Raw genomic sequence first — 248770 nt, 5'->3', positions numbered from 1 at the left:
TTCATTTTGTTTTATGGCTTAACAGTTTAAAAACTCTAGATTTCACAGTTGCATGCTCACATCTCTTGCAAAACTAAAATAAAAACTGAAAAAGAAAATGTTTCTTGTTTCATAAGATCATATGATGTGACATACATGTGCGTAAGTTTCAGTTTGATGTACACATTTGAGGTTGGCAGAATTTCTCAGTGGTCAAGAGGACTCTGTAATGTCTTCACTTGTCACACAAGTGTTGCACGCCACATTTCTTTCGATACTGTAGTTCAGTCCAAGCAGCTATTAGTATGAATAAGGCTAATCGTCTGTTTTGAAATGCCAAAAATATCACCAGAGATTCTCATCATCTATTTTTTCTGTTGTTATTTTAGTGAACAATGTTTGGTCCTTTTCATAAATAAACAAGTGTTACGAATGTTCTCTTTTTCCTCGACAGATCAAATTTTGTCCACCTTGAGTAAATTTGCCAAGCCCAGGGTGCTACTCTTTTTCCTTGTATGCATATTATGCTTTTGCCGTAATAAAACCAGCAGCAGTCGGTACTGCATGCTATAAATATATACATGAAAAACATATTCTATGTCATAACTACTGTGAAAATGTTTTTCTGGATGTAATCCCTTCACTTTGTAAAAGCTTAACTAACATCACAAAAATAATCTCTTTCTCTTGTAAATCAGTCACATGAACTTTTATTTTGATAAGATAAACGAGCTGGATGATGACCTGTCAACCAAAATGAAGAACACACCTTAAAAGTAATATTTACTTATGGTGTTGTATTGTATTTTCTAAGTGCTCTGAGAGAGGCTGAGCAGACAGTTCTGTGCAGGCTGCTGACAGACAGCAGCAGAAATATATTACTTGGATAAAAAAGTGGATAAAGAATAAATAATTGCCTTTTTTCTTGGTCTCAAGAGATTTCATCAGGAGCCATGGCCACGCTCGGACAAATCATCTTCTACAGGTGCGACCATGAGGAATATTTAGTGTTGTCATTCAACTTTGAAAATATTTAGGTGTCTCCAGTGGTAACCGAGTATGTTTGCTTTTACTGCATCAGTAGAGAAAGAAAACATCTCACTTTTGATGTTATTTGACAGCTGTAGTTGCTGATTACTTCTAAAGTTTCAGATTATAATACAACAACATGTTATTAAAGATTAAACTTATGCTTCACAACTAGTTTAAATATGTGATCCCTAACAAAATAAAAGTTGTTGACAGTCTGTCAAAGAGAAATTTCTCCTTTAAATTTCTGTCAGGACAAAATATTAACATTTTTGAACCACAAAGAAAACACTTACAGAAGAATTGAAAACAATCTCCAGCTTTCTTATTGCAATGGGGTTTTTTGTCCTGATCATCACGAGACCCAAAAGACACAACGCATGGAGCCCAAACCCTACAGTTCCAGGAAGAATAATAGAAGCTATTTGAAGAACTGCTATGAAACTAATCTTTAAAAACTAATACTATGTGTTTTGTTACAATTGCACTTGTGTTTTTCTTTTTGTACAGCATGCTCGTCATCATCGTCATACTTAGTTTCTTCATCATCCTCTTCTTCTCTCTGGCCTTCTCAAGTAAGACCCACAGATCTGTTTGGATCCTCTTGTCATTAGTGATGGCTCGGTGAGGCCTGGGGTGATACATGGGTGTGCTCACCACGTGCTGTGTTTGTCTAAACTAAAATACAGTTAATCCATGTGGACGGCAACACGGCACAGCACAGCATCGAGTGTTTAACTGTGAATATTCATTTGTATCTGCACGTGTGATGATCTCTAAATATTTGTGAGGCTGACTTTCCACTTGACAGAAATAATGTTGATAGCCAAGTAACACATATACTCTATATTCATGTTTCATTTCCTTGAGAAAATGTTTATGTGTGTTTAGGTATGCTCGACTGGTGCTGGTTTAACATGGTATTAAGGGAATATTGACTTTAAATATCATTTGATAGTTTCATTCATAACCATGGTGCGCCTGAGTTTTTACTGTGGAATCCTGTCCTATATGAACCTGTGAAATTGGTATTTTGGCCATCATCTTGTTGATGTCTTGAAAGTGGGCGTGACTATATTTTAGAAGAATGTGTGAAGCTGATATCTAGCTAGCATTCAAGCTAGATTAATTGGCATGTTAGTTTTATTAAGTTACAAATTTATTAAATATGTGCAATGTTATTACCTGAAAAAAGGACTTCTTTTTTTAATTTAACTGAATGCCAAAAAAGATCTGATTGTGAACCAAAGGACACGCCATGCTCATACAGTAGTGAGTCATCAGTCACAGAGTAAAAAGCATACCGCACTTTGAGTGGGTTATTTTTATAAATGGCACGATAATTTCCAAGCTAAACATGATAAAGTCATAATACTACTGACTGAGACCATAAAGGCATTAGGAAAATATTTACTGAGGTTATAAATCAAGTGAGAAGTAGATTTCTTTTCCTGACAGCTACAATGGTTGCCCTCTGCTGGTCAGTAGAAAGAAGACAGGTATAGGACATTTCCACCCTGGCTTTGTTTTTCAGACCTGTATGCTAGAAGCATCTTTTATATACAGTCTATCTATCTGTGTCTTTAGAATTTAATCACTTTTACTAACTCAGACCCCTAAATAGTCATAGCTTTGCTTGAACTATCTCTTGAAATCACAGTCTCTATCTCTCTCTCTCTCAGGATATGTGAATGTGAAAAATGTGAACTTGTCCTTAAAATCTTCCTGCTAAAAGTTTTATAACTGCCAAAAGCAAACAACACTTTCACTAAATATCATTTAAATCGGTTATTAAGTTGTCAACAAATTGGAACTGATTCAAATGTGCTAGTCTATAATATGTGTATAAAATGTCCACATCCCACAGAGCCCCAGTCCAATGTGATAAGCAGCAGTACAAAGCCTGTCGCCAACCTTGGTGAGGATCAGCTGCTCAGCTGCTATCTTGACACACAAACTTCCCAAGACAAAGTGACAGTGACCTGGAAGAAGACGGACCTGAACGGCCTGGTTTACTTTTATCAGAATGGAGCTCCGGATCTGACGAATCAGGCGTCACAGTTCAGTGGGAGAACTCAGCTCTTCCCTCAGGCTGTAGTCACAGGCAATGCCTCTCTGCTGCTGAGGAATGTGAGACGCAGTGATGAGGGGAAGTACACATGCAGCATCAGCTCCTCTAAAGGTGGAGGAGAGGTCAGCATTCAACTCAGAACAGCAGGTAGGATGACTCACTCTTCAAGATTAATTGTGTGTTTATCTAAACATTCTTTATTGGCATTCATTAGCAGCATGGTTTGCAACACATTGGAATAAGATGGTATAAGGGTATTTCTAGTTTTTGTAATGCTGGGAATTTTAACCAACGTGCTGTTCTGAGTAATGTGAGTACTGAGTGAAGCTTCACTCTTGATTGCAATATTAATTCAGGATTTTTTTCTTCCCTCTTTTATTACATCAGCTTTTTCAGCGCCCACTTTCACCTTCTCAAATGGCACCCTGTCTGCTGAGGCAGTCAGTTGGTTCCCTAAGCCAAGCGTTTCATGGTTAAACCAAACTGAGAACATCCTGAATGGAAGCTCCACTTTCACAGAAAACTCTGAGGGGATATTCAGCATCTTCAGCACACTGCTGTCGGTCCAAGTCAGTGACACCTACAGCTTCAGGATTGAAAACAACTTGGTGATGTCTCTTTCTGAGGCAACTATATCAGGTAGTCTATATACTTTTACATTGACCTGATACCAAACACATTTGTACTAAAGGACTAAAATTCATCCTTTGGCCTATCTTTTATTTATGGAGGTGTAACACTAAGTCAGAGGAATATTTCTTCAATTTAAATCAAATCTACCAGAAAATAAAAGCAAATATATGTATTAATAAATATATAGCTAGGCAAATAACATTATAGGTTTAAAAAAAAACTAATTATTTTTCATATTTTTCAGGCTCAGACGTTTCATGGAGGACTTATTTCACCTTCAGTGCTGCTTCATTCCGTCCAGTTGGATCACTTTATCTCATTATTATGACCAGTTTCCTCTGCATCTATTATGTGACCTTTTGACACACTAATGTACACAAAAAAACACAACAGATATAGACAGATACTTCCCCTGGCTGCATATGTGTGTGCGTGTGCTGCATTTAAGGTCAGGATATGTCCAAAGTAAAGACTGATATTCACAAAAGTGGTCCTCTTTGAAGATTGTGTAGCTTTACTTTAATGTAATTTATTACTGCGTGTGTTACAGTTGTGTAGTGCCATTTAACTCTGTGCTGGATGTTTTTAATAGTTTATCTATTAACTTTTAATATTATTTTTTACATCCTCTAATGCATTTACAGTGTGTGAACTGAGAGTTCCATTTAAATTATGTCAGTAAAATTCAGCTATCTTGACTTTGAAATTTTACTTTAATGCAGACATGTAACATAATGAAATACAGAAATATAGAAACAAAACAAGAAAAACATTGAAACATTTACATTTTAGCACATTTTCTGTGACAGTTTTAATGTCTAATTCTAGAAGCACTCACTTTATTTCTTTAGAAAGCTCTACCTCTAGTTGCCTTACACCTTTCATTTAAATCTAAAAACTACAGACAGTGTCCAGTAACCGTGGCAGAACTGTTCAGGTAATCTGAACCTTTCAAATAAACCTTAAACACCTCAGTCTACAGAAATCTGTAGATTCCTCTTGGATTTTGTGCGGATGATGTTTGCAGCCGTTTATTCATACTCGATTTATACTGTTGTTCTATTTCCATCATCTGATGTTTTTATAAATGCTTATTGCTCTAATTCCTCTCAACAAATATATTTTCACCCAATGAGACTGATTAATGACGGAATTTTAAAAAATTAAATAATTAAAGTTTTATTTTTGAAAAATACTTTTTGTGATGTCAAGGGTGACAGTGTTGCTTTAAAATGTTTTTTTTTTACTTAAAACCTTTGAAAGTAAATCCTGGGGAATTGATGATTGTGTCCTCCTGTCTGTAGTGACACTAACTTTGCCTGATTAGAAGTCTGCATTTGGGTCCTTTCCACATCCACAGCACAAAAGCTTTATCCCTGGTGGTAGGTGTCAGTTTAATTTCTCTGGTCTGCAGAGGTCCTCCATCAAATGTGTTTTCTGCATCAATTTATGATGAAAAACCTGTTACATAAAGGAAAACACAAAGCTAAAAAATCAGCCAATAGTTCAACATAATGCAGTGAGTCACATCCCGTATTGTTTTTCAAGTATTTGGTATTGTCAGCTTTTTTCTTTTAGTATTATCTTATTATTATAGTATCATCTATGTATCTGCCTGGTGTCCGGCTGGTTTTGTGCCTTTTGTTACCTGCTTAAATGTGCATATGTCACCTATTTCCATTATTTTAGTTGAGTTATCTGCTCCTGGATTTTATTTCGACTTTACTGTGTTTCAGCAAGATCTCATGTGCAAAACTTTTTCACACATCCACGTTTCACACCGATTTTTAGGAATCGCGTACATCTCCACTAGATTATTGAGGCTGACTGAAAAGGAGAAGTGTGAGCAACACTTCCTTAAGATTAGTTTGTCATCTAGAAACAGCACTTCGAAACTGGAACAAACTTGGCTCACACATTGTTCACAATCTCTCTTCCCTTTTCCTCCTTTGCGTTAAATGTGGCTTCTTCTTCTTCTTTTCTAAGTAATTATGCTTCTTTAATGTTTTTCTTCGGGTGAACTGAATCAGTTGTTAGAAATCCTGGTGCCGTGCTGTAAACACAGCCAGCTATTTTTGGTGTTGATGCCATTGTCCCAAAAGGTGATTTCGCATGTTCCACAGATTATAGGACGACGGGTCATTTACAACAGTTTAAACCAGCGGTCCCCAACCTTTTTTGCGCCACGGACCGGTCTAATGTCCGACAGTATTTTCACGGACCGGTCATTAAGGTGTCGCGGATAAAAACAACAAAAAATGATACAACCAAGACAAAAACTGTGATATTTTGTAAATAATAAACGCGAATTCACTGTGTAATTGTGTAACTATTTTAGCAGCGTCCTCCTGAAATGCGACAACAACATTCACACCGAACGCGATAGAGGCAGGCAGAGCGTCAGGCTTACATGTAAAGTCAATGGAAAGGCGCGCTGACCCGCGATTGCGGCTCCCGCGAAAATTCGGAAGCAGATTTGCGTCGCGAAAACGCCAAAACGCCTGAAACGCGCGTGAGTGTAGCGCGTTTCAGGCGTTTGACTCGCGAAAAAAACCACGCGCGTGAGTTTATGTGTTGCATTTTGTGCATACACGCGTTTCGCGTCCCCCCGCTCGAGTTGGAAAAATCTGAACTCCAGCGTCAAATCGCGCCGCGACAACCAATCAGGAGCCTGGTGACGTGGCTGTTACCTAGTTCAAAGGGGCAGATCCAGCCAAAGCCCTTTATTCTTCAATAGAAGGAAGGCTAATCAATGCCGTAGCAAACAACCCGTAGCTGTACGACACCAGCTGCTTTCTGGACCGAGACAGGAATATAAAGGACCGAGCTTGTAGGAAGATATGTAAAGAGATCGGGCAACCTGGTAAGTTCATTCATTTTTCTTAAGTTTTCTCTAAAGTTTTCACTGACCCGGGGATGCCGCACAAAAGCTAGCAAGCCACCGCTATTTTCCCACTGACGTACAAATACCGTTCTGCTTTTAGGCATGTTGTCATTTAAGAATATATTTTATTGTTTATTAATAAACAGCACACAGTGGTCCCGCTGTTCATCCGTCACTGCCTCTTTTTTTTTATTTTCTTTTTCTTTTTTTTGCACCGGACAGCATTGCATTCTGCAGCCTGATTGACAAATCTGCTCCGTGTCGTGTCTCCTGCGCTTGCCAAATTTATCATGTTTGGTTTTGATAACCATCACGTCCAATAGAAAAAACAGCACAAAAACACCCATAACTATGAGCCTCATTCGGAAATACACACCTGCACCGCGAGGGAAAAAGGCGCACGAAAGTGGCAGGCAGATGAAGACAAACGGCGGCATAATAATACTTTTACGTTTTGCAATCCACAAAGGTTTGCACTTTGAGAATCAATTGTGAGAACTGTGAGTAATGTTCATGTGTGTGGAGAAAACAGTGTATAAAGTGCGTGGCCAGGGGCTAGTTATTCTGAGAACCCCTGCTGCAATAAATGAGGGACCACTGTCTACTCTACGATTATTATTTTCAACCTGTTAACATTTAATACTGTATTGATAGAACCAACTGATTCTGCAGCAGAGCATCCCCTGTTGCTTCTCCTGGCTGCCCAGTCCCTGAGCTCCTGCTGCTGCACCCACAGGTATGTACAGCAAGCACTGATACCTTTTTAGTCGGTGGGTTCCCTTGTGATCACCTTTACTAAATATCTACAACCAATCTGATTATATCCTGTTTTTGGTTTGTTTGTTTTTTTCAATGTTGAAATTAAAATCTAGTAGCAGCCTTCTCATTTCTTTGTGTTTTGTGCTGTTTTACAGGCCCACAGGGGAGGACGGCTCCGAGGCAGATGAGGGACGGGTCCCAGGACGGTCCATCGGCGGTGGAGCTGGCCATCCTGGTGTCCCTGAAGAGTCCACACCAGTCTCCAATGGAGCATTTCCTCCTCAGCCTTGTTCCTGCTCTGGAGAGCAGCTGGTCCTTTTTATTCCTGTCTCTCTGTAAATTCTTATATTTTATATATTTATGTTTAATGTTTTTCTGTTTGAGAATTCTAATATTATTTCAAATAAATTTTTATAATGACTAATGTCTCAGTTCTACTACACAGCAAATGTTGGCACACGACTTGACACATGTAGAATTTATTTCATATTATACTAATGACAAAATATACTAATACAGTGGGATGCAGAAGTTTGGGCAACCTTGTTAATAGACATTATTTTCCTGTATAAATCGTTGGTTGTTACAATAAAAAATGTCAGTTAAATATATCATATAGGAGACACACACAGTGATATTTGAGAAGTGAAAAGAAGTTTACTGGATTTACAGAAAGTGTGCAATAATTGTTTAAACAAAATCAAGCAGGTGCATCAATTTGGGCACCACAAAAAAGAAATGAAATGAATATTTAGTGTATATCAATGTGTGTGTCTCCTATATGATATATAGGGTGCTTTTGTCTGGACGTGCTTCTCATCCAGAGCTGCACAGCACAGAGGGAAGTTCCAGCGCTCCTGGAATCCCTCTGTGATGGAGCGCCAGTCTCCAGGTGAAGGCACAGCCATGAAGTCGTCCACTAGACAGTCCCAGGTGGCCGTCGCTGCCTGGGGGGGTGATCTGGCTCACCGTGGACACACCGACTCTGTAACTGAATGCTTGGTGCTGAAGGAGTCCGCGGTGACAAGGAACCTGGACAAAATTGTTCAAAATCAGTATTATGTGTACTGCAGTTACAAAATACATTATTCAAATTCCAAAATACTTTTGTGATGTCAGATATAAATCACAAAACTTAAATCTTACATAAAACATTTTGTAATTATAAGGATAATTACAAAATGTATATTAGATAATATCTAAAACAGTTGTGTTTTATTTTAACTTTAACATATCATAATTTGATTGGTAGCAACTTTCACAACTACAGTGAGCCAATCACTCATAATTCCTAAACATGTCAATCAGGTAGGAATGAAGTGAGACATTAATAGAAATAAAGAGTTGTATGTTGACATGTAGCCCTTTCCTTGCTTAAATCATTAATATTTTTGAAAAATTAATCTGTGATAAGACAGTTTATCAAGATAGAACCATGTAACTAGAGATGAACCAAACTGTTCACAGTTTTATCTAACTCTGTTTTAATAAAGGCTGGTGACGCCTGTTATAGTCTGACAGCTGCAGGGATTATATACAAATATTCAACTATCCCAGAATTAAACCAGGTCTAAATAAAAAGGAGTGAGTATCACTACAAAGGTTAACTCAGTGGTCCTAATGCTACAGTTTGATATCAGCAAACACCGAGCGCATACATTGATGTGACACCACAGCCATGCTATCATGCAAACACTGATAACAGCATAAATCGAATTAAATCGGGACTTGATGAGACCTTCTGAGTATCACTAGAAATATTATAAACAGTCGTCTCTGTACCACAGTTTGCTTTCAGTAAACACCGACAGCATTCACTGTTAGCATAGCACATCCATGTTAGCAGTGTGTAACTGGATGGTTTAGCATATTAGCACAGGTATCAATAAAACACTTTTACTAACCTCAGGCAGACGGACAGGCGCTCTGCAGGTGGGATTGAGCGCCTGTAATTGGTGTTTAGGCGGGCGATGCTGGGACCAACGAGGGAAAGCAGGTCCTCAAACTGGCCGACGGTGATAGCGCTGGAATCGGCCGTCATCCAGGCGCAGCTCCTGGAGCAAATGGTGAAACTCACCAAACTGCTCACACCTCTGGAGGACCTGATGGACCCAGGTACGGCGAGGATGTCCTTTACGCCGCTGCTCTGCTCTCCACAGTAAATAGAGAAGGGAGACTCTCTCTTCAAGCGCTAGCTCGACACCTGCCATCTTGCAAAGATACCTGTCTGGCAAAACTTCCTCCCACATCCCTCCCACATTTCCGGTTCACGCGCGTTAAAATATGATATTTTGGGGCGCGATGGATTTTTCTTGGACACGCGTAGAGGTGCGAATGTGCACGCGTCAAGTTAGGGGCGTTTGGGGCTTTTTTCTCGCGCCCATCGCGTTCGGCGTGAACACACCGTAACGTCCTCCTCTCTCCCCCTTAATGCTCTCTGGTCGCTATGGTAACGTAAATATTTCTTTTCAAAATAAGACACAACTACAACACGGGAAAAGACCCAGGCAAACCGAGTTAACGATAAAAACCCTGAAAAACGTAAATTTCACACCCGAGCATCAACTCTCGCGGCCCGGTACCAAACGACTCGCGGACCGGTACCGGTGTTCCAGATCTACTGGCGTTTAGATCAACTGGCGTTGGTCGAACAGATGTGTGGCAGTCTTGCGTTTCAGTAGCTCCTACCGACAAGCCAGCAAAAAAACGCCAAATGTGTCATCTGTGACACTTGTGAGGTTGTCTCAAACACACTCCGTCAGTCTTGATGCTGTTGAACAACAAAATGTTTAAAAATGTGGCGAGTTTACCTGGTGATATCCTCATGCGCGACGCGATCGCGAAAACAGCAAACAAGTAACACCACGCCGTTGTTGTTCACAGGACAGCAAGAGTAAACGATCGGGAGACTCTTGTCGTCGTTATCGTTCCCCTCGCACGGTTTATTTCTCCGAATTCAGCGTTTTTGCTTCACAACTACAGCGTGCAGTTTACTTTGTGCACTAACATGGAGTCGAGTCAACCAGCGCCACCTCTGGCCAAGTGCCACAGCCTACAGCCAGATCAACCTGTGACACACATCTGCACCACGTTTGAATTCGTGTCATGCACATTTGTACCTTTCAATTGTGTCTGTTTGTGCGTCATGCAAATAAACCTTTGAAATGAATGAAATGATATCATGTATTTATTATCAGCCTACATTTGTACAAAATGCCAAATGACATACACATAAGAATCACCATCCTGATATCAATACTTTTGCCCATACGAAAAATGTCGTGAACACACTAATATTTCACCAGTGTTGTAACATCACATGTCGTTAGCGTAGTCTGTCTGTGTCTTCCCTCTGCAAACAAACATGTTAGAGTTGGTTGTGATATACAGTCTGCATAAGTGTGGTCAATCTAATAAACATTTATAAGGAGATGGCAGTTACTGTGAATGTACAGCAGTTACACAGTGATTAGTAATAAACAGTCAGACAATGACCCTGACAATCTCATTCAATCTTGCAGATTGCACCTTCTGTGGAAAGTGGTACCACACGGTGTGTGTGGACTTCCCCTGTGCAGAAGGCGACTACAAATGTTGTGGGTGCTAAATAAACAGAAAAAATTGATCCCTGTTGTCTTTGCTTACCGATTGTTTTTAGTGTTGACAATCCACATTGCTGGCATTGCATCTTTCAACATGTTTGTGGGTAGATTTGGATGTACCAGGGGTAAGTGCAGCCACTCAGCCTCTACTCAATGTGATCATAGCAGCAGGTGCAGATGTGTCACAAGTTAATCTAGTAGTGGGCTATGGTCATGTGTTAGTGGTGGGAACAGTCATATCCACTCACACTCACTGGCTGTTTATTACTAATCACTGTGTAACTGCTGTGAATTCACAGTAACTGCCGTCTCCTTACAAATCTTCATTAGATTAACCACACTTATACAGACTGTATATAACTCCAGCCATGTTGATGGATTGCCTATATTGGCTGGAAATATTCATTTTCAGGGAAAAGACACAGACAGACGATGCTTACAGGATGTGATGTGACAACACTAATGAAATATTGATGTGTCATATTTGTCCAAGGTGTATTTCATTGTTATGGAAAAAGAGAATATTAAAATCATGATGACCAATTGGAGTGGTGATTTCTATGACTTTGTGTATATAATTTGGAATTTTGTACAAATGTAGGCTGATAATAAATACATGACATCATTTCATTCTTTCCAAAGGTTTATTTGCATGACGCACAAACAGACACAATTGAAAGGTACAAATGTGCATGACACGAATTCAAACGTGGTGCAGATGTGTCACAGGTTGATCTGGCTGTAGGCTGTGGCACTTGGCCAGAGGTGGCGCTGGTTGACTCGACTCCATGTTAGTGCACAAAGTAAACAGCACGCTGTAGTTGTGAAGCAAAAACGCTGAATTCGGAGAAATAAACCGTGCGAGGGGAACGATAACGACGACAAGAGTCTCCCGATCGTTTACTCTTGCTGTCCTGTGAACAACATCGGCGTGGTGTTACTTGTTTGCTGTTTTCGCGATCGCGTCGCGCATGAGGATATCACCAGGTAAACTCGCCACATTTTTAAACATTTTGTTGTTCAACAGCATCAAGACTGACGGAGTGTGTTTGAGACAACCTCACAAGTGTCACAGATGACACATTTGGCTTTTTTTTCCTGGTTTGTCGGTAGGAGCTACTGAAACGCAAGACTGCCACACATCTGTTCGACCAACGCCAGTTGATCTAAACGCCAGTAGATCTGGAACACCGGTCCGTGGCCCGGGGGACCGCTGGTTTAAATGCAGGCAGTGAGTGGATATATCTTCCACCGTCCTGCCGGTAGATGGGGGCAGTCAAAGTCCCACACTGTGCTGAAGACTTCGGTAAAGTTTTGGACCACCCCGGATAGCCCGGGAGAGGTTTCCTATTGGTCTGCCAATGAGAGAGGTGTCAAATGTCCCATGGAGCAGTAAACTTCTCATGATCAAAAGTGGAGCTTTCGAATGGCCTTTTAATTAATGAATGGGGTGGATTGCCGCAGTGCAGAAAACGTGTGATTTATTATGCAGAAAGGGGATTATACAGAAGTTTCCTTCAGCTCTGACAACTTTTTCGAACTCGCTGGGGTTTTTCCCCCTTTATTCTTGCTCCAGAAATCACCCAAACTGAACAATGTCGCAGTCTGAGCAGAAAGAAACGTCGGAGCAGGGAGCACAGAGCTCTGGACGCGAGCAGAGCGACGTGTTGGTGAATCCCAGAGCGGTGTGTAAGGTGTGTAAGCGCCTGTACCGGGACCCTAAAATCCTGCCGTGTCTGCACACGTTCTGCTCTGACTGCATCGCTCAGCTGGAGCCGTTTTCGGTGTCTTCACGTATACAACGGGATGTTCCGGAGGGCGGTAAGCGGGACAAACCACTGGAGGCAGACCGACCCGCCGTCACTATCACGGTGCTCTGCCCTGACTGTGACTCAGAGGTAGACCTCCCTCCGTCCGGGCACGTCGGGCTGAGTACCGACCACTTAGCGCTGGACGAAGTATTCGTGGAGACCCTGGAAACGGACGGCCCGCTGGGATGCGACCTGTGCGGAGAAGGAGGTGCTGGGAGCCGCTGCGAGGTGTGCTCCGTCAACCTGTGCGAGTTCTGCTGCCAAGCGCATAGGTACAGTTAGCTCCGAGGCTAGTTTTTAATTCTGTTTTGCTATTATGCCTTAGCTCAGTTTTCTTTATCCCTTCGTACATCCCACATGCTGTTTTTTGTTTATTTGTTTTTTGCTGTCTAATGTATTAAATTAGGTTTTTACCGTGTTTAAAAGTTTTAATCTATTACTTCTACTGCTTGATAAAATGTTTGGTTTTCGTTTGAGTCTGTTCCACAGACTGTAAATGGAAGATGGCTATTGCAAAAACGTCATCCATTCCTTTTTGAGATTTCCAAGTGTCAGGCTGTGCATCTTAGGCTACTGTGGCCCTGAGAGGTCAAAAAGCACACTCTGCTGTTTGGTGACAAAAATTTGCAAATTATGCAGCATGTTTTATTCATTAAGACCTGGATCCTTTCTCAATTCTCAAGTACGCGAGTCCGGACTTGCCAAGAACACGATCATGGACACACGATTTGTACAACTGGAACACCAGCGTACTTGATGATGTCTCAGGTCAGGAGTTTTTGCTGCCGTCCCCTCTTAATTTAACTGTGATTAATATGTTATGAAGCTTAACTTAAATCTCAGCCAAACCGATCTACCCAGGAACAAATAAAACACTGAAATAAACCAAACATTAACAATTAGAAATGATCTAAGTGACTTATATATCATGTTTAACCTCAGTAGCGAAATCACTTTTAATAAAAATTGTGTACATGTATGCCTTAATAAAAACAAACAGGTGAGATGTTAGAAGGCTTTTATTTTTATTTTAGTGGACACTCAAAAATTACAATAGACAGCTGCTGGGGTTTGGAAGAGAACTGAACAAATATTTAAAATATAATCTGATCATTTTGAAGCAGCCTTCAGAATCTCCACGTATTAACATGCTGTTCTTCCCGGTGAAAATGTTTCCTCCTGAATTGAAATATATCTCTGTAAACGATGTGCCAGGAGTCCACTGTTCTCACCAGCTCTTGTGATCCTCAACCTCCCGGTCTGCTATGGAGCTGGTTGGTAACAGACGTCTCCGAAATCGGATCACGTTTGGAAATATTTGATAGCTTGATAAATCGAGCAGATCTTTGAAGTTTACACAGCTTCATTCTCGCTTGAAAATAACTTAAAAGTTTATTTTGTGACCCAGAAAGAGTAATATTTAAAAGTTTTTAGCTGCGCTCCTCTGCCATTGCTGCATTTGGGTTTTGGACTAAATGCATTCTGGGATATTTAGCTGTACCCAGTACACACAAGTCACCACCGATGCATGCTCGATAAAACAGGCAGAGCGAGAACACATCCGGAAATTTTTTGCGTTTTCGGCTTGATGCGTACTTTGAATTGGAACAGTACTTGGTCTCCGACTGATGACGTATCACGAGTTAACAAGAACGCAAGTACGCATATCGAGACAGGCCCCTGGAGTTACTGGCTGAGACCATAAACTTTGTATATATTAGGAACTGATGGTGGTTTTCTCAGATACTTTTATTCAACTGGATATTTTGTTTATTTGTTTGTTTGTCTTTTGTGTTTGTCCTAACAGTGGCAAAACACTAATGGTTAGGCGTGACTTATTAAAGGCTGTTTTGTGCTACTCTCTGCACCGCAGTCAGTTACAGTGGAAATTTGAGGGTTTTTTTTAAATATATATTCTGCTTTGAAGAGACTGAGGTTTAAATTGTATTTTACTCTGTTCTTCTTCATCACTAACTGATCTTGTTTACGTATGTCTTCAAGATGGATTCTGAGCCGTTCTGTGCACTAACACACTAACACTGTCTGCACAGACAGTAGCAGACATCCTGGGAAATCCAGATCTGTGTTCTGACTTAAAGATGTGCTCATATGTCTGTGTGTCCTCAGACGGCAGAAGCGAACAGCATCTCACTCCATTCAGGCTTTGGAGGAGCTGAAGGCTTGTGGTCGTCTGGTCCGGCCTGTCCTCTGCACCCTGCACCCGGGACAGGAGCTGCGGCTTTTCTGTCAGCCCTGCGACCTGCCCATCTGCCTGGAGTGTGCCGCCACGCTGCACCGCGACCACCGCTGCTGCCCCACACGTGATGTTATCGATCGCCATGGGGACCGTATCAGAGAGCTGGTTAACGTGCACCTTCGACCCCGACTCGAGCGACTGGAGGAGTCACTGCAGAAGGTGAAGACTGCCATTTTATTGGGAAGATATACAGACTTTTGAGCCAGTGTCCCAATACCTTCTGTCGTTGCCAGCGCTTCATGTTTACAACAAGTGGCATGAAATTTGGGTAGCTCACAGTTAAACAAAGGGCACCGCCGCTGTCACCTCAGAGGAGAAAAAAAGCCACATACTCGTTCTGAAAACCTGTTCTAGCACAGTTTGTTAAGCTTATTATTTTAAATACCCAGTATCTGCTTTTAGAACTATAATATACATTTCCACTGGCACAGGTGGAAGCATCTCAGGAGACTTTGCAGGCACGAGTTGAGGCCACAGCCAGTGAGGTGAGGGCATTCGCACGAGGTTACGCCAGCGCAGTGGAAGCCCACTGTCTGTCTCTGCTGCGGCGTCTGGAGGAGCTCCGAGTCCAACGGAGGTATGAAAACATGCATACTGACCAGCTTAAACTTAGCGGGGATTTGACGATTCTCTAGATCCTGGGTTTCCCACATTACATTAGATCAGTGGTTCCCGAACTTTTTTTGCTAGGCCCCCCTTTGTTTTACAAAAATGCCCCCCCGCACGCACAAACACAAACACATCCTCCAACCACACACACCCATATTTTGCTCCATTGCGGTTTATTTCACACCTCAAACATTTAGTAAACAATTAAGCAAATACAAGTAAACTGCAATAAATTACAGGTAGTAATAAAATAAACTACTAACTCTTTTACGCTGCGTCCGCACCTACACGGGTATTTTTGAAAACGCAGCTGTTTCGTCCACATGTAAACGGTGTTTACAACTGAAAACTGAGATTTTTAAAACTCCTTTTTTGCGTTTCCGTGTGGACGAGGAATACAGAGTTCGTCACGCAGCGTCAAAGGGATGCGCCTTTTTTCACGTCACGCTGTGCGCCACGTTATTGTTTACATGAGAGGAATTGCAGAAACAAAATACTGTTAATCTGACTATCTGCAGGTTTTACACGCTTACATACACACACAGTTACTGTCCCTCCGTTTACAAAGGCAGAGGCGTCACGGTGTGATTATTTTACATGTAGTTGTTTTTTCCTGTGTAATAATATTCAACATTGCTATCAATACATTTTTCAAAAAGTGCCTCTCTGTGCAAAATGGGTTTAAAAACATAAACAGCTGTGGGATCCTGTTTGTCTGTGATTTGAACCGGAGGAACAAATCGTGACAGGATCAGCCTGATATTATTTGTATCCTGCTGTAACTTTACTGTATACAGAGCTAACATCTCCAAAATGTCAGGAGTAGTTAGTCATTACAAGTGTTTGTGAACTAAAAATCAAGAATGTGGGATCCTGTTTGTCTGTGATTTGAAGAGCCCAGCGCTGCTCCCTACAAAGGAAAGACCAATTCTGCAGGGAGACCTACCTCGGCACTTGTGCAGGTGAAACCAAAGGGCAGACATGCTTCACCATATTTTCTAGTCTTTGGCTTAGAATGAAGTTGGTTTGGAAACATATTCAGCGATGCTTCCTCTCCTGCTTTGCGTTTGTGTGGGCGCCCGTGATAGCAGTGTCCAAGCGTCCCCCCCAGGGGGCGGGCCCCACACTTTGGGAAGGTCCGCATTAGATTATGAATAAAACATGAAATTTTGGTGTTTTTCCAGTGGCATTCGCTACCTCATAGTTTTTAGAAAACACAGTTCTCATCAGAATACTGTGCTTTAACCACCGTAGCGCCACATGGCTAGTTGAGAAAGCAAAATGCATAGATGGCTAATTAGCATATCATTACCTTTCCCAAAGCTATTTCTCAAGAGGAGACAGGAGCTTATTGCCACAGCAGGACACAATGCTGTTCATGAATCAATTTCCTCGCACTGCCTAAAGATGAATGAACCACCCCAGGACTGAATAGTTTACCGAGTAGTTACTGATTATGATATAGAGTCGCCAAAGTTGTGGTTAAGATTAACAGGTTATTACAGTTTTGTTTTGTTCTTAGTATTACAACCTCATCAGTGTTTAGATTATAAAGTCAGACCCAGAAAATAAAACCCAGGAAATCTTCTGCTAAGTGTTCATGGATCCATTTCGACACATTTTTGTGCCAGTATATATAAAAAGTCAATAAGCTGAGCGGCTGCAGTTTCACTGGCAGTGTGTTTGATATCGATGCTGTTGTCTTATTGTCTAATGTCCAAATGCTCTTTTTAGCTGATTCCAAGTGGATGTTGTCTTCACTGGACTTAAAAGTGTTTCTCATTTTGTGAAGCTGTTGACGTACTGTAACCCCAGCGCGTTTGAAATCTCCTGAAACAGAGCTAATTCTGTGAGTTTTGAACTGATCATAACCTTTTAATCACACAAAAATGAACCAGAATTAAACAAGCATAAGCAATCCATTTATTTCTTGAATATTGTAATACAGTAATTATTCACTGCCATGCCACAGAAACCACAGAGAGTCTACCAAGATTACTGTGAGGAAATGCTTTCAACTTTTGCTTGTCTAACTTCTCTGTTTACCAGGAACCACCTCCACTTACAGGGGGTGCAGCTTCAGCAGGCTCTGCTGGACATCCGAGGCAGTGTGGAGTTCGCAGAGCGGCTCCTGAGTTGTGGGTCTGACGCTGAGATCCTCAGTGCCAAAGGAGTGACCTTGAGAAGACTCACCAGCCTGGCAGAGAGGGGTTATGACCCCCACCCAGCAACCGTTGCCCCTGACGATGGCAGCAGTATATCCTTCATGCCCAGGGAACCCGCAGGGGAGGTGGAGGGCTACCCTGTGGTCGGGGTAATCAACTCTAAGACGGTGGATGTCAGCAGGTGCACCATTGAAGGAGAAGGTAAAAGACAGTTTCAACCATGTGTACAGAAGGTTAGGAATCCATACTTGCTTCAATAACACTCTTAAATAAATCACAGCAAACTATTTTCAGGGTCATGTGTACATATTGTATTTTTTATTTTTTATTTTTAGTGTTTTTACCGGCGATAAAACCAATTGTTAGTCTGTGCTATGGACAAGTTTGACACCTTTTCTCCTCCACAAATTTAAGCCGATATCACTTTAGCCCCTCCTATTTTTATAAATTCTGCACTGAGCTTTGAGGTCTCCGATATCACTGAAATGCAGCCAGATGTTGCTTATTTTACATTTGCACTCATTTCTTCACTTTTTTCGACACCCTGTGTACCTGGCCTGTACCACTACCACTTGCTGTGTTCAGAACATCTGCCCCGCTTCGTTATTTCACATAATGGTATGATCCTTGTCTGCCTGCATATTATTGGCCGCATTGTGTCCCCATCAAAATAAAGTCTGACCCCTGCCTGCATAGATTCTTAGTAGGGCTGAATATTCGGCTCCCACATACTGACGGGCCATTAATATACATATATACATATGAATTTATCTTGCAGGCCGGATATAATTGTATCATGGGCCAGATGTTTGACACCCCTGCCTTAAACCATATCAGCAACTTTCAAGACTCAAAGATGCAGCATACACAGAAGTGCCAGAAAAGTGCAGTTCCTCAAATTGCCACTTGAGGCTGGCTCCAAAAATCACTCACTTTCCATAGACCTCCATGTTAAATTCCCCATCTTTAGAGCAGAAGTAAACATGTTGACAGCGTGCCACAAAAACTTGTTTTGGGCTCTGTGGCAAATTTTTGTACTTCATGACAACCACGCAGGTGAATTTTTATGCAAGTCACCCATTTTAATTGTGTTAAAGGTAAAATTTGTGCCTTACTGGACTGTTTTGAGTTATAGTTGGGTGACATTTCGTGTCATTCCGAATTCAGTTTTTTTTTTTTAAAAAGACAGTAAATATGATTAAAGCATGTTTTAGGTGGACAGATCCCACATAATGTCTCAGTAAATTACAAACACCATGCTAACCAGACTACCTCCTGGGCTGCCCTCTTACCCAAATACATTCATGCCAAGTTTAAAGAAACAGACAAAATGTCAAACTGAAGGTTTTAAAACGTTAATCTACAAACAAGTCATCATAGTGACTGTGTCCGTCTTTTATATACAGTCTTTGCCTAAAATGACTCATTGCATCATCATTATGACCATTGTTTTATTATTGTAAGTCTGTTATGTACAGGTCTTGGGTCATCTTCCATTTAGATTTTCCTAGGAAAATTGGAAATGGGTACAGTGATTTATTGAAACACATACAAATACCCCCTGAAAATACAGTATGTAAGGCAAAAATAGAGTTTGTACAATTCTCACAAGCTTGAAATTCAGTAACGCTGAGGTTCAGGCTGTGGGGAGCCCCATCCATGACTGATAGTGATGCATTATATGTTTTTCTATGCAGGTATGCATACTGCATTTGCACTGTTTGTGTCATTGCTACACAATGACACCATTCCCAATCAGATGCTTTCCCAGTTGTACTGCATTGGGGATCAGAAATGTGATGATACTTTTCTGTGTTCATAATTCCATTCATTTCCACAAGTTTCCAAAAGCCACTGGCTGAACTGCAGTCATAAACCTGTAAGCACATCCTGTTTTAGCTTTCCCCCGACCTCCTCTGTACATAGCGACGACCATTTGAACCAATAATCTCTCGTTTAGATTCATCGCTTCATCAGATCTGATTTTCAGTCCAGTTCTTACATTAGCCTTTTTCCCTGTTTCCTTCCTTAAAAATGGCTTCTTGACAGCCACTCTTCCACTGAGTCCACATCAGGACTTTTGCACAGTATTGTAAGTTTAGCTTTGAGTTTGCTAAAAGCTAACTCGACTCTTTTACCAATGACTTTTTCTTTGTTCTAACATGAAAACAGCTTTAGGCATTTCTGTTTTTATATTCAAGGAACCAGATGACCTGAAGCTGAGAGTCACATGAACTGAGTAATATTTTAAAAGAGTGTGTAACAGTGACAAAAGCAAATTCATTTAAACTCAGAACTCTTGTTTTTCTAGCCACATCAGTTTAGAGACCGAAGGTTGGTGTGAGGCAGAGACGACAGTACAGACTCATGCAGCACATAAAGACTGTTGTTTTGTCTCTGGGGACTTTGGCTTAAAGGCAGAAATTCCTTCTGGAGTGAAGGAATGTTTAGGTGACTGAAGAGGCCTGCAGGCAGTGCACAAACATAACAGGGACACATGCAGTGTTGGAGGAACGGGGATCAGCAAGAGTACAGGGCAGCTTTTGAGCGACAGAATATTTACGACTTTCCTTTTGTGTTAAAATGTTTTATAATAGAGGAGAAGCATGCACACGGGGAAGGTTTGCTTGCTTTTCCTTTTGTTTAAATGATTGCTTCTACTGCTGTCCTTAGTAAGTTAACAGTTAATCAGAAAACTAATGTGAGGAGACAGAAATATGCCCAAAGGTTCTCCTTGTGACAGTCTGTGTGATCTAAATCACCTCATTTGTTATTGTAGAAATAATCATTTGCGCATCAGTTGATTATGCAAACTGCAGCCCTTATTCATTGCTCAGAAAAGCACCCAGGTACTGCCACAGTTCCCATCCTTCCACCACACATATGCAGACGCAGCAAGCAGGAGATTTGTAGCAGCGTTTCTCTCTCTGTCCCAGAGCTCGGATTAAAGCAGTGTTTACTTGTGATAAATGGGAAACCAAAGCAAATTTGGACTTCTTTGTTGAGTCTCGTGGGTATCCAAGAGCCGCTGCCAATGTTTGCCAAAGAGTCAGTCTGCCATGTGATGTCAGGCAGTCTGTTTGTGTGGGGGCTTGCTTGGGTCTGTATTAAAGTCGTGTGTACTGCATTAGATGTAGAGCCGTACACAGCTCTCTGGTCCCTGCAGCAACCTCTTCATTTATCCAGCTTTACTTTGGGCTGACTTCGGTTGCTAAAGCTTCTACGTTTTTTTCCTCCAGATTGAGGATCAATGCATCAGATAAACCAGCTTTTTCCAGCTTTAAGTTGTTTATTCTTCCCAAATTGACTGCAATCAGTTTAACACAGTGTGACACTCTCAATTTAGGGGTTCAGATTTCAGTCTTGAGTATAGGAAAGTGGACATCCCAGAGGCTTACCAACGATTATCCCCTCTTTGTACGAAAAGAAGATTTGAAGTGTTGAAATGGACTGCAAGACTGAGCAGCACAGGTGAATTGTGGGTGAGAAGTAGGGCTGGGCCATATTATACCGTTCACGGTAATACCGGTATAATGTTAGGCAACGATAGGAAAATGAAATATCGCGATAGAATGGGAGTAAAACGCGCATGCGCGGTGCCTTTGTTTTCATACGCACATGGCCGATTGTTGAGTGAAACAGATGAACCAGAATTGGTTTGTAAAAACGGTGCAACTTCCGTGATGTGGAACTGGTTTGGTGTTTGTCTGTCAGATACACAACAAAGCACATTTTTTGCAGAACATGCAAGCGGCCGTTGTTATTGTCATATTTGTCGGACTAAGATGCTCTTAAATCTGGGAGTAATCTGGGTCCTAAACTCAGTATTCTTCAGGTCAAACAACACTGCAGCATCACTGAGAGTTAAAAACTGTCTAAATTCTTTCATCTTTAATAAAACGATCAGCATTGCTGCTTTACCAGGTGTAACTATAAAGTTTAACTTCCAGGCATCCATGAAAACAAAAGTTATTACATTTAACGGAGTTAGAAGTTAGCAGGAAGCTAGCGGAAGTTAGCTCGCTAGTTTCGCTAGTTACCTAAGCATGATATAGCATGTTCTGACTGAGAGATTTCTGAAAAAAATCAAACGTACAGCTCTGCTATCACTTCCAACATAAATGAAGACAGGAAACTAAACAGCAGTGACGTTTGTAGGGTTACTGAAGTTGGGCTAGCTGGTATATAATGATGTGCTACGTGATCGCTAGCGACACAGCTATGTTAGCATAACATAAACAGTGAAGCTGGAGGACGAACACTAACACTTTTCCACTTATAAAAGTTAACGTGAAGGTTCTTCATGGTTAGAGACAAATGCAATCGCATGGCAGGATGCTGTAAACGGACCAAACTTCAGTCAGGAGAACAACTGAGATAATCCATCCACAATGCGAGGTTAGTCATTAATATACTGCAACAACATGGGAACAGAGCAGCTGCCAGAGAATTCAACATTAATGAATCAATGGTACAGAAGTGGAGGAAGCAAGAAGAATGAGTTTAATAAAGTTTGATTTATCTGACTGCTTTGTTTCGCTTAATGTGCCTTATAATCCCGTGCACCTTATAGTCCGAAAAATGCGTACTGCACACTGCAGTTTAATGTTGCAAAGCACCTCTTTTTAACTTCAGTGGATATTATACATGGTTATGCTCAGGATATGTCAGCCCATTTCTACTGGAAATGCCTTTTGGTTAAACTTTCAGCAAGGAATTTGCATTTGCACTGTTACATTTTTATAAAGCTTTAATGTACATAAAAACCAGCTTCTTGTTTAAGTGAAAATAAATGGAAGGTTGTCTTTTTGCGCTAGTAATGTTGTGGAGTTGTATTTTGTCTCGCATCAATTATATCGTCGGTTATATCGTTATCGCAAATTTTCAAATATATATCGTGATAAATATTTTTGGCCATATCGCCCTGCTCTAGTGAGAAGAGCTGTGTCTTTAGTGGTGACAGCTGCTAGTACTCAGCTTAGCAAGAAGACGAACAGAGATTCACAGATAATGCAACCGTATGTTCAATCAATTTACTGTCAAGACGCACCTAACTTACCCCTCTGTCCGCTCAGCGCCAATGCCACTTTATATGTGCTGAAGAGAGTGCTGAAAGGTTGGATGAAACAACCCTCTCAGCACTCCCTATTTATTTTTATTTGTATTAAATCTTTTAATATTGGTGTACATCAGAAATAATTATATGTTGATAATGATAAAAATCTGTAATAGACCAGTATCAGCTCATATTAGCTAAGCTATATGTAACTTAGGCTCCACTGAAATGCAGTGTTTAGGTTAAAAGTACTATATAAATACAGGCCATTTTACCATTTAAAATGGGAAGATGTTATTTAAAAAAATAACTGCAAAAATCTAACGTAAAGACATTTAAATATATTGCATGCAGATAAAAACTCTGGCGCCCAAGAAGAGGTTTTCACCTTTCACCAAGGAATCAGTAAGCTAAGTGTACTCTTACTGTTTCCATAGGAATAAAGAAGGTCCATACTAACCAGGGGCTGCTAATCTAATCCACTAATCATCAGGAAGAAAAGCAGCAGTTTGGGCAATTTACTAGTCCGAAGTGCTGGGTATTTCTGGGAAGGGTTATAAATGTATTTCCAAAGAGTTCAAAGTCAATCATTTTGCAGTGAGAAACATTATTGACAAGTGGAAAACATTCAAGACAGTTCCAGGTTTTCCCAGGATGTTCGTGCATTGCTTGGAGAAATTGAAAAATAACCTGAGTGCTACATCTCAGTCCTCAGCTAACGTGTCAAAATTCATAAAAGTACAATTAGAAAAAGACTAAACAAATATGATTTTATTGGAAGGTTTGCAAAGTTTCATCAGAAAAGACCACAAGACTTCTGGAACTGCACAATGGTGGAGGGGTGTTGATCTGCGCTTCCTTGACCTTGCAGTCAGTCAGAAGCTAATGAATCATGCAGTGTTCTTACTTTTTGCATAGAGTCTTATGAAAACTGTATATTCCCTGTATATGCAGACCAGTCATGCTCCCATTGTGTATTCACCCCCAAAGGCCCAGTTTGAGCCAGGAAAAACCCTGACACTGTGTATTCATGAATTCTCTTTGTCATTTTCGTTAGTTAAAGCAATTTAAAAGGTGTCCATTGAAGTCTTTAAATAATTGGGTTTTCCTGACCAGCATAATAACACAAATATTTAAAATGTCTTGATAATAAATATACTTTTGGTCGTCAGCTTCAGCCCCACTGCTGCACACGCTGGGCGTACAGGCCCAAGTGCCAGAGGGGGCACGTAAACATGCATGTGATCATCATGATCCAAATGATGAATAATTCCATCTTGAGATTAGGCATAATTGCAAAAGTCATCTGTACACAATACAATGTATACAAACATGAAAAGTAACCATGAGATCACTCTCACACAACTCTGTCATGTTAGTCAGATTCACCCTGGGTCCACCTCGAGCAGCTTTCTGCGAGTGAAATTAGAAGAATATAAATGTTGTGTCTGAGCATCAAGTTCAGAGAGCACACGTGTCTTCTTGGTGTGGCTCATATATAGCAGAAATTTAAAATCAGGACCTTTCAACTTCAGCAGGAGTCCCGTAACGCAATAGTGCTGCACCGTTATTAACGACAGTTCGGCCCCTTAACCAGTACTCCCATTCATCATCAGTGAAGGAGCCGCTGGAGTTAGTTCCATTAGCATCCAAACAGCTCTCCCTGCAGCTGCTGGAAAACACTGAATAATAACAAATGAAAACACAGCGTGGGATCATTTGTTATCAAACTGCTAATGGACTCTGACGAGCAGGCGCAAAGCGGCATTAATCATTGGAGTGAACACAGGTGATGCGCGCTGTAACACGACAGAAACAGCTGATGAATATCTTGAACGAGACAGCGGAACAAGTTAATGAAATGCTAAATAATGACGCAGAGGTGTTTGAGAAATTCGACAATGCTGAAGTCCAGCTGCACCTGAAGTCCCCTCCACATGCAGTTCGTTCATCTGGACACTGACCTGCGTAAGCGCTGAGCGGAGGGCTGTATTGAAATTGTGATCGTGCATCTGTGTGACTGAAACCTGTAGAGGCACAAGACAAATGTCCAGGTGTCTCAATGTCGTAGTGTGTCTGAATGATAAAGTGCCTCATTTATTCTTTGTAGGGTTTTTTTTGTCCTTCTTTGTACTGTTACCAACTTTTCTCTACCTTGAAACATCTTTTCTGGGTGTTTGTGTGTCTGTGTGCTCTTGCCATTTGTGAAATCTCTGCATATGAAGAGGTTGTGTCCATGTATTTAACCTTTACACATCATAAATAAACCGATAAACAAGATGCCTCCAAACTCCCAGGTTAAAATGCTCCAACGTACCAGCATGAAAAAGCATGTTTACAGAGTGATAGGTTGTGTAAACCATCATATAAATTGTATGGTTGGTGATTTTCTTTATAGTTCATTCATTTGGACACCGGGATAGTTTGGGCCACTGACAGGTGTGCTGACACAGGCGCTGTAGCTCAAATGTTGCCTCCTAGGCTTCATGCTACAGTCACACTAGGGAAAACAGTAGTTGGAGACTGAAGCGCAGCTAAATTTATTGCTTTGCACTTCAAAGCAACCATTTCAAAAGCAGCTCACCATCAGCTGCTGTCTTCAAAGCAGCAGTGGTGCATCAAGACGGCAATAAAATGGCAAGAAGACAGAGTCAGAGTCTACTCTCTGTCAGGTTTTGATTGAATGGGGTCTATTTGTCAACTACATGCAATCTATCTGGGATCAAATGGCAATCAACTGTAATAAATCACAAATCTTTTGCCACCTGTTGCAAAACTGTTCCTGTGAACATGAAGAGAAGTTTGCATTAAACAAAATTCACATTAACTTACATTTAGTCCACTCAGAAGCTCGTAGATTTGAAGTGTGAAATTTAAAATTTCCTTGATAAATAGTGACGTAATTGCTTCAGGACAGCACTTCAGTGGCAAAATTCTAAATGTGACTATGGTGCTCGGTGTCCTTGCTTTTATATAGGACTAGAACCAGATTAGAACCAGTTGAGTCCACTAGTGCAAAGAGATGCAGACAAGTTGTGCTCATCATCAGCCCAGACTGACTGTTTGATCACAGAGTGGTGTCAGTCAGTCTGCCATTCTAGATTCAACGGCAGTTACTGCAGAGCATCGTTACCTCCCACCAGGTAACCAGCTTCTGATCACAAGTCATCTGCTTTATCTGCTTTATCAATTTGTAGTTGGTCACTGAATAAAAATAAAACAATTAAATGACATCACCATTATTAACCACCTTTCCTGGAAGGGCTGTTCTGTATAACGATATATATCGGATGACGATATGAAAACGTCTATCGTTTCATTTTACACTATCATTTGTTTCGTGGTGTCGCAAAATAAACTGTTTATGGCAAAAAAAAAATTCATCATTTTGATGGTCACTGTGTAGAATTTCTTAAGTTCTATCTTCCTCTTATATTTAATATAACCACAATACAGACAGACAAGCAACTCTTTTTATGCGTTGCCATTAGCAACAACGACGGTAAAACCATTGTTTGACTCTGCCGTCCACTTGTTTATTTTCTACATAAACCTTTCACAATAAAACTGAAGATCCTGTTGAGATTTTTCAAAATAAACTGAATCACATGAAATAGTTTGTAAGAGTGTTTACGGACAAGAAGCTAAAAAGAGCTGTCAGGTGTAATAAATAGAAAGAAAATTGCAGCCATTTCAACTTTAGTAACACGACGCCCAGCTGAAAACACTTCACGCGAGTCGAGTTACCCAAGATTCATAGAATTTACAGAAAATGTAAAATTTTTGTGATATATATCATTGTCAGGACGATAAATGTCTTATATCGGGATATGAGATTTTGGTCATATCGCACAGCCCTGTTTCTTAGTCACAACCAGACTGCCATTCTGTTTTTATTCTAGTGTGGCTGAGCCAGCAGTGAGCCCCTAAACCTGACCTCTGCACTGTGCTTGTGGTGATTCTTAGTAGAAATCTATAAAAATATGACCGCTGTGACGTACAGCCTTAGCTGATAACTTCGAGCACCATTCTTTCCTCTAAATACGATAACTTTTAGGTCTAAAAATATAGAAATATATATACACATAATTTCCAGCGGTAACAACAGTGAACAGGCTTCAGAATGCTGAGTCCAAAACCAGTGTGTTATGTTACAGTGGTAATCTTTTATATAAAGTTTGTGGAAGATCCCTACATCAACTTATGACTGCGTACTTTTGTCCTGGTGCTCTTTTCACTAATGGGCTACATCTCTGAGCTGTAATTAAGGTAAATGATAATGACACAGGCAACTTTGTGGCAGTTTGGGACGGCCATGTTTTTTCAGCAACCTCAGGACTCAGCCTTCTGTTGACCCGTGGTACACTTTTAGTCAAGCGGTAGTTTTTTGTTACTCAGCGCAGTCTTCGGGATTCAAATTAAAGATGGCGCCGGTGAGGTCGGCTGCCGTCACGACTGCTCCGACCACTTTTTCTTTGTCTTTGTTTTTTAAGTTAGTTTTCAGCGTTTCTAAATCGGCAAAATCATCACCATTGGGTACATTAGGTATGACAGTGACACTCTTGTTTCTATTGGTATACAATGTACTCACAATTCGAAGTTTTTAACTCCGGATCCGAGCTGGCCGAGTGAGATCTCGAGGGAGAACAAAGGGAAGCGGCGGCGGCCTAGAGGGAAGCGAGCCGGCGTCAGGAACAGGCTGAGAGCTCGTGCACACCGCACACCTCTGCCTAGCATCCTGCTCGCCAACGTCCAGTCACTGGAGAACAAGCTTGACGACCTCAGGGCCAGGATAAAGTTCCAGAGAGACATTCGGGACTGCAATCTCCTCTGCTTCACCGAGACATGGCTGAACCCAGCGGTGCCGGACCACGCCATCCAGCCGGCCGAGTTCTTCTCGGTTCACCGCATGGACAGGACACGGGACTCGGGGAAGTCAAGGGGAGGCGGCGTGTGTTTAATGGTGAACAACAACTGGTGCAACAGTGCGAACGTTGTTCCTCTCACACGCTCCTGCACACCAAATCTGGAACTACTGTCCATCATGTGTCGTCCTTTTTATCTACCTCGGGAATTTACATCGGTCATTGTAAGTGCCGTTTATATTCCACCACAAGCGGACACGGTCACCGCCTTATGCGAGCTGCATGAGGCACTCACACAGCACCAGACACAACACCGGGACGCTGCGCTTATTGTGACGGGGGACTTTAATAGCGCCAACCTCAAACGCGCAGCGCCGAACTTTTATCAACACATCACCTGCCCCACCAGGGGTGAAAGGACACTGGACCACTGCTACACTACGGTCAAGGACGGCTACAAGGCACAATCCCGCCCCCCGTTTGGCAAATCTGATCACGCCGCCATCTTCCTCATGCCAAAATACAAACAAAGGCTGAAACAGGAAGTTCCGGTTCAGAGGAAGGTCGCGCGCTGGACGGATCAATCGGTGGCCGCGTTACAGGACGCACTCGATGACGCAGACTGGGGCATGTTCAGAAACAGCTCCGACGATGACGTCAACGTGTTTACGGAAGCGGTTGTGGGATTCATCGGGAAACTAGCGGATGATACCGTGGAGACAAAGACTATCACAACGTTTCCCAACCAGAAGCCGTGGGTGGATAAAACCATCCGCGACGCTCTGAGATCCCGCACCGCTGCCTACAACGCGGGACTCACGACGGGGGACATGGACCCGTACAAAGCCGCGTCATATAACGTGCGGAGGGCGGTGAAAGAGGCGAAGCAGCGCTACGGGAGGAAACTAGAGTCACAACTCCAACAGAGTGACTCTAGGAGCCTGTGGCGGGGACTAAGGACAATAACGGACTATAAAGCACCAACAACCGGTATGACGAACGCGGCCGTGACTCTGGCAGACGAGCTGAACACTTTCTATGCTCGCTTCGAGGCTGCAGCTAAGGTCTCCAACAATGCTAGTGTTAGCGGCGCTAACGGCTGCAGACAGGAAGATACTGCCAGCACCGGAAACGTGCTCGTCATCTCCGAGCATGAAGTAAGGAGAGCCTTCAAGAGAGTGAACACCAGGAAAGCAGCAGGACCAGACGGCATCCCAGGTCGTATCCTAAGAGACTGCGCATACCAGCTAGCTCCTGTGTTCACTGAGATATTCAACATCTCTTTATCTCAGTCGGTGATCCCCACATGCTTCAAAGAGTCCATCATTGTTCCTGTCCCGAAGAAACCCCACCCTGCTTCTCTCAATGACTATCGCCCTGTAGCCCTCACCTCAGTAGTGATGAAGTGCTTTGAACGCCTGGTCAGAGACTTCATCATTTCTTCACTACCAGACACACTGGACCCACTACAGTTCGCTTACCGTCCAAATCGTTCCACAGACGATGCCATCTCTCATCTCCTCCACACATCACTCACTCACTTGGACACTAGAAGGGGGAATTATGTTAAAATGCTCTTCATAGACTACAGCTCTGCATTTAACACCATAATTCCCTCCACACTCACCACCAAGCTGGAGCATCTGGGACTCAGCTCATCTATGTGTCAGTGGATCTCCAACTTCCTAACTGGCAGACCACAGGCAGTAAGGATGGGCGGACATGTCTCAGCCTCCACCACTCTCAGCACTGGAGCCCCCCAGGGGTGTGTTCTGAGCCCCCCGCTGTACTCTTTGTACACATATGACTGTGTGGCCACTACCAGCTCCACCACCATCATCAAGTTTGCTGACGACACCGTCGTGGTGGGCCTGATCTCTGATAACAACGAGACGGCCTACCTGAAGGAGATTAGGAATCTGGAGAACTGGTGCCAGAGGAACAACCTCCTTCTAAACGTCAGTAAGACAAAGGAGCTGATAGTGGACTTCAGCACTAAGCAGGAGAGGAACTACCAGACCCCCGTCATCAACGAGTGCCCAGTGGAGAGAGTGGACAGCTTCAAATACCTCGGAGTTCACATCACGCAGGACCTGTCATGGTCCTGTCACATCAACACCGTGGTGAAAAAGGCCCGACAGCATCTCTACCACCTCAGACGCTTGAGAGACTTCCAACTGCCCTCCAAGGTGCTCAGGAACTTTTACTCGTGCACCATAGAGAGCATCCTGGCGGGAAACATCTTAACCTGGTTCGGGAACAGCACCATGCAGGACAGACGAGCTCTACAGAGGGTTGTGCGGTCAGCTGAGCGCACCATCCGCTCCGAGCTCCCTGACCTGCACTCAATCTACAGCAGGCGGTGCTGGACCAAGGCCAGGAAGATCGTGAAGGACCTCAGCCATCCCAACAACAGACTGTTCTCTCTGTTGAGGTCAGGAAAGCGATTCCGCTCCCTGAAGACCAACACAGAGAGACTGAGGAGGAGCTTCTTCCCGCAGGCGATACGGTCTCTCAATCACACCACCACACAGTACTGACCCACACATACAGTTCTTACACACACACTGGACTTTCTGGACTTTGGTTTTGCACAACACTGGTCACTATATTCTTCATTTCCGGTTAATACTTGTACAGCTGCTGTTATTGTGTATATATTTATTTATATTTAGATTTCTTCATACATTCTTATATAGTTCTATATTGTGTATTGTGTATTTTGTTGTACAGTTATTTTATTTTCAACTTTAATTTATATATTTATCTTTATCTTATTCTTCCCAGTTAAATTTACCCTTCATTCTAATTTGTGTTGTACAGTTATTTCATTTTTAACCTTAATTTATATTTTATTCCTTCCTAGTTAAATTTACCCTTTTTAATTTTTCATATTTATTTCCTATCTTATTCATAGCCTTTTCCTTTTTTGTTCTCTTTAGGTCACGAGCAGTTGTCCAAGCATTTCACTACATATCGTACTGTGTATGACTGTGTACGTGACAAATAAAATTTGAATTTGAATTTGAATTTGATTTGAATTTGATTCTAACCTTTAACCCTGTGTTGGTCACAGGCCTGCAGGAAGGCACGGAGGGCCAGCTGGGCCACTTCACCCTGGTGTGCCGAGACTCAGCTGGAGAACAGTTGGCGCGAGGTGGAGAGCACGTCCTCGTGAGCGTCGTTCACACAGAGAAGAAAAACTGGTGAGTGGGGGGACAGCGTGTGGCGTGCCTGGTCAGCATTTTAACTCTGAGCATTTCTGACTCAGCAAATCATACAGAAGACACATTTAGTTAAAAAATTGACCTGCTTAGAACAGGTCATCAGAGTACTCTAAGCCTGAGTGCTGTGCTATTTTTGTTACTTGGGTTGAAAGAGGCACACTCTTATTGACCTCCGTAACATCACATGAATCATTTTTATTCACATTCACGATCAAACAGTGTGTAACTTTGAAAACAAGGGCAGCAATATCAGGAAGGCTAGTAGCTGTTTAGTATCTGCCAGCACAGCCGTCTGATCCATGAATGTCTTTGAGTTATTACCTAAAGTCAGCACGTGTGTGATCACTGGTGTTTTGGATGTCTGAAATAAGTTAACCTTCAGACTGAGAGGCTGATATACATCAGAGTATGACTCAAAGCTCGGACAGGTCATCCATGCTCTCAGAATGAGCAGATTCAGAATCCAGCACTGATGTTTTGAGAGCAGTTTACATCTATGTGCTATCAGTTGCGGTTTTAAAGTGATATTTTATATTATTAATAAAATGTTTTTTATTTTCCATCAGTAAAGTGGAGACGACTGTGACTGACAACAGTGACGGGTCCTACAGTGTGTCATACACACCACAGCAGCCAGGAGCGTACTCTGTGTGGGTTTGTGTCAAAGCCCAACATGTCAAGGTATTTTAAACTAAAGTGTCGAGACTGTAAGTTTTAATTTGGTTTGTTTCTCTTACGCCCCGTCTAAGGGGCCAGGATACAAAATGAGATGGGGACAACAAACTTACCCAAGACTCAAGCAGCCACAGTTTTTTCACAGTTTCATAATTAAGGCCATCTTCAGTTGATACATGGGTACACACTTTCACTTCCTGGGGTTTGCCTACAAGTTTACACTATAACAAAAGAGGCTAAAACTGCTTTAGCCAACACAGTGCGGTTGCTGTACACTTGAAAACATCATGAATTAACTTCAGTTTCATGAAATGGTGTGATCAGTTTTAGATATTTAGAGATCTCCAACTCAGACGCTCTCATACAGAGATGCAGGCCATCACCTCCTTTATATAAAGGGATTACCCAAAGATGTTCACTAGATATACCTGACACAGGTTCCACACAGACACCAGCAGCAAGGATGCCAGCAACCTCCACGACCTTCTGGTTCGGCCTCGTGGGCAACCCTTATTCTGCTGTGGCCTCCTCAGGCTGCCTTGCAGCTTCCTTCTGTGAAGGTCGGACGTCTTTGTCCACCAACTCTGCACACAGAGAGGCCTTCAGCTCTGCTTTACAAGCACTACAGAGCATTTGAATGTCACAAAAAATAGCCACTGTAAGTAAATCTGCCCCCAAAATATCTATGGAAAGAATTACCCCACACACTAAAGAAAACAAAAAACACACACACAAAATAACCGCCAAGCAAGAAAAACCGAGGACAAGCCCCCGTCTCATCTAGGAAACCATCTAGGAAAGCCACTCCATTCGCAGCCAGGCACCTGCAGAGTCTAATTAGTTTCCTCTTCTTTATATAATATTTACATGTTGAAACAAAAATATAATCGCTGTCGAAACAGTTTGAAAACAGTAGCTGCGTTTCACAGCTGAGATATGAATTATTGAAATAATAAGCTGACTGCTAGACGGAGCCGTGGCCTTGCTAGCAGTGCACAGCTCGTCACTTCAGGGCTCTACATCCTCCTGACAAATCAAGTTATTATGCACAACGTTGTCCTTATTAAGCAAGAAGAATCCCTGTAACGGCTCTTGTGCCAACCGACACTGGTTGACTGCCTCTGTGCTGTCTGTCTCTGCAGGGCTCTCCATTTGTTCTGAATGTGAAGAGGAAGTTCAGGCGTCACAGAGGGACGTTTCACTGCTGCTCCTTCTGCTCCAGCGGAGGAGCCAAAGAGGCTCGCTGTGGCTGCCCGGGAACCATGCCAGGTACGCAGCAGATAACTTTCATATGTCCTGTCTGAAGGAGCAGGTGTACAGTGAACAAACTTCGGGGTACACTGTGCTGTTGACTAGAACACACAGATGAAGAACAAAATTAAGTTAAGATTTTCACAGAATCTCGGCACCATCATCTGTGCACTTTGTGTTTTTAAGCTAAACCAGCTTTCCTTACACTCTCTGTGTTCTATTATATTTCAGGTTATTTGATTCATAAAAGAAGCAGGTGTTTGAAATATAGTTCCTTAGCATCACACATGTCTTTTGTGTGTAATTTGAGTTAAATAGAGACAGTTGCTGTTACTGAAATGTTTCCCGTCACTATGGAAATCATTGTTTCTCTCTGCATTTACTTACACTCTGAAATATGTTCAAAGCCACTGTGGTAAATGTAGGTAAACGTAGACCTATTACAGACTGATAAACTGGAAAAACAAATTTTCATATGAGCTGGCGATAATTAAAGTACAGATGTAATCATTCTATCCACACCTGCTATAATTCAGCTCCAAAATCTCTGTCTAAAGGAGCCTGTAAGCAACGAATGAGGAAAAAGCTTAAATCAGTCTTTTGTATTTTGTCTCTCATCATTTCATCTGCCATCGAATGTCCGTCTGACTGCAGGAGGATTTAAAGGCTGCGGTCATGGTCATAAAGGACATCCCGGGAAGCCTCACTGGTCTTGCTGTGGCAGCACCACGGAGCAGTCGGAGTGTTTGCCCCAGAGCGTGCTGGCTGCCGTTTCCCCTCGCAGCCACCTGCAAACTGTGGAGCTCTGAGGCGACGCAGAGCCGAGACCTGTCAGGACGATGCGGTTTCATAAAAAGATGGCAGAAATGGAAAGGTTAGAGCTGCGGGGAAGTAACCTTGAAGTTGTCGGCGTAAACCTTGGACCAACTTGAAAAGGTCAGACAAGGGAAGTGAAAGTAACCTAGTGAGGCAGGACATCAGAGTCACTGCATGTCGGGCTTAATGTGATACAGTATCCAGCCAGCTGCTAGAGACTAACAAGGGACACAGACAGTCCTCTGTGTAGTCCACATTGTAAAAGTGCCTTTATGTGTCGGCTTATCATGCTCACGCTGGAGGAGAAAGGAGAAAGAAGAAGCATCGATCACAGCAGGACAGAAATGTGCTTAAAGCCTTGCTGAAAGGAAGCAGAGCAACAGCTGACAGTTTACAAGTTTTTAACCTTTTAATCAGCTCGGAAGTTCTGAGGTGCTGAAATAAATTTTTGATTCATGATTTTAATGGTCAGTAAAAAAAACAGCCAGAATCAACAGATTGTGGAATATTTTATGTCTTTTTATATCAAACAGTCAGAGGAAGTAATCGTAAATATAGCCATGGTACACCACCACTCCCTACATGGCACCTTGCCTGTGTAGACAGCAAAAAATGACTGTAATGCTATTTTCCCCCCAAAAAAATTTGATGGATTTTTCTTTATAGTTCCTTTGTTCTTTCAGTTCTGAAATAATGTAACTATTATTGTAACTGTTATGAGGTATAAGGTAGTGGAACAACAGTCTATGTGTCAAGAAATGATTTTATGCATCTCCTTACAGTGCTGTTACAAATATGGACACATGTTAAATAATGAGATCAATGTTTTAACAGCTGATCATGTGCACCAAAGCTCAAGCTTCAGGGTTTTTTATTACTCTTGTTTCTGCATTATGTCAGTGACAGCAGATACCCCTATGGATGTGGCTCTGGCTGCGAGCACAGCAGCCCCGCCCACCTGCTGTTCAAACCTGCTGTTTACAAGGGGTAGCCAATCAGAAGAAAAGCTAGCTTGAAGGGCGAGGGAAAGGAGCTAAAACAGCTCATTTCAGACAGGGATTAATTTTGAATAACGGGAATATTTGTCATATAAATATTGACTAATTACTTGAGTTCCAAGTAGTTGTGTATTATAACAATACCTACTGTGTCTTCATTAGTAACAACTTAGTCATAATTGTGCCTTTTACTGGATTATTTGTATGTAATAGTCACAAAACAGGTGATTACACATAGCATTACTAATAATTCATAACCATTTCCTACAAATTTACATATTACAGCCTACTCAAGTTCTAAGTATTAAATCAGGTAGATAAATACATTTTTGTTAAAAAATAATAATAAAACATTATGTGTAGCTACAAGGAAATCATTATATGCACAACTACTGCCAAGTACTGCAAAAATATGTTTGCTCGACAACATTTGATTCAATGATTAATTTGTAAGTTAATCCATAAGGTAAGGAAGGCCGTTGCATGGAAACCATCCAAAGTGTAAATTCATTCGCTGTTCCAAATGCAAACATCTGATTGTTTTTGCAAGCCACAGCATCTGTCCTGTCCTGTGTGCATGTGAACAATTTTATATTCAATGGCTGTTAGTGCTACCGGAACAACGAAGAAACTTATTAAAATATTCACACAAAAGGTTTTTTCCTCAAGTGTCTTTAGGAATTCATCTCCTGCAAGCTTCAAGCCTTTATCTGGAAAGCACTGTGACCATGAAGGTGCAGACAGACACTGCTTAGAATACAGACTTGTTTTTCTTCTGAGCGTTATAATGAGCAACTTTTTCTGTATTCAGAATGCAACATGCATGTTGCACTTGAGTGGAAGGAACATGATGATTTTTACGTAGCATGTGCTCAATATGAAGTTGTAAAAATGAAATTTACAACTAATTTTTCTACTTGTGGGCCAATATCTGCAGAATGACAGAGAAGCTGTCACACACTGAGATCTGGAAGTGTTTCCATCAGACTCTGACTTACACATTCATCTGGATGTATTAGCAGGTAACTTGTCCTGGTGCTGTATTATTATTATTACTTTTTTTTTTTTAAACTTGTTTACACCTAATAAAGAGGTTTTTTGTCACTTCTTATATCATGCTTCAGTTATTTTTTGAAAATTACATATAGAATCATTTAGGAATGAATATGTTGTTTTGCATATAATACATCTGTATTATTTAATTTAGAGGGCTACTGCTTCTTAGGTCACTTTTTTGTTTTGTGGTCAGTGCAGCAGATTGTAAAGGCAAAGGCTGATAACAGGGGAGGGTGGGCAGTGGATGGCAGTGATTCAGCAACAACCTTCTGGTCTGGACAGAATGCATGCATTCAAGCAGCAATGGGCTATTTTTGGCGAAAATGTGGTGCTTTTGGGATTGTGTGGTCTGGTTGTGCCCTAAAGTGGCCCATGTGATAAATGGTTAATATGGACCTGGTGCAACAAATAAAAAGACAAATATATGCCTACATTTAATTTATCAAAGGTAGACAGTTTATCATAAAACATATGTGGCCACTTTTAGAAAAGCTGTGGCTCAGTAAGCTTTGAGTAATCTGGATGGGACCCTGAAGTGGCCGTAGTCTAACACAGCAAATGTAGTCCACTACTGTGCGCTGGTTAATTAGGTTGTGAGTCTAATGTGGCCCACATTTGAAATAGTAAGTATGGCCCAATTATTGTTGTAAAGGATTGTAAATATTGTGGCACTTTCCAGATGAAAACTGTCTGAAATGTGGCCTGAAAACATAATACTTGGTAATCTGTGTGAACCTTATGTTTATAGTGAGGGCCAGGTCTGCGCCATGTTCCTTCATTATTAACATTTAATCTTTGTGAGTCATTTTAGAAAAATTCTTTGTCTTAATCTGTTACCTGGTGTCCTGTTTACGTATAGGGGCATGGAAAGGATCACATTCACCTCTTTTTTTTTTTTTTTTAATCCAATTTTTTGCCTTTTTTCTTTTTTTAAAAAAGTATTTCCTTCTTTGGAATAAATTAAAGCTACAGATTATAATTCCAAAGGTACTGGAGGTTGATTATCTTATGATCCTCTGAGGTTGGTTGTTTCCCCTTGGTCTCAAACTCGAGCTGTTCTCATACAAGGTGAATGTGTTAACCACTACACTGTGGAATATGATTTATTCCTATAAGAATAGAAATGAAGACTTAGTTTGCACAAAGCCTCTTAGAAACTTTAACTTTGCCCTCTCTGACTTTGTAAATACTTCATAGAAATACCTCTTTCCACCACTAGATTGCAGCAGAGAGTTGTTTTTTTGCTCTGGTCTTCCAGAACTAATTCTCCTGATCCTCTGCGTCTGACATCAAGTTTTCCACACTTTATTCCTACAAATCATTCATAATCAGCATTTTCACAAGCCGTCTTTACCGCAGAGCTGATGAATACTGCATTATCGTTGGAAAATGTCTAAAGCGCTTTTAGACTGACTCTCTTTCTATGAAAGTTTGATGAATGGGGATCTGTTCCACTAAAAGCCACTTCACAGGAAGTTACATCAGCGATGTCAGCAGTGACACTGCTTAATTAAACACAGTGATCAGTCGGTTAACAGCAACTTGGAAACGAACGATCCCCTGATGTTCATCCTAACGCTCAGGAAGAGAAGCCATGGCTGGAAATGTTAGGACACTGCAGGTAAGGACACATCCACACACACATTAGATGAGGGCAGCTTTGGGTTAAGGATGATAAAGTGCTTCAAACCTGTCGTCATTATTGATTCCTCTCCTTCTCAGCCTCTGTACTTTCAGTGGACCCAATCTAAAAGAACTTGAGCGTACTCACACCAAATTAGAACAATGACAGTAAAAGGCAGGATACTCACCAGTCCTCTGAAGCACATTGAGAAGGACTTGTGCCAGACCTCATAAACCTCCTTCACCCATCATTGAGCTCTCAAGTAATGTACCTTGTAATTGAGAGACTCAGTGACCACGGTACAATATTGTCTCACAGCTGAGAGACATCTTTTCTCATATTTAATCTCTTACCTTTTGTGCCTTTTATGTTCTCACACTTTGCCAGTTACTCTAACCCTGAGAGATAGAGAGATTCAAAGTTCAGCTCTAAATTCAGAGCCTGAATCAGGTTTTCAGCATCCAAGTGATTGAGGAGTGATTGCAATTTTTAAAAAAAACAATAAGTTAACATATCATGTATTTTACATAACATCAGGTGTCAATATGTAGGATTTTTGTGGCCATATGCTACGTATCATTAAATCATTTTACATGACACAATGATACAATGAGCTTGATAATTCAGAAGGGGCTCAGAGTACAAGCACTCCTCCATATTGAAAGGAGCCAGCTGAGGTGGTTAGGAGTGATTAGGATGCCTCAAAACTGTGGTGTTCATTATGTTTTACCAGGAGAGAGCCCCGGAGCAGACACAGGACACGCTGGAGGGATGTTTCTTGGTTTGCTTGGAAACACTTTGGTATTCCCCCAGATGAGTTGGAGGAGGTGGTTGGGCATCCTACTGCTGCTCCCACCAACTGAACTTGAATAAGAAACAGGACATTTTCCATGACTGTTAAAATAAAGATTCAATTATTTGTAATATAATTGCGGCAGAGGCGTGGTCCCTGGCTCAGCTGTAGGGGAGGGGTAGTGCAGTGAGCCCAACGGGTATGTCCCTGATATATAGCAAAGGCGGAGCCCAGAGAGTAGGAGTGTGTGCTGGAGATCAGCTGGAAAGCTGGTGGACCGGAGGCCGAATGATATAAACGGCACATGTGTGATATTCCAATAAACACTCCTCAAACATGAACAACATACCAGTGTGTCGGGTCAGGCTTTACAGTACTAAACTTGTATTTCCCCGAGTCAAAGAGAGAAATGCAGAAAATCCGACCTCCAGCTGATCAATGGATATAGTCACTCTTCTACACAAAGAAACAATTTGCATCTGTCCTGTTCAAGTATGGGACATGCAATTTGTTGTATCACCAGCCTCTAAGCTTCAGATCATGGACTGATATCCTAACATTTTGGTTTACAGTTCTCATCTAAACATTCCACGTGCGTGTTTGCCAAACAAACAAACAAACAAACCCTTTTCTCTCATCGATTACCCCACAAATGTAGGCCAAGCTGAAGATTGAAAGTATCTCCTCAACCTCCCTGGACAGGAGATTAAGCAGATACAAACTGTTGTTTAGTTTTGTTTGCATTCTGATGCAAATTTTACTTGAGCTTCTGTGCAAATGCAAATAATGCAATAAAGAAATAGGTCAGATATATTTGGGATCAGTTCATTATGTTCCTTTTGCAGATTGCCATATGGTACCAACTGTTTATTTACATTTGTAGCTGAACCCTTTGTAAAAGTTTTCTTTAGAGACCAGAATTGGTGTCAGTGGTGCAGTCATCCTCTCATTTCACAATCTGGGAAAATGACACACAGTGTTTGAAGACAAGAAGAAAAAAAGAGAAACTCGGGTTCAGGATGGAGATGCTCATAACCTCCCACAGCATCAAGTCACCTTAAATCCAGTGTTGTGACAGCACCTGACATCCTTCTCTAAGAGACACTTTATCTGTGGGCTGCATGAGAGCAGCACTAGCTTCCATCATTGTCAGGACATGCACACACTCGTGCACACACTGTATACTGAAGGTCACCTGAAACAAAGTCTGGGGAGGACTTTTTTTTAAGAATACATCCTGTTGGAGGATCCTTGTGTGTCAAGATGTGAATAATAAATCTTGTTATGTTAAAGCGAGTGCGGTGTCAATAATGCAGTGGGAACACAGAATCTTATCTCCAGAGCAAGTTGCAACGGAAGAAAAGTCCTCCAGTCTGAACAACCTCAAAGCACAGATGTATTCCTTCTACATTTATTGAACCTGCAAGCTTCGGTTTTGCTCTCTTTTTAAATTTCAGAAAAATCCACACACTTCAGTTTGCATGTGTGTGTATGTTTGCAAGCACACCAGTATGTAATCCATTGAGACTCCAGGTCTTTCAAGTTGAACACTGTTTAACCTGATTATAGACAAGGAGGTTAGGCCACAGTCATGACAGTAATATACTTACAGGGTTCTAAATGGAGCCTAACCAGCTCCCAGTGAAAAGAAGTGGAGTTGGTAAAAGCCATTAAAGCCTGTTTTCTACTGAGCCACTGAAGTCTAAGTTCACAAACACACTGCTGATGGAGCAATATGAGAACCATATGGCTTTCAAATTGATAACAATTGCCATATAAAGAGGTTGCAGCAACATGAGATCAGTGACAAAGTGTTATGTGACCAGCAACAGGGACACTGTAAAAAGCCCGGCTTTTGTTACTCTGACATGTACTTGAATGCTGAGTGAGACAATATGTAAGAAACCACTGACCTAACCCAAGATAATTTTTAATAGTAGACTAAGATAACCTGAGTAGATATGAAATGATCATTGAATTTATTAAAGGGAAAAGTTATCCAATCCTATCTGGCCCTGTGTGAACAATTATATGCCCAACCCTAAACTTAATAACTTGTTGTGTAACCTTGGTAGCAAGAAGTGGAGTCAAGTTTTTGCAATAGCTGGGAAGGAGTCTTTCACATCACTGTGGAATGTGATGTGGGCCGACTCTTCTTTGCAGAATAATTTATTTCATACACACTGGAGGGTTTTTGAATGGCTTGATAATTAAGGTCATGTCAAATCATCTCAATCACATCTCTAAGTACTGACTTTGGCCAGGCCAGTCCAAAACCATGATTTTGTTTTTCAGAAGTGGACTTAAAGGTGTGATCATTGTCCTGCTGCATAACCCAAGTGGGCTTGAACTTCAGTGCACAAACTAGCTGGATATTTTCATTCAGGATTTTCTGGTAGAGAGCAGAATTCATGGTTCCTTATTTATGGCAAGTCATTCAGTTCCTGAAGCAGTAAAGCAGCGCCAGACCATTACACTACCACCACCATGTTTTACTGTTGGTATGCTGTTCATTATATGAAACGCTGTGTTAGTTTTATGTCAGATGTAGTTCAACTTAAACATTCCAAAAATAAAACTTTTTCCCAGTCCATAGAATATTTTCCCACAAGTCTTGGAGATCATCAGGGTGTGCTTCTGGTAAATGTGAGGGGAGCCTTTGTGTTCTTTTTGGTCAAAGGTGGGTTTTGCCTTGGAATAGTAGGTACTGGTGTGTGTGTGTGTGTGTGTGTGTGGGGGGGGGGGGGGGGGGGGTGTCCAGTAAACTTCAGTGTTGAGGCTTTCATCCTCCTCAGTGAGCACAGCACAGTCCAGGAACTGTAGCCTGTTTTATTTGGAATCCTCCTTGAAGTTTACCAGAAACCCACACATACAGAGACCAGTACCTGCTCCTTTACTCCCACCACCCTCTGGAACACAAACTTGGGCTCATCAGGACTCTACAACACCAGACAGAAAATGTTCCCTTTAAGGAAAAATTGAAAAAATGAACACACAAGTAAAGAAAGCTCTTTAACATGTGCTTTTCCCAACTGGGCCTTCATCAAATCACTAAAGGTGCACTGGAAAGAAGGTCAGACACCACCCAGGGAGAAACAGAATGACAAAGGGAACAACATTCCCATCCCTTATGTAGCAGGTTTATCAAAGAAACTCAGGTGAATGATATCCCACTTCACTTCAGACTGAACCACACCCTTAAACAAAAACTAGTTCATCCCAGGAACAAAATTTCCAAACACAAGCTAAGCAGCATAGCGTATGCTACGCAGTGCAGTGAGGAGTGCTTATACCTTTACACTGGAGAAACCAAACTCCACTCCATAAACACTCTTTTCTGTTGTCTTCTATGGGACAACGTCAACTTCCAACTTCAACAAACAAGCTGTACATCTGCACCTAAAGGACACAGTTCATTGATTTAAGGATGCCAATATTCACATTTTGGACCAAAAACACAGATGGTTTAAAGAAAGGGAAGTCCACTGTCCACTGTGAAGGACCCTCAATGAACAGAGGTGGTGGCTTAACTATACAAACTATTAGCCACCAACAGTGCAGTCTCGAGGTCCCTTCCTGAGTGCTTCAACCTCCCCTCTCAAACCTTTCCCTTAGGTGAGCTCAACCACCACCAGCCACCTTGAATCCCTGGTGATGGTAATGACCAGTGCCTTTTATCACACCTTGTCCAAACCCCCGCTAGGGTTTAAATATCTGGGCCTCTCTACCATTTGTCTTTAGAACTGAACAAGCCTCTTGGGTGTACGCTGAAACATCTTCGCAAACCTAAAGTAGTTTTTTTTTTCCAAGCTCTAGAGACTACCACAACCTGGATGACTGAGAACCTACACAGTCACTCTGATACACTCATTTCTGATCCTGTTCATCCTGATCATTCCTACTGTTTACTGTCTGTAGTGAAGCAAGTCAATCCTAAATAAGAAAAATGATTCCTTGGTCATGGTTGTAAATTCTGATCAACTAATTCATTTGACATTTGAATGCTGTAATACATGTATGAAGAAAATCTGTATGCTAAAAATTGATAACCAGTAAAAATCATTTTACATCTCTTTTGGACTTTGCGTCTTACAAACTCACTGATTGACTTAAACTGCAAAGGCAAAGTTTAAGAGCAAGTATCAAGGTGCTGTGCAAGGACACATGAAAATGCTGTATCATAAACTCCAGTAAAATGATCGTTCAGAAATGTCAAAAACTAGGAACCAAAATGAAAGAGTTGTAGAAAAAAAAAAAAGAGTAAACAGGTACTCCAGTAAGTATAGATAGGTTTTAAAAAGCTTTTTCCCACCTCTGTGGCACTGACCTAGTTTCAGCTGTTGAAAATCAAACAGTCACCATCCACCTTTCTCTTGAGCCTCGGCTGTGAAACTATTAACAGCGTTCGCTTGCCTGACCACAGCAGTCTTGGTGAAGAACATGAGGTGAAAAGATCAGAAATATAAATAGGAGATAAAACACGAAGGCTCTGAACAGTAACAAAAAGAATCCTCAGCACAACTATAAACTAAAGTGTCTCCAATGTTGAAAAGCAACAAAAGGCTACCACACACAAACCAATGCTACTGCAGCAGCGTGGATGGCTTTTAGCTTGGAGCTGCAAACCAGTGGCAGATCTAGAAAATTATACATGGGGGGCAAAAGAAGGGCAAGATGTCTAGGCAGGGTTGCACACACACCTCTTCAGTGAAGTATGTGTAAATAGAGTCAACAAAATATCCACAAAAACACAAAACTGGTTATTGTATCGCTGTCTCTTCTACAAAAACATGGGAATTTTTAGGTATAAATCAGACAAAAAAGTCCCCATAAATAAATACAGAAATAAATAAATACAGAACAAAAATACAGAAAAAGAGCTTAAAATACTGCACAGGACTGATTTCAGCCATCACGTTTAGGCCCATTGTTCCTTCACTGGGCTGGTTTCAGTCATTATGCAAATGTACTGTTTATAAGATTGGGGCAACCTACAGTCAGCTGAGACTGAAGAAGTCACTTGGATGAGTGATGAAACATTTCTCCCACAGAATGCTACATCCAGATGAACAGAATCAACTTTTGGAGGTTTAGGCTTAAGGTAACAGTTGATGTGCTGGGCAGCATAACGTCTCACAAAGACATCCAAATCTACTGCTTTGGTACGCTGCTTTTCTATTCTAAGGATAGTTGGATTGCTCAGACGATCATCTCGCCATGGTTAAGCGGAGGTGATTTATTACAAGCTTTAAAGTATAAAAACAGCAAGCAATTCGTTTTTACAAGTATTTTAACCCTTTAAGACCTACCATAGAACCAAGTCCGCCAGAGCTTATATTATATTTTTACATGCTCTAGTGCCATTTTTGGGAGCATTTCAAGTTGATATACATCAATACAACTGTTATAGCCCAGATTTTAATAATATGTCTGCATTAAGTGCATAGTAATTACATAAATTGCAAAAAAGTGCAATAAACTACAAAAAAATTTAAAATCTTTTTTTTTTTTTTAACATATATTTCTGGTTAGAGAAATTTAAGAGGCTTATCCCTCAAAACTGTAAATACAAAAAAGTTGCACAAACTAGTTTCCCACCACAGGAAATTTATTTTGAGTGTCTTCATAGTTTTATTTTTGAAATACACCAATTTTTATATACTGCAGGAAAAACGAAAATGAATATTATAATGCAAATTTGCAAAAAAACAGCATATGCATCAAAATAAACTATTTCCAGCAGTGCAATATGAGTCCCCAGCATCCCAGAAATGACACAGAAAGTCATAAAGTCAAACATAACTTTTAAAAACACTAGTATAAGCTCATAAGGCCCTGAAAGTAAAAAACTACATTTCCGCAAAATGACGTCACTTCCGGTTTCGGGCAGGTCATGGGGACATGCGATAGTTCGCGCTGATGGACGTAGGAAGTGTTATGAACAGCTGATTGGATCGGCAAAGCGTGTTTCTGGAATATTATATTTTTGTTGCTGCAAGTGCTTTTTATGCAGTTTTTGCAAAGCTATATGTGGAAGGAAACCGTGACCGAGGACAAGCTGATGGCATAAGATGTAAGTACAACTCCTCCGGTTTCATATGCAAAAAAATTATTGCGCTAGCTTACGTGGTTGCAGTGCTACCGGGATTTAAAAATAGTTACGCAAAACGGAGCGTGCCCGCTCAGACCGGCTGTTATGGCCCTGTCCATAATCTGTTTTGGTGGCTGTTGTTGTCTGTGCCTTTAAGTCTTTGCAGGTCCCGGAGTGGATGAGCTGACGGCTGCTGATTGGTCCCCTGGCCATGTGATCTTCATTCAAATCCCTCACCAGCAGTTGTCCCGGGGCAGCCACTGACAGCAGCAGCAGACCTGACCCTGGCCTCCAAAACCTGAGACTTTTGTGCCTGTGACTTTGTGCGACTTTTTTGGAGTTTTGTATATAGTGTGTACATTAGTTTTCATTGTAAATAGCCTTGTAAATAGCACTGCAACAGAAGGGGTGAGCTGCCTTATTGTTTTTCCTTGCACTGTTTTCTCCTGTTTATTTCAGTTAGGGAGTTAGGTGTAGCGCTTGTCTTTTGTTTGATATTTGATTTCACATAGGGTTGTAGATAACACCTCCTCCTGACTTAGCTTGTTTTGTTTGTTATTTTGGCCTTTGTTCACCCCAGAGCTTCATTTTTGCAGTGCAGAAAAATAAATCACGATTCACTAAGAAATTGGTTTCCCTTTGTGTATGGTTTTGGGGACCAGGGCGGGGCAATTCTTTCAAACTTGTGTTGCGTTCCTGTACCCCTAGACTGGGGCGTAACATAAAGTGGGGGCTCGTCCTTTTTTTTTTCTTTTGCCATTCTTTTTGCTCATTGTATTTTGTGGGTTGTCTGCAGTTTTTGGTTGGCAGTTTTCTTGTAGTGTTGGGGGTGATCTAGTCACAATGACTTTTGATGTGGATGATTTTGCACTACAACCCACCGTGGATAAGTTGGATCGATGCACAAAGGCGGATTTGTTGTTGGTGGCAGATTTGTTTAATGTGGGTGTGCCTTTACATGCTAAAAAGGCAGAAATTAAGCAGTGCCTGACAGCTCAGCTGGTGGATAAGGGGGTTTTTGCGGAGTCGAAACCTCGGCCGGTTGAGGCGACTGGAGGTTTGGTGGTGGATGCGGGAGCAGAAGCTGCTGCAACCATCCCAAAAGCTCCCAGTGGACGGGTGTCGCCAGGGGCGGAGGCTCCTGCTGCCATTCAGATCCCAAACGTTAGCCCAGCCGGACAATCAACAGGATTGGTTACGGAGGATCTTGGGCTCGCCCTTCGCCTGAAAGAGGTGGAGCTTGCGACTAAGTCCAAAGAAGTTGAGCTTATGCATCTCCGCATAAGGGCTATGGAGCTGGATCCTTCCCGGCAGCGCAATGTTACCTCTACCCCAGTGAGTAAAGTTGTGAGTAAATCTTCTGATTCACTCTCCTCTGACCAATTTGATGCTAGCAGGCAAATTGCTTTAGTGCCACCTTTCAGAGAAAGTGAGGTTGACTCTTACTTTAATGCCTTTGAACGCATCGCAACCACTTTGAAATGGCCCAAGGATGTGTGGAGTTTGTTGCTGCAGTGTAAATTGGTGGGGAAAGCACAGGAAGTGTGTGCGAGCTTGTCTATTGATGACAGCCTGGATTATGAAATTGTGAAATCCACTATTTTAAGGGCTTATGAGCTAGTTCCAGAGGCATATCGCCAGAGGTTTCGGTCGTGTGAAAAATCTGCCAACCAAACACATGTAGAGTTTGCCAGGGAGAAGACTCTCTTGTTTGATAAGTGGTTAGCTGCAAGTAAAGTGAAGGACTTTGCTCAGCTAAGAGAATTGGTCCTGCTGGAGGAATTCAAAACGTGTCTTCCAGAGAATGTTGTTGTATATATCAATGAGCAAAAGGTGGATTCGTTGTCTAAAGCTGCTGTTCTCGCAGATGAGTTTGTGTTGACCCATCGCGTTGCGTTTTCAGCTGTGCGCCGTGAATGTGCCCCGTTGTCGAAACCTGCGAGGAGTTTGAGGGTTTCTCCTAAGCGTCAAACGCGCCCTGATCAGGTCCCCATGACTGTCCGAGAATGCTTTTATTGCCATGATACTGGCCATCTCATTGCCAATTGTCCGTCGCTCCGTCGCAAAGAGCAAACTCACACATGGAAAAAGCCAAAAAGCATTGGTTTTGTTCAATCGGTTGCTACTCCTAATCCCGTCAGTGATGAACCAGGAAATGACAGTCTTGACAGCAGTTACCGACCATTCATTTCACAAGGGTTCGCCTCACTGACTGGAATAGAGGAGGATCGCGTGCCGATTGTAATTTTGCGCGACACTGGGGCTGCCCAGTCTCTCATTTTGGAAAGCGCGTTGCCTTTCTCAAGTAACTCGTTTTGTGGTGCTGATGCTCTCGTGTGGGGAGTGAAAATGAGTGTGTTACGAGCTCCGCTGCACAGAGTCTTCCTACAGTCGCCTCTCGTTTCGGGCCCGGTAACAGTTGGGGTGCGCGCTCGCTTGCCCGTGCAGGGGGTTACTATGATTCTGGGGAATGATCTAGCCAATGGGAAAGTTTTCCCGATCCCTGAAGTAATTGAAAACCCCGTCGATGATTTTGATTTTGTTTCCGAGCCTGCTGCTGACAGTCTGCCCTCTGTTTTTCCTGCCTGTGTTGTCACACGCGCCCACAAGCGTAAATATCGTGATGTTGACTTGTCTGACTCTTTTCTATGTTCTGAAGCTGTTCCTGAGAAAGCCGAACTGCCTGTGGAAAAAGCTGAAAAATGTGTGTCTGATAAACTGCTACCCGCTACACCTGACCTGTCTTTTGAGGTAAACAAAACAGATTTTATTCATGCGCAACAGAATGACCCGACTTTGGCCAAATGTTTACTTGCCGCAAATTCAAGCGATCAGAATCCCCGTGTCTACAGCATTGAAAATGATGTGTTAATGCGCAAATGGCATCCTCCCTCCTCTAGTGATCTTGGCTGGAACGTATTTCAACAAGCAGTTGTACCGCAAAATTTCCGACACCAAGTACTCAGCCTAGCACATGACAGTTTCTCTGGACATTTAGGAATTAGGAAGACCTACCTTCGTATTCTGCGTCACTTTTTCTGGCCAGGTTTGAAGACTGATGTGACCAAATATTGCCGCTCTTGCCACGTTTGCCAGGTCAGCGGAAAACCCAACCAGGTTATTCCTCCTGCTCCATTGCATCCAATCCCAGCCTTAGGCGAACCATTTGAGCACATAATCATCGATTGTGTAGGTCCGCTTCCAAAAACCAAGTCAGGACATCAGTACCTCTTGACTTTAATGTGCGCCGCCACACGCTTCCCCGAGGCTATTCCGTTACGCACTATCAAAGTCAAAGCCATTGTCAGAGCATTAGTAAACTTTTTCTCCCTTTTCGGTTTGCCTAAATCAGTTCAAACAGACCAAGGGTCTAACTTCATGTCCAAGATATTCGCTCAGGTCTTAAAATCGCTATCCATCAAGCATCAAAAATCCAGTGCATATCACCCCGAATCACAGGGTGCGCTTGAGCGTTTCCACCAGACTTTAAAAGCCATGATGAGGAAGTTCTGCCTCGAGTCAGGAAGAGAGTGGGACGAAGGTCTGCCACTTCTCCTTCTAGCGGTGAGGGAGAGTGTGCAGGAGTCCACGGGTTTCAGTCCCGCAGAGCTGGTGTTTGGACACACAGTGCGTGGTCCCCTGCGGCTGCTTAAAGAGAGATATCTGTCCGACACAGCTACCCCCGAGCAGAACGTATTAGATTACGTAAGTTGTTTTAGGGAGCGTCTGCATAAAGCATGCGAAATTGCACGCGAGGCTCTTTCCGCGTCTCAGGAAAAAATGAAAAGGAAATTCGACAAAAAGTCCATGCAGAGAAAATTTGAAGTGGGTGACAAAGTGTTGACTCTCCTACCCGTTCCTGGATCCTCTCTCCAGGCAAAGTTCTGTGGGCCCTATACTGTCCAAGAGAAACTGAGTGACACAGATTATGTTATAGGTACCCCAGACCGTAGGAGAAAGCGTCGTGTGTGTCATGTTAATCTGATGAAGCCTTATTTTGTTCGTGATGCAGGTGTAAACTCCTCCTCATCCCCCGCTGCGCTGTCTGCCGTGTCGGTAGTTGTGCCAGCATCCCCGTCTCAGTATAGCCCAGAAAGTGATGGCTTAGCTTTCGTTTGTGCTGAGGGTTGCTCCCGACTCAGAAACTCTGAAGTATTGGATAAGTTGAATTCCCACCTAAAACATTTAGATGAGGCTGCCCAGACCGATGTGTGTTCTCTGATCAATAATTGCCCATCTCTGTTTGCTGACACTCCGTCTCGCACTACTGTCCTCGAACATGACATAGATGTAGGTGACCACCCTCCGATCAAACAACACGCTTATCGTGTGAACCCTACCAAACGTGCACTTTTTCAGCAAGAAGTTTCCTACTTGCTGGAAAATGGTCTTGCTGTCCCTAGTTCGAGTGCCTGGAGTTCCCCATGCCTTCTTGTGCCGAAGGAAGACAAAACTCCACGTTTTTGTAGTGATTTTCGAAAAGTGAACAGTGTGACCAAACCCGACTCCTACCCTCTTCCCCGCATGGAAGATTGTGTTGACAGGGTTGGCTCCGCAAAGTTTGTCACCAAACTGGACTTATTAAAGGGTTATTGGCAAGTTCCCCTCACTCCGCGTGCATCTGAAATTTCTGCTTTTGTCACTCCGGACCACTTCCTCCAATACACCGTCATGCCTTTTGGCCTTCGAAATGCCCCTGCCACATTCCAACGCCTTATGCACATTGTCTTAGGTGGTGTCACAAACTGTGAAGTGTACTTAGACGACATTGTAGCCTATTCAGAGACTTGGTCAGATCACCTTGGAACACTCACGGAGATTTTTGAAAGATTACAAGAGGCATCCCTTACCCTAAATCTTGCCAAATGTGACTTTGGTAAGGCCACTGTGACTTATCTAGGGAAGCAGGTGGGTCAGGGACAGGTGCGCCCCCTGCTGGCTAAAATCCAGGCTATCCTAGATCTCCCTGTGCCTCGCACTAGACGTGAGCTTCGCCGGTTCCTTGGTATGGCCGGCTATTATCGTGGCTTCTGTAAGAATTTTGCAGATGTAGTTGCACCTCTCACCAGTCTCACAAGTGTGTCAAAACCATTTGTATGGTCCCCCACATGCCAGAATGCTTTTGAGTCTGCCAAAGCTCTCCTCTGCAGCACACCAGTACTTGCCGCTCCTGTTTTCACACATCCGTTTAAACTTGAGGTGGATGCCAGCGCCAACGGTGCAGGTGCGGTACTGTTGCAGGAGGATAGGCAGGGTGTTGATCACCCAATTGGTTACTTTTCGAAAAAATTCAACTCCCACCAACAGAAATACAGCACCATTGAAAAAGAAGCCCTCTCTCTATTGCTTGCTCTACAGCATTTCGAGGTCTATGTCAGTTCCAGTTCAGCACCTGTCATTGTTTACACAGACCACAACCCCCTCGTGTTTTTGACCCGAATGCAAAATTCTAACCAAAGGCTCATGAGATGGTCCCTCTTAGTACAAGATTTCAATCTGGAGATCCATCACAAAAAAGGGACAGAGAATGTACTGGCAGATGCGCTGTCACGTGGTTTTCGGAACCCCTAAGCGCCAAACATCTTTAGGGGAGATGTTTGGTCTTGGGAAGGGGGGTGTTATGGCCCTGTCCATAATCTGTTTTGGTGGCTGTTGTTGTCTGTGCCTTTAAGTCTTTGCAGGTCCCGGAGTGGATGAGCTGACGGCTGCTGATTGGTCCCCTGGCCATGTGATCTTCATTCAAATCCCTCACCAGCAGTTGTCCCGGAGCAGCCACTGACAGCAGCAGCAGACCTGACCCTGGCCTCCAAAACCTGAGACTTTTGTGCCTGTGACTTTGTGTGACTTTTTTGGAGTTTTGTATATAGTGTGTACATTAGTTTTCATTGTAAATAGCCTTGTAAATAGCACTGCAACAGAAGGGGTGAGCTGCCTTATTGTTTTTCCTTGCACTGTTTTCTCCTGTTTATTTCAGTTAGGGAGTTAGGTGTAGCGCTTGTCTTTTGTTTGATATTTGATTTCACATAGGGTTGTAGATAACACCTCCTCCTGACTTAGCTTGTTTTGTTTGTTATTTTGGCCTTTGTTCACCCCGGAGCTTCATTTTTGCAGTGCAGAAAAATAAATCACGATTCACTAAGAAATTGGTTTCCCTTTGTGTATGGTTTTGGGGACCAGGGCGGGGCAATTCTTTCAAACTTGTGTTGCGTTCCTGTACCCCTAGACTGGGGCGTAACACCGGCTTTAAAGGGTTAAGGACATAAAAGATAGGGGGTAGCTAAGGGGGCAAGGCTTTACAGTAGGAGGGCAGTTGTCCACCTGCCCCTCTGTAGATACACCCCTGGTGCAAACTAGAAAACAGTGACATCTTCTTACAGGAAAAGAAGCTTTCCACTATACAGCTTTATGTAAATGAATTAGAATTTACAGCCAGCTAGAATATTGTAATCTTGTAGGGTTAATTGAACTGAATACAAGACAAACTTGCTGTCTCCAGAAAGTGCAAGTAAACACAAAAGGCACTCAGTCTAATGAAATCAAATGTAATTTGTCATTCTAACTTTGCTGGCCTGTAAAGCCATATGTCACTGACAAGACAGCAACCTTATCTCAAATAAGGTCCCCTGTTTTAAAGATACTGAGAGGTGATATTATAGAAGAGGATGTGTGTCCAAATGGATACGTATTGTTTTCCAATAGAACTCCGGAGCAACAGAAATGATTGATCACGCCCATTCAGAATAGGAGAAAAGGATTTAGAATCAAAGATAAACAACAGACCGGGATTAGATTAATAGGACTGAAAATCGAAACCCATAGTGATGTGTTTTGGTGTGTTGAGGAGCAGATGTATATTAATTTGGATTTATCAATACACTGCAGATAAATAGAAAATAGGTTGGAAATAAACAGGAAAAAGAGGATATGGCATTGCTAAATCTAAGAAGTACATAGTTACCAGTATGGCAAAACAGTGTCATGGATTATTGTTTGCTTCTTCAGGATTAATTTAAAAAGAGATTGAGGGACAAAATACTTCAACGTGCAGCCTTAAAATCAAATGAACAACTTTTTGAAAATAGCCCTCGCTCAACTGGTGAGGTCATTCAGTCTGCTACTTAACATACAGTATGTGAACTCTGTTGTCAGCCAGACTGAAGCCTGTTTGGCAGCAGTGAATATGAGGATACAGTGCTGTCACTGTTTCTGAGCTCCCTGAATTCTGCCATTCTTGCTTTTCACATACAAAATATATTGAATGTTTTCTACGCTGCATCTTCTAGTTTTCATTCTCAGCTCCACACTCACCTGAGTTTCTGTGTGAGTTCTATTGTAAAACATGGCTGCTATCAACAGCAAAATGAAAAACCTACTTCAAATATTCAAATAATAATGTCTGTTATGAAGTTTTGGTGAAGATTAAGTATTCTAGTACTGATTTTAAGCACGACACACTGGCGTGTTAAAGTGAGCGTAAAACTTCCTGCTAAACTGTTGACAGTGTTTTCCATCTTTATGCATCAATCTGCTGTGCTCTGAGGTTACAATTAAAAAGATTTAACTACTTAAAGCAATCCACATGCTCTATCGGTTTTTAATTAGCCTACATCTTGCTAATTGTCTGATACGCATCACTGCATAGGTCCCTGATGAAACATGCTGTATTACGTGATACATATGGAATCAAGACAGAATGATTTACATTCATCAAAATAGCATTTACCATTAGAGTGCAAAAATGCATAACTAAATCAACATATTAGCATTCGCACGTGTTAATTATGAACAAACACTTGGTCATTTTCATGAATTACCATATATTTTATATGGATGAACTCAAATGATGGTCTGTGTAGCATCAGATGTCATCTGTGGGCCAGATCGGACTGAGCAATGCTAAACACTTATTGGCTAGTGACTCACATGAGTCACTCACATGAAAGGAATACCCTGCTTTATCTTCCTTCTCCACTCTAATCAGCCCTGTCACTGTTGGTTTAAACCAGTGCTTAAGAGTATGCTGGACTCGCTGCAGTCTTCTCCTGAATGATAGGTTTAGCCAGTCAGAAACAAACCCTCCATATTATTGTTGCTGGAGGAGTCAAAGAAGAAAGAGGAAGTAAGGAAATCACTGAGCTGTTTTATTTTCCACTTTTCTCCAAAGTTTTCTCCCTAAAGTCTCACTTTTTCAATGTATTCCAATATCTCCTTCTTTTTACTCTGAGCTCATGTACGGATATGTGATAGAAATGGCCAGCATGACAGGTTATACAAATGAAAAGGTGCATGAAAAGCCAAGATGACGCCAAAGTGTGGCGTATCTGAGGATTTCTGTAACCGCAAACCTGTCTGAAACCCTACAACATGCTTCTCCCTGAAAATGTACACTGTCACAGATTCCCTGTGTGGCAGGCAGTGGTTGGAGCCAAACACAGGACTCTGAGGCAATGAATTAACTAAAGGAGGCATCTTTTATTCGCTGTAACAAAATACTCAAACACACAATAAAAAAATAAACCTAACACTGGAAAGTGGAAACTAGGAATTAGGAGCAGACAAGGAATTACAAGGGAAAACGAGGAGCACAGGGAAACGCATAGCAACGTGGATGACGTGACAACGAGCAGAGGGGGGACTGAGGACTTCAATACACAGAGGATAACAAGAGAATGGGAAACAGGAAAATACACAGCTGGAACTAATCAAACATAACATGATGGGAGGAAATGAACCTGGACCCAGGATGAGAGACTGTCAAAATAAAACAGGAAACACACTGAGACGCAGACACACGAGCTTGACACGGGAACTCAGTACACGAACACCGCAGATAAACGAACATGAAGACAAGGGTGAATAAAAGAGCAACATGGAACATGGGGGAGGCACAGTAACAGAAACCTAAAGACTAGAAATTGCAAATATAACACAAGCAGAAAACAACTCAACTTTAAATATTACTTAAACCAGAATTAAACTGTCCAAATGCAAAAACAATGGGCCACGGACCCAGGACCATGACAGACACAGCTCTGTTCAGTACCTCCTGTGCATTTCCAACTTTTTTTGTGAGGGAAGGCAAGGGCAAAGGCAAGCATAAACCAAGCTTTAGATTCATTACCAAAGTTCTACCTTTGATAGATTTTTAGGGGTTGTTTTGTAAAACTTTGAGAATTATCAGAGGCGGGATTGTATCTTATCCAGGTAACCTTTAAGGTTAACCCTGGTTTTCTTGTACCAGGGAAGATGGTTCAGTTCTTACCAGGGTACACTGCCATCGTAACCATTGTGAAATCATCAGTTATGAAATCACTGCTCAGTGACCAATCAGAGCTCCTGAAAATAGCATCGCCATCCCTGGACTGCTTGGAATGCATTTTGTTGATTCCACTACCACTTTAACCACTTGAATCTACTCTTCCCAACCATCAGTTCAATGTCGAGCTTGGTATCATATGCACATCGGTCACTACATTATGCCAGCTCTCAATATTCATCAAATGACTCCAACGGCAGACACCTTCGCCATCTCCACGCCATCTACCCTTTACTTCAGGATCTCCTGCTCTATTTTTACACTCCATTACAATGCTTTTGACAACCTGGCACACTCGAGGTCCAAGTCTATGTTTCTTCTTCGGATTTCTGCACTGCTCAGAGTTTAACTCTTCCACAATCACATTCAGAATAAATCTTCATCTCTGCAACAGGAACCTTCACTCAGTCTCCAAAGAATACCTTACCTTCTTTTTAAAATGAAGTAAAACCAACCAATCAGGCAGCCCCACTTTTGTTATTTTATTTAAAACTAACCTCATCCCTAAGCTCCTATGAATTATTAGCCCATTACCTCAAACTTAGAAAATCCCAGCACCCCTCATCTTCAGACCCTCTGCTTATCACAAAGTCCGGCTATGTTGCTACCTGGGGCCTGTTCTTCGTACCTCGCTAAGTAAGTTAGCTGGATTAGATTGTTGACGATTTCGCGTGATCCTGGATCGTTCGGTTCCCCGAAGCTCATCCGGGACTTGCTGTCATAGCAACAGAGCCATAAGCGTAAACCTGCTCGGGAGCAGGTTTACTTTATGTAAACAGGATTAGATCGCGGCCACGCAGGTATGTCCGCGTCATTCATACGAAAGCAACAGCGATATTCCACCACTGTTTCACCATAAATAAATAACATCAATGTAACTAAAGATAATGCAGCACTTGATCCTTTTATTGATGTCACACAGATACATACACGTCATTTCCTAAAAAAGGGAAATGTACTATTAACATTCTATTACATGTATGTGATTATTACAGATGTAATTCATATTTCAGAGTAGTAATTGTAAATTACTTCGTGTAATCAAGATGAGAGACCACGGCTATAAAAGCGAAGGTGGATTTGGGAAGTCTGTCGCAGTCATATCCTGTCCGTATACGCGACCAACCCATTGCGGAAGGTGCAAGATTGATAAGGAGAGTCCTCAGAATTCAGCGTATATTGCGGGATAGACAGGATCCTTTAGCTCAGCGCGACAGTGTGCTCATTGAGAGATATCGATATTCCCGTGAGGGTATTATTTACTTAACCAACTTGTTGACGAGGGGGTGCAGGACCACCACCTGTCTTTTTTTCCTCTGCCCTTTTCTTGGTTGCTGTTATGAACAAACTAACAGAGTATTACAGGCCAGTATTACCTTGCCAAGAGACGAAAAGCAATCTAAGAGATAAATATTACCATTCTGTAGAATACTCCTGTATTCCACTTTTACTTGTTCCCATGTTCTTGTGGGTCCTGTTGTGGCTCTAATGTGAAAGGGGATATAATATAACATATTATAATATAATATAATGCCATATGATATTGGACAATATAGTGTCATATGATAGATCTACCCTACCGCCTACTGGTGTTGGCCAGAGGGGCCGATGGCGCGATATGGCAGCCTGGCTACAACCGTAGCTGCCTCCACCAGTGTGTGAATGTGGGAGTGAATGAATAGTGGTATCATACAGCGCTTTGGGTGCCTTGGAAAGCGCTATATAAACCCAATCCATTATTATTATTATTATTAAATTACCTACGAGTTTGATTTGTCAGCAACTTTCTGCCAGCCCCTCTCTCCTTGCTTTTGCAGCCTTTGCAGTGTTCTCTTGCGTTTTAATTAAACTCTGAAACTCCTGAAATCCCGCACTCAAGAGTTCTTGCTCTGCTGCCGAAAAATACCGAGCGCGCTCCTTCGACATTTTCGCCGACCAATCAGCGGGTTGCCGATCAATGTTTCTACTATCGATGCGTAGCCCCTTTTACGACACCCAGTGAACTCACATTACTGCGTCCAGCTGGTGTGTTCGGGGAACCGGATTAGCGAGCTCATGGTTAGTGCGATGGTTTGGTCTTGGATGTGTCATTTGATCTTGGATGTAGTAAGCGACGTACGAAGAACAGGCCCCAGGTCCTCACACATACTTCACATTCGCTGATTCTCAAGGTCATGGGCCACTGGTCATTGCAAGCCTACCAATTATATATAACAGTCTTCAAAAACCTTTATAACACTCACTCATTACTGCTTCTATAGGATGCCTTCCTTTGGGATCTCCATGGTCCAGCAGACAATGCCGGTGCCAGCTAAGGCTTTCCCTTAATCCACAACCTCAGTTCATGCTTTTTCCACCTGCCAATGTGGTCCCAGTGAGTGAAAATCTTTTAAAACTTGATTTTGGGGTAAAGTCAGCAAATTTTGAAAAATTTTTAAAGAAAGATTTTCATACAATTCTGAACATAAAAGCAATGACCACTACATACAGAGAAGTTGCTTTTAAAGAGAGTGTAACATTTTCGTTTGGAGAATTATCCCACTTTTATTTGGTAGATATTTAAGTATGCATACAGCACTACATAAAGAAGATGTGCTCTACAGAGTCATGTGAACAGAGCTCTGTCTATGACAAACTCCCTCCAGTGTCTCAGCATCACTTCTGTTAGCAGTGTAGGAAGGCACTGCGTCGCACCATTAACTGGAATGTCAAATATCATATGTGAAGTGGAGTCTCTTCTCAGCAATATATGCAGTTGTCGCCACCGGAGCATGGGATTAGCATTTCAGACACACAACTCCTCTACAGACATGCACGTGCATGCCAATGTCCACCAGAGTCAGTGGTTGCTGACCTTGCCTGAACACTGACAGGCAGGTTCTGTGGTGCGGCGCATTATTCACAGGGGTGAAACTGTCATAATTCACCCTTTCAGCTTGTCAAGCGAGGAGCTGGAGGGCAGGAATCTTTGGTGCATATTTACAAGCTGGAATACAGCATCTCGTGCTTTGCCAAGACCTCCTGTAAACATTTGTGTCCCCTTTGTGTTGTTTTGCTACTTATTCCGCCTCCTTTACACAAAGGGGATAGAATGAGCAGCATTTGCCTTTGCAGCTTTGTTCTTTGTGGGTGTGAAATGTGTGATAAATCCTCCCCAGTCCAGCAATCCATCCCCATGACAATGATAATCAAAGATGCACTGAAGCAAAGGACACCGTACCTTCTCTACACACCCTCCATCTCTAGAACTTGGCTGTGATTTGGAAATTGTCGGCCTTTTTGTGTCTGCTCAGCTCTTTTTTTTTTTGTGAGCGTGTCTCCGTGCTCTCACACCAGCCCTGGCATCAAATTTAACCAGGAGAAAGGGTGACTCATAGGGATGCCTCTCTCCTACGGGAGGCCTTTGCAGCGATTACGCCACTGCACACCACACCATTGCCACTAATTTACTCACTGAGGGGTGTCCTGTAAATCACAGTGGCCCCGTTGTTGCTGCTGTGGGGAGTGAGGCCACTGGTGGCAGCTCAAGGACCAGCTGACGGACTCGGCTGCTTGCTGTCTCCACACTCAGCAAAACACTGCGACTGTCTTTATGGCTGGACTCTATACGTGGATAGATTGCCTGTCACAGACGATCTCACTTTGGCATATATGCTGGTGCTGCCAAAGCTCAGACTAACTGCCTGCTAAGCTCTAATGCAGCAGGGAGTGGCCTCAGGGTGACACATAAGAAATACAGTCCTTTTCAAACAAAGCCTTGGTGAAGACAATGGCTGTGGAGTATTTGAAGTGTGTGTCTACTGATGCGATCGATACTGTGTTATAAATCAGAAGTATTATTATATTATCTTAACACCTAAAAGTTCAATTTACTCAAGTTTAAAAGGACAAATTTTTCTGCCATCACAAGCAAATCTGAGGAAATTAGATCCGTCTGTACCTGGATTCAAGGTATCATCTTTCTGCTAATCAATATACTGTGTTTACATATAATAAGACACCTGAGCATGGACACCTACATAAAAAAAAAAGCCATGGCAAGCCATACTAGGGTTAGTAATTCCATTTCAAAACAAAATTCAGTCAGGACCAAATATTGATCAAAAGATCAATACTTCCATCTGCGGACATTCACTGGCATGGCTCTGTTCTGGCACATCTCTATCCTTTCACAACAATGTGTGGAATCATATGGAGGAGAGACCAGAGCTCCACGTCCTTTGTGTGCTTACATGGACAGCTACGAAAGATGGGAAGATCAGCAGCAAGACCTGAGCAAGAAAAGAAAGAAACTGATAAAGTCCGAAAAGGCACAGGAAGGAGATACTGGGGTGGATGTGGGTTACAAAGATGTCTGTGAAGGTTCTCAGTCATCCAGGTCATCGTAGTCAAAGGAGCTTGCAAAGAAAAGCGTCTGGACTTCTTTTTTTTTTTTTTTTTTTTTGGCCTGTCCCGTTTGGCTCTTTTGCCATCAGAATTGTTGTCTAAAGGCAAAGAAAGATGCCCAACGGATTTACTTTACCAAACTGACCATCCCAGCCTTGCTGTAATGGTCCATTTGATTCACCTTTTATTGTTTATTTTATTTTCACTTACTGAATACGGGACAGACTTGACTGGGGGAAAGAAGGGGAGAAAGAAAGAGGGGAAGAGAAACAGCTGAGAAGAGGGACGGGGGAGAAGGGCAAAAGACAAAAACCAACAGAACGGGCAGAGGAAAAAAAATGCATATATCAATCACCTGGATCACCTGCTGAGAAAGAAAAAAGAAAGCAAGCAGAAGAGAACAAGAGTAATAGAATAAACAACATCACAATGATATATGGGAATATGACAGTAAATACTAAATGTTAAACATTATTGTGCAGCACATAAGATCAACAGAACACAGTGTGCTTTGAGGTAGGAGCCAAAAAGGGTGTAGTTTGTGGGTGTGATCACCCGTGTGTACACCTGTGAGCATGGACGCGCTTGTTTTTTGTTTTTTTAAAAGGTTCCTTCATGTAATAATCTGCTAGAGGGTGTGGGGGGGGCCACAGCCCCGTCCTCCAGGGCGTGAAGCAGGTGTGGAGGAGATCAAAACTCCAGACATCCAGAGGCCCCCAGAACACAAGAGACCAAGGAAGACCAACAGAGGGGCAGCCGCGCCACTGTCCCAGAAAGAGCTGAGGAGAGTCCCAGATGAGGGCTCACTCAGCAGCCGCGGAGCAGAAGCCAGGGGGAGTTGCAGTGACGCGCCCGTGAGCTCCGCCGGCAGCCAGCTGCGCCTGAGTGACCGAGCCCCAGGCCGAGAGGCCGGGGGCACCCCACCTCCGAAGTGGCCCGAGCGAGCCCCAGGCTCCAGGCCCCGATAAGCGGCCGCCAAGGAGTGAGCCGGTGTGTACCTAGACGCCCATCCCCGGACACAAAGAACCACCAACGCACCGATGTCTGAGGGGGTCCGCCACTGGCAGCGTCTGGACTTCTTTAAGTTGCTTGAAGACGTTTCACCTCTCATCCGAGAAGCTTCTTCAATTCTAAGGTCAAATGGTGGAGAGTCCCAGATATAAACCTAGTGGGAGTTTCCCCCCACAGAGGGACAAAAGGACCCCCTGATGATCCTCTAATCCACTGAGCCAAGGTGGGAAACTGGGCGTGGGTCCCAATCAGCCAGAGTTTCGGGTGTGTTCATTGTGAAACCTGGCCCCACCTTATCATGCGAATTCCTGAGGTCAAATGGCCCAGGATGTGAGTGGGCGTTAAGGCGTCTGGGAAGAGATCTCAAAACTGGATTATAGATGGCAGAGAGTTGGTGTCGTAAACCCCCGCCTCTGTTCAAAGATGGTCGCTCACAGTGGACATAGATGGCTTCTTTCACTCCTCTTTCAAACCATCTGTCCTCTCTGTCCAAAATGTGAACATTGGCATCCTCGAAAGAGTGTCCTTTATCCTTAAGATGCAGATGGACTGCTGAGTCTTGTCCTGTGGACAAGACCCATCACCCTTTGGAACACAAACTTGGAGTAATCAGGACCCTACACCACCGGGCAGAACATGTTCCCTCTAAGCCTGAAGGGAAAAAGAAGGAACACACACATGTAAAGGAAGCACTCAAAACGTGCGGCTATCCTAAATGGGTGTTCTTAAAGTCAGCAAAGAGGCACAGAAAAGAAGATCAGACACCAGCGAGGGAGGACAGACGCAACAACATTGTCATCCCCTATGTAGCCGGCGTATCAGAGAAACTCAGGAGAGTTTTCTCCAAGCATGACATCCCAGTGTATTTCAGACCCAGCAACACGCTCAGACAGAAACTGGTTCACCCGAAAGACAAAACGCCAAAACACAAACTTAACAATGTGGTGTATGCTGTACAGTGCAGCGAGGAATGCTCAGACCTCTACATTGGAGAGACCAAACAGCCACTTCACAAGCGCATGGCACAACACAGAAGAGCCACCTCCACAGGACAAGACTCAGCAGTCCATCTGCATCTTAAGGATAAAGGACACTCTTTCGAGGATGCCAATGTTCACATTTTGGACAGAGAGGACAGATGGTTTGAAAGAGGAGTGAAAGAAGCCATCTATGTCCACTGTGAGCGACCATCTTTGAACAGAGGCGGGGGTTTACGACACCAACTCTGCCATCTATAATCCAGTTTTGAGATCTCTTCCCAGACGCCTTAACGCCCACTCACATCCTGGGCCATCTGATCTCAGGAATTCGCATGATAAGGTGGGGCCAGGTTTCACAATGAACACACCCGAAACTCTGGCTGATTGGGACCCACGCCCAGTTTCACACCTTGGCTCAGGCGATTAAAGGATCATCAGGGGTCCTTTTGTCCCTCTGTGGGGGGAAACTCCCACTAGGTTTATATCTGGGACTCTCCACCATTTGACCTTAGAACTGAAGAACCTTCTCGGATGAGAGGTGAAACGTCTTCAAGCAACTTAAAGAAGTCCAGACGCTTTTCTTTGCAAGCTCCTTTGGTTACAAAGATGCTTGCAGATGCACAACAATTGTTTTTAGGCCCAAGCAACCTAAAGAGCATGCCCGATATGAGATAGCGAGCTAGTTGTATAATATTGCCACAAGTATTTGTTCATCTGCCTTTACACACATATGAACTTGAGTGATATATACAGCAATATCACCTTCAACTCTTCTGGTCAGGTCACAAAGTTTAGGAGTGTGTTTACAGGAATTTTGGGACCATTCTTCTAGCATATTTGTGAGGACAGACACTGTTGTTGGACGTGAAGGCCTGGTTCGCAATGTCTGCTCTAATTCATCCCAAAGGTGTTCTGTCGGGTTGAGGTCAGGACTCTGTACATGCCAAGATGTCAAGTTCTTCAGCACCAAACTCACTCATCCAAGTCTTTATGGACCTTGCTTTGGTGGTGCACAGTCATGTTGCAACACCAAAGAACTATTCCCAAACTGTGCAAATCAAATTTGGAGCATGAAATTGTCCAATATGTCTTGTCTCCAAAATTGTATGCTGAAGCATTAAGAGTTCATTTCACTGGAACTAAGGGATCAGGCCCAACTCCTAAAAAAACAACCCCACACCATAATCCTCCTTTCAACAAACTTGGCACTTGGCACACTGGAGTCAGACAAGTACCGTTCTCCTGGAAACCATCATCATCATCATCAACTTTATTTATAAAGCACTTAAAAACAACCACAGCTGACACAAAGTGCTGTATATTGGAACTGTAAAATAAAATTACATGAGATATAAGTAAAAACCAAATAAAAGAAGAGTGAAATCATTAATTAAATAACTGCTTCAATTAAAAGAGAAACTAAGTCTCACTGAGGTTAAAAGCCAAGGAATAAAAGTGGGTTTTAAGACGTGATTTAAAAGTGGATAGTGAAGGGGCCTCTCTAACGTGCATGGGCAATTTATTCCATAATTTTGGAGCCACAATAGAGAAGGCCCTGTCCCCTCTGAGCTTCCTCCTGGATCTCGGTACCTCCAGGAGCAGCTGGTCAGCTGACCTGAGTAGGGATGGGTATCGAAAACCGGTTCTTGTTGAGAACCGGTTCCCACTGTTTCAATTCCTTGGAATTGTTTGCCATTTTTGCAAACGATTTCCTTATCGATTCCAGTCGCCCCGAATGACGTCACCACGTTGCGGAGCGTCATTTACCTGGCAGGAAACACGGCGCCTAAGCAGCTCAAACGCTAAAAAGTTTGGTTATACTTTACGAGAACGGATGACAACACGGCAACTTGCAATACTTGCAAAGTAGATATTTCATTTAAGGGAGGAAACACTACGAATATGCAAAAGCATTTGCTCACAAAACAACGCGATTACCTTAAATGAATGTCGTGTTTTTAATTCCGCTCCGGACTCGTGAATCTCAACCCAGCAGCAGCGGTAACGTTTGCACGTCCTCTCCCGTTAATGCAGCAGGTAAATAATCAACAACAGTGCATATTATGTTAGCGTGATCTGCCTTATTACAAAACCTGCCATCACTGTGCATTTAGGTGACCATGATGAGAGAGACAGACAGAGTCTGGCTGGCGCTCGCTGGCAGTTGTCGCTGCAGTCTATCGGTAGCGTCTCCTTTCAGGCCAGGATAGACGAATGTCACCGAGCAGTGACTAAGTTTGTGGTCAAAGCCTTGCACCCATTTGCCACAGCAGATGATTTTCAGTAAGTGAATGTGTTTAATTGTAGGCAGGGACATTACTGGATATTCTTGTGTAATTGCTACAGAATAATTTATGCTATACTTTGTTATTGCTACAGAAGAATATTTATTTTATTATTTTACATTTACAATTTTTTTCCCCGGGGACCCTGTGACACCCCATTGAAGAGCCTGTTAAGGTTCAAAATATTGGGGATGGAGACAAGACAACCTTAAAGACATAATTTAAGAAGCCGTAAGCTGGAACTCTTAAGATCTCACTGCTGGGTTTGTAAGGCCATGTTACTCCTAAATTTTTATCTTGTTCAAAGAGAAGATAAAACAAAGTTCTAAGCTAATCGACCTTAGTGTTCTCCTTTTTTAAAAAGAATCGATAAGAGAATCGATAAAGAATCGAATCGTTAAACAGAATCGAAAATGGAATCGGAATCGTGAAAATCTTATCAATACCCATCCCTAGACCTGAGAGACCGACAGGGTATGTGGGGATGAAGAAGCTCAGAGAGGTAAGGCGGGGCAAGACTGTGAAGGCATTTAAAAACAAACATAAGAATTTTAAAATTAACTCTAAAAGACACAGGCAGCCAGTGCAGAGAGGCTAGTACGGGGGTTATATGCTCTCTTTTTCGAGTTCCTGTTAGGAGTTGTGCAGCCGCATTTTGAACCAGCTGCAGACGTGAGAGCAATGACTGACTGACCCCCACATAAAGTGAGTTACAGTAGTCCAGGAAAGAAAGAGTTCTTTCCTGGCCGAGTTCTTCTCGGTTCACCGCATGGACAGGACACGGGACTCGGGGACGTCAAGGGGAGGCGGCGTGTGTTTAATGGTGAACAACAACTGGTGCAACAGTGCGAACGTTGTTCCTCTCACACGCTCCTGCACACCAAATCTGGAACTACTGTCCATCATGTGTCGTCCTTTTTATCTACCTCGGGAATTTACATCGGTCATTGTAAGTGCCGTTTATATTCCACCACAAGCGGACACGGTCACCGCCTTATGCGAGCTGCATGAGGCACTCACACAGCACAAGACACAACACCGGGACGCTGCGCTTATTGTGACGGGGGACTTTAATAGCGCCAACCTCAAACGCGCAGCGCCGAACTTTTATCAACACATCACCTGCCCCACCAGGGGTGAAAGGACACTGGACCACTGCTACACTACGGTCAAGGACGGCTACAAAGCACAATCCCGCCCCCCGTTTGGCAAATCTGATCACGCCGCCATCTTCCTCATGCCAAAATACAAACAAAGGCTGAAACAGGAAGTTCCGGTTCAGAGGAAGGTCGCGCGCTGGACGGATCAATCGGTGGCCGCGTTACAGGACGCACTCGATGACGCAGACTGGGGCATGTTCAGAAACAGCTCCGACGATGACGTCAACGTGTTTACGGAAGCGGTTGTGGGATTCATCGGGAAACTAGCGGATGATACCGTGGAGACAAAGACTATCACAACGTTTCCCAACCAGAAGCCGTGGGTGGATAAAACCATCCGCAACGCTCTGAGATCCCGCACCGCTGCCTACAACACGGGACTCACGACGGGGGACATGGACCCGTACAAAGCCGCGTCATATAACGTGCGGAGGGCGGTGAAAGAGGCGAAGCAGCGCTACGGGAGGAAACTAGAGTCACAACTCCAACAGAGTGACTCTAGGAGCCTGTGGCGGGGACTAAGGACAATAACGGACTATAAAGCACCAACAACCGGTATGACGAACGCGGCCGTGACTCTGGCAGACGAGCTGAACACTTTCTATGCTCGCTTCGAGGCTGCAGCTAAGGTCTCCAACAATGCTAGTGTTAGCGGCGCTAACGGCTGCAGACAGGAAGATACTGCCAGCACCGGAAACGTGCTCGTCATCTCCGAGCATGAAGTAAGGAGAGCCTTCAAGAGAGTGAACACCAGGAAAGCAGCAGGACCAGACGGCATCCCAGGTCGTATCCTAAGAGACTGCGCATACCAGCTAGCTCCTGTGTTCACTGAGATATTCAACATCTCTTTATCTCAGTCGGTGATCCCCACATGCTTCAAAGAGTCCATCATTGTTCCTGTCCCGAAGAAACCCCACCCTGCTTCTCTCAATGACTATCGCCCTGTAGCCCTCACCTCAGTAGTGATGAAGTGCTTTGAACGCCTGGTCAGAGACTTCATCATTTCTTCACTACCAGACACACTGGACCCACTACAGTTCGCTTACCGTCCAAATCGTTCCACAGACGATGCCATCTCTCATCTCCTCCACACATCACTCACTCACTTGGACACTAGAAGGGGGAATTATGTTAAAATGCTCTTCATAGACTACAGCTCTGCATTTAACACCATAATTCCCTCCACACTCACCACCAAGCTGGAGCATCTGGGACTCAGCTCATCTATGTGTCAGTGGATCTCCAACTTCCTAACTGGCAGACCACAGGCAGTAAGGATGGGCGGACATGTCTCAGCCTCCACCACTCTCAGCACTGGAGCCCCCCAGGGGTGTGTTCTGAGCCCCCTGCTGTACTCTTTGTACACATATGACTGTGTGGCCACTACCAGCTCCACCACCATCATCAAGTTTGCTGACGACACCGTCGTGGTGGGCCTGATCTCTGATAACAACGAGACGGCCTACCTGAAGGAGATTAGGAATCTGGAGAACTGGTGCCAGAGGAACAACCTCCTTCTAAACGTCAGTAAGACAAAGGAGCTGATAGTGGACTTCAGCACTAAGCAGGAGAGGAACTACCAGACCCCCGTCATCAACGAGTGCCCAGTGGAGAGAGTGGACAGCTTCAAATGCCTCGGAGTTCACATCACGCAGGACCTGTCATGGTCCTGTCACATCAACACCGTGGTGAAAAAGGCCCGACAGCGTCTCTACCACCTCAGACGCTTGAGAGACTTCCAACTGCCCTCCAAGGTGCTCAGGAACTTTTACTCGTGCACCATAGAGAGCATCCTGGCGGGAAACATCTTAACCTGGTTCGGGAACAGCACCATGCAGGACAGACGAGCTCTACAGAGGGTTGTGCGGTCAGCTGAGCGCACCATCCGCTCCGAGCTCCCTGACCTGCACTCAATCTACAGCAGGCGGTGCCGGACCAAGGCCAGGAAGATCGTGAAGGACCTCAGCCATCCCAACAACAGACTGTTCTCTCTGTTGAGGTCAGGAAAGCGATTCCGCTCCCTGAAGACCAACACAGAGAGACTGAGGAGGAGCTTCTTCCCGCAGGCGATACGGTCTCTCAATCACACCACCACACAGTACTGACCCACACATATGGTTCTTACACACACACTGGACTTTCTGGACTTTGGTTTTGCACAACACTGGTCACTATATTCTTCATTTCCGGTTAATACTTGTACAGCTGCTGTTATTGTGTATATATTTATTTATATTTAGATTTCTTCATACATTCTTATATAGTTCTATATTGTGTATTGTGTATTTTGTTGTACAGTTATTTTATTTTCAACTTTAATTTATATATTTTATCTTATTCTTCCCAGTTAAATTTACCCTTCATTCTAATTTGTGTTGTACAGTTATTTCATTTTTAACCTTAATTTATATTTTATTCCTTCCTAGTTAAATTTACCCTTTTTAATTTTTCATATTTATTTCCTATCTTATTCATAGCCTTTTCCTTTTCTGTTTTCTTTAGGTCACGAGCAGTTGTCCAAGCATTTCACTACATATCGTACTGTGTATGACTGTGTACGTGACAAATAAAATTTGAATTTGAATTTGAATTTGAATTTGAATTTGAAAGAAATGCATGGATCACTGTTTCAAGGTGCTGCCTCGAAAGAAAAGATTTTACTCTTGCCAGTCGCCTTAAATGATAAAAACTGAACTTCACCATTGCTCTGATTTGGTTGTCCAATTTAAAATCACTGTCCAACTTAAAACCAAGGTCAGTAACAACAGGTTTAAAATAGACTTCCAGGGATCCTAAATCAACACAGGAGGACTCACAGGGACCACTGGGTCCAAACACCAACACTTCTGTTTTCTTTTCATTAAAATGTAAAAAGTTTAGAGCCAACCAAGCTTTAATGTCATCTAGACATGTCAAAAGAGGTTTTATGGAGATGCCATCCTTGTGCTTTAGTGGCAAATAAATTTGGCAGTCATCGGCATAACAATGAAATGAGATCCCATGCCTTCTAAGGATAGAACCCAGAGGCAATAGATACAGTAAAAAGAGCAGTGACCCTAAAATTGAGCCCTGTGGGACGTCGCATGACAGAGGAGCAGAAGACGATTCGTAACCGAGAAGGCTGACAGAGAAAGTTCTATTTGACAAATAAGACCTAAACCAATTAAGTGCAGTGCCACCAATACCCACTAAATCATGTAATCGAGAAATTAGAATATTGTGGTTTACGGTGTCAAAGGCAGCAGTTAGGTCAAGCAAGATAAGAACAACATGGTTACCAGAATCACATGCCAGAAAGATGTCATTAAAAACCCTTAATAATGCAGATTCTGTTCTGTGAAGGGTTTTAAAACCTGACTGAAAAACCTCAAAGATGCCATTTTCATCTAGAAAATCTTTCAGTTGACTAAAAACAATTTTCTCTAAAACCTTGGAGACTAAAGGCAGCTTGGAAATAGGCCTATAGTTCGCTAAAACTGTGTGATCAAGGCCAGGTTTCTTAAGCAGTGGCTGTACTACTTCATGTTTGCAGGAACCACACCAGAAGACAGACTGCTGTTAATAATGTCAAGGAGATACTGTCCTATACTAGGAGAAATGTCTTTAAAGGATTGTGGAGGGACAGGATCCCGTGGGAAACCTGTGGGCTTAATATGGCGAACCACATCCTCTAAAGTGGAGAGCGTCACAAGCTCAAACTGAGTGAAAACAGCAGCGCAAGGGACAGAGACAGAGGGGTCAGAGTCAGGAGCTGTGATAAGAGCCCTGGTGGTGACAACCTTTTCAATAAAAAATTTCAGAAAATCATTGCAAATCTCAAATTTCATACATCGGATTGTCAGACAGAAAACTGTGATTCGAGCACGTCTCAACTGCTCTAGAGTCCAGTGGCAGCATGTTTTACACCACTACATCCAACACCTTGCATTGTGCTTGGTGTTGTAAGGCTTGGATGCAGCTGCTTAGCCGCGGAAACCCATTCCATGAAGCTCTCTGTGCACTGCTCTTGAGCTAATCTGAAGGCCACATAAAGTTTGGAGGTCTGTTGCAATTGACTCTGTTCAATATGCATCTCAGAATCCACCCTGCTCTGTGATTTTTTGTGGTCTACCACTTCTGAGTCACTTCCACTTTGTTATAAAAGCTAGAGATGGCACGATACCACTTTTTTATGTCCGATACCGATACCGATATCATAAATTTGGATATCTGCCGATACCGATATGAATCCGATATAGTGTTTTTTAATCAACAAAACTGTTTTTTAAATATCTTGCTGCATTTTGTATAAGTTCATACTCAAGTTTAAAACAACAACAACACTAAAGCTATTCTGTTATACCTGTATGCAAAAAAAAATATTTCATAGTTCAGCAATACTGATCAATCTAATAAACTTAAACCTACACCATCCTCCCTATTCTGGTATTTTAAAGAGTACTTAACGGAAATATTAAGCAACCTAACTAATAGGGTTCCAACTCCCAGCAACAACAAAAATAAATAAATAAAAAATAGGGAACCACCCCTCATGCTCCACCTCATGATGCTTAATCGACGTAATCAACCTTAATTTGATGCAGTGTGGAAAAAAAATGCACAGAAATCAATTATTTTTCAAGAAATATTAAATAGATTCAACATCTTTCTTCAACAGAATTGCAGACTGCACAGATGGTACCTTCCCAAAGGAAAAAGTACTATAGCTTACTAGGGTATATATATTACCGTAGACTTAATAGTTACTATATACAGTAATGGACTTCTATTCATTTTGCATCAAATTAAAACTTTGGGTGTCAGATAATTATTTATTAAAAGCTAGACATTTTAAATGAGAGTAAGAAAGAAAAGTATGTCTTTGTGCCCCCTTTTCCCTGTTAATGCCCTATTGGCCCCCCTGGCTAAACTTTGCTAGATCCGCCCCTGTACAGTTACAGCCGTCAGCTACGTAGAAAAAGATCCTCGAGTAGAAAGTAATATTAAATACATTCTAACAACAGCTGATCAAGCTTAAACGTGCTGCTGTTGTTCAGCCGCTGGTTTCCTCTTTCTGGTGCAAAGTGGGCCAAAAGCAAACAAGAGAGACGGACTCGCGACAGAAAAGCCGATCAGCTGATCGTTAAGCAGTTTCATGATTGAAGTAGCAACAAGAAGAGGCAGTCGTTTGTTAAGCTTAATGCAGGAATGCTTTACAAACATTCAGAGATGGACTTACACACTTGCTTTACTTCTCTCGGGGATAACTTTGTCGGAGATGAAATGCCGGGTTGCTAGCGAAGCTCCAAATGCTATCCAGACCACCGACAGGTCCCGCATGCCACAGCCGCTCTATCACGTGATGCATACTGCTCCGACGTGCTAACGTTCTGAGGTGAGTTACGGCGTGTTGCAAGTTTTGTGAGGTGGTTTCGTGATATTTAATGGATCGGATTACATTTTTAATTTTTCTCCGATATCCGATCCAGTAATTTAGGTCAGTATCGGACCGATACCGATACGTAATATCGGATCGGTCCATCTCTAATAAAAGCACTAACAGTTGACTGTGGAATATTTAGTTGTGAGGAAATTTCATAACTGGACTTGTTGTACAGCTTGCATCCTGTCACGGTACCACCCTGGAATTCACTGATCTCCTGAGAGCGACTCATTCTTTCACAAACGTTTGTAGAAGCAGCCTGCATGCAACATCAGAATTCAAAGATTTAGACAGGTGAGTAAATGCTTTTGGCAATATTGTGTATAAAAAGGATATGAGCTGATGTGGGTTGGATTTCATTTGCTCATTTGCAGCTGAGCTGACTCTGAGGCCTGGTTGAACTAATGCCACGCTCAGTTTCTGTCAAGTTCACAGGGAAGCAAAAGGATAAGTAAGGGGATTTTTATCCGTGAGTGTGTGCACAAGATTAATGCCTTATTTGAGATATTTTGGTCTAAATGAAGCGGTAGTCTTACAGAAACACAAAAATCTCTTTCTAGAAACAATACCTCAGGCACTGTAGATAGTCCACAGACCTCACTCTGAACTGTTTTCACTCTAGACGTAGTTGTACAAAAGAAACAGTCCCCCTGAAATCTTTACAGAGATGATCACACTCGTGCTACAGTATTGCACAGCCACTGTTCAAGCTCAGCAGACCTACTTATTGCTTTCCATCATCCAATTCTGGGTAATGTGCACTTATGTTGAAATGGTGTGTTGTATATTTATGTGGTCACCTTGCACTTTACTCTTGTTCCACCAGAGCGAGAGACCAGAGTTTGGTGACCCAATGCATGCCACACTAGAACAAATCATGGTCACCTTTAGCCGGTGGCTCGTCTTGTGAGAGTTTGCGGCTCAGCCAGGTTTATGGCCCTCGCCCAAGTCACACCACAGGAAATCCAGCTATTGAGCAGCAGGAGAAGTGTCATCGCTGAGGTTCCCTAAAAAATTACACCCTTCACTTGTGGAGAAAGCTCAGCGAGCTCTTGGCGGGGAGCATGCTGTTGGCTGGGGTGAGGGGAAAACTGCTCTGAGAGTGCAAGAAACGCTCCTGAAAGCAAAGTGACACCTGTCTCATATTCAGTGGTGTCCCTCCTTTGAAAAAGAAGACAGATCACTCATTGTTGGTGGCCAAAATAGGAAAGACGTTCCGAACACACCAGAGGGACTAATATGGATAAACTGTGTCGTTCTGGGCAACACAGACAATGCTGCATTTTTATTCAGATTGTTCAGTTTTGTGCACTGGCCATATGTAAATATACAGTTTCAGGAAGGGCAGTGAATAGAGCTGCTGCTGCATCTTTCTTTTTCTTTTGCATATTTATGCCAAGAAACTGTATGGTTCAAATTTCTGTCACCACTGATGTTGGATACACTTTATGCATGTGTTCCCCTAAATGTAATTTCTTTAATCACTGTCTTCAAAGGAAAAGGGCGTAAAGCGTGATTGAAACATGTTTAGATGAAGTAAGTTGAGCTCTTGGAATATTTTAATCCTTCACAATTTTCTCACTTTATTCCAACACTATTCAATAACTTTTACCACAATACTACTTGGTCACTTAAATACTTCATGTTGTCTTCATATTACATAATGTTCAACAAAATCTACAGTCTGGTTTGAAGGAAACGGTTTCCAAGGCCTAATCCGTGGATCGACTTCCTCCGAGGCGTGGACGTCTATCAGCAGAGAATGTACCTTCACCTATCAGCAGAGAATGTCCCTTAGTCTGTAACACAGTCAAATATATTCTCAAGCAATATTCAAGCATGCCATTCAGCGTGTTAGTACGAGCTCGGGAGCAGCTTGGGAGAACAAGAAAACAGAGACTGCTTCAGATTGTCTTCCCAAATTGACTCAACTTTATTCACAAGTACAACAGTTTATATAGAGGGTAAAATTCATGAGACAGCAGATTTATCAGTTTAAACCAGTACAGACCAAGATAAGGCAGCGTCTTCCTGCCCTTGGGTGAAGAAGCATCCTTTGTGTAGTGTATCAGTTCAGCTACAATTGTGATTATCTCAGCGACATATTTTCAAGGCACAAAACAAAGAGTTCTTACATTAGTGAAATCTGAAACAAACCATTTGGCCTTCAACAGGTGTCTAAAAGATTAAGAAACTAATGTAGCTGAGGGAGTGATCTCTGTGGTATTTCAACCTTGTACCAGCCTGTGATTCTCACACATCAATTCTTGGGTCAAAGAGAAAAATAACTAAAACAAAGGGGCCTTATTGAATGACAGAGTTTTCCTGCATAATGTCACTATAAAACAATATCCAGTAAATGCTCCCATGGTGCTAAAATACCTAACATGGTTAACATAAAAACTTAGTGGATTTACAACAACTTCCACGCCATCCATCATCTTATCTTTATCGGGATTGCAAGGGCCAATCCCAGATGTGATAGGGTAAGAGAGTACACCATGGACAGGTCACCAGTCTATCACAGGGCTATGCACTCACATGTATGGGCAATTTAGAATCACCAGTTAATCTAGCCTTAATAACTGCAAGACGTTTAACTGTGGGAAGAAACCAGAGTACCCAGAGAGGTTAAACCACAATAAATAGCAATAGCATCCTGTGGTTTGGAACAGGGGCGGATCAAGAAGGGTGCCATGGGGTGGCATGGATTAACATTAACATTTTGAGCCTAATTACAGTTAACAGTGAATATAAATTCTTAAACTGAATATATTGCATAGTGTTACCCCCCTCCACCATTAAGAAATGGTTCAGCCCATACCACAGAACGGCTTTATTTTTTGTTTTCAGTAGCAACCAATAGCTATGATTGTGCCAGAGCACATTTTGAACAATACCGTGGAAATTTCAGATTTCACACAGGTGGTTGGTTGTTACACTCTGGAAATGGAATGAAGGTGAGTGTTAACCCTCCAGGACACGCTGCACCTCCAAACCACATGACTGATTTAAACTGACATAGCAACAAGGATCAGCCACGCTGAGTCTTTCAGCCCATGTTGAAAATTCAGACTTCAAAGTATACACCAGTTCTTAAATCCAGAGTTATGGTAATATATATATCTATTTCTATATATATAGAGAGAGAGATAGATATTCTAAATACTATTGTCATGGTTTTTTGTTTTGTTTTGTTTTAAAAAAAAAAAAGCATTTTCAAAGGACAGCGTGAAAACAGTAAAGAAAAAAAATCCAGCTCTTTCCTATTGGTTGAGAAATGTACCATGTGACCACGTGTTGACTGTGACCAAGTCAACACGTGGGATTTGGTTGTTTAGGAAGAGGGGAAAGTTTGGGAGTGATGGTACCGAGACAGAGCGAGCGAGTGAGAGAGAGAGTTTTGAGATGTGGGAGATTTGTGACGTTTAGCGTGGAGTGTGTAGTTAGTGTGATGTGTAGTTAGTCTGTTGTGTAGTCATTCTTTTGCGTGTCAGTGAGGGCACTAATGAATGTCACAAGGGCAAACATGTAAACACTGTCTCTAGGTGGAAAAGCGGAGTGATACACCTCCTGTTATCAGGCCTGCAGGGTTTATCGCTGCGGTGGTGTTCTCTGTCTTGTAGCAGACAAACAATTATTTTTTTATACTGGCACAAATAATTTGTGGGGCATCTTATTGCGACACCTGATTGTTCTCTCATTTTAGTCATAGGAATATTTGTAAATGGTTGTACAAAGTTTTAAAAACGGCAGGTGTATTAGCTGCATTTTTTTTTTTTTTTTTTTTTTTTTTTTATATAAAACTTTTATTTAACTTTTTTTCCCCAACAAATATAAGACTGGTTCACATCCAAAATAATAACACTACACAGCACTAGAATATTACAACATTATGTCCATAACTGTTGTCCTCTAGGATCCAGTTTATAGGTTACTCCCAGTGCTTCCAGTGGTCTCTTCCATTTGTAAACAAAAATTCGGGAGCTCCCATCAATATAATGTCCCAGCCTGATCAGAGTCATAACTTCAATGATGAGCGACTTCCATAGAGAAATGGAGGGAGGCTCAGCCCCCACCCATCTCAACATAATGCTTTTCCTGGCCAACATCAACAGTGACTGAATTACATGCTCATGTTGTACCAGTGAGACAGGAATATATCCCAATATACACATTAATGGGTTTTCTGTCACCTGATGACCAATGGCTGTACTAATATTGGCGCAGACCTCTTTCCAAAATGACTGAATAATAGCACATTCCCACAAGCAGTGGAATCTAGTGCCCACTCTGACCTTACACTTGAGACAGTTTGGAGATATTCCCATATTATACTTACTATAAATATATGGAGAAATATACACATTGTGCAAAATTTTGTACTGCAGTTCTTTAAATCGGTTACAAACAGAGATTTTGGATGGAAGGAGCAAGATTTTGTCCCATGCCTGTATATCTATTTCACATTTAAGCAGCGTCCCCCAAGATTTTCTCAACCATGCCAGTTTATCCTCGATTAGGGCATAAATCTCGGAATAAAACTTTGATACAAAATGTTTATGCTCCCTATTATCCAGAAAAAATTTCTCCAACCGAAAAGAGGCAGTTGAGATTCGTAATGTTTTAGCATTTTTTAACACATAATTTCTCAATTGCAAATACTTATAAAACTCAGTCTTTGACATAGAATACTGGGACTTCAAGGATTCAAATGATTTAAACTCACCATGTTTAAAGAGGTCATAAAACCTCTTTACACCTACTTTATGCCATCCCACAAAGCTTGACCCTATGTTTTGTGGCAGAAGGTCTGGATTATTTATAAACGTTGACAAGATATTAAACGGAAGACTACTGTTAAAAATTTTTCTCAGTTTTCCCCACGTCCACATAGCATTATATATCAGTGGGTTATGCTTTATTACGTGAGGTAAGTCATTTAGACGTTTCCCTAAGAAGTTAACAGGTGAGGATGGTTTACATAATACTTCCTCAATATTTAGCCATGGCAGATCAGAATGTTCATGTATCCAGGAAGAAAGAACCCTCGCTTGTATTGAGAGGACATAATTTTCTATGTTTGGCACTCCCCACCCACCCAGATCTTTCGGTAACTGTAGTGTCTCCAATTTAATTTTGGGTTTTCTTCCTGCCCAAATGAAATCCACCATAGCCTTGTTAATTACTTTAATATCTTCTGATTTCAAGATTGCAAACAACATGCCTGTGGGATATAATATTTTCGGTAGGATTACCATTTTAATGAGATTTATTCTTCCCAAAAATGATATCGGAAGTGATCTCCATCTTGTCAGCATCTCCCGAAGATCTTGAACCATTCCATTAATATTTTCTCTATACAAGTGTCCAACATTTGGTGTAACTTTAACTCCCAAATATACAAAACCTGATGGTGCCCAATGAAAAGGTTTAACATATAAAGGTTCATTATCCCCTCCACTACACAAAGTCATTATAACAGATTTATCAAAATTTACTTTGTATCCAGATATAAGACCAAAGTCCTTGATGCACCTAATAAGAACGGGTAAAGAGTTAACCGGGTCAGTCAGTGTCAGAAGAATATCGTCTGCATAAAGCAGAATTTTATGTTGTCTATCCCCAATTTTAACTCCAAGAACACTTGGATTTTGTCTAATGGCCATGGCCAAGGGCTCGATGGCCAAAGCAAATAATAGTGGTGACAATGGGCTACCTTGTGCTGTACCTCTGCTCAGTGAAAATGGGGAAGATAACAAGCCGTTAGTTAACACAGATGCTATTGGCGATTTGTATATAATTTTGATCCACCCCAGAAAGTTTTTTCCAAACCCAAATCTTCTCATTATTTCAAACATATATTCCCATTCAATTCTATCGAATGCCTTTTCGGCATCCATAGAAACAACAACCCCAGGGATCTGATGAAAATTTAAAAAATGAATAATATTAAATAGGCGTCGAGTATTATTATAAGAATTCCTCCCCTTAATAAAACCTGTCTGATCAGCATGCACGATAGAGCACATTACTTTTTCTAGCCTAAGAGCCAGTATCTTTGAAAGTATCTTATTATCAGCACCAAGAAGGCTAATAGGCCTGTAAGATGAGCATGACTCTGGATTTTTATCTTTTTTAGCTATCAATGTTATATTAGCCTGGTACATAGATTCTGGGAGTTTCGATTCTTCAAATGCTTTATTAAAAACCCTTAATAATAAACTATTTAACTTCATTTTCATTACCTTAAAAAATTCTACTGGGAAACCATCTGCCCCAGGACATTTCCCTGACTGGAGTGCAGATATAGCTTTATCCACCTCTATCATTGTTATGGGTGACTCCAGCAGGCTTACCTGATCTTCAGAAAGCTGAGGGAATACTAAGTCGTTTAGGAAGAAGCCTGAGTTAAGCCTTGTTATGTCCATCTCAGATCGATATAGGTTTGTATAGAATTCTCTGAAGCACTCATTAATCTGACGGTTTCCTACTTGTCTTTCACCATTCACATCCACAATAGCTGTGATAAAGGAACTTGATGGAGTATTCCTTGCAAGACGAGCCAGAAAGCGGTTAGGCTTACTAGCTGATTCAAAAAGCCGTTGTCTGGCAAGAAGGACATCTCTTTCAGCCTTTCGCATTATCAAATTACGCAAAGATGTCCTGGCAATATTAAGCTCACTTAATGTTTCAGCTGATTTTGTTACATAGTATTGTTTCTCCAGCTTTTTGATATTATTCTCGATCTCTAACTGCCTTGTTAATCGTTGCTTCCTTTTATGACTTGTGTATGAAATAATCATCCCTCTCATGTAAGCCTTATAGCTATCCCATAAAGTTCTCGTGTCTATCTCCTCTTTATCATTTATTTCTAGGAATACTGTTGTTTGCTCTGTTATGAAATGTATAAATTTCTCATCCAAAAGAGACAGTGTGCTCATCTTCCAAGACCTAGAGCGCTCAATATGTCTCATGGGTTGAATGGTTAAGACAACAGGAGCATGGTCAGAGAGACCTATATGACCAATATTTACCTGCTGAACTAACTGACTGATACACTTGGACATAAAAATATAATCTATACGAGATGCTGACAAGTGAGGGTTAGAATGGAAAGTGTACTCCTTAGATAGTGGATTATAGTGTCGCCAAACATCTATAAGGTCAAGCTCATTTATAATTTGCCAAAGGGCTTTGGAGTTTTTGGTCAAGATAGATTGTGGGGGAAATTTATCCATTTTAGGGCATAAAGCACAGTTAAAGTCACCCGCTAATATTATATTAGCACAGTCCATGTCCACTAATTGACTAAATAATACCGTATAAAATTCGCCATCCTGTGCATTCGGCGCATATATATTACCTAGGAGAACAGTTTCCCCATGCAACATCCCTTTAACCAATATATATCTTCCTTCATTGTCCTTGTGAGTGGCTGTAACATTGAAGGGAAGATTTTTGTGTATAAGGGTAATAACCCCCCTTTTATTTGTGGAGTAGGATGAGAAAGAAATTTGACCAACCCATTCTCTACAGTATTTTCTGTGTTCATCATCTGTCAAATGGGTTTCTTGCAAAAAAGCAATGTGAGTCAAATCTTTCTTCAGAGAATTTAAAATGGACTTTTTTTTCACCACATTGTTGGACCCTTTAACATTCCAAGTACTTATCTTAACTGACATATAGGAAAAGTAATGTATATATTGTTCTGTTTACATATTTAACCAAATCTACATTTGACCAGTCTGAGCCTATTAACCAAAATAATTGAGCATAAAACAAGAACACTGGTTCCCAGCAAAACCTGAACACAAAGCCTGGAAACCTCAACCCTCCCCAACACAAATAACACAAAATAACAAAAAATAAATTACACATCTAGATGTACCCTACTCTAAAGTACAGCTGTGGGGGGCCACAAACGCGTAACATCCCTGCACTGGAGTCTATGTCAAAAATCAAAGTCTCTATACCTTAGCTCATTATCAATACTTTAATGCTGTAAGCCTCGAGTTTGTAACTTACGTTACAATGACGCTGTCGTGCACCAACAGTTTATTTAGGTCTTGGCAATTTGCTCATATAGTCCTTGACGTCCTGGGTGGTCGCGAGGGAGATGCTGGTGCCATCGGGGTTAAATATTTTAATGATGGCTGGATAAAGGAAGGAATATTTGATCCCCGCCTCTCGGAGAGCTTTACGCGCATTCGCCGACTCCTTTCTCTTTCGAGCCACCTCGGCGGAGAAATCCTGATAAAAGGATACTTTTCCTGCCTCTGTGTTTACGGTACCTTTAGCCCTGGCAGCCTGGAGAATCCTCTGTGTATCGGTGTAGTAATGAAGCCGGACCAGTACTGCACGCGGTCCCTCCGTGCCGGTAAGCCTCATAGGTGGTCCAATGCGATGGGCTCTGTCGACTGTAATGGCACCCTGTTGAAGGCCCAGGACTTCTGGTATCCATTTTTTAAAAAAAGTCCACTGGTGCTCTACCCTCCGCGCCTTCCTTTAACCCGACAATCCTCACGTTCTGCCGCCGGCTCTGATTCTCAAAGCTTTCCAGACGCTCCATGGCCTTCTTAAGCTGGGTCTCGAGAGCGGCAATACGTGGCTCATTTGTAGCCGTGACATCTTCCAAGTCCGAGACCCGCTGCTCCACTGTTTCCATTCTTTCTATCAGATTGTCGAATTTCTCAGTGAGCTCGTTTATTGGCTTTATGACTTCGGATATCTTGATATCCATATACTTAGATATGTTAGAAGTCACCTTGTCCACAATCACGTCATCCCGCAGTGTACTTAGTGCATCCTCAGCGTCGCACATGGTCTCCTTTTCGGGGCAATTGCTAGCTACCAGGTCACTGCTAGCTTTTGCTTTGACTCCACGTTTGCTCATTTCTCTCTTTTTGCTTGATCCAGGGTGTGCGAAAAACTCGTCTAGAGACATTATATAGATATTCGAGGCAACTTGTTGGCAAAAATGAGCTAAAATACCAATATTTTACAGCTGTCCAGTGCAGAGCTCATAAACTCACGTCATAAACTCACGTCTGCTCAGCTCGACGCATCACGTGACTCCCTGCATTTTTTAGATAAATAGTTGTATATGTTTACAAAATGTGTGCATAAGTTTTCAAAATGTACAATTTATATTTGCATTTCAAGTTATAAAAATAATTTACTCAACATGTCTGTGATTTTTATAGTAAAAAATACTAGGATTTTATGTTTTTTTGTGTGATTTCAGATCAGTAATATTAATACAGTATGTCAATGAAAAAACATCTAAATTCAGACACATGAGGTTGAGCTGAAAAGAATGAAAACAAGCAAGGCAGGAAAAAATATAAAATAAAACAATTTGAAGGTATGTAACTAACGTGTTTAATTATGTGGGCTACAGAAAATAATTAAGTTATAGATATGAAAAACGTGTATACTTACTGTATTTGAATCATTTTAACTGTTGGTAACCACCTGCATATGTGTTTGGAAGGAAAAAGGGCTTTGATTTTGCGACTCCATTTGATTTCAACTAAGAAAGTTTCTCTAGATCCGCCCCTGGTTTGGAATCATGTGAGCTTGTGAATTTTGTGAGTCCAGGTAACTAACCACTCTTACTAGATTGTATCATGTCATCTCAATAAGAACAAATTAAGTTGTTGAATTTCATACAGATCCTACATGATTTAATTATGTCCACCATAGAAACACAAAATTATTTTGTCCAAATTACAAGTTAGACTTTTGTAAATGCAACAACCATCCAATTTCCTTTTTGAGTGCAGATGACACCACAATAGTGTGATCCTTCACAGCAACAGAAGACAAAAGAAGATGAAACTGACCTCCACATGTAAACACTTTTAGCAGTGATGATGATCAGAGCCTGATATTGCCCAGTCACAAGGATCACCAGAATCACAGCCAGCAGACCCCAATCCGGCCCACTGGAAGGCTTGAAAATGTGAAGGGAGCGATGAATTTTGAACTTTTAATTGTACTTTCACATGTTATATATTTTTTCCTATTGATAAAGACCTCCCCCATACTACACTAAAGTAATAGATAAACAATTAAATGACAAAATGTTCCTGTTTTCCACTATCTTGTTTTATAAATACAGGATAGTCTGGGCAATGAGCTACCAAACCTTTTCTGTAATTGTATGCCTTTGTAATATATAAAAACTGAGATGTTGAGTGTTGGAATTTCCCTTCTTTTTCTTATATTAAGACAGAGATTAAATGTGTAGTTAAACATCTTTAAACTGACAGAAAAGGAGAGTTTCACTGGTCTGGCCCGGGTAAGATCAAAGCAGGCTGTATGTAGCCCATGATGTAAAATGAGTTTGACATCCCTGTCCTCTTTGCACTGATATGATATTTTTAAAGGATATATTGCAGCAAAAAAAAAAACCAAACTGTGAGTGTTTTTAATGTTGGGTCTTTCTTTCTCAGCCTCTTTTTTTCCGCTATGTAAATTTCTGTTGAGAAACAATGGTCTCAGATAATGTTTCTCCCTTGCTGAAGCAAACATTGGCTATACATTCCCTTGCTTAACTGCTTTACAAATATAGTCTGTCCTTGGAAAGAGACCTTAAATGTTCATATTAACGTCTCTTTCCATTATGTTCTGCATAATGAAGTTGTTCGTCTTTGGAGCTCTGGGGATTAAGGATGGCACCGGAGGACATCCTGCGTCCTGTTGTTTCATAAAAATCTCTTTAAGAGGCCAGCACTGAGAAATGCTTATTAGTCTAATGAGAGTTAGAAATACCTCTCTATTTTATTCTGTCCCATTTCACTCAAGCGGTCTGCAGTTCACAGAATAACCATAGAGATAAAATGTTGCAGTATTTTCATGGTTGTTCCTAAATGTGAGCCTTATTTGTAAGATATGACACAGCCACCCTGCCTTCATCTGTCTAGTGGCCTTCCAGAATAAATGGTTAAGACTATGAATTCTTTGTCTCTCTGTATTTGCTCAACTGTGTGTCCCATACAATATTTAAAACATAATAAGATTTCCTAAGTAGGGGTCTACATTAGGACTCAGGATGAATGATCGTGCCTTTCTTTTGGAAACTCTCTGAACAAGACATGCTCTTCTCATGAAACAGGACATTCCCATTTTTTAATTTAATTTCCAGTTGATTAACATCAGCAACATGACTTGTTGTGCACAGCGTAATTGTGAAGTAATCCGGGCAGGCTTTCTGTTGTGAATAACATGTTTTAATATTGAGATAGCTTAAGAAAACTAAACTATGTGTCAGCATGGTGCTGTGCTAGTTCATCATCTAACCATTGTTTTTAAATATGACGTGCTTAAACAATCTATTGTTGCTAAATACTTTATAGTGATACAGAATTTTCACAGCCACTTTAAATTAGTGTAGAGTAACTAAGTGTACATTATACTCTATGTAACCAGTATGTAACAAAATATATAAACAATGGGCAAATCAGAAGATTTCAGGAACGACAGGAGCCCAGAGGATGGGTAACCACAATGAAAACACAACTGCAAATGATGAAGCAATAGTTCAACTGTATTTGAAATTTGTGCACTGTATTGCCTTTACAATAACAACCAAAATTGTGTGTGCGCGCACAGATACCCAAAATAAAAAAGAAAAGAATGTTAGACCTGGGTCTTTTAAAGTGTCAATAGGATCCAGATCAGGCCTGTTTGGTGATCTGGTGAGTTATTGGTGTGAGTTCAGTCCACGATCGATGTATGGTTTGCACTGTTTTGTCCTACCACAGTTCAGGCAACCAGACTTCAAGATTCAATTCCAAATGGGCTGTGGCTCGCCATCCATTGCAATGGAAAATTATTCCTCTTCTGCGGATTTCCACAAAGTCTGTAATCCAATGTTCTCCGAGGAGTCTCGGCTCCTTTCTCCAACTCAAAAAACCTGACCTAAGAGTGAGGTCAGAATTACTTCAAATGAACACGGTTCACACTTAACTAACACTTCTGTTTAAAGTATAAATCATGAACAAAATGTGTTTCAATTTCTAATGTTGTACAACTAATCAAATTCCAAACGTTTTCATTACATGGCAATGTAGCTATCACCAATCATTAAAGCAATTCACACTGCTCATTAAAAGCAGCAAACTCAATATACTCTGCTCACGGTCAAGTAACAACAGTGATGAATAAAAGTAACACAATAAAACATTTCAATACAACAGATAGACATACTGTTTTTTCCTTAACCTAACAACAGCTAATAAGTTCTCAACTAACGCTTAACAACGGGAGTGAGCGTTTAGCACACTCGCTAGCTACTTGCATAGTACCGTCACCATTAGCGTTTGTTTTTTGAAGCGAACAACATTAACATTTCAGGATGCCGATCAGCGGCTATAACAGTTTCGTTACTCACCAGTGCAAAGCACTTCGTATTCATAAAACTAGCTTCGGCTATCCAAATCTGGCGGCTAATCAAGCAGACACCAACAGCTTCGCTGTTTCAACAGCTACCACGTTTTCCCCACAGGTACTGCTATGGCGCGTGTGGTCTAAGCAGCCTTAGCAGCGCAACCAAACATGAAAAACAAGGCGGGACAAACAATCCCATTGGTTGGACTGCATTTGTATCCAGGTCAAAAAATAACCTTTGAGAAACTAAATAAATAAATAAATAACACAAATAATGCAATTCCATACAAAATAATTTGGATTTTTTCTTTAGAGTCTCTCTCCAATCATGAGTGCTTTTAACTGAACAAAATAAAACACCTTTAATAATAATTACAATAAACAGTCTCTAATTCCATCTGTTTGCCACTGGGCTACATCTAGGCTTAAGTGCTGAGGTTTTACTTGCTACCTTACTTGATTTCTTCCACCTTGACCAACTTTATTATAAAATACTTGAGCCATAATTCTCCAGGGTTTCTGAATGTCTTTCAAAGTTTTTCTTTGGACATTGGCTGCTTTTGAACTAACTCCAGTCCCTGTACCTGTATCTGTATCATTTTCAGAGGAGGTCTTTTTTTGTTGTTTTGTTTTGGGGGTTTTTTTTTTAAACCAGAGATGGGCAGTAACGCGTTACTGTAATCCGATTACTTTTTTCAAGTAACGAGTAAAGTAAGGGATTACTATTGCAAAAACGGTAATTAGATTACCGTTACTTTCCCGTAGGAACGCTGCGTTACTGCGTTACTAAAACCGTGATTTTTTGCGAGAATGTCTCATGACAGTGACGTAAGCAAGTGCGTCGTTCATGACAACAGCTGTGTGCAGATCAACAATGGATAATATATCGAATGCGGGAGAGAGCATGAGCATGCAAGCATGGAAGTACTGACCTTACTTTAAGTTTGATTCCATAAAAAGTGACAAAAACATTAGTGTCCGTTGTGCGTGGGAAGAAAACTTCTTTTTACAGCGAAAAAAACCCTAAACTTCCAAGCAAGCACCGAGTACGCTCCGATGTAATGACGTAACGTAAAACTCACAGAGAAACTCGCGGATTCTTCAACTGACCGCTGCGGCACACCTGCACCAGAGCAAACCTCCGCCTACCCTACTCCTGCTTTACAGGTGAAAATAGAGCAACAGGACCGCTAGTCTTTGATGTTATTTATTTTCTGCTGTGTTTTACTTGCATCTATTTGAAAGAGTGAGTGTAAACACACAAAAAAAATTTTTATTTTATGTGCTGGAATGTGCAGAAAATAGGTTTAAATGTTAAACAAATTTCTTCCAGTCAGAGAATGTTGCATATAATTTAATTTTTGCTTGATGCATAAAGTTAAAAGATTAAAACTAATAAAACAAGTTTTAAAAAGAGACTTTTCCATTTGATTACATTTTGTATGATGGATTATGCAGAAAAAGTAGAATTGGGCTAAAAAAATCTATCGCTTTATCACCTATTCAGGTTGTAAATCGTGTTTTTAAAAAGTAACTAAGTAATTAATTACTTTTGAAAATAAGTAATCAGTAAAGTAACTGGATTACTTTTTTAGGGAAGTAATCAGTAATTAGTTACTGATTACTTTTTTCAAGTAACTCGACCAACACTGGTTAAAACACTCAACAACAACAGTGACCTATGAATTATTCAAACATAAAAAGATACCTAACACAAGACATAAACCAACGTGTCTACACATAGCAGACAACTTAGCAGAAAACATTATTCTAATTTTATGTTTACACCCTCTGCTGTCACAAAATATAGAATTTGTTCCCATTTCTGTAGTTAAATCTACAAATTATGCCAAAGACGACAGTTTTACAGGCATAAAGTAGCATTTTTGTGTTTTTGCACCAACAAGGTGATTCCCAAAGAGCTATTAGCTAAAAATTTGGCATATCTTGATATGGTGTGTAGTTTGACTTTTAAAAAATTTGAGGAAACCAGACAAGTTGTGGACAAAGGAAATGTCAGGCCTAGCACTCTATATACAAATTGAATATACTTGTATATAGGTGAACTATAGTTCACTAATAAAGTGAACTTGGATGGTGGTGGTGGTGGTGTTGCAGATCCTGCCTGTAAACGGTCTCAAATAAAAACAAAAAGATAAAGGACGACTGATGGCAGGGTAATTGTGGAGGATGAACTACTTAATTTCCTTGTGATAAAAATTAAAACTTCAAGTCAGGAAGAAATTGTGTTGTTGGCTATGAACACATTTGACTCTGAGGGGACTGAAGCCACCAAAAACGTTTTGTTTGGGCTCTGTCCTGCCTCACAGTGGAGCGTTGGATATAAAGACTCCAAAAAGCTGTCAACAATATTAAACCCTGCCTTAAGGTGCTGAATGAATGTGGGGATAATATCCCTAGATTTGTCTCTTATCACCTGGATGATCTGCCGCCTGTTACCTACTCCGGTTTGGATGTTGTTTACTATGGTGAATGGACCAGCTGTGTACCGAGGTGGGTGCATTGAAACATGTAGTCACGGTGGATGTTTGAGAGCAAGTTGAGGCTGGTGCTGTGGAAGTCAACCCAAGTGTGACTGCTCTTAAGTGTTGATCTGACTTCCTCTTCACGTGTTCCCCACAATGGATCAAAACTGTGAAGAAGGGCAGGCCTCACCTGAAGCTGGAGAAGGTTGTTTCAAGTTTATGTTGCGAACACTGGATGCAACAAGAGGCCTGGAATTGTATCTATCATTGGCACTGGAGCTATGAGTACCATAAAAAGCTGTAAAAACTAAACTAGTAAGTGTGTTCCCAACTAAATTTGCCCAAATTTGTAGATGCAGAAACACTTTATCATCTGTATCTTAAAGAGAAACTCAACAGAGATGCCACCTGTCAGAAAATTGAGCTCTTTCAAGGTTACTGCTGAATCTAATGAATCAAAAATTAATGCTATGATAAAGCCAGTTAGACTGGTTGTAGACCGGTGTATTGGTATACAATATACACAGAATAACAATAGATTTCTTATCCTTAAATGATTTATACTCCCTATTGAACTCCTGAAAATTAGGAATATCTTAGTAGGATGGCTCATATAAATGCCTTTATTTAAGATAAAAGTACTTATAATATATATGTTGTGGGTGGTTTTAATGCTCATCTTTCGCACAGCAATTCTCGGTCTGCTATCCACTTAATCTGGTTTGGGGAAGATAATGATCTTATTCTGTCAAGCGAAGAGTTACCACTCCAAGACAGCTACACATATGTAAGTGAAGCTTGGCATGCTACATTATGGCTAAATCACTGCATATGTACAGATGTTGGGCAGCATTAGGAAACATGACTATGAAGTATGGGCAGTGTTGGGAAGGTTACTTTTAAAATGTATTCCACTACAGATTACAGAATGCATGCCCTAAAATATATTCTGTAACGTATTCCGTTACGTTACTCAATGAGAGTAACGTATTCTGATTACTTAACATATTATCATGCATTTTACAACTACGTGAATGTACTATTGCTGTGATTTATTACTATTACTGAAGGTCCGCGGCTCCGAACCGTAGTAAAGGGACCTCTGACTAATACGGTTCCGTGTAGCCGAAAAATTCCGTGTAGCCGAAAAATAGCTTTACTTTGTTGTGAGGGTCAACTCTGCTTGCGAGAGACAGAGAGAGGCGTTGAAAGGCTGCTCCAACGGAACTTATTGTTTCGGAGGAAAACACGAACACAGCGTACAGTCGAGTCTTAATAGCTTATTTACAACTGGGCTCGTCAGGCACTCTTCTTGGCTGCAGTGGTTATTATTATATTTACATGCTTCCAGCTCCCGTTTCTGCTCGATGACAGCTCGTACTTTTCCACTCCCCTTTTTCTCCCTCCCTCGCTCACAGACACATAACGAGTATGGCAGTCCATTCTCCCTGCAGCACGGACTACACTGCCCATGATGCTACATTCTGAATTCTGCCTATTAGCTTAGCACAACAACAACAACAAAAAGGCGCTCTCTCACCCAGGAAACGCAGAGCGAGAGTGTCACCCTGTAACCATGGCAACTGCAACGCTGCCGCCTGGAACTACAGAACGTAGCTGTCAAACAAAACCCAAACAGTCCTGACCCGCCACAATATGAAACAGGAAAGTACCGCCGTGTAATCCACAAAGTAACTGTATTCCAAATACCACCTTTTTAAATGGTACCTGTAACGGAATACAGTTACTCATATTTTGTATTTTAAATACATAACAGTGGTACATGTATTCCGTTACTCCCCAACACTGAGTATGGGGTAGCTGTGTCAGACAATATACCTTTTACTTTTACTGTAAATGTGTAACAATTGCCAGCAACAATTGGAAATAATCATGTAACTAATAATGCTACCAGTGTAAAATGGTCAGAATTTAGTGAAGATGGCGTATTGGCCTATTATAATAATACAGATAAATATTTAAACAACATTTATTTGCCTAAAGAAGCTATTTTGTGCAAAGGTGTCAAATGTAAGAATCTTGAGCATAAACATAAACTTTGTTCCATGTATGATGATATTGTGACTGCTTTGTATGAAAGTGGTAAACCATTTGATGTACAATGCAAGGATAATATGAAACCTAATATCAGGCCTGGTTGGGAAGAACACGTAGCCATGTATCAGGATGAAGCGCATGTAGCTTAAAAACTTTTGGGCTGGAAGACCTAAGAAAGGCCCAGAGTTTGAACAGAAAAGGCTTGCAAATGCCAGATATAAGTATACTGTTTTTACATCTAAAGGTGAGCAGGTTGTGAAAGCAGATTTGAAAATGGAGAACAATAATGTCACAGATTTTTGGAAAGTGGTAAAAATTCTTAATAATTGTTAAATAACTCTCCCGTGCACAGTTGAAGGTTTTTCTTGGACAGATAATATAGCAGCATTATGGAGACAGCATTGCAGTACATTGTTCACTTGTATAAAAAGTGAACCATATGTGGATGATTCTGACATTGCTGATAAACCTATAAGGATACACATACACATGAGGTATATGAAACCATTCATAAATGATTTAATAATAAAGGCTGCAGTTTGGGTCACATTACTGCAGAACATCTAAAAAATGCTAGTTTAAGGCTAGCTCCTCTTTTAGTGCTCTGTTTCACTGGTTTTATCATCCATGTAATATTACCAGACTCGATGTTGTGTATTTTGCTTGTCCCAGTTATTAAGGACAAAGCTGGAAAAGTAAGCTGTTTGGATAATTATAAGCCAGTATTTCATCTAAGGTTCTAGAAAGAATCCTATTGGATAGAGTCAGTGTGTATATCTCTTCCCTGGGTAATCAGTTTGGCTTCAAGCGAAACATGGTATATACACACTTGAGGAAATGGTGAACTTGTATGGGGCAAAAATTCATCAGTCTTCATGTGTTTTATTGATGCTTCTGATCCAGTAAACCACAGGAAACTTTTTGTTAAATTAAAACGACAGTGACTTCCTGGGTACATTACTGGAATGCTCATCAGAAGATGCAGGTTAGATGGGAATGCAGTATTCCTGCCCCATTGGTGTTAGCAATGGTGTCAGACAGGGTGGGATTTTGTCTCCAGATTTATTTAATTTATATGTTGCAGATGACCTGGTGGTCTTCAGTCCAAGTAGTGCTGGTTTACAGCAGCTCCTTAATATATGCACTGAATAAGGTGTGCAATGTGGTATAAAGTACAATGCAGGTGAAAGTGCTATTTTGCTATGTAGAGCCAAGCAGGATTAAAAAAGTTACATTTTCCAGTGTTTAAACTGTCAAACAATGTTTTTGAAGTTTATAAAAAGGTGAAATACCCTGGTCGTTTTATTACTGATCAAATGAATGATAATGATGATGATGATGATGATGATATATACAGACAATGCTGTAAGCTCTATGCTCAGGCAAACACAACTGCACTGTTTCTGAACCAGTAAAAGTGGCATGTTTAAAGCATATTGCACACCGCTCTATGCTGCCCCCTGTGGTCATCTTAAAGAGGGGGAGTGCCAGTCAGATGTGTGTAACTGCAGGTATTTGTACTTTTAAAGCACTTTTAAGGAAGTTAATGTTCACTTTTTTCCTTTATATGCTGTGCTTTTTCTGTGCAATCGTGGAATTATGTGTGTTAATAAAGCTTGATTTCGATACAGCAGATGAACAGTATCTTAAAGTCATGTCCTTAAGAAATGAGAAGAAAGTCCCAGTCAGACCTGACACAGGACCTGAGAGTCAACTGCTCCTTCAGTTCATTCAGTGTTCATCACAAATATATTGAGCTATGACAAATGACATAAGAACTGGACTGAAAATCAGTGACAATGATGAATCCATATTTTACTTTTTTTTTTTTACACAACAATGGATTTATGAATATAGAAGAGTACTATCAGTTTTTTTTTTATCTGAAAAACATCTGATTGGCAAGATAATCATTTTTCAGTATGATAATGACCCCAAACAGACTGCAATGCAGTAAAATTATTCATTTTTGAACTGTTAGCTTTTTACTCACAACTTAAGGGTGCATTGATCTGTTATTTGGATCTGATATCGACCCAGCACTGACCCAAAATCGGATACATTTCTTTAAAAAAACAAACAAAAAAAACCTACCCCTTAATATCTAATCTCTAAAAAAGGTCCATCTTTATTTTAGTTATTTTTTTTACTTCATGATCCACCAGCCTAAGAACTAACAAAGCACAGAGAAAGCTTTGCAAGAATTTCAAGCTTTCTACTCCATCAGCTTTTCCAGGTATACTTGGGGTAGTTTTTTAATATATATTAGTATTCAGAAAAGACTCTCACACAGCTGAAATGAAACTAAAGTAAAGAAGGTGAATAAGTGTGAATACCTTCTTTCTCTCATTTTGATTTCATTTATGTTGGTCCTGTTGTCAGGTGTTATTTTACTATGACATACCAGTTCAGTACATTTATATCCTTGCACTGGGAGAAACACCCCTCAACCATGCTACAAGTGTTGACATTGCATAGTTTGTCCATCAGGGGGCACATCCATCCATCCATCCATCTTCATCCGCTTTGTCCAGGGCCAGGTCGCGGGGGCAGCAGCCTAAGCAAAGAGGCCCAGACCTCCCTCTCCCCAGCCACCTCCTCCAGCTTATCCGGGGGAATACCAAGGCGTTCCCAGGCCAGCCGAGAGATATAATCTCTCCAGCGTGTCCTGGGTCTGCCCCGGGGCCTCCTCCCGGTGGGACATGCCTGGAACACCTCACCCAGGAGGCGCCCAGGGGGCATCCTTGTCAGATGCCCGAACCACCTCAGCTGGCTCCTTTCGATGTGGAGCAGCAGCTGCTCTACTCTGAGCCCCTCCCGGATGGCCGAACTTCTCACCCTATCTCTAAGGGAGAGGCCAGCCACCCTTCGGAGGAAGCTCATTTCTGCCGCTTGTATCCGCGATCTCGTTCTTTCGGTCACTACCCACAGCTCGTGGCCATAGGTGAGGGTAGGGACTTAGATCGACCGGTAAATTGAGAGCTTCGCTTTTACACTCAGCTCCCTCTTCACCACGACGGACCGGTGCAGCGTCCGCATTACTGCAGCTGCAGCCCCAATCCGTCTGTCGATCTCCGGCTCCCTTCTCCCATCACTCGCGAACAAGACCCCGAGATACTTGAACTCCTCCACTTGGGGCAGGAACTCATCCCCGACCCGGAGTGGGCACTCCACCCTTTTCCGGCTGAGAACCATGGCCTCAGATTTGGAGGTGCTGATCCTCATTCCCGCTGCTTCACACTCGGCTGCGAACCGTTCCAGTGCGAGCTGGAGGCCCTCACCCGATGAAGCCAACAGAACCACATCATCTGCAAAAATCAGAGATGAGATTCTGAGGCCACCAAAGCGAAAGCCCTCCGCCACTTGGCTGCGCCTAGAAATCCTGTCCATAAAAATTATGAACAGAACCGATCAGGGGGCACATACTCCACAAATACAACAACCAGACCATTAATGACTAATTGATGTTGCAATGATACAAAAAAATAAGTTTGTCCTAGTAAGGACTCATAAATAACTACATATAATGAATGCTATGGAAATCTATTTGTTTTGTGTGCCTAAAGAAAAAATATAGATTGATTTATCACCAAATATTGGCACCTATATAAGCTGGGCTATAATATTTTATTAAATACACTTATTTGTTATACTGTATTTGTTTAACTCAAGAAAACAGTGTTTAAATCAACCTTTGATTTTTCCTTAATACATAAATAAATGATTCTCCGTCTCTTGCCAAGAGTGACGAATACAGCATATTAATCTAATCAAAGGAGCTTGCAAAGAAAAGCGTCTGGACTTCTTTAAGTTGCTTGAAGACGTTTCACCTCTCATCCGAGAAGCTTCTTCAGTTCTAAGGTCAAATGGTGGGGAGTCCCAGATATAAACCTAGTGGGAGTTTCCCCCCACAGAGGGACAAAAGGACCCCCTGATGATCCTCTAATCCACTGAGCCAAGGTGTGAAACTGGGTGTGGGTCCCAATCAGCCAGAGTTTCGGGTGTGTTCATTGTGAAACCTGGCCCCACCTTATCATGCGAATTCCTGAGATCAGATGGCCCAGGATGTGAGTGGGCGTTAAGGCGTCTGGGAAGGGATCTCAAAACTGGATTATAGATGGCAGAGAGTTGGTGTCGTAAACCCCCGCCTCTGTTCAAAGATGGTCGCTCACAGTGGACATAGATGGCTTCTTTCACTCCTCTTTCAAACCATCTGTCCTCTCTGTCCAAAATGTGAACATTGGCATCCTCGAAAGAGTGTCCTTTATCCTTAAGATGCAGATGGACTGCTGAGTCTTGTCCTGTGGAGGTGGCTCTTCTGTGTTGTGCCATGCGCTTGTGAAGTGGCTGTTTGGTCTCTCCAATGTAGAGGTCTGGGCATTCCTCGCTGCACTGTACAGCATACACCACATTGTTAAGTCTGTGTTTTGGCGTTTTGTCTTTCGGGTGAACCAGTTTTTGTCTGAGCGTGTTGCTGGGTCTGAAAAGCACCGGGATGTCATGCTTGGAGAAAACTCTCCTGAGTTTTTCTGATACACCGGCTACATAGGGGATGACAATGTTGTTGTAACAATGTGGTGTATGCTGTACAGTGCAGCGAGGAATGCCCAGACCTCTACATTGGAGAGACCAAACAGCCATTTCACAAGCGCATGGCACAACACAGAAGAGCCACCTCCACAGGACAAGACTCAGCTGTCCATCTGCATCTTAAGGATAAAGGACACTCTTTCGAGGATGCCAATGTTCACATTTTGGACAGAGAGGACAGATGGTTTGAAAGAGGAGTGAAAGAAGCATCTATGTCCACTGTGAGCGACCATCTTTGAACAGAGGCGGGGGTTTACGACACCAACTCTCTGCCATCCATAATCCAGTTTTGAGATCTCTTCCCAGACGCCTTAACGCCCACTCACATCCTGGGCCATCTGATCTCAGGAATTCGCATGATAAGGTGGGGCCAGGTTTCACAATGAACACACCCGAAACTCTGGCTGATTGGGACCCACACCCAGTTTCACACCTTGGCTCAGTGGATTAGAGGATCATCAGGGGGTCCTTTTGTCCCTCTGTGGGGGGAAACTCCCACTAGGTTTATATCTGGGACTCTCCACCATTTGACCTTAGAACTGAAGAAGCTTCTCGGATGAGAGGTGAAACGTCTTCAAGTAACTTAAAGAAGTCCAGACGCTTTTCTTTGCAAGCTCCTTTGACTACGATGACCTGGATGACTGAGAACCTTCACAGACATATTAATCTAACACTACAATAGAATCATCACATCTGTGCTGGAAAAGGGTGCATCTCTAATTTAAGTATATCAAACAAATGCTAAAAAAAAATAATTGAGGTGAAGGACTGGACCATAATTTGCACAAATGTAGTATCATGCACGCTGCAGCTGTTTTTCAGTTTTACAGAGGTGAATCATAGGGACGAAGAATCTAGCCCTCTAGCAGGCTGGGGTGTGTGCCATTGTTGGTGTGCCTTTTTTTTACATACAGAACAGTAATTCTGCCCAGCGAAATTGTCAGACGGTCCCTAACTCGGGTAGGCAGAGTAGTTGATGCTGAATCGCCGAGCAGCAGCAGCTCGCACTCAGTCCGTCGCTGCAGTCCAACAGAGCGACCGGTTATCAACATCCTCTCCGCGGAGCTGTAACGCTATGTGGGTCTGAGCTGATGGTCAGCGGTTCAGCCACGGCACGACACCACGGTGTTTCATTTGTGGACATGAGGACACCTGCTACAGCGACTCCTTTCAAAACGTGGACCGGGAATCCCGACAGGCATCGATTTTCGACGAGCATATGAGAAAGGTGGTGATGCAGCAGAGTGGCTTCCACACAAGAGACCGCCTCTGTCAATTCGCAGCCAGCCAGCTAGCTCGTGCTAGCCTTGTAGCCAAATAGCTAGCACCTGGGCAGGCTGAGGGTTTTAAAGCTCTGTCTTTACAACCTCCGGGGTAGCTCAAATGTCAACGGACCGAAACGCGTATGTCGGGCTATTTGTATTTATTGTGTGGGTTTCCCCCTGAGCGTTGACAGGAACTTTATTTTCCTTTTTTCTTTCCATTGCTAGCCAGTATTAGCCGGGTAAGTTAGCGCATTTGCTTGTTAGCTAGCGTTTTGTATTGGCTAATCACCTCACACAGGCTGGCACTGTCACAGAATGAACTTGGTATTCTGCGTGGAGACGCAGCTCCATACCAACATGATGGAAAAGTACAGGAAAAACAGGGCTCTGTTAACACTGTCTAGCGCCAACCCCGCAGGCTTTAGTACGAATAGGAATGTTTGTCTTTAAAGGGGTACTTGCTTCATTTCCATCCATCCTTTACATTCGCACTTGGAGCAGCTGCTGAGCCGAATGAGACATTTGCCCCACGTCTTCTTTCCACATCTGCCGGCACGAGGGAATAAAACCCTTATCTTTTCCAGTATAGCCCACGGGTGTTTAATAGGTGGGTTGATATTCAGATGTAGTACAGCACAGAAAACAGGCATGCAATGTACTTAGAAAGCGCGGCTTACTCCCTTTTTTTGGCTAGAGTTTGGAACACAACTGTGCATTGTGTGTTACTTTTGTGCTTTTTATCATGATACATGTATGGTAGCAAGAAATACACCACTGCAATAAGATGAAACTGTAGAAAGAAAGCTGTGCTCACTCTGCGGTGGCACTAAAGCCAGTATGCGTAAAGGACACTTGATCGAACAGATACTACACAAACTCTTGATACCTTAAGCCTCTTGGAAAATCTATCATTTTTCTCATGGCCAAAGGATTAAGTCTTTTGTGTGTGTTTGTGGAAAGAGAAAGAGAGTGAGAGACTATTTTCCAGATGACATGTTGTTAAAATCACCATAGCAAGCCAAAAGGATTGTTTATTACTAGAGATGGCACGATACCACTTTTTTATGTCCGATACCGATATCATAAATTTGGATATCTGCCGATACCGATATGAATCCGATATAGTGTTTTTTAATCAACAAAACTGTTTTTTAAAATATCTTGCTGCATTTTGCAAGTCTGCAAGTTCATACTCAAGTTTAAAACAACAACTACACTAAAGCTATTCTGTTATACCTGTATACAAAAAAAATATTTCATAGTTCAGCAATACTGATCAATCTAAAAAACTTAGACCTACACCATCCTCCCTATTCTGGTATTTTAAAGAGTACTTAGCGTAAATATTAAGCAACCTAACTAATAGGGTTCCAACTCCCAGCAACAACAAAAATAAATAAATAAAAAATAGGGAACCACCCCTCACGCGCCACCTCATGATGCTTAATCGACGTAATCAACCTTAATTTGATGCAGTGTGAAAAAAAATGCACAGAAATCAATTATTTTTCAAGAAATATTAAATAGATTCAACATCTTTCTTCAACAAAATTGCAGACTGCACAGATGGTACCTTCCCAAAGGAAAAAGTACTATAGCTTACTAGGGTATATATATTAGACTTAATAGTCACTATATACAGTAATTGACTTCTATTCATTTTACATCAAATTAAAACTTTGTGTGTCAGATAATTATTTATTAAAAGCTAGACATTTTAAATGAGAATAAGAAAGAAAAGTATGTCTTTGTGCCCCCTTTTCCCAGTTAATGCCCTATCGGCCCCCCTGGTTAAACTTTGCTAGATCCGCCCCTGCACAGTTACCAGCGTCAGCTACGTAGAAAAAGATCCTCGAGTAGAAAGTAATATTAAATAAATTCTAACAACAGCTTATCAAGCTTAAACGTGCTGCTGTTGTTCAGCCGCTGGTTTCCTCTTTCTGGTGCAAAGTGGGCCAAAAACAAAGACGGACTCGCGACAGAAAAGCCGATCAGCTGATCATTTAAGCAGTTTCACGATTGAAGTAGCAGCCGGAGAGCGAGAGGCAGTCGCTCGTTAAGCTTAACGCAGGAATGCTTTACAAACATTCAGAGATGGACTTACACACTTGCTTTACTTCTCTCGGGGATAACTTTGTCGGAGATGAAATGCCAGGTTGCTAGCGAAGCTCCAAATGCTATCCAGACCACCGACAGGTCCCGCATGCCACAGCCGCTCTATCACGTGATGCATACTGCTCTGACGTGCTAACGTTCTGAGGTGAGTTACGGCGTGTTGCAAGTTTTGTGAGGTGCTTTCGTGATATTTAATGGATCGGATTACATTTTTTATTTTTCTCCGATATCCGATCCAGTCATTTAGGTCAGTATCGGACCGATACCGATACGTAATATCGGATCGGTCCATCTCTATTTATTACTCTAATATATCAGCTCTTGCTTGATATAAGACATGCCATTTACTTGAGCTGTCACTTTGCTTTTGATTGTAATTCAGAGCTGTTTGGCTCAGTAGAAGCCTGTCAGGGAGAGTGCATGGTGAGAGGATACTAGTGGTTACAAAAGACATGCTGCCAAGGTGGAGAAATGACAACTGAAGGAAAGACTATAAAGGACATCAACTCGTCTATCCTGCCAGTGCATAGAGAGCATTGACTATCTAAAAAAAATGGTAAAAAATGAAGGAAGGAAAAGGCAAGGTTTTTCTACAATGGTGTTTAGTCTGTTAAATATGCTCTCATTTGATTTTTTTTGTCTCCTAACTGAATGCCTCTGTGTACTTTTTTTCAGAACTATCATGGCCATGTTCCTGCTGACAAGTCACCCTGTTACTGAGGGATCTCTGCCTCTTTTGGTTTCTGGACCTACCAAAGCAGGGATGAGATAATAAAGTTAACCAGTCGGTGCATGCCGCTACAGCAACCCGTGGCACCTGTGAAACCCACCTTACCCCATCCCTAGTAAAGTCAATTTCAAACGGTCAAAAGATGACAACGCCGGCTCTACTACCGCTGTCGGGCCGCAGGATACCCACTCTGTCGCCGGGTGCCTCCTCCTTCCCGCACCATAGGGCCACGTTGAGGCTCTCTGAGAAGTTCATCCTCCTCCTCATCCTCAGTGCCTTCATCACCTTATGCTTTGGGGCCTTCTTTTTCCTCCCAGATAATTCCAAGCACAAGCGCTTTGACCTGGGCTTGGAGGATGTGCTTATCCCTCATATTGACACACCCAAGGAGGGCAAGCACGCCTCAGGACAGGTGATCATACATGGACAGGGAGGACACGATGAGCACAGACACAGGTAAGGGCCCACAGATGTATTGTTAAGTGTAGAAAAGAAAGAGCTAGCGTGTCTTCATTTAAATAAGTATATGTGTGTGTGTATATATATATATATATATATATATATATATATATATATATATATATATATATATATATATATATATATTCTGTGTGTATTTGACAGTGAATAAGGAGATCAGAAACAACTGGTTTTCTTACATATTAGTAAGTACTTAGTTTATCTTTGGTTCTTTACATAGCTTATGTCATTCAAACAGGTGTCTTGACACGTTTTTTCAAACAATCTGACGCCTCTGGATGTGTGTTACTGTTTGCCAAGTGATACACGTCAGCACAAATGCTCCTTTCATTTTGTTCCGTATTCCTTTGCACAGCTGAGTGTGCTCTGTGCTCTCTCGCCCTTTGTTTCTCCACTAGGTCTAATGGTTTTAGTTCTTTAACAGCAGGCATTTTATCACCTTGGCCTGAGTTTTGCTGTTTTGTCCCGCAGGCAGACATTGTTGAACTTGATGATCTAGAACACACAGGCTGTTTGAAAAGCCTTAGTGACTGCTTAAACAGGCTTGGAAATTAGTGTCAGCAGTGAGCTACATACTGGTCACTTTGGGCTTCAGTGTTGACATTTATCATTTGTTCTGTCCAGCTATCGTTCTGAGGCGCTTTCTCCCTCCTAAATCAGGGTCAGTGTTTGGTATCTCTAATAGTGTTGTGCCTTTTGGAATGCAGTGCTCTGCACAAGGTTCATGTGCATCTATCAAATGATATCTCAACTGACTCTGGAACACTGACAGAAACATTTACTTTTTTTAAAATCAGTATTTAAATGATAGAAAAGAAACTAAACCTTGTATTTACCTAATTTGTACTGCTGTGTTCATTTCAGAGCAGTGTGAGTGCCTCTGCTGCATTCATTTCTAGTCACGCCAGGTTCTCTCATAATTTCTCTCTGTTACCAGGCTGCAATCTGTGGGTTTCACTGTGTACGTGTACATATGAGGTGGGAAGGGTGGAGTAGAACACGTAGTGCAACACCAGAAGTGAAGATGGAGTTAGTCAGGTTAATGACAAGTGGTTTTCCAAGTGTTTCCCAACAAGTGTTCATCCAACTAACATGGAAAAACACCATAGAACACTAAATGTATGGCAGGCTTGATCTCATGAGAGTACTAGCATTTCTTCTGCTGAGTTCCAGCTAAATTACCCAACAAGCACAGCTGTGATCCTCCTTTACTGAATAACATGCTAAAATGGACAGAAAACACAAGCTAGTGAAAATGCACAGATTCATTTTTAACATGCTGTTTCAAAATTACACTACACCGAACAACTGTCTAACAGTTGTAGGCAGTTTCCACTGCACATGCTGCAACGGTGCATTTTCACTGTTTCAATCAAAGTGGCTACACCGTGCGTAAGATTAGTGTGTAAGAAGTGGGAATATGCTGCGGAGATCTATTTAGCAATCACAAAATCAGACCGGTCTGAGGAATTGACACCAAAATCCAGTTAACAGCCAGTAGATAGTGACAGTTCCACAGTGCTGTGCTGTTTTCAAAAGCTAAAAACACAACAGAACCCATGAAATAAATCCTCAAGTCTTGTTTTCCTGTTAACTAACATAATCTTAAGTAGAACGTGCTCTTCAGGTGTATCTACTAACAAGCTCTGCTACACACATGTTCCACAAACATTACTGTGCTTTCAGTGTAGCCAAAGAACTAACAGTAGTTATTGTCCTTCTATTGGAGTGGTCTTTCGCTGGCATAACTCATTCACGTATGAATCATTCAAGCACATGCATAGTATTTTGCAGCCACAAAATATTTATGACATGCATGAGTGCCAAAGGGCAGGTGAGAAGAACGATTTCATAGAAAAGGTCATCTGCAAGCTAGTAACGGACGTAATTAGTTTATCTGAAATCTTGGCAGGGTATTACCAAGCAGTTTCTCCCACAGTTTCAACGTTGCATTTTGCCTCCTTATTCCCTGTGATGCCCGTTCATATTTTCATTCTGAAAGCCTTTCTTTCAATGCTGCCTGCTTGAAATAACGTAATTGCTGTTGTCCAACGACTCAGACAAACAGAACAGGCAGTGCTGGGCTCAAATGGTGCTGCGTATTATCAAGTTTTTTTGTTTTTTTTAAATGTCGAGGTGGGAAACTTGGAGTTATTCTTGCTTCACCATAAGTGGCAGTCATGTTTTGCTTCAAATACTTCTACTCTACTCGTCACTGAGGTCTTCTCGACTCTACTCCTATATTTCATTTCTGGGCACGTCCAAAACAAAATGGTCCCCAGGATGTTCCTGGGGACTAATTTACAAGTCATTTGAACGAGACAGGAAAAAAAATCAGACTAGTTAACTAGTGTAAAAGGCAGAAGACGCTGGGCGCAATCTAACAGACAAGGATAAACACTGACCTTAGAATAGCTGTGTATGAATTTAGGAGTCATTTGAGACCATTAACGGATTCCTCAACATTCAAATCTTGTTATGAATGTTGGTGAAATGTGCAGCACTTTGTGCCGTGTATACCGCTGGGGCCACACAGTGTCAGATTAGTTTGATAAATGTTTGCTAGCAGCAGTAGCCCCTTTCATGGCAGGCTAGCATCCACGTCTGTGCATAATGTGGTTACAAATTACTTGGACCACTTCAGTGTGGTTATATGCCAGTTTTCTCTCACACAGCCAACATACAAAAGTTCATTTTCTTCATCAATGTACTGCAGAGCTGTGGTGTTTCACGCAGCTGTCATCTTCTTACTTTCAATCTGTTTCATTTCAAGTTCCCTCACAGAGAGCGAGGGGGTCTCAGGCATTTGTCAGGGCTGCAGCACTAGTTGGTCTCAGGTGGCGTTGTAACATCTTTGAACCAACAGGTAACTTAGTAAAACAACAATAATAGATTTAACCGACTAGTATTTCTGGTGCCTACTAGCAAGAGTAGCAGTGTATAAATGTCTTGTTGACCGTGCACATGCCTAGTGTGAACGCAGTTAGTCTTGTGAACTGTGTCACTATAAAGCTGGAACATGGGAGTTTTACATATAATTAAACGTGCGTTACATTTAGGCCTTTCCTAATTTGAACTAGTAGATGGATAGTTCAAATTTCATCACCTTGGAGTATGTTATACATATCAGTATGTTTTAGTAAATCAGAATTTGAAATCTGATGTCTGCTTAAACACTTCCTCACTGGTGTGTCGAACTGGATGAATTTTAAATCAGCTGCGAGCGATTGGTTTTCCAGAGCTACAGAGGAACGTGACGTAGCATCAGACACACACAGCAGTATACTAACTGAGGTTATCGTCATGGGGGATAAACTTAGCTTCTGAGAAAGTCAGATAGAAAAAGAAACTTGACATTCGCAGGAAGAATTATAGCCTTCAAAAAATGGATTGATATGCATTACAAGGGCTCGGCAACATTGCTTTAAACTTCCATGCTGCAGGCTTGAAATAAATCCCATTCAACGTACTCTTCATGTTTTGGGTAAGCTGTTTAAATGAGATTCCAGTAGGTTCAGTGTGCAGTCACAGATGGCAGAAGGCATTTCTTCTTCTTCTTAATGAACTGAATACTTTTTTTTATATTTCTTTATTTTTTTATAGCCTTTTTCAGCTTTGTATTCAGATTCATGGATTTTTAATTGCTTAGTGAGCAACTCCTTGGAATTAATAACATGGCTGTGAGCGGGGGGGAAAAAAGCTACACAGTTATGAGCATCTTCACTGCCGTCCATTTTCAAGGATGTACCAAGGACAGAAAAAATATAAATACGTTGCTTCACATTTGACGGAAATTAAGAGGAGTATATGAAATGTGATTAAAATACATCCACTGAGATGTCACTGTGTTTTACAGAGGAAGAGTAATCGTAACCTTCCTGTCTGGAAATTAGTTTTATGCAAATTCAAAGTCAGGAATATGTGCTCCGTGTATTTTAACCTTACACAAGCATTCATGTGAGGTGTTTTTATCCTCTCCACCCCTTCTTATAACAGCTTATTGAAATCTGTTCAGTTTGCTTGTTGGTATAGCTGCCTCAGCTGTTCTTAAAGTGGTTATTGTGTGCTCCAGAGGACTCTGGGTTCAAACAGCCTCAGGAAAATGAGGTGTGCTAGCATTTAAAGAGACCCGCAGGAACCCAAACACGCTCATAATAATTTCACCTTTGCTTTATTCGACCGCAGAAACCCCCACAGAACCAGTTCTTTGTTCACGAGCTCAACCTGTTAATAGTCCTGTAAAGCTTATGAGGGAGAAAAGGTTATTAATCTATGCTGGTATCCAGCCATTGAATTTTTGGAGAAACGAAATGTAACGGGGAAGAGGTATGTGTAGCCTTGCTCACATGGTGCCGGACTGAACATTGAGTGTTGGTTTTTGTAAACACCCAGGAGGAGTTGCGCTGCTTCCAGGGTTTCCCTTGGTTTCTGTGGGCTTATTCAAAAACAAGTTAACTTTTAGTTTACTTGATGTTTTTCGCTTTGGTAGTTACATAGCATGACCAGTAGGTGGGTTTGCAGGTTAAATTGGTTTAACTGGACCCTTATGTGACTGATGAGCAATGACATGCCTGAGTTTATTGTAGAGACATAAGAAGAACTTGTTAAGCTTCTAACATTTTGAAAATAAAAACAGCCCATAATAAAATAACCCACTTAAGAGTTGAAAGTTGCCCTGTTGCTGTAAATACGTGTCACTGAATATAATGCAAGGCATCGTAACCTTCCTGTCTGCAAGGCATTATTTTCTGGTCAAGCGTCTGTATTTTGGCTAGTATGATGCTTCGGTGATTATTTAGCATCTTTCAGCATAATTTTGAGTTTTCTACCTGAACAGTAGAGGGTGTTTCTCTGCTGAGGTTTTCAGATCAGCACTGAAATAGTTGGCTTTTAAAACTGAAGATATTTTAGATCTTCCACCCGTTATCTTATTAAAACTATGCTGAAGACAAGTAACAAGATGCTTAACAGACATTAAAGAATGGAGTTGTTAGATTGGTGGAACATTCAAGGAAGTTCTTTGCATTTCTGTTCTGACTTATACCATGGCTGCTTATTATATTGGCTTATTATATTGATGCCATAATACCTGAGAATTAAATCTTTCGCCTTATGTAAAGATCCTTTTGGTAAATAGACATTTAAAATCAGAATGGATGTTTACAAGTTTAAGTCTTAGGCTTTGCTGTTTGAATGCTCGGCTATAAAGCCCAGTTGAGCTCAACATACTGTGAGGCCAGTAATGATCCTGCCTTGGGTTTGTTCTGTTCTGGCTCAAACAACATAGGACTAGCCAGGTGCAGCACTGTAATCTGTAAAAGGGGCAAGAGGGCATGTTGGCAGAAGCAGTGACATTTTATCAGCTACAGTAGAAATGTAGAAGTCAGAGAAAAATGATCCTTATTCTAACCCTTTATGATCACATATACAGACATCCTGGTTGGTATTTAGTGTTGACTGGATGGATAGTGGTTTTAGGTATTACAAGACAAATTTAAAATGTGTTTGGACTTTAAAGAGGTGGTTGAATAACAAAGCAGACTGAAAATATTGCAGAAGGGATCAAGAAACTGTGATGACATTTTAGATGAAACCATTTATAATGAAAAATAATGAATTGTCATTTTGTGCCTTATTGTTTTGTTGTTGTTGTTGTTGTTGTTTTTTAGTTATTATTATTATTATTATTATTATTATTATTATTATTACATATGATCAGTTTAAACCTTATTGGCCATCCCAATCCAACAAATCTATTCATTTATTCTTGGTGTGAGTAATAATATAATTGTGTTGTCCTGGTTTGGACATGAACATTCATACTGGATACTTGCCAGGGTGTCCAGTGGGGTTTGACAGAAATGCCATCTGCCACCAATTTTTTAACCTCTATTTGGCTGTGGTCTTCTCCTTTTTAGTGAATCTACAGTAAACATTTATGAGGAAAAATGTTTATAATGTGTATCTATATTTTCTTAGAGCAACACATTTTCTTTCAACTGGACAAAAAGGCATCTTTTTATATTATAATGAAGATTTGAATTCTGCCTGGTCCATCCAGGCCTCCTGTAGTTTGGGAATTACCGAAGTCAATACTGCAATAACCTGTCCTCTGAATGATTATTTGCCTTTATTGTCCGGTAAATATCAGATCATCTATCAGTAGCTCCTTCTGTGGTTCAGTGAACCTGCCTCGGCATCCACATGCATTTTGGCACCTTCCTGTCTTTTTCCATAAAGTGTTATATAAAAACTAATAAAAAGGGCTTGTGTCTGGAGGTATTAGGTGCACCATCTGTGTAGACTATTTCAATCTCCCTCTCCCGCAGTGGAAGATGTCATTTCTTTACTAATCTCACATCATGAGTGTCATATCCCCATGTCACCAAACACGGTTGCAAGAAAAAGTTTCTGTACACTTTGGAATTATTGGGTTTTAAGATTTAATTTCTCTTAAATTGTGATGTAATCTTCACCTTCAAGTCTCAAATATAGACAGATGCAGTCAGACTGAATTCATAACACACTAATAGGGCACACTTCAAAACACTGATAAAATTATGCGACCTTGTTATGTGAATTTAGTAACTCACAGAACCTTCTGCAACACTTCTGGACCACTCCTTACAAAACTTTATTATTAATATTACCGATTGAACAGCATTTTCAAACAATCGAAAAGCATCTCAGTTGGGTTAAATGGTATATCCAAAACATGAACTTTAATTTTTGTCCAATCATACCATTATTGTTGATGTCATTTTGTGCTTTGGATCATTGTACATTGCACCAAAGCTTTCCAGTTTATTAAATTTTGGACTGCTGCTTTGACATTCTGCTTTAAAATGTCTTCATACAGCTATGACCTGTTCATTTCTTTTTCTCAATGATTTTAAAATGTACTGGTCATGACATAACAAATCACCCACAAACCATGATGCTCCCTTCACCATGCTTTAGAGTTGGGTAACTGGGTGGGCTGAGGCCATTTGATCAAATTCGGTCCAGAAAAGGCTGTAGCTTGTTTAATTTAGTTTCTGAAAAGATAGGTTAAATAAAATTTTTTTACCTCAAAATCTGTAAATAATAAGGCTAAATGATGCTAAGAGGTTGGATACCCATATTAACAAAAGGTATTGAGATTACATTTTTTGCTATAATCGGCAGGCCTATTGGCAAGGATATTAAAAAACAAACAAAACAAAAATTATTTACAAAATGCAGAAGAGTCTTTGTACATTTCAGATGTATTGCCTTAAATCTTTAATATAAAGTATTTTTTTTCCATAGAGGACAGAAAACCAGTGGTTACAACGGCTGTAGAAGTTCCTGCAGGTGTTTGGCTCTTCTTCACCTCATTTAAGAGGTCAAATTGTTCTCTTCCTGTGATCTTTGCAGGACTCCGACCCCTGAGGAGAGCAGTGTGCCTGCTGATTTTCCTTTGTTTCCACAGTTTGTCTTATTGTGGCTTTATAAACACCTCATTGGTCAACTGTCATTCATTCCCTGTCAGCTTCATCCTCTTTTGTTTTGTTTTATTTTTCTGTTTTGGACTACAATTTACAATGTTCCTTTTTCAGTGAATAATCCCTTAAGGACATCAGGAAAGAGTTTATTAAAGTCACAGAGCAAAGGGAGCTGATGGTCATTTTCCCATAAACTTCTATACTGGAAGTCTCTTTTGCAGCCAGCAGAAGTAAAATGTAAGGTATTTTCTTATTAGATTCTGGAACTGGAAGCATTGTCTGTTCTTGTGCACTGTCTGAAATGATCAGGCTTTGTGAATAACCAAACTTTGTAGAAACAGGAGTACGTGCCTTCAACCTCAGAATCCCCACTTGTATCACTGAAGCTAACTTTCAGTGAAGTTGTACTTTCTGGAGTCAGGATTGTTTATTGATTAGAGTAAATACTTTTATTATACAACTACAATTATTAGTATATTATAGGTACATAAACCTTTTCATGCAACTGAAGCTAAAAGCAAAGTTCAGAATGATTTGTATTAGATCAGCGGTCTCCAACCCCCGGGCCTCGGACCGGTACCGGTCCGTGAGTCGTTTGGTACCAGGCCGCGAGAGTTGAGGTTTAGGTGTGAAATGTATAGTTTTCAGGGTTTTTATCGGTTTTCAGCGTTATTTTGTTATCGTTTACTCGGTTTTCCTGGGTCTTTTCACGTGTGTTATGAATAAATCTTCTTTTTTTCGGTACCGGTACTAGTAGGGATGGGTACTGGTTCTGACATAAACGGTAGTAACCAGATCGAAAAGCAGCGCACATTTCGGTGCTTTTTTTTCCTGAGCTGTGATACACTTCTAGCCAATCATTTTACGTTTCCGAGGATAGTAGGCGGGGCCAGGTACGTACGTTCTTTTAGAGCAGAGCTACAGATTAAAAATGCCCAAGGCGAAGCGGTCAAAAGTCTGGCTGTACTTCACAGCAAAAGATGCAAACTCAGCAGCCTGCAACAAGTGCTTTAAGCTGATACTGTGATACTGTCAAAGGAGGTAACACCTCGAATCCGATGAAACACCTGGCGACGCATAGCGGTTTTTTTTTTTTAAAAGCCGAGAAATGCGCCGTATTTGATAGCTTGCTGCGAGACCTCACACCGAGCACATCTACTGCAGGTGTGGTGTCTGTTATCGGACCCAGAGTTAGCAACATCCCCAAAAACACGAAGAGGAGAGTCCTGGCCCCTAGCCCTGCCAGTGTAGCAGAAATGATGAGGATGATGATGCAGCAGCAGTCGTTCTTCTCTGCGTGAGTAGCTTAATGTTGTTCGTGTGTAATTTACGTTGAGTAGGCTAACCACGTTATTACATTAATGCATGTAAGGTGAACTAGCAAACATCATCATAGGTACATGCGGCTGTCTTCTTGTTTGATGGCAGATACTCCCTTCACCCTGGCCAAAAAGGCTAAAATGACCAAAGAAAAAGAGGGAAACGGCTAAACATGAGAAGTATCGGATAAAACCTAAACGATACCCATCCCTAGGTACTAGTTTTATTTTGTTGTATTTATCCGCGACACCTTAAAGGCCGGTCCATGAAAATATTGTCGGGCATAAACCGGTCCGTGGCGCAAAAAAGATTGGGGACCGCTGCTCTTAATTGTTGTGACACTTGTTCGAAATGCAGAGAGGTGCGCTGGATTTGCCACACGGAGCAGCGCGAGAGTAAAGCACGAGGGAGAGGCTAATAATCGGCTCAGTCATTTTAAATGATCGTTGAAAGCCCAGATCGTAATCGTGATTAAAATTCGATTAATTGAGCAGCCCTAGTGTTATGCATCAGTTTCTGTTTCAATTCTTCAAATGAAATAGTACAACAATACAAGTACAACACAAGTAGTTTAATTGTGAACAGTGTTATGAGACAAGTGAGTTTATGATTCAGACACACCTGTAAGTAGCAGAAAATCTACAGGTACAACCTTTTTGTACTGCATCCCTCCAATGGATTTTAGTCATGTGACCACTAGTACCTTGGTTTTGCTACTTATTACATTGCCAGTTATTGTTAGTGTTGCAGGGCCGTAACTTTGCTTTTGCACTATGATAGGGCCATAAATCAACATAGCAGCGCAGCAGATCATATTTAAGGTCCAAGCCAACATAGGAGCACCTTTATTTATCACATTTAGTGTGATATCATTCCTGTGTCTTCATGCTTAATTTCCCTGTCAGCTGCAAAGTAAATCTCTGTAGTTTTATTTATTAATTTTTCTTGTGTTTGTGTGTATGTGTGCGTGTGTTTATGCCTGGTGATAATCAAGGCGTGCTTGTTTGTATTTGCAGGCCCACCTATCACAGAAGCTCGTGAAACCATCCGTACTGTTTAGTGGATTTAACAGGGGTGAAGCTATTTAATAGTGGCTTCTGTTGTTCAGAGCTAAAAGGAAAGCAATTAAAAAAATGCACCTTTTAATAAATCAAAACAGAGGAATTCAGGAGAAGTAAGAAGTGTGTTTTAAGTTGGGGCTGAATGTCTCTTAGCTAACGGTAGACTGTTATACACCCCACATGGATGTTTATATGATTATTCTGTAATAACAGCATGGCATTAGCCTTTACGTGTGTGTGTGTGTCTCTGAATCACACACCAGGTAAAATTGATTTATAGTCTGACTGATACAGTCTAGTTGACTCACAAATGACAATTCTCTCTTCACCACCTCTGTTAGTGGCATTTTCAATGGATTGCATTTATATAGCGCTTTTCGAGAACCTCAAAGCGCTGTACAATTCCACTATTCATTCACTCACTGGTGGAGGCAGCTACAGTTGTAGCCACAGCTGCCCTGGGGCAGACTGACAGAAGCGAGGCTGCCATATCGCGGCATCGGCCCCTCTGGCCATCACCAGTAGGCGGTAGGTGAAGTGTCTTGCCCAAGGACACAACGACCAAGACTGTCCGAGTCGGGGCTCGAACCAGCAACCTTCCGGTTACAAGACGAACTGCCAACTCTTTGAGCCACGATCGTCCCATTTTCAACATTTCTTTAAGTGATACAGATAGTGTATGGGCTAGATTTTTTTTTTCTTCTGGTTTTTTTTCTCGACCAGTTTCTACATTTCTTGGTGGCTCTCATGTAGCCGATGCTGCACAAAGTCAACATGATAACAACGACATTTGATCACTAACAGGCAGTTCAACTGTTGATGGCTCTGTTCTAGATTTTTCCTGGAATAACTCCCAGACTGAATCTGGGAAATCACTGGAAATTAGCAGCAAGCCATCATCTTTGATAAGTGTGTGCATCCAGTGTAACTGCATGGCTCCCCACGTTAAGAAACGGGCTGCTTTACAAAGGGTGGATTAGGTGTCCTCTTAGAAAATCTCCGTATGGCAAGTACAGATCTGTGTGTGAGTGTACTTCTGGAGCTGGTTAGGTAAAAATTATAAATTTAATTATAAGCTTTTGGTTTTGAGTTTTGAATGTGTTTTTAAAAAAATGGAGAAAATGGGGGGGGGTTGATGCCTAAAGACAGACTGGCGATTATTGCTGTTATTAATTGCAGCTCAGCATCACAGTGGGGCAGTGATTACTAGGGGTGGGAATTGATAAGAATCTATTTGGATTAAATTATCAATATCACTTATCAGTTCGATTTGGTATCGATTCTCACTGGCTCCGCTTTGAGAGTCATCGCTGAGTGAGGGAATCAAAGACATTACTTACTGCTAATTGATTGCATGATGTGTGGTCAAATGTTTGTGCATGTTGGAGGTCTTTCCAGATATTTCTTTGATGTGATCAGTGTTAATTGCTCAAAATAATTCAAGAGCTGCATTACTTCTTGGTAGGGGTGGGGGAAAAATCGATACTGTGTAGTATCGTGATATTTTGTTTGCTAATAATGTATCGATACAGGGACAGCAGAAATCGATATTTTGTTACAAAAAAGTTTTTGTGGGCTCTGACTTCAGAGCATGTTGATCAGCTCCTTTTTCTGAGCAAGAATCCTGACATTCCTTCACTGTCAAAATGTGTTTAACTTTTTTTTGGGCAGCAATAAACATGACAGTTAACTTATTTTAATTTAAGACATGTTTTATTTTAATTAAGTTTAAAACTTTTTTATTTAATGTAAAATTATATTTTGTTTTCATTTACTTTCAAATTCTTCAGTTGCTGAAGGGGCTGCATAGTTTTCATAAATTGCATAGTTCAGAATAGCTATAATTGTACCAGATGGTTGCATTCAGTTAAGTTGGACTAGACTGTAATACAAACCGTTCAGTTTGTCAACAATAAAACTGACTGAAACGAGAGAAAGACTGAGTGTGAGACTTTGACATTAGATAAAATGAATATTGATAAAGTTTACCTTTATGTACAGAATCTGAATATCGCAAAATATTTTAAAAAATTGCAATAATATCGTATCATGCGTTAAGTATTGTGATAATATCGTATCGTGGGATGTATGGTGATTCCCACCTCTACTTCTTGGGTCAGTTCCCCATCAATGGATATCAATTCAAGTTTGTTCTTAAATTACATTATTCGTGTGTCTTTTAATGATGTATTATAATGATTTACAAGTCTTCTCACCCCCGCCCCCTTAAAAAAACAAAACAAAACAACATCAATAAAAAGTTATATGTATATATATATAGTGGCAGTCAGACGTTGTGTTATTTTCCAGTGCTTGAAAGCCATCCCAAAGGTACAGCTTCTATTAAAAACATGTCTTTGACTTTGATCAGCAAGATCTTTAATGCAGTATTTATCACTGGTTCCAATAGCATCTTAATAATGCAGACACACTTTTCGTTCCCCAACTTCTTAGCTGCGCTGATATGTTTGTGGCCAGTGGACCTACATTTATGTCCTAACAGGGGAACTCTGCTACAGGTGCCGTCTTTCTTTTTGAATTAAAGGAGAGTTTGCAGTGACGAATCAGATAGCTTCTAGGTTATCTGTTGCTGTGACATGAAAAGTTCTGCCTTCCTCCAGTAAACGTGGTACAAAAGCCTAAAATTTCCAGGCATCTGGGCTAAAGCTGGAGTGGCCATTTTAATGTTGTGGACATTATGTTGTAGTGATATAACTTAAACCTGTGCAGATAAGTTCTAATCTGACATATAGACGTCACATGGTTGGGCCTCATGAGTACAAGAATGGCCCATCAAGTACATTTGTGGACTTATTTTAGCCTTTAAAAAAAGAGAGAGAAGGAGAAGAGCGGTGTCTGTTAATTTGATTGTGAATGTTTCTTGTCACCTTTATTATAAAAGTTCAATCAGTGCTAATAACTAGCCCTGCCCATCTCATGTTAATTTTCCTGCCAGTTAATTTTCCTTTTGGCCAAGTTGCTGTTGTAGCTGTCCATTCAGCCGCTTTCTCAGTGTCTCTTCACACTCTCACATAGTCCCCCATTTTGGACTTAAACTGCTGACGGTAGTCCTCATTCCTCTCTGGAGAACTGTTGGGAGGAGCAGGATAGCCAGTCTTAAGGAGCACCCACATAGGAAGAGAGTAGCAGCAGTGTAACGATACGATACCACAGAGTGTCAGTGAAATTTTATACCTGTAGTGATGACGCAAGCGATAATGGGGTGGGTGGGTGCTGACGTAACTTTGAGGCTTTTTAATAATTCATTAAAGAAATCCTCCTGTTGTGAACACACACTAGTATACTTCCTTTTCCCAAACACAGATAGAATCCAAGTCGTTGGGAAAGCTATAGTTAGTAGCTGTTTGAGGTTGGTGTTTGTTTCTGGTTGTCAGTCTGTTGTGAATCCCCCCCCGAAATAATATTGTGTACCCACAAGATAAAGTCTTGATTGCTTACTGTATATTATGAGTCTAGACAGACCATAATATAAGCTACAACTTGACTAATGGGCAGGAGTATGCAACTGCAGGGAGGCATTTCTAGTTTATCCCTAATCTATACAGAAGTCATCGTTTTTGCACTGTCATTTCCCGAGACTCAGCAGAAGATCGCAAACACTCATCAATCATGCATGCATACCTTCCTGAAAAGAAATTAGGAGTTTAGTAATTTATTATTTATTTTTCCTCCTGTAACAGTTCAAAAAACAGCTTGAGTTTTTCTTTGTTAAAGAGTATGTTAACAGTGTGGGTTTTCACTGCTGTGACGCAGCAAACTGTAATGTGAACTCCTGACTTATAATTTCACCGTGTGTGTGTGAAAGAGATGTAGAAATGTCTTCTTGCAGTATCATTTACTCTTTGAAGCCACTCTGTGATCGCTCGGAGGCAATGCAACCGAGGGAGACCTTTTCAGATTTCTGAAAGTTATTGCGGATGTTGAAAGGCGTAACGGGAGAAAGCAAGCTGTTATGAATCACTACTCTGGGTAAAATTACTTTTCAGGATGAGGTACCTCTACTATAAATACCAATCTGCATGGATAGCAGCTTGGTATTTGTCTAAAGTGATGACTTTTACACATTGTTATTGATGTGTAGCATGAATAATATAATTTAAGAACAAACTTGAATTGATATCCACTGATGGGGAACAGACCCAAGAAGTAATACAGCTGTTGAGATGCATTGGTGTGCTGGTTGCTGTAGTTGCATGGTAACTTGTAAGTGAATGGAGGAAGTACTTTGGAATGAAAGGGGGACAAAATGTTAAAGTAGTGCTGAAAATAGGTAATTAAAATAAGAAAAAGTTAGATGAAGTGTTGTCTTTGTTGCCAAGGAATGCCAGTGGAGTGTGCCTAACTCTGTCTCACATTTATTGTCACTTTGGAGTGTGGCAGTGGTGACAAGCCCTCTTGAAAGACAAAAGAAAGACACTTGTTTGAATTGTTTTTCATGAGTGCAGCACAGCAGGTTAGTAAAGAGAGAGGAGGGGGAAAAAAAACCCAAAATACAAAAGTACGTAAAGAGGGAGAATGAGTCCTTGTAGTTGTGGCCATGTTTACTACAAAGCTTCACACCAAGTCCAATTCTTGCCAAACACTGGAGTGGCAGCCCTGTTCCACAATCCTTGTCAGTTTCAGCAATGCGATCAAAGTGGGATCACTTTATGCCAAATTAAGATTTGGCACTCAGGTTTCCAAAGGCTTGAATTTCAAAAAGACCGTTCTGAATTAAAATGTGATTTTAGGTCCTTTCCCCCCCCCCCCCCAAAAAAAACCTGCAAAACTCAGCTTGCTGTATCAAAGCCGTACCAGCTTGATAATAATGTGCTGTGCCCTGTAACAGAGCTCCCGGATTTATGATCTGCCTCGGGATGGGGAATGTAATCTCTGCTCTAAAGGTGATTTCTGAGTCAGTGCAGATTTGCTGGAAAACCTTGATATTGTCCTAAATTTGGACAGAACCAGGAGCAATAAGGGAGCTTAGACCCCTCCTTTTTTATTTTTAACTTCTATTTTTTTTTTTAAACTAGCACAGAGTCTTATAAGGGTTTGAAGTTGCATGTAAATTAGAAACATCTTTTTGTTTGTGCAGCGTGTATTTTTACAGCACGAAGAAGACCAAGGGAAAAATAGAGGCTGTAGCTGTTCCATAGCAGACCAATAATAAAATTAATTTGGCTCCCATTTTCTCTTACTGTAATGCTACTTTCAGATTGTCCTGATTTCATTTTATTATCATCTCTACCTTTTAGTGCACTGTAAACAGAATGACAGTAATGCAACACCATTTATCTGTTGTGCATTCGTTTTTACAGGAAAAATAAGAGTCCATGTTTTCAAAGGCTTGGTGATTGAACTTTGCATCACTTGCATCATCACACTTTTTCACACCAAAGAAGTCCGTGTCTCACAGGGCTCATGCAACCATTTGTAGTGTTTGCTTCCTGTGCAGCTGAGGTGGAGACGGGGACCTGTGTTTCATATAGCGATATGAGTCAGACAGACACGATGCAGGTCATCAAAGGTAGAGCTAGAGCGCCCAGGTGTTCACCTGATGCAGTTACTATCAAGAATACATCATAACTGCGCAGACATTTATGGGAGGGAGGGAGTTATGCAGAAATAAGACGACGAGAGAAAGGAGAATAAGAACATGCATTCAGGCAGATAAATGCCATAGCACGAACGTAACTGAACACTAATTGATACAACACTTGACACGGGGGAGGAAAATGAGGAGGATGGAAAAAAGGCTAGGATAGTCAAAGATGGCTGATATGAGCAAGAGCAGCAGAAAGAGAATATGAATATATTTAAGGAAATAAAGGCTGTGTGCGTGTGTGTGTGCTCACATGTTTGCAGCTGAGAGATTGTAGCTATTGTGATATGGTTGTTAGGGCAGAGAGAGAATTTGAAGAGTAAGAGAGGGAGAGGATGCTATTACAAACCCACAGTTAAGCTTAGGATAGCAGTTACATATACAGCCTCCATTTGAGCCAAGTGGGTCATGGGAAAAACCAGGACAAGTAAAGTGTGTATGTATGTTTATGTTGAAGGAAAACTGGGGAGAAACAAAAATTCAGCTGCCGTACCACAAGCTCCCAACAGCTGTCTCTCAGGTAGAAGTGTCATTTGAAGCTCACAGGCACTGTTCCCATGAGGACTCTGGTGTAGTAATACTTGAAAAGAAGTGTGTTCTCTATACTCTTGCGTTCAAGATGGACAAATGCTTTACTGGAGAAATGAAGAGATTCTTGACTTGAATTGCCCACACAAAGTGTTAACTTTGATCTAAGCCCACTGTTACTGTTTGTCCCGTGTAGGATGTGTTCAGTGGCAGGGATTCAGTCAAGCCTTTCCCTTGGATGGAGTAAAGCTTGGAAAACTACTTGCAGAGTTATAAAAATGCAGGGTTAAGGAAGCTGAAGTAACTATTTGAAATTCCTTCGGTCCGGACTTGTCTTAGTGCTGCTAATTGGATGCACTTTTCTATTCAGGGTGCATATCATGTGAAATGACTGCATATTATAAGATATGTGTTCTGAGTCGGTGTATCGCTTTAAGACTTTTTCTGCTTTTAAGTGAGCTCCTTGGTGAATGGCAAAAAAGGATTTAGGTCTACTCCTATACACCCAGAGCAGATATTTGTTGGGTTAATACAAAAGGGAAACTAGAGGTTATTTGTTTGACTTACCTGAAAGTTGGTTGAAGTGAAATATCATATAATTTCTTCTTTTGAAACTTTCTGTCTGTAGATATGTGTGCACCTCTAGCTACCAGGGCATCTCAACATTTTTAAAAACATCCCTCCCCAAAACTGCTTCCTATTCATCTTCTCTCCTTTGATGAATAGATATGACTCTTAATATGTGCAGATGGCACTGACACCATTCTCTGTGCACACAGGAGACTGATGCAGATGAGTGACTAGCTTAGCTACTATTGTGGAATCTCTGATCTCTAGCAGCCAGCAGTTGATTTAGATTTTCCTTGGGTTGTCAGGTAGCTAACACCTATGTGAACAGAAGGGGGGCTTGTTAGATTGAATTATTCATCAGAGGCCTCGGCTCTGGTGTCTTTGTGATCCTCTGGGAGCACATTAGTGCATGTATCTTAGTAAGGCCAACATTTTGACAGGACTGTATTAACTGTAGATGCATGAAAATACTTTTGGTAAACTAGGTTAACTTCTTTGCAAAAAGGCCAGGAGGAATGGTCACTTATTGACTTTATAAAGACTATTTCAGAAGTATTTCTTTTATGCTTATAGCGATGGGTGACAATTAAAAGGAAAAAACAGAACCATTGGTTTGGCTCAGCGTGACCCTTTAGAGGCATGGGTCCCTACAAATCAAAATAAAGTTGTTCTGAGTGATTACTTTTTATGATTTGAAATATTTCTATCCTGATGGGTGTGGTCTATTCCAGAACGACAGTATACCCTATCTGTAGAAAATGTCACTTCCCTGCTTTCATTGTAACAGACTGGCGACCTGTCCAGGATGTACTCCACCTCTCACCCTATGGCAGCTGAAATAGGCTCCAGCCCCTCTGCTATCCTGAATTTGATAAGTGGAAGAGGAGCGATGGATGGATAGATGGCACGTCATATTCTCTTCTTTTCATGCTGTCTTATTTACAAGGGACTATGAAAACGTGATTAGCTCTGTGTTTGGTCTGGCAAAATGTGAGTGAGAACTCATTACTCATTGTCAGGTGACCTCTATAAGTCACATGATACGGAGACAAGGTCTCACACTGGTTTCACCCTAAACCTGTGTTGGTAATGACACATACCGCTTTTCCTTACTATGGCTTATATGATGTGGCACATGGTTAATAGTGGGTCAACGCTCACTTGGGTTTAAATTAGTGCTGTCAGCGTTAATCTTGTTAAAGTGACATTAACGCCATAACCGCATTAACGCGGCAAATCTCCATTAGCAAGGTAGTGCGGATCGCCCCGTGCGTGGGGCTGCACGGCGCTAACGCGTTAACAAGCTACCCGCTCTAATGAGTTAACTCGCTAACGGAGATTTGCTGTGTTAATGCGGTTATGGCGTTAATGTCACTTTAACGAGATTAACGTAATTTTAACGAGATTAACGCTGACAGCACTAGTTTAAATAGCTTAAACTCTCCACCATTTGGTTTCAGAACTTAACAATTAGAGACTAAGGATGAGAGGTGAAACATCTTTAAAAAAAAATAAAGATGTTCTGTGGCCTCCTTTCCCAAGCTCCTTAGTCTACCATGACCTGGATGACTGAGAACCTACACAAAGACCTTGTCTAAAAGAAATCAGGCAAGGTTTCACAACAAGGAATAAAGGTGATCGTACCAAATGTTGAATTTCAAGAATGTTAAAATTCTAAAAACTCACAATACTTTGCACATTACTGTACAGTCTCATTTAACTTTTTTATTGTAATAAAAAAGACTCATTTGATTCTCTGATTAACACAGGGCTCCCTGACTTTACTATATGGTCTATGGAAATCTGACATAGTTTACCTAAGTGGAATCATGTATTGTTAGTGGAGTTGTGTGATAGTGCAGTTGTGCACACTCAGTGCTTTCTTTAGTTGTTTTTTCTCTAGCAATACAGAACTAGGCTTTCCAGGCAGTTGAACTTCCTGTGTGCTTTATTTGATATCTAAGGCAGTGCAATATTTTTTATCAGTGATGTGTGTGGCACTAAAGGTGGAGCCTTCAGTTTCTGCACAGTGATTACTGAAGAGTTATCTGTGCTGCAGTCTCACATGAAAGGGATGAACTGTAGGATGAACACGAGCTGACATAGAGCAGGTCACGCTCGGTGAAAGAGGTCAAACTGTCTTCTCATAGACAGTTTGACCTCCTTCACAATGTCACTCTCTGGCTCCAGTGACAGAGATTCATTCAACACCATTAAATTAATCTCTGTCACTGTAGCCAGCTAAGAGGATTTCAGTTTTGCTTGTAGCGTTCTTGTTTTTCAGCAAGTGGCACACATACTGTTTGCATATTTTGCAGTTGCTGCTTTTTTGGGGGGGGAATTACTTGAATACATGTGATTTAACTAATTCACATTATCAATATACACGGCTAGGTGTGAGAGGGAAAAGTATCTGGGACTGTAAAGTCTAGTGTTGTGTGTGTGCTTTGCATTTTACAAAGGTGGCATAACTTCAGATGATAAAAAGTATTGTTTTTTGGTTTTCCTAATCAGGAAAAGAGATTTCATTATAATTATTTTTATTGTTTTATTGCCCAGACGTATCAATACATAATCTATTGCTCTGATAAGGTAAAATCTGACTTGATTATAAACAGTGTTGGGACTAACGCGTTATTAAGTAACGCGTTACGGTAACTACATTATTATTGTGGTAACGAGCACGGTAACTAGTTATTATGCCAAAATCAGGAACGCGTTACTCGTTACTGGGATTTAGATAGGGTCGTTACTCGTTACTTCGTGTGGTGGCATCGCGGAGTTTCCACAGATTCAGTAACATTAGCAAGTGGTGGAGGCAGCAGGTGGATGAAGGAAAAGGGACGCAGAAGGAAAAGAGACCCGAGGCGGCCGCCGGTCCAAGTGAACTTCAGGTAAGAAGTTATGACCTGCAGTCTCTCTGGGTCAGATATAAACCAAGCTTAGGTGGAGTTTATTTTCGTTATTCTGACTTTTTCTGTACTGCGTGCTAGCTAGCATGATGGAGTTTCTACACAGCTGGGTGGTGCTATGAAGTTAATGATGTTGAACCTTATTTTGTTCATAAGTTATTAGAGTTGCCAACCGTCCCGTCTGGTATTCAGAGAAAATATTACGCGTTTCTTATTGAGGTGAAAAGGAACAGTTTGTCCCGTAATTCAGCTACAATGGAAAAGGCACAAAGCTGGAGTTATTCTGTGTCTTTGCTGCACAGCTGCCTCTTCTTCTCTCATTCTCTCCCCCTCCCTCTCCCGTTTCTACTTCAATCATGAAACTGATCAATGATCAGCTGATCGGCTCTCTTGTTTGTTTATCGCCCACTTTGCGCCGAAAGAGGAAACCAGCGGATGTCGCGCTAAACAACAGCAGCACGTTTAAGCTTGATCAGCTGTTGTTAGAATTTATTTAATATTAATTTCTAGTATCAGCTGATGTTTGCTGGAGCCACAGCTGTAAAAAAAAGCTGCTGGTCATGATATGGTTTGGTTATCTGGTGAGAGGGAAACATGAAGATGAAACCAGGAGATGTCCTTACTGGATCATCAGAGCTGAACAGGTGATGGAGAAACAGGTTTACCTTTTAGGTGACATGAATGAGTTGAAGGGAAGTTATGAACTGTTTCTGAGAGACAAATAACCCCAGGATCCTTTTTTAGGTAGCTGACAGCTGGTAACTGTGCAGGGGCGGGTCTAGCAAAGTGTGGCCAAAGGGGCATGTAGGGCATTAACAGGGAAAGGGGGGCACAAAGAAATACTTTTCTTTCTTATTCTCATTTAAAATGTCTAGCTTTTAAAAAATAATTATCTGAATCTTACAACAAACGATTGATAGATTGATGCATATATATGATCAAAACAGTGTTCATCACTGTCACAACAGTGTTTGTTTTCATTCAAAGGCTTTATGATTTTTCCTATAATGGTGGGCCAGTTTCTAGTCAAAATGCCCGGGCCAATTTTCTGTCCCAGTCCAGCCCTGTATGCAGCTCATCTGCAGTCTGGTGTTACCTACATCTTCCTATTCAGAAGGCAGAATTTCTGAGTTCTGAGTACAATCGAAAGCACCACGACTGCAGTTTTTGTGTTGGATGTAAAAGGCGCACATGACGCTGTGACGTAGGCTAGAATCATGGCAGCAGTCAATGACGGTCCAGGCGTGGGATTTCACTCGTGGAAATATGCACGTTATCATATCCTTTCTATTGGTAGGTGGCACAGTGCACTTGTGGCAAGTAAGCAAGCTAGAAGACTGGCAAAGTTATGGAAGAAACACATTAACAAGAGAATTCTGAGTAAAACCAAAGTTACTTTCCCTAGTAACTAGTTACTTTGAAAGTAACGAGTAACTTGAAGTAACTGAGTTACTTTTGAGAGAAGTAACTAGTAATGTAACTAAGTTACTATTTTAAAGTAACTTACCCAACACTGATTATAAACCCCTGCAACTCTTAATTGTCCTTTTAAAAGCAGTCTTCATATTTATTTCTCCCCCTGCAGCTGCACAGACACTGTGCAGTCACTAATAGCCCAGCAGTCTTAGTCCCATGAATAAATGAGTCAATTAAGTAATTAAGTGTTGACTTGCTGTCTGTGGTGTGTGTGTGTGTTACTATGGAAACATGGCTTGTAGCCTGTACTGCTTTCCCCAGAACCTTGTCTTTCCTCAGTTTAAAAAGAAAATAAAATAAAAAACTTGTCCTAGATACCCCACCAGGCAGTTGGACAACTGCTGCTTCTCTTCAGTTGCCATGGAAAAGGATGCTGAGCAGCAGATTTCATGAAGCCACTGAAGATTAACTTTCAGTGACAGCAAGGAAGGTTGATGATATATGGAAGTGATTAGGCTGACATGAGCGCAACAACTGATCAGGGAGGTGGGGCCTGCCTTCATTCATTCATATTTTAAGGCGTTGGGGTGAGAAACATGAGCAGATGAGTAAAACTATAGGCGAGGCACAGCACAGTCACTTGGGTACACAGTATCTTCAGTCCGTGCTTGTCTTTCTCAAGGTAATTGAGGTTATTGAGTCAGGCAGTTGTTGATTTGATCTTAATTGCATGTTTGACATTATATGAGACTCAAAGGGATTCACCGGTGATGCTAGAGTGAGTCTTGATAATGGCTCAGGAAGAGGAAAGAGTGGCGTGAGAGGAAATTTGGAGGAGAAGGAGGGGTATGCACAGGGAAGGAAAAGAGTTTGCAGGAGGCTTATGTCTGTGTTGGAGGAATTCAGCAGAAGTGGTGGTGTGCACTGGTCTGTAATTTTTGGTGTTTGTGCCTCAGGGGACAGCATTCTGACTTTCTGTGTTTGCAAACGCATGGAGCAGAATCTTACTTCAACAGATGTGGTGCCAGTTTAAACAGAGACTTATAGGAGGGAGATGTCTCATCAAAGAATGCTAAATAGAAACTGTATGGGTAATGGCAAAGATGATGGTTGTCCTGCCCCAGGTTCACACTGAGCCCTCGGCCTCTGATCCATGTGTACATCTGAAGTTCACAACAGATTCTTCTGTGAGGTAATTTCTTACCTACTAGTTATAGTAAAGAAGTAGGTATGTGTAGGTATTTTTTCTGGGCTAACTATGTCGATAACATGAGTTAGCATGTAGTGCTGTGGTTGGAGTAGTCAGAGACTGATCATGCTGCACTGAAATCGTAATGCTATGCAATTTTACATATGCGTGGTCGTAGAACATGCTAATGAACACATTTATTTTTGTCTTTTGTCTTATAGTCTTATTTTTGTCTTATTGGACAAATACATCTCAACAGTCTTACGTACAAGATTTTCCTCCCTCAAATTGCGTGCAGTTGGTACGTTTGAGAAGTCCCAAAATGATTCTTTACCGTAAAAACTTTTCTTTGACTTTGATGGAAAACATCATGAGATCAAGGAAAAGGAAAAATTATGAGGACTTAGGAAATGACAAATCTGATTCACAGAGAATCCAACTGTACTTGGAGAAAACTCCTTAACGCCACGCTTAAGCTTGTTGAAACTACAATGTCTAGAAGACGGAGTACAAAATGTGAAACTTACTTCACCTTAGCTTTATTTGACCTTGTTTTATGCAGAACAGAACAACTCGTTTAAAAAAAAAAACATCTCATTGCAAAAGTTGGAATTTTAAAGGAGGAACATATTAGGTCTGTTCTCATTTTGAGTGTTTAGAGCTGAGATCTACATCTGCTCCTCGATGATACTGGTGATGAAACAGGGCTGAACTGAACTCTTTTCTCAGCAATATGTATGGACTGAATAAGTTTTCACCTGTTTCTGGTATCAGATCTGTTATAAACCAAATTGAAATGCCTCTCAAACCTCAGTGAGGACCACACAGTCTGCGGCAATTTCCTTATTAGCATGATTTTCATAGTTATCCTGTGTGTTTAATGGGTTTACAGTAGTAGTAGATGTGTAATATATTGCATGAAGTGGAAAATGCAAGTAGCATTTGCATGTCCTCGACTACTTTGTCAGTTATGTTGATGGTTTTCATGAATGTTCGGATAGTGCTTTGCTGTGAATTGAGGAATGGCATTATCTTGACTCTTTTCATAACGGATGGCACACTGTATCTTCAGCTAAAGAAGGCAATAAAGGAGCCACCGAAGCACTTTTCCTTATTATTTGGAGATTTTCTGGCCATTTGATACAAACACTTGAAAAAACCCATATAAAAAATGCTACCACAATCCTGAGAGAGAGGCAAACTTTTCTTTGTGTGCAGGAAAACCTTGTACTATTGACTATACTGTCATCCATTTGGCTGTACGTGCACTCAAAATCCAAATCCAAGAGTGCAGGCTCTGTAACACTGAGACCTAATCAAAGAGCCCAAAATAGAGGAAGCAGATGTGCACGCATACACCCACACAAATCACAGATAATATAGTGACACACAGGCAGGATTATAGTCTGTACAAGAACAATACATACATGAAATCCCTACAAAGCAAAAGCAGCACATTTGAAGCATCCCTAACGATGTGAACATTCACCTGCATTCACAGTAAATGCCATGTTGTTTCGAAATGTGTTTTCTATCAATTAAAGTCAAGACATGCTGAGTTGCAATAATGAATATTTATGAGTTGTTTCCAGGGCGATGTTGCATAACTTGGAGCTGTTTATTTTGGTCTCTGCTGGCCACACATCCAGCATCATGACAGACTTAGAAAATGGATGCACACTGTGCCGTTTGAAGGATAATTAGTATAAAACATATTCTTTTCTGTCACACACTCTTATGCTTTCCTTCACACTTTGTTTGCTTGTTATTGTTCTACATATCTTTTGCACCTTTTCCCCCTCCTACCCACACAGTGGGATATACTGAACTGGCCAGGGTTTAACCAGTCTGTTGTGCAGCTTCGGAAAGGTTGCACTTCCAGTCAAACATAAACAGGTTAAGTAGTGTAACGGGAAAAATGGGCGGTGATCAAACACAGCCCCTATCCAGCCTTGTCTTATAGCCCTGTTCTTTTTCCTATGTAATTTTTCACCTGCCTATTTTCTTAACTGTTTGTCCAATTAAGACTCCCTGGACAGGTCAGCAGTCCATGACAGGGTTAATACATTTGTTCTGTTTTTTGGCAGCTTTTTACTGCCTTTATTTCATGTCCATCTGATCTTTCAGCTTTGGCTCAATTTTGTTTTGTGTCCATAGATGTAGGCAGTCTATTCTCTTGCGTGCAGTGAGGCATGCAACTCGTATGTGCACATCCATATTTGACACTCAGTCTTTGAAGCAGCAGTTTATTTGCAGCGGGTAGCAGAGTCAAAAATTTGTTTAACATCTAGTTTAACAACCTGTGTATGCGCTGCTCTTGTTCATGTTTGTGCTGTTTTGGTCCTTTAGCTTAGCCCCAGAAACGGGGACGACGGGGATCCCTTTGTAGTGGAGTGAAACCTAACGCTGAAAACAGTTAAAACGGTCAGCCACTGTCTGCACTTCTCATTAGGCATTGCATTCTGCACAGGTGGAGGAAAAAAGGCTGCTGGTGCTAGCACTGCTGACATTTGCCTCCTTAGCAGACTAATGTGACATTTGTGTGTCTGTGTGAGATTAATGCTTAGAAATAACCTAAGCTCATCCATGAAGCAACCCTACCACTTGTCAGTAGTTTTTTTCTTTTCTTTTTTTCTGTTCTTTTAAAATCTTTGGTATGGATGCAAAACAAGGAGCAGAAGTCTGGCTTCATGCAGTATGGCGGCTCTCATACAGGAGCAAAACCTAAACATTATTCTCTTTCCTTATATTGCTCTTGTGGGTCTGGACAGGCTTCCTCTCTTTGTGAAGTTAGCTCGCGTTATATCATCACCTTTTATCAACCAGGTGTACATAAAGACATCTGCTCTAATGCAGGCTGTCTCACACCTCACTCTGCTAACCATTTCGTTCTTTTCCTGATTAGCAGTAATTTTAGTCTCAGGCTGAGAATGGATGTACACGCCAGCATGTAAACGTGCATGAAAAAAACCTGAACAGAGGGAAAAATACCCAAGTCATGACCGGATATTGATAACGAATAAGAAACCACACAGGCTAAGAACTGGACGCTGAAACATTACAAGTTAATAAATAAGTAAATTAATGAGCACACGCAGGTCTACAAGAACAAAACCGCATATAGAACATTTAGGTTTTTATTTTTCTCTTGTTCGTGACCTATTTGTATTCATGGCCTAACTGCTGATATAGAAAACACTAAAAATCATTCTACAAACACTTAAGAAAATTCTTTGGCATCCTCTGTGCTAAACGCTGTTCACCAGGCTTTTAAGTAAAGTAACGTTGTCATTGTAGAATAGCTGCAGCACTTTACAGGATTATTGATTTTATTTGAAATTAAACTAATACATAGTGTAGTGTTGAAGGCTCAAGGTTTATTTTTTTAATATGCATGTTTCAATGATAGGGAAACACACACATGGGCACGCACACACACACACACCCACCCAGTGAGTTGTTTTTCTCATCTTCTTAGAGATGTTGAACTGTAACTCCGGGGAGACTTGCAGCTGAGTCCACATGGAGCTCAGCAGGTTATCAGTTCCTCCCACATTTCCTGTGTTTGTTACACTGTATGTAGTGTTCTGTTGCAGAGTGTAGCAACTCCGATCAAACACCAAGCTAAACCTCTGTCAATGAATACACGAGTCCGAGTAGAGTTGACTTTTTACTCAGAATCTTCATTTGACAAGCGGTGAAAACTGTAGTTGAAAAGAAATACAGAATAGAAAAAATGATCGTTTACATAAATATTGCATCACGAAATAACTCAAAATGTGACCTTACACCTTCGTGTTAGCTTTAGCAACAGTAATGATCATCAAAACTGCCTTTTTTAACATGTACAAATCAACCTCCATGAATCACAAATAAAATATAATTTTTCACAAATACCACTATTTATGCATTTTTAACACCTTCGTGAAATATATACACTTACGGCGTTGCCTGAACAATGTTCCCAAGTGGATGGCTGTGGATAAGCCTCAGAGCAAGACCACATGTCACTCTCCCTCTTAGAGAACCAGGAAGAGCAATTAAACAGGAAATGAAGCAATACAGGTAACCCACCAGGAAGTGAGGTTATTAGCAAGTTCACCTTCAAAATTAAAGCTTCTTAACATTTTTAACTCTTTTTACTGTTCTTTCTAACTTAAATACATACAAAAGAACTACTTTAAGCAAACATTAAAGATAAATGAAATAAATGCCTTTGAGGCATCACACTGTAGGTCATTAATAAACAGTCGCATGTGTTTGCAGTCAGATGAAGTGCAAGCTTGAAGATTCCTCATTTATTGTGTTTTTTTTTTTGTTTTTGTTTTTTTAAAAAGCATTTAGGACACTGACAACTAAAGCAGTGCATCAAGGAGTAATGAAAATATTAGAGACAAGTGTCAAGGCAGTGAGTCTGTAGTGTGTCCTATGTGCAGATATATATTTTTTTTAGTTTTGATTTAAAGATGGGTCAGATCTCTTTCATATTTGATAAGTAGCATGTAATTTGGTAAAATAAAAATCAAATAATGTAGCATATAAAGGGAAAAAGCTGTTTTTAAGCTAGAATTTACTGTAATGAAATTTGTTATTTCAAATGTAAGAAATATACTTTTGTATTCATAAATGTAATGGTGGTTAGTTATTTCCAGCTGAACTGGTCATTCATTTTGTCTTCATTTGTCAGCAGCTGAAAGAGCTAATCTCTGCTGCGTATCAGCTGACATGTGGCTGAAATTATATTTGTGCAAACCCGGATGAGGGCAGGGAGAGATTCAAAGAGATTCTTTCAGTTTCTCCTTACTTCAGTGACCACAGAAGAGCAGCAAAGTGTCGTCGGCCTCCTGTCACCTTTGCTTCAGCTCCCCACTATGTTTGTTTTTCATTACTGAAGCACATCCTCGCGGGGTAGAGCCTTGTCAACACCCCTAGGGTTTGTACCGTCATGTGGAACCACAGATGATGTTTGTCATTCTGCCATCGCTGGTCTCCTCATTGTGTTCCTCCACACCTGTCCCATTTCCTGGAGCTGATGTAACTGCAGATTAATGGGGTTGGGGTTAGGTTTCTCCTGAGAAAATGTTTTTTTTTGTGTTTTCATTATCATCTGAGTAAAATGGTTTCCTGCAGATGTTTGTTGCAGTGATCCTCAACCTGCTGACCTAAAGAAATTCAATAGTTTATTAAATATCAATGTAAAAAAGGTTAAAACTAAAATATTTACTGTTTTTTTCCAAAAATAATGAAATATCAACTTCCTAGTGGGTCAGAGTTTGTTTGTAATGCCCATCTTTAATTAATTTCAAGCACAAGTCTCTCTGTACACCTTTCTTCACCAAATGTTTTTTGTGTGCGTGTTAGCTATGGTTACAGTAACCCTTCTAATTTCACTGTGGGGATGAGCAACCGACTTGTGAGGTCTAATGGAAATCAAAGCAGAGCATAAAGAAGTAAAGCTTATCTTATTCCTTCCTCCTGTAGGGAAGAGGAGGAGAGCCTGCGGGATAAGATCCGTGCAGACCACGAGCGAGCACTGCAGGAGGCAAAGGAGAAGCTGCGAAAGTCACGTGAGGAGCTCAAGGCCGAGATTCAGACGGAGAAGAACAAAGTGATGGAGGACCTGAAAAAGAAGGACGTAGGGCCCAAACCGTTGCCGCCGGTACCCATGCCTAAGGTGGTGGGCGTGAGCGACGGCGAGCCCCCAGAACCCGACGTCAAAGAGAAACGAGACAAGATAAGAGAGGTAACGTGATCAGTCTCTTCTTGCTTTTCTTGATTTGATTCATTTTAAATAAGAAGTCAATCTCTGTTTGTTAACCCCCCAGTGAGGGCAAAAACAAAAATGGCCCTCCCACGCAGGAAAGGTGAAAAAAAAATTTGCACATCACATCAAAGTGCACATCAGTGATCTAGAAATTCAGATGAAAACAATTTCAAGCCCTTTTGCTTTGATATGGTTATGTTAATGCAGCAAGAAGAAAGAGCTCGTTTTCATATTCATAGCTTATTAGACTCAGCTGTTACATACAGTTAGTGCTTGTTTTCAGTTCTTTGACAGCAGCGCTGCAAAACATTTGCACTTTTAATCACATATTACCATTTTAAGCAAATACATCTTATCTTCGTTTTTGCTAAAGATTTTATTTGCAGGAAATGGAGATTTGTTGGTGTGTTGAGAAACGCAGGTGCCATTGTATGCGTTTGCCAGCATGGGACCAACAGTATAATACCACTTATGATATTATATCCTTTCACTGTGGCAGCTTTGGTTAACATAGTTAAATCAGTGCCATTAAATCCCATGAAGCCCAGTCTTGCAGTAAAGTGCAGGATTGGTGTGTGGTGTATGTGCGGCCCAGTGAGTCCTCCTCTGTACTGTATATTTGAATACTTTTTCTGTTGCCTGTCTGCATGAGCTCCAGCTTTTATTGAAAGCAACAGCGAGCCAGACGGACAGTGCACGTGCAGAATGCAGATGGTGCTATCTGGTCCCGCTCTCTATGCCAGGCCCAGCGTATCTCCCTCTCCGTGCTCCTCTTCCTTTCTCACCCCCTGCAAGTTCTCCTGCATAATTGCCTCGTATCGTCTCCCATGAAACAGCACTTGGAGTCAAAACACTCATGGCGTATGGGAGCAGGGCCCATTCACTCCAAACCCGCCTTTGTCCGTAAAGGCCCCTTTTTGTTCCTTTCATAATTACCATTCAGAGAGAATGCCGAACACTCCCAAATGAGCAAGAAAGTAGCAGCTGTATGGGCTACGGCACAGTACACTACCCTTTTCCTGATTGCCTTGTGATTCCAAGGAGAAAGTCTAATCACACTCTGCAAAACAATTGCGGCTGCGAAGCTGGAGCTTTTTCTTTTTTCCTCTTTTAAATCCCGGCTAGAGGCAGCCATTTGGCCTGCATTTTGCTGCCATGAATTCAAGTCCAAAGGGATGTTTCAGCATCCATCTTCTTGTCATTGTTCATTTTGTATGTAGACAGTCAGCAGCCTGTTACCACCCAGATTACATGGCGTTATTTCAACCGCCTGACTTTTTTTCTGACAGTGTTTCTCCTGCATCAGTTTTGAAGTTATTTTGATTTGCTTCAAATTGACATCTGCGCTCAGTCCGTGGCTGCGAAGGATCACTGATTGCAAATGATTGTTTCTGGTTGTATAATCAGTTTGGATTGTTTGCTGGGTAAGAAGTTTTCTGGTGGTCTCAAAACTCAAGCAACCACTTGTAAGAAAATAAAAGTTTCTTATTTTGTAGTTTAAATATATATTTGTTGAAAATGTTACGTAAAGCAGTTTTACCCCGGTTCTTTTTTTTATTCCTCAGGCCTCCAGAGACTGCACCGGACTCAGTAGTCATTTCACAAAACCTTTATTCATCTTCAGTTGCACATGCACCTTCTAAAGGGGAGATGTACAGGGCCGGTGTCCCTCTGCAGATCTTCACTTCTTTGTTTGTTACAACCAGTTTTATAGAAGCGACCCCATCGTAAAACCCACATAGTGTGTTGTAAATTCTGTGTTTGTGCGTACCTGTGTGTGTATGTGAGTGAGTGTGGGTGTGTGACTTCTTGTCGGTCATAAAAGTCCATCTCCCCTCACCCAAGCTACACCAAATTCCTCTGCAAAACATAGAAAGCATATTACAAGCACTGAGACCCCCACTGAGACCCCCACAAGAGGCCAATGGCCACTGGGCCATTGGCCTCTTGTCATCTTACTTTTACAGCTAAGCATGTGGACAGTCTCCTGCAAACCTACTTCTAAGTTATGACAGATATTAGAGCAGGGCGATATGGCCAAAAATATTTATCACGATATATATTTGAAAATTTGCGATAACGATATAATTTCTGCGAGACAAAATACAACTCCACAACTTTACTAGCGCAAAAAAAACCCCATCCATTTATTTTCACTTAAAACAAGCAGCTGTTTTTTTTTATTTTTATGTGCATTAAAGCTATATAAACATTTAACAGTGCAAATGCAAATTCCTTGCTGAAAGTTTAACCAAAGGGCATCTCTAGTAGAAATGGGCTGACATATCCTGAGCATAACCATGTATAATATCCACTGAAGTTAAAAAGAGGTGCTTTGCTACATTAAACTGCAGTGTGCCAAATAAAAAAGTCAAATATGTATTTTTTGGACCATAAGGTGCACGGGATTATAAGGCAACAAAACACTCAGATAAATCAAACTTCATTCAACTCATTCTTCTTTCTTCCTCCACTTCTGTACCATTGATTCATTAATGCTGTATTCTATCACAGCTGCTCTATTCCCATGTTGTTGCAGTATATTAATGACTAACCTCGTATTGTGGATGGATTTTCTCAGTTGTTCTCCTGACTGAAGTTTGGTCCGTTTACAGCATCCTGCCATGCGATTGCATTTGTCTCTAACCATCAGGAACCCTCACGTTAACTTTTATCGAGGGGGAAAGTGTTACCGTTCATCCTCCAGCTTCACAGTTTATGTTATGCTAACATAGCTGTGTCGCTAGCGATCATGTAGCACATCATTATATACCAGATAGCCCAACTTCAGTAACCCTACAAACGTCACTGTGGTGTAGCTTCCTGTCTTCATTTATGTTGGAAGTGATAGCAGAGCTGTACGTTTGATTTTTTTCAGAAATCTCTCAGTCAGAACATGCTTTATCATGCTTAGGTAACTAGTGAAACTAGTGAGCTAACTTCCTGCTAACTTCTAACTCCGTTAAATGTAATGAATTCTGTTTTCGTGGATGCCTGGATGTTAAACGTCATAGTTACACCTGATAAAGCAGCAATGCTGATCGTTTTATTAAAGATGAAAGAATTTAGACAGTTTTTAACTATGGAATCAGAACGATGCCACCTTGAAACGAAACCGAAAAAAAACATTGAAACCGAAAAAAATATTGTAACTGAATTTCAGTTACAAAATATTGTAACTGAATTTCAGTTACAATATTTTTTTTCGGTTTCAATATTTTTTTTCGGTTTCGTTTCAAGGTGGCATCGTTCTGATTCCATATTTAACTCTCAGTGATGCTGCAGTGTTGTTTGACCTGAAGCATACAGAGTTTAGGACCCAGATTACGCCCAGATTTACGAGCACCTTAGTCCGACAAATACGACAATAATGACGGCCGCTTGCATGTTCTACAAAAAAATGTGCTTTGTTGTGTATCTGACGGACAAACACCAAACCAGTTAAGTTGCACCATTTTTTACCTATTCACCGGTTATCTGTCCACTTATAAAAGTAAACTAAATCATTTGCTGTATTTAAATGTACTTATAGGTTTCAGTGCTCTCCCTCTGCTCTATATTGACAGGCGACAGCTTTCCTAGATGGAACGTGCTCATTTTCAGTTTTTTGTTGTTTTTGGCTCTCCATAGCTGTTGCCACACTTATAATTCATCAGCAGGCGCTGTATTATGGATTTGTGTTTTGTTAATTGCTGGTCTTGACAAAAATGTTTAAGATTTAAGACAGACTAAAGCTGAAGGTTAATATTATTTGGTGCTTCATTGCACAGGAATACCTGATTATCAAAACCAAATCTAATAGACGAGAAAGGGTACTTTTTAAAAATGCAAATAAAGGATCTTTATAATTTCCATGAGCACTGCAATTTGGAAATGACATGGTGTTTACTGGGACCTTACTGCTAAAGACTACAATTTTGAGCTTTTGCTATATCTATAGTATAATCTATAGTACTGTAGATGAGAGATGGGCACAGATGTGAGTTCCAGTTGTTAAGTGATGTTAACATGTTGTCACAGTGTCTATGTGCTGAGATGTTACTGTTAAAGAGTTGCTAACACATTGCTCAACATACAAAGGCTTTACAGTATCTTACATTTAGGCCTGTAAGTATTTGGACAATGGATTTGATATCAAAAAATTAAAATGTGATTGAAGCGCAGACATCCAGGCTTGAAGTCCAGTGCAAAGCGTTTAGGAATTCTGCCCATTTTAATACAGGTTCTATATTCAGAAGCTCTAATTTAAGTGGACAATAGATTAAACATGAAAACGTTCAGTCAATAATGCAGTATTTTTGGATCATCAGCATACACTGTACTGTCTGAGGGGCACAGAAGCGATTGGCGACTTGGCTTAGCAGTCGCTCAAATGTGACTGCAGAGCAAAAGCAAACGATTACAGATTTGTGGCTGATATTGGAGGGTAGCACCTGTGTGTGTTTCCCTACAGAGCTATGGACTGCGGCTGTAAAGCCCAGATAAATCAATGACCAAAGCAGCCCTCTTTAAGTGCTGTCTAAAAGGTGCCGCTATCCAGGTGCATCGGCCCATAAAGACACAGAAAAGGTTTCCGATGGAGATGTGAAAAATCTGCAATTGAACCCATGAGTGTCCTCTCCTCCATCTCTTGTGTCAAATCTTTCTTTCTCACAGGTGTCCTCCCCCAGTCGTGTTTTCGAAGCCCTGATAGTGTTTGGCAGATGGCCTCATATGTTGTCTGCACACCGGGTCTATACTGCAAGTGTGTGTGTTTGTAGCACAGTTGCCTCCGGGGTAGGGCACAGCTTAGCTTTCATCATTCTGTTTCACACTCTCTCTGGCTCTCCAAGTCTTCCCCTCCTCTTGCTCTTAGCCCTCATTCTCTCTTTCTATTTTGATCTTATCATTCTTTTCAATTATTTTTGTTTCCACCTCAGTCTCTTTCTTACTATTAAATCCTTCCCCTCAACTCTCAGCTCCTTTATTCAGCATTATTTAAAAGTCGCCTCGAAGGATTCTCCCTCATTGGTAGCTACAAGTCTTAATAAAATCATAAGGATTTCCATATTGATTTGCTGAACAACGGGCACTTCTCATCTTCAGACAACACTGTGTATTATTTGTATCTAACACAACAAGTAGGCTACAGGGAAAGAGAATCTACACAATATAAACAGGCTTTGTGTTATCTGAGTTTTACTTCCTTTAGAGCATGTATTGTGTATTGGGGCTGAGCTACAAGCGTTGTTTTTTTGTTTGTTTGTTTGTTTTCTTTGAGGCAATCATGTTTGGTTGTGTAAGGCTTGATGCTTTCTTGTAACCAGCCTTTTGCAGCACGAGGTTAAGTGGTGACATTTGACAATCCATCCCTTCAGGAGAAGGCAACAATATCCACACGATATGTGCGAGCAAATAATAAGGGCAGAAGAAAGGTTCTGAAAAACAGAACACTAATCCAGAGGGGAGAGTGTTGATCATTAAAGCCATTTGTCTTCTATAAATGAAACATAGTAAAACATAAAATCTAAATTCCCCAGTCGCAGAATCATCTCCTGTCAGGACAATGGAAGCAAGCGTCTGGAAAGCAGAGCTCATTAGCAAGAAACATTTATATTATAAGTCACAGCATAGATTATTTCAACAGCACAATGTTAGCACTGGAGGTAACCATCTTGGAATATAGACGAATGCTCCCAGGCTGGAATAATTAGAGCTTTTTCCCTGCTTCGTTATCTGGATGTTACTGCGATGAACCTTATTAGCAGTAAGTGTTGGAGGTCATAGCTGAAGGCAACTCTAAACACGCAGGTGGACATGCCTTTGAGAAATAGAAATGGAGGAAAGGTTCTGCCTATTTTTATTTTTTTTATTTTTTTATTTAAGGCCAAAGATTCTGTCAAACTATTTCAGGGACAGGGGAGTGTGCATGTCTCAGCATTCTGACTTTTGTCTCAGCATTCTGGAAAAGAAGAAAAAAAGACATGCCCACTTTTTTCTTCAGTGGCTCTAATCCTCTTCCATATATTTCTGATGTTTTATCCTGGAAAAAAGTCCTCCTTCCTATCTCATGTCTTCATAGTATTTGCTTACATAAAGTTCCTCAATCACATGAGTAGTTCAAGTTCTCAAACTTTGTCTGTTGTGCTTCATTTTGAAGCACGCTAAAAGGTAATACCCTCAACACAATTTGTTTTAGTCTATTATTAAAAATAAAAAAGGCTCTGAAATGTATGTCTGCACAATAGTGTCCTTCAGTTTAGTTTCACTCCATGTTTTCTGTTGGTAGTCCATGCTCCACCATGGGGCTCTATTCTCCACCAACGGGACCCTCTCCTAGTTTGAGGAACAGAGATCTGATGAGACAGCAGTATTTTATCACAGCTTGTGTCAAATGTGTTGAGGTCCAGTCACTGATATCACAGTGCAACAATGCAAGTAAAGGTTTAGTCTTAAATATTAATACTGGTTGAATTGCTTTTCCGCCCCATTAGTAGAGAAAATGCTTTGTTTGCTCGCAGTATGCCGTAATGTTTTTACATATTAATAAATACTAACCATGATAGGAGAGCTGTAATGGCGTATCAGTGTTAGATTACTCAAAGCATTTGAATATCATTACAAGTCACCATTGAAGTTTGGAAAAAGACAACTTTCTTTATTAGAGGTAGAAATCAGAGTAACTCGATGATGAGAACTACACAGTGATTTTGTCGTACATTGCAGAACAGTCATCTATCATACATTAGAGTGTCTGTAAATTGGAATTGATTGTCTGTTACATTTAAAGCCCTTCATGACTTGGCTCCAGGTTGCCTATAGGAATTGCTATGTTGTCACACCTAGATCATCAAGTTACAAACCCCTGACCACAAACCTTTGTTGGGTACTAGCCAACGTTTGTTTTTCAAAGGCTTTTCTTTCTTCAGTAATTAAAAATATCATACAGGTATGTCTACATACTGTGCATGTACACAGAATAGTTTAGAGTACTGTACCTTACTGAAAAAATGAAGAGTAACCATGACGATCCCTGACGATGTCCTTGTTTTCTTCCTTCCAGCTCCACTTGTCAGTATTGCTTTGCTCTAACTTGTACGTGTTCACTGTCCTGCTACCAGATGAGTGTGAAAAGAATAATTTAAAGTAGTAAGATAAAGCTCAGAGAGTTTTTGTCAAGAAAGTGTACTTTTGAGATTTGTTCACATATAGAAAAGGAAAAAAAATCTACCGGTACTGCTGCACCACATCTATGTTGCTACTTCATAACTAAAGTTTCCACTCACCAGTAATAGTCTTTTATCGCAAAGCAGTTGTAGCCTTAACCTACAGAGTGAACATTCAGAACATTCAGATGTTGTCTCAACAGCTTTAAAGTTATTGGCCATGTTGTCATGTGCCCTGTCATCCTAAACTGGTTGAATAAAAATTAAGTGTGTGTGTCATTTGTTAATCTCACTTGTACTTGTTTTTTGGTAAGTTCTGGTAAATTGTTTGTTCCCTCCTCTACCCTCCATTCCCTCTCCATCCTATTGGATGGAGACCCAACAGTGCGTCCCAGTGCATTGCCTGAGCTCCTCGGACAGGAACCTGATAACTTACACTTAAAATCTAAACACAACCAGGCTTTTGCAGTTTGGGCTCCTCGGTTTTGGTCTGTTATTTACCTTACACGGAGTTTTTCGTTCTTTCTTTTGGGTTGCTAATCTGCTATAAACAGTTTTGCTGAAGAAGGTTAAATGGAAGTGTAGGAGTAGCCAATGCTGGTAGTGTATGTTCCGCGTTGCTGATTCATTAGCTGATACCTCTGGAAATATCTGATGGTAGAGCATGTCTGTCAGCCAAAACTAAGAGCTTAACTGCACTTTGCTGGAGAGCTGGTGTCGAATACCTTTATCGGGTGAAAGGCAGAGAGCGTCCTGATTGTTTTAAGTACAGGACAGGCATAATGAGCCTCAATTACACCTCAGGTGATGGAGAGAGAGAGACATTGAAAGTGGCAGAGGACAGGCTCGACTTACAATGGTCATCTATCCCTTTGGGCTGCTGCCACAGTACAACAGCTCTATCTCTAATATTTTTTTCCTGTCATTTAAACAATAGAAAAGTCTAAATGACAGCAGTTTAATCTTTTCATCTCTTCCCTTCCAGTAAAATCACAGGGCTGACAGTGAAATCTGTTTTTCACTGTCAGTCATGTGATTTTCCCCCCTCCTTATCTTGTCTGTTTACAAAATATCTGCCTGCCTTGTGTATGTGTGTAACTCGGTTTGATCACTTGTCTTTGTGTGGATATCTTGTGCTTTTACGGATGAGCGTCATACATCAAACTGTATTTCCCTCCCTAAGAGTGAGCAAGAATGGCAAAAAACTTTTTTTTTTGTACTTTCAGGAAACTGTCTGACATTTCAGAGCTGGCTCAATTGACGAAAGAGAGAAAGCTGCAATTGGACTGCAGTTTCTGTCTCAAAGTGCTTTCTCATGGGGGAATTATGTGGTTCTCCTCTATGTAAAAGATTGAATTCGGTTGTGCTTCTTCAGTCCTTCTCCAAGCTTAGCAATCAGAGAAACATGAATGGAAAAATCAGACTGTTTTCCTTCAAGCTCCGGTGTCAGCTGTAATCAAGTGTGCACCTGAATCCAGGGCAAACTACCACATCTATGTTGCTACTTCATAATTAAAGTTTCCACTCACCAGTAATTGTCTTTTATCGCAAAGCAATTGAATAGAATAGAATTAGAATAGAATTCAACTTTATTGTCATTGCACATGCACAGGTACAGGGCAACGAAATGCAGTTTGCATCCATCCAGAAGTGCTTTAGTGATATAGATATATTACAATATATATTAGCAATAATATAGATATGTGAGTATATTACAGAAATGGGTCTATTATGGTATGTTATAATGTACACGGTATGAAGTATGTTGTGAATATTCTATAACTAAGTATGTACAGGCTGTAGTGAGTACAATTGTAGTCTTATATTGGCTTTGTTCACAATAATATTGACTTCATACTCTCTTGGGGATAGAAATAGCACTACAAGGTTGCTAGTACACATCAAACCTATAACATAAATTTACAGCAAGTGGCATTTTATGGATTTTTTTCCCCAAGAAATATTAGATCTTTCTTACTGCTCAAGCGAAGGAAAGTATGTTTTTTCCCAAAACAACCTTTCTGCAGTGGATGCTTTATTTGATGAATATTTTATATAAACTTTGCACAAAAAGTAAGAAAATTTGTGTTTGGATAACTTCTGTGTTACTTCTGTAACAATGCTTCTTCTCCTTAATTGGTGCCACATTTGTAAGAAAAATGCATTTGTGGGGTAGTTAACAGATTATTCTGTCATTGACTCTTGTTTTGATTTTCTATATCCCAGGTGCTGACTATTAGGTACCTGATTAGCGCCTGATTAGCAGCACCTGTGAGCATGAACCCTGCCACGTTTGACTGATCTTAATATGGCCCATAGGGCAACTTCAGCCCGGAGTTTTGCAAAACCAAGACACGCAGCATTATTTGGAGTGAGAGCTAGTATCATCTACAAATTGAAAGCCAAGTTCCATATAATGGAGGATCTACAATAAGTTGACAACATAAGAAAACAGTTTCCTCATTCTGTCTGCACTTAAGAAGTGTAGGTAGTCGTCTACAGATCTACTATCAAGGTTTGCAGGATGATATGGCTCTCTACCCAGAGAATCCAGAACAGACTGCACACAGCCAGGGCTACCAGGAGGCCTGGCATGACTTCCTGTTCACCGTCAGACCCAATTGCGCTTGTTTCAGCAACATGTGCACTGGAATCTGAACATGTGGAGGAACATTATGTTCAGTGATTTGTCCAAATTCTGCCTACAGCAGATGGCTTGTAAGAGTGGCTTAAACACAAGTATGGAGACAGCACAGAGAACGCCATGCTGTTTGCTGCACCATTAGGGTAACGGCTTGGTGGAGGCAGCATGATGGTGTGGAGCAGCATCTCAGTCATGGGAAAAACGAGGCCTGTCATCATTGGAGACCATCTCAATGCTGAGAGAGATCAGAATGAGATTCCACAAAGAGTGGCAGTCCCATATCTCCACAGTCTGGGGCCAAACTCTGTCCTTCAAGATGAAAACGTTTGCTTACACACAACAGGGTTTATCGGAGACTACCTCCAGAATTTGGGAGTGGAAAGGATGGAACGGCCTGCCTGCAGTCCTGACCTCAGCCCCATTGAACTCTTGTGGGATCAGCCGGATTGTTCTGTTCGTGCCAGCGTGACCAGAACAATCACATTGGCATACTTGTGACAAATGCCAGGCTGTTGTGGCTGTGGATGATTCTGGTTATCAAATAAATAAACTGTTAAATTGCCAATTGTTTTTTTTCTTCAATCTTTAATCATTCAGTCCAGTAAATGGCACCAAACAAGAGCCAATAGCAGAATAAGCTGTTTGGCATCGAAAGAGAAGATTTGGCAAGTTTTTCTTGGGCACAACTTGCATACTCAACTCTGTTGCTCAACCCACAAATGCAAATGTGACACCATTTAAGGGGAGATGACAGGCTTTCCAGCGCTACAACATTTATTGCCAAGGATTGTTACAGCAAAGAAATAGTCAATAAAACACAAATTTCCTTACTTTTTGTGCTAAGTTTAGTAGTTGTGCTTATCACAGCAGCTACAAATCACTCAGTAGACAGATGAAATACAGATTGAAAGCCATTATCCAAGTCATTGTTACAATACACTATGCAGATCATTATACATTCAAGGGCCTCGCTGCATTGGGTGTGCAGACATCTGCTTACATGGACAAAGCTCCAGAGTGCAAGTGATTACCTGAACTTTCATATTTATTCAGCAGTTCTGCTCTTTAAGAACACTTTGTAAGCACTGCATTTAAATGTGAACAGGATGATGATTCAACATTTCCAGTGCAAAGTGCATTCTTGCCCATAACACTAAACCAAAACAGAGCCCACTTTAAAAGACTTTCAGCCACCTGCTCCCAAAACCATGATGAGTAATGAATCACCAGGTTTCGAGTCGCAAGGAAATGAAATTCTAAGTCAATACAAAAACACAAAGCAGAGATATTAAAATGCTGTGAACTGGTATTGAATCATGAGCAACAAGTCCATGACTGACCTTCTGTGTGATGTACATTCAAGTTGATTAGTCTGAATCAAATCAAATCACTTTTATTGTCACATCACATGTGCAGGTACATTGGTACAGCACATGCGAGTGAAATTCTTGTGTGCGAGCTTCACAAGCAACAGAGTCTGAGATACTGATTGCAGGCTTTTTATTCTTGCTAAAGACACTCTTAAATAAAGAGTGTTTTTTCACTGTATTTTCATACATTTATTCAGAGACTGAAGGCTACAGCTCGATTTCATGTATCCACCTGGAAAACACTTTATGTCAGCAGCAATGTTCCCTCTAATTTTTCATGTGTCTGAGCGAACGCACAAACTCCCTGAGCGATCCCTCGGACCACTGTGAGCAGCAGCAGACGTGTGCACTGTGGTCACGCTGGCCAGCATCAAGTCCATCCAAGTTACATGGTTTATTAAAATAATCAAATTACAGCATTTACATTTATGTTAGATGACTTTTAATTAACTGCTTTAGCCCACTTACAATGAAAATTTAAAAAAATTGTTCATGACCTGTGTAGTATGTTCACACTATTGGAAGTAAAAATAACATGAAGTCCAATTTTGAAAACACAACTTTCTTTCTTTTTTTAAAATAAAGCTCTGACTTGTCTTATGAGTCTGTGGTCTGGGAGTCCTGTAACTCTGTCTGAATAAAATGCAGTATATAAAGACCAATGTTGGGCAGAGAATTATATAGTTACTTCTTCAAAAAAGTAACTGAGTTTAGCAAAGAACAGGTTTTTGTTTTTTTCAACATTTCAAACTATTTACAGAACAATCAGCTGTTCTGCATCAAATTTGATGCCACACAAATTATTTGTGCCACTCCAAAAAATAATTTGTCCACTAAGAGATAAAGGAGAACAACAGCCTGATACCTGCAGGCCTGACAACAGGAGATGTATCACTCCTGTAACACCTGTAACATTCAGTAGTCGCCTCATTGTTCTGACACACACAACAAAACTATTGACTACACTACACACTAACTACACAAGATTTGCGCTAAACGTCGCAAATCTCTCACATCTCGGAGATGTGTCACTCCCAAAACTTCCCCCTTGATTGGTTGACATGGTACATTTTTCCACCAATAGGAAAGGCTGGGTTTTTTGGTGTTGTTTTTGCTTGTGTTGAGTGCTTTCAAGCGTTTTCCTTATAAAATGCAGTTTTTACCGTTTCTTCCTGCAGTAAATATAAACAACGATAAAATTCAGGAAGAAAACCAAAGATTGCAGATATTTTTATCATAACTGTGGTTTTACGTGGCCTATCAGCACAATTTAAAAACTGGTGTAAAGTCCACACTTTTTCAATTGTTCCGTCTGTCCTGCTCACATCTCCAATGATTCTACACGTTGTCATTAACGTGGCTTCACTCCACATCAGCCACGCTGCTTTGCTAGCTAAAACAACGGTGTCGGCACATAAGGACGCTGTCATAGTCTGTCAACGACGTTGATTAGCTGCGTATATGTGAATCGCATCATTGGCTGGACTATGAGATAAGGTGGTATCGTTCTAATCCCATACGGGAGCAGCCAGTCACTCACTGACTAACACTGCAAAACAGAATTGTTAAAGTTTTAATTTTAATTTCAATTCAGGTTAGATTTTTTTGGGGGCGCAATGCAGATTTTCTGTGCGCAGAGACAGTGCCAGCAGTGTGCAATCGCAAACGTGCGCAGCTTAGAGGGAACATTGGTCAGCAGTATGTAGTAAATATTTTGGATGTGAAAACAAGCTGCATGTTCAAATAGTGAAAAATGTTTACCTACAAGTTTATTATAAATGGTCACAGTGTCAAGTTCACTTACAGTTCTTTTCCAAGTTTGATGCGGTAAAGCTTAGGCTTGTTTAGCTTGTGTACTTAGTTGATTTAAAAAAAAAAAATGCAAAAATGGTTAGATAATGTAAAAAGTCCTGATTTATTTGTCTAATATTTACTCTATTCTGCACTTATGGGTGAGTCATCCTCTCCCCTTTAAAACATCTCACTGGAAAATATAGTCTTCTTGGTTCTCACTTCTAATCTTAGTCATTTTCTTCTAGTTCAGCTTTGATAAAAATTATCAGTATAAAATCCATAAGCATTGCAGCTTCTTTATGACTTGAAAATGTCAATATGATGCATTACCTTTGAAACTGTGAGTTCTTTCATATGTTTAGTTATTTATAGGCCATTACTCATTGGTAGTTTCATATGCAATTGTTAGTCACAACATTAAAACTAGCTGCCTAATAATTTGTACTTTGCTATTATGTCTTGAAACTACAACTCGTGGACAAAGAACCTTTGTGGTTAACCTGGGGTGCTGAGCCTCTGTGATTTGGACTTTTCTAGTGTATTTTTTGGATGTTTGCTTAGATCCAGATGTTTGGAGTTTGGCAAGATCAGCACCTTAATCTGTTCAGGAAAAGCTTTTGGATTGTCGCTTGTTGGCCTGTTGAGGGAGGCTGCTGCTGTGAGAGGGTGCCATTGTCTTCCCGGTGGACCTGGAAGCCTTACTCTCGCTGATAGTCATTTAATTCACTATAATAAGAGTTTAGTAATCTCTACTTGTTGATAAATGCCTTTAATAACTTGCAATCACCATTTGGATTAAAATCTGGCTTCTGAGACATGCTCATTGTCTCCTGGAAACATGGCGCCCGTTGATTTTTGTCCAGAGATTGATAGGATTGTCGTCATGATGGGGGGAATTGTTTGATTTGGATGGAGGTTCCATACATAACACAGAGGTAACCATATTATGAGCCACCATCTCTTGAACTCTTGGCTTCAGAGCTGCTTGAAAACAACCTATCTTGACTTTTTTACTGCCTCAATTTCATGGGGAATTTATTGCCACCCTCTGCTTAAGTGCCATGAATGTATTTACTGCAAGAGGCAATTCAGATGTCACACTCTTACCACCCTAATGCGTCTTCTGAAAGGACTTCCGTTAAGCCAGATGCGAGGCCTCCATGGGGTGAGTTGGAAGGAGATGAGAAAGATGAGGGCAGGCAGACGGGTGCTTTAAATCAGTCAGACTGACTCTGGAGGTCACTCTAACCAGCACATAACTCTCCAGCTCCCCAAACCTCCAAAAGCTTGTCATTGTGTCCCACTTCTGTGTGAGCTGAGCTGATTTTTTTTTAAAAATAATTTATTTTGTATTATTTTTTTAATATACATTATTTTTTTCTCGAGTAATGGCCTTGGTTGCAGCCGCTGGCTAGAGAGAGATTTACGAATATTTCATTGCCCTGTGGTTGTCCATGACTGTACATTGTAATTGTGTTTGTGTGTATGAGACTGCGGCACATGAGCCATAAAGGGTGTCTGAATGATGGCTGCTGGTACTTTGGGTAAGAAATGGCCACGGGCACATTGTGCTTCTTGTGTAGGGCAGGCACAAACAGCCTACCAGGTTGCCATTGTGAAGGTCATAGCTTTTAACACATTGTGTAGACCCATGAAGATGGAGCCAAACCTGCCTTTTTGACTAAGACAGCTAATTGTCTTGATTTAGGGAGCTGGATTCTGTGAATAAAGAACATTTAAGAAGACATAGTGTCTTTGGGATAAATTTACAATTTTATGTCTATGTAAGAATACAGATTGGTTGCCGACTGTTTTCACACATTTCAGTCTTAATAATGCCCATTTACCATGAGATCAGGGTTTTATTTTGCATTCTTGACTCTGGAGCAGCATTAAATGCATTACATATTGAGAGATTCATACAAAGCTGCAGTAATTTATTACATACACTACCAGTCAAATGTTTGGACAGACTTTCTCATTTAATGGTTTCCCTTTATTTTTATGACTATTTACATTGTAGATTCTCACTGAAGGCATCAAAACTATGAATGAATACATACAGAATTATGTAGTGAAAAAAGTGGGACATTTCTCCAAACATGTTTTATATTTTAGATTCTTCAAAATAGCCACCCTTTGCTTTGTTTACTGCTTTGCACACTCTTGGCATTCTCTTGATGACCTTCATGAGGTCGTCGCCTGAAATAGTTTTCAACAGTCTTGAAGGAGTTCGCAGGGATGCTGAGCACTTGTCGGCCCTTTTGCCTTCACTCTGTGGTCAATCTCATCCCAAACCATCTTGTTTAGGTCAGGTGACTGTGGAGGCCACTCTCCTTCTTGGTCAAATAGCCCTTACACAGTCTGGAGGTGTGTTTGGGGTTATTGTCGTATTGAAAATAAATGTTGGTCCAACTAAACGCAAACCGGATGGGATGGCATGTCGCTGCAGGATGCTGTTGTAGCCATGCTGTATAAATCCCCAACAGTGTCACTAGCAAAGCACCCCCACACCATCACACGTCCTCATCCATTCTTCACGGTGGGAACCATGCGTGTAGAGAGTATCCGTTCACCTTTTCTGCGTCCCACAAAGGCAGCTGGAACCAAAGATCTCAAATTTGGACTCATCAGACCAAAGCACAGGTCTTCCATCAGGTTTTCATCACATGTCCATTCCTCATGTTTCTTGGTCCAAACAAACTCTTCTGCTTGTTGCTTTTCCTTAGTCGTGGTTTATTAGCAGCTGTTTGAACATAAAGGCCTGATTTGCACCAGTCTCCTCATTCAAAGTTTTAGCAATTTTCCAGACTGACTGACCTTCATTTCCTAAAGTAATGATGGACTGTTGTTTCTCTTTACTTAGCTGATTGGTTTTTGCCATAATATGAAATCTAACATTCGTCAAAAAGGGCTGTTAGCTGTGCACCAACCTGACTTCTGCACAACACAACTGATGCTCCCAACCCCATTAAGAAGGCAAGAAATAAGCTCTGACAAGGCACACCTGTGAAGTGAAACCATTTCAGGTGACTACATCATGAAGCTTACTGACAGAGGGCCAAGGGTTTGCAGCGCTGTCAACAAAGCAAAGGGTGGCTACTTTCAGGAATCTAAAACATAGGACATATTGAGAGTTATTTAGCATTTTTTTCTTTGCATATATCTTTCTTCTTATACTTGATGTCTTCAGTATGTATCTACAATGTAGAAAGTAGTAAAAATAAAGAAAAACCATTAAATTAGAAGGTTTTGACTGGTAGTGTATCTCACAGTGGAACATTTTCTCACTATTTGCTTTAACCTTTTAAATACTTTTACACTTCGGACTGCTTTTTACATTTTTTTTTTCCTCAACCAAAATGGAAAGACAAATCTTTTTTGTGGCCTGGCCAAATAAATTCCTCAAATGAGAAATACCACTGCCTTTTCCATTGGACCCTGCACCGTGTGTGAGACTTCACTTTTTACTTTCAAGCTCATCAGTTGATAAGGTGTGGGAGGGAAAGAGAGGTTTTTAATCTCTCTCTGGCTCTGACCTTAATAACACAGGGCCACTCTTGGGCTGCCAGTTCATTCCAGAGTGAGCTGGAGTGTATAATGTTGCATGATTAATACTTTTGCAGTTGCAGTATAGAAACTGGGAAGCATGAAAATAAGCAAAACACTGTAGAGGGCGATAATAAAAACCTTCAGTCACAGGTTTCCCGATCCTTAGGCACAGAACACAACAAGACACGATTTTATTAAGTTGGTCTTCAGACACTGAAACCATGTGTGAATGTGTTTCATTATGCAGTTGAAATGGGGACAGGCTGCCTTACTGAGACGAGTGTGCTGATTGATGATGATCCAGTTTATGACTAATGACTTTTTAATTTTTAAAAAATGGCCTGGATTTGGAAAAATAAGGAGAAATTCCCAGGAGATTGTTTCTAAAAATTCTCTATACTACAAGTGAGCGCTTCGATCACTGGCTAATGTAGCCATTCAGAAATAATGGTTACAAAACAAAAGATGCCTATGAACATACAGACATATTCATATTTCTTGACAGTGCTACTGTCTCCCTTTATTGGTGTTCTGGATTGACGTGCCATATCTTGATACATGTCAAGGGATGCTGATACACCAAATATCAGTATTTCAAAAAATACATTTAAATAGTTGAATGAATACTATGAACAAGAGGGCTCATCCCATGCACAGTCATCCTGAGATGACGTTAGTTGAACAGACTTGCATGAAACCGGCTCGACTCAAAGAGCATCCAACACTGGGCACACTTAGCTTCAACGAGTTATCAGTTAATTGCTGCATTATCAGAAACAGATTGCACATAATTCCCAACTTGACCTCATTAGTTGCAGACTGTGACAAACATTTATGGCAGGTTTTGGTTGCAGTATTGGTATACTTGCTAATGCCATTTTGTTGCAAAAAAAATAACCAAGTAAGATAACATTATGTTTATTTTATCGGATAAACAAAATTTTGACAGTCTAACTTTGAGGACATAATTTACAGCTTAAAAAGATGATAAATGTATGTTGTTGCAATACTCAGCATTTCGCCAAAATCGCAATAATAATTCATCGTGAGTGAAGACATTTTCTGATGAGCTGTTTCCAAACGCGAAACATTTTCCTCCTCGTCTCTAAACTCTCTTAGAAAAAGAGATTTTTAATCTGTGAGATGTATACTTGGACAGATAACGGATATAAATAAATAAATAAAACGCTTATGTACTACCTCTTGCATCATATTGCAGCTTTCAGTTTTCGGTCTTCAGCAGAAAAAAGAAAAAACAATGCAACAACAAACACATCAGGCTGTTATACCTGGATAAATGCTATATTTTTCTGCATTTTCTGAAGTAGTTTGTTCTTCAGACCTGGCAGAACAAAAAAGCAGTAGGATGTTTACCAAGTCATGACAAGTACTAATGAGGCAGGATCTGGTAGACTTGCAGATAGTAAGATTCAGCCTAGACTCCAAATGAGAAAGCTACAAATTTATACTTTTTTTTAGGGGGAAAAATCCTCTTATCTTGTAAGTAATGGTTTAAACAAATTGCCATTGTCCAATAAAAAAAACTTAGGAAAATATTAGCTTGTCCATTCGTTGCAGTTCAAATCGAAGGGTTGGAGGGGGGGAAAATGCAAAATAGCATAGAAGTGGGATTTTAAAACTAAAAGTATATGCAAGATAATAGTATAAGTATAAGCAGCTGCCACAGAAAAGATGAATCATGTGAAACGACAGCGTTGTGTTTCTACTGGTGCTTCTCTGAAGAGTTGAACAGGCTCCCCTTATCCTACACCACAAGCTGTTGGATGTCTCCACACTCCGAGATGTAGTAATTCACAGTGGGTACTAACTGAAAAGAGAAGTAATCACCAGCAGCACTGACTAGAGGTAAAGGCGTGTGTCACGGCACGTTTTGTGGAGGAATCTTTGGTGCAGTGTGGGTGGGAACACGGTTTATTAACTTAAACATACCCTTTGTTGCACAGTTTATCACGGTGTTAGATGCTTTGTGTTCAGTTTGGCTTAAACACAAAACGTTTTCATTTTTTCCGTTATGAAATTGATATTTCAAGTTCTTATGAAGGTGTCCATGAACAGATTAATTCCAGCAACACTTGAAGTGTGGAACAAGAACATGGATAATTTAACAGAATTTCCTGCTCCCTACTCTGAACTACATAGTACAACATAAAGCCAAATAATAATAATAATAATATCTTTGGTGCTAATAGCCACCTTCTAGCATCCTGCAGTGCCCTTTCATAGGGATATTGATGAATACAGGTCACAGGAGTGTTCATTTTGGCTGCTATTTCCTCTCTGCAGCAAATTACTGAGGAGCTTTACTTCTGATTGTAGAGTGCATCAGCCACTGGGTCAGTGCAAGCCCATCCACCCCCTTCCCCCCAATCCTTTGCATGTATCTCCCAAGATACTGCAAGCGGTAGCTGTCAGAATCAATCACTGAATTTTGTAGCCTAATGTCCAATTAGTATTCCAAGGTCCTTTAAATAAGCAGTTTGTCAACATTGTCAAGCTCCCCGCACTGCAGCGCTTGTCCTTGGCATATGAGCCAATCAGAATTTGATGAAGCGTCCAATCAACACATATCAGAGGGAGTCAGCCAACGTTTAAGTGTCCATGTCCCGGTGCGTATTAATTTGATTTATAATCCTCGGTGCGTGAACGGAGTGCGTCATGGAAAGCCACGAAGCCAAGAACACAATGAAACTTCTGGCCCTTGTCTTTATTAGCTTGGCTGCATGCCTGCTCCAAGGAGAGAGAAAGTTGGAAGAGGATTTGGATGCTCATGGTGGCATAAAGAGGCAGGCTGTTGGACAGAGAGGGAAACTGGTGTAGCTTGGTGGCCGTAAAATGACAGGTCTATATTTTATGGGCCAGAGATGCACTTTGTCATTTTTGTAAATTTTGTAGCTTGTAGTTGGGGAAACCCCAACTTTCAATTGGTATTGGGAAGAGCTCTACATCTTAGTCACTTTGTCAAAACCGAGATCATCATTAACCAGAAATGATGATGAGGTAACAGTCATGTAGACAGACTGCAACAGAGGGCAAGAAATCAGCAGATATCCATATAAATGAGACTGTGATATACAATACACGGCCACATGAACAGGAAATGTGCCTTCTTCTTTTTTCTGTTGTCGATGCCACATGTGTAAGAGTTGCGAAGGGGAGGAGGTGTTTTGAAATGGATAGAGAGCAGCACTGATTCAGTAAAAGCTGGCACTCTTTCCTCCCTTGGCTGTGTCATCTTCTCTGTTTGCCCTGGAGCGCCTCTTCACAGCATCAGCCTCCATGCCAGGGCTCATCTCCCAATCTCTTGCTCTTTTTATCCTCCTTCCCTCCCCGAGTCTCCTCTTTTCCAGCCTCTTTTCAAAGCTCATATGAAAAGTAGAGTCTTATTCTTCTCTGTTCAGTGGACCGATGTCTGTATGATTGGTTGAAAGGAAGTAATGCAATATAATGATATATATAGAGAGAAGACGAGGCTTTGCCATTGGGCCTGTGTGTAGAAAAACACTATTGTTTTGCATTGAATTGATTGGTGGATTTCACGTTCCTATGACAACTAACCCAGGCTACAACAGCTGCTGTAAATAAACCAATGTAATGCTCAAATGAAAATTATATCAGTGCAACTTGAAATCATACCACCATGATGACTGTATGATTGTGTCCCTTTTGTTTTTTGTGACAGTGATGTCACACGTGTCAAAGGACTTTGCTTCTTCTAACATACTGTTTTTTTTGTTTGTTTGTTTTTTTTAGATGATGAAACATGCCTGGGACAGCTACAGACAGTACGGCTGGGGTCACAACGAGCTAAAGCCCATCGCCAAGAAAGGACATTCCACAAATATCTTTGGTAAGCCAGATACTGCCGCCTTTACCCATCGGCAGTTTGCTCACACAGTCATAAGTCGCACTTGGATGCATGCGTGATGTGCACACACACACACCATCTTCCTAACACTCAGACAAACACACACGGCTCCTTCTCTTGTGGACAAGGTCATGCGATAGTGCCTCCAGCAGGATGCATATCACATTAGGGGAAAAAAATGTTTGCAAACACGAGCATAGGATCGCTGAGGCTGCAACAAGAGGATGCACGTGACGAACAGGAGAAATCTAAATGTATTTGAGATACTGCAGATATTTAACAAGTCTTTATTTAGTGCATAGATCTGCACTTTGTTAGTGAGCAATAAACACTCAAATAATCTCACTGTTGGGCTAACACTCCAATGTGTCAGCCTTATCACAGTAAAGTTGTAGTGTTAGGTTTAAAATTAGACAGTGTAGCTGATAATGCTTGGTGAGAAATTCTTTTTTGTACAAGGAGAGACAATCGGGATTTGTTTATTGGTATGCACCTCTTTATCTGCCATCTATGATGATCACAATGATCCAGCCACTACACTCGTTGTAGTTGAACATTTTGTACATTTTCAAAACATTAACAACATTACCTGCTGTTCAAATTAAATATGTTTTACAGAAACGATTCATATAAAATGTTAAAATGACTGAATTATAGCTTAAACTATCTATCTCTATCTATATATCTATATGTTTGGAAGTCTGTGAAGTCTTTCTTTTTTGGTCTCTGCCAGCACTTGTACAAAACTATCTGGCTCTTCAGCAGCTGATGCTCCACTCTGCCTGTCTGCTGCTTGCTGTGTAGTCTGAAGTGTACAGAGGCTTTTTAGAACTTATTGACTGAGAAGGACCGCCCACTAAGAACTGCGCCAATTAACCAAAACACTAAAGTTGCAGGCTAGACAGGCTATGCAGGGGGCTAAAACTCACTGCAAAGCTCCTTTGGGCAAATGGGAGCTGATAAATTTTGGCTGTGAATAGTCTGCAAGTTCATAACTATGCAAACTTTAAGTGCTCGTATTATGCTCAGTTGCAGATTTATCATTTTATTTTGGGATATGTTTGGATGCTTGTTCAGAATTTTTTTTTTTTTTTTACTTCTGTTATCTGTTGCAATAGCTCTTCATATCCTGTACCAGAAATGCTCAGTTTTAGCTTCTGTCTCTTAAAAACCTCCTCCCTAAAAGCACAGATTGCTTTGATTGGCCGGGTTGCCTGGCTAATTTGACCTGTTGGTTATACACTGTAAATCTATTAGTACGAGTGCAGCCCAGCTAACTGAGTCCTCAGTTCCCCGAGAGCTCAGAGAGCACAAAGGTTCTTGAGTTCATTCTTGTAACAAATACAATATTTATACCTGGCTTAGCTCGTGCCTGAGGCATTTTAAAAAACAGAAGCTGCTGAAGTGAAGAAATAATAGTAGTTTTAAATAACCAGTGCCCAGTTAAGACGGAATTTTTGTCAGCAAGGTTGTCCAAATTTCTGATATAGAAAATGTTACTGGTATCTTTATGAACCAAAAGTTCTGAAAATAGTTCTCTTAATTGATAAATGGGCAAAATGATTGCGCTAGCAAAGCTGTTTTTCATACGTGCTCATGTTTGATGTTGCTGTAAGGCATTTGTACATTTGTGAATCCTTTGGAGCTATGAAGATCTCTCATTTTATTACGTATAAAAATGGTCAGATCTTCATGTGAGTCAGATCATGGTGGATCCCGGAAAAGTAGTTTGTGTACTATGGGTGCCCCTGAGCTTTTTTGATGCAGTGTGTAATTCAGTGTTCTCTTCAGTGCTGAAAGCCAACCAAGCTCAGAGTCAGCAAATCAAACCCAAGCCTCTGCCATGCTTTAGAAATGAAATATGCTTCTGTTGCAGCCAGAATGTTAGAAATATACGTGTAGCATTTTCAGGCTTCTTGCATCTCTACAGTTTTGCTTTGGCCACTTCAAACTGCCTGTGTGCTATTAGTTCAGATGGTGCATATCCACAGTTGTCTTAGGTGGTCACATTCTGTCAGTAATCAATAGAGAAATCCAGGTTATTTCAAAGCGTTCCCAAGCTTTTTCTTGTACCTCCTTGTGTTATTAGTCAATTGCATGTCTTCATCTGTGGTCTATGGCTTTCAGAGTTGATGAAGTAGGCACACAGCTATCCAGAGCTATCCAGCCCTCTGTCACAGCTTTGTAAAGAAGACGCAATTAGCACATAACCTGCTAAACAATAGCTGGATGGAATGACTGTGTAGGCTGCAGCCTTTGCCTTTGTGTCGTGTTTGATTCATTTGAATTACGAAAGTAAATGGTGAAAAGATGAGGAGAGCTATGGTTAATATCGATAGATGTGTTAGTAATAATCACTGCCAATAATGATTTAACTCATTGGATACTGTGAGCTTATACCTGTGAAAATGTGGCTTTGTGCTTGTTTATCTGTTTGAGTTGCCAGCTTGACTTGTGTGTTTATGCTAATGTTGCTGGATGTGTGCGTTTATGTGCGTGTGTGTGTGGTGTGAGGGTGCATGCTTATGAGGCGTTTGTGTCAAATTGGAACGTTCCGTCTGGCAAATTGGCCGGAGGCGCCTCTGTTATTTTATGAGCTGCTGCTAAATGGTAGATAGATGCTGCTTGTGTGTGTGTGCGCACTTCCATTTGTTAGTATTCATGTGTGTCTGACTGTTCATCTGCAGCATGTCCTTTTGTGTTTTATCATTGTGTCTGTCTGGGTGGTTTTCCCCTGCCGCCTTGTAATAGCTGACTATGGATAGATGCTGTTATTATTCACTGGGTGGCCAATAAAATACAAGCAAGACACAAGGCAAAATCAAGCATTGCGCTCCTCACAAAACACACTTCCATTATTGATGAGGCGTATCCTGTCTTCTTACAGGCGGTATTGATTGTGTTTTGGTGTGATTTGGAGAGAGTGCAGAATGCAGAAAGAAAAAGCAGTATTTGAGAGATGCAGTGGACCTCCTGCTGTGTTAGCTATTACTGACATTGACTGCTTTTAACACGGGGGACTCAGACATCCAAAAGTCTGGCTGACTGGATGAAAATAGTGCGAGTTATGGATTTAAACCACGTTCATATTTTGCTAGACCCTGATGCACTGCACGTTGGGATAAAAAGTATCCCTTTGCATTTCTTTAAACTTGAATTCTGAACCTGACTTCTTGACTGGAGGGCAATGTGGAAAGATTTCTCATCTCCGACCAAGCGAGCGCGGCATCGTCCCGTTTCAGGCTAGAACTGAGAAGCGTTCTGTTCCCGACAAAAGCATTACATACATAACAGTTTGTATACAGCTAGCTTCTATTTAACATGCCCTCCATGCAGCTGTTAAAAAAGAAAATGCGTAAAGCTCTTTGTGCTCACTGCATGCCTTCCAGCTCAGCCTTAATCTGTCCTGAGAGAAGAGGGCTGGCCAGAATGGTAACAAGTGGATCAGGGCTCCCATTGTGCCTCAGATAACCTTGTCTCCTCTGCCTCGCGCTGATGCCGATGCATTTATTTTTCCACCCTATTCTGTTGAGATGAGCTGAGTTGATTTTTGACTTCAGATCCAAACACATCCTTTGTCTACACAGTTCAAGCCACTATAACTCATGACCTTTCTGTAAGACAAAAGTAGCAAATACACTGGATTTTTTTAAAACTAGTATATGCCTGTGCCTAATACTACTAAAACAGAACAAAACAGAATTAGAAATGATGATGCGGTAACAGTCATGTAGACAATTAATTTTTTTTCCGTCCTCGTGCTTTGCGTTTGCAGTGCGATCTTTTTCATTCGTTTTGACTCCAGTCTTGGCAGACGATGGAGGCGATACTGCCCCCATAGCTTCCTGTAGTGTATTGCAGTTACAAACATGCATTTACGTGGTATTAGTATACGACACATTGACAATGTAAATGTCGACTATTTGTTGTAGTCGACGTCATCGATGATGCCAAGGAATCGTTGTAGCCCTACTTGCAGTAGAAATTGAGGAGTGTTGTTTCTTAGGGTTGCTACTTTCTATAGATTTAATTTGTGGCTTTTTGAAGTAATTTCAGCGGCTTTAGTCTCGTTTCGCGACACGCGAGGGAGTTCAGTGGTGAGTCTGAGGCCTGCCATCCATACTCTGTCTAGTGGCTGTTATTGCTTTATTGGTTTTGCAGTCCAGCGATTTTCATCTAAACCTGCAAGTGGAGATTTGCTCATATCTCATCCCCATGGCTTTTCCCCAGTGGCAGTTTGACACACTCACAGTAAATGATATTACAGACAGCCTCAGGCATGTTGTTGCTAGAGGCCTGTTAGGTTGGAGGCGATGGGGATGATGCAAAGCGGGGATGAGGCTTGGACACCTGGATCCACTGTCAGCTCAGTACTGGAGAGAGCTGCCTCATTATTCATAGCATGCTTTTTCCATTACAAGATTACTTTGGTTGTTTGCCCACAGAGATGATCTGTCACTTTAAACTCAGTTTTCAACAACACATTCTCGGTTGTAATCTCAAAAGCATTTGATGCTGTTTCTTTGTTTTGCTGCTTTTCTTAATGGCATTAAAGCTCATAAATTACTGCATTCAAGTAAAGCAAAAAGAATTATTACAGGATTTTCAGTATACGAGTCATTTGGGGGTGGGGGGTTTAGAAGACTATCTACAGGCCCTCTGTGTACCAGTAGGTTCTCTTTGGCTTCAGTCACTTTCAGAGTCCTGTAAAAATACCAGATCAAACCCTACTTTGATTTCAAGCTTTGCTAATCAGTAGACTCAGCCATGTAATCTTCTGTAGAGCTACTGGATTTTCATTCCTTCTCACATTATCTCTGCTGGGTTTGTGTGGATGATGTAATGACCACTTTCACTCAGTGTCATGTAACTTTACTTGACCCTGTTGCTTACATGCCTTTATGTGATGGCTTCATGATCAGTAAGCAAAATAACATGTTTATGTGCAGATATTAAATAAGTAATATCTAGTGCCATAAACTGAGTTCTTGTACCAAAGTGTGCCTTGACTGTTTGGCTATGAGGTCAGTTCCTTGATCATTAATATGGAAATTGTCATGACCATTGATCAACCACCAATCAAAGTGCGTTGATCATTAATCAAAGATCATTGATCAGCGGCCATGAGTACTGTTTATAAGGTTGGGGAAGCCTGCAGTCAGCTGAACGTTTCTCCCACTATAAACACTACGTCCAAATGAACTGAATACACCTTTTGGGGTATTCGTGATATGTTAGAGTATTTGTGCATGTCCATAAAGTCTCTGTATACAAACAAAAGCAATGCGATGCATCTTGTGCTGCTCTGGGTGTATTGTCAGCATTGATCGCAAGATATTGAATAACCCACAGAGCCTACTTCTAGTACTTCCTTAGTTATCTTTTTATGGATGCAGCATGCTGTCAGCTGTAAGCTATTATCCAAAACTCCTCACTGTTGTTGCCTTTTTCATGAGGGTTGATTCCAGAAATCTTATGGCACTATTACCATGGTCTTAGTTTGGTGCTCGTAAGTGTAAAACGGTGTCAGCCAAACCCTTACTGTTCATAGGCGAGTCGCCGAACTTAGATCTGTTTTGCATACATAAATACCTTCCTAACATTTCACCTGACAGGGTGTCATTATCACTCACCTTCTACATTTTATTTGCAGACACATCTCTCGTGTACAGGTAAAACTGATGAGACACTATCAGTTTTACCTCCAAACAACCACAGTTTAGCTAGGTTACTTTGTTCACGGTCATGTGTGCTTCAAGTAGGAAAATTTACTTGACAGTGCCGAGAGTTTATAACACAAGCTTTTTAAAAAAAAAATTATTCTGTTTGTTTGTAAAAGGAAACTCTTACTCATCTCATATTTTGGAAATAATGGGAAACTAATATTCTGTTGGTTAATACTTAGTAACAGAAGTGATTTTCCATGTTGGATGAGAAGCCATGCATGTTTAACTGAAGGCATTTCACTCCCAAAGCTTGCACGTTGTATGCTTGGATGTGTTGATGACTGAGACAGTAAGAAAGAGTGGAGTGGGGTGAAAGGTTTGCCTGATGATTGCTTCCTAATGATGGCCCAAAGACTCGAGACTGCTTTCTGCAGCAGAATAGGAAGCAGAGGAAGAGCGTGAAGCAGAGATCAGGGATTGTGGAGGGGAAGACAGAGAGAAATCCAGCTGATGCTTCACTAAGCTCCATGCCTCTTAGTTACTGTTGCCATGCTTGTCTGCACATTTCAGGTTCACAGTGGTAACGGTGGCAAATTTGCTCACTGAAATTCTTAGTGTTTCTGGAATCACAGGTTCATGATGTCAGGCTGTAGTTAGAGCAGTAACCATCACTATATTCCACAGAGTCACCTGCCAAATGGACTTGATTTGCCGAGTTGGAAGTAAGTTATTAGTAAGTTATTGGATATATTGTAATCTGATAGCAGTGAAACATAACCATGAAAACAAATGGAAATTCTTACATTAGTGGTTAAGGTTAAATGCATTTTTTATGGCTTCTAAAAATGTATTATTAGTAATTGTAACCTCTTGACACCACTTCAGATCTGATCTGTACCTGCTAGAATTAATTGGTACTTCTATTTATGACTGAGCTTGTTACATAATTCCTACCCTGACAGGCTTTGGAACAGTTACAATGTGAAAAGAGAGTGAAGAGTAAGACCTGAATTCTGCTCCCAAACAAGGCATCAAATCTTCTTCAGAACATTAATGTGAGCCTCCCTTTCAGATTAAACTTTCAGCAGGGCTGCCAGTGCCGAGTTGGACAGCAGGAAACAGAAGGATTTGCCTGCTGCTGAGTCCAGCAGGAATGTGCATAAGCCTCTCAAACAGAGAAGAAAAAGGGGAAGGTTCTTAAACAAAACATCACCTTGTAGGTTTGTACCCACAGGCTTTGGCATTTTTATTGTCTGCCATCAATGTGAGCAGATGATGATCAAGGTTGTATAACTGCTGCTGAATAATTGGTTTGGGCTCATTGGAACCAGTCGGGTTGTTACTTTTTGTTAAAGGGATCTGATTCAGTACAGTGCAGGGAGGTTTGGTGGCAGTGCAAAGCTGTGAAAAAGTTGTACTCGGCGGCCCAGTTGTTTTGATGTGAATTTGTTTCAGATAAATTGGTTGTATAGTTCTGTCTCCCAGAAAATTTCATGTGCATACCATTTAGATTTTGTAGGAGTTGCTGACCTTTTATTTAACTAAAGTACTTCAGGAAAGGTCACACTCCTCTTTCCTCCCCATTGCCCACACTTACACATCTTGGCCAACGTTCTCTTTTCATACAGATGACTTTCCTCAGCTTTGTTGGGTTTTTTTTGTTTTTTTTTGTCTGTCAGTGACAAAGACCCACATTTGACATTATGCTTTGTGTTTTAAACAAAGGAGACTTTGACTCACGAAACATAAATTGAGCTTTTGAAAGGCTAGATTGCAGTAACTTTGTACAAGAAAGGCTGCGATAATTGCCCTAGTAACCCGCTTAACGCCCATATATTCTCTTTTTACAGTTGAGCAGATGGATCATTTAGATGACCTTTTTAGTCATTAAGATTTAATAAAATGGAGTGATGAAAAATACGCTTTGCAGATGTTTTTCTGGTTCCATTGTCCTTGTGGGCGATTATTACCTCTTGACAAGAAGACATTTTTTTTTAACTTGATTGCAGTGCTAAGGAACATTGTTCACATCTCACATCTCTTATTTTATTACCTTTTTAAATTATTTTTCACAAAGATTAGCACAGTCACCAAAAGAGCATAGACACCTATCTAAACTTTGTATAACTTGTCTGTTGGATATGGAAAATGTAGTGTAGATCAAATTTGCTGAATCTGTTTTCTTCTTTCTTCTGAGTTAATATTCAGTTCTGAGTCGTGTTCTTTTAGACAGACCTGTAGTGTTCTGTCCATGACAGGCCAGGCCAAATTACAGAAAATAATACCAGCAGTTTTATTACAACTTTGTATTCAAACTAGGCTCAAGGGTGGAAAAACAAACACTCACAGTAGCCATGTGGGGATATATATGTGATATAGGGATTCACAGTAACCCTATAATCCTAGCTCCGCCCGTAGTGCAGGAGAGTTGCACATATTGTCATATAATCACATAATGGTGGCCTATCTAATTCGATTGTGTCATCATTAACTGAGCTGAAATCCTTTGACCATTCAACTCTTCATTTGCAAACACAAGCGACACTGTTGTCAAAGCTATTTGTTTAATTTTCTTTGCACATGGGGCAAGGGGATGCCAGCAAATACTTTTACACTCAGACCAGTGCCGACTGAGGCTCTTTGGCACCGAGCCTGGAAACGGGCATCCGGGCTGAGGTTTAGCCAGGGAGCTCATGTAGAGCTGAAAAGCCCAGACTGACCAGTAACACTCTGAGGCAGAAAACAGAACACAGCAGATGTTTAATTCTGCTGCCAAATAAGTTGGTAACCAGTTACTCATCGCCAGCCAGGCTAGTCTGAATTGTCTTGGGGAGTTTGATTTGGCTTCATTAATTGCCACTGGGTATATTACAGGACAGGCTGCAGGGCCACACAGGACCTGGGTCCATAGAAGAGGACAAACGGTCCAGAACTGTGCAGGACGCTTTAACTGTGCTTGCTAAATTTGTTGGAACAAAGGTTCACTTTAAAGCAAAAGGCATCATGGTAATCTTGACTTTGGTGACTCCAGCTCATTTTATTTCACGTCTCCCAAAATTGCACCACATATATGTTAGGAATTATTTTTTCTGCTGGTAACAGCTGCAGCATTTGTGAAGAAACGATGCCATTTATGATCGAGTTAGATAGTAGATTAAATCCCTGTGACACTAACTGAACTCGGCTACTTTGTTAAAGTCGAACTGGAGTATTTCCAGGTATCCTGAACACTCCAGAGAAAATACTGTTTCTTTAAATGGAGCAGGGTTGTCATGATACTTTCAAATTCAATACTGATACCCAGGAAAATGCTTGATTTTCAATATCATTTTTTAAACCACTGGAAAGATTTTGGCCCCATCCTGCAACAACAGACGTAGTGGCAACAAAAGGCATTTCCTGTAAATGTAAAATTGTTCATTTTACATAACTTTTTACAATAATTTCCAAATTATAAGTTAGATTTAAAACACTGGTATTTAAGATTAAGTTTAGAGGATTTATTCATTTTACAAATCAGAAAAGTTAAAGTTTCTGATTTTGTCTACGTCTGCCTGCAACCTCTCATTGTTCACACTGATCCACCTCATTCTGCAGCTCTTCACATCTTCATCTCTGCTCTTCAGTCCTGAAACCGGCATAATCCTGCTGCTCTGCTCTTAATTTTACTCTTTATTTGCTCGGATTAGTTCTCCACACTCTAGACTCTCTATTCAGTTCACCCATAGTTCCCCCAGTGCTCTGTTTGCACAGCCTGCCTCGTTCTACATGTGGCTGCATTCGGCACTTCCACGGCTTAATATTTCATGACCTGCACTTCTCTAGCTGCAATGTTAATTAAAATAGATGGCTGATGTGTCCATCTATCTTAATGAGTTCCTGGAATAACAAGCACCTATAACACGTGTTATTTAGATTCAGCAGTGTGGAACACTAGACACATTTCCTGTTTGTTGTAGTAGTAGGAGTAGCTCTTCCTCAGAGTTTGCATTTAGAATTTTAAAAACTTTTTCCGACATTTAAATGTACCAGGCTTCGAGCAGCATGGTACGTTGTCAGCTTGTTCTGTTTGGATCAGCTCTTCTCTACTGAAGGGAGGAAGGGTCTCATAATTTGGCAAGAACCAGACCCTTATTTACTTTCTTGTAGGTCAGTAAACGCAGCATCATACAGAGATTTGTTAAAGGGAACGGCTCTTCTGGTAACACTTAAACCTCAGATTTCAGCTTCATCACACGTCCTCAAACACACTGCAACTTAAATGTGGGATCTCTGACTTCAGCTTTCGGAGGGCAGCCCTGGATGTTAGGGAGAAATAGTCTGTACAGGAGTAAGAAGAGTAGACTTGCAACTAGACCTGCATGTCCACAGAGTTGTGTAGAGGTCATGATAAGAAACACAAGGCACGACACGGACGCTTGAAACACAAATGCTTTGTATGTATCTCCACACATCACCTCTACACTTTCTTCCATTTTCATTCGATTCAGAGCCAAACCAAGCGAATTTATGCATGACACGCACAAACACACACACCTGAGCTCTCAATCATCTCCCACTCTCCCTGAGCCGACAGTTTACAAGACAGGGAGAATGGAGACTGAATAATGGCATCACATTTTCGTGCCTCGTGTGAATTCATGCCTCTGAAACCTGTCGTCTAATGAAACCGGCACGGAGCCTGGGACTGAGAGTGTGAGTGTTCGAGAGAGGGAGAGAGAGATAATGGAGGGGGAGAGGGAGAGAGAGGTGTGTGAAATTGTGATAGATGGAGAGAGCATGTTGAAGAGTGGGGGGTGGAGTTCAGTTGAAGTAGTGAGAAGCTGTGTGGTGTATCAAAGGGAAGGGAGAGTACATGAATCTATGTTAAAAGAGCAGGAGACCTGATGAGAGTGTGTGTTGGTTTGCAGCTGGCGAGGTCTGTGTGCACGAGGCAGTGGCAATAATTCCCTGAATAAATAAACGTCATCCCGGCCAATTTGTCTCTGATAAGCAGCGCCTGGCAACCCTAAAATCAACTCCTGGAAGCACCAATTCAACTTCATGTGATGCCTTTGGTGTTGTTTATATCAAGGCTGCAGAGCAGTCAGGTCGTGAAAACCCATGGCAACAGGACATGACAGAGATGATACAGGAAGATGCATGGTGACCGTTCGTAGGGAAAGATGTTGAGTCAAATTAACAAAAAATAAATTTTTTAATGAGATGTATATGTAAAAAAGCGTGAATGGATTGTTCGCGAATCTGGGTTCTGAATGGAGCGATCAAGGAAAGATTAGGGAGAACGCAGCAAGACAGTGATGAATGAGCACAAGCAGATGGTTCGGTATACGAGGGAGGGGCAGACGAAAAGATGGAGGCTGAGCTGGAGAGAGAAACTTTCCAGGTGTGATAACAAGGTTATTTCCAAAGATGAGAGCGAGCAGAATTTCTCAAGGTTAGAGAAACGCACCCAGAAGAGTCCGGCGGATACGCATAAGTAATCTGCACATTTAAATTTTCTTTTGCTTTGAATTTGGAGTTGGGATTAGAAGATGGAGGGTGATTCATTTGATGAGCTTGTTGCTAGATTGGATTGGCCAAAGAAATGCTCCGCTGTCATTGGTTTTCATGTTGGCGGACGAGGTGAAAAACCCAGAGAACACCTTCACTACGTGAGAAGTTGGAGTTTTTAAAAATGAACAAAGAAAAAAGCCTTTCGCTAAGATCTTCTGCTCTACATACAGAAGGGCAATTTGTCCCCAATCAGTTAATCCAGTCCAATCCTTTTTGTTTATATGTTACCAATTCACAGCAACAGTCACCTCAAGGTGCTTTATATTGTAAGGTAAAGACTCTACAGTATTTCCAGTTCTTTGAAGTATCACTTGCAGGTTTTGTCATGAACATAAGGATTGAATAATCACTTACAGAGGATTTTAAGGGCTATTTTATTTCTATTTGGATCAATACCCAAATTGTTATCTTCAAATCCAAGACATTTTAACACAACATACGTTGTCTGGGATGTCTTCTGTTCAAGATGTTTGATAAACACCAAAACTCCTTTTGGTATTAAAATCCTCTTTTCTGGACCATAGACAAGAGGTTTGATACCCTTTTGTTGTTTTAGAAGAAAACAGGTCCGTATATAAAATGTTAGTGTCACATTTCATTTGCTTCACAACACAACAGTGTTAATGATTGACAGAGCAGAGGTGTCATTGTTGTGAACACATAGGAAGCACTGCATTTAGGAGCTATTGCACAAGACCTTTAGAGGAGTATTCTGAGACGGTATCTTTGACAGGCCTCTGTCTTTGTGTCAGCAGTGTCACATTGCTATGGGAGCCTCAAGCGTACCTGTAGGTGATGGAAGTGACAGAAGGGAGGGAGATGGGGGTTGTGTGGTGCAGCAGAGGGGCTCTGCTCTACCAACGGTCGCGCCAATCTGTCAAGATCCGGCAGGCAGCCAGGGCATCTTGCTATCAGCTCCGCCCGCCTGACTGCAGTGTATTTTTAGAGTGATTTAGAGGTTCCTGTCTATGATGATAATAACACTGCAGCTCCTGCATGAAGCCAGACACTCTCCTTTTGAATGGATTCATAGATAAGAAGGGATGGCGAGCAGACTCAGGAATTCTAGCTGTTCACGCAGCTTCTGATATGAAATGGGGACGGCTTTAAAGGGCAGTGCCACTGACTTTTACCTCTGAAATATGGTGGTAATGTATGCAAACCGAACTAAAGCAAACTGGAAGGCAATAGTAGAAAGGGTGTAGATGATCTGATGAAATAGTCATTTTGATGATATTTCCTATAATATCCTATAACTCCTTTTTTCACTTTAATTTCTAAGGAGGGTTTTGATTTACATAAAGTTGAACCTTATAGGCACAAAGTCAGTTTTAATAACTTATAATAAGCAGTTCCCTGTTCCTGTAATGTCTTATGATTACTAGTCTCCTCCTCAGAATGGAAAAGGCAATGAAATGTGGCAATGTGTTTGAATTAGTCCTACTGTGACATGCTTTATATGAACACACATTAGCAAAGGAAAAACATTTTAAAATGTCACTGAATAACAGACAAACACACAGAGCTGCTCCTGTGGCTGCAAACTGATCATTTTTTATGGTTGCTACCATTCGCCTTGGCTGAATGCTTTTGCCCATTGGTTGGCCACTCCATATCTTTCTGAAAATATTAATTCAACAGTTTTAAGTTCTGTTTTTTTTATTTTCCTTCTTTCTTTTCTTTTTTTTATTAGAAATGCACTGATTGCAGCTTCCTTGGCTTCTTGGTATTTTTTTTTTTTTAACTGTGTCTACTTTTTGCTGATTTCAATGATCTGAGTTCTGATTAGCTTTAAAAGATCCATCTTGAACTGCGTGAGAGGGATTTTTTTTTTTATTGGTTTGTTGTTCAGAATGTTTATGTGGTGGTGTGTCAATGTCACAAGCTATTGTCATGTTAGCTTGTGGCTGTGAATGCGCATCCGACTATTTATTTGAAGTATTATAAACATTTTAAATGTAACTGCTGTCTTGGTTGATGTAATTATGTCCAATGATTTGATTTAAAGCTGTACATTTACAGCAGCAGCAAGCCTGTTCTGTATTCACAGTAAATTGAGCAAAAATGTAAGCATACTTTAAGTAATAAATTAATTATATTAAAGTTAAACACACTAATTTACAGTATAAGTAACGTAAGCGAGAGTAGAGTGTGTAATTGTAGCTATATTTGACAAATTTCAGTTAACGCCACACACACAGTTTTTCTAAAAGCCACCAGACACACAAATTGTTAGTACTTTGGAAAAAGGAAAGCTACAGGGTTTGGTGCTAATAAAGACAAACCCATTGAGCAAGCCTGAAGAACAATGCTAATGCCAAATGAGACGGTGGCTAATCAGAGAGAAAATTATCTTGACCATGTGATCAGTGAATGTCCTGTCAAAGACGTACACAGGCTTACACTCCAAAAACACAAAATAATCAGTAAAGCAAGTTTAAAGTGGACTGGATGAACTGTTGTCAACAGAGGCAAAGAACAGCAACACACATGCAGGCCTCTTGGACTGAGTAGTGCGATATGTGACGTGCTTATCCTCAGGTTAGGGGTAAATCATCGTTGTTGGAGCGATAACGCTGCACAGACTAAATCTTTGTAGAAAATAGATCCAACTGTTATCTGCACTGACTTTTCACTTTCTCTTAATAAGTTCAGTGCATCTCTTGCACTGTGTACAGTTTGCAGCTTTTTCCATGCATGCGTCTTTGGGAGAGCCTCTGATGGATGTAAAACCAATGTCACTGTTAATTGCATAAATAAATATTCATATGAGCAATAACTGATGGAAGAATTTCAATTGTTTGATCTTTTGTGTTGTACAGGTAGTTCTCAACTGGGGGCAACCATCGTTGATGCAGTAGATACTCTGTACATCATGGGTCTGCACGAGGAGTTCAAGGATGGCCAGGAGTGGATTGAACAGAATCTGGACTTCAGTGTGGTGTGTACCCACCTTCCCTCTCTACACATAAAATACCCAAGAACACTTGGGTATAATTAAGCCTTCCATTAATATCTTAATGATGGTCTCCAGCTTGTCCACATAATGCTCTTAATGTGCTGCTGTCATAAGAGATGACTTGCACTTAAATAAATATCACCGGAGTGCTCATTAATCTGATGCATGCTTTCTTGACATGATTTTTCATCAGCCCATCAGCACTATTAGACCATAAATAATATGCAAACATTACTCAAAATCCCTGTGAATGTTGGCACTGAATTGTCACCAATTAATTCATCTAGATTGTATCGCTCCAGTGTTGCTGTTGGAAACTATTAGACTAGAGAATATTTTCAGTATTTATCCTCATATCGAGCATTATAGTAATAATGATTTCAAACATTGCTTCATTCAGGCTGTGTTTTGCAGTCACAATCGTGACTTTGTCCTCTCTATCCATTTTCTTCTCCCTTCCTGTCCTCACAGCCTTTTCTGTTGAGTGTTTCTCATTTCCATGTCTTGTCCATCAGTTCAGCAGCTCCCCTCATTTATTTCCTCTGCTTCAGTCTCCCATCACCAGCTTTTCTTTCCTTCCTTTCAGATGTCAATCACCTCTTTTTTTTTTTAATAATAATAATAATAATAATAATAATAATAATGGGTTGCATTTATATAGCACTTTTCGGGGCCCTCATAGCGCTTTACAATTCCATTATTCATTCACTCTCACATTCACACACTCTTGGAGGCAGCTACAGTTGTAGCCACAGCTGCCCTGGGCCAGACTGACAGAAGCGAGGCTGCCATATCGCACCATCTGGCCATCACCAGTAGGCGGTAGGTGAAGTGTCTTGCCCAAGGACACAACGACCGAGACTGTGCTGCTTGCTAGGGCCGCAGCTGTTGATTATTTTAGTAATTAAGTAATGTATCGATAATTCCATCGATTAACCGAGTAATCGGATAAGAAATGCTGTTCTCTTATTAATGAACACACAGGTTTTTCAAAATGAACTACTCGTTGGTTTCCATTTTTAGAAATTGCAGTTTTTTAGAGCAAACAGCTGTCGAAAACAAAAAGAAAACAACTTAACCCTTTAAAATGGCACGTAAATACAATCAAATTACATTTTTTAAAGAAAATATTTTCTTAAATGCAAAAATATATAAATAATCTCAAATAGAGCCAAAGTCAAAATAAAATAAGATATACATGGAATCTAACCTAAGGCATATCAATTGACCTTCAGTGGTGATCACAGGAACAGTGCTGCTGTTTAGGACGCTAGAACCATGTTTTCTTTCACTCAGTCTTGGTGATGGCGGCGCCGCCGCCGCTTTGCTCTTCACGGTGTGTAAACAGACTCTGGCTCCACGTTAAACTTTGACACCATCATCATCATCATCTCTGCTGTTGTGTTATCAGTGTGTTTGCCCTTAATGTCAAAGTTTTATTGTCACGCTGCTCCTAAATGCGTTTATATTGCAGGGGTGTTTTAGCTGCAAACGTGTCTCCATGGTGACGCTACGGAGCCATGTGTTAAAGGAAGCATCGAAGCAGAGAATTTGTGTTGAGAATTATTTTGCAATTGAAGTATTCAAATTATGCAATGAATTGTTGCAGCCCTTCTCCTCCTATATACTCCATTATTAGCATTTTCTGCTCTTAAGCGTGCTTCATACAACTCGCCTCATTCACCCATTTACACACATTGACATAAACACTTTTTTTCTATGCTTTCCTACCTAAGTGTTTACTATCTAACATTCGTACATAACCCCCGAAGTTGGAAAACAACTTGGGAGTTAGTATCTTGCTGAAGATATTTGGCATGCAGCCTGAAGCAGGAATTGACCAACCTTCCGATTAGTAGATGAGCTGCTCTACCTCCTGAGCCAAAGCAGCTCACTCATTCCCCATCTTTCACTACTCACTCGCTCCTCAGTGCATTCTCAGCCTTTAAAAGTGCCTCTGTATTTCTAAATAATGTGGCTTTACATGTAGTCTTGTTTATTCTAATCAGTTTTCCCTAAATTCAATTCAGTTCTTCTGTCCACATTCTGGCAATCCTCTTCTTTTTATTCCTGTCTTTATACCGGCACCAAACTCTGGTGCCCAAGCTTCTTACTACACCTACTGAGCCAATCACAGGACACCAAGCAGGGGATCTAACAGCCTGACACTTGGAGGGCTAATTAACCTCGGGATCACTGGGGTTCTGCAGAGAAGACGAATAGAGAGAGTGAGAGGATGAAGGCTTAGATTGCATGGAGGACATGGGTGAAATTGGGTTAGGAGAAATGCAACTGGGAGAGAAACTGAAACTGGTCAAGATCAGTCACAGTTTAGTTGAATGGAAGGAGGAAGATTAGGGGGGAGGGCAAAATGGCCGCAATATGGGTAAAATAGATGGGCAAGGGAAAGAGTAAAAATAAAGGTTAAGAAAAGAAAAGATGGGGAGAAAAGACAATTATACATACAGTGGGGCAAAAAAGTATTTAGTCAGCCACCGATTGTGCAAGTTCCCCCACCTAAAATGATGACAGAGGTCAGTAATTTGCACCAGAGGTACACTTCAACTGTGAGAGACAGAATGTGAAAAAAAAATCCATGAATCCACATGGTAGGATTTGTAAAGAATTTATTCGTAAATCAGGGTGGAAAATAAGTATTTGGTCAATAACAAAAATACAACTCAATACTTTGTAACATAACCTTTGTTGGCAATAACAGAGGTCAAACGTTTACTATAGGTCTTTACCAGGTTTGCACACACAGTAGCTGGTATTTTGGCCCATTCCTCCATGCAGATCTTCTCGAGAGCAGTGATGTTTTGGGGCTGTCGCCGAGCAACACGGACTTTCAACTCCCGCCACAGATTTTCTATGGGGTTGAGGTCTGGAGACTGGCTAGGCCACTCCAGGACTTTCAAATGCTTCTTACGGAGCCACTCCTTTGTTGCCCGGGCGGTGTGTTTTGGATCATTGTCATGTTGGAAGACCCAGCCTCGTTTCATCTTCAAAGTTCTCACTGATGGAAGGAGGTTTTGGCTCAAAATCTCACGATACATGGCCCCATTCATTCTGTCCTTAACACGGATCAGTCGTCCTGTCCCCTTGGCAGAAAAACAGCCCCATAGCATGATGTTTCCACCCCCATGCTTCACAGTAGGTATGGTGTTCTTGGGATGCAACTCAGTATTCTTCTTCCTCCAAACACGACGAGTTGAGTTTATACCAAAAAGTTCTACTTTGGTTTCATCTGACCACATGACATTCTCCCAATCCTCTGCTGTATCATCCATGTGCTCTCTGGCAAACTTCAGACGGGCCTGGACATGCACTGGCTTCAGCAGCGGAACACGTCTGGCACTGCGGGATTTGATTCCCTGCCGTTGTAGTGTGTTACTGATGGTGACCTTTGTTACTTTGGTCCCAGCTCTCTGCAAGTCATTCACCAGGTCCCCCCGTGTGGTTCTGGGATCTTTGCTCACCGTTCTCATGATCATTTTGACCCCACGGGATGAGATCTTGCGTGGAGCCCCAGATCGTGGGAGATTATCAGTGGTCTTGTATGTCTTCCATTTTCTGATGATTGCTCCCACAGTTGATTTTTTTCACACCAAGCTGCTTGCCTATTGTAGATTCACTCTTCCCAGTCTGGTGCAGGTCTACAATACTTTTCCTGGTGTCCTTCGAAAGCTCTTTGGTCTTGGCCATGGCGGAGTTTGGAGTCTGACTGTTTGAGGCTGTGGACAGGTGTCTTTTATACAGATGATGAGTTCAAACAGGTGCCATTCATACAGGTAACGAGTGGGGGACAGAAAAGCTTCTTACAGAAGACGTTACAGGTCTGTGAGAGCCAGAGATTTTCCTTGTTTGAGGTGACCAAATACTTATTTTCCACCCTGATTTACGAATAAATTCTTTACAAATCCTACCATGTGAATTCATGGATTTTTTTTTTTCACATTCTGTCTCTCACAGTTGAAGTGTACCTCTGGTGCAAATTACTGACCTCTGTCATCATTTTAGGTGGGGGAACTTGCACAATCGGTGGCTGACTAAATACTTTTTTGCCCCACTGTAAAGATATAGTAGTGACTCTGTACAAGTAAATACAAATCAGACCCGTATAAAACAAACTATTTCAAGCTCTATGGATAGGCGTTGGGTTGAGAGTCACTTGGCCTCACCTCTGCTAAATTAAATGACTGAACTGGGCCTGTTCACTGTGCTGTTGCCTTTTGGACCATATTTAATGGAACTACATAGTACAATTTATTTACAGTCCATGAGGGCAACTCGTTTATATAAAGCATTTTTAAGAGAATTTAGAGACATTCATCAGCAGTTGACATGGCAGGTACGTGATAGAAGTATGAATGATTAAATATAGGCATCATATACAGGAATAAGAAGGGTGGATATTTGTGAAGTGAAAAGGACAGAGGAAAAGAGAGAGAGATACACCGGAAGATTTTATAGTTTTTAACCCTGAGAAAACAGTAAAAGGATACAGAAAGAGATGAAAATTGGCACAGTCATCTTACAATTGTCCCATTTGGATTCATTCAATAAAAGTAGCAGTGTCTTCTCCAGCACAGTGATATCCAAAATACCCACTGGAGCAGCTAATGTAATAAAAGTTCCCTTAGCAGCATGAGTATGAGATTTGTGCCTTACGAAAAAGATGGAGAATTATTAAATGTAAAACAAATGCAATGACAGTGACATGGAGATAAGAGCGTGAGGAAACAAAATTGCGAATATGCTCGTGTGAAGTAATAAAAATCAGGCAGGAGAGGAGAGCCCTCTGGTTACTTAGGAGGGAGAGGAGAGTGGAGATTAGAGGGAGGAGAAGAAGAGAGAGGATGAGATTTGAAGCTGCTGTTAACAAGTGAGAGGAGGAGGGAGGCGTGTCGCTGTGTTTTCATTAATAGCCTGGTTTGATGCTCTTATACCTGTGTGCATTAGGCAGGGGATTCAGGCATAAGCTTCCAGCTATACTATAACATTCAGGAAAGGTTTAGCTAGCTTAGGCTAAACCTTAGAAATATGGTCATGGCATTACTCTGGCTTTTGCATGGGCCTTTTACAAAACAGGTAATATCCCAGCTTGGAGTGAGCCATATTTTTCTTCCTGGCAGTGTAATTGGCAGCAAAAGTGTTATTAAACTTGGCCCTTGTGAATATCAAAGATTTGTTCAACCTAAAGAGAGCAGCTGTACCCAGCTTCCCCAGTCAGAGCACTGAGGCTGGAACCAGGCCATAGTCTGCATTTCCATTTGGGAGATTAAATACATCACTCTTAGTCGAGTTTAATCACTTTCCGGTGCATATAGGAGTGCAAGTTGCCCAATATTACATTGAGGTTAGCTGCTTCTGTGTGTGCACCATCATTGTACTATAGTACTACAAGTACTATAAGCTACTTGTAGACGTGTGCACATCCTTAAACCAGTATTTTATTGAGGCACCTTTTGGTTTAATCTCGGCATTCAGTCTTCTTGGATAGGGGTGTGTGTGTGTGTGTGTGTGTGTGTGTGTGTGTGTACACACAGTATTTATTGGCTTGGCAATATTTGGCCACTCTTCCTCGCAGAAGCACTCCAAATCTGTCAGCTAGAGAGGGCATCTTCTGTGCACAGTCCTGTGCAGGTCAGTCCACAGATTGTTCTGTTGGATTTAGGTCTGATCCAAATGACTGATTTGGATGTGTACTCTGTGTCATTGTCCTGTTGGATGGTATAAGTCCTCTTCATCTGCAGCATTCTGGCACTTTTGCTGTTTGATTGGTATTTGACTGGTATAATTTCATCCACTTAAGGAGGGGATTATATGGGACTAAAGCCCCAGTTCCAGCTGAAGAAGAGCATCCTGAAAGTGTAAGAACAAAAAGTGTTGTTTTTGGACAAAAGTACCTTTTGGAATTGTGGCCAAAAAATTCAGTCTCACACATTTTCCTTCATGCTTTTGGGAGAATTTATGCTTACGTTTGTTTGTTTTGGGGGTTTGGGTTTTTTTGTTTTGTTTTTTTGCAAATTGTACTTGGGTTTGGATTAGAGCTGGGCAATAGAACGATAGCGATATGTATTGTGAAATAACTTTTTCTCGATAGAAAAATTAAACTATTGTGATAGGCCTCATCGCTCTTGTCCTCTTAAAAAAAACAACAGCCAATCCAAATTAAGTAGTGCAGAGCCGAACCAATCACAGCCGCAGCGTCGCGTCACGTGACTTGTTACGTACAGCACAAGTGCCAAGCCGCACATGTGTATTTGTTTTGGGAAGCAGCCAGCCGCCGTGCCGCCCGGTAATGGAGGAAATGAGTGTGCCGACTAGAGAAAAATCGACCGAGAGCGTGACCGAAGGTTACCGAAGAGAAAACAGATGATGGTTCCAATGCCGGAGAGATTGTTGAGCGGAAGAGCCATAGAAGTTCCGTAATGTGACGGTATTTCAGCTATTTCAAGTCTGACAAAAAACAGAGTAGCGTGCACTGTAAATTGTGCCGAAAGCAAGTCTGGAAATACAATAAAGCGTGCAGCTCAATCTCTGACTGAAAGCGCTAATTCGTCATTCGGCTTTTGTCAGACTAAAGTAACTGTTAAAACCGTTTGAAAAGCTCAGCTATACAACAAGGAGAGATTGAGAATTTCCTTTTAGTTCTCAGTTTATTTGATATTGACAAAAGTTAGTCAGTTTTGTCTGTTATTCTGTAAAACAAACTAAGATTTATTTTTAGAATTAATATTTTGTTTCTAAGTGGAATTGACAATTTAGTCTGTTTCGTTTGTTCTATTTTGAAACATAAACGCTTTAGCGGCTGCCTTTTGTGTAGTTTGCAATATTTGCCTTTATTTATCTGAAAAAGTCTCATGTTCCTTAAGTACATCTACCCTGTTGAACTTATTATGGGAAATAAATATTTAAATAAAAACAAGCTGCTGATTATTTCACATTTTACTTGTGAGCAACGGCACATTTAAATCTTACAAATATAGTTATTTGGCTTATATCGTGATAGATATTGTTATCGCCTGAAATGAAAAAAACATATCGTGATATGAAAAAATCTTATATCGCCCAGCTCTAGTTAGGATGCTTTTCTTTGCCAGAAAGGCTTCCGTCTTGCAATCCTGCCCCATAGTCCAGACAATTGGAAAATACATATTGAGATTGTTGTTACATAGTACACAACTGGTGCTTTCCAGAAATTCCTGCAGCTCCTTTAGTGTTACTCTAGATCCTCTGATAGGCTCCCGAGCTAGTTTTCACCTTGTCTTTTCATCAGTTTTTGGGGGACATCCAGTTCTTTGCGGTGTCAGTTTTTGATGACTGTCTTCACTGTGTTCCTGGTATATTCAGTGCAGTGGAAACTTTGGTACCTTTCTTCTGACTGATACCTTTCAACAGTGAAATCTCTTTGATGCTTTGTAAGCGGTCTGTGAACCAAAGCTTTTGATGCAGCAGGCAACTAAGTAAATGTCAGGAAGGTCCTGCTAGGACCGCTGAACTGTATTTGGGGTTAATCAGTCTCTTTAATTGATAGCAGGTGTGTACACAAGAAGACAGAACGCTGTCTGCTGCTTCAACAGCGTATTCCTTTAAAGGTGTGCCGACTAACAGATTTGTTTGTTGAAATAATTGAATTGCTTTGAAATCATTGTCAGTGAGTTATTGTGGTCTCATTTTTTTTTTTTTAACCTCACTAAAACCTGGTATTTAAAGAGGTATGTGTACACCCTTTATAGCCACTGTACTAAGAATAGTTGCTATTCATCATTCCATAGCATTCATTAAAGTAGTTCCTGCAACTCCAAATTCATCCGAATATGTTGTCTTCCATTTTTTCTTAGTTTAGTTTGATATGCGGGGGAGAAGAATTCAGTGCATCATGCAACAATACACAGGAACATGTGCCTGTGGCATCAAAGCTAGTGGATGGTTCAGTTCTAACTGTAATCTTTAGTCTTTTAGAAATATGTAGAGTGTAATTTACCATTTTGTTTCTTGTTGAATGACCTGACATCTTTGTAGCATGTTGCCCCGTTCCTAGAACCCAGTTAGTTGAGTGAGCAATAAAGTCATTAGCCTAAACAATGAAAATAAGATCCAAGTTATCAAAAACTCCTGCTGAATTGTGCTGTAAGCTGTTTTGAAGTGGACTGCGAACCATACATGAGAAAATAACAAGTATTTTTGAAATATGTGATTGCAGAGTCGTGACATTATTTCCCTCGTCTTCATCTTGCATAAACATAGTAAATTGGTCTCTCTCTCTGTGTGTACACACAGTATTTATTGCTTAAAAGTAACTGTGCGGTTCTTGTGTGCTTTTAGCAAATTTATGCACATTTTTATTGCATATGTTACACCTGCGCTCGTCTACCTCTCAATTCAGCCACCCACTTGCCACCAACACATCCTCCAGCTCCAGCTTTACCACTAATGAATGATTAAATAGCTGCCATGTCAGTTTGAGCCAAGCAGTGAGTCATTGTTGGACTCTCTAGTGTCCTGGTTAGACCCCCGCATTGCAGCTTGCCCTCAGATGATGGATGTGTCGGCATGCGAACTGCATCTATGCTAGGCCCAAACATCCAGCAAACTAATAGACTTTGTTAACTAATGCATTAATGACCCCAATCAAAATGAGGATTTGATCTGATCCCATGCAGCAAGGAGATTGAAATACTGATTAATTCTAGCTGTTGTTTGAGCCCAGTCTGATTTCCTGGATTCATTTGAGTTCTTTATTCAGATTTCTTTCCTAGCATATGATGTTTCTGGCAATAAGAAATGCAGACACATGATTCACAGTCTTTGACAAGGTAGAAAAGGGCATTCTGCTGTTAAAATTTTTATACCATTGCTGAGCTTTTGTGGTCCTGCTCACTTTAAGCTGTCATGTTTGGCATGATTAGACACATCTTCTCCCATCAGTTTCCTTCTTCTAGAAGCCTTTTTACTGAAGGTGAAAGCAGTGACTTACTGTGTTGGCTCCTCTCGTGTCATTTCCAATGACAGACGTTAATATTTTAGCTGAATCGTCTGGATGACATGTTTTATCAAATTTGAAGGTCTGTCATCAGATTTGTTGGGATACTTCAGTGAAATCACACACTGTGAACCAAACAAACAAAAAGATGCATTCTCACCAGCTGTTGAGATCCCAGGTTTTAATATGAATATTCTTTTGTAAATTTATTTTTTATTTAAATTACATTGTAAAATGTTATTGTTGAGCTTTTAAAACATAATGTTTTCAAATATGTTGTTTCATGCAAGTATCTTACACCAGGGATGTTTTAACATCATATAAAGCTCTGGGAATAAAGAGCAATTAGGGTTGGGAGAGATGTTAAAATCGACAGTCTACAAATATACATTCAAGGAGGTGTGAAACATTAACCTGTGTGTCTCTTACCTTTTATTGTTAACATAATGATTAAAATCCAGCTAACACAGAACCTTTCAGAATCAGCTTTATTGACAAGTATGTGTGAACTGGGCTCCGGCTATTTCTTTGCTTTCAGTGTACAGAACAGAGTAGACGGCAGACAATACTGAGAACATGACACCAACACGTGTAGCATGTTCATGTTGCGTTTACAGAGTTGATGGCACTGTTGATTATAAAGGGTTTAATAATTCCCATATTGACACATGTGGGCACACATGCCTATTCGCTTTAATGTACAGTTAGGTCAGTAAATATTTGGACACAGACAATATTTTTTCTAATTTTGATTCCATACATTACCACAATGAATTTTAAAGGAAATAACTTCAATGCGGTTGAAGTGCAGGCTTTGAGTAGGTTGAAAAAGATTGCATAAAAATGTGATGAACTAAAGCATTTTTACCACAATACCTTTAATTCAGGGGCTCAAATGTCATTGGAAAAATTCAGTAACTAAAAATAAAATCTTCATTTCTAATATTTGGTTGAAACCTTTTGCTGGCAATGGGTCTAGTCTTCAACAAGCGAAATGCATGCTATATTATGTATCTGTATTATGAAACACTGCCCAATAAATTTGACTGCATTTAGCTGGATTTGAGCTGACAGTACGTCTCTGACCACCTCAGATTTCATTCGACTCCTTCTGTCCTGTGTCACATCATCAAGTACTAGCGTCCCAGTGCCACTGGCAGCCATGCACGCCCAAGCCATCACACGGCTTCCACTGTGTTTTATAGTTGATTTGGTACGCTTTGGATCAGGAGCTGTTCTGCGCCTTTTCCATAGGTTGATCTTGGTTTTATCTTTCCAAAGAATGTTTTCTCCAGAGCTGTGCTGGCTTTTTGATTTTCTTTTCTTTTTTTCTTTTTTTTGAATAGAAAGTCCAATCTAACCTTTCTATTCTTGAGGCTTATCAGTGGCTTGCACTCATTTAAAACAAACCTTCATTATCAATAACAGAAAATGGCACAAAAAATAAATGCTGACAGAGAGCTGACAGATCTGTTTGTACTGATACATGTTGGATATAAATAGAGGGGGGAGTGAGTGTTGTTAAGAGTGTTAAAATAGAAGATCATATAATGAAGTGACCCTGATGTTCTGTTTAGTAGCTCCATGACAAAATACATGATTTCAGTCCAACCGTATATTCCTGTGCTGCTCTCAAGCCTCACTGCACAACCTGTGTAACTCCGGCTACGTCCACACGTACACGGGTATTTTTTGAAAGCGGAGATTTTCTGTTTTCGTTTGTAAAAAAAAAAAAATCCCGTCCACACGTAAAAGCCAAAAACGAAGGAAAACGCTGCCGGGAACATGCCAAAGCAGCAGGTAGCGATATATTCCTGACCGTGTAGAAATGTTGGCCAATCAGAAGTCTAGAAGCCTGGGTGGGAAAGAGTAAACAAAGATGGCGCATAGAAGCAGCACTGAGTCCTATGTGTGGAGGACTCAGTGCTGTGTGTGTGTATATGTAAGCATTTAAACACTGCAGAGAGGAAAAATGAACAGTAACGTTATTTTGTCTAAGTCCGCCATGGTAGAAATTCATTTCACCGAAACAATAACCTAGCGCACAGTGTGACGTCAAACTGTAGAAACAGTCATTGGTCCACACGTAAACGCAAAAACTGAGTTTTCGAAAATATCCACCCTGGCAGGAGTTTTTAAAAAATCTCCATTTTCAGTGACCGAAAACGCCGTTTACATGTGGACAAAAGGTGCAAACGCATAGAAAAATCTGCGTTTTCAAAAATACCCGGGTACGTGCGGACGTAGCCTCCCACTTCCCCCTCTGTGCTCACCTCAGGCTTTTTTGTTTTTGTTTTGTGTTTGTTTTTTTTAAATCAGGGTTGTTTTGTCCCTGCTTTTCATTGGGCTTAGTGCTTCTAAACTGCAGCTGTAAATGGCTAACAAGTAAAGGCTGACTCATGCTGTAGACCATAGGTGTCAAACTCTGGCCCCCGGGCCAAATTTGGCCCGCAGCCTAATTACATGTGGCCCGCGAAGCCATACCAAATTATTATTAGAGCTGGCCTACTGGTATTATACAGCTAATATATATATTGCTTAGTATTAAGCTTTGCTTGTTCCATATTCAGTTTTTTAGCAAAACTTGTTTGAGTCCATAAGAAAAGATTCATTCTTATATCTGGAGGAAGATTTTTTTTCCAATAAATATTAATGTTAGCCCAGTTTTGAATTTTGGCCCACTGTGTATTTGCGTTTTACACAATCCTGCTTTAGACGGATGCCAGCCTTCGGCTGGATGAGAGCTTCCCAGTCGCCACCTTTCATCAGGTTTAACACAAACCTGTAGCTCGTCTTGCCTTTCAGTGGGTTTTGTTGAAGTGCTGATTGTGTGCCGGTAAAAATTAAAACCTTTTTAGTTGGGCTTAGTCTGAAAACTTTGGGTGCAGAGAGAAAATATGTGCAAGTTGAAAATAGGTTTATGCAGGCAGTATTCAACACTTTCCCCTTCCAGCACTAATCCACACATGGGATCTGAGGCAGGAAGCAACTCTGGTACTTTAAGACACATTCAAACAGCTTGCAAAATAAAAATTAACTCAACATCGAGTGTACGGCTGCTACATTCTCTCGCTCTCTCTCCTTTTTTTTTTTGCTTATACTCAAGTGAAAGCCTCAACAATGATAGGGCTTCACTATTTCAGGAGCAAATCAGACCTGTTATATCTGAGAGGTCAAAATCCACCCTGCTGCGAACAGCCCATAGATCAAGAGATACTATAGAGATTGTGGGGTTTACCTTCAAAAGATGCTCAGATTTTCAGACATGAACCACAGTATTGTACAGCTAGATGTAACACTGTATGCCTCTGTAGATAAGAAAAGCATTCTTTAGGGAAATGTGCCTGTGGGGGAAGGCATGCCAAGAAGGCTCACTGTTCCCTATATAGCTCTATTGAAAAGACTTCCCAGCAGAAGCATTATCTGACAGGTTATGGCAGCTCTTTGCACTGAAGGAAATGCAAGAAGCCAAGAGCGGCTCTTGAATGAATTAAGTGGATTAGATGAAGCTAGACTGACATCAGGGCCAGGTTTGCGCTAATGTGAGTACCGGTGCTGACCAGTGTTCAGGCCTGAGCATCACAACCAGTCTTTGAATGTTCTTGTTCACATGTGCTCCTGACTCCAGGTTAGAGTTACCTCATCAGGTTACAGAAGAGAGTGCTGTAAACTGTGAGTACTGTAATCAGTAAGGCTCAATCATAAATATTTGATGTATTTATTTGAACCATGCTGTGGCTGATCTTAACATGTTATAGCCACACAATGTTCCTGCACTCCTCTGCTTCTTTCTCCTATTCATTTACTGTAAACAGAGGTCATTCAGCCTGCACTTTAAAAAATGTGTAGGCAGAGTTCTCTCATCTTTGGTACGTTTTCATTTCTAATGTGAAAATATCAGCGCAAGGTCATGTTGTAAATTGCAAGAAGCTCTCAGCATTTGAATGTACGGGACCAAAAAGGCGTTCCAGGTGAATAACATTTCTGCATCACAGTCGCTGTGTCATCAACCATGTTGTCAGTCACAGTCTTCCAATTTCCCAAACACGAGGAATGCTGTGGTTTGAAGGAAGCTGCAAGGCCAGTAGTACAAGCATTGCACAGAGTGAAATCAGTCAAGTGTGCACATGAAAGTCTTAATTAGGTTCTCCTTTGGAGGCACATTAATTGGGATGAGCAGCCAACTAATTCGAATTGGCAAACAATAACCATGGTAACAACTTTAGACCCAAATAATGTGCGAAATCACCTTAACCACTTCGTGTACTCGTGGTGGCTTTAGTTCAGTGTTTAATCCTCAAGACGTCTTTTCTCTCCTGTCGCTCTCACACGTTCCACTTCATATCTGCTGGCAGGTTACTGCCTTGTTGCTCAGCGCTAATGATTCAAAGATTTTTGTTTCACTTGGACAGCTTTTACTGTCTGATCTGTCTGAAAGTACCTTTCCACTTTGCATCTTTTCCTGCGTGACATGCAAATCAGCAATAACATTAAGAAGCCATTGATCTTAGTGTTTTGTTATACAGCACCACTGGGCTTCACCAAAGCCAGAAATTAATACTGTTCACAGTTATGTATCCAGTGTCACCAGAGAATAGAGCCAATAGGGGAGTGCTGTTTTGCCTGTTCTGTTTAGATATTGGGTATTAGTGATTACTTTGTGCCATTTCCTGTAGCAAGCTGCTTTATTTAATGATTTTTGTGCTGTCTTAATTTTCCAGAATGCTGAGGTGTCAGTGTTTGAGGTCAACATTCGGTTCATAGGAGGATTGCTGGCTGCCTACTACCTCTCTGGACAGGAAGTAAGTACTTATTTGCTTGTGTGTGTTGTATATGAGAGTGTAAGAATTTTTTAGTGTTATTTTTTTCTACATTGGACAGAAAATTGATGAAAAATAGATGTTAGTTCAAATCACCTGGGCTATAATCCTCAAAAATGATCTTCATGTCTCCTTGTTTCATCTCTCCTCTCCTCTCCTATTAAATCCAACAGGCAAATTTTGCTTCTTGGTTTAAGGAGCTGGTGAACATTAAATCCAACCATCCATATTTCTTTTTCTGTTCTTTCCCACCTCTTCTCTGTCCATCCAATCCGCTCCAACTTTCATGCCCAGCCGAGCAGTGCTCCCTCTATAATAGGAGCAAATACATCAAACTCGCCCAGCACAACCTCCACGACTACTGTGCTCCCAAGAATTTATATGGGGGGGGGGGTTACTGCCCGCCAACAGATCTCGAAAGAAATCAGTGCTTTTCTTAGCCTTTTCACTTCACCACAAATACAGCTCTGACACAGTTGCTAACTTTCAATATTGTCTCCTGTAAATCCTGATTTCCCTTCCTTTAGTCTTTGTTTCTCAAACCACAGCTGTCAGAAATGCCTACAAGTACACCCTGAAGATACAGAAATCAAGCGGTGTTTTTTGCGAGTAGACAGCCAGTGAAGTTCTCAAAATAAACCACGATGGGCTGAGTAGGCATTTTGCTTTGATTATAGGGCCACACCTTTAGATGAAGGCTGCTGTGGTTCATCTAAAGGTGAAGGTTGTTTTTGTAAAGACAAATCTATTGTCTTGTCCTGTCACTAATATTGTTCTTGTTAGGTTTGTAGCATAAACCTATTCGCTGGAACGTTAAGACAATATAATTACACTGCTAAGCAAGACACAAATAGGCAAAGTTCTTCATGTTACTCGTGCACGGGAGAGAACCGGACAACCGCTTGACTCCAGTTGGTCTCGTCCGTCCTCCTGTAACACTGCCCTTTTATTGAGGTTACATGAATATGCATAGGTTCATTAACATACGACGTCTACATACAAACAAAGAGTACCTTGCCTGTGTGTATGCGTGTGTGTGTGTGTGTTGCTGATCAAAGGGTTAAACATCCTTGGTCAGGAAGAGGGTAGCCTCCCCCTCACCCTAGATGGTTCATCCTAGATAACACGGTGAGGAAGTCCTGCAGTTCATCTAAACAAAGAGCACTTAGACTAGAACAGACGTAGCTACGTTAATCCTACCATAAAACAATAAGACACGGTATGACCTCTCATGCTCCCAAAGTGCTGTCTAATACACACAAAGTTTGCAGACTATCAAGGATCAAAACCTCTACCAATCTACAACTAATTACAAAACTCTAAGCATATATAAGTAAATATTTCTAAGCATAAATGACAATCAACAATACAAATCTAACATTTCCCCCCTTTTTGACCTTTATGCTTAAAAAGTTCCCAGGTATGAATACCTCATGTCTGACAGTTTCAATGCAAACCTTTTTATACTCAGCATATGTCAAATCACCCTAAATTACTGAAAAGGTACACAGTTTAATAAATGTATTAGCAGTTACCCCATTCATTGAGCTCATCTCATGGCAAACTACATCTTACGAGCAACCAAAGAAATTGTTAATTTAATAGTGAAACTAAAAAAGTAACATTTTCAAAAACATCTCAGCTTGGTGATGCTTCCTCCGGGTGTGCACATCACATGTCTCTCTGCAGAGTGGTTTAAGCTCTGCAGGGCGTCATGAATGTCTCTTCCAGTTGTTTCCATCACTGTCCATAGGACCAGAGTCCAAATGTATGTAGAATAGACATTCAAACATACCAGTTGGTTTTGTTGTTCGTCAACATGGGTCTCAGCTATTTCCAAGCTGCAGACCTCTCAGCACTCTAGTTTTATGGCCTCTTACCAGCCCCCATCACCTGACTTCAGACCTTCGTCTTGTGAGGGGGATATTTATGACTCCTTAATTGTCCACGCTCTGCAGAGAAACACCTCTGTGGAAAGGGTGCAGGGTTCAGTTGTCTTACTGCTGTTATGATCCCAGCAGCCTTCAGAGTGTCATCGTATGCACAGTATAGTGGCACAGCATTAGGTGATGTTCATAGGAAACTGCTGTCATCACCACCATAGCTTCTGGTTCCTGTGCTTTCATAGAATCATGATGTCATCCCCGAACTCCTTCTGCGCTGTCGATGGAGCTTGGCACGCTCCCCTCATCCCACGAGTTTTCATGTTCCAACGCTGCTGAAGGTTTAAGGCAGAGCACGTCGTACACCTTAGTTGTCTTCCTCAGCGTCAATATTGAATCTTTCATTTTATTTAAAATCTCCTGGAAGCTCAGTAGCACAGCTCTCTGTGTGATGTCTGCTGTGCTGAAGATGATCTCTGATCCTCCTGAAGCCTCTCTCCTGGCCTCAGCTCCCATCTTGTGGACGATCCTCTCCTCTATTTTGCAGGCAGTTTCATGGTCCTTGCTGTGGCTCCAAGGTCTGATCTCATGATGGGCCCCAACCAGCTTGACCTTTGACCTCAACCACTGCCTGGCTGTCGGCTATGCCTGGAATGGTTCACGCTTCTCACTGGGCCTCTGAAGATTTCTCAGGAGATTACTGCTGCACCTGTATTTCCTTGCTAAGAAGAAAAACTTCTATTTGGAGAGCATGTCAACAATCATCAAACCACATTCTTTAGTTCAGTGAACTTCACTTATAGGCCATCAAAGCCTCATCTGAACATGGATGCACCACTTGCATAGGTTTAATATTTGTAAATAAAACGGCTAATCACACAAATCACTGCAACAATAATAGTAAACATTGTTTAATGTTAATCCTTGCACTCCACCTCTTGACGCATGGACATTCCCATGCGTCAACTCACCAAACCTGGATCCCTGTCTTAAAGAAAAAGATTAGCTAGATCATGTCCCAGGCAACATCAGGGCATCTCCTCTGGAGTAGCTCCGTAACCCTGCAATAAAAGATGTTAGCGTGTGTTGCATATTAAGTTTGCTTAACACCTGGCTCTCCCAGGAGCCTGCATACACACCATCACGGCCTGGAAAGCAAAATCTGGAAGTGAAATCAAACTTCATACCTGTAAACAATTGTATCATAAGAGTAATAAGCATTCAACATCAGCAAGACAAGTGTCATGTGCAGGTTTTCTCAAATCAGTAACTACAACTATTACCCTAATTCACCTCAGACATGGATTATCCCATGTACTCTGTTAACATTAATGTAATCAGTGACTTCTCTTAAGCAAAGTCACTCCACTCATATATTATTATTATGGGTTCAAAAGTGGCCAGCAAATGAGCCCATAATAAACTATTCCATAAATACCGTAATCTCTTATTTGTTTTACCCATGTCACTTGTCCGCTTCAGCTGAATCTACCACAGCATTCTCAAAGAAACAAACATTAGCAATACACATTGACTGTGGTCAGACGGAGGTCAGACACAGGTCAACGGATTCTAGAGGTGCCATAAAACACCATTAAGTTAACACTCGCTGTGGAAACAGTAACACTGGTCTCATCACAGTATGTCTCAAACTATATTAATTTCTCCATCAACATATGCCTGTAACTACAGTTTTCTTCACACATAAACCCAGAAATTTTGTAGTAGAGAAACATTAGCCAGTATTCCTATAAATCACATGATCAAACACATGAAGAACCGTAATGCTGTAAAAACGAAAATGCAAATGTTAGCGCTTGCGCAGGCGTATGCATACTTTGTCACAGATATCTCTGTGAGCACACAAGCTAGTGAATGACACACACATAGTAAATTCACAGACACAGAAAATGGCATTTAAAATGTTAAATCATCATGCAACCTCGAGTGTTGCTGTCATCTTCCTGCTCCTGTAAAGGGAAGCACACACAGACTCATCTGCACCCCTGCCAGGCGGGGGTCAACTTCACACAGTCGTGTTACATCAGTAAAGTCTTGTCAGCTTTTGTCAGCTTTTACCAGTCAGTCAGTTTGTTTTCCTTTCACTCACTCATTCATGCATTCATTCTTTCTTTCTTTGCTGATAGTGGAACCTATCGTCGCATTTAGTTTCCACTCTCAGCAAAATGACGTCATTTCAAAAAGAAAAAGAAGAACTTTAGTTTGGATTACATCGCTGAATCCTTTTGGACTGGGACTGTCATTTAATAATTGTCCCAAATAAGTGGCTTTCTCCAGAGTCCATTTAAATGTGGAGAACTCACTTGGCACAATTTTCTCGACGACGTGTAGCGCTTTTAATTCCCGACGTGCAGATCTGCTTAAAGAACAGAGATTATCAAACAAAACTTTCAGTGCACTGTGAAAGTATCAAAATAAAAAGGCCTTGTTAAGTCATGACACAAGCTCCTCATCTCAGGAGGGTAAATCATACCATTAGCATGGTTTATCATACCATCATACTAATCGGCAGGCTCAACTTCACAACAAAAGAAAAATCATCAGCTAGATTCACTCCAAATCAACCATCAGCTGCACAACACACAACATAATCCTAATGTCTTATTAGCTATGAGTTTAATTACCAGGTCTGTGCTCTTCACTCATTTAGGCCACAGATCTATTTTATTCAATTTTCCTTTTCCCTTCATCATAAAACATGTGACATGCTGTCATGCACTTCACAAAACAGTCTGTTCTGACGTATTCAGAGTTGTGTATCTAAATACAGGATTCACTCGCACATCAAAGCAGGAAACTCAGTGTTTTAGAGTCTCCACTCAACACACAACAACTCCAACACATCTCATTCACTCGTACTAGAATTCAGTCACCTTTCATTAATCTAAAACCGATCAACTAATTTGCATATCAACTATTAACCCACTAAGTTGACAGGACGACAGAAAAGCATGTTCAAAATAGTATCACAAAAGACAATTTCCCTCATACAGTAAATTACATGTGCTGCCTCAATCAAGCAGGAAGCTTCTCCCAATTTACCATTTTAACAACTAAATTTATTGTCTGATCACTGGTTGGTCAAACCAGGATCTTTTTTCTCACAAAAGTTAAACTGTTGTCCTGCAACTTGGAGAGTCAATTTTTTTCTTTAGGATAAATTCAGCATTTGATAACAAGTGTCTGCTAAATTGACACTATTGTAACACTGATGAAAGATAACAAGCTAATTTTCATTACATGTGTTTGTGTTATTAGGCAGGTCTAATGCATGTCTGTGGAGCTGCATCTCCAGCAGAGCATGTTCTTAAAGCTGCCTTTCCTACACACTTCTCTGCTATTATTTAATCATTTCTTAACTAATGTGCTATGAGTCTTCATGAGTCATTTTGTGTTTGGAATTGTTAGTAGGGTTAATGCATGTTCTGCTTGTGTGTGTGTGATTTTGTATATGTTTCTATTTTCGCAATGTTTCAGACTCCGTCTCAATTTTCCAACTTAAGCAGTCAGTTTTCTTTTCCCCAGGTTTGCTAACCCAAATTTTGATTTCCCACATTAAATAATTCCTATGTGTTCTCACCTAGTCTTCTCACTCTGTTGTCCTCTCCCACTTCAACAGTCCAACAGCCGGCAGTTCTCCTTCAGCTTTGTCCTGTGTCCCACTGTCTCTTCTTGCCATTTTACTCCACAGGTGGCAAATGTCAAACTCCAACTGTTCAGTTCTCCTCAAACGTTTTCTTCACATGCACAGTGAAGTCACAGCCACTCTCACTATTGTCCTCTGATGCGGTTGACTTCGTGCTAGTGGCTGAAGTGCTGCTGCTGCTGCCTTCCTGGGCGACTTCTTAGCAGCTGCTGCCGGTTTCTTGGCTTTGGCCGCGGCGGGCGTCTTAGCTTTGGTCTCAGTAACCCTGTTCATCTTGAAGGATCCGGAGGCCCCGGTGCCCTTGGTCTGCACCAGAGTGCCCTTCGCCACCAGACTCTTGATGGCGGTCTTGACACGGGCCTTGTTCTTGTCCACATCGTAGCCTCCGGCAGCCAGAGCCTTCTTGAGAGCGGCCACGGCTTTCACAATCAGCTCGCCCACGCTGAGGCCGACCTTCTTGGGCTTGGAAGTCATCGTCTTCTTCTTCTTGGCCTGAACCTCGGCGCAGGGCGTGTTTATGATGGAGCCTTTCCCACCACAGCGCTGGCACGTTGAACGCATCATGAAGGGTCCATTTCTTTCATGTCGCTAGCCAGCATGCTAGCTGCATGTGGCTTGCCCGAGTCACTCAGTCCTTTTTGAGCATTTCAACATGCTGCCACCGCAGAACCTGGCCTCAGATCCAGCAAGCTTAGCGCGCTGATCTCCAAAAAAGTCCCGAAAGCCAGAAAGACGTCAAATAAGTGTCTCGTGCTGAGAACTCAAACAAAAACTATTCTTCACGCCACCATCTTGCTCGCCCTTCCGTGGAATTCATCCAATCAGACAGGAAGATGGGTTTGCTTTCTTCTTCTGCTGCTGTTTATCCACATTGCTGCTGCTTGTTGGGACTTTTTTGCTCAGGACTTGATGCTGTCTCTTTATCATGTTATTGCTTTGGAGCTGCATTCCTTGTCTTCAGGGAGGAGTGAGCTCGCTTGTGAGGTTGAGAAACACATGGCACTGTAAATAAGTCAGCCAGAAACTTGGCCTGCATGTTTCCAATGATGTTAAACTATAACTTTCTTCCGACCGTTGCATGTGGAAAATTGATTCAGGTCTGCTTTTCACCTGAAAGTGACAAACTAAGACATTTCATTATTATCATCACTGCTTAATCAACACATATCTCTCTCTCTCTCTGTGTTTATGTGAACAGTCTTTTCTTAAAAGCAGAAAATGAAATTGTAGATGTTTTTTTGGTTGATCAACACAAAACCTTTTTCCTATGATTATTTTTTTCTACAATATAAATTCTCCCTCTTATTCACTCTTTTTTTTTTATTTTTATTTACAATAGCTGGTGACCTGCAAAATCACCGCTGTCACTCACAATCAAAGGCAATTACTCTTGCACAGTGCACAAAAACACTGTGATGTCAGACACATTCACACTCACTTTGTCATCTGCAAAAATAAATCACATGGCTGATGATATGTGCCATGGTGATCCGTAAATATGATCACCAGTTTATTTAACTATTTTTCAACCCAACAAACAAATAATCAAAAACATGATGCTGATGTTATGAACACTCTACACACAAGTCAAGATGCAGGAAAACTGCTCATGGAAACGTTGCACACTCCAGTTATCACAGTTATCATAGCGCTGTTTCCCTCTCTTAGAGTAGTTCTCAGACAGCTCTCGATCTGATAATGTGTAGCCTGCTCATCAGCTCAGAAGAAAAAAAAAAAAACTGCAACGCAACATCACACAGTAGTTGCTCTGCCCACAGCGGCAAAGTCTTACACTTTCATATTCAACTCAGCTTCTCCATCATGTACTTTTAGATGTTTCATACAGGGTTGAGCATATTAGTTGTTTTCACAGATGTGCTCTATATCTCAACAATGGCTCATAATAAGACGAAAGTCTTCCACACAGGTCAAGTGCCTCTATGCACTTCATTAGTTTAAATATTTACCTATATCACTTCACCTCACATGTCATCGTACTGAATTTAAGCAATCACAAGCGTAATGTAGATGACTTTTAACAACTATCCACCTCAATTACGTCTATGGTCTGGCACACAGGCTGAAGAGTTAACGTTTTGTGTCAGCAAGGGGTGGGGGGACAGCCACCCACCAGAGCATAGCTGCTGATGTGGGCTGGCCTTCTCCACACGCTCTTCAAGGCTGGTGTGTTTTCTGAAAACTTCTAACATTTTAATCTCTTCCATTTTTAAGCCTGCGATTAACCGCACGGCTCAGGTCCGCGTGAAACCCGCGTGACCGCGCTCGCGTGAACCCGCGCAGCTGTGGAGCCGTCGCTCTCTCTCTTTTTTACATAAATACTTTGTGCTGCCAGGAGCAAAGTCCAGCACAAACGTCTGTCTCCCTCCGACTCACTCTTGGTTGCTTAGAAACCCATGATAACAACAACAGTCGGTGTCACAGACCACATGTTCTGCTCCGCACACACTCACACACAACAACAACGATGACAACAATGACAACGACAACAAAAACAACACAAAATAGGCCTATCGTCCAGCACAGTCTGGACCCCGCGGAACTTCTCAACGCCCCACAAAGCGGCGGAGAACTCACCTCTAGCCACACAAAGTAGCGAGGAACCTCTTGCTCCACAAAGTAGCAAGGAACCCGGGTATCGCTACACAAAGTAGCGAACTTCTCAACGCCTCACACAGTGGCGGAGACTGCACAACCACACGGTTATAGAGTCGGGCTCTTCTCAACGCCTCACACAGTGGCGGAGACTGCACAACGACACGGTTATAGAGTCGGCCTCTTCTCAACGCCTCACACAGTGGCGGAGACTGCACAACGACACGGTTATAGAGTCGGCCTCTTTAAACTTACTTGGCGTTGCTTAGAGTGTAATATCAGCCCGAATCCCGCCGACCGTCATTCATCGAGGAGAAAAGACAGACCGCGAATCCACAGGAACTTCCTGGCTGACGTCAGTCTTTCAGCGTGCCTCTCCTCCCCTCGGTGAATGCGATTCCAGGGCTCCGGCATCGAAGGACCAATTAATGTTAGGTTTGTAGCATAAACCTATTCGCTGGAACGTTAAGACAATATAATTACACTGCTAAGCAAGACACAAATAGGCAAAGTTCTTCATGGTACTCGTGCACGGGAGAGAACCGGACAACCGCTTGACTCCAGTTGGTCTCGTCCGTCCTCCTGTAACACTGCCCTTTTATTGAGGTTACATGAATATGCATAGGTTCATTAACATACGACGTCTACATACAAACAAAGAGTACCTTGCCTGTGTGTATGCGTGTGTGTGTGTGTGTGTGTTGCTGATCAAAGGGTTAAACATCCTTGGTCAGGAAGAGGGTAGCCTCCCCCTCACCCTAGATGGTTCATCCTAGATAACACGGTGAGGAAGTCCTGCAGTTCATCTAAACAAAGAGCACTTAGACTAGAACAGACGTAGCTACGTTAATCCTACCATAAAACAATAAGACACGGTATGACCTCTCATGCTCCCAAAGTGCTGTCTAATACACACAAAGTTTGCAGACTATCAAGGATCAAAACCTCTACCAATCTACAACTAATTACAAAACTCTAAGCATATATAAGTAAATATTTCTAAGCATAAATGACAATCAACAATACAAATCTAACAGTTCTCTTCATACCTTTCATGTACATCAAGAAGTAGTCTGAAAAAAAAAAAATTCCGGTCTTTTAAGTGACATTTGTGAAAAATATGATCAGTTTAGTAGCAGACACCCCATTCACATTAACTTGATGCTAGTGGTCAAGACTTTTGTGGCATTTTCTTGCCCTTTATGCTTTGCTCATTCTGGGAAACCATCAGCTTATTCTGCTGTCCTAATGTCTAAAGAGCACATTTTTGCAGTGAAGCCATCTGGTCAGAGAATGTGTGTGGGGTGAGCCAGTCATTTAACTGCTAAGACGAAAGCTCAATCGGATGATAGCCAGTGGTTTTAAAATGCATTTAAATAACCGCAGTTATTCATTTGCTCTTGATAAAGGCTTTGTACCTGCTATAGATTGCATATAAATGATAGATCAGAGGCAGGGTTGCTAATTTGTCAGCTAGTTAAATGTGTTTTTAAACTGTATGGCTCTAATAAACATAATCATTAACTGTACCATGTAGCAGAGACATCAGAACTATTGTTTGTACCAGGCTGTTAGTGGACTTTTTAATGCTGCAAGGTTGGGCTTTTGTATTATGGGAGGCTGTGCACATGGACTCACTTTTAGAGCTGGACTCAAGTAGCGATTTAAAAAGTGATGGCAGTTCCACATTGGCCTCATTTCAGACATGGAGTCTTTGACTTGGTTGCTTGCATGTCGCCAAGCGTCCTTACATAAGTTCAATAGATGAAGATAATATCACAGAGGTAAGGCAGCAGGCCCACTTAAGTTTAAAGTGGGCTGTATGTCACATCCCTGCTATAAGGGGAAGCTGTGGCTGAATTAAAAAGAGGGTAAATATAGACGTGAGTGTCTCAAAGTTCAAGTTTTGTATTTCTTTTTTAGTGGAGAGAGTAGAAAGCATAAGCATAAACTAACCATTTATTTACAATTAGATTTTGGTTAACAGCTGAGGAGAAATCCAAAAAACTTATTTGAAAATTGGAATGAAAGACCGTTAAACACCCTAAAAGTAACACGTTTGTTTTGTTGGGTAATTAAAGCCATGAAGAGAACAGATTAGTCATTTGCAATGTTTCAGAAGCAGATTTTAAAAAAACCAAAAAAAACCAAAAAACAATCTTGTTCTGCCCACTCACTGAAAAATGCTCAACAAACTTTACTCAGTCACACTGAGTGTCCAGAGGTTGTGGGTTGGATTTATGGAACCGATAAACATTGTGATAATTTACTGCGAATAACAACAGAAGCCCAAGTGGCTCACAAGCAAAACTTAATGCCACTCTTGTTCCCCACACTGCACTTCACCTCCTATTCCCTTGCTCAATTTCACTTCCCCCACCCAAATCAAACTCAGTCATTCATCAGAGCCCACTGGAGTGATAATAGAAGCAGTGGGAGGTGGAAAAAGAGGGAAATCGAGCATGGGAGGGCTTAGAGGAGAGACAGTGATGGAGGGAACAGAGGAGAGGGTGGAGAAACCTGTGCGATGGGACAGTGAAGATGAGTGGAGGGTGTTTGGAGGTGATTGTTACAGATAAAGAGATGTGAGTGGGGAGTGAGGATGATGAATGACTCTGGAGGGGAAAAAGCAAGTCAGATTCATTCTTCACTCTCACTGAACATGTCCTTGAGCAAGGCATTTAACCCTCCTACTGTTCAGGCAGCAGTAGAATAAATACAGATTGTTATAAAAAAAAAAAAAAGTGGTAACAGATGATTGAAAAAAACAACAGCTTAGGATTGGTGATGAACTGGGCGTTAAAGGTCTGTCCCATGTTGGATGTTAGTGAATCCTTGTAGCTGTATGTGTGTGGGACAGTCACAGATAGTGATGGATTGATTTAGAGTTAACGCAAGAAAACACATGGCCCCAAACAAATGCACAGAAACACTAATGCTCTGGTTTTGTATACATTTTGCTCGTGTTCTAATCTGAGCCCACATGTATAGATAAATAAGCATTAATTAAAGCCCAGAAGTACTCATCTTCTAGAGGTGGGAATCACCATATATCCCACGATACGATATTATCACAATACTTAACGCATGATACGATATTATTGCAATTTTTAAAAATATTTTGCGATATTCAGATTCTGTACATAAAGGTAAACTTTATCAATATTCATTTTATCTAATATCAAAGTCTCGCACTCAGTCTTTTTCTCATTTCAGTCAGTTTTATTGTTGACAAACTGAACGGTTTGTATTACAGTCTAGTCCAACTTAACTGAATGCAACCATCTGGTACGATTATAGCTATTCTGAACTATGCAATTTATGAAAACTATGCAGCCCATTCAGCAACTGAAGAATTTGAAAGTAAATGAAAACAAAATATAATTTTACATTAAATAAAAAAGTTTTAAACTTAACTAAAATAAAACGTGTCTTAAATTAAAACAGGTAAACTGTCATGTTTATTGCTGCCCAAAAAAAAGTTAAACACATTTGGACAGTGTAGGAATGTCAGGATTCTTGCTCAGAAAAAGGATCAACAGGCTCTGAAGTCAGAGCATGTTCCATTCCACGAAAAATTGTAACAAAATATCGATTTCTGCTGTCCCTGTATCGATACATTATTTATCGATACTATACAGAAATGGGAACTTGCATAGTTCCCATTTCTGTATAGCTGTATATCCCAGATTCTGTAAAGTTATTTATTTCATATTCTGTATAGTTTTTCATATTTATATCCTGTTCATATCCTGTACATAGCTTGTACTCACTACAGCCTGTACATACTTATAGTTATAGAATATTCACAACATACTTCATACCGTGTACATTATAACATACCATAATAGACCCATTTCTGTAATATACTCACATATCTATATTATTGCTAATATATATTGTAATATATCTATATCACTAAAGCACTTCTGGATGGATGCAAACTGCATTTCGTTGCCCTGTACCTGTGCATGTGCAATGACAATAAAGTTGAATTCTATTCTATTCTATTCTATTCTATTATTAGCAAACAAAATATCACGATACTACATAGTATCGATTTTTTCCCCCACCCCTATCATCTTCCAAATCAGCGTTTACAGAGCTCACTGCCTCTATAATGGCTCTTTAACTATACAAAACTGAGCTATTTTCACTTTAAATAAAAACTTTTTTGTTTTAATTTCAACTTCCGTGAATACGCAAACATGGACACTAGTACCTCAGTTATTATTTTTCCCCTTTTTGATTATATTAAGAATTTTTTTCACATACTGTATATTCCTGCACAGAATACAGCTTCACAACATATATATATTTACAGTTATAGAGAGTTAATTCTATTTTTTTTATTTGTCTGTACACACTTTCATCTCGCTCTTTGCAAATTTCAGACTTTAATATTACCACAGCTTCTAACGCAGAATTTGAATACTCAAACTCTGTTTTCATATACGATACAATTCTTACTGGACGTTAAACCAGTGCTTGTTGTTCAGTTCCTCATACTGTTTATAAATGATGGCTATAGCCACTGGGACATCATCTGGTTTGCGTCTTGTTTTTGAAGCTTTGAGCGTCTGCTGTTGCCATCTTAGCTTTTTGGAAACCTTGGTTTGGGGTGGCAGTGAGGATTATTATCACTTTGGACACCAGTGGGGACTGTAATTTACAAAAAAACCCATTGAGTATGGCTGTAATAGCGATTAAGATCATGAGCGCTTTGGCTTTTTTCAGGACATAGATCAGGGCATCTAAGGAGTCATTTTTTCCTGTTGACTTCTATACATTCAGACATTTGAAACCACAGCAGTCCCCCCGGCCATTAAAAAACAGATTTAAAGCATGCTCACTTTGGCTTTATTTTCAGACCAGTAAGTTATGAAGACTCGCAGCTTCAGGTTGAGTCTGCCTTGCATCACAGAACGGCAAGACTGGGCCATACAGGAAATGAGAGGGTAATGATATTAGAAACGCATGCTGCTGCTTGGGACAGCTGGCAAGAATGTAAGACATTGCTGAGCTGAATTTGGCTTTGTCGCGTTGCAGAAGCTTCCTGTCACGTTGAGAGCTTTGAAGTTTCCTCAGAAGCCACCATGCTTGCTCTTTTTTCTTTGGGTAACCTCAATGTGCAAATTTCTGATCTCTAAATTTCCAAGAAGCTCAAGTAGGGAAAGCCAAAACAATACAAGCAATTTACAAAACAAACCCACCGATGTAATCTGTGTGGAAGAGGACCAAGGGCAGCCTCGTCAGATAAGGCTTCCTAGTTATTATTGGTTGTATTTGTCAGTCTCCAACAGTGCAGTCCCAAAAGATATAAACACAGACAAGGTAACGAGAAAGACAAAACGAGAATCTGAGAAAACACTCAGGAAGATTGAATAAAGGACAGAAAGCAAAACCAAAGTGATAAAAGCCAGCCAGGGAGAAACAGATAAAGACAGAAATGAAGGTGCAGCAGACAAATGTAGAAGAACAAAGAGCAGGAGGGTTGGAGATCAACATTCAGAAGGTGTTTGCCTGAGAGAGTGGAAACAGTGCAGCAGTGATGGATTGTGTTTACTCCTCGTCTGTCCCCAGCTTTATTCTTTTAGACTCTCCTTTCTACTCCTTTTCTCTTATGTCCTCCAAACTTCTCCTCTCCTGTCTTTAGTCACTCTTTTTGTCCTACTCTACTCAACGCCTGTCTGCACTAGTCTCCACAATCTTTCGCTTCTCTCTTGTTTGTCTGTTCTTCTAAAGGAATTTGATATAAATTATATTTTGTGTACACTTTCATTTAGAATTGGCTGCAATTAGAGCCATTTTCCATTAGTACCTGCTCAGGTTGGCTCGGTGCGGCCCGACACTCATTTTAGAGTTTTCTATTAGGTCATAGTACCTGGCACAAGGTACTTTTTTTTTTTAGTGCCTACTCAACAGGATTTCCAAGCAATCCAAATGTCCCCGAGTCTGACTAAAAGCCACAAACCGAGCAGCAGGTATAAAATGGCCTCAACTGCCACTGTAGCTGCCGTCATAGGCAACTCTCGCATTTAAGTTCATTTTATTAGATATGTAAGGTTGAAACAATTAGTAGTTGAAATATTAAGAAATAAATCAATAGTAATTCATGTTTTGTTCATTGGATTTATATGTTTAAATGTGTTATTTTTGCTAATTGTGCAATTAGATAGGAACCTTTTCTATAGTTCAGTCTGTTGTTGCTAAGAGGGTATTTTTTGGCTGGCACACTCAGCAAGCTAATTGAGAGACGAGCCACGAGGTTTGCAGGTCCACAGTAAGATAAATAAAAGAGTGCCTTTTTTTGGACCTCCCCACGATGTAAGGATTAAAGTTTTATTCCCTTGGAGTGAGGCCAATGAGGTAAATGTTTTCTTTTGTTTATTTTCATTGTATGTAAATATGCTAGTGTTGCGTGATATTCTCGTGCAATTACCGCAGTGTGAGGTGTAATGTGTATTTTATTGATTGTTTTGTTGGAATGTTTCGCCATATATAATGCTTAAGGGCTTTATTAAGAATATTCATTTAAGTTTGTATTTCTTTTTAGTTCTGACGGCATTGTATCGGCTGTGGTTGGACATCATTACATGTTAAGGCATGTCGAAGAATCCTCCTGTCCGAAATAAATGTCAGTTAAAACATAAAGAACAAGTTGAGCTTTATTACGACTCGAGGGGAGTAACAGCCACCTTTGTTTTAGTGTTCATGTCGCGTACAAATGATGTCAGTTTGGCTACATTGATATAGTGAGTTAAACACATTCATCGGTACTCAATTGTAATGGAAAACGAGCCGTACTGCCTCACGTTGTGTCGAGCAGGTCCGAGTAAGTACTAATAGAAAAAGGGCTTTAGTGAGGCAACCAAGCATCCTTTGGTGACCATGGTATCTAAGGATGTTGCTGAGACTGGACACTGCCCCATCCTTATGTATCCAGCAATACCCCAGCCCAGTGTAAAAACAATTGAATCAGCGGTTTTCACATAGACTCCTTTTATAATTGGATATAAATTTGAAACATTTTCAGCTCAAGAAAGAGGAGAAAAATAAATTTTAGTATTTATGGTGGTTTTTACCCTTCAGCTATAAAAGGCTCGTGGCTATAGTCATCACCCCACCAGGCAGGCAGTTTGGACACCCAAGTTTGTGAATGCAATAACTCGAGAAAGTAGGATTAAAATTGCTACCATAGGTGTTACCACTAAGATAACTTGGACAAATTTGAATCACAGTGAACTTTAAGTCGACCTCAAGGTCAAGGTGTCTCTACTAAGAGGCTGAAGGGCGGCACTGGCGGCCGCCAGTATTTTTCAATACTAAGGTTGAAGGAATTGTTTGGGGGGAATAGATCAATTACTAAAATAATCTATGGCTGCAGCCCTGCTGACAGTTGGAGGACGGCTTCTTCCTCTGCTGTGTGAAGTTGCTAATAAATCTGCAAAGTCATCAGTTACCTTCACTGGCAAGTAGTATGAAAATAAAATGCTCCAACACAAGAACAAAGATATGGCTGTATGGCTGAGTTATTTTTATGTATGATATATTTATTTTTTTAGGTTTTTCTCAAACTTGCCTATTGCACTGGCAGTTTTACTGTACAGAAGAAAACAAACCACTGAAACATAGTATCTATACTCACACTAAAATGACAATTGCCTGGTATTATACCTGCCAAAAAACACCGTGTCTGGTTGTTACAGTGGATATGTAAGGCTTTAGAGACCGTGTATGGCGTAACAGAGTGCTGGCCTCTGCTGTCAGTTAAATAAACTGTGTAGTGTATGTGTTATAGTGGTGTTGAAGCAGGTCAGTGGTTTTCTCTGCATTTATGCAAAGTTGTTTCCCATTGCTCCTGTAGTGAGTGTTGCAACAATTTTTTGCACCTGATTTAGCGAGGGGAACTTAACAGGCCAGTTCACCTTAAAATCAAATGTTTGTTTTCCCCTTTGGCCTGTAATGATGTTTATTCCTCTGGATTTTCTTTGTGAGGGTGTAAATATACAGCCTGCAGGCCCAGTCCAACAAACAGTCCAGTGTGACCCACTGGATGGTGAAGTCATTCATAGTTTAGTAACATGCACTCCTCGTCCTGTCTCTAAGTGTAGTTCAGGGAAGGTTAAAATTATTAAATATGATCATCTGATCATTTTTACAAACACCCAAAGTAAAGATAAAAATCGTTATTAAAACGGAGTATTCCCTGACTATAGTTGCAAGTTGCTCGTGGTTGCTAACAGACGCTAGGTGAAATTGATCGCTAAGCCCCAGTCATGTAGGTCTAGAGACCAGTCAGTGACCTCACTGGTCAGGCATTGTTAGGGAGTAAGTGGTTGCTGGGTGAAATGGGTCACAAAGATGTATCCAGTGGTGCACTGAGCGAAATCCTTGCAATTACATGCTCTCAAGTAGATTTCTGTGGTTGCCAGTCATTGTTTGAAAACACTTGCAGAGTACTCGCTAAGTGGTGGATGATATAGCCTCAAAACTACATTACGCTGTTTCAAGTGAGTAATTTCTGCTGACTTAGAAAAACTGTTGCCCAGTGCATTCACATGTTTATTTTCTGGGGTTGCACATCACCAGCTGCTAGCATCTCCTTCATAGGCTGGTGTGTTTTGTTTTTTGCTTAAATGGTGAAACAAGTTTGTCGTTTCCACTTTATGCAGGAAGCGTTTTCCTGCATCAAAAACCTTTAAAAGTAGAAGTAGTCTGCAGAGTAGTAGCAGCAGCAGTAGTAGTCTGTCTGTAGACTGTAGTCTGCAGTAACGCACAATTTTCCCTTTGAAGGTGACCATTGTCTATTTCCTGTCGTAACCGGTTGCCAACTGTTCTCTATGCGATTGAGGCCTTAGCTAGCATCTTTTAGTTGGTGGGTGTAACTTAAGTGTGGTAGTAGAAAAAATAGATTTTAGAAAACTATTCATTTATGTGACTAAATCGCTCATGATGTCTGAAGACAGATATTTTTAGCTAAATGCCAAGCGTCTTTCAATTCTGTTATAGTTAAGAGAAGGCAGACATTTTTACAGCTGGTATCTCCTAGACGGGGCAATTTTTCCCAACTGCTCCCTTATTCGTCAGGGTTTGCCACAGTGTGTAGCTTCATATATATTTGATTTGGCAGATTTTTAGGTTGGATGCCCAAAGGGATTTATGCCTCCTCCCGGGATCGAACCAGAGATCCTTTGCTTGTTAGGCAAGATTAGATCAAAGATTTTATCGATGAAAGTGATATCTGCCATGGAGACTCCAATGCTCTTTACAACTGTACAAGTTCTGTCATGTCTTTGAGTTTCTTTAGAACTTTGAGAATATAGCCCTCATGAAATAGTGGAGTTGTAGTTCTAGATTGCTTCTTTATGTTGCTAATCATTTAACAGGTTGAAGCACCAAAGCAGGGAAAGGACTTAGAAGTTAACTGCCTTTACCTGTGCCTTCAATAGGATATATCTTTGTTGTTGTAAAACAAAATTAAATGCAGTACTTTACTGTGTTTAAAAGGATGCAAATAATTTGCCCATGTGTGCTTCTTTATAAACCCATTAAGCTTTCTAAATCTTAAAGAAAACTATTTCCCTCTTACTTACTCTCTCTTGTCCCTTTGAAGCTAGGTAGCAAGAGTTTCAGTTAATAATAATAATAATAATAATAATAATGGATACTTTATTGATCCCCATGGGGAAATTACTTGTTTTTCTCTGCATTTGACCCATTCACTCTGTGAAGCAGTGGGCAGCCCACTAAGCAGGCGCCCGGGGAGCAGTGTGTAGGGACGGTACCTTGCTCAGGGGTACCTCAGGGTAGCCGTTAAGTGGATTCGAACCGCCGACCTTCCGATCATGGGGCGACCACTTTACCTACTGAGCTATCCCTGCCCCGTTACGTTACAAAAACCAACATGAAGTCATATGGAAGAAAAATGGGAATTAACAGGAAAGAGGTAAAGATTAGATGTTATTGAAAAGTGGAGGCGATATAGGTATAAAGGAATGTAGTGGGAGAGGGTGGAGGGAAAAGTCCAATGACGGGAATGATTTGAGCAAGGAACACCAGATTGCACAGAGAAGGGAGAAGGTCAGGGGGAGCAAGCAAAACACTGTAATGTAGGATAATGAGATGAGAGCATCCAAAAGAAAAGTTGAAGTCTCTGCAGGCATAAACGGCCATAGCCACCCTGTGGACAAGCGAATGGGTGGAGGGAGGGGAAAGAGATGGAGAATGACAGCAGTGGAACATGAAATGAAGCTGAGGGTGGTGGAGACAGAAGAGGGGCTGAGATAATGATGGTAAGGGCAGAAAAAGCAGGGAAGAGAAGAAGAAAATTGAAGAAGGGAAGAAGCTTAGGAAAGGAGAAATGGTTGGTTTTTGGGCAAATGATAAATCTAACACACAAGCAAAAAAGAAGGAAGAAGGCAGATGAGATCGAATGGAGAGAGATCACAAATGAAGAAGAAATGCTAGAATGGAGGCAGAAAGAAGATGGCAAGAAAAAAACAGGCAAAAGAAGTGTGGAGGGGACAGAAACTTAAATATGGATGGGAGACAAGTAAATGTGCCTACATACATGCTGTTTATTTTGTATCTGCAACCAAGACACATTAGTTTAAACCTAATAAGACGTCATCCCTGAAAGATTCCTCCTTCATCCAGTTTTTTCACATTTCTCCATCATTGCCCCAGTCTTCACCTCTTTCCTGCTCACTCTCTGTTTGCACACTGATGTAGAGCTAAGCTGCTTCTTGTCCAGGCTCTGCAGACTCCAGTATTCATAGGCTGCCTATTTGACCTCATTTAACCCATCAAACAAATTGGGGGCATCTCTCTCTCTCCGTGAATGGCTGCTGTTGCTGTGCTGCCCAGCAGGAGGGGGGTTGGTTACACAGGGGGTCAACTGGAGAGGGAGGTTTTGTTTGACTGTAGGAACGAGCTGTCCTGATCTTAGTACTTGGCACTAAGATGCACAAATGGAGCAAACTTGAAATCAGGTGAGTCTAAGATTAAAAAAAAAAACCACTCATTAACAACAACCTCCTTTCATTAATGTTGAATATTAGGCGTTGCAGATGATGTGGTAAAAATAGAAAAAGAGCTTATTAGGACAGCCACATTTAATATAATGAGGTTGTTGTGGTTTTGTCAATAACACATTAGTTTTGCTTGGCGTTAAGAGACAAGGTATGTTACAACACCATGCTAACCTTGTACAACACAGTAGGTCAATCAAAATCTAAATTTCAGATTTAGTTAAAAACAACTACACAATTACAAGTTCAGTGTGTTTTTGCACTTGCTGTTAGGAGGAGTCACTTTTGCATCTGGTTGCTGGTTTTTAAATTGAGAGGAACATTGCTTTTAAATGTGATTTGAGTGCACTGTTCAAACGGTGACATACTGAAAGAACAGTTTTGAGACTAATGGAGACGCACAGACTTACACAGAAGAATTGACCAGTACGTGTATGTATGTGTGCTGTAACCGTGAGATTTGGAAGTTTCATCTCCGTGTCAAACTGGGATAAATATGTTTACCAAACTAACTTGTACACTTATAACATGGTTTTAGCCTCGATGAGGTCACTCAGTCCCATTAGGTGTCAGGCAGGCAGGCCCAGAGCCTGGTTAGCGACCATTTGGATGGAAATGCATAGTCACAGTCAATGTTGTGAAATTGATCACAAATAGGTGTACAGCGCTGCACTGAAAACTTGCTTGTGGTTACTTTAGGTTGGTAGGTTGCCGTGCTTGGCCGTAGTTTTATAGAAGACACCAACTTGACTGCAAACTGCTCATCAAGTGGTCATGAGACTGTGAAGTGCAATGCAAATCAGAAACAGAGAATTTTCACCTGAACGTAAAAGCTTCCCTTTTGAAATGTGTTGGTTGCAGCTGCAAGGACATGTTCCACTTGACCAAATTTCATTACAGCTCAGAGAGTACAGTAGTGAGTGTTTGCAAACAAATCACCATTTTACATGCAAACCACTGCAATTTGTTTGTGTCCAAAGCAATTACAATCAGTTTTTTAGTGCAGCACACTCTTTACAGGTGATTTCACCCAGCGTCAGCATCTTTTTACAACCTGAAGAGTCGCCCTCTGCTGGTCATTACAAGCAAAGCCAACTTTCAGGCACTTCTCACCAGCTTTATTTTTCAAACCAAGTAGCTGTAGCCATCTTTCATTTACAGACTTTGATCTATGACTATGTCATAATGCCATACAGTTTTCATTATTATTGGACAGCACATGTATGGACATTATTGGGGCTCATAATGCACTCTGCACAAAATCACATGGAATACACATTTATATGATAAGAAATAGTAAAACACTGAAAAAAGGTTGATTTAAAAAATGATTACAATATGTATATTTTGCAGATATACTGGATTCAAGTTAAGTAGCATCAATATTGACGTTCGGTACCATAAGATAGCAGTGCATATCGAGGCCACCCCAGCTGTTTCTAGCAGCAGTTGTCTAGCTTCCCCCAAGAATCCTTTTCTCCGTTGCAGATATTGCTGTGATGACATGCTCAGTAACTGGCTGCTGTTGTGCCAGCAGGCACGCACACTTTCAGGGGAGGGGAAGGGAAACCAAGATGGTGTAACAAACAGGAGAGAAATTTAAATTTGAATACAGCTTCACGCATTTCTCTCTGCAAACAAAACTTGCAAATCAGTGAGGGGGGAAAAGCGCAACCTCAAACAGAGGAGGGAGCTAGAAGGAGAACAAGGTTGGCCCAAATGAGATTAAACCAGAGAGCTGTGGAGACATGAGAGAAATGGGTGCAAAGAGGGGTGGAGGACAGAAAAAGAGTGAGAGATTTTGGTAGCAGAGATGACAAGCAGAAAGATGTGGGGAAATGGACCATGCTGTGAAGACAGGAAAAGAAAGAGGATAGAGGCTAAAAGAATTAAGTTAATGAGGGAAAGAAGAGAAGGATGTAGAATGGGGAAATGGGGGGGAAAGATATGTCTGTATGAATTAATAGTGAAGACTTGCAGGTGTACAGTTCATATGAAAGTTGTGCTTCAGTTTCACGAGAAGCTTATCTGAAATTTTGCTTTATTTAAACATCACATAACCATAACATCCAGTTACAGCTATTTGTGGCTGTCTGACATTTTGATTTTCATTCAGTCGTTTCCTGTATAGGAAAAACAAGTCAGCTTTGTTCTATTTTTAGCTGTCCTCCAGGAAAATATGGCAACATTTGACAAAGAATTGCCTTTTGAGCTAAATACTAAATACAGTGGAGACTATTTAAATGCGTCAGGTGGGACGACACACCAGAACAAGACCCGATGAAGGCAGAGTAACTCATCAGTTATAGCTTCTTTTTAAAGGCATTAGTGCAGCATTTCAGTTAATGCTCAATGGATAATGTGTCACATTTGACGGCAGTCTGTTTGATTCACTCCGATGGCAACAAATGAAGTTGTCACGGAGCCAGTTTGATGATGGCCTTTGAGTTTTTCTCTGCAGCAGCTCATCTTTGTGCCTTCTGCCTTTGATCCTGGCCCATTGGGTGCAAAACAATATAAGCAAATGGATCAAGTGATGGCAAAGTGGCAAGACAAAGTATGGAAATGACACTGTAACCATTCACACACACACACGGGGGGTGGGGGTGACTTAATCCTGTCTCTCCTGCTGGCCCCCAGGGCCCTTCTTACCAAGCAGGTACATTCAGCACATTTCACAGTCTACCCCTTAATCCCTTTAGGAGGCTCCATTACATGTCAACTGTGGCCCACTGCTTACACCAGAGACTGTGTGCATCTTCTTGCATATAGCGAGTGTGTGTCTGTATGTATCGCAGTATGAGAAATGTTGATCTTATTAAGTCATTTAGGCAAGCGCTTAATTGTACAGCAGCTCTTTTCAGAGAGTGACCTCTGGGGAATGAGTTGGTGCTTAATATAATTAATCATACCTGTACCTGCTGAATGATACAAATTAGAGTTTTATTTTACTTTGTTATAATAGCATTAGTATTGTAAGTGATGCGTAGTTATTCTTTTACCGAAGGACCTAAATGAAGAGTTAATCTTCACAGGGCAGTTTGATCATTTATTTTTTGCAGTGGAATTTCCCATATATCACATTTAAGTGGGCAAGTATCACTGGTTCATATTTATGGGGAACATATAGGAAAGAGGAATGCAGAGAGACCCTGCTGTGATGTAGGGCAGTTACTTCAGAGGCAATGCTCATGTACCAGCTGCTACAACATTGCATGGAGTGGAACATTTAGCTTTTTTCACTTAGCCTTATTGATATCGCCAGGAGAAGGACTGGGTCAAAGCCTGTCCTCCTGTGCTTTTCAGGCAGTGCAGGGGTGATTTTCATCAGCAGGAGAATTGTTTGTGTAAGACTAGCTTCCCTGCCATCAGGAGCTTTCATTGCACTCATAGTAATGTGACAGATTGTCTCCTTCAAAATGCTTGGACACAAAGTGAAGGTCCTTTTTCATCAGATTAAAGACTTTTATGTTGAGAGCAAAGATTGTTCCACCAGCACAGATGTCTAACTTAGCGTTTTCCTTTGCAGTGGATAGAAAGTCTAGCGGGAATACTGCACAAATATTAGCATCGTTTTATTATTCTCAATGGATGGGCTACTGTCATCAATCTGAACTGCTTAACCACTTTATGGTCTGTGAATATAGCCTATGCCAGTGGTTATAGGGCGAGGGGCAGGGTTAGAGGTGGAGAGGTCGCCACATCCAATCCCACATCCACACTTATGGCCAGCTCAGAGTCACCAATTAACCTAACAAGCATGTCTCCAGGCTGTGTGGGGTAACCAGCTCCTATGGGGAGTACATGTAAATTCTGCACAGAAAGGCCTCGGCCAAGTGGGAGGTTCCAGTTTTTTCTAATGGCTTAACTGTTGGTTCTAGATGTTATTCTGCCACCTGTTGGTGACAGCTGCATTTTTTAAATTGCAAATATAAAAGTTAAAGCTATACGTTGTGTATTTGTTCATGGTTTTTGTGTATATGTTTTATATTTTTTCCTTTTTGTACTTGTGCACACTGTGCTTCTGTATCATACTCTGACATCTCCTATCAGAGTGCTTTGCAGTGATGCTAGTCTCTGCCAGCTGCCTGCAGCTTACAACTGATATCCCCATGTGCAATAACTGGATCACTGACCGAGTTCAAGACGTGTTTGAGTGGTGGAAGCAGCTTTCCAAGTCCCTAGGATGTAACATAGATGCCCCATTTGGCAGGTAGTTTCATTCAAATGGGCATACAGGACCATTGTACACATGCTTAGCACAGCTGGTCCCAGTAAGAATGAAACCTCTCGTACCAGCAGCATTAATGTCTATCACGAGGACCACAAAACCAGCTGGTGTCCCCCTATAAACCTCCAGCCTTTCCTGCCATACCGTGAACCTGCTCTCTGTGAATTTGACCCACTGAAACAAACATGCGCACATCCTCAGGGCACTACTAACCCAGCAAGTATTTTTAAGGATCCCCAGGATTTATTACCTAACTATGTAATGGCATCACTGTCTCCACATTGTCCCATATCTTTGCTGTACAACAATGCCTTGTTACTTGGCAACTAACATACAGCAAAGGCTCATAGTGATATATCAGTGATAAGTTCAAATTAGCATAGTGCCATTCCAGCTTTTTATTCAGGTACAAAATATATGTGCCAGACCTAAATTCACTGCCTGACCTTGGCGCTTTTTTCCCCTATAGATTGTGTGTTTCACATCTGCGTGTGTGCGTGTGTGTTCATTGGGTGAGTACATCCTTCAGTGGTCGATTTTCGAGGCGTTCTGTAATGCATTTTAAAAGGCCGGACCCTAAAGCTGTCAGCCCTGGAGGGAGAATGACAGAAACAAGTTGGGAAACACCAGAGAACACACTGTCTGGGTTCATCCTCCCCAAGGATTTTACCTCACAGCTCTCAATATCCTAATCTTGTCTCCTTGCTACAGTAAATATGATGTCAACAGAATAGATACTGTACAGTAATGCCACTGTTTTGCACATGTCTCAACTCTGTATATTTTTATATATTTTATTTATTGTTTACTCTATTTAATTTGTAAAATATGTGTGTACACACACACACACACACACACACACACACACACACACGTAGAAAAATATTTAGTATACACATCCAGAAATGCATATACGATTATATATTGTACATATATTTATTAGTTTCAGATGTAGCCATTCTTGTATTTTACTTGTTTACATTATTGTATTTTGCACAACTCTGTTGCTTGTGAAGCTCGCACACAAGAATTTCACTCACATGTGCTGTACCAATGTACCTGCACATGTGATGTGACAATAAAAGTGATATGATTTGATTTGATTAGATACACATAGGCCTTCTGGGTACTCCGCTGCAGTGAGGACGCAGGGTTCTCTTTTTGGTTTGTTGATGATGTAACAGTGGTACATTTCACAATTAAGTAATCATTTGGAGAATAGGACAGAATGTCAAAGTTGAGGTTGAATAACTTTCAGTAGACATGAAGAATACGAAATGAGGACGCGCTCTTGGAGCTACTTAATGCCAAATCTCTCAGCAACCTGTTCGAGGGCAGTTAAATGTTGAGGCTTTTTGTTCTGTTGCTCTGTTGAAGAGGACCTGTTATTATGCTCTCTATTTTCTGTACTGCGCAAAGGTCTTGAGTCACATCTCATTGTTTTGTTTTGTTTTGTTTTGTTTTGTATTTTGCTAGGAAAATGGCAACTATGTGTGAATAAATGAGACATGCAAGCAAAACTGGAAATGCAGTATATAAGGCAGAAGCAAGCAAGCATTCTGTTCATCTGGACGTAGCATTTTGTGGGAGAAACGTTTCACGGATCACATTAATTCAGTGGACTGACACATCAAATTCACCAGGGAGGATACGAAAAGTCTCAGGTTAGCCTTCTTAGACTGTGAGATTTCCATAAGTAATGGGGGACATCTAAAAGCTGACATGTACCGTAAACCTACACATAACTAAGGTTTGACTCTCATCATCCACTGGAGCACAAACTGGGTGTCATCAGGACGCTACAACACAGAGCAAACACCATCCCCACAGACACAGCAGCCAGGGAAGCAGAAGAACAGCACATCAAGAGGGCCCTGAGTAAATGTGGTTATCCCAGCTGGACTTTTGTCAAAGCTGGAAAGGCACCTAGAAAAAGCTCCAGCCGATCCAGGAGAGAAGGACAACCGCTGCCCAAGCGAAAACCTGTAGTGATCCCATATGTGTCAGGAGTATCGGAGCAGTTGAGATACATTTTTTGTAAACACCAGGTCTCTGTGGCTTTCAAACCCCAAAACACGCTGCACCAAAAATTGGTCCACCCCAAGGATCGAGTCCCCCGACACAAACAAAGTAACATAGTGTACGTTGTTAAGTGCCAGGAGGATTGCCAGGATTTATACATCGGGGAAACCAAACAACCTCTGGCGAAGCGGATGGCACAACACAGAAGAGCTCGTCAGGCCAGGACGCCGCAGTCTATTTACACCTACAGGCCAGTGGACACTCTTTCAAGGATGAGGACACAGTGACAGGGAGGAACGCTGGTTTGAGCGTGGAGTCAAGGAGGCAATATACGTGAAAAGGGAAAGACCATCTCTGAATCGAGGAGGGGGCCTAAGGGTACATCTGTGACCATCTTACAATGCTGTGATTGTAGCCATTCCCCAACTCTCTGTGAATGGTACTCATGGCCATTGATCAGTGGGTTTTGGTCAGTGGGCTTTGATCAGTGGTTGTTGATCAATGGTCATGAGAAGTTGCATAATTAAGATTAAGGAACTGACCTCCCAGCTAGGGCTGGGCCATATTATACCGTTCACGGTAATACCGGTATAATGTTAGGCAACGATAGGAAAATGAAATATCGCGATAGAATGGGAGTAAAACGCGCATGCGCAGTGCCTTTGTTTTCATACGCACATGGCCGATTGTTGAGTGAAACAGATGAACCAGAATTGGTTTGTAAAAATGGTGCAACTTCAGTGATGTGGAACTGGTTTGGTGTTTGTCCGTCAGATACACGACAAAGCACATTTTTTTGCAGAACATGCAAGCGGCCGTTGTTATTGTCATATTTGTCGGACTAAGATGCTCTTAAATCTGGGAGTAATCTGGGTCCTAAACTCCGTATGCTTCAGGTCAAACAACACTGCAGCATCACTTAGAGTTAAAAACTGTCTAAATTCTTTCATCTTTAATAAAACGATCAGCATTGCTGCTTTACCAGGTGTAACTATAAAGTTTAACTTCCAGGCATCCATGAAAACAAAAGTTATTACATTTAACGGAGTTAGAAGTTAGCAGGAAGCTAGCGGAAGTTAGCTCGCTAGTTTCGCTAGTTACCTAAGCATGATATAGCATGTTCTGACGGAGAGATTTCTGAAAAAAATCAAACGTACAGCTCTGCTATCACTTCCAACATAAATGAAGACAGGAAACTAAACAGCAGTGACATTTGTAGGGTTACTGAAGTTGGGCTAGCTGGTATATAATGATGTGCTACGTGATCGCTAGCGACACAGCTATGTTAGCATAACATAAACAGTGAAGCTGGAGGACGAACACTAACACTTTTCCACTTATAAAAGTTAACGTGAAGGTTCTTCATGGTTAGAGACAAATGCAATCGCATGGCAGGATGCTGTAAACGGACCAAACTTCAGTCAGGAGAACAACTGAGATAATCCATCCACAATACGAGGTTACTCATTAATATACTGCAACAACATGGGAATAGAGCAGCTGCCAGAGAATTCAACATTAATGAATCAATGGTACAGAAGTGGAGGAAGCAAGAAGAATGAGTTTAATAAAGTTTGATTTATCTGACTGCTTTGTTTCGCTTAATGTGCCTTATAATCCCGTGTACCTTATGGTCCGAAAAATGCGTACTGCACACTGCAGTTTAATGTTGCAAAGCACCTCTTTTTAACTTCAGTGGATATTATACATGGTTATGCTCAGGATATGTCAGCCCATTTCTACTGGAAATGCCTTTTGGTTAAACTTTCAGCAAGGAATTTGCATTTGCACTGTTACATTTTTATAAAGCTTTAATGTACATAAAAACCAGCTTCTTGTTTAAGTGAAAATAAATGGAAGGTTGTCTTTTTGCGCTAGTAATGTTGTGGAGTTGTATTTTGTCTCGCATCAATTATATCGTCGGTTATATCGTTATCGCAAATTTTCAAATATATATCGTGATAAATATTTTTGGCCATATCGCCCTGCTCTACTCCCAGCCCATTGTCCCTTCAGTGGGCTGGTTTCAGTCATTATGCAAATGTACTGTTTATAAGATTGGGGAAACCTGCAGTCAGCTGAGACTGAAGAAGTCACCTGGATGAGTGACGAAACGTTTCTCCCACAAAACGCTGCATCCAGATGAACAGAATCAACTTTTGGAGATTTACTTACCTAGATGATTGAGCATACATCAAGAAGTTTGGAAGTCATGCAGTATTTAGTATGATAATTTTTACTAACTCTGGGAGAACCTTAGGTTAAAAATATGAAGCTGGGAAAGAGCAAAACAGGCCCCATTTATGTAATCTGATGGTACAACAACAACCTTTCATATACTGTAAGTGATAAATGGATAATCAAGCTACACTTGTCATACTTTTCTACAAATTTAGTACCAAAAATGTCCACATGACTTTCACTAAATAATGCAGTCATTGACAAAGTTTGATTCAAATCAGGCTTAATTGCCTCAAAACAAGTAAAATGGCTCAAACATTACATGTATTAAGTGTAGCAATGCATCAGTCAGGCAAATGTACGGATAGTTATTAAGCAGAAACACTACATCTGTCTCTGATTCTCTTTGGTGCTGTCTGTTAGAAAAGTAAACCTATCTGGTTTCTGGCTGCTTTTCCTTAACATTTTTTTTCCTTGTAGCTCTGCATGTAAATGGAGGCAGTGGAGGGAAATGATTATCATAAAGAGTCCAATTTTATCTGTGAACGCGGCTGACTGTTTCCCCGGTGGGTCGTTTGGCTCCTGTTCCTGCTTGATGGCATCAGCAGCAAGATTGCCAATAAAAGTTTGTCAAGGGCCTCGGTGCACCCAGCCAACAGGCCACGGATAGATGGAAAGGTTTATGACGGCTGAGTACATGCACAGTGCAACTTTCACAACCTGACACAAAAAAAAGTCAGTCGGGTGCAGAAGGTAAAGGCAAATCTCTCCATAGGAATTGCTAATATAGGCGTGCCATTATCACTGCGTGAAGAAACAGCTTTTCAGCTCCACATACGCCCACAGTTCTGTAAGTGATCCCCAGCAGTTAACCGGCTGTTTACACACCGTGCACGGTGAAACAACACTGCCATCATTTTCTGCTAGTGTCATAGGTTTCCTAAAGCGTACAGTGTACCTGCTTGAAATTATAGTTTTATTTGGTGTTTTAAAAATAAACCAGTATGACTATAAAATATTAATGTGCGTAGAAGAGGCATAGAATAGCAAAGTTGCCCTTAATAGTCTTTATTGTTGTGGAAGGTAAAAGTCACATTTACAGTGTGCAACATCTCTGAAGAAAGCTTTCAAACACACAGAACAAACATGGTTCAGTTGTACAGTTTCTCACTCCCCTCTAAGTACTTAAGTTGCTACTTGTACTGTGAGACAATCTTAAATCTGCACACATTTATAAGTGTTGCTCAGCTGGGTCTCAGTTTATTTTGTCAGCCGTCCTCCTTTACTTTGTAGTGTGTGTGTTTGGTTTGAGATAATTCAGCCTGTTTGATAAAAATCCCACCAGTACTGGTTGGACAGCATCTGCCCTCAGATGAGATGTGATAGTCTTGTCCTGGGTGTGGTCCCGTCTATACCAGCCTACTTTTTCATCATTCTTTTCCTCTCTGCCTCTTTCATCCCTTCTCAGCCTTCTGAGTAAATTTTCTTCATTTCCTTTCATGCAATTCATATCTTGTTCATATGCAGGCCTATTTTGCATCGGCTTGACGGCGTCATTCCCACTCTCCCTCCCCTTGTCTCTATTTGTTTCATGTTTAACTCCACAGTTTGACCTCCAAGTCTTCTGTACAGTGTCCCCCTGGCTGCTTAAGTATTCTGCAAACACCAGCATGTGTTATTGCTCCCTCTTACTTTGTGAGACAGCAGGAATTTTCCATAGATCTGGTCTCTCTATAAAACTGTTCAGCCCTGACAGATTGTGTTGATGAATCAGCCTCCGTCTGCCCTGTGCTGAACCACTTCTCTCAGTGGCACTGCTGTCTACTAGTTATATAAAGGCCTCTTTGGGCATTTGTCCCACAACTGTCCTCCATGAGTGAAATACACATTGCAAAACTGGAAATTGAAATTTTTTACAGGCCTGGCATTCTTGAACCATTTTCTTTTTACTGGCAACATGTTTGCCATTCACACTTCACTAAAGTGCTGCAGTGAGATCAGATTTGAGTCGGTCCATATCAGCTCACCCAGACCTCCCAGTTTCTGTTGATTATTGTGGAAACTTCTGTTAAGTTTATAGGATTTCTTTGGTGCAAATACTCCATGAACTTCATTGATTTATTAATTAATTTATTGACTCTGTGATGATATTTTTTCCACCTCCTATAAGCACACATGTTCAATAATCATGTTTTTTTGATTAACTGTTTTAACTTTGCACGATTTTATATTCTGAATGTTGTATAATTGGCTTACTGTGCTCAGATCAGCCAATAAATACGTAGCAGTTCAATTTGAATGGACCAGTAGGTGGAAGCTCTACACCTGGAAGACAAGAGAAAAAGAACAGCAGCAGTGCCACTTATCATGGCATGTAACAGTGAATGATAGTTTTCGTATAAGACTGTAACCATGCAGATGCTATTAACAACCCTCCACAATGTACAATATGAGGTTAAAAAAAAAAAGAAGAACAAAGCACAACAGTTCATTTTTGTTATACAGCATTTTTAATGTAGCTTACCATAAGTAGTGGGCATATCAACTGAAAATATAATATTGTATTAAGTCCTTACATTTACTGTATCTTTTCAACTCAGACCATAAGCTCTACAATATTGTCCACTTTGTTTGTTTTCTTCTATATTAATTTAACCTGTGTCTCCTGACTCTTCAAACGTGTCTTCCTTACACGCAGCCAAGATTTCGGCCATAGACTCTATAAGACATGGATGTAGGTAGCATGATCACTCACTGGTTTCTCAAGGCTCCGTTTGAAGCCTGGAGATGAGCGTTTCCACAGTCGCCATCTTGGTTGCAAAAAGCAGACATGATCAGTGTCGCCTCAAGAATTATTTCTTTTCTTTTTTTTCCTCTTTATTTATAAAGTTTTGCACATGTAATTTGACATATCAGGCCCAATGCAGAAAGTACCAACGGATATAAAGACATATATCAAAACAAATTATGCCTTTAAAATTCGGATGATAACAAGAAAAAAGAAAAAAGGAAGAAAAAACAACAACCCACGCACAGAAAACAACAAAAAACAAACAAAAAACAAAAAATTATTTAAAAAATCAACTCCCTCCCAAAACCATAACAAAAGGGAACCCTGTGGTACAAAAGTTCAGTCTGTTGTAAGTGTTTTCAACGAATTAAAGTAAATGATAAAAGGCTGCCACATCTGTGAGAACTTATTAACATTTCCTCTGAGTCTAAATTTTATTTTCTCCATTTTTAAAAAGAACATAACATCTTCCAGCCAAAGTGATCGGGCTGGAGGGTGAGAAGCTTTCCAAGACAGCAAAATGCGACGCCGTGCCAGCAGTGAAGTGAAAGCGATAATATCCAGTTGCTTACGACTAAGGTTCAGGGTGGCGTCCTCAGAAACACCAAAAATGGCAACTAGTGGACATGGTTTGAGAGTAACGCTCAAAACATGAGAGAGCACTTCAGAGTAAAAAGTCCAGTATAATTGAAGTGACGGGCAGGCAAAAAACATATGAGTTAAATCACAGGGGGAGGTGTTGCATCTGTTGCACAGGTCAGGAATGCTGGGGTATATTTTAGATAATCTAGATGTTGAGAAGTGTAATCTGTATACCGTCTTAAACTGAATAAGGGAGAGTCTTGCACATGAGGCTGAAGAATGAATTCTGTCAATTACTTTGTCCCAGTAACCTTCAACAAACTGAAGACCCAGTTCCTGTTCCCAACTCGAGGCAATTTTCTTGGTTGAGTAATTGCCCGATGCCGTAATTAAAGTATATATTTGTGATATTAGAGCCTTACTGTGAGGCTTCAACTGGAATAAGTCTTCCCACCAAGGCTTGAGAGGCTGATTTGGAAACTCTGGCAAGATAGAAGATGCACAGTGTCTTATTTGAAAGTAGCGGAACAAATGATACGAGGGCAAATCATACAAAGAACAAAGGTCACTAAAGCTGAGAAAAATGTTATCTTTGAAGAAGTCATAAAAACATTTGATACCTTTTCTTGCCCATATACGGAAGGAGGAGTCCACCAGGGACGGGGGGAAGAGGTGGTTTTTGCAGATTGGGGTCAGAGCAGAAGCAGAGACAGAATTGACGTGACGCCGGAATTGATACCATATTTTTAGAGAGCCAATTAGAACAGGGGTTGTCTGTGAATCGTAACAGGGAAACGGGAAGGGATGAAAATAATAGTGCTGGGAGTGAGGAAGAGAAACATGATTGAGCCTCAAGGCAACACCAAGACGCCTGAGGATCAGGCAGCCAATAGGTATACTTCTGAATGTTGGCTGCCCAATAATAAAACATCAAGTTGGGCAGAGCAAGACCCCCACTGAGCTTACCCTGTTGTAGTGAGGACATACTAATCCTGGGGGTCTTATTTGCCCATATAAATGATGAAATCATTTGATTCACAGATTTGAAAAAGGACTTAGGTAGAAACAATGGGATACACTGAAAAAGATAGAGGAATTTAGGTAGGATATTCATTTTTATAATATTAATCCTGCCAAGAAGTGATACAGGAAGATTTGCCCACCTTTGAAAAGCCAACCTTACATAGGTCAGCAAAGGGTTAAGATTTGCTGTTCGCAAAGCTTTAAATGAACTGGTAATATGCACTCCTAGATATCTAAAACCTGAAGAAGCTAAATGGAAATTAAAATCTGTCTGTCTAAGCTCTTTTACAACTGGGTTTATAGGAAAACATTCACTTTTTTGTATATTAATCTTATACCCAGAGAAAGAGCCAAAACTCAGAAGTATTTTCATTATAGAGGAAATACTTGAATTGTTGGATTTGTAACATATAGTAATAAGTCATCTGCATACAGAGCAACCCTATATTCCGTACCACCACGAATAACCCCTTGAAACAGAGGCGACGTTCTGAGAGTCACAGAGAGAGGCTCTATTGCTAAAGTGAAAAGTAAAGGTGAGAGTGGGCAACCTTGACGTGTACCACGTGATAGAGTAAAATACTCAGAATTCACATCATTAGTACAAACAGATGCCAGTGGCGTAGTATATAAAAGATGAATCCAAGATATAAAACTGTCACCAAAACCAAATTTCCTCAAGACTGCAAAAAGATACCCCCATTCCACTCGATCGAATGCTTTTTCAGCATCCAGTGAGATCACCACCTCAGGGACAGTGCTATGATTTTTGGAGTATATTATATTAAGAAGGGACCGTATATTAAATAAGGAATGTCTTCCTTTAATAAAGCCTGTCTGTTCGTCTGATATAATAGAAGGGAGAACTCTTTCCAAACGGGTTGCTAGCAGTTTGGATAAGATTTTAAAGTCTACATTAAGAAGGCTTATTGGTCGATAGGAGCCACAACAGGTAGGATCCTTTCCTTCTTTATGCAGTAATGAGACCGAAGCCTGTCTTAGTGTCTGAGGGAGAGAATTATTTAAGAATGATTTCTTAGGGGTTCCCATATGGGGGGGGCACTAAAATATTGGGGTGGCACGCCAAAAACAGAATTTCGCGTTTTATTATGCAGTTGTCAGATATAGGTTTCTTAAAAAATATGGAAAAGAGAGAGACAAAGGAATTATAAGCCTAGTTAATTTCCTGCTATTAAAGTAGATATCACTGAAAATGGGTAGATATGAAAACCAAATAAGATTTTGAAGCAGTAATAAGTAACAAGTTCATGTTTTAACTCATTGTAGGGTGTCTTCTTCTCTTGTGTTAATGTTTATTAGAGTTATTACCAACCACTGGGGGTTGGTAATAACTGTTATTGACATGTGGTGGTTTTCAGATAGAATGCAGGTTTTTAGGCACTTATGCATTGGCTTAATTTTTTCAACCCAGAAGCTACATCCATGTTTAATGTTGCCTTACAAAAATGGCTGTTGGAAAAAATTTTTAAAAGTAGCTTAAAAATCAGGCAGGACACGAGATTGAACTTGTGTGCATAAAGCCGTGCACACCAAAACATGTCTGTCTTCCTAGTGTCAGTTATATGTGGACATACAACATGATATAAAACTATTGCAAGGCAGATTAAATTTATTATGACTCTTATAATAAAATATATAAAGAGGCTACATTTGGCTCCTCCCTGCCACAGGAGGTCACCTCAGTGGGTTGCATGTTTGATTTAGCAGAGTTTTACACTGAATACCCTTACTGACGCAACCCCCAAAGAGGATTTGTAATTGTACTATTTTAATTGCATAAAAGAGAAAATTAGAGTAAAAAATAAATCGCTTTCACTCTTTACTTTGACTATTGAAAGGCCATAACATCGGCATTCACTGGCATTCCTGCAACACTACACCACTTTCCCCCCCACACTCCCACCACAACCACCCACCCGTTCTGCAGGTGTGCTTCTGTTCTCACAGCTGGATCTGTGTCCTTTAGATGACCATATTAAGAATATCCCATCTCACTGACATCAAACAGAAACAAAAGCAAAATAAAGGTCCTGTGCAATTTAGAATGGAAACAAAAGCCATCTTCTTTCTGTTCTATTCAAATATGATGTAAAATGTGTAAGATAGTTTATTAGAATGTCAACTGACCGCAGATGAAAGTAAACGCCTGCTGCTGGAAAAAGGTCTTTTCAGTAGATGTTGTCGTCTCAGTCGCTGCTGAGCTGACTCACAACATCCACAGTGGCATTTTCAGCTTTCAGCATTTCCTGGTATTCAGTTAGTTCAGCAGTAGAATAACCTTAGTTTCCTTTTATCTCTTTGATTGGCAAGCTGAGAAAAGAACAAGCGCTGCAGCAAGGGCTTCTGAGCCTTCATCTGTCAAACTAGCAGCAGAACTTGTGTAATCTCCAAACGAACACGTCCATTTCTCTGCATCAGTCTGTAGAAATTAGACGCCAGTCATGATAATAGAAATTTAGACTGTGTCCTATGCCCTGCAAGGTTTTCTCCCTAGAGATATCGGTATTTCTCTCAAACTGCAGCACAGTTTGAAGGGAGGTTTTGCATATATTAAGATTTCTGTATTCTCCAAAAATCTGCTCAGCTCTGTGGCCGTCATTTAGCACTCATGTCTCTCCCAGTATCCAACATTCTGCATTTGTTTGGTCGTTGGCAGTTGTTTTATGCTTGTGTTTGTCAGGTTTTTGAGTCGAACATTTAGCCGGGCAAATGAATGAAGTGTATATGTTTAACGTGAACCCTTTCTCTCACACTCTCTAGGTTTTCAAACTGAAGGCAGTCCAGCTAGCTGAGAAGCTGCTTCCTGCCTTCAACACCCCCACTGGTATCCCCTGGGCCATGGTCAACCTTAAGAGGTTAGTGACACTACCACTAAAAACCATCCCATCATCTGTTAGGTTCTCTTAAATGCTGAAATGAGTATGAAATAAATTCCACACGGTCAGAAATGCCAGTTTTCTTTTGAGACTACACAAGATTTAACAGATTTCACCAGAATACTAATGAAGAGTTTACAGATATAAGTTTGCTTTACTTAACTACAGTTGTGGTTGGAAGTTTACATCCACTCATCACGAGCACGAATGTCATGGTCACGTGTTTTATTGATTACTTTGAAGTGTTCTTTTTCTAGGGCAGCATACATCTCTAATGAATTTAAAAAATAAGAATAAAGCACATACATTTGAGTTCGTTTTGGATTATCTCTAATTGATACATGTAACCTCACTAATATCTGGTTAAAAACCACTCTGGAAGTTGAATCTTGACCAGATAGCCATCAACAAGTTTGTGGCATAATTCTGTCTGGATATTTGACACTCTTCTTGGCAGAATGGGTGGAGTTCAATGGTTGGTGTCTTGGCACTGACCCGTCATTTAAGCGTAGTCCAAACATTTTCAATATGGTTGAGTTTGGGGCTTTAGAAACACCACTCCAGAAGCTTGATGGAGTAATTTGTAAACAACTACAGACACTGAGCATCAGTTCAAACAACTAAGTACGTGTTACTTAGATGTGTCACCACTTTGTCTGAAAGAAGAGCCAGACTTTCACCCTCAGATCAGAGGAAATTAGTTAAGATGTTCAAGGAACAACCTAGAAGCTATGAAGACTCAAGCCTGTCATGACCTTGAACACCAACGTCAAAGTTCAGAGGGAAGCCAGTTTGTCACCTTCAGCTGAGAGGGTGTTCTGATAGGACAATAATCCCAAACAAGCATTAGCACGCACTGGTTCTGGAATGGATAAAGCAGGCTAATAATAAACTTCTCGCCTTCCCTATTGAGCACCCGATTGAACACTTAAAATCCAGGGAAACCATTTAATTTAATCTTATGTTTTATTGATATATTTTTCTCTTTGTAAGGTGACCTTGGGTTTTAGAAAGGTGCCCTCAAATAAAATGTATTATTATAATTATTATTATTATTAATTTAAACCTTGATAAATTGATAAATAACTCTCAATTACATTACATTTTTGATTCCTGAAAGTAGCCACCCTTTGCTTTGACAGCGCTGCAAACCCTTGGCCTTCTCTCAGTGAGCTTCATGATGTAGCCACCTGAAATGGTTTATACATAATGGTTATACACTAGACTTTTTAGTCTCCCTGTCTCTCGGTTTAGGTCAGCTTTGCTGTGATTTACAGTTCCTTGCAGACAGAAGGTTTGACCAGCAGGTAGACAGTGCACACAGCCAGAGCTGTGTGTCTATGTTAACTGTATTAGCAATATCCCCTGTGAGCGATATCATACAGATGTAAGAGTAGAAAAAATACCATCTGACACTGAGTATTTAGTGCAGTGTTTTATCAGAATCAGAATCAGAAAGGGTTTTATTGCCAAATGTTGAGCAGGTTTACAACATTAGGAAATTGCTACGGTCCTTCAGTGCAAACATACTGTCATAAATTATGCTAAAATAGACATGAAAATAAAAATAAGAATAACGGTGTGTTCACACCGAACGCGATGGACGCGAATAGAGCGTCAGGTTTACATGTAAAGTCAATGGAAAGGCGCGATGACGCGCGATTGCGGGTCCCGCGAAAATTCGGAAGCAGATTTGCGTCGCGAAAACGCCAAAACGCGTGAAACGCGCGTCAGTGTAGCGCGTCTGGCGCGTTTGACTCGCGAATAAAACCACGCGCGTGAGTTTTTGTGTTGCATTTTGTGCATACGCGCGTTTCGCGTCTACCGCTCGAGTTGGAAAAATCTGAACTCCAGCGTCAAATCGCGCCGCGACAACCAATCAGGAGCCTGGTGACGTGGCTGTTACCTAGGTCAAAGGGGCAGATCCAGCCAAAGCCTTTCATACTTCAATGGAGGGGAAGGCTAATCAATGCGGTAGCAAACAACTCGGAGCTGTACAACACCAGCTGCTTTCAGTACCGAGACAGGAATAAAAAGGACCGAGCTTGGAGGAAGATATGTGAAGAGATCGGGCAACCTGGTAAGTTCATTCATTTCTCTTTTGAAAGTTTTCACTGACCCGGGGAAGCCGCACAAAAGCTAGCAAGCCACCGCTATTTTCCCACTGACGTACAAATACCGTTCTGCTTTTATGCATGTTGTCATTTAGGAATATATTTTATTGTTTATTAATAAACAGCACACAGTGGTCCCGCTGTTCATCCGTCACTGCTTTGCTTTTTCGCTGATTTTTTATTGCACAGTACAGCATTGCATTCTGCAGCCTGATTGACAAATCTCCTGCGCTTGCCAAATTTATCACGTTTGGTTTTGATAACCATCGCGTCCAATAGAAAAAACAGCACAAAAACACCCATAACTATGAGCCTCATTCGGAAATAGACACCTGCACCGTGAGGGAAAAAGGCGCACGAAAGTGGCGGGCAGATGAAGACAAACCGCGGCATAATAATACTTTTACGTTTTGCAATCTACAAAGGTTTGCACTTTGAGAATCAATTGTGAGAACTGTGAGTAATGTTCATGTGTGTGGAGAAAACAGTGTATAAAGTGCGTGGCCAGGGGCTAGTTATTCTGAGAACCCCTGCTGCAATAAATGAGGGACCACTGTCTACTCTACGATTATTATATCCAACCTGTTAACATTTAATACTGTATTGATAGAACGAACTGATTCTGCAGCAGAGCATCCCCTGTTGCTTCTCCTGGCTGCCCAGTCCCTGAGCTCCTGCTGCTGCACCCACAGATATGTACAGCAAGCACTGATACCTTTTTAGTCGGTGGGATTTCCTTGTGATCACCTTTACTAAATATCTACAACCAATCTGATTATATCCTGTTATTGTTTTTTTTTTTTTTTCAATGTTGAAATTAAAATCTAGTAGCAGCCTTCTCATTTCTTTGTGTTTTGTGCTGTTTTACAGGCCCACAGAGGAGGACGGCTCCGAGGCAGATGAGGGACGGGTCCCAGGACGGTCCATCGGCGGTGGAGCTGGCCATCCTGGAGTCCCTGAAGAGGCCACACCAGTCTCCAATGGAGCATTTCCTCCTCAGCCTTGTTCCTGCTCTGGAGAGCAGCTGGTCCTTTTTATTCCTGTCTCTCTGTAAATTCTTATATTTTATATATTTATGTTTAATGTTTTTCTGTTTGAGACTTTTAATATTATTTCAAATAAATGTTTATAATGACTAATGTCTCAGTTCTACTACACAGCAAATGTTGGCACACAACTTGACACATGTAGAATTTATTTCATATTATACTAATGACAAAATATACTGATACAGTGGGATGCAGAAGTTTGGGCAACCTTGTTAATAGACATTATTTTCCTGTATAAATCGTTGGTTGTTACAATAAAAAATGTCAGTTAAATATCATACAGGAGATACACACAGTGATATTTGAGAAGTGAAAAGAAGTTTACTGGATTTACAGAAAGTGTGCAATAATTGTTTAAACAAAATCAAGCAGGTGCATCAATTTGGGCACCACAAAAAAGAAATGAAATGAATATTTAGTGTATATCAATGTGTGTGTCTCCTATATGATATATGGGTGCCTTTGTCTGGACGTGCTTCCCATCCAGAGCTGCACAGCACAGAGGAAAGTTCCAGCGCTCCTGGAATCCCTCTGTGATGGACCGCCAGTCTCCAGGTGAAGGCACAGCCATGAAGTCGTCCACTAGACAGTCCCAGATGGACGTCGCTGCCTGGGGGGTGATCTGGCTCACCGTGGACACACCGACTCTGAAACTGAACGCGATGGTCCTGAAGGAGTCCCCGGTGACAAGGAACCTGGACAAAATTGTTCAAAATCAGTATTATGTGTACTGCAGTTACAAAATACATTATTCAAATTCCAAAATACTTTTGTGATGTCAGATATAAATCACAAAACTTAAATCTTACATAAAACATTTTGTAATTATAAGGATAATTACAAAATGTATATTAGTGTCACGGTCCGGGGCAGCGGCCGTGTGGAGAGTGGAAGGAGGACTCAAAGCGCAGCACTCATTCAGGTGTGAGGGTGATTTATTGATAATAACAAACATAAAGAGGAGATGGCAAAACAGAACTACGGATGAACTAAACTGGGTGAAACTACACAAAGGAGTGGCAAACCTGAACACGAAGGGAGAACAGCAGGGAGAGCACGCAGAGGATTTCACAGGGTAGATGCAGAGTACGCAGGGTAACACAGAGGATGAACACAGGTAGGAACACAGACGACGCGACGAGGAGCAGAGGAAATCACACGCTATAAATACACAAAGAGACACGGGGGAAACAGCTGGACCTGATTAACCTGACGAGACAGGGGAACACTAACACCAGGGACCAACAGAGGGAGCACAAACCCAGAACCCAGTGTCTAAAATCCCAAACACAAACCATCCCAAAACAGCCATGAATAATAATGAAAGTAATAACAATAAGTACATAAACATAAAGTCACTGAGTCATGGTCGCAGGACCATGACAATTAGATAATATCTAAAACAGTTGTGTTTTGTTTTAACTTTAACATATCATAATTTGATTGGTAGCAACTTTCACAACTACAGTGAGCCAATCACTCATAATTCCTAAACATGTCAATCAGGTAGGAATGAAGTGAGACATTAATAGAAATAAAGAGTTGTATGTTGACATGTAGCCCTTTCCTTGCTTAAATCATTAATATTTTTGAAAAATTAATCTGTGATAAGACAGCTTATCAAGATAGAACCATGTAACTAAAGATGAACCAAACTGTTCAGTTTTATCTAACTCTGTTTTAATAAAGGCTGGTGACCCCTGCTATAGAGTCTGACAGCTGCAGGGATTATATACAAATATTCAACTATCCCAGAATTAAACCAGGTCTAAATAAAAAGGAGTGAGTATCACTACAAGGTTAACTCAGTGGTCCTAATGCTACAGTTTGATATCAGCAAACACCGAGCGCATACATTGATAGGACACCACAGCCATGCTATCATGCAAACACTGATAACAGCATAAATCGAATTAAATCGGGGCTTGATGAGACCTTCTGAGTATCACTAGAAATATTATAAAGAGTCGTCTCTGTACCACAGTTTGCTTTCAGTAAACACCGACAGCATTCACTGTTAGCATAGCACATCCATGTTAGCAGTGTATAACTGGATGGATTAGCATATTAGCACAGATATCAATAAAGTACTACCGTATTAAATAGTTTTACTAACCTCAGGCAGACGGACAGGCGCTCTGCAGGTGGGATTGAGCGCCTGTAGTTGGTGTCTAGGCGGGCGATGCTGGGACCGACGAGGGAAAGCAGGTCCTCAAACTGGCCGAGTGAATGACGGTGATAGCGCTGGAATCGGCCGTCATCCAGGCGCAGCTCCTGGAGCAAGTGGTGAAACTCACCAAACTGCTCATGCCTCTGGAGGACCTGATGGACCCAGGTACGGCGAGGACGTCTTTTACGCTGCTGCTCTGCTCTCCACAGTACATAGAGAAGGGAGACTCTCTCTTCAAGCGCTAGCTCGATAGCTGCCATCTTGCAAAGATACCGGTCTGGCACAACTCCCTCCCACGTTCCTCCCACATTTCCGGTTCACGATGGATTTTTCTTGGACACGCGTTGAGACGCGAATGTACACGCGTCAAATTAGGGGCGTTTGGGGCGTTTTATTCGCGTCCATCGCGTTCGGTGTGAACACACCGTAAGAATTAAAAGTGCTAAGTAGATAGATATATACATGAGTGCAGGTGGTGATCAGTGCCGAACATGGAATGCTGCAGTGAACACAGCGTAGGGTCATGTGTTAGTGGTGGGAACAGTCATACGGTTATTGTTCATGTGTCCAACAGCAGAGGGGAAGGAACCGTTCTTATGGCGAGAGGTTCTGGTGCGAATGGACCGGAGCCTCCTGCCTGAGGGGAGCAGGTCAAACAGACTGTGTCCAGGGTGAGAAGGGTCAGCTGAGATCCGAGCTGCACGCCCCAGTGTCCTGGAGGTGTCCTGGAGGTGTCCTGGAGGTGTACAGGTCCTGCAGAGATGGGAGTCTGCAGCCAATCACCTTCTCAGCAGAGCGCACAACACGCTGCAGTCTCTGTGTGTCCCTGATAGTGGCTCCAGCGTACCACACGGTGATGGAGGAGGTGAGGATGGACTCGATGATTGCAGTGTAGAATTGCATCATCATCCGTGTTGGCAGGTTGAATTTCTTCAGCTGCCTCAGGAAGTACATCCTCTGCTGGGCTTTCTTAATGACGGAGGTGATGGTGGGCTCCCACTTCAGGTCCTGGGTGATGGTGGTACCCAGGAAGCGGAATGAGTCCACAGAGGTGATGGGGGTGTCAGTCAGGATGATGGGGGGAGTGGGGCTGTGTGCTTCCTGAAGTCCACAATAATCTCCACTGTCTTCTGGGCATTCAGCACCAGGTTGTTGTGGCTGCACCAGGACACCAGACGTTCAAGGCAGAGCTGAAGTCCACAAACAGGATCCTGGCGTAGGTTCCTGGGGAGTCCAGATGCTGCAGGATGAAGTGTAGAGCCATGTTGATGGCGTCATCTACAGACCTGTTGGTTCTGTATGCAAACTGCAGGGGGTCCAGGAGGGGGGCCGTGAGGGTCTTGAGATAGGAGAGAACCAGGCGCTCAAATGACTTCATGACCACAGATGTCAGAGCCACAGGTCTGTAGTCATTTAGTCCAGTGATCCTAGGTTTCTTGGGGACAGGGATTATGGCATTGCTGCATTTGGGAAGTGTCGATGTTCTTGTGAGCTTGAAATGATCATGGAATCAGGAGAGCAATGAAGAGAATGAGAACAGATTATCACTAAGTGAAGAAAAGATGAAAAGCATAATGGATCTTGTTTAATGAGAACAAATTGAATGGAGTAGAAGAAAATGGAATAAAGGGAATGAAGCAGGCAGCTTCATGAATATGAAGAGTTGTGGTGGGAGGAGGTGGTGTGAAATCCTCTTTTGTGTGGGGTGAGGAGGGGGGTGTTGTAGGTGAACAGTTTGAAGGTGGTGATGGCTCTATGGAGGGGGGAGAGGTGGGGGAATGAGTGTCCAAAGTGTCTCTATTGTTGGGGCCGTTGGAGGTGTGAAGGCTGCCTGATGGCTCGTCAAAACGGCAGTAAAAGTCGTTGAGGGTGTTGGCCAAGAGCAAGTCATCAGTGGAGTGGGGGGTTTTAGGCTTGTAGTTGGTGATATTCCTAAAACCTTTCCACACAGAGGCCGAGTCATTCTCTGAGATCTGCTGCTGCATCTTCTCAGAGTGCTGATGTTTAGCAACGTCCACTTCTTTAGTGAACCTGTACTTGGCCTCTCTGTAGCAGTCCCTGTCTCCGCTTCTGAACGCCTTTCTCTTTTCCAGCCACAGCTTTTTGAGTTTAGGAGTAAACCAGGGTTTGTCATTGTTATAACTCACCCTGGTGCGTGATGGCACAATGCTGTCCTCACAGAAGTGGATATAGGAGGTGACAGTGTCCGTAAACTCGTCCAAGCTGTTAGAAGCAGCCTTCATTGTGTCCCAGTCTGTAGACTCCAAACACGTGCGAAGCTCCTCCACAGCCTCGTTGCTCCACAGTTTTTTAGTCCTCACGACAGGTTTGGAGAGCTTCAGCCTCTGTCTGTACGCGGGGATCAGGTGGATCATGACGTGGTCAGAAAGTCCGAGTGAAGCGCGGGGCACCGCGCGATAGGCCCCGCTGATCGTGCTGTAACAGTGGTCTAATGTCCTCTCCTCTCTGGTCGGGCATTTAATATACTGCTTGTATTTGGGAAGCTCATGGCTCAGATTGGCTTTGTTAAAGTCCCCAAGAGCAATGATGAGAGAGTCCGGGAATGTCCGCTCCATGTGCAGTATCTGCTCCGCGAGTGCGCACTGAGCTGCCTGCACATCCGGATCTGGCGGGATGTAAACAGCGGCCAGGATGAATGAAGCAAACTCCCGCGGAGAATAAAACGGTTTGCAGTGAATAAAAAGGTATTCCAGAGAGGAAGAGCAGTGCTGAGCAATCACTGTTACATCTGTGCACCAGCCACTATTAATGTAGAAGCAGACACCTCCACCTTTGGTCTTACCACAGAGAGAGAGGCCTGCCGGTCCGCGCGCAGCAGATGAAAGCCCTCCAGCTTGAGCGCGCAGTCCGGGATGTCCTCACTGAGCCACGACTCCGTAAAACATAAGACACAGGAGGAGGCAAAGTCTCTGTTCATGCTTCTCATCAGGGCCAGCTCGTCTATCTTATTCCTGAGTGAGCGTACGTTGGAAAGGAAGATCCCAGGAAGAGCAGTTCGCAGTCCGCGTCTCCTCAGACGCACGAGTGCGCTGGCTCGCTTACCTCTCTTTCGGCGTCTCACTTTCCTGATCACAGTCTGCAGTAAATCTGCCGCAGATGCGACAAATATTGGAAGTAAATCCACAGGTGTTGTAGTCCTGTAGTTAAGAAGCTCTTCTCTGGTGTAAGAATATCCAGAGGAGTGCCCAGACACAGAAGTTATGCACAAAAACAAAACAGAAGTAACGCACTGAAGCACCAGGGCATCCATACGCGGCGCCATCTTGCTTACCAACATACACATTTTTAAGGTGCTGTTGAATCCACTGAAAGAGTTAATAAAAGGTAGAAACACATTCACAGTTTTGCTGCTTGGACCTCACAAGTAAAATCATTGCTTTTAATGTATTTAAAAGTTGGCTTTGACTTTTCTTTTTAGGTCTTCCAAACTCAGAAAGGGTGTGTGTGTGTGTGTGTGTGTGTGTGTGTGTGTGTGTGCGCGCGCGCGCGTGCATCTCAATAAAGCCAAGCCCAAGTGTTGAGGGAATTTTTTGGAAGTTGTGCAAATTAGTTTTATAAAAAGCTGCAAAAAAATCCAGAACCAGTGTTAAATTCAACTTTTAGAAACATGTAGCCATCCTGTTTGTAATGCAGGTTCTAACAGTGCTCTGCTTGCCTGATGTATAATCTTACTCTAACATTCATCTCTTTCTGTTCTTGTTAGTGTTTTCTATTCTCGTTTTCTTTCCTCCTCCCTTTCATTTCACCCATGCACAGAATGAGAAACTTTGTGCAGTTTTATGCCTCATGTGTACGCTCTCTCCTGTCCTAGCCTGCCCTCTCTATTATTAGTTTACATTTTCTTATTCAGCATGAAACAATGAAATCAAATTACATCATTGCTGGTCGCTACATATTCAGTTATTATGTGTGTGTGTATGTGTACGTGTACACAGATCACCATCCATAGCTACACAGTCACACGCACCACAAATACCCTTGGGAACAACTGTACACAGAGGAATTTAAACCAGAAAAAACAATAAGTGACAAACCTGTTTATATAAGGTGCTTTACACACAAACACACAAGTCACAGCCTATTAATGTTGCATCCTGTCATGTAAAGCTGAAGATGATGTTTTACTGGCTGCAACTCTTACTTCAGAGCATATGAACAGCCTGAAGCTCTGCTGTGTTTCTCTAGACCAAAAGATATTTAAATTGATTATATACCATATTAGCACATTTATATGGTTGTTATGAAGATGAAAAATTTAAAACATGCCATTAAAAAAGTTTATTTCTTTTGCATTCCTGTTAAATTTTTATTAGGTTCCTATTAAACTTGACACAGGTCCTTAAAAAAGTCTGAAATACACCTGCATTTAAAAGACTTAAAATAGTATCAAACTTTCTTAAAGTTAGTTTGCATGGTTTCTAATTTTAAGTAAAAGTGCAACATGACTGATTAACACTTTAGTTTAACAGTGACAAAAGTAATGTAACCTTGTAGCTTTTAAAAAGGTTGCAACATAATAAAATTGAAAATGAAAATGTTTTTTCTGGCATGTTGTATCTTTAAACCCTTCTTTACTTCAGTGTAACCGCATCAGTACCGGTAATTTCCATGAACCATGTGCTCTTCCTGTCTTATGGAGTGCAGCTAGCGAGAGCTCCAAGGATGAGCGGAGTCATTTGCTAACGTTTATTGCAGCTGCTGGTATTATGCATGCCTTCACAGTGTGGTTGTGCTTGACTGTGTTTTTGCCTCAAGTAGTAAAATAAGTTGTTTTCACCTTTAGAAGAAACTGTTTTCTTACGTATTATGTTGGAGATAGTTTAAGTAGCTTCCTTTTTAAATACTAAATCCTTAACAGAGGCTGAAATGTGGCTCTTGCTCTCACATGTTCCTGGGAGTTTCGTCTTGTGTGCACAGCGTGGAATTAAAATGTGTGGCATTTATCTGTGATATCACAACATGATACTTTTATATCATGTTTAATTTAATCTGGTGTTGCCATTGATGATATGATGTGGTGCAGTCCTGGTCATGACAAATGTGTTTGTCTTTTTTTCGCATTGTTAAAGGCAACAGTAGGGAAATGGTTAGCATATGTCTTGGTTATACAAATTCCTTGATAGATCCAAGATAAGAAACATTAGAGGAAACCATGATGATGATAAGAATGAAGGCCTGGCTAGCCTTGTTGGGCTCTGATAATGTGAATAAGGCAGGTATCTGAAAATCCTTGCCCTAAAAACTGACACGTAAATCCTTATTCAAACTGTCCATCCATCATTGGTTTAAGTTGAAACCTAACCCTTTGCCACCATGACCAAGTGTCATTTCTTTGTTCTTGTTTGTTCTTGTTTTCTTCAGTGGGGTCGGCCGTAACTGGGGTTGGGCGTCAGCAGGCAGTAGCATCCTGGCTGAGTTTGGGACCCTCCACATGGAGTTTGTTCACCTCACCTACCTGACAGGAAACCCAGCCTACTATCAGAAGGTAATAGTATGAATGTACACTATATGTCCTAATTTTCATGCTGGCGTGCTGATTTGTTATTTAACTGCGGATAACGGTCTAGAAAATGCCAACAGTTTTTTGAGAAAAAAAATATAGCCTTTTATCTTAAATAAGAGAAACCACATTCAAAATAGAAGTGCTGAAATATTTAGATTAAAAAGGAGAACATTTCCTGTTTGGATTAAAACCGATCCGACTGGTGTTCCTCTCAGGTGATGCACATCCGAAAGCTACTAGCCAAAATGGACCGACCCAACGGGCTCTACCCAAACTACCTGAACCCCCGGACGGGCCGCTGGGGCCAGCGTAAGTACATGTATTTGTGTTGACATTATCGCATAGCTCCAGGGCTCTCATTAAAGCATTGTAGTTGTTAGCATTAATTTATGACTTTTTTGATGTTTTACTTTTTCATGATTAGACATTAGCTTAAATCCTGCATTTGCTGAACTGTTCATACATTTCAGTGTTCCATTTGTTGGGGTGAAATGGCTTGTCCAGTGTTGTAATGAAGCATTTCTTTTAAGCATTAAATATGATTTAATGCTCGAGTTCCTGCATTGCTGCATTTGGGAAGTGTCGATGTTCTTGTGAGCTTGAAATGATCATGGAATCAGGAGAGCAATGAAGAGAATGAGAACAGATTATCACTAAGTGAAGAAAAGATGAAAAGCATAATGGATCTTGTTTAATGAGAACAAATTGAATGGAGTAGAAGAAAATGGAATAAGGGGAATGTAGTATTCCCAGTATATCGATTACACTCGGCAGTCAGCCAGCGGAAATGAAGAACTCTTGAAGTAAAGTTAGGCATGCAGTGGCAAACTATTCTTTCTCTGAAAGCAGTCATTTCTTTAATTATATCTCTGCTGAAAAAATGATCTGCAGAGACAGCAAGCATTAGTCAGGGGTACATCAAGTTTTGAATTATACATTGGAAAACACAAATAATAATAGAAAGAATGATTGCTGTTGTATTGAGGCAAGGTAAATGCTAACTCAAATGTGGGTTTGGACACAAAGTGCGTCACTGGACCGTTTTCTGTTGCTTTTTTCCTTTATATAAGCAAGCAGTAAGGAGAAGTGTTTTTTAGCTGGACAGAAGGCCAACAGAGTGTTGTAGTAAATGAAACTTTTGTATATAATATAATCAGTAACTCTGCAGATTCTAAATGTAATGCTGGTTAAAGCACGCACGCACGCACGCACGCACGCACGCGCGCACACACACACACACACACACACACACACACACACACACTCCTTTTCATATCTTAGTGAGGACATCTCATTGACATAACGCTTTCCCTAGCCGCTTACCCTAGCCATCAAAAATGAATGCCTAATCCTAATCCTCAGCCTAAACCCAATTTTAACCCTGACACTAAAACAACATTTGGTCCCCACAAGTATAGTAGTGTGCAAATTTTCTGCCCTCACAAAGATGTCTAAACATATACACACCCACACACACACAGAGCCCTGAATGTATGCTCGTTGACCCCTAACAGTACTTAAGAGTATTTCAGTTTATTGTCCAATCTTTCATAGGGGCTACTAAATATTTCTCTTTGTTTATTTATCTGTTCATTCATTTTTTAAGCATGTCTTTCACATCAGAGACTTAGATGCTAGTTGACTGATATGTGGTTATATATGGGTCTGGTGTTTGTTATCTAGGAATTCCAACAGAATATTAAAGCATTGTGGTTTTTAAAATATACCCTTTCAGTGTGCACACTTTTTTTATGGAGCACCATAGTTTTTGCCTGAAGATCAGATATGACATTCTGCTTGGGGTTTGCTCTTTAGTTCAGTGAGAGGAAATGAAAAGATGAAATCTGTTTCAAATTGAATATATAGTGTTTGAGGTTTTTTTTGTCCTAGGTATAGTTGCCATGGTAAGAGAGTGCCATATTCAGCCTGTTCAGTTTTACAGCACCCAAAGTAAGATGGAGAAACTGGGGAAAAAAGAGAAACAGATGAGGTGATGGTGCCACTCTTAAGTCTCCATTTTATTAGTTTTACTTGACAAAACAAATGAAGAGCACTCAGGGACAGATAGATAAATGGAGAGGCTCATTAATGGATGGATAGGTGGCTTGGCAGTCAGACTGATGCACTTGTAAGTGCACAGACTATGAGCCAAAAGCAGGGAGAAATAAATGGTTTGAAGATGGAGGGTGGGCAGATTGATTGATGGATGAATGAATGCATTAACAGATGGATAGTCAACTGGCAAGCTGGAGGACTAGGCAGGTGATGATGGATGTTTTATGTTTGCTTATGTGCATGCATGAGTCAGGAAATGAGCCTTTCTTTACCTTCCTGCGAAATAAAATGTTTAAAATAACAACTTTTTCTGCGCATGTGTATTTCTGTGCCTTCAGTGTAGATCAGTCTGCATATATGAGCAGAGTTTGTTTCCTGCTCACACTTGCATGCTGCTCCTTGAGTGTCTGCATCGTGATTTTTATGGCCAGGCCACATTAATTTGCTGCTATTTGACCTTGTTGCCTTAGCAGTGTTATTGATTATAGGGAGTTATGTGAGAGCAGTGTAATTAATATGAAACTTCAGGTAGATCAAAGTAGTTTTGAGCAGCAACATCCTTAAATGGTGATTTTTTTTTTTGTTGCAAAGTAATAATAATAATAATAATAATAATAATAATAATAATAATAGTAATAATGATGATGATGAAACATTTTGTTTATAGACACTTTTAAGACCGTCAAGGTCACCTTACAGTAGTACAAACAGCAGCAACAATACAATATAATAGAATATAGGAAAATAAAATTTAAAAAGAAGTGAGTGATTTCACTGTATTTTCACTTCAGTCATCATTTTCCATGAAGCTATAAAATGTTGCTGTCCAGTCATCTATAGCAGGAATTTGAAACCTTTTGGGACTGAGGAGCACTTGCAGGAAAGAAAACTTTCCAATGACCTCATAATCCTAACAGGGATTTAGCTGGCTGCGGCTTAGTGTCACTTCACAATGTAACTGAAATATTTTCATGTCTCACCTGATATCTAGCTGGCTAATAAGCCACGCTATGTAACAGCAGGCTCAGCGAACCGTGAGGGGAAGTGAGCAAAGTCGTTATAACATGATATAATGTGTTACCGTCATACCAGGGTTTCTATTGGCCCAGACAATGTGTAGGAGGGACTGATAGACAAACTAAGCATATTTTATTGGTCTTAGCATTTTTCTAATTGTATCAATGTTAATCCAATTTCCCCTCGTGGGACAATTAAGTATTGAATTAATTAAATGCACTTTAAAATGCACAGTTCAGTTTTATGATTTATAGCATATTATTGGCGAGGCTTAGCTATGGCTCAGAAACTCTTAAACATAATCGATCTTTAATGATCACTGTTACAATAAAATTACTGTCACTTTCAAACTTTGGAAGCAAACACTTATTGTTTATTAAATGTGTATTTATTGATAGGTACAACAAAGGCAAAATTTGCCTCTAGTTAATTAAGTTAAACTGATTATTATCCAGTCTTCTGTTTTGGAGCGAGTGTGTAACTCTTTTCTTTACAGCAGTGGGGTTTTTTTTTTTAAACCTATTGAATTATGTTTAAGGTTAAATTAAAGTAAATTGCCATAAAGTTAAATATGGTTGTTCTTTGTGTAATTTAGAAGACCTGTAAGATAAACAGAACACGGTGACAGAAAATGTCAAATCGAGACGAGATACATTTGTTTAAATTCATTACGAGGATGAGCTTTTCAGAACAGAGAGGCAGTGAGGCTGTCTCTCTCTCTCTTTAGTACCGTATCAGCAAACAAACCTAACAGAGACCATGAGTTAAAATCTGTGCAGCTGCAGGGTTTTCTTACCGTATTAACTTCTGTGACAAGTAGACAACCACTATTTGGAGGCTCTGTTATCTTCCTAAAAAGCTTAATTGGTTTGTACTTATTTCAGGGTGAAACTAACTGTAACAGACAGGATGAAAAACACCTTTCTTTTCTGTGATGGGGGTTTATTTGCAATAACTCTGTGTTTGAATTATGAATACTGCCAATGTTGGCATTGGATGAGACCGTTTGAAGATTGGAAGCGTGTGTTGACAGCATGTGCAGCGTTGCCCCGTGTATGTTAATGTGTAGGTGTGTAGACAGTAGTTAAGCCAGACTAATGAGGAATGAGTCTGAGCTCCCCTTTCTTAATGAGATCCAGCTGTGACTGACAGTGTTATTACCACACACTGTTCTGTCTTAGCGTAACACAGTGCTACCTATCTACACACAGCACCCACTCCCTCTTTGGAACCTCGCAGTGACTCTTCTTTGCTCCTGTGTATACAGTCCTTGTCTTTCATCTCTAGATGTTCATGTATCAGAGTTAAATATAGCCCAGACAGAATAGTGTTTTACATAGGTTCAGTATCTACAGGCTGTACACACTGCTACAGGTAAAAGTTTATTATTCAGTCCTTACTCTTTTCTCCCAAAGGATGGAGTGTAGGCAAGAAACAACCTGAAGATTAAGAGAACTGCCTTTATACCTATAAAGATTTTTTTTTACCAACAGTATCGGTGTCTTTCTGCAGCTTGATAAAAGTTTTAAAACTCTTTTATTACTTATTTTGGCTGGCATTTTGCCAGACTACTCTTTATTCGGAGCTCTTTATAAATTGTTTTTTAAAAAGTTATTATTTATGCAGTGTACAGCAGCTTGGATAAAGCAGCTATGTTGACTGCTTCTGCACTTGTTGCCAGTTTTTTTGCAACTTTTCTGGCTCGTGTACAAGACAATAACGTTCCCGTTCTCATTGATGTCATCTTGAATTGACATCGAGTCACTGAAAGAAGCCCAATTATGTTTTGTAATTTTTTTTCCTTTCTCCTCCTTTCAATAGGACTAAATGTTGAGTGAAAACATTTTATTCTTTGCCCAAATGGTTATTCATTGAATTTTTTTTAGAAAAATCGCCACCTCGATTTTGACTAATATATTCTTTATTTGATTGAAATAGTCTAGTCTATGAACAGGTTACCTCTTGTAAGAGTAGTTATATTGTATCAGCTTAATGTCTCTGTTACGTGAAAATGTTTACACACAATATAATGCTGGAAAACCTGTTTGGGATCATCCAGTTGTGTGGCTCCAGCTCCATTGTTTCTGATGCTGTCACTACTGCTTAAAGAACTTGGAGCTGAGTGTATATCATGTAAACTGTGGTGCCGAGTCCAACAGTGTTCTAATGGAACTTTGCCGACTAGTTTGTGAACTGCATTTCTTTGAAGTCCATAACGTGGCCACAATTTATCCATCATTTTCGGTATAACTCGACCATATTTTATATACAGTTTATGTACAATTACAGAGAATTCCAGGGTGTACTGTGGTGTAATTTAAATCTGCCTCACAATTATAGACACAACCTGACATAACAAATCGATATACTTTATTTCACCTTCTTAAAAATACAGAGGAGTCTCTCACGATGCTGAATGGGGGGTGTACCTCTGTGCTGCTTTGCAGGAGTAGCACGTGGAGTGGGTCAAAAACTCGCTCCGGTGGGTAGTTTGTGGTAAATCTGTAACACAGGTGTCCTAAGGTGAGCTAAGGAGGACAGAACCCTCTGGGGAGGAGAAGGGTAAACACTTGCTTGGTCTTGATTTTCAGACTGTGAGAGGTTTCTTCCTGTTAAAAGGGAGTTTTTCCTTCCCACTCTCGCCAAGTGCTTGCTCAAAGAGGGGGCTATTTGATTGTTGGGGTTTTCTGTATTATTGTAGGGTCTGCCTGACAATATAAACCACCTTGAGGGGACTGTTATGATTTGGCGCTCCATAATTTAAAAAAATTAATTGAATTAAATTGAAATGGTAAAGAAGACATTAAAGGATGCTAAATTAAAGAGTGCACTAACAGCCTGCACGATAAGTGAGCACTCTGTGTTCAATAAAGTCATGAAAAGTACAACAGTTTCCAGACAACAGTGTGTAATTGTGAAATAAATAATGATCAGTCACTCTGTATGAGAAATTAGTACAGAAATCCTGGTGATCCTAAAGAGTTCCCACTTTTCATTTTGCTGTATATGCAAAGACAGTTGTTTGTTTTTAAAAACTGCAATAACAATATGTCAATCTCTGCTGGTTCGGGTCCTTCACATAAAATCATTATACTGTCTCTTTTGATAAGATGCAAAGATGTTGTGTTTTCCAGGCAGCCTGTGTCCTTGACCTCTGCTTTGAAACAGAACGTGTGTGAAGCTTTGTGAAGGCGTCTTTTTTTACACATGCGTCTTTGTCTGTGTGTTTGAAGCTGCCACCTCAGCAGACCCTGCCTTTGATTGGCAGGTGCTCTCTGCATGACCCAGATGCTTTGATTGACAGAAAATAATGGAGACAGGAGCTTAGGGAGTATATGTGGGTGGATGCTAAGTTAAAACTGTGAGAGGTGACAGTAAAACAGAGTATGAGTAAAGAGTTGTAATAAAACTACCAAAACAGAAAAAGACTGTTAGAGCTTGGCATGTTTTCATTTGTACAACGCTTTTCCAAGAAAATTAAGTTCATAAAAGATGTTATTTTTTGTTTTTTTCCCTTGAAAGTAGATAAGTAGATGGTAATTTATTTGATACCATACCTCAGGGTCAAGGTCAAATTTTCTGAAAATATAAAGTTATGGATTAACTTGCTTAATCTCTCCCCAGAGCTGCTTGATTCAGCTGATTGTTGTGTTTGTAGCATGTCAAATATGTGTTACCAACAAGGAAATGGAAATGCATCTGGTGAAGAAACTATGCAACATCACCAAAAACCTGCAATCTGCAAATATTTAATAACGGATGATATATCAGTCGGGTTCTAATTACAGCAGATGAAAAGGTTTGGCTCATCATTCACCAAACTTCCGAACAGCTCAGCTCTTTATTTAGAGTCTTAAAAACAAAAAAAAGTGTAAGAAAAACAATAGTTGCTCCTAGGACAGTGAGACCGATGTTTTCATGAAGATATCACATGTCAATTATCTCAAACGCACACACAGTGAGTTAAATGGATTGACCTTGGCACACACTGTATGTTTCTGGGTAGTGCCCAGTTTTGTTTGGGTTTTTTTTTCCCAGACAGCCTAACCCTCCAAATATCAAAGTAATTCAAATAGTCACAAAATTAAAAAAGTGGAAAACGTGATAATTAGACAATAATTATTTAGTGATTAATAATTAACAGTGAAATAGCAGTTAATTGAGAAGTCCTATATTTGCAGAATCTGGCAATTTCCATCATTTGTCCACATAGTTTGTTAAAGCTATCAGTAGTTTAGGATTAATCAATAACCACATTTTTTAAAAATGGGGTCTTTGCATTAAAAAAGAAAAGAGAGGACTTGTTTCAGCCATCTCAAATGCCTCTTTTCTAAGCAAAATACCACAAATACATCGATCGTTTACTTTATCTGAGGTTCATTTTCCTAAAGGTCAGACATGCTGTTTGTTATGCCCCCAAACAAGAACGCTAGAACATAAAGTGGACTTGGTTGTAATGTGAGTCCACTTTGTTTCCCCTGGCTCCAGTCTCCATTTTGCACCCTGTCATGTACGTTAGAGTGCCCAGACTCTTTGGGGGATCAGAGTAGTTGTCATCTAACCCTCCAAATGATCCTCCACGCTCTGACTACCTCACTGTGCTCATTTTTAAGTAGTTTCATAGACACAGGCTCTCAGCTGTTTGCTGTCATTTTTGTGTAAATACTGACTCAAGCACACACGTGTGAAATCCAGACAAAAACTCATGCGTCAGCCCACACTGGCCTCGGCAATGTCTTCAAGGTTGTTTGTGAGATTTGCGCACTCTTTGGGACTAAAGATGAATAATTCATTGCTTAGATTGCTTTTTCATCTTCCTTGTTCCCCGTCTTTTGTGCATCCCTCCATTTACCTGCGGGCATGTTAATCACATAAAGAAAAGATCTCCTTGATGATGAGACAAAAAGCATCTGCTCAAATATCAGCTATGATTACACAGAGCTGAAGGATGAAGAATATTCTAGTTTTTCCCCGAGTGAAGGCAGAGCTGAATAAACATTTCATCTGTGCAAAAGTGGTTGAGGCACCAATTCATTTGCAGTATTATCACTCACAAAACCAAATGTAAAAAAGGTCAGTATATATGGGATCATTTACAGTCATTCAAGCCCTGTGGGGTTTTTTTAAGTAATATTTTGTGGGTCAGTAAAATTGCCTTTGAAACTGACCAAAGTGCCATCAGAGTGGGCCCTGAGTGCTCTCAGGGGTTTATTTTCTTATTGCGATCCCAGACTGCCAGATTCTGGCATCCTATTTTCATTTTGTGGTGTCCTGCAAATTAGGGCAGACATGAAAGCTGTGTAAACTTTGACAAGGACGATTGGGGACACTGAAATGTGAGCGCACACATCAGGGAGAGGGTAAACAAAATGGGACGAGAGAGGATGCACACTGCTGATATACTGTGGATGTAGAGAAGAAAAATGCCCAAGGTTTTGATTAAAAAAAATGCTTTTGATGCCATATGCTACACTCTGCCAAGGACTTTGAGGCAAAGTCAAAAAATAAATAATTCACTTTGGCTTTCTCATTTGTTTGGCTCTTGCTGCTTTTCCTCTTTCGCTCACGCGGTGACACTTGGAGCTTTCTTTGTGTCAGGGGTAGACATTTGTTCAAACACAAGTAAGAGAAATGAGACAACTGCAGACCGACTCAGAGTGTAATTAGAAAACGTGCGCACGGGTGAATGCCTCTGAGAAGACACACACGGGTGAATGTCTCTGAGAAGACAAAACACACCGAGCACAGGCTCGCTTGCTTTATTTATAAGGCAAAAATGGGTTACATAGTACTTCCTCTTTTAACTGTCAGGGAAGAGGTTAAACATTAAATCAACTTATCTGATCTTTCACACACTGGGATAAGAATACAGAAGTATATCATGCTTTATCTGACATCACAGACACTGAAGGAAAAGAATGCATCATTATATCATGCTGTCAAACATCTCAGACACTGAGGTAAGGAATGCATCAGTTTTCCTTTAACAATAGACTTGGTTAGGTGATTCTTCAACAATAGGCTTGGTTATGTGAAAATATATGAACACACAAAATATAAGGCATACTTGGTTAGAATATAAGGCTTACTTGGTTAGAATATAAGGCTTACTTGATTATATTGTATTATAGAGATTTGGTTATAATGTATAATGTAGAAAATCTCTAACATTTCCCTCCTGTTGTTAATATATTTCACATGTTTATATCAATGCATAGTCACTTGTTAAATCACATTTTCAACTTGCATGTCATTCAGTGAAGTATCTAAACATCAGCTCTGTTAAGACTATAATAGACATTCTCTACTCTGTCTTCCCTATTTAGCATATCATACTGGCGAAAGGGATCCTCCATATCCCTCTGGATCAAGACAAAATTTCCTAAAGTACGATTAAACATACTCATCACCATGCGTCTCAAACAAGGAATAATGCAAGCAACAAAAATGCAAAATAGAAACATCATAGTACATAGGGCCAACAGGCCTTTAATCAGCAAAGATTTCCAGGAGCCGCTCAGCAACCAGTCCCACCAGCCTTGCTCATTGGTTACGTAGTCCTGTTGCTGAGCGTCTCTTAGTTGCTTCAGAACATTCAAAGCATTTGTCATGTTTAATGAGTGTATGTTGTCAGGTATGTAGGTACAACATGTCTTGTTAAACAGTATGCAGAGACCTCCTTTCTCTGCAAGAACAATGTCCAAAGCTACTCGGTGTTGCATGACAGTGATGCGGATTGCATCAATTTCTTCATTCTGTGATTTGTCAATGCGGGCAGAAGCGTTTAAAAACAGTCCAAAGCGATAGTCTAAAGTCTCTATTCGTAGTGCGTGCTTTCCTACTCCTGTCCAAGGAAACAGAGCGTGGATTACCTTCTCGCCGGTGTTCCAGAGTTTGAAGTTCTCTGGCACGTCTGTTCCAAGGATTGAATCATGAGGCTTGATTTCTACATCACGCCTAACTCTGGTCTTGTTGTGCACTGTTATCTTAAAAGTGTGATCTGAAATGAAGATAGGTGCACAGCATCCTGACCAGCTGGGTGGCAGCATAAAGTATGCACGCTGTCCGCACAGCCATGCCATACCTTGTACCCAATAGGTGCCATTTACCTGTTGATTTAGGTTGACTGTCCCATACCCTACTCCTCCATAGGTTGCGTTGCAGTTGCTGGTATGGCCCAGGGGGTGGCGTCCTTGCCCTGCCGCTTGGTAGAAGCACAGAGGATGCCACTTCTCTGTATGGGTCATAAAAACAGGGAAAGGGACAGAAGCATTTCTGTTTTTTTTACTGTCATATCTACCCAGAATTTGTCGTCACAGGTTCCATCCTTCAGGCCTTTTGCACCTGGGAGTGAAGCTTTCATGCCGATTGCAAAGTGTTGTCTTCCAATGCTGGCAAAACTTGCTGCACATTCACTTTGCCAGTGACTGTCCATTATGCGACCATATATGGTGGGGTAGACTGAAGTTGAAGGCATGTGAGAACAGACATATGGTGTTGTATAGGTATCGGTACCAGGCATTGTTCATCCAAGGGTGGATGTGATCTTGGGACATCTCAGTTAGATGGGAATTGTCATGGGTCCACCTCTTGAGACGGGGAATAGTTGGTGTTATTCTGTGGACTCTTCCAGGTATCAGCCAGAAGAGCATCACCCCTAAGATGACACCGGCCACCAGACAGATCAGGCGGCACATGAACCGTTTCCGTTGAAAGTGACAAGCACTTAAGCATAACAGCTTTGGGGCTGGGGCTGGTGGCTCTTCTTCTTCTAGATTCATCATGCTGGCTCTCCTTCTTTTTGTTTGCACTCTCCTATTTTTCCATAATCTGGCCTTGGGGCTAAATTGATTTCTATTCTGCCGTACAAGTCATTTAATTGTTGATCTAACAGAGGAGTGTCTGGTCCTAGCACATCGCCGTTTTGGTCGTTTCCTGTGTAGGCTCCTCTGACTCTAGGAAAACGTAAACCTAATAAATCTTGGAGAACTTGCAGCATCTCATGCCCATTCAAACCCCAACCGCGACGAATCAACTCTACTGCATTTCGCCACTGTTGAAAACCTTCATTAAGGGGTGGGACATCTTTTAGCACATTCTCTCTGTCCCTATGGGACCAGGGTCGGAATGCGTATATCAGAGGTTCTCCATCTATTGGTATGATTCCTTGGCCGTCTGCGGGCCCACTGGGTTGCCCATACCTAGGATTTGATAAGGCAACCATTGGAAACTGACCTACAGTTCCTTCTTTTTTGTAGTGATTATGTTTAGTCATAAGATTAAGGTGATGTTTTGCCTCTGCATAGGGATCTGGAGCAAAAGGGTTGTGAGGAGAGATTACAGGAGGTGCTGACGTAGGGTTTTGTGCAGCTGCTGCTGCTGCAGTGTGTGTGGGCTGAGGTGCATAAGGAGGGGTTTTTTTTTCCTCTCCTGCAGCTTTCTGTTTATCTTTATTTTCTTGTTTTTGGGCACGTTTAGCACTGCGTTTATCATTTTCTGCCTCCCATGCTTTGAAAAGTTGCCATTCTGCTACACGTTTTGCTTTTTTCTTTTGACTTTTTTCCTCAAATAGTTCTTTTTGCAAAGCAGCTTTTAAAGCAGTTATTGACTCTTGGTTGCATTTGCCTTGCCAGGCTGGACAATAAATTTTATGTGGATTTCTCCACCTATTTGCACTGACTCTTCCTGCGTTTTGACAGTTTTTTTCAAGCTTTTCTTCATCTGCTGTTAATTTTACTTTAGTTTTAGAATTACCCATTTTGAACTAATTACGTCAGAACTGTGACACCTTCTTTGGCATGAAAAAGTGGGAATGGGTTTTCAATAACAGCCTTCTACTCTCCCGCTATCCGAGAGAGCGGTTATTGATTTTACGTGATGAAGCACAACCCTTTTGCCACTTTAACCAATACGTGAGTGTACACAGGAAAACAGTTTGAGAAGTGGTTCGACCGCTTATTGGGTCGTAAAAACAACTCACTCCTCTATTTCAACACAAACAAAGCGCGTTTTTATAATTTTTATTGAGATTTTCCGTAGGCCTATTTCATGTAACACCTTCAACCTGTTCCGTTGCAGCCACTCCCAGAGCGACCGGAACTCGTTCCGTTACAGCTGCTACCCAGAGCAACCGGAACTTTTAATAGCGATTTCTAGAATATCGCTCTTGCCTGTTGTCTCCTAAGTCCCTTCTGGACTGAGATCTGTCGGCGCTAACCAGGTTTACACTATTTTAAAGGAAAATCTCAATATCAACGTATTTTAACGCTTGATGGAATGCAGTGTTTCATATTCACCTTACTGTGGCGCTGCGTTTTTGAATCCGGCGCTCATCGGGTCCTGGAGCCGTGAAGGCCTGTATAAGACGCTGACCGGAGATCGAATTCACGCTCCCGGATTTTCTTTTGCTGTGCACAGACTCTTTTCCAGCGCAGGCGTCACGACGTCAGGATCCGATGAAGACCGTCTGTGGAAAACTAGACGTTAAAAATAACAGTCAGTTCTCCGGCTCGAAGGACCAATTAAATGTCAGGGGTAGACATTTGTTCAAACACAAGTAAGAGAAATGAGACAACTGCAGACCGACTCAGAGTGTAATTAGAAAACGTGCGCACGGGTGAATGCCTCTGAGAAGACACACACGGGTGAATGTCTCTGAGAAGACAAAACACACCGAGCACAGGCTCGCTTGCTTTATTTATAAGGCAAAAATGGGTTACATAGTACTTCCTCTTTTAACTGTCAGGGAAGAGGTTAAACATTAAATCAACTTATCTGATCTTTCACACACTGGGATAAGAATACAGAAGTATATCATGCTTTATCTGACATCACAGACACTGAAGGAAAAGAATGCATCATTATATCATGCTGTCAAACATCTCAGACACTGAGGTAAGGAATGCATCAGTTTTCCTTTAACAATAGACTTGGTTAGGTGATTCTTCAACAATAGGCTTGGTTATGTGAAAATATATGAACACACAAAATATAAGGCATACTTGGTTAGAATATAAGGCTTACTTGGTTAGAATATAAGGCTTACTTGATTATATTGTATTATAGAGATTTGGTTATAATGTATAATGTAGAAAATCTCTAACACTTTGTGTCTCTCTCTCTGCAGATCACACGTCTGTTGGAGGACTCGGGGACAGTTTTTATGAGTACCTGCTGAAGGCTTGGCTCATGTCAGACAAGACTGACACAGAGGCTCGCAAGACCTACGATGACGCCATCGAGGTACAGCGTAGTGACTTATGCTGCAAAGTTAAAATACAGATTGTTTTCTTTTATGAAGAATCGTATACTGCATGCAGATGAGTCAGAGCTGTAACTGGAAATGTCAGCAGTTATTCTTTTTTAATAACCACAGAGTCCCCGCTGACCAGCTTCAGTATCCACCTTTGCAAAGGGAAGACATTGCTTTGTTTTCAAGTAAACTAGGAGTGGATTTAGTAGAAAGCAGATGTTAATGAAGCTGTCTACTCATCATTAAGAGTGTCAGAGACTGAGCAGAGCAGATGCTGCGGAGCAAAGGGTGAAGGATGTGGCTGGATTTCAAATGTGACCGTCACTGCTGCTTTAGTTTTCTTCTGTTTGACCCTCCACACCCTCAAGCAGTTGCCCTCAGTGTCAATGCCCCATTCAAACGGTGTAACCTTTTTCTGTCCACATACCAGTATTAATATTGTAATTCCTGTTTCCCACCTTATCTTGTTAAACACACTCATACACAGGCATGTTGTTACTGAAAACAAGCTGCTATATTCTACTTTTCTGGGTCTTCATCTTCTCTGAAATGTTGACACTTCCCATTAGAGCCTTTGCTGTTTCCACAATTGCACGCTCTCTCTTCCTGTAGGCCATCGAGCGCCACCTCGTACGCAAATCCAACGGTGGCCTAACATTCATTGGCGAGTGGAAGAATGGCCACTTGGAGAGGAAGATGGGCCACCTGGCCTGCTTCGCCGGAGGCATGTTTGCACTGGGCGCCGATGGCTCACCTGACGACAAGGCCGGACACTATTTGCAGCTAGGAGCTGAGATCGCGCACACCTGCCACGAATCCTATGACAGGACAGGTGAGGAAGCAGTGTGCTGCATACACAAACACAATATACACAAGCATACATGCTAGAGAAAAGTGATCACTGTCACTGTCTTTTTTTTTTAATGACTTTCTAATATCCTAAACATTTAATGTTGGTGTGGATCAGATGCTGACAGGTAGTGTTAAATAGTCTTAACTATATACGTTAGGAAAATGTTGAATGGGTGTCGTTATCCTCTACAGTAGATGTCAGAGGACACAGTCAGTTTCCCTCTTAGCACAGCCTGGTAGTGCTAGCATCACTGTCACTTGTCTCAAAGCTCCAGTTCTCCTGTAAACTCAGGCTAGCAGCATTAGCATTCAGGTCACCCACTGGAGGCAGGACTATAGCTCGGAAAATCACCCACTCCTGCTAGCAGATTGACAATTTCCATTTTACTTGATCCAATCGTTATTTATGGTTTAAGCAACTAATTTACAAATTGTTTAAAATATTTTACATACGTTCTGTATTTTAAGATCCAGTTACTCAAATGTTTTATATACACTGATACATTTTACACATAAAAAAAAAATCTTATCACCAGGCCCTGAGATTGCCCATGCAGTAAATCCATCTATAAAATCCTCCCAGTGACTCAACCAACAATTAATTCTGCTTGTCCTAATTGGAAACTATGCAGTTAGTAAAGTACCTGTTTTTCAGCTCTTTTTTTATTATTAATGCTTTATTTATTGCCATTTCCTGCGAGCATAATAAATATACTATTTACTTGACAGAGAGGAGAGGAGGGATTACCATGGCAACAAATGAAGATGGAGAAAGAGACAAATAAAGAATAGAAAGGGAGAGAGTCAGAATTTGATAGCTGTGGTCAGGCTGTCTAAAGTTGGCCTGTTTCTTAATAAGCAGCCATTAAATGTGTGTGTCAACACATACGTATGCATGTCAGTGTGTTTAATCCGTTCAGGGACAGTCCTGTCACTATTTTGTCAGCCTCTGTAATTTTCCACTCAGGCTGTTAATGCCTATCACACTTCATTGGCAGAAAGCAGTGGTTGTAAAAAGAAGAAAAGCCTGTAAAATCAGTGGGTTGGGATGCTTTTTATTGCTTACACACAGGCACTATTTCATATTAAGACAAGCACGGAGCAAAAGATAATCTTTATCTCCTCTCTGTTTTTTTCATCCATTAATTATTTGATCACTCTTTTCCTTCCTCTCTCTGTTCTATCACATCCTTGATTCATTCCACTATTTTCTGGCTTTTTCTTCTTGTCCCTTTTGCCTCTTTTTCTTCTTCCAATGTTACCTTTACTCCCTTCTCTTCTACCTCCTGGCCTTTCCTTTACATTTCACCTTTCTTTCTCTGTCTTAAGTGCTGAAGCTCGGCCCAGAGGCCTTCAAGTTCGACAGCGGCCTGGAGGCGGTGGCTGTTCGGCAGAATGAGAAGTACTACATCCTGCGGCCGGAGGTCATCGAGACCTACTGGTACATGTGGAGGTTCACCCATGACCCCAAGTACCGACAGTGGGGCTGGGAAGCAGTACAGGTAAAGAGATTAGACTTTGTATAAATCTTAGTCTTGATTATCATTTTGATTAGATTTTAATACCTGCGGGCAGTTTTTAAAGACTTACTGGAGAGGATGTGGAACAAAATGTTTTTGCATTTTTAAATTGAGGCTTATCCTTGAAACAGGAATACAGTGAAAACGTGGAGTCCACATAGACACACAAACGTGCAAACAATTAGAAACGCTGTCCCTCAGGATTCATGCACGTGTTATTAATTTGAGAAGAGTCCTTTGTAGTGCATAGCGTGGTTCCTAATAAAAGACAACGGAAGACGAAATGAAACTCATTTTTTCTGTATCTGTTTGACTATACCAAAGATTTATGCAGCTTTCTCTTCCCGTTCTCATCTCAGGGGGACTAAATATTTTTGTTTTGTCAGCGTTTATTTTGCTCATGTCTCTGATAAGCACAAGGTGCCTCGCAGCACTGTTCACAGCTCTGTTGGATGCAGACAATTAACAGCCAACTTTTGAAAATTGCTTTCAAAGTTGGACAAGTGGTTGAGTAACAGGTTTCCCAGCCAGAGGACAGCTTGTCTCGTTAACTGTCTTATTTGGAGCTGGAGCTGCTTTTCTTTTTCTTCTTTCTTCTTGTTTTTCATTTGCTCATTCATTACTGTCACCTTGTTTTTCTAGTTTAGTTCTCACTAATTTGGTGTCCTGGTCAGTAAGATTAGACTCTATTCTAGGCTTACTGATGACTCAAGCACTTTATCTGTCTCACATCTCTGGCCAATTTAGAATCACCACTTAACTGATCATGGACTGTGGAAAGTTAAGCGGTGCTAACGACTGCACCACTGTGCCGTTTATCTTTACAGGAGCATTTTGGGTCATTTATATAACATCAGTCTAATCAAAACGTATTTCCATGTCACTTTATTGACCTGCCATTGTCAGCCCTGTTTGTTGTGGAGACGGTGGTTACTGAACAGGCCAATCACAATAGTTGCTGCGTCTGCGCAATATGTAGTTACAGTTCAAGGGAGGTGACGTTGTAGCGCATGCCTATTCAACTACGAAGTTAGTTGGGCCAGATTTTCAAACCGAGGAATTTATCTGGGCCAGATATTTTTTTTTGAAGCCAGTAAGCAGCAGATCATGATCAATTTCAAACCCACACAACCGTACTGAAAAACAAGTATTTTTTTTATTCCTTTTCCCCTATAGATCTGGTGGTGACCTCTCACAAATGCACACCAAAAGGTCCATTTAAAAAAAAAGGGAGCTATAACTAAACTATTTTTTGCACATTTGAAATAATAATAACAAAAAACATTTTGATAATTCCCTTTCAAATTAAAATAAATATTTCGCTGACCACTCACTTTTCCTGCCATGGATGGAGCCCCATCGGTCACAAGTATACAGACACGCTTCATATCCAGACCATTTTCCTCAAAAAGAGCTGAAATCTTCTCAAACATTATTTCGCCAGCTGTGTGTCCCTCTAACGGTAGTAAACAGAGCAATTTCCCATCCAAAAAATGGACATATACGCACAACTGTGCATTATCAGTTCTGTCTGTGATCTCCTGCTATAGACATTACATCAGTTTTCTTCAGGTCATCTAACAGCATTTCAAACTCGTCTGACGCCAGAACTTCAATTCTACGAATATTTGAACTGTCCTACAGGAGTACGTTTTTAATAGCAGATGTCACACTCACTTTTCACCGCATCCACCACGGCCAGCATGCATTATTTCACCGTTTCAGAATCTGTGAAAGGCCTTTTCTTCTTCGCCAAGAAGCAAACACGAAGGGAAGATGCTGCAGCTCTCTCTTGGGCTGTACAGGACCCTCACCATGGTAGTACAACTCCGGTTGTAAGATTATTAAACTCGGTAAAATGAATAAGTATTTGTCAGTCCTGGCAGGGTTAAACCGACAGTTTTCATTGTCAATTTTGCGCTTTTGGACTGAGAAAGACATGCTGTTGTCGCATCATATATTACGATGATTGTTTAATATGTTTACATCACGGTGCATTGTGGGTTAAATATTGCTAGGCTACTAGGAGTGTTGCATTCACAGTCTACACTACGCTGTAGGAATTTTTAATTTTTTAAAAATTAATTAATGAATTCATTTTTTGGGTTTTCTCTGTGTTTCTGCCAGGACCACAGGCAGGGCCACTCGCAGGTTGCTTCTGGGCCGCATTTGGCCCGCGGGCCGCCATTTGAATAGGCTTGTTGTAGGGTCTCAGATGGCTTGTGGTTGTGACATAGTTATGGTGTAGATTTCCCGCTGAAGCAAAAATCCCCAGTCAGGATGAGTGTTGTTACACACAGTGCCATACTTAATGCTTTGCTAGCAACCGTAAATTCTGGTGAAACAAACTTGGTAAAAATTACTGGAAGTTACCAGAGAAGAGTCTTGTTTCTCCTTTTACTGGTGGGCTCGCCAATAATGATGTCATGTGAAAGCTAATTGATGAAAATGAAAATGGACAAGAAAAGGAGTTGGTGGGAAGATGCAAGTTTACCAGCAACCGGTGTGAGAAGAACCGTGAGTGTCAGTGGTTGAGGCAGGTGACTGCAAATACTCATGAAGCAAACGGTACTGATTATCAAAGATGTTTCAAAGTTAGTTTTTAGTTAGGTTTGTTGAATTATTTTACGTTATTACGTTATTAACCAGATCTTTAATCTCAACTAAATGCTCCATTTTTCTCCAACTGTCTAGCTGTTCATTATGAACTAACAGTGCTCCCATTGCAGGGTTTTTTTTCTCCAGTTTTCTTTCTTTACTTAAATATTCTTTGCTTTGCGTCCATTAGAAAGTAAATAGCACATTGAAACAGTAAACAGAGCTTGTTTTTTGCAGTAGAAACCATATTTAACATCGACTTTTGAGTCAGAAGGTCAGACTGTGCTTTAGTATTAGTAGTAATTTGCCTCTCATCTAAAAGCAGGTAACCGACAGAATAAATGCGTCTTTTCAAACCATTTTCACCATGCCTGTGCTTTTAACAGAGCATCATCAGCAACCTATGGTAGACTGTTCTTTTAAGCTTTAAATATGTGAAATGAAAGCAGTGCAGGTCTCACCAAACTTCAAAGAGCACAATGAAGGGATTTAAATTGACATCTTGCAATTTTTGTACTGGTGGGATGTTTTGATATGTTATTAGATCTTCTTCCTTTGGTGCTTCAATATGGAAATGTGAGAGAAATGAAAGTGTCTCTATACATTTCACCCCTCTGTTCCACTTCTTCTGACAGAGGATTAAAGAGTTCACCCGCTATACGGGACTCGGTGCGTCTTCTATGTATAAATCTCTATTGGCCTGCTTGTCATCTTCAGCTACTGCTTTTTTCCCTCTTTACTTTTCTCTTTTGTCCTGCCAATCTTCTTGTCACCTTTTCTTTGTTTTTCTGACTGGGAGGAATTGTGTTCGAGCTCATGTTTCAGACAAATCTATTAGCAGGTGTGTTTATGAAGTGTGATTGTATTCAGTGTGTCTGACACTAAAGAGCTGGTGCTGAAAGGCTCATCTTTGCCTCTCTTTTAATAATGCATATACACCCTGCAATGCTAATAAATATGACAGCTTATTTACGTCGTACTGCCCTTGATCAAGAAGTTTTATTGATTCAAATATCCTGAAGTTTCAGTTAAGTTTTTGGTAACAGGTAAATAAACAGTTTAAACAGTGTTTTTGGTTAATTAGATTGTTTTGATTCGGTCTTGTGGTTGTGTCATATTTTAGATGAAAGGGGGGAAACTACAAACAAGCATGTAACAGCTTTCAGATATTGTGTAGCTTAAACCGAATTTCCCAGAGGAACCCACCCGAGGGATTAATAAAGTTTTATCTTATCTTAAAAAGTAGTTGAGCTGAAGTGTTGCTTGCCAATGGCAGGCTGGCGAACAGTTGGGGTTAGATCTGGAAATTGTGAATGCCAAAACATCATCATCCTCATCAAACCGCGACCCCCTCAAACTCTCTGGAGAAGACCATTGTTGTCCTGGAAGAGACCACTCCCACAAGATGGAAATGTGTCATCTTAAGATAAAAGTGATCACTCTGAACAAACTTGTGTTGATTTGCTGTGACCCTTCCCACTAATGGGTTAAGTGAGTGTCAGACATTAAGTGGGGAGAAACAGAACAACTGGGGGAACAACATTATTGCTCCTAATATGGTTTGTCTGAGAAGTGCACAGACCTGACAAAAACCAGTTATTTCCAAGGACAAACTATCCTAACTCAAGATGAGCTGTGCAAAATGTGCAGTGCAGTGGAGCCTTTATGTAAGAAAGGCCACACAGCCACTCCAAAAACACGTGGCCCAGTGTAGTAAAGCCAGGAAAGACTCAGCTGCACATCTACACTTAAAAGAGAAAGGACATGAAAACCGATGACAGAGGGGTAAAGGAGACATCTTTGTCCAGTGTAAACAACCATCAGTGAACAGTGTTGTGGTACCTATGACACCAGTTAGCAGCCACTATTGCCCAGTCTTGTGACTCCTTCCAAAGCAATTGAACCTCCCTTTACACTTTGACCCATGTGACCTTACTGACTGACACGATGACAGCATATGTCACTGACTCTCAGCACTACCCTCCAAGGTGACAACCCCACTTGGGATTAAAGACCTGGGATTGCCCATCAGCTGCCAGAACAGAAGAAGAGGTAAAACATCTTTTTGAATCTGAAAAAGAAGAAGAATCAAGTACTTAAGATCACCGTGACCTGGATGATTGAGAACCTGCACGGATAAGTGGACATGCAGCAAAAGAGAGCTGCCATCCCCTTTCTTTGTGTAGTGGTCAAGGATTTTCTCTGTATGTGGAACAAAATACTTTTACTTTGACAGATTTAAGCCTAATCATGAATGGTGATGTTTAGCAAGTGTTTTTAAACTATGTGTTGACTTTCTGCATGAAGTTTTTATGCTCTAAATTGCTCATTTTTATACGGTGTTGTGTTTTATACGTTGTTTTGGTTGTCATATCTTTTGCCCTTAGAGGCATCAGAAGTGTAATGAACTCTAAATATTATACACAGGCATTAACTTAGGCAACCAGCGCACATAGTGAGAGAGTCCTCAGTTTCTTTTCTGTTTGCATACTGAAACTCTTCCACTCTGTGTCAGCCCCATTCACTCAACCATACTTATCTGTTATTTCATGCTGCATGTTAATTGAGTATGTTAAATATGCACCTTCATAATAAACCTGAATCAATGCTTGTTAACAAAATACTGGAGTTTTCAGAACTACTTTCCACTCTCACTTTTCCTGTGTAAAAGCACCGCATGCTTAACACCTGTCTGGATTTTTTATGTAGGGTGGTTTAAGAGCCATCTTTTATGTCTAGTTTCTTTTTCATTTCGTGCTGACTTTTTGAGTTTCCGTTTCTTAGGCTACGTCCACACTAGCCCGGTCTGAAAACGCTCCGCGTCCACATTATCGTTTCAGTCGTTTTCACAGAGTTGTGCGTCCACATTGAAACGGCCGAAAACGCTTACATTCCAGTACTGCGCATGCGTGAAACGCAAGCAGATTCGGCCTGCCTCATTCCTGTCTGCCCTTTATTTACTTTCCGGCCCTTTGAAACGTTGCGGCAAAATGTGGAGGAAAAGCAGTTTTTTAAATGGACTAACAATGAGGTGGAGTTGTTGCTGCGAGTAACACAAAAGTACAAAGTTGCAAAAGCGAGTGAGAGTTAAAGAATTTGAAGAAAAGCTACCTGGAGCATGTACAGACTGATATTAATCTTTAATAGGGCTGTCAAAATTGAAAGCAAACAAAACAACTGCTGTATAACGCCCTCCGCTATCTTAGTTTAATTGGTCACTTGACTGCATCACATGACTAAATTGTGTCATCGTTTTCAAAAAGTCTCCGTTTTCGCTGTCCACACTGCGACGCGAAAGCACCGTTTTCAAATGTATGCGCTTTCGAGAGCCTTTTCAAAATGCTGCGTTCTCCTTGAGTGTCTCAGTGTGGACGGGAGGCCAAAACGGAGAAAGAACGATGCGTTTTCAAACGAAAACACACTAGTGTGGACGTAGCCTTAATATTTACACGTTGCCTGTATTTAACCATGTGTGTATCTTATTGCTTTTCTCACCTGTTTCTTTCTGACGTAACACCCCAGGCTTTCTCCTTCCTCACTCACCTTACTCTGTTCTTGTATTGCTCTCTTAATCCCAGCAACCACTCTTCACAAACACCTTTTCTGCTTGTTGCCTTAAAGTTCAGCTCCTCCTTTCCTCTTGCTCTGTCTCTCGCTCACATGCACACACACAGGCACACACACAGACACACACCCGTACCCCAGCTGCATCCATCTGGTACACCAAACCTGCCTCTGTTTGTCACGCTTCCTCTATTCACAGCAGCTATTAACATTGGCTGGCTTTTACATGTGTATGCGTGTGTGTGTTTGTGCATGCGTGTGCATGCAGAGGTGAAGCCCAGCTGCTGTTATGTGCAGTGTGTCCTCACTTGGCTGTGGCAGGAACACTGCTCCGCCTTGCACTCCATTCCCTACAGGTAGACTTTTTATCGGATAATTTATATAGCACAGATGGTGCTGAGGTACGTGTGTGTGTGTGTGTGTGTGTGTGTGTGTGTGTGTGTGTGTGTGTGTGTGTGTGTGTGTGTGTGTGTGGGTGCGCGCGCATGTGTCTTTTATGTTTGTGGGTGCAGATACCCCTACCATTGTGTAAAATATGAAAGAAAATTTCCAGACTGTTGAGTTTTAGCTCAAGTGTTTATGTGACTTGTGTTAAAATGTCTCTTTTAAGTGCCTGGACCTAATCTATGATACACTCTGGTTGTTATTATTGTGTTCGTGTGCCACACTGGCTGTTGCAGGGCACTGCAGTGCAGATCAGGAAGGGCAAAGTTTGCCGGACGCAGCAGCCCGTGAAAATCTGGAATTATGGTCCAAACTGACAGTGAAACGGTCACTCGAGGACAGGATAGAGAAACGTGTGTGTGTAGGTGAGAGTGAGAGAGGGGGGCAAACTGAAAGACAAGGACAGATATCACACTTTGAATTCCATGCACTGTCTGTGTCAATAAGACATGAGCAGAAGCACCAATTTTCAGTGTCACAAATCAGTAGAGCGCGCAGGTAAGAATGGACTGTGTGTCGCCAGCTGGGTGATTGCTGCATTTCTAATGAGCTATTTCTGGTTTGTGTGTGCAGGCAGGGAAAGCACCTGCTCGCAAATGAGCCAAAACTGTTTGTAGTAGGGAATCATCCAGTTAAGCTGCCTGGAAAAGCATTGTGATACGTGGAATATGTGTTAGTCGCTGTTGTTTCGCGTCAATAGATGTGAATATTGAGAAGCAGGATTACAAAAGTGTGCTCTGTTTTCTAATCTGGATCGCTTTGTTCGATAGAAGGAATGAAAAGGAATTGACTTGCTGAGCGTGCTTGCTGAATCCACAAAAACAGGACTCATTAATAGCCCTGCGCTCAAGAGATTGATTTATAAATGCATAACTTGTGTAAGTTGAGCGTGATTAGAATGGAAATCAGAATCTGGTGACAGTTTAAACTCGAAGCGTTGACTGACTCAGCTGTCTGTGTGAGTCGCAGTGCACAATGCTCAGGTGTCAGATCATTTAATAGACCCGGTTCTCCTGCTGCTGTCGGCCCGGCTGCTCTCCGTGTTTGTTGTTTTGCGCTTGTTGAAACACTGACACATCACATCGTTCACAGTTGAAGAATCAGCGATAAACCCTCGAAAGTGAGCAAACGGGGGATTTACATCCCAACCACCTACGATTGTTCTGTCATTTTGTCCTGAAAGAACCGTGTGTCTCGAAAGGAATCGTGCACAAGCAAAAAAGAGAACAAAGACGTTTTTACCCCCCAAAAAAGAAAAAATATCTCCAGTTGAAACAGTAAATCTGCCTTCAGTAGAAATGTGCAGATGAAGGTGAAAAGAGCCTGATTAGAAGATTGTAAATACCCCTGTGGGATGGCCACGGGCTTTACTTCACCTTAAGAAAGCGTTTACTTTGTCATTGCACTCCAGCTCCCCACGGGTGAAGGATAACAGGAGCCAAATGAGTGTGTACCTTCATTATGAAACTGCTTTGTAAAAACAAAACACAAAAGTTGAATGAAGTATAAAGAACAGAAAGGCAGCAGTTGTGGTAATCTGTTTTTTCCTCACATTTTGTGCAGCCGCTGCTTCCTGTATGTCACCGCAGGACACTCTCTAATCTGTCACACGCAAAGAAATTAATTACACCATGCTTTTTATAAGCATATTAAAATTGTACTCCCCTCCCCCCACCTTTCCTCCACTCTAATGCTTTCTCCTCATTTTGCTTTTCTGTCATGTAAACCTTCCCTCTACCATTTTCTCATTTCTGTCCACTTTTTTTCCTCTTTGTTCTGCCTTCATTTGTTTTCTGTCTCCTCAACTTCCTTGTTTCTGCTCTACACTTCATCCTACAACTTGCCTTCCATCTCTTTCTCATTCCTCTTCTGTTCCCCCTTCTACCTCTCATCCTCCCCCTGTCTCCCCGTCTTCTCCAGGCCATTGATAAGTACTGCAGGGTGAGTGGAGGTTTCTCGGGGGTGAAGGACGTCTACTCATCCAATCCAACCTATGACGACGTGCAGCAGAGCTTCTTCCTGGCTGAGACACTCAAGTAAGTTTGTCTTAATGGATCGATCAATTGGCAGAAGCTGTGAATAGTCAATATGCTTTTTAATTAATGATTCTTATGATTAATTCAGTGTGGGTGTGTGGGTGCTGACTGAGGGGGTTTACCAGAGAAAAGCGTTTGCAGTTATTTCAAACTATCTGTTAAACAGAAGTGGAAGAAGACAAAAGCAGTCAGTTTCTAACCCGATGTTTGTTTATTTATTTATTAAAGTTTGCCCTAACAGAGCACTCATACATATTTGTAGATTAAGTATGTGGTAGAAACATGTGGTGAGTGTTCATTCTCAGTTGCATCAACAGTCGCAATCACATTGAGTGAAGCTGCTGCAAAGTTTGCAGCATTTGTACAAACTCTTGTATTTGTGTTGCCTCAGAAATAGTTTGGTGCAGTGACTTGTCAATAACAATTTGCTGGCCAATGAGCATACCGTTAATAATGCTTCTTACTGATACGTTTAGTGCATCTGAAAAGTATTTGCATCACTTGTTCCACATTTGTCATGTAACGTCCTTATTCCAAAATGGATTCAATTCATTTTTCACCTCAAACTTCTACACAATATCCCATAATGACAGTGAAAAAGTTTGCTTGAAATTCTTGCAAACCTTTGCCCAATGTTTTATTGAACCACCTTTCGCACCAATTACAGCCTGAAGTCTTTTTGAGTATGATACACAAAGACATGCTGTAATAAGCTTAACACACCTATTTTTTGGCCAGTTTGGGGGTTTTTTTTGGTTTTTTTGGCCCATTTTTTTTGGGGGGGGGGCTATTTTCTCCCAGTCTTCTTTGCAGAACCGGTCAAGCTCCATCAGATTGGATGGGGAGCATCAATGCACAGCCATTTTTAGTTCCCCAAGAAGTTCAAGTCTGGGTTCTGGCTGGGCCACTCTGGGATATTCACAGAGTGCTCCTGATGCCACTCCTTTGTTATCTTGTCTGTGGGCTTAGGTCATTGTCCTGTTGGAAGGTGAACCTTTGCCCCAGTCAGAGCGCTCTAGAGCAGGTTATCATCAAGGATTTGTTTGCACTCATCTTTCCCTCGACTTCAACTAATCTCTCAGTTCCTGCTGCTGAAAAACATCCCAGCATGATGCTGTCACCACCATGCGTCACTGTAGGGATGGTATTGGCCAGGTGATGGGCAGTGATGAGCGTTTGATCTTTGTTTCCTCAGACCAGACGATTTTGTTTCTCGTGGTCTGAATCTTTCAGGTGACTTTTGGCAAACTCCAGGGGGGCTGTCATGTGGCTTTTACTGAGGAGTGGCTTCTGTCTGGCCACTCTACCATGCAGCACTGATTGGTGTAGTCCTCAGAAATGACTGTCCTTCTGGAAGGTTCTCCTCGCTTCACAGAAAAATGCTGGAGCTTTGTTAGAGAAACCATCAGGTTATTGGTCAGCTCCCTGACTAAGGCCCATCTACCCTGGTGGCTTAGATTAGTCAGGCGGCCAATTATTTAATTGTTTTTTATTTTAAATACATTTAAAAGATATTCAAGCAAACTTTTTTTCATCTTCTCAATAATGGGGATTTGTGTAGAATTTTGAGGTGAAAAATGAATTTTGGCGTGAGGCTGTAACATGAGAAAATGTGCAACAAGTGAGGCGCTGTGAATGCTTTCCAAATGCACTGCAGAGTGACCACTGAGGGCATGAACTCAACAGCAAAGTGTTTACAGAGGTCCAGGCAAACGGACACGTTCCCATAGACAGACGTCTTTTTGCAGCTACAGGTATTTATGCAGGTTAAAGGCACTAATTAGCTGGCTTCACTTTTCAGACTCAGAGGCTTCATCCAACGTTTGTTTACTGTCTATAGTGTGGACAAGAGAGACTCGCTGTTTTTGTTTGTTTGTTTTGCTCGTACACAAAGAACCAGTCATTTCACCAGGTTATTGTTGTGATTTCTTTTCTCTGGGGACAGTGAACAGGTGTCAGGATATTTTTACAGCCATACAAATAAATAAAGTCAGCTAACGTGAAGGGAAGCTGCCATGGCTCTGTGGCACATCATGGTCACTGATGGATGAAGGGAGAAGAGGCTCTCACTGAAGGCTCGTACGCAGTGGGAGAACTGAATACTGATGTAGCTCTCTGGTTCCCTCTGCTGGCTGCTCTTTGAATGCCATCTCCTCCTGACAATGTTCAGTATTTATAACCTGATGTAATTCAGTTGTGACTGTCACTCAGACAGCCTGACAGGCCAAAGAAAATCATAAAACAAAGCAAGCTCAGTTTTACTGCCGGTCCTGTCAGCTCTCGTGTTTACACGAAGCTATTTATCAGCTCTTCATTTGCAAGTATAACGGGTTTAAAATTAACACCCACAAAGCATCAGATGCCAATAAAATCCGTCTTTGGTATTGAAGTCGTTAAAGGTCGCACGCCACACTGTCTGCTAACTCTCTGAGAGGATGACATTTGAATGGCTCAGTGTTATGCAGACTTTGGTGTCTGTCTCTTCTCAATCTTTGTCTCTGCTGGCTTCAAGCCAGTCGCGTCAAAGCAATACAGCAGCTAAGTGTCAGCTAAGGCTGCTGATTGGCTGCCAGTCACGCTGATCGTCACACATATCCAGCGTCTGAGTTTATGTCAAGAATTTAGGAGCTAAGAAGTGAACAAGCAAGTTGAAATCTTTAAAAAAAATTAGATGAGAATTTAATTAATCTTAGATGTTAATGAAATTGAGAGCTTCTCAGTCACGGTGTAAACTGTGTTTAGGACGAGTTCCCGGCCTCCTGCAGTAAACTCTTATACTGCATATAGAGTTGTTCTGTGTATTTATTCAGGTTTCTCTCGCAACATGTGGAGCAGTTTGTGCTGTTCGGGTGTGATAATCATAATAATTGTTTTGGTTTTGTGGCTGTTTTTTGTCATGACAACAGATGTGAATCAACAGCTGTAAAAACACTAAATTAAACAGAGGTTTAGGATTTAAATTGTTGGTTTAAGCTGACACTTCCCACTTTGATATGACGAAGCTGTTGACATTATATTCACCTAACTCATGCAATTCTTTCTTCTTCTTCCTCACCCCGTTACCCACCACCCCTCACACGTCCTTCCCCTTACCCGCATCCTCTCTCTCAGGTATCTGTACCTGCTGTTCTCCAGCGATGACCTGTTGCCCTTGGAGAACTGGGTTTTCAACACGGAGGCTCACCCACTGCCAGTCCTCCACCTGGGAAACATCACCCTGCCCGGCAGCGAGCCCGCTCAGCGGTAAACGGGCTGGCACTTTTTTTGTGCACCACGGCACCAGGGGCCTGTTTGCCTGCCTACCCAGAAAAACCCACCCACGAACACCAGACAAACTTACAATTCAGACTCTCAACTGATTTCTAACTGAGACCATCAACCCGGGGGGTGGGGAGAGACCACTACAGAGCGAGAGGACCTGTTACTTTACTCGCTCTACTTCTATGTTTTACTCTTTGACTCTGTCGATCTGTCTTCTCTGCTCGAATCTTAAGGATGGTGGGTGTGCTGCTCAGCCTCGTGTTTGGCTTGAATCGACTCTTTTTACTGAAGGACAGAGCTCCAAACCAGAGGCGTGATTAGCTTTTTTTTGTTATCACTTTTAGTCTTTATTTGAAGAAACTCCAATGCAGACTCAAGCTGACACGCTGACAGCTGACTATGAAGGATTACAAAAACACTTTGACACTTAAACTGATGAAAGTGTCATGTTTTGTTTTGTTTTGTTTTGTTTTGTTTTGTTTTGTTTTGTTTTGTTTTTTGTTTTGTTTTGTTTTGTTTTGTGTTTTGTTTTGTTTTGTTTTGTTTTGTGTTTTGTTTTGTTTTGTTTTGTTTTGTTTTGTTTTGTTTTGTTTCCAAGCAGACAGACTTCAGGACTTTACAGGGTCTGTTAACACAACCGTTTTTTTCTTTCTTTTCCTTTTGGACAAATCAATATTGGGGACACAGGGTTGAATCACAGCCCTCAGCTTCTCCCACCCAAATCCACTTCCTGTTTAACCTCCATCGGATGAACTTCAACCCGGAACTGCTAGCAGATGGGCACATCATCAAAGCGAGGGCAGTTTGTGGCAGTGGTCACCGCCTCCTCTGATCCTCGGTTTTCAGAAAAACTGGCCATCATAAGTGGAAGAGTAATTAGACGGGGACTACAGGAGACCTCCCCTTTTCTCACCACTCCACATGAGTCCTGATCCTCTTCCATGAAGAGACACAGCCGCAGCTTTCCCCTCCTTAAAAAAACGTTCTGCTGCTATAGGATTCAATGCTGCTTTTTCTTCTTTTTAAATCTCTGTCCTTCACATTTTCCCCCATCATCTCACAGCTTCTGTAAACCTTTGTCTCATCTTATTTTCCAGCTTTTCATCAATCAGGCACATTATGTTCAGGCCCTTACGTTTTGTGATGGGGTAACCATGCTTTATGTATAGGAATGTTTGTTTTGTGGTTAATATGAAACCTGGTGAAAATCATTTATTTGCATTTTTAATGGGAAGACTATGAAGAAGAGGTTGGTAGAGGAGTGGCACTGAGAAGGGTGAATAAATTTAGAATACCTTATGGTCTCCTGCTGGCATCCTATATCTACACCCACCCCACCTCATAAGTCGGATGCATCATTTGCCACCTAAATCTTTGCTTCAGTTTCATACTTAAAGCACATGTTTTGGTCGGACTCTTAAAAACATACATTTTTAAGGAATCAAACATGTTCCACTTGAGTTATTACACTACATGCACAATAAGCTATTCAGTTAATATTAGATCATAATACTTTCTGTATGCAGCTGCAGTTGTGTTACTTTATCAGAGTCAAACTTGTAAGTGCTGCCTGAGGTCAGGGACAAGCCTGAAGTTCCAGTATAGGGATGCGTTTGATTCCAGATGCACATCTTTTGCCCAGATTTTCGAGCCATTTTTCTCTGAGGTTTGAAAGTCACAGCAGGGCTCGTTCCGTACTCTGACTCGCGTCAAGATCTTGACCTTGTTTATGTAAGTTTGTGCAGCTCCGTTAGCAGCACAGCAGTGCCTCCAGTTATCACTCTTAACACAGCTCCTCGTGGTACATCTAATGCAGCGTGATGGATTTACTGCTCGGGTTGCTCAGATAATGTAATGCAGTCTGCAAAATAAAAAATAAATAAATAAAATGATATGTTGGGGGGAAAAAAGAATGATACAGTTCTCCCATGTGAATCTGACTAAAGGCTTTAAACGTTTGATGTGATCTGCTACTTTTAAGGGCCGTTCTCTGACTCATTAAAAAGTCCCAAAGGGCAGCAGACATGTGAGTAAGCTTGTCTCATATCATAGCAATGTTAGTGCAAGCGATTATCCGACACACAAGAACCAGATACCGCTCCTGCTTTGGTTCATATGCGGAGCGTCTTAAAGACAACAGCAGTATTAAACATCACAGATTTGTTTAGATGCTTTAAAGAAAACTCATTTTACATGGTGGGCCACATGCAGCCCACTGTGATCTTAAGTGGGCTGGACTCAGTCAGTGTAAAGACGTTTACCTGCACATTTAATCCCAGAGATATCTTAATATAAGAAAGGAAGTTCACTCACGAAAGTTTGTCATTGATCTACATGGTAAAAAGTGCAGCTGTAGTAAATGAAGGAAACCTAAGAAATGAATGACACAAAATTCTTTTACTGTAGACTCAAGTGAAAGAAAACATTCTGTCATTTCATTGTTTATCTATTACTTAATTACTTTGGTGTTGTATGAATGGCCATGAAGGAATGTCAGCAGGAAAAGGTGTGAAACTTGTGAAAATATAGTTAAAAGTCCAAAATGTGTGTCTGCCATTTTCCAAAGCAGTCCAGCAGGCCAGATTGGAGTCTTTGTTGGTGTGATTCTGGTCCCTGGGCCTTATGTCTGACTCCCCTGCTCTAAGTCTTTACATAAACATCAGACATAACATACCAGCAAGACAAGCCAAGCACCATACAGAAACAGGAAACACTGGCTAACACGTCATTTTGTGTTAGCCAGGAGCTCTTCATGTTTTGCATTTATGCTTTCGTCTTGTGTTTTGTAGTAGGTCAGTAGGTTTTGTAATTGCACACACATTATGGAGACTTAGAGAAATCACCCTGAACTGCTGGGACACAAAGATAACAGCACAAAAAGAGCCACATTTATTAAATGCTGTGACAGCTTTGCGTATTCCTTCCTGTCCTCTCGCCAAAATGTAAGAAACAAACATTTCCTTTTATGAAAGTAGGATTTGCAGACTAGATCTGCTGGTCGTCTGTCAGTAAAGCCATACTGTGTGATGCGGGGCTGCTAACCAACAGCTCCTGCTGCTTTTACAGCACAAACACAGACAGATGTCGGCTGAAGGAGTCGATTAGCATCACTAACTCCAACACTGGGAGTGGAAGCAGACAACGGGGGTTACATTAATGTGATGTCAGACAGTCATAGCCGATCTTCTTCGTAACGCTGCTCATGTTTGATCGATCTAGAAAATTGTATTTGTTTGTTTGTTTTTGGACAAAATGTAACGCAGAAGTAGAAATGTTGGTAACTTTTATTCTGATTTATTTTATTTATGCAGCAAAATTTCAGCTGTGGTGTTTTTTTTTTCCCCCTTTAAAATTTCAGAGAGGCTCTCAGAGCATTCCTGTGTTGATCAGGTCGTAGGACTGTTTCATTCCTCCTGCGTTTTATTTCCTCCGTGTTATTTTCCTTCATTCAACAATCGTGTCCATTAAGAGTCCGTAGTTACAGCGCAGTCGCTGACATCACACTGACATCATCACCGCCTACATGTCACGAGGAGGAAGCCCGAGTTGAAACCTGCACGGCCATCGAGTCGCTGGGAGCGGCGCTGATTTTGAAAACTGAGTGTTCTGTATTTGTATTTTTACTGAACTAAAAAACGAAAAAACGAAATGAAATGAAACTATCTGTAAATATGTTTAAAACTGAGACACAGATTCAATAAAGATGTTATGAAAAGTGATCAGAAACCAGGAGCACATTTATTCTTTTGCTTTAACTCGATCATGTTGTCATGATGCTTTAAGCACCAGTTGCTTTTAGAAAGTAAAATACCACAGCCGTGTATTTTTCACTTTGGTTAAACATACAGGATATTTCATTAATGACTGTCTCTTTGTTGACCTCAGAATTTTGTTGGTCACCCCAGAAATGTAGCTGCTGGGGTGGAAGTTTAAAGGCCAGTTCAGTTTCTCCTGACAGTCACTTTGATCTTCTGAGTTTTCCAAAAAGTTGAATTTGATCATTGTTTAAGAATAAATACCTACAAAGACAACACCATTGTCAGTGGTTGGAGCTGTGCTTGATTATAGATGCACAGATGAGTGTGTAATTCTGCCATGTAGGTGGAAACATTAAATATTTTCTTCAAAGTTTAGTGTCTATAACCAAGAACCCGTCACTGGGGGCCAGCTGCTCGACTCCAACTATGGCTCTTATAAAGCTAATAAGATGCTGAAGCATCAGTGTCATTAACATGAACTAATCTACAG

At 41.1% G+C, this 248770-nt stretch overlaps 3 protein-coding genes and 1 pseudogene across 4 annotated transcripts; 3 read left to right on the top strand and 1 right to left on the bottom strand.

The window, feature by feature from the left end:
- The first annotated feature begins 932 nt into the window (after positions 1 to 932).
- On the top strand, positions 933 to 4075 carry vtcn1 (V-set domain containing T cell activation inhibitor 1). The gene is made up of 5 exons (XM_085373780.1): positions 933 to 964; positions 1519 to 1583; positions 2876 to 3226; positions 3467 to 3718; positions 3957 to 4075. Exons 1-5 carry the CDS (start codon positions 933 to 935, stop codon positions 4073 to 4075), a joined length of 819 nt encoding a protein of 272 aa, XP_085229906.1.
- An 8396-nt stretch (positions 4076 to 12471) lies between these two features.
- trim45 (tripartite motif containing 45) lies at positions 12472 to 33757 on the top strand. The gene is made up of 8 exons (XM_085374144.1): positions 12472 to 13040; positions 14896 to 15184; positions 15457 to 15602; positions 17684 to 18000; positions 30797 to 30926; positions 31514 to 31628; positions 32765 to 32891; positions 33528 to 33757. Exons 1-8 carry the CDS (start codon positions 12553 to 12555, stop codon positions 33680 to 33682), a joined length of 1767 nt encoding a protein of 588 aa, XP_085230270.1. The 5' UTR covers positions 12472 to 12552; the 3' UTR covers positions 33683 to 33757.
- Positions 33758 to 91341: 57584 nt separating this feature from the next.
- man1a2 (mannosidase, alpha, class 1A, member 2) lies at positions 91342 to 244959 on the top strand. Of its 2 annotated transcripts, none has more exons than XM_085375241.1 (14): positions 91342 to 91569; positions 94397 to 94907; positions 122480 to 122741; positions 143039 to 143135; positions 157198 to 157316; positions 171045 to 171125; positions 205951 to 206045; positions 216782 to 216905; positions 217139 to 217232; positions 230122 to 230237; positions 230860 to 231079; positions 232429 to 232601; positions 241146 to 241261; positions 244373 to 244959. In XM_085375241.1, exons 2-14 carry the CDS (start codon positions 94594 to 94596, stop codon positions 244506 to 244508), a joined length of 1947 nt encoding a protein of 648 aa, XP_085231367.1. In that variant the 5' UTR covers positions 91342 to 91569; positions 94397 to 94593; the 3' UTR covers positions 244509 to 244959. The 2 variants fall into 2 exon arrangements, with proteins under 2 accessions (XP_085231367.1, XP_085231368.1); XM_085375242.1 differs by lacking the exon at positions 91342 to 91569 and adding an exon at positions 91842 to 92213.
- On the bottom strand, positions 176722 to 177349 carry LOC146615700 (histone H1 pseudogene; annotated as a pseudogene).
- Positions 244960 to 248770: the final 3811 nt, after the last annotated feature.

The sequence above is a fragment of the Diplotaxodon limnothrissa genome, linkage group LG16, assembly GCF_057381915.1.
Source record: "Diplotaxodon limnothrissa isolate DT_005_m linkage group LG16, D_limnothrissa_male_GT1.1, whole genome shotgun sequence".
NCBI classification, from domain to species: Eukaryota; Metazoa; Chordata; class Actinopteri; order Cichliformes; family Cichlidae; genus Diplotaxodon; species Diplotaxodon limnothrissa.
This window is presented reverse-complemented; position numbering and strand designations above follow the sequence as displayed.

Bases quoted from the DNA above. Each gene is read 5' to 3' on its own strand.
- trim45 (XM_085374144.1), top strand. From the start codon at position 12,553: ATGTCGCAGTCTGAGCAGAAAGAAACGTCGGAGCAGGGAGCACAGAGC. The intron at 13,041-14,895 runs GTACAGTTAGCT...GTGTGTCCTCAG, and splicing joins TTCTGCTGCCAAGCGCATAG to ACGGCAGAAGCGAACAGCAT. The intron at 30,927-31,513 runs GTGAGTGGGGGG...ATTTTCCATCAG, and splicing joins CACACAGAGAAGAAAAACTG to TAAAGTGGAGACGACTGTGA.
- man1a2 (XM_085375241.1), top strand. From the start codon at position 94,594: ATGACAACGCCGGCTCTACTACCGCTGTCGGGCCGCAGGATACCCACT. The intron at 230,238-230,859 runs GTACAGCGTAGT...CTCTTCCTGTAG, and splicing joins CCTACGATGACGCCATCGAG to GCCATCGAGCGCCACCTCGT. The intron at 241,262-244,372 runs GTAAGTTTGTCT...CCTCTCTCTCAG, and splicing joins TTCCTGGCTGAGACACTCAA to GTATCTGTACCTGCTGTTCT.
- vtcn1 (XM_085373780.1), top strand. From the start codon at position 933: ATGGCCACGCTCGGACAAATCATCTTCTACAG. The intron at 965-1,518 runs GTGCGACCATGA...CTTTTTGTACAG, and splicing joins GGACAAATCATCTTCTACAG to CATGCTCGTCATCATCGTCA. The intron at 3,227-3,466 runs GTAGGATGACTC...TTATTACATCAG, and splicing joins CATTCAACTCAGAACAGCAG to CTTTTTCAGCGCCCACTTTC.